This window comes from Moschus berezovskii, chromosome 7 (genome assembly GCF_049115385.1).
Source record: "Moschus berezovskii isolate FMDL1 chromosome 7, NW_MosBer_1.0, whole genome shotgun sequence".
NCBI classification, from domain to species: domain Eukaryota; kingdom Metazoa; phylum Chordata; class Mammalia; order Artiodactyla; family Moschidae; genus Moschus; species Moschus berezovskii.
In genome coordinates this window covers 91,958,790-92,201,398 of record NC_142466.1, presented here as the reverse complement: position 1 = coordinate 92,201,398, position 242,609 = coordinate 91,958,790, and the positions used below count along the sequence as shown (strand labels likewise).

Below are 242,609 nucleotides of genomic sequence, written 5' to 3'. Positions count from 1 at the left end.
CCAAAACTGAATCATAAAGCAGTAGAAAACCTCAATAAATCCATATCAAGTAAGGCAATTAACTCAGTAATCAAAAACTTCCCAACGGAGAAAGTCCAGTACCAGATGGTCTCAATGTAAGTTCAACCCAACCTTTCAAGGAGAATTTAATTCCAATCTTTCTTAAAGCCTTCAAAAAAAATTGAAAAGAATGAAACACTTTGAAACACATTCTAAGAGGCCAGAATTACCCTGATACCAAAATCAGATAAAGTGAATACAAGAAAACAGATCAATTTTCCTCATGAATATAAGTGAAAAAGTCCTTGATAAATTACTAGCAAGCTGAATTCAGCAGCATATTAAAAGGATTATGCATCATAACCAGATGGGATTTATTCCCAGGATAATCCAAGGGTGGTTCAACATAAAAAAAAAAAAAAATCAATGTAATACAGCATGTCGGGCTTCAAAGGTGGCACTAGTGGTAAAGAACCTGCCTGCCAATGCAGGAGACATAAGAGACCCAGGTTTGATCCCCTGGAGTGAGGCACAGCAATCCACTCCAGTATTCTTGCCTAGAAAATCCCATGTACAGAAGAGCCTGGCAGACTATAGTCCATAGGGTTACACAGATTTAGACATGATTGAAGCAACACAGGCATGCACACGTGGAATACACCATGTTAATTGAATTAATGGAAAAAATCCTTCATGATCATAGTAACTGATGCAGAAACATTAGAAAAATTTGACACACTTTCTTGATGAAAATACTCAATAAACTGAGACTTAAAAGGAACTTCCTAAACGTGATAAAGGCCAGATATGAAAAGCCCATAGGTAACATCATACTCCATGGTGACAGACTGAAAGCTTTTCCTCTAACAGAAGGAACAAAACAAAGGTGTCCACTTTCATCAGTTCTATTCAACATTGTGCTGAAAGTCTTAGCTGAAGCAAGCAAGAAAGAAAAAGAGATAAAATACATTCAAAGTGGAAAAGAAGTTAAATTCTCTACACAGATGACATGATATTATATGGAGAAAACCGAAAGTATTGTTGGAGCTGATAAATTAATTTGGTTAGGATGTGAGGATGTGAAATACAAAATCAATGTGCAAAAATCAGTTACATATCTATATACTTTCAATGAACAATCTGAGAAAAAAATTTTTAAAGTGCATTTACAATAGTATCAAAGAGAATAAAATACTTAGAAATAAATTTAACTTTGGAAGCAAAAGACTTCTACACAAATACTACAAAACACTGCTGAAAGAAACTTTAAAAACCTAAATGCATGGGAAGACATGGCATGCTCATGAATTGGAGGATATAGATTTAATATTATCAAGAAGACAACACTACCCAAATGGATCTACAGATTTAATGCAACCTGTATCAAAAATCCAATAATTTTTACATAAATGGAAAACCCATCCTAAAATTTAAATGTAATCTCAAGGAACACTGCTACTGCTGCTAAGTCACTTCAGTCGTATCTGACTCTGTGTGACCCCATAGACGGAAGCCCACCAGGCTCCCCCGTCCCTGGGATTCTCCAGGCAAGAACACTGGAGTGGGTTGCCATTTCCTTCTCCAATGTGTGAAAGTGAAAAGTGAAAGTGAAGTCGCTCAGTCGTGTCCGACTCTTAGCGACCCCACGGACTGCAGCCTCCCAGGCTCCTCCATCCATGGGATTTTCTAGGCAAGAGTACTGGAGTGGCTTGCCATTGCCTTCACCGCAAGGAACACTAAACAGGCATTATTTTTAAAGTTTATTTGTTTCATTTTTTTGGCCATGCTATGCAGCATGTGGTATCTTAGTTCCTTTACCAGGGATTGACCCCATGCCCCTGAGGTAGAAGTGTGGAGTCTTAACTATTGTACCACCAGGAAAGTCCCAAGACATCATTCTTGGGGAAAAAAGAAATAAAAAGTTGGAGGATTCAAATTTGTTAATTTCTCAACTTACTTAGTGCTACAGTAATCAAAACAGCCTGGTACCAACATTTTGTTGTTGTTGTTCAGCTGCCCAGTCGTGTCTGACTTTTTGCAACCCCATAGACTGCAGCATGCTAGGCTTCCCTGTCTTTCACCATCTCCCAGAGTTTGCTCTACCAACCCTGAATACTCATTAGAAGGACTGGTGATTCCAACATAAGCACAGACATATAGACCAAAAAGATATAAAACAGCGCCCAGAAATATAAACTCTCATAGACAATTGATTTTTTGTAAGGATGCCAAGACTATTCAAAGGGGAAAGGGAAGTCTTCTCAAATGGTGCTGGGAAAACTGAATGGCCAGATGGGGAAGAATTAAGTTGGACCATTACCTCATACCAGGGCTTCCCTGGTGGCCCAGTGGTAAAGAATCCTCCTGCCAATGCAGGATAACCCAGAGGATCTTCCCAGGTCAGGAAGATCCCCTGGAGAAGGAGACAGCAACCCGCTCCAGTATTCTTGCCTGGGAAATCCCATGGATAGAGGAGCCTGTTGGGCTACAGTCCATAGGGTCGCAAGAGTCGGACAAGACTTACCAACTAAACAACAACAGATTACCTCATACCATTTACAAAATTTAATTCAAAATTGATCAAAGACCTAAACTTAAGAAATAAAAATATAAATTCATAGACGAAAACTCTTAGAGCTAAAATTATAAACTATAAGTAAAAAAGAAATGCAAAAGGCAAAATGGTTGTCTGAGGAAGTCTTACAAATAGCTGGGAAAAGAAGAGAAGTGAAAGGCAAAGGAGAAAAGGAAAGATATACCCCTTTGAATGCAGAGTTCCAAAGAATAGCAAGGAGAGATAAGAAAGCCTTCCTCAGTGATCAGTGCAAAGAAATAGAGGAAAACAATAGGATGGGACAGACTAGAGATCTCTTCAAGAAAATTAGAGATACCAAGGGAACATTTCATGCAAAGATGGTCACAACAAAGGACAGAAATGGTATGGACCTAACAGAAGCAGAAGATACTAAGAAGAGGTGGTGACAATACACAGAACCTACCCAAAAAAGATCTTCATGACCCAGATAACCACGTTGGTATGATCACTCACCTAGAGCCAGACATCCTGGAATACAAAATCAAATGGGCCTTAGGAAGCATCACTATGAACAAAGCTAGTGGAGGTGATGGAATTCCAGTTGAGCTATTTCAAATCCTGACAGATGATGCTGTGAAAGTGCTGCACTCAATATGCCAGCAAATTTGGAAAACTCAGCAGTGGCCACAGGACTGGAAAAGTCAGTTTTCATTCCAATCCCAAAGAAAGGCAATGCCAAAGAATGGCCAAACTACCACACAATGGCACTCATCTCAAACACTAGCAAACTAATGCTCAAAATTCTCCAAGCCAGGTTTCAACAGTACATGAACCGTGAACTTCCAGATGTTCAAGCTGGATTTAGAAAAGGCAGAGGAACCAGAGATCAAATTGCCAACTTCTGTTGGATCATCAAAAAAGCACGAAAGTTCCAGAAAAATATCTACTTCTGCTTTGTTGACTACGCCAAGGCCTTTGACTGTGTGGATCACAACAAACTGTGGAAAATTCTGAAAGAGATGGGAAGACCAGACCATCTGACCTGCCTCCTGAGAAATCTGTATGTAGGTCAGGAAGCAACAGTTAGAACCGGACCTGGAACAACAGACTGGTTCCAAATTGGGAAAGGAGTAAGTACATCAAGGCTGTATATTGTCACCCTGCTTATTTAACTTATACACAGAGTACATCATGCAAAATGTCAGGCTGGATGAAGCACAAGCTGGAATCAAGATTGCCGGGAGAAATATCAATAACCTCAGATACGCAGATGACACTACCCTTATGGCAGAAAGTGAAGAGGAACTGAAGAGCCTCTTAATGAAAGTCAAAGAGGAGAGTGAAAAAGCTAGCTTAAAACTCAACATTCAAAGAACTAAGATCATGCCATCCGGTCCCATCACTTCATAGCAAATAGATGGGAAAACAATGGAAACAGTGAGAGACTTTATTTTCTTGGGCTCCAAAATCACTGCAGATGGTAACTGTAGCCACAAAATTAAAAGACACTTGTTCCTTGGATAAACAGCTATGAAAAAGCAGAGACATTACTTTGCCAACAAATGTCCATCTAGTCAAAGCTATGGTTTTTACCAGTAGTCATGTATGGATGTGAGAGTTGGACTATAAAGAAAGCTGAGCGCCAAAGAATTTATGCTTTTGAACTGTGGTGTTGGAGAAGAGTCTTGAGAGTCCCTTGGACTGTGAGGAGATCCAACCAGTCTGTCCTAAAGGGAACCAGTCCTGAATACTCATTGGAAGGACTGATACTGAAGGTGAAACTCCAATACTTTGGCCACCTGATGCAAAGAAATGACTCATTGGAAAAGACCCTGATGCTGGGGAAGATTGAAGGCAGGAGAAGGGGATGACAGAGGATGAGATGGTTGGATGGCATCACCAACTCAATGGACATGAGTTTGGATGAACTCAGGGAGTTGGTGATGGACAGGGAGTTGGTGATGGACAATTGGTTGATGCTGCAGTTCATGGGTTCGCAAAGAGTTGGACACAACTGAGCGACTGAACTGAACTGAAGCAAAAATCGATGACATTGGATTTAGCAATGATTTCTTAAGTATGACACCAAAACCACAGACAATAAAAGAAAAAATGGAAAATTGGACTTCATCAAAATTAAAAGTTTTGTATATCAAAGGTCAGTATCAAAGGAGTATATAGAAACCCAAGAAATTGGATAAAATATTTTCAAATCATATCTGATAAGGAGTTTAATTTTCAAAATATATGAAAAACTAGAATTCAGTAACCAAAAAAGAAACCACAATGATGTTTAGAATGGCTATAATTAAAAGTGCCTATTACTAAATGCTGATGAAGATGTACTAGATCTGGAACTCTCACATGGCAGATGGGAAAACAGTCTGGAACTTTCTTTAAAAGTTCAGTAATGGGGCCCCTGCAAGTCAGAGTGTGGCGGTACCCTGTTTTGTTTTTGTTTTTTTCCTAACATTTTACTCTTTCAAACTTGGATCTGAAGTTGACCCTACTCATGGAGAAGCACTGCAGAGGCCGAGGAGATAGCAGTCAACTTAGCCCTGAGAGAAAAACCTATCTTTCCAGCCATAGAAGCATGGAGAAGTGTCCCTTCTGAAGAACATGGAAGGAATCTGTGTTTCTATTTTTTCCCTCCATTTTTTTCCCCTCTCTTTTCCTGAGAGCAGTTCCTTTTGACAATATCATGGGGCACATTGACAGGTAACAGTCAGAGAGAAGCCCCATCTTTCCAGCCAAATCCCTGGGAAAGGGGGCCCATAATATCCAGAGAGCTTAGAGGGCATCTTGGAGACAAGACACCTGGAAAGGGGGCTCCCCAGTTCTGGGTATGAACAGACATATGTCTTGCTCAGTACAGAGCTACACAGCAGCACTTTGAAAATGAACTGACATTGGAACCACCACTAACAGAGGGCAAGACAAAATTTTTCAGTCAGGCTAAACTGGGTGATTGCCTACTAAAACAAACAAACAAAAAATCAACTTTCTCCAGAATTTTAGCACATTGGGCCTCCAAACATAAAACAGATAATTTTTGTTTTGCCCAACAGTATGGGACCATAAAAATTACTGTGCAAGCTGAAACTGTGCCATATGATTTTAATAATGAAAGGGAAAATTATGACTTTCCCTGACTTCTAGAAATTTTCATCAAAACATTAAAAACGCATACTACCATTTATAAATGTATAAGGAAATGAGCAAAGCAGTAAAATTAACCTTCGTTTTGTGTACTATAATTGAAAACATCAGCAATACTGAGAATTAAAGTGCTTTTAGTCTTTGTAAAAATGTATCCAGAGTCATTTGAACAGTTATATGTCTTCTTCATATAACTTATTTGACAACTTGTAATATTCCTTTCTAAGTTTGCCTTAGCTTCTAACATTTTCTCCTTTATTCTTTTAATGTCTCTAAGTTTCTTTAATGTGACTTTTTGCCAGTGTGCCTTCTTCTGGAACATCATCATTCCTTTCGTCACAAACATTTTCCTTATGAATTTGATAAATTTATCTTTACTATGTTCTCCTGGCTACACATCTGAGTGTCTGGAATGATAGCAGTACTGACATCCCCACAGTCAATTACTTCTTGAATGACGTATCTTATGTTGGATTTAAATGGATTTAAATTTCACTTTTAGTGTTTCCAGTTTTCATTTTTTCACTGTACTTTCATCATTGGATGATCCACTTTTGTAAACTATCATGTGAGTTTATCACTGAGAGACACGGAGGCAACACAACCACATGCTTTGCTGTCTGTGCATGAATTAACTCCTTAATTAGACTGTTTGTGATCAGTCATTGATAGACTCTGCAAGAAGTGACATCATTGGTCACTGAGCATGATATCTTGAATTAAAGTAATGACTGGTGGACTGTGGAGCTAGCAGTACAGTTTGTAGCAAGTTCATTCTTTAAGCATTTACTCACAGTTAATCTACTGTGGTAACTAAAATTTGAACCATGGTGTTGGGGTACTGGTGTCAACCAAACTGTGGTAACTGCAATTTCAGAATCATAAAACTTCAGAATTTTATTATGCTAATTCATTTCATTAGAAATTCCCCTCCTGATGAAGGTGAGCCAGAATTGGTAATTCATTTCAATTCTGGCTCACCTTCATCAGGAGGGGAATTAGGCTCCAACTTTTGAATGGAGGATAAGTATGGATTGTGGACATATTTTAGAACCACCACATTCCTGAAGAATATTTGCACTGAATATAGAATTTTGGGTTAATTGTCCTTTTCCGTCAATACTTTAAAGATGTTGTTTCATTGAATTATGGCCTACACAATTTTTTATTGGGTATTTGTGGTTATCTGCAATTCAAATTGTTGTTCTTTGTATTGAATGTGTTGTCTCTTATTGCTTTCAAGATTTTTAATCTTTGGTGTTCAGCAGTTTGATTATGATATACTGGGCATTTTGTTTAGGTTTTACTGAGTTTCTTGAACCTGTAAATTTATATTGTTCACCAAATTCAGAGTTTTCAGCAATGATTTTGTCAAAATATTTTTCTTATGAATAATTTTTTCTCCTCTTTATAAGACGCCAATGGCAAAAACATTAGGCCTTCTGATATTGTCTCACAGATTCCTGAAACTGTTCATTTTCTTTTATCCTTTTCTTTGGTGTTCCTAATATTGGTTAATTACTACTGTTCTGTCTTCAATTTATTGATTCTTTGTTCTGTTATTTCCATTCTGCTATTCCATCCATTACTTTTTTAATTTTAGAAATTGTACTTTTTCAGTTATAAAATTCCCATTTGGAATTTTGATTGCTTCTATGTCCCTTGGACTGCAAGGAGATCCAACCAGTCCATTCTAAAGGAGATCAGTCCTGGGTGTTCATTGGAAGGACTGATGCTGAAGCTGAAACTTCAATACTTTGGCCACTTCATGCGAAGAGTTGACTCACTGGAAAAGACTCTGATTCTGGGAGGGATTGGGGGAAGGAGGAGAAGGGGACAACAGAGAATGCGATGGCTGGATGGCATCACTGACTCGATGGACATGAGTTTGAGTATACTCCGGGAATTGGTAATGGACAGGGAGGCCTGGTGTGCTGTGATTCATGGGGTCGCAAAGAGTCGGACATGACTGAGCGACTGAACTGAACTGAACTGATGTCTCTGTCCAAAATTTCTGTTTTTATATGTCTTAAGAGTAGGGTTATAATAGCTGATTTCAAGTTTTTGTTTGATGAGCCAACATCTGGGTCATTTTTGTCTGAACATGTTTTGATTGTCTTTTCCCTTGTGAGGACATCATATGTCCCTGCTTCCTTGTGTGCCAAGTAATCTTGTATTGGATATTTTGATTATTTGTGAGATTTTGCAACCTATTAAAGTCCTTCAGAGAAATCTTATTTTAAGCAGGCAATCACCCCAGTTAAGTTCAGGCTGCAAATTTTGTCTGTCCTTCTATAGGTGGTGCTTCCAATGGCAGTTCAGGTTTCAGATACTTTATTTACTTCTTTGAGTCTATCCATGAATGTGTACCTTCAACCTGAGGCCAGGGTTTGTGCCAGTTTATATGCAGAGTCAGGGGTTCCACTTCCCTAGGATTTCCCAAGAACCTGTTTGGCTCACAGGAAATTTTTGGAGTTTTTGTTGCCCATGCTGCCTTTTTTTATAGTACCAGGAATGGAGTCTTCTTCAATCAGAACTGAAAAAGAAAAAAAAGGAAGATATAACTGTGGAGAGACAGCAAATCAGCCAAGATGGCATGTTGAGGCTCTCTCGCCCCACATTCTGTAAATAATGGCTGTGACTGAGATCATTTATAGCATTGTGCATGCGCATCTCGAGGCGCTCGCTTGGTCACGGGCTGCTTTGTGAGGTACGCCTGTGCCATTGTCCGCGGTACGGCTGTGTCGGTTGGGCCAGCCATGCAAGGAGAGAATAACTATGTCTGCAGTTCCTACAGCTCCTCGAATCGTCTTCCAGCCTCTTAGCTTGAGCCTTGCCTATCCTGGGTTCAGCGAACAGTGCAAACAGTGTGAACAGCAAGACAACTGGTGTCTTGAACAGGATGAGCGATACATATAAACATATCTATATCTGAATCTATGTCTATATCATCTATATCTATCAAGAGTCAGTGCAATGGAACACAGGGATTTCCCCCTGCAATCTTTCTGCCTCACTGACCTCTTTCCTGTTCTCTAGCCAGAAAGGGCTTGTCTTGGACGTTTTGTTGTGTGTGCCAACTGGGGAGTTCTCTAACTGGGGCCTCTTTCATGTCAAAGCTGAAAGTGTTAACGGAATGAAAAACTAGGAAACTTACTCCTATACATGTTTCTTTTACAGATTTTGACCCCATACCCCACAAAGTGCCTGTCATTATTTACTTTACAAAATTTACAGGTGGGTGTTATATAATTTTGTCCAGAAAGTTTAGTTATAATGAAGTGGGAAAGATAGGCTGTAGTGTGCCTACTCTATCTTCATTAGCATAAGAAGTCCAAAACTTTGAAATCTTATAAAATTTTAGCTTGAATTTATTTATTTTAGATAAATGTTTGTCTCCAAGAGGTATTTAACATTCTTCTTCTTCTCTTTTTTTGTCTCCTTCCCTGGCAACAGAGACTCTTAGAACAGTTTATTTGGCAGGTGGAGAATCCGACATGTTATGATCGTTTACGGCTAAATGAGAAACTACCAAATTGTACCTTCTCTACACTTGTTCCCTGGTTCTATAGACCTTAACTTTAAAATTTCTTAAATATTTTTTTTAAAGTTTTTATTTCTCAGAGTACAAGTGCTGCACTTATTGGCTTGAGTGCACTTATTGAATCCCAAATTGGCTTCTGCTATATATTTTAATTATATGAAGATTAATTTTTCACTACTCTATTCAAAACACTATTTATATGAAGCACATTTCAGTAAGAAAAGGTATTTTAAAGAAGTTTATGATCAGCTTAAAATAATGTCTGTTTCTAAAAAAAAAAAATAATGTCTGTTTCTTTGGTTTAAATATAGGGGGGAAACATTTAGCTTATTTCAATTGAAAGGAATCTTTTTAAGTAAAAGATTGTTTTAAAATCAAGTAAAAAATAGTAGGCAGATTTTAATTAGAAATGCTTGATTTTAAAACACTGTTAATAATTTTGTTGCAGTTTAAATACAGACAAAATTATAGACTCCATCAGTAATACAACCTAAGAAACTGTATCTGTAGTCATTTGATGAGTAAGAGTGTGTGGAGGTTTTGATCAACTCTTTTGCAGTATGCCATAGAAAGAAAGAGTTAGTTAACCTGTTGCTAAGCAACAATGCTTCATAGATCAGAACTTCTGAAAACCAAATAGAGGGTAGGGGTTTGAATTGTCCAAATTTACAAAGAGAAAGAGACTGTGCAGAGTACAAATGAATAGAGATCCGGGAAACTACCTTTTGAAAGCTAAGCAAAGGCAATTCAAGTGAGTATTTGAGAAATAAACCAAAGGCCCAGTTCTCAAGTTATTCCATGAACATAACACGCTCTGAACTCTAAGGAGTTTTGCATGTGTAACAGCCAAAAGATTAACCCCCAAATAGCTCAATGAAATAAAAAATTTTAAAAATAATAAAGTGAATTTTTATTAACACATACAATGCATTTTGCTAAAACTGCAACATTTTGTAGGTAGCAAAAATTTTTTTTACTGAGATTGTTGAATTTCAAATTTGAAGCACAAAGAATTTAGTAAAACCAAATAAAACGGTTAGGATTATTACACATTTGAGAACTGAATTTTCCCTTAAGTTGCTAATGCTACAGAGAGAAAATGTTTCAATAAAAATAAGAACATTTCTCTTTTAACCATGTATACAAGACAGCAAAAGAGACAGAGATGTATAGAACAGTCTTTGGGACTCTGTGGGAGAGGGTGAGGGTGGGATGATTTGGGAGAATGGCATTGAAACATGTATGTTGTCATATGTGAAACGAATCACCAGTTCAGGGTTGATGCATGTTACAGGATGCTCGGGGCTGGTGTGCAGGGATGACCCAGAGGGAGGATAAAGGGAGGAGGGAGGGGGGAGGGGAGAGGGGGGTTCAGGAGGGGGAACTCATGTATACCCTGAGCGGATTCATGTCAATGTATGGCAAAACCAACCAATATAATATTGTAAAATAATTCAGTTCAGTCGCTCAGTTGTGTCCGACTCTCCGCGACCCCGTGAATCACAGCATGCCAGGCCTCCCTGTCCATCACCAACTCCCGGAGTTCACTCAAACTCATGTCCACAGAGTCAGTGATGCCATCCAGCCATCTCATTCTCTGTCGTCCCCTTCTCCTCCCGCCCCCAACCTTTCCCAGCATCAGAGTCTTTTCCAGTGAGTCAATTCGTCGCATGAGGTGGCCAAAGTATTATAGTTTCAGCTTCAGCATCAGTCCTTCCAATGAACACCCAGGATTGATCTCCTTTAGAATGGACTGGTTGGATCTCCTTGCAGTATAAGGGACTCTCAAGAGTCTTCTCCAACATCACAGTTCAAAAGCATCGATTCTTTGGCGCTCAGCTTTCTTCACAGTCCAACTCTCACATCCATACATGACCACGGGAAAAACCATAGCCTTGACTAGACGGACCTTGGTTGGCAAAGTAATGATTAGCCTCCAATAAAAAAAAGTTAAAAATAAATAAAAATAAAAAATAAAAGACTGAAGGTTTGGAAAAAAGAAAAATAAGAACATTTCTCTTTTAACACTGTGAAGATATGAAAATTTCAATCTATCTTTAGAAGATCTTAAATATGAAGCTAAAGAGTTTTATCAAGCAAAACCAACTAGGCCTGGAACCATTGCCTTTCTAAATCTAGGGAAAATATTAAACTGAAAGTATAGAGAGTTGTTGAAATGTGAGATAACGTTATCCCAAGTGCTATGGTTACCCTATTTTCTTTTTTTTTATGATTTTATTAAATTTTTCCAGCTTTTTTGAGGTAAGATTGACTAATAAAATTATAATATATTTAAAGTATACAATGTGATGAGTTTATATATATAAATATATATATTTACACATTATAAAAGTATTCCCATAATCACATTCATAACATCACATAGTTACTTTTTCTTTTTTGGTTAGAATGCTTAAGATCTATCTTCAGTTCAGGTCAGTCGCTCAGTCGTGTCCGACTCTCCACGACCCCATGAATCACAGCACGCCAGGCCTCCCTGTCCATCACCAACTCCCGGAGTTCACTCAAACTCATGTCCACAGAGTCGGTGATGCCATCCAGCCATCTCATTCTCCGTCGTCCCCTTCTCCTCCCGCCCCCAACCTTTCCCGGCATCAGAGTCTTTTCCAGTGAGTCAACTCGTCGCATGAGGTGGCCAAAGTATTGCAGTTTCAGCTTTAGTATCAGTCCTTCCAATGAACACCCAGGATTGATCTCCTTTAGAATGGACTGGTTGGATCTCCTTGCAGTCCAAGGGACTCTCAAGAGTCTTCTCCAACACCACAGTTCAAAAGCATCAATTCTTCGGCGATCAGCTTTCTTCACAGTCCAACTCTCACATCCACACATGACCACGGGAAAAACCATAGCCTTGACTAGACGGACCTTTGTTGGCAAAGTGATGTCTCTGCTTTTTAATATACTATCAAGGTTGGTCATAACTTTCCTTCCAAGGAGTAAGCGTCTTTTAATTTCATGGCTGCAATCAGCATCCACAGTGATTTTGGAGCCCAAAAAAATAAAGTCTGACACTGTTTCCACTGTTTTTCCATCTATTTCCCATGAAGTGATGGGACCAGATGCCATGATCTTTTTTTCCTGAATGTTGAGCTTTAAGCCAACCTTTCCACTCTCCTCTTTCACTTTCATCAAGAGGCTTTTGAGTTCCTTTTCACTTTCTGCCATAAGGGTGGTGTCATCTGCATATCTGAGGTTATTGATATTTCTCCCAGCAGTCTTGATTCTAGCTTGTGCTTCTTCCAGCCCAGTGTTCCTCATGATGTACTCTGCATATAAGTTAAATAAGCAAGGTGACAATATACAGCCTTGACGTACTCCTTTTCCTATTTGGAACCAGTCTGTTGTTCCATGTCCAGTTCTAACTGTTGCTTCCTGACCTGCATACAGGTTTCTCAAGAGGCAGGTCAAGTGGTCTGGTATTCCCATCTCTTTCAGAATGTTCCACAGTTTATTGTGATCCACACAGTCAGAGGCTTTGGCATAGTCAATGAAGCAGAAATAGATGGTTTTTCTGGAACTCTCTTGCTTTCTCCATGATCCAGCGGATGTTGGCAATTTGAGCTCTGGTGCCTCTGCCTTTTCTAAATCCAGCTTGAACATCTGGAAGTTCACGGTTCACATATTGCTGAAGCCTGGCTTGGAGAATTTTGAGCATGACTTGACTACCATGTGAGATGAGTGCAATTGTGCGGTAGTTTGAGCATTCTTTGGCATTGCCTTTCTTTGGGATTGGAATGAAGACTGACCTCTTCCAGTCCTGTGGCCACTGCTGAGTTTTCCAAATCTGCTGGCATATTGAGTGCAGCACTTTCACAGCATCATCTTTCAGGATTTGAAATAGCTCAACTGGAATTCCATCACCTCCACTAGCTTTGTTCGTAGTGCTGCTTTCTAAGGCCCACTTGACTTCACATTCCAAGATGTCTGGCTCTAGGTCAGTGATCACGTTATCGTGACTATCTTGGTCGTGAAGATCTTTTTTGTACAGTTCTTCTGTGTATTCTTGCCACCTCTTCTTAATATCTTCTGCTTCTGTTAGGTCCATACCATTTCTGTCCTTTATCGAGCCCATCTTTGCATGAAATGTTCCCTTGGAATCTCTAATTTTCTTGAAGAGATCTCTTGTCTTTCCCATTCTGTTGTTTCCTCTATTTCTTTGCATTGATCACTGAGGAAGGCTTTCTTATCTCTCCTTGCTATTCTTTAGAACTCTGCATTCAGATGCTTATATCTTTCCTTTTCTCCTTTGCTTTTCACTTCTCTTCTTTTCACAGCTATTTGGAAGGCCTCCTGAGACAGCCATTTTGCTTTTTTCATTTCTTTTCCATGGGGATGGTCTTGGTCCCTGTCTCCTGTACAATGTCACAAACCTCTGTCCAGAGTTCATCAGGCACTCTATCTATCAGATCTAGTCCCTTAAATCTATTTCTCACTTCCACTGTATAATCATAAGGGATTTGATTGAGGTCATATCTGAATGGTCTAGTGGTTTTCCCTACTTTCTTCAATTTCAGTCTGAATTTGGCAATAAGGAGTTCATGATCTGAGCCACAGTCAGCTCCTGGTCTTGCTTCTCCATCTTTGGCTGCAAAGAATATAATCAATCTAAGATCTATCTTAGTAAGTTTCAATTGTACAATACTGCATTATTAACTATAGTCACAATGCTTTTTAAAATTTAATTTTAATTGGGGTATAATTGCTTTACAATGTTGTGTTAATTTCTGCTGTACAACAACATGAATCAGCCATATGATACATGTATTCCCTTTCTCTTGAGCCTCCTTCTCACCCTTCCCACCACCTAATGCTTTACATTAGGTCCTCAGAACTTATTTTTCTTATAACTGAAAGTTTGTACCCTTTTCCCAAAGTTTCTAATTTCCTCCACTTCTCACCCTCTGGCAACCACCATTCTATTTTCTAAGTGTTCAATATTTTTTTTCTTTTTTAAAATTCCACATATAAGTGATACCATGTAGGACTTCCCTAGTGGTCCAGTGGTTAATAATCCACCTGCCAATGCAAGGAACATGGATTCAATCCCTGGTCTGTAAAGTTTCTACATGGCATGGAGCAACTAAGTCTGTGCGCCACAGCTAACTGAGCCTGCATGCTGCAACTACTGAAGTCTGCATGCCTAGAGCCCATGCTCCACAGCAAGAGAAGTCACTGCAATGAGAAGACCATGAACCACAGCAAAGAGTAGCCCCCGCTTGCCACAACTAGAGAAAGCTCACATGCAGTAATGAAGACCCAAAGCAGCCCAAAGACAAAAAAAAAAAAAAAGTGATACCATGCTGCCTTTGTCTTTCTCTGTCTGGCTTATTCCATTTAGTATAATGCCCTCCAGTTTCACCCATGTTGTTGCAAATAGCAGGAGTTTCTTGCTTTATAAGGCTGAATAATATTCCATTGTTTTACATAGCTCAGTCAGTAAATCATCTGCCTTCTACGAGACCCGGGTTCGATACCTGGGTCAGGAAGATCCCTTGGAGAAGGAAATGGCAACCCACTCCAGTATTCTTGCCTGGAGAATGTCATGGACAGAGGAGCCTGGAGGGCTACAGTCCATGGGGTCGCAAGAGTCAGACATGACTTAGCAACTAAGCCACCACATTTTTTTTGGTTCGTTCATCTGTCGATGGACTTTTTTTCCCACACCTTGATTATTGTGAATAATACTATAGTAAACATGGGAGTATTAAAAAGACTCTAGGTAGCACAGTGGTAAAGAATCTACCTGCCAATGCAGGAGACACAGAGATATGGGTTCAATCCCTGGGTCAGGAAGATTTCCTGTAGTAGGAAATGGCAACCTGCTTCAGTATTCTTGCCTGAAAAATTCCAATGGACAGAGGAGCCTGGCAGTCTGCAGTCCATTGGGTCACAAAGAGTCAGGCATGACTGAGCAAACAGCACAGCAGCAAACATGGAAGAACTGATATATTTTCAAGGTAGTGCTTTTATTTCCTTTACATATGTATCTAGAAGTGAGATTGCTGGAAAATACGGTAGTTCTATTTTTATTTTCTTGAGGAAACTATACTGTTTTCCACAGTGACTAAGCCAGTTTACACCCCCACCAAGAGTGTACAAGTGTTCCCCGCTTCTGGCATCTCACCAGAATTTCTCTCCTGTCTTTTTAATAATGTTAGATGTCCTAACAGTTGTGAGATGATAACTCATTGTGGTTTTGATTTGCATTTCCCGGATGATTAGTGATAGCAACTTTTCATGTACCTATTGTTTTTGGAAAAATGTCTGTCTGGTCCTTTGCACATTTAAAAATCTGGTTATTTATGTTTATTGAATTGAACGAGTTTCTTATATACTTTGGACATTAACCTTTTATTGGATATGTGGTTTGCAAGTATTATCTCTCATTACATAGGTTGCCTTTAATTTTGTTGATGGTTTCATTTGCTGTACAGAAGCTTTTTCACTGGATGTATCCCACTTGCTTATTTTTGACTTCATTGCCTGTGACCTTTTTTTTTTCCTTTTGGTGTCAAATCCAAAAACTCATTGCCAAGACCAATGTCAAGGAGTTTATCCCCTATAAGCAAAGAGTGTCATGGTTTCAGGTCTTAAATTCTAGTTTTTAATCCATTTGAGTTAATTTTTGTGTATGGTATAAGATAGGAGTCCAGTTTCATTCATTTGCATATAGGTATACAGTGATTCACGGGGTTGCAAGGAGTCAGACACGACTGAGAGACTGAACTGAACTGATACAGTTTTCTCAGCACTATTTGTTAAAGAGGCTATTCTTTGTCCATATATATTCTTGGTAATTGTTACATTCTCTTGATGAATCAACCTCTTTATCATCATATAGTGACCATTTTGTCTCATTACAGTTTTTGACTTCAAGTTTATTTTGTCTGATATAAATATAGCTACACTCATTCTCTTTTGATTTCTATTTACATCAAATATCTTTTTTTATATTCCTTGGCTGTCAGTTTATGTGTGTCCTTAAAGCTAAAGTGAATCCCTTTAAGCAATATATAGCTGGTTACCATGAAATTTACATTAAAAATCTTATAGTCTAATTTGTTAATAACTCTGCTTTGAATGTATATGCACACAAAAACTCTACATGTTTATCTTCCCCTTGTTTCATGTTTTTGGTTGTGTTTAATACTTTTTTGTCTTTTAACTTTTATACTAGAGTTATAAATGATTTACATATCACCACTGTAATATTAGAGTTATGAATTTAACTCTATATTTACCTTTACCAATGAGTTTTACAATTTCATATGTTGTCATGTTACTAATTAGTATTCTTTCATTTCAACTTGAAGAACTCCCTTTAACATTTTTTGTAAGGCATTTCTAGTGTTGATGAACTCTTTCAGCTTCTGTTTGTCTGGGGAACTTTTATATCTTTTGTCTTTTTATTTTTTTCTTTCAGCACTCTGAGTATATTAGCTCACTCCCTCTGGCCTGCAAGATTTTGGCTGAAAAATCCACTGATAGTTTTATGGTGGGTTGCTTGCATGTAACAATTTGCTTTCCTCTGCTACTTTTAAGATAGACAACTTAATTGTAATGTATCTTGATGTGGGCCTCTTTGGATTCTTCTTTTTTGGTAGTTTTTTGGGCTTCCTGGGTCTGGATGTCTGTTTCTTTTTCCTGGCTTGGAAAGGTTTCAGCCTTTATTTCTTTAAATAAGCTTCCTGTCTCTTTAGTTTTCCCTTTCTCCTTCTAGGACACCTCTAACACATGTATTGGTCCATTTGATGGTATTCTCTAACTCCCTTATGTTATCTTCTCTGGTTTTCATTCCTTTTTCTTTTTGCTCCTCTGATAGATGATTCCCATCGATTTCTCTTTAAGTTCATTGATCCTTTCAGGTTCATCTAGTCTGGTGTTGAACCCTCTATTGAAATTTTCAACTTATTTATTGTTGGTCAGTTCTATGATTTCTGTTTGTATTTTTTTAAGTATTTTCTATGTGTTGAAATTCTCATTTTGTCTATGCATTGCTCTCCCTACCTTGGTGAGTATCTTTATGACGACTATTTTAAACTCTCTTTCAGGTAAGTAGCTAATCTTAATTTCATTAAGCTTGGTTTTTAAAGATTTTTCTTGTTCTTTTGTTTGTAACATTTCCTCTGTTTTCATTTTTCTTAGCTTTCTATATTGATTTCTTTACATTAAATAAAACAACCACTTATCCCAGTCTTGAAAAATTGACTTTGTGTAGGAGATGAACCTTGTCAGTACACATTGCCTGGGTTCCTGGTTGCCTCTCAAATGTTTGTGATTGTCCAAACCGACTTCCAATAGATTAGAATGGGCCAAGACTCATCAGTGTCTCAAAGGTATTGGAAATGCCCATATTCTTGTTCAGGCTCCTGGAGGACTAATAATTGCCTGCCCCATTCAGCTCCTGGATATAGGTTTAATAGAAGTCCAATATTCAGGCAGAAGTTGGGAAAATTGGGACATTAATAAAGTAGTAAGGAACCAGAAACTGAGGTTTTTGCTTATTCACTCTCTGTTGAGTCAGAGGAAATAGTCACTGGAGTGCTAGCGTGCCCACATAGAAACATTTCTTTGGTTTTCTGTGGCCCTCTGGGACTCACGAATGCTGAGCCCTGTTAGCTCACAGAGATCAGTGATTTGGGAGCCAGTCCCTCAGGTGGCAGTCATAATACTTGGGGTGCTAGATGCATGGAAAAGCTTTTTTCAGTCATAAGAGACTTGGTATTACTGTTGGAATGAGTCAGGGATGGATGAGGATAGCTGTGCCATCAGTTCTTTCAGTCTCCTGAGAGTATCCCAGTCAGTCACATGCAGGCAGATTAGAAGCAAAACCCTTAGGCAGCAACTGGAAACATGTGCTGTCAATTCCCTTCCAATGAGAAACTGGGAGATAGGTATTTTTGTCTGCTAACTCTGATGAGCTTGAGGCTGTAAGTGCAAAGGAATGCTCACTCACTCATTTAAAAATTGCTTCCTTAAACCTGAAAGGAATATAATGTTATATGTCAATTACACATCAATTACAAATGCTTCTTTGGTTTTCATGGTTCTGTGGGACTTATGATTGCAAACCCTGTTGATTCTCAGAGCTAGGTGATTTGAGGGCTTATCACTCAGGTGGTAAACTTAAAAACTGAGGTGTTACATGTGTGGTCCAAATGCTTTACTCCTCTGGCATCCCTTCTGATTGTAAGGCACTGTGCCATGGGTGGAGTTTATGGTGAGAGTGTATCTCACCATAATGAGTCAATGGGCGAAGGTAAGAAAGGAAGAGGAGAGAAATGTCAAAGTATTTCTCAGAGTATTTCAACACACACGCCTCCCCTTCCTCCTGTCAGAGATTGAATTTCACTAAAATAATAGACCCTTCCCATAGCTCCAGTAACCCAGTTTGATCCCTTTGTTGGGAAGATCCCCTGGAGAAGGGAATGGCTACCCACTCCAGTATTCTTGCCTGGAGAATCCCATGGAATGAGGAACCTGGTGGGCTATAGTCCATCGGGTCGCATAGTCAGACACAAGTGAGAAATTTTCACTCTCAGGTAGACTTAGCTTTAGAAAGGAATGCTACAGTTATTATTACTCAACCAAACTTGGATCTCCTCATCCATATGCATTAAAAATAATCTACAGACAGCATTTTTTGCAAGGTACCATTGTGTGGCAAGCAAGAACAGGCAGATCAGCTCAAAAGACCTGAGCTCCCTAATGGCTTTCTGGGAAGAATTTTAACTACATTGTGAGGGATAGAGTCCCAGGATGTGTGATCAGCTTGTGCTCAATTCTCTGACTGATCAGTGATGTTTCTGGAGTCAACATCATTAACCTTCTGGTTTGAACTGTCCTGGGTCTACTTAGCGGTGGTAAGCACTTAACTTCTTCCACCAGGTGGGGGTTTTAGAACCTGCAAAACAACTCAAGGATGTGGCTCAGGATATTATTTATAATCCTTGAGGAGAAACTTAATATCCTTGACTTTGTTTTATGACTAAACAATTCTTATTTTGTCTTGCTTAACTCTTTCCCTTTGTTTCTGCATCTTCTCACTTCTCTGATTAAATTTGCTCTTTGCACCTTGAGGAAGGCCTAGGATGCTAAAGATTTTTTATAAACAAGAGATAGGTAGGGGACATGTTGGGGGGAATGTCCCTGGAAAGGCCCCAAAGGGTTCTGCTTAGTAACATTATTACTTTTTTCTAACCCAAATTCAAAAGCAGGTTATATACAAAGCCTATGATGGAGTGCTTTCAATTTCAGATGATAGAATAACAATCTACTTCACCTCACCTCCTGAGACCTCACTAAGACTAGACAAACAATAAAACAATAAAAATATATTAAATCTACAACTGTAAAGAAAACAGGAAATGAAACATCAACAGTAAGAGTTATTTTTGGAGAAAGAGAGCATGCAGCAGAGGCAACTGGAATAGCAAAGTAGTAGCTAAATCCTCGGAGAAGGCAATGGCAACCCACTCCAGTACTCTTGCTTGGAATATCCCATGGGTGGAGGAGCCTGGTAGGCTGCAGTCCACGGGGTCGCTAAGAGTCGGACACGACTGAGCAACTTCACTTTCACTTTTCACTTTCATGCATTGAAGAAGGAAATGGCAACCCACTCCAGTGTTCTTGCCTGGAGAATCCCAGGGACGGGGTAGCCTGGTGGGCTGCCATCTATGGGGTCGCACAGAGTCAGACACGACTGAAGCAACTTCGCAGCAGCAGCAGCAGCTAAATCCTAAAGAGCTTGCAACAGAATACACTGGCAGTTCTAACACTACATACAAAAATAAAATCAAAATGGATTAAAGACCTAAATGTAAGACTGGAAACCATAAAACTGTTAGAAGAAAACATAGGCAGAACACTCAGTGACACAAATTATACCAATAATTTTTGGATCTGTCACCTAAAGCAAGGGAAATAAAAACAAAAATAAACAAATGGGACCTAATTAAACTTAAAAGGATTTATACAACAAAGGAAACCATTGACAAAACGGTGAGACTAACAAGAGGTTAATTTCCAAAATATATAGCTTATACAACTCAACATCAGAAGAAAACACCTTGATTTAAAAATGAGCAGAAGACCTAAACAGACATTTTTCCAAAGAAGAAATGCAGATGGTTAACAGGAACATGAAAAGATTCAACATAGTTAATCATCAGAGAAATGAAAATCAAACCCACAATGAGATATCACCTCACACTTGTCAGAATGGATAACATAAAAAAAAAAAATAACAAATGTTAGTGAGAATGTGGAGAAAAGGGAATCCTTGTACACTGTTGGTAGCAATGTAAATTGGTGTAGCCACTGTGGAAAACTGTATGGAGGTTTCTCAAAAAACTAAAAATAGAATTACAATATGACACAGCAGCTCCACTCCTGGGTAAATATATGAAAAAAATGAAAATATTAATTTTAAAAAAAGCAAGTATCCCAATTATCATAGCAGAATTAGTTAAAATTGCCAAGATAGGGGAACAACGAAAGTGTCCATCTCAACAGATGAATGGATAAAGAAGATATGATCTGACCTTAAATGACACATTATAGCAAATGGACTTAATTAATACTTATAGAACATTCCATCAGAAAGCAGAAGAACACAGTTTTTTCAAGTGCACATGGAATTTTCTCCAGGATAGATCATATTCTAGGCCACAGAAGAAGCCTCAGGAAATTTTTAAAAATTAAAATCATATCAAGCATCTTTTCCAACCACACTATGAGATTAGATATCAGCTACAAGGAAAAAATTGCAAATAACACAAACACATGGAGGCTAAACAAAATGCTACTATACAACCAGTGGATCACTGAAGAAATCAAGCAGGAAATTTTTAAAAATACCTAGAGATAAATAAAAAAAACCTCAACAATCCAAAACCTATGACATGCAGCTAAAGCAGTTCTAAGAGGGAAGTTAATAGTGATACAACCTTATCTCAGGAAACAAGGAAAATCTCAAATAAACAACCTAACCTTACACCTAAAAGAACTAGAGAAAGAAGAACAAACAAAATTTAAAGTTAGTAGAAGGAAAGAAATATACAGGTCTTGTTTTTGTATCCATTCATCCATTCTGTGTCTTTTGTTTGGAGCATTTAGTCCATTTATATTTAAGGCAATTATTGATATGTATGAGTCTATTATCATTTATTGTTTTGAGTTTGTTTTTGTAGGCCTCTTCTTTCTCTTGTGTTTCCTATCTAGAGAAGTTCCTTTAGCATTTGCTGTAAAGCTGGTTTGGTGGTACTGAATTCTCTCAACTTTTGCTTGTCTATAAAGTTTCTGATTTCTCCTTTGAATCTGAATAAGATCTTTGCTGAATAGAGTAATCTTGTTTGTAGATTTTTTTCCTTCTATCACTCTAAGTACATTCTTCTGCCACTCACTTCTGGCATGCAGAGTCCTTGCTGAAAAATCAGCTGTTAGCATTATGGGGATTATTTTGTACATTATTTTTTGTTTTTCCCTTGCTGCCTGTAATATATATTCTTTGTGTTTCATTTTAGTTAGTTTGATTAATATATGTCTTGGTGAATTTCTCTTTGTGTTTATCCAGTATGGGACTCTCTGGGCTTCCTTACAGTTACAGTTCAGTCACTCAGTCATGTCCGACTCTTTGTGACCCTATGGACAGCAGCACACCAGGCCTCCCTGTCCATCACCAACTCCCAGAGTTTACTCAAACTCAGGTCTAATGAGTAGGTGATGCCATCCAGCCATCTCATCCTCTGTCGTCCCCTTCTCCTCTAGCCTTCAATCTTTCCCAGCAACAGGGTCTTTTCAAATGAGTCAGTCCTTCGCATCAGGTGGCCAAAGTATTGGAGTTTCAGCTTCAACATCAGTCCTTCCAATGGACATCTTCTTTAGGATGGACTGGTTGGATCTCCTTGCAGTCCAAGGGACTCTCAAGAGTCTTCTCCAAAAACAGTTTAAAAGCATCAATTCTTCAGCGTTCAACTTTCTTCATAGGACAGCTCTCACATCCATACATGACTACTAGAAAAATCACATCTTTGACTAGATGGAACTGTGTTAGCAAAATAATGTCTCTGCTTTTTAATATGCTGTATAGGTTGGTCATAACTTTTCTTCCAAGGAGTAAGCGTCTTTTAATTTCATGGCTGCAGTCACCATCTGCAGTGATTTTGGAACCCCCCAAAATAAATTCTGCCACTGCTTCCCCATCTATTTGCCATGAAGTGATGGGACTGGATGCCATGATCTTCATTTTTCTGAATGTTGAGCTTTAAACCAACTTTTGCACTCTCCTCTTTCACTTTCATCAAGAGGCTCCTTAGTTCTTCTTCGCTTTCTGCCATAAGGATGGTGTCATCTGCATATCTGAGGTCATTGATATTTCTCCCAGAAATCTTGATTCCAGCTTCTGCTTCATCCAGTCCAGCGTTTCTCATGATGTACTCTGTATATAAGTTTAATAGGCAGGGTGACAATATACAGCCTTGACGTACTGCTTTTCCTATTTGGAACTAGTCTGTTGGTCCATGTCCAGTTCTAACTGTTGCTTCCTGACCTGCATACAGATTTCTCAGGAGGCAGGTCAGGTGGTCTGGTCTTCCCATCTCTTTCAGAATTTTCCACAGTTTGTTGTGATCCACACAGTCAAAGGCTTTGGCATAGTCAATAAAGCAGAAATAGAAGTTTTCCTGGAACTCTCTTGCTTTTTCAGTGATCCAAAGGATGCTGGCAATTTGTTCTCTGGTTCCTCTGCCTTTTCTAAATCCAGCTTGAACATCTGGAAGTTCATGGTTCACATACTGTTGAAGCCTGGCTTGGAGAATTTTGAACATTACTTTCCTTGCATGTGAGATGAGTGCAATTGTGCGGTAGTTTGAGCATTCTTTGGCATTGCCTTTCTTAGGGATTGGAATGAAAACTGACCTTTTCCAGTCCTGTGGCCACTGCTGAGTTTCCCAAATTTGCTGGCATATTGAGTGCAGCACTTTCACAGCATCACCTTTTAGGATTTGAAACAGCTCAACTGGAATTCCATCACCTCCACTAGCTTTGTTCATAGTGATGCTTCACTTGACTTCATACTCCAGGATGTCTGGCTCTAGATGAGTGATCACACCGTTGTGATTATCTGGGTCGCGAAGATCTTTTTTGTACAGTTCTTCTGTGTATTCTTGCCACCTCTTCTTAATCTCTTCTGCTTCTGTTAGGTCCATTCCATTTCTGTCCTTTACTGAGCCCATCTTTTCATGAAATATTTCCTTGATGTCTCTAATTTTCTTGAAGAGATCACTACTCTGTCCCATCCTATTGTTTTCCTCTATTTCTTTGCACTGATCACTGAGGAAGGCTTTCTTATCTCTCCTTGCTATTCTTTGGAACTCTGCATTCAAATGGGTATATCTTTCCTTTTCTCCTTTGCCTTTAACTTCTCTTTTTTCCCAGCTATGTGTAAGGCCTCCTCAGACAGCCATTTTACCGTTTGCATTTCTTTTTCTTGGGGATGTTCTTGATCCCTGCCTTGTGAATGATTTCACAAACCTTCATCCATAGTTCTTCAGGCACTCTGTCTGTCAGAGCTAACCCCTTGAATCTATTTGTCACTTCCACTATATAGTTGGGATTTCTGTTCTGTTCTGTTCAGTCGCTCAGTCGTGTCCAACTCTTTGCGACCCCGTGGACTGTAGCCTACGGGCTTCTCCGTCCATGGGATTCTCCAGGCAAGAATACTGGAGTGGGTTACCATTTCCTTCTCCAGGGGATCTTCCCGAGTTGGGATTTGATTTAGGTCAAACCTGAATGGTCTAGTGGTTTTCTCTACTTTCTTTAAGTCTGAATTTGGCAATAAGAAGTTCATGATCTGAGCTACAGTCAGCTCCTGGTCTTACTTTTGCTGACTGTATAGAGCTTCTCCATCTTTGGCTGCAAAGAATATAATCAATCTGATTTCAGTCTTGACCTCTGGTGATATCCCTGTTTAGAGTCATGTCTTGTGTTGTTGGAAGAGGATGTTTGCTATGAGCAGTGCGTTCTCTTGGCAGAACTCTGTTAGCCTTTGCCCTGCTTCATTCTGTACTCCAAGGCCACATTTGCCTGTTACTCCAGGTGTTTCTTGACTTCCTACTTTTGCATTCCAGTCCCCTATAATGAAAAGGACTTCTTTTTAAGGTGTTAGTTCTAGAAGGTCTTATTGGTCTTCATAGAACTGTTCAGCTTCTTCACCATTATCGGTCAGGGCATAGACTTGGATTACTGTGATATTGGATGGTTTGCCTTGGAAACGAACAGAGATCTTCCTGCTGTTTTTGAGACCGCATCTAAGTACTGCATTTCGGACTCTTTTGTTGACTATGATGGCTACTCCATTTCTTCGATGGGATTCTTGCCCACAGTAGTAGATATAATGGTCATCTGAGTTAAATTCACCCATTTCAGTCCATTTTATTTCGCTGATTCCTAAAAGGTCGATGTTCACTCTTGCCATCTCCTGTTTGAGTATTTCCAATTTGCCTTCCTTTTTCATGTGTTAGGAAATTTTTTGACTATAATCTCCTCAAGTATTTTATCATGCTTTTTCTTTTTGTCTTCCTCTTTGGAGACCCATATAAATCAAATTTTGATGCATTTAATATTGTCCCAGAAATCTGAGACTGTCCTCAATTCTTTTTATTCTTTTTTCTCTATTCTGATCCTCAGCAGTTATTTCTGTCATTCTTCTTCCAGCTCATTTATCCATTCTTCTGCCTCAGTTATTCTGCTATTGATTCCTTCTAGAGTATTCGGAGAAGGCAATGGCAAGCCACTCCAGTACTCTTGCCTAGAAAATCCCATGGATGGAGGAGCCTGGTAGGCTGCAGTCCGTGGGGTCGCTAAGGGTCGGGGACACGACTGAGCGACTTCACTTTCACTTTTCACTTTCCACTTTCACACATTGGAGAAGGAAATGGCAACCCACTCCAGTGTTCTTGCCTGGAGAATCCCAGGGAAGGGGGAGCCTGGTGGGCTTCCGTCTATGGGGTCACACAGAGTCGGACAAGACTGAAGTGACTTAGCAGTAGCAGTAGCAGAGTATTTTTAATTTCAGTAACTGTTTTTTTTTTATCACTTTTTGCTTATTCTTTATTTCTTCCAGATCTTTGTTAAATACGTTAAATGTTTCTTGCATTTTCTCCATTCTTTTGTTGATATTATGAATCTTCTTTACTGTCATTGTTCTAAATTCTTTTTCACATAGGTTGCCTATTTCCTCTTCATTTATTTGGTCTTATAGCTTTTTACCTTGCTCCTTCATCCTTAACATATTTTTTTGTTGTTGTTTGTTTCTTTTTTGATGTGTGGTACTGTATTCTTGTCTCACTAGTTGTTTGGCCTGAGGTTTCCAGCAGTCGCGTTTGCAGGCAGTTGGGTAGAGCCAAGTCTTGGTGTTGAGATGCAGACCTCTGGGATACATCACTCTAATTAATATTCCTTGTGGCTTGACATTCTCTGTTACTCCAGAAGTTCAAACTCAGTGCTCTTGCCACAGGGGCTCAGGCCTTATCTTGAGCTCATGAAAGGGTAACCCACAAGCAGTGAAGTGCGGGGGAAAAAAAGAAAGAAAAGAAAAAGAAAGGAAAGAGGGAGAGAAAAGCAGAACGGTGGGCTGCCGTCTATGGGGTCGCACAGAGTCGGACACGACTGAAGTGACTTAGCAGCAGCAGCAGCAGCAGCAGATAAATTTAGAATAGTAACAGATACATTAGAAAAAGTAAGAGTATATTTTAAGTGACCCCAGAAGGTAAAACTGGACTCCAATAACATATATATATAATATATATTTAATATAAATATAAGTAATATTATATAATATATATTAAATATATATTATAAACACATAGATTATAAATATATATTACTAAATACATATTATAAATATATATAAAATATATTTATATTAAATAAATATATATGTTATTGGAATATTATATATTATAATATATTAAATATATATTATAATATATAATATTACTTATATTTATATTAAATATATATTATATATATATGTTATTGGAGTCCAGTTTTACCCTCCGGGGTCACTTAAAATATACTCTTACTTTTTCTAATGTATCTGTTACTATTCTAAATTTATCTATTTTTCTTTATTCTTTGTTACTGTTCTGCTTTTCTCTCCCTCTTTCCTTTCTTTTTCTTTTCTTTCTCCCCACCCACATGAAGACAAAAGGGAACATAATAGTAACAGAGTAAAAAAAACAAGATAAATTTAGAAAACTAATAGAAATAGTAGATAAAATAAGAATATGTAAAATATGTATCAAACAACCACTGGAGGGTAAAACTGAACTCCACTGGCAAAGAGTAGAAAAACAAACCAAAACTGCCCCAAACCAACAACAACAACAAAGGCAGCAACATACCATGCCGGTGAAGGGCAGAGTCTTGGTGGGGAAGGGCTTTGGCAGTGCCAATGTTTAGGTAGGGGTGAGATTTAGACAGGGGTGGGGATGTAGAGTCCTGATTCTGGACCCATGCCTTAGAAGGCCCTAGGTGGGCATGGGGGGTGGCCTGGTTGCACCCAGTCAAGGAGGCCTCTTCAGTGCCTCCAGCTTCAAGCTGCAGAGGAACAGGCCAGGGCTCCAGGAGGCTCCCCAGGGCCAAGTGGGAAGGGAAACACTGGATAGGTTCTCCACAGCGGCACGGACCCTCCCCCAGCCATCCCTGCTCTGTCTCCCCGCTCTCTTGTACTCACAGGACCCACATGGGCAGAGATGCCCTCAGAGGGGACACTGAAAGACAAAGGGACTCTAGAGGGTGGAGGTGGGTTCCCAGAAGATGGATGTGCCCTGGAGGATGGAGGGAGCCCCTAAAGGAGGAGGGTATGGAAGGATAGAGGGGGGGCCCCAAAAGGTGGGGGCCTTGGAAGGAGAAGGAAAGTGGAAAGCAGAGGGGGACCCTAGAAGGTGGAGGGGGCCCTTGGGTGGTGGAAATCTCAGCCTGGAGGGCAGAGGGGATCCCTGGAGGGTAGAGGTCCTGGTCCAGAGTGTGGATGGGGGTCCACAGAGGGATGAGAGGGACTCCAGAGGATGGAGCCCTGCGGGGAGGAGGAGGCTGGAGGGCAGAGGGTGGCCCTGGAGAGTGGAGGGCATCCCAGAGAGCAGAGGTGGGGCCCAAAGGTGGAGGGCTAGGCCTGGGGCCTCAGGAGACTCCCCAGGGCCAAGTGAACATGGAAGCACCAGGAAGTTCCCTGCTCTGCAGCCCTGCAGAGCATCCCCCAGGATCACCCCTCCTCCGTGTCCACAGGACCCACCCTGGCAGAGTGTGCCCCAAGGACAAGAAGGCCCCAGAGGACCGAGGGGGCCCAGAATGCAGAGGGCTCAGCCAGGGGCCTCAGGGGATCCCTGGGATGGGGTTGCTGAATGAGTGGTGGAACACCAGGCAGTTCGTACCCCTCAAACCCCAGAAGGAGCCTCTCTTGTTGGCTTGGCTCCCCGCCCCATGCCCATAGGACCCACCCCCCAGGCAGAGGGATCCATGAAGAGCAGAGGATGCCCTGGAGGGCAGGGGTCTCAGCTGGGAGGGTAGAGAGGGCCCCAGAGAGCAGGGGGGTCCCCAGAGGGTGAAGGCCCCACCGCAGGGCCCCAGTAGGCTCCCTGGAGTCAAGTGTAAGGGGAACCTCAGGGGCTTCCCCTAATGGATCCTATGATCCCCTAGTATCCCTCCCTCTCCCCATCAAGCAGGCACGCCACTCTCTAGCACCCAAACCACTCCCCCTCCCCCAGCAGCTCCTCAGTTGCACTGGTCCCCTGACTTCCACCTTCCCCTACTTCCCCCCTACTCAGCAGCTGGTAACCCCCAGGGCTCCTCCTGTCAGTCTGTCTGCTGGAGTACCCCACCAGCATCTGGTGAGTATCCCAGGTGTGGGGAGGCACTGGGCTTTCTGTCGCCATCTTGGTTCTGTCCTCCAGAACTTTTTCTTAAATGTAGAGACTTCTTTATTTTTCAATAGATCAGTGTTTTCCTTTATTGTTTCTTCTTTGCTTTTATGCCTAAAAAGTATATTCCATGCTTTTTCCAAAACCGGTCCTTTTCTACACCGGTCATGAGATCAAATCTTAACTATATTTTCCTTTGTTGCTTCCTCAGTTTCATTTATATTTAATTCTTTAATAACTTTGGAATTTGCCATGGTGTCTGATGTGAAGTATGATTTCATAAATTTCCCAGCTGGTTAATCAATATACTAATCCCCTTTACTTATTTATTTTAATGTTTAAATTAATTTTTATTGGAGTAAAATTGATTTACAATGTTGTGTTAGTTTCTGCTGTACAGCAAAGTGAATCAGTTATGTATATATTGTTATACATACAAGAGAAGACTCTACACATGGACCTCACCAGATGGTCAATACCAAAATCAGATTGATTATATTCTTTACAGCCAAAGATGGACAAGCTCTATACAGTCAGCAAAAACAAGACCAGGAGCTGACTGTGGCTCAGATCATGAGCTCCTTATTGTCAAATTTAGACTTGAAGAAAGTAAGGAAAACCACTAGACCATTCGGGTATGACCTAAATCAAATCCCTAACGGTTATACAGAGGAAGTGAGAAATAGATTTAAGGGACTAGATCTGATAAACAGAGTGCCTGATGAACTGTGGATGGAGGTTCGTGATATTGTACAGGAGACAGGGATCAAGACCATCCCCACGAAAAAGAAATGCAAAAGGGCTGTCTGAGGAGGCCTTACAAATAGCTGTGAAAAGAAGGGAAGCGAAAAGCAAAGGAGAAAAGGAAAGATATACTCATTTGAATGCAGAATTCCAAATAGAAAGGAGAGATAAGAAAACCTTCCTCAGTGATCAGTGCAAAGAAATAGAGGAAAACAATAAAATGGGAAAGACTAGAGATCTCTTCAGGAAAATTAGAGATACCAAGGAGCATTTCACGCAAAGATGGGCTCAATAAAGGACAAAAATAGTGTGGACCTAACAGAAGCAGAAGAGATTAAGAAGAGGTGGCAAGAACACACAGAAGAACAGTACAAAAAAGATCTTCACGACCCAGATAATCACAATGGTGTGATCACTCATCTAGAGCCAGACATCTTGGAATGTGACGTCAAGTGGGCCTTAGAAAACATCACTATGAATAAAGCTAGTAGAGGTGATAGAATTCCAGTTGAACTATTTCAAATCCTAAAAGGTGATGCTGTGAAAGTGCTGCACTCAATATGCCAGCAAATTTGGGAAACTCAGCAGTGGCCACAGGACTGGAAAAGGTCAGTTTTCATTCCAATCCCTAAGAAAGGCAATGCCAAAGAATGCTCAAACTACCGCACAATTGCACTCATCTCACATGCAAGGAAAGTAATGTTCAAAATTCTCCAAGCCAGGCTTCAACAGTATGTGAACCGTGAACTTTCAGATGTTCAAGCTGGATTTAGAAAAGGCAGAGGAACCAGAGAACAAATTGCCAACATCCTTTGGATCATTGAAAAACCAAAAGAGTTCCAGGAAAACTTCTATATCTGCTTTATTGACTATGCCAAAGCCTTTGACTGTGTGGATCACAACAAACTGTGGAAAATTCTGAAAGAGATGGGAATACCAGACCATCTGACCTGCCTCCTGAGAAATCTGTATGCAAGTCAGGAAGCAACAGTTAGAACTGGACATGGAACTGATTCAAATGTATTCTTTTTAATTGCTGAGTAATACTCTGTTGTGTATATGTACCACAGCTTTCTTATCCATTTGTCTACAGATGGACATCTAGGTTGCTTCCATGTCCTGGCTATTATAAACAGTGCTATGATGAACATTGGAGTATGTGTGTCACTTCTGGTTTCCTCGGTGTGTGTGCCCAGGAGTGGGATTGCGGGGTTGTATGGCAGTTCTATTTCCAGTTTTGAATCAGTTCTAATAAGGTGGGTGAAACTTGAGCCTGTTATACAAAGTGAAGTAAGCCAGAAAGAAAAATACCAATACAGTATACTAACGCATATATATGGAATTTAGAAAGATGGTAATGATAACCCTGTATACAAGACAGCAAAAGAGACACAGATGTATAGAGCAGTCTCTTGGACTCTGAGGGAGAGGGTGAGGGTGGGATGATTTGGGAGAATGGCATTGAAATGTGTATATCATCATATGTGAAACGAATCACCAGTCCAGGTTTGATGTATGATACAGGATGCTTGGGGCTAGTGCACTGGGATGACCCAGAGGGATGATATGGGGAGGGAGGTGGGAGGGGGGTTCAGGATGGGGAACACATGTACACCCGGGGAGGATTCATGTCAATGTATGGCAAAACCAATACAATATTGTAAAGTAGCCTCCAACTAAAATAAATAAATTTTTTTAAAAGGTAAATAACAACAACAACAAAAAACCACAATAGACTGGTTCCAAATAGGAAAAGGAGTACATCAAGGCTGTGTATTGTCACCCTGCTTATTAAACTTATATGCAGAGTACATAATGAGGAACACTGGGCTGAAAGAAGCACAAGCTGGAATCAAGATTGCCGGGAGAAATATCAATAACCTCAGATACGCAGATGACACCACCCTTATGGCAGAAAGTGAAGAAGAATTAAAGAGTGTCTTGATGAAAGTGAAAGAAGAGAGTGAAAACGTTGGCTTAAAACTCAACATTCAGAAAATGAAGATCATTGCATCTGGTCCCATCACTTCATGGCAATTCATGGCAGAATTTATTTTAGGGGGCTCCAAAATCACTGCAGATGGTGACTGCAGCCATGAAATTAAAAGACACTTACTCCATGGAAGGAAAGTTATGACCAACCTAGACAGCATATTAAAAAGCAGAGACATTACTTTGCCAGCAAAGGTCCATCTAGTCAAGGTTATGGTTTTTCCAGTGGTCATGTATGGATGTGAGAGTTGGCCTATGAAGAAAGCTGAGCACTGAAGAACTGTGGCATTGGAGAAGACTCTTGAGAGTCCCTTGGACTGCAAGGAGGTCCAACCAGTCCATCCTAAAGGAAATCAGTCCTGAATATTCATTGGAAGGACTGATGTTGAAGCTGAAACTCCAATACTTTGGCCACCTGATGCAAAGAACTGACTCATTTGAAAAGACCCTGTTGCTGGGAAAGATTGAAGGCTGGAGGAGAAGGGGACGACAGAGGATGAGATGGTTGGATGGCATCACTGACTCAATGGACATGAGTTTGAGTAAACATCGGGTGTTGGTGATGGACATGGAGGCCTGCGTGCTGTAGTCCGTGGGGTCGCAAAGAGTGGGACACAACTGAGGGAACTCAACTGAACTGAACTGATACATTTATGACTCTTCTTTATATTCTTTTCCCATAGACGTCATTACAAACTACTGAGTAGAGTTCCCTTTGCTATACTAAGTAGGTTCTTATTATTTATCTTTTATATATAGTATTGTGCATGTTGTTTTTGTTGTCCAGTCACTAAATCATGTCTGACTCTTTGCCACCCCATGGACTGCATCATGCCAGGCTTCCCTGTCTCCCAATTTCTCTCTCCTTCCCCTTTTCCCTTTGGTAACCATATGTTTGGTTTCTACATCTGTGACTCTATTTCTGTTTTGTAAATAAGTACATTTGTACCATTTTTTGAAGTGAAGTGAAAGTTTTTCGGTCATGTCCAGCTCTTCATGACCCCATGGACTGTCGCCCACAAGGCTCCTCTGTCCATGGAATTTTCCAGGCAAGATTACTGGAGTGGACTGCCATTCCTCTCCAGGGGATCTTCCTAACCCAGGGATAGAGACTGGATCTCCTACAAGGCAGGCAAATTCTTTACCATCTGAGCCACTAGGGAAGCCCATTTTCTCAGATCCCACATAGAAGCGATACCATACGATAACCGTTTTTCTCTGTCTGACTTACCGTACTCAGTATGACAATCTTTAGATCCATCCATGTTGCTGCAAGTGGCATTATTTTGTACTTTTTAATAACTAATATTCCATTATAAATACATACCATATCTTCTTTATCCATTCCTCTGTTGATGAACATTTATGTTGCTTACATGTACTGGCTTTTGTAAATAGTGCTGCACTGAATGTTGTAGTGAGTGTGTCTTTTCAAATTATGGTTTTCACTGGATCATATGGTAGCTATATTTTTAGTTTGCTTCAAGGAAACTTCATATTGTTCTCCATAGTGGCTATAATTTACATTCCCACCAACAGTATAGGAGGATTCCCTTTTTCTCTGCACCCTCTCCACCATCTGTTGTTTGTGGATTTTTTGATTATGGCCATTCTGACTGGTGTGAGGTGATACCTCATTGTAGTTTTAATTTGCATTTCTCTAATAATTACTGATGTTGACCATCTTTTCAAGTGCTTTTTAGCCATCTGTATGTCTTCTTTGGAAAAATGTCTATTTATACCTGCCCATTTTTTGATTGGGATGTTTGTTTGATATTGAGCTGCATGAACTGTTATATATATATGAGATTAATCCCTTCTCAGTCTCTTCATTTGCAAATATTTTCTCTCATTCTGAGGGTTTTTTCATTTTGTTTATGGTTTCCTTTCCAATGTGAAAGCTTTTAATCTCCCATTAGTTAGTTTTTTTTAATAACTCTAAGAGATGGATCCAAAAAGAACTTGCTGCAATTTATGTCAAAGAGTGTTCTGCCTATATTTTCCTGTACGAGTTTCACAGTATCTGGCTTTACACTCGGGTATTTAATACATTTTGAGTTTATTTTTCTGTATGGCATTAGGGAATGTTCAAATGTTATTCATTTACATGGAGGTGTCTAGTTTTCCCAGCACCACTTATTAAATAGACTGACTGTTCTGTATGCACTTGCATAGAAAGTGTATTCTGCTATTTTTGGATGGTATGTCCTATAAGTATCTATTAAGTCTCTCTGGTATATGTTATTTAAGGCCTGTGTTTCCTTATTAATTTTCTGTCTGGATGATCTGTCCATTGGTTTAAGTGGAGTGTTAACGTCACCCACTATTATTGTGTTACTGTTGATTACCCGTTATGGCTGTTAGTATATGCCTTGTATACTGAGGTGCTCCCATGTTAGGTGCATATTTATTTATAATTGTTATATCTTCTTGGATTGATCTTTTGATCATTGTGCAGTGTCCTTTCTTGTCTCTTGTAACAGTCTTTATTTCAAAGTTTATTTTGTCTGATAAGTATATTGTTACTCCAGCATTCTTTTGATTCTATTTGCATGGAATATATTTTTCCATCCCCTCATTTTCAGTCTGTATGTGTCCCTGGTCTGAAGCGGGTCTCTTGTACACAGCATATATATAGATCTCCCTTTTTTATCCTTTAAGTCAGTCTATCTCTTTTAGTTGAATCATTTAATCTATTTACATTTAAGGTAATTATCAATATGTATGCCCTTATTGCCATTTTCTTAATTGTTTTGGATTTGGTTTTTTTGGTTTTCCTTCTCCTTTTCTTCTGTTCTCTTATGATTTGATGACTATCTTTAGTGGTGTATTTGGGTTGCTTTTACTTGTGTGTTTCTACTGTAGTTTTTTGGTTTGTACTTCCCATGAGATTTTGGTATAGTAGTCTATATAGGTGCAAGCTTGGTTTTTCCAGTAGTCATGGATGGATATGAGAGTTGGACCATAAAGAAGGCTGAGTGCCAAAGAACTGATACTTTCTAACTGTGGTGTTGGAGAAGATTCTTGAGAGTCCCTTGGACCACAAGATCAAACCAGTCAATCCTAAAGGAAATCAACCCAAAGTTAATAGAAGGAAAGTGTTGGTTTCTGCTATACATCAGCATGAATTAGCCACAGGTATACATATGTCCCCTCTCTCTTGGACCTCCCTCCCGCCTTCCAGAGCCCAGGTTTGAGTTTCCTGAGTCATACAGCAAATCTTCTTTTTATTCCCTAACTGATGTTACATAGTTTGTATTGAAGTTTGTTATAGCATTGTAATTATAAGACAGTATTTTTAAAATTTTGTATTATTTTTAATTGGAGGACAATTACTCTACAATACTTTGGCCACCTGACGAAAAGAGCCAATTCATTGGAAAAGACCCTGTTGCTGGGAAAGACTGAAGGCAGGAGGAGTAGGGGATGACAGAGAAAGAGATGGTTAGATTTCATCACTGGCCCAGTGGACATGAATTTGAGCAACCTCTGCAAGATAGTGAAAGACAGGGAAGCTTGGTGTGCTACAGTCCACGGAGCACAAAGAGTCGGACACGGCTGAGTGACTGAACAACAACAATATTATTCTGAAAGGTGAAAAACGGAAGCATTTCCGCTAAGATCAAAAAGAATAAATGATGGTAAATGGGATTGTTTCCTTGATTTCTTTCTCTGCTCTTTCATTGTTAGTGTATAGGAATCCAAGAGAGTTCTGTGTATATATTTTGTATCCTGCAACTTTGCCAAATTCATTGAAGAGCTGTAGTCAGTTTCTGGTAGCATCTTTAGGATTTTTCTATGTATAGTATACCATTTGCAAAGAGTTAGTTTTACTTGAAGCTGGCTTAAAACTCAACATTCAAATACTGAGATCATGGCATCTGGTCCCATCACTTCATGGTAAATAGATGGGGATACAATGGAAACAGTGACAGTGTATTTTCTTGGGCTTAAAAATCACTGTAGACGGTGACTGCAGCCATGAAATTAAAAGACACTTGCTCCTTGGAAGAAAAGCTATAACAAACCTAGACAGCGTACTAAAAAGCAGACATTACTTTGCCAACAAACGTCCACTCTTGCCACTATTATTCAGCAGTGTATTGGAAGTCCCAGCCACAGCAACTAGAAAACAAAAAGAAATAAAAGGAGTCCAAATTGGAAAAGAATAAGCAAAATTGTTTACAAAGCACAAATCAAGCCTCACTAATTTTAAGAAAACTGAAATCATATCAAGCATCTTTTCTGACCACAATACTATGAGATTAGAAGTCAATTACAGCAAAAAAAAACTGAAAAAGCACAAACACCTGGAGATTAAATAATATGGCATTAAATAACCAATGAATCACTGAAGAAATCAAAGAGGATGGTAACAGACATACTGAGAGACAAATGACAGTGAAATCACCATGATCCAGAACCTATGGGAAGCAGCAAAAGCCCTTCTGAGAGGGAAGTTTATAGCAATACAGTCTTACCTCAAGAAACAAGAAAGATCACAAATAAGCAACCTAACCCTACACCTAATGCAGTGTGGCTTACTCTACAGGTGGGTCAAAGAGGATCTTGCTGTGACGCATGTCATAGTGCTCTGCGTATATTTTACTCTAAGAGTTTTATAGTTTCTGGCCTTACATTTAAATCTTTAATCCATTTTGAGTTTATGTTTGTGTATGGTATTCAGATCAGATCAGATCAGTCACTCAGTTGTGTCCGACTCTCCGCGACCCCATGAATCACAGCACGCCAGGCCTCCCTGTCCATCACCAACTCCTGGAGTTCACTCAAACTCATGTCCACAGAGTCGGTGATGCCATCCAGCCATCTCATTCTGTGTCGTCCCCTTCTCCTCCCGCCCCCAACCTTTCCCAGCATCAGAGTCTTTTCCAGTGAGTCAACTCGTCGCATGAGGTGGCCAAAGTATTGCAGTTTCAGCTTTAGCATCAGTCCTTCCAATGAACACCCAGGATCGATCTCCTTTAGAATGGACTGGTTGGATTTCCTTGCAGTACAAGGGACTCTCAAGAGTCTTCTCCAACACCACAGTTCAAAAGCATCAATTCTTCGGCGATCAGCCTTCTTCACAGTCCAACTCTCACATCCATACATGACCACGGAAAAAACCATAGCCTTGACTAGACGGACCTTTGTTGGCAAAGTAATGTCTCTGCTTTTTAATAGACTATCAAGGTTGGTCATAACTTTTCTTCCAAGGAGCAAGCGTCTTTTAATTTCCTGGCTGCAATCAGCATCTGCAGTGATTTTGGAGCCCAAAAAAATAAAGTCTGACACTGTTTCCACTGTTTTTCCATCTATTTCCCATGAAGTGATGGGACCAGATGCCATGATCTTTGTTTTCTGAATGTTGAGCTTCAAGCCAACCTTTTCACTCTCCTCTTTCACTTTCATCAAGAGGCTTTTGAGTTCCTCTTCACTTTCTGCCATAAGGGTAGTGTCATCTGCATATCTGAGGTTATTGATATTTCTCCCAGCAATCTTATTCCAGCTTGTGCTTCTTCCAGCCCAGCATTCCTGATGATGTCCTCTGCATATAAGTTAAATAAGCAAGGAGACAATATACAACCTTGATGTACACCTTTTCCTATTTGGAACCAGTCTGTTGTTTCATGTCCAGTTCTAACTGTTGCTTCCTGACCTGCATACAGATTTCTCAAGTGTATGGTATTACAGTGTTCTAATTTCATCCTTTTAAGTATAGCTGTCCAGTTTTCCCAGCACCACTTACTGAAGATGCTGTCTTTTCTCTGTTGTATATTCTGGCCTCATTTGTCAAAAATAAGGTGCCTATAGGTGTGTGGGTTTATCTCTGGGTTTTTTATCTTATTCCATTGGTCGGTTTTTCTCTTTTTGTGCCAATACCATACTGTACAAGTTTGCACACCCACCAACAGTGTAAGAGAGTCCCTTTTTCTCCATACCCTTTCCAGCATTTATTGTTTGTAGACTTTTTGATGATGGCCATTCTGTATGAGGTGATAACCTCATTGCAGTTTTGATTTATATTTCTCTAATCATGAGCGACGTTAAGTATCTTTTCTGTTTGTGGCTGTTTGCTTTTGTTGTTTAGTTGCTCAGTCGTGTCTGACTTCTGCAACCCCATGGACTGTAGCTGGCCAGGCTCCTCTGTCCATGGGATTTCCCAGGGAAGAATATTGGAGTGTGTTGCCATTTGCTACTCAGGGTATCTCTCAACACAGGGATCAAACCTATATCTCCTGCATTGGCAGGCAGATTCTTTACCACTGAACCACCAAAGAAACTCTATGTTCGTTTGCCATCTGTATGTCTTCTTTGGAGAAATGTCTGTATAGATCTTCCACTATTTTTGGATTGGGTTGTTTTTTATATTGAGCTGCTGAAGCTGTATATTTTGAAAATCAATCCCTTGTCAGTTACTTTGTGTTCAAATATTTTCTCTGATTCTGTGGGTTTCTCTGATTCTTTTTGTTTATGGTTTCCTTTCCTGTGCAAAAGCATTTAATTAGGTCCAATTTGTTTGCTTTTATTTCCATTAATCTAAGAGGTGGATCCAAAAATAGTGCTCCAATTTATGTCAGAGTGTTCTCCCTATGTTTTCCTCTGTAAGTTTTACAGTGTCCAGCTTTCATGTCAGTCTTTAACCTATTCTGAGTTTATTTCTGTGTATGGTGTTGTGTTCTAATTTCATCCATTTACAGGTAGCTGTCTAGTTTTTCCAGCACCACTTCTTGAAGAGACTGTCTTTTCTCCATTGTATATTCTTGCCTCCTTTGTCATAGATCAGGTGACCATAGGTGTGTGGGTTTGTCTCTGGGCTTTCTATCTGGTTCCACTGATCTATATTTCTGGTTTTGTGCCAGTAGCTTTGTAGTACAGTCTGAAGGCAGGGACCCTGATTTCTCTAGCTCTGTTTTTCTTTCTCAGGATTACTTTAGGTATTTGAGGTCTTTCATGTTTCCATACAAATTGTTAAAAAAATTTTTTTCCTTATTCTGTGGAAAATGGCATTGGTAATTTGACAGGGATTGCACTGAACCTACAGATTACTTTGGGTGCACGTGTGCATGCTTATTTGCTCAGTCATGTCCACTTCTTTGCAATCCCATGGACTGTAGCCCACCTGGCTCCTCTGTCCATAGGATTCTCCAGGCAAGAATACTGGAGTGGGTAGCCATTCACTTCTCCAGGAGATCTTCCTGACCCAGGGTTTTAATCTGGGTTCCTGCATTGTAAGCAGATTTTTTTTTTTACCATCTGAGCCACCAGGGAAGCCCAAGTCATTTTCACAATGTTGATTTTTTCAATCCAAGAACATAGTACATCTCTCCATCTGTTGGTGTGATCTCATTTTTTTCATCACTATCTTGTAGGTTTCTGAGAACAGGTCTTTTGCCTCCTTAGGTAGGTTGATTCCTAGATATTTTATTCTTTTTGAGGCAATGGTGAATGAGATTGTGACTCATCTATCTGATCTTTTGTTGGTGGTGTATAGGAATGCAAGAAACTTTTGCATAGATTTTTCAGTTTTATTGAGTTTCTCATATATTATCTTTCGGTTACATTGATATTCTCTATTGTTCTTCCTGTTTTCTATTTTACTAATTATTATTCCACTTCTTATGTTTACTTTGGACTTAATTTGTTCCTCTGCTAATTTCTTAAGGTAGAAGATGAAGTCATTAATTTGATCTTCTCTTCTAATATAGGCTTAGTGATATCAATTTCCTAAGTATTGTTTTAGCAATATACCATCAATTTTGATGTTTTTGTTTTTATTGTTTGTTTTCTAACTTCTCATTTGATCTCCTTTTAATCCATAGGTCATTTAGAGGTATGTTACCTCATTTCCAAATATCTCTGGATGTTTTCCAGAGCTCTGTTCCTAATTTCTAATTTAATTCCATTGTGGTCAGAGAATGTCATTTATATGACTTGAATCCTTTAGAATTGTCACTTATTTTTATGACCCTGAATCTGGCTTATCTTGGTGTACAGACCACATACACATAAAAAGAATGTGTGTTCTGTGGCAGGTGGAGTTTTAGAAATGTTAATCAAGACAGCTGGTTGAGAGCATTGTTCAAGTTTTATATGTTCTCAGTGATTGCTGTGGTCACTTCACAGAAACAGGAGGGACCTCCAGCCAAATTTTGGTTTTGATATTGAGACACACATGCATACACATGTGCACAAACACACACACACATCGATAGATGATAAACAGGCTTGTTACTCACATTATGAGGTGCTAAGATCCAAAACAGATTGAGTGAGCAGGCAAAGAAGACTGGCAGGGAAGGGAGACTGGCTTAGGGTTTTTACGGTTATTAGGGAGTAGAATCAGGATGAGGCTTCCACTTATAGCGTGGCATCCCATGATGCCAAGGGATGGGGCACTAGGGTTTAGCTTATCAGCATACCCAGATATGGAGCAGAGAAGGGAGGTGATGCTTAAAAGCTGTTAGCACTCAGACCTCAAAAATGGAGTCACCTCTATTACAATGGCTTTCTGTCTACTTGATGAGTCATTTATTGAAATAGCTGACTGTGGCTGTGAGTTTGTCTATTGCCCTCTTTGCAGTTTTATCTGTTTTCCAGGGTTTTATCTGGGACTGGGGTTTTCCTGGAGGCTCCGGAGAGCCACTGAGCACTTCTAAGCAGTGGATGAAGCTGTGCGTGCAGATCCCCAGGACAGCAATATGCAGGATCCGCCTCCTGGGATAGTGGCTTGACCATCAACATCACCTGCCTGTCCCTCTGCCTGTGCTGATGAATACAGCAATTGAGCTGCTTCCAGAGGGCCATCCCCATTTTCAGGGAAGACCTTGCTGCTCCTGCAGTCAGGGTGAGGTTGACTCTGCTACATGGGAGTTCTAGGAGTTAAGGTAGCCACTGGCTTCTGCTCCCAAGATACGCTGTGGGAAGTGCTCAATGATGCTGTAGTGTGAACAGGTATTCAGTCTGTCCCAATCCAGCCTCTCCCCTTTGCCCAACGAGAAACACACCCCCTAATAAAGGAATCTGACAGCTGCCTACTCAAATCCTGAAGGAAGCTTGGGCTCTCATAGGTGTTCACATCCAAGGGCTATTGGGTGTGAACCTGTGAGCCCATGCTGGGTTTCCACACTTCAGCCATCTGCCCTTGCCATTTTTACCATCCGCTCATGTGCTACTTTTACCTTTGATTACTATTATCTCACGACCAGTTTTTACCATTAGCTCATACTTGCTTAAAAGGAAAGATTTAAGTAAATTTGTTCTCTGAAAAAGTAAACTGTATTATTGCCATCGATAGAAAACCTAAGTAACAAAAGCCACAAATGGACAGTGACAAAATGAACACAATGAAAAGACACAATGTTGTTACACGTGGTAAAACATTTGCCTACTCTGCTTCATCACAGAGAGCACACACTGGCACGTGTCCACTTGGCCTGGGCAGCAACACCAACAGCTGACAAGTGATGAAGTGGGAAGCCCCTATGTATGTCCCAAAACTTCACCTGCACACCCTCTGGGAAGCTGTGGGGAGGCAGGAAGCCTGTGCTGCTCTGCTTTTGTCAGCCAGTTGGACAGGCATTGAGTCTAAGGGGCTGGCAATTTGTGTGACAACCAGACATGACACTTGGGGACACCCTGACAACTACAATGTTATACAAAACGTCTGTGGTCCCAGTGTGATTCCCATTCCAGCTGGCCAGGCTGCAACTTTATTACTGCACGCTACTCTGTGAAGCCCCTAGCTGGTTTCCTGGCTTTCACACTGTGCTTCGGACACCCTACCATGGTGGTGGTACAGCCCTACAAGGGCCACTGGGCCGATCCTACCACCTACTGAAGTCAGGGGTTTCAGACCTGGGCCTGGCCCCTCCCAGTGGTGCATGTGAAATCTGAAGGAAGGGTCATTTCAAGCCACTGTGGATGCCTGTCCTGTGCCTAGGGGATGTATGATCATGAGTCTTCAAGTGACAGAGTAAGGAAGCCTGAGGGGCAGCATAATCAATGGAACTGTGTGCACAAAGGCCCAAGCCTGGATGGGCCAAGGAGCCATCAACAGAGATGGGCACCACTGTTCAGCCTCCAGGGCTCTGCGTAGAATGGGGTTGTCCTGGGTGTGAAAGAGGAGACTGCCTGAAAATTGGGGCCAGGATGCCTGCGACCCACAACCTCAACTGCTTCTCTGAGAGGTGGGTCTTTATCACACGTCTGACCCATCTTAGCTGCTGTCTGGACACAGGACCTTGAGCTACCCTGGGCACTATTAAGAACCATAGAAAGTGTCCATCCATATATTCAAGAATCCCTTAGCTAAAGGTACTTACCCCCAGACCCGTCCAGCTGTGCGATCCCAGTAGTTTCTCCAACACCCTCATTCACTTACCACCATCGCTGGTTACCTGCCTGTCTGGGGACCACCAGAAAGGAGAGTTTGAAAAACCAAAGTCCTGTTTCCCCCAAAATATTTTTTTATTCTTGCTTACATTTGTGTTTCCAATTGTGAATAAAAAATGCTTAGAAAGTGATTACAAAACATCGTGAACCGGACACGAGGCGTGGGCTCGCCTTCTCTGCGTGAGACGACACAGGGCCTGGCGTCTGGGTCTGGGTCGGCCTGCCTGGGCTCAGTCGGGCTTCTCACTTTCAGAATCTAGAAAACAAAACCGCCACAGCTCATTATAGGCCTGCCGTGACCACGTGAGGCCCTGGAAGTTGGAATGGTGACACCAGAGCGGTCACACTCCTTGGAGGGCCGGGCCGCCTGACCACGACCCAGGCACTATACAGATAAGACTCCTGGCTGCCTCTGCCATCTGGCCATCTTTCACACTGAGCAACTGCCCAAACCAGGCAGGGCCTCCCAGGGTCCACACAACTGTTGCTCTGGAGAGTAAGGGACCTCTGGCTCCTTGGGCACAGCAAGCAGAGCAGCATCCCAAGTCGCCCCTGCCTCTGCTCAGAGCCAGTGCTGAGGTGGAGCACTGTGGGTGGCCGGAGTACAATGCCTGACTGCACCTTGGTGGAAACACAGGACATCAGAACAGGGCAGTGACCCCAGCTGGGTGGAGTGGGAGGAACCACAACCCCCAGCTTGAGTGCATGCAGCAGGCATGCAGGGGCACCGCCAGCTGAGCATAAGGCCATTAGGGCCGGTGAGCTAGGAAACGTGCTGAGACCTGCAGGGGGCCTCCCCCAACTTGAACCTGATGGACAGCAGAGTGCCTCAGGTGACCGGAGGACAAGTGGCCCAGCCCCCCACCCAGCTCTGTCCAGAGTGAGTCACACAAGCCTGGCTTTCTGTTAGACAACATGCACAGGGGTCAGAGACACCTTTCAGGTGGCCATAAGGCTCATACCCTCCATAGGCAGAGGCTACTGTACATCCAAATGCAGTTCAGATTCAGAGTCTGAAAGCCGAGTGAACAGGCCAGCCTAGGCCCGGAGCCATAGAGCTGGCCTACGAGCCCTGCCCAGCACCCCACTCTCATCCTCCGAGTCAGGTCGGCTCGGCGTCAGTCACACCAGATCCTGCCAGGAAGACAGCACCTGCCACTCAGCCCCCTGGCCCCTCCTGGCCGCCCCAGCCTCCTGGGCGAGGTGTTGACAGAAGGCGTGTTGCTGAGAGTAAAGCTGTGCCAGGACAGAGCAGTGCTGCCTGCCAGGGCTGCCCACCCAACGCTCCCTATGAGACTGGCTGGTTCAGCTCCTATGTGGCCAGAAGTTAAGAAAAAGATGTGGCTCCACACTGTTTTCAAGCAAAAATGTTTATTTTTCTCCTTCAAATATACAATCTCTTGGAGAGTCTGTGCCACTGACCATTCCTGTTGCAGGCCAGGACTCCAAACCGCATGTCTGGTACAGCAGGGGGAGCGGGAAGAGGGCAGTTTCCACCACCCTCAGGAACCAGGAGCACATGAATCTCAACCCAAGGACCCAGGGGCACATTACAGAGAACAGAAATCTCTTACTATAGCTTCATGCCCTGGCAGAAGATTCTGCATAATCACCTAGAAAATTCAATTCTAACTGAATTGATGGAATAATACATTTAAACCAAAAGAATTCAGCCAGTCCTAGTGAAGTCCCAAAGTACAGCAGAACTATACAGTTCACAACTGGGCAGCCCAACCAGCTGCCTCCCAGTGGGAAATGGGAAACATCTTGACCAGTGGGGAGTGGGGCCTTCAGCTCCCACCCTGGGCTGTTTGGTGCCTATCTGAGATGAGTATCACTGAAATTTCCAGGAGAGGAACACTCCTACCCCCCAGCACGATGGCCTGGTGCCTGGAGAACAGTCTGGAGGCCAGAGGTGGGCGGAGTAGCCTGTGAACACATGGGAAAGCTAGACCCAGGTGGCCACAGGCCTCTGTGCAAACAACAGAAAAGGAAGGTAGGCTGGGAGGGGAGGTTGGTGGGCCCCCTGAGCAGAAGGGGCAACACTCTCTCTGCAGAGCAGGTGGCCTGCCTGTGCTTCTGCACCTCCAGACACACACCTTTACCTCCCCCACATTCATAGCAGCCCTGCAGGCTTTGGGTCATGTCTGCTTACCCAGCACTTGACAGCAGGCTCCACGCAGCCAAACACAGATGCTAACTTCCTGACTAACAGATCAACTACCATTAGCAATGCACTGCCCCAATCACCATGCACCCCTGGGCAGTCTGCTGGCAGTGCCCATGGCACTGCAGTTGAGGGAATTTGTCCATCTGTTTGCTATCTGTGACCATACAGCTGGAGAGATCTCATTTTATGAGTACAAAGCAGAGTTACTCTAGCATTTCCAACTCTTCAATATTCAAGGTCACTAGTTCAATTTTTTTTTAAAGCATGTACAACAGAAAAGATCAGACTTTAGCTTCAGATTTGTAAACCATTCATATCTCTGCAACTTAAAATGGGAAATAGAGATATCAATGCACAAACCAACTATAAATGAAATACACCTTTTCTGATACACATTTTTTTAAAACACCTCTTTCCATCAAGGAATGGAAAACCTGGAATTCAAGGCACTGTACTTCTGCAGGGTTATTACAACGTTCTAACCATCGATTCAAGTACAGAAGTGAGTGCAAAGACAGCAAGTGTTGACCACAGGAACCTAAGAGGAAATAAGGTCTGCAGCAATAAAGGAAGCAAGGATTGCTGCCCATGTGCCAGCTCCCTGGCTGGGCACCCATGAGCAGGCAGGGCAGGACTCGGAGGCCACACCACAACCCGACTCCTCCAGGCTGTTCAGTGTCTTCCACTGGCAAGTAGTGAGACAGAGAGTTACATGATCTGCAGCCTGGGGCCGGGCATGCTGACCACAGTTGGCCGGAAGAACACAGGGAGGGCTGGCGCATCTGCTGCACCCAGGCTTGGCCCCCCGTTGAGGCTCCGGCTGCCTGCCTGGGTTGCCCAGGGACCCCAGGACACTGGAGCGGGGATCAGGCTTCCATACTGGCCCAAAGGTGGGGCTGGGAGGCAGGAGAGGGCAGTACCTGGCATGGGCACAGGAAGGGCTGAGGCAGCTCCAGGAATGACCACGGTGGGTACAGGGCTGGGTACCGGGGCCAGACATGGCATCCCCATTGCTGTTCGAGATGTGTTCATCTACAAGACAAGAAACATGGTTTCAATCAGCTAGCATCACTCAGTGGCCTTGGGGGTCCCTGCAGTTTCTCCATCCTCAGGAGAGGGTGGTCTCAGGACCTGCCCTGGGGTACCTTCTAATGGCTGACATCAGAGTGAAAGTGTGGGGCAAGAAGGCAACCACATGCCGTGCATGTCCACAGGCCAGAGTGGGCTTCAAAGCAGACCCAGCAGGACCTAAACCCTGAGTAACAGTGAGGGAACCACACACCCCCACCCAAAGGCCTCCTGCCTTGACTAGTCAGTGCCATTATGGGAGGTCCAGAACAGCTGGGAGCTCTGCAGGGTCGTGTGCCCAGAGATCTGGAGTCGGGGGCAGGGCAGCTCCTCTGCTCCCTGCACCTCAGGTACAGCCCCGGAAGAGAAGCAGCACAAGAACAGGGAAATGAGCTGTGATGGTTAGTGAGACCAACGTGGCCATGATGCAGAAACCTGACGAAGCTACTGATAACGGACCAACAGCCTTCAAACTCTCTAGACAAAATGTTGGCAGATAAAACCAAGCAACTATAAAAAAAAAGATAAAACATCAGCGCCAAGTGAGGTTTTGCCCCACGAATGCAACAATGTTGTCCCAGCAAAATTCACTGCATCTCACCACAGTTACATACCAAAGGAGAATTCTAGGTGATGCTCCCCACAGATGCACGGGGAGTATCTGAGAAGTTCCACACTCCTTCACAGAAAGCACAGGGGCTGAAGCTGGAGGGTCCCTCCTCCATCTGGAAGGGCCTCTGTAGAACCCACAGCCAACCCTGTGCCAATGGTGAAATGCCAAATGTATTTCCCCTTGCCCCTTGCCCCTAGCCAACACTGTATGGGAGAGTTCCAGCCAATGAAAGAAAAGGGATAAGGAACACAGACTGAAAAGAAAAATGAAAATCATCCTTATCTGCAGACGACAAGACCGTGTATGGAGAAAACCAAAAAGAGCAGATAAACCAATTTCTAGAACTAAGAAGTAAATTTAGCAAGATTGCAGGATACAAGGTACAAAAAATAACCATATTTCTATATACTACGAACATAATCTGTAAAAGGATATTTTAAAGCAATAAAATTTATAATCACATTCCAAAATATCAACTATCTCAGGTTAAATTTAATGAAAGACGTATAATACCTTTACACTGAAAACTACAAAACTTCACTAAGAGAAAATTAGACATAAACAAAGAAATGTCATGTTTATAATAGACTCACCACTGTTAACGTGTCAAATCTTACTCAGATGATCAACAGACTTAATACAATCAGAATAAAAATCTAATAAGGCTATTTTGTAGATATATAAAGGCTGTTTCTAAAATGCAGATGGAACTATTATTATCTAGAAAAATCAAGAAATTCTTGGAGGACAAATAAGAAGTATTAACAGATAAAAACTATACATAAAAAGATAAACATCAAGAATTTACTGTGTAACACAGACTTATACCTGATATCTTGAAATAATGTATAATGGAATACAATTTGAAAAAAAAAAATGACCACTAGCTAAGCCTTCAGCAAACAAAACCAGCAAATGCTGGTTCGTGTCCGACTCTTCACGACCCCATGGACTGCAGCCTACCAGGCTCCTCTGTTCATGGGATTTTCCTAGAGGAGCTCAAAAGCAGATCTGAGCAGGCAGAAAAAGAAGTAGCAAATTTGAGACCATATAATTGGAATAGTCAATTCTAAGAAACAGAAACAAAAAAAAAGAAGAAGATAAGAGTACAGAGTCTATCAAGAAGAGAAAACTAAAGACAGAAGTACATTTACAGAAGTAAATGTACTTCTTTCTTCAAGTACAGAAAGAAAAGATTGTCAACCAAGATTCTACACTGAGCAGGTTGAAGGAGAAATTAAGACTTCTAGATAAACAGAAACAAAGGCAGGTTGTTACTAAAAGATTTGCCTCACAAGAAATGCTAAATGAAAAATTTTCATTTCAGATTGAAATGAAAGGATAATAGACAGTAACTGAAAAGTCATGAGAAGAAATAAAAGAAGCAACAACATAGCTAAATATGTAAGCCGATACTATTGTAATTTTGGTTTTAATTCCTTTTCCCTTATATGACTTAAAAGGCAAATGCATTATATAACAATGATAAATCCATGTGAATGGGCACACAATGTATAAAGATGCAATCTGTGTAAAAACACAAAGGAGAAGGGATGGAGACATACAGAAGTAAAGTGTTCTCGCACTATTGAAACAAGGTGGTATCATTCAAATAAAGCTGTTACAAGGCTAAGATTTTGATTGTAAACCCTAAGTTAATCAATAAGAAAATAAAAATATATACAGAAAAGTTAAAAAGGGGAGGAATCAAAACAACACACTACCAAAAAAAAAAACCTAAAAAAAGTTAAAAGGCAATAATAAAGTAACTGAGGAATAAAAAACTGTAAGACATACAGAAAAAAAAAAACAGTAGAAATCCTTTATTATCCACAATTACTTTTAATGTAAATGGATTGAAATCTCCAAATAAAAGATAGGCAGACTAGATAAAAAAGCACAAGTGATCTATATGCTGTCTACAAAATACTCACTTTAGACACAAAAACACAAAGACGTTGAAAGTAAAAGGATGGAGAAGAGGAGATCAAGATGGCAGAGTAGGAAGATGATGCCAACCTCACCTTCCCCCATGAACGCATCAAAAATACATCTAATATGTGAAACAACTCTCTCTGAAAATAAACTGGAAATGGAAAGAAAAATTCTTCTAAAACAAAAGCTGTAAAAGAAAGAGCCATATGAGTCATGTAAGAAGGCAAAAGAGCTATGAGGCTGGGATCTGGGCCCACAGACGAGAAGGGTGATATGTGGTGGTCACTAGGAGATCTCTCCTGGTGGTGACTTGACCTACATATTTGGTACTTCACCCCTGGGGTCCAACATGCTGACATTTACAATATAAATGTAAATGAGTTCCAGAAGGATATAAATCTTCTTCAGTAGTCTGAAAATCAATTGGACTTCGAGGAGGGTGAGAAAGCTAGAAACCTAGACCCAAGCTTGCTTACTCCCAGGAATGAAGTGTAGGATGGCGGTCTGGAGAGTTTCATGAAACTGCCTAGCATGTGCCCAGCTGCTCTACCATTGGAGACTTCCCATCAGGTTGAAAGCTACCATTACTAAGGAGAGTGTGTAGCTGGGGGTGGAGCTGGCTCAAACCTAACCCTGCATATAAATGGGGCAAGTACAGCCACTGCTGGTACTCAGAGGCAGCAGATCAGGAACTGATTGCAGTGGATTAGCCTGCTGGGACTGTCCCAGTGTACACCCTGCCCCACAGCTGGTGCCCACTGCAGCCCTTTCTGCTCTGGCACTGTGCCTCCTGGGGCAAAAGTACCATTTCTAGGAGAGGGTAGAGTGTACACTTAGAGGGAAAGCAACCAGCTCGGGTACCACCCCTGCTTCAGCACCTGGGGATCCCTGACAGGTAGTGATGACCACTCAACATAGAAGAAGCTTCAGCTCACACTTGGCTATGGCTCTAGTCCCTCCATCTCCAGCCCCATCACCCACCAGGTGATACCAGACAGCACACCCTGGGAGGAGACATGAGCCATGTTCACATCAGATCCACCTCTCACATCAAAACTACTGAGCACAGGCAGACTGCATAGAGGTCTTCCACATAAGTACAACACATCAAGACCAGGACAGGTAACAGTTTCACCTAATTTCATAGCAAGAGAAAATGTTAAGCAAAGTGAGAAAACAAAGGAATGTCTTTCAAATGAAAAAACAATGAAAAAACCACCAATGAGAACAGAATTTACCAGATAATGAGTTCAAAGCATTGGTAATAAGAATGGTAAACAAACTAGGGAAAAGAACAGATGAACACAGAAAGAATTTTAACAAGGAACCAGAATGTACAAAAACCAGTCAGAATTTAAGAATGAAATAACTAAAGTGAAAAACATACTAGAAAGAATTAACAGAAGACTAAGTAAAAGAGAAGAATGCGTAAGTGATCTGGAAAACAGAATAATGGAAATCACCCAACCAGAATGGTAAAAAGATAAACAAATTTTTAAAATATGAGAACAGTTTAAGGAACCTCTGAGACAACAACAAATATGCTAACATTCACATTATAGAGGTTCCAGAAAGAAGAGAGAGAGTGAAGAGGGTTGAAAATGTATTTAATGAAATTATGGCTGAAAATTTCCTGAACCTGAAGAAGGAAACAGATATCCAGGAATTCAGAATATTCCAAACAAGATGAACTGAGAGATATAGACCAAAATGTATCATATCTAAAATGGGAAAAGTTAAAGAGAAAAATTAAAGGTAGCTAGAGGAAAAGTCGGAGAAGGCAATGGCACCCCACTCCAGCACTCTTGCCTGGAAAATCCCATGGATGGAGGAGCCTGGAAGGCTGCAGTCCATGGGGTCGCTGAGGGTCGGACAAGACTGAGCGACTTCACTTTAACTTTTCACTTTCATGCATTGGAGAAGGAAATGGCAACCCACTCCACTATTCTTGCCTGGAGAATTCCAGGGATGGAGGAGCCTGGTGGGCTGCCGTCTATGGGGTCACACAGAGTCGGATACGACAGAAGTGACTTAGCAGCAGCAGCAGCAGAGGAAAAGTCACATAAAGTCACATACAAAGGAACACCCATAAGTCTCCCAGCTGATTTTCCTGCAGAAACTTTGCAGGCCAAAAGGGAAAGGCATGACATACTCAGAGTGGTAAAAGGGAAAAGCCTACAACTAGGATTATTTCCAGCAAGACTATCATTCAGAATTGAAAGGGAAATAAAGAATTTCTCAAGTAAGGAAAAACTAAAGGAGTTTATCAATACTAAACCAATCCTGAAAGTAATCTTAAATTGTTTTCCCCACGTGGAAAAGAAAGAGGTACAACAAGATGTAAGAATTTATCAATTCAGTTTGGTTTGATCACTCAGTCTTGACTGATGTCTGACTCTTTGAGACTCCATGGAATGCAGCATGCCAGGCTTCCCTGTCTATCACCAACTCCTGGTGTTTGCTCAAACTCATATCCATGAGTGGGTGATGCCAGTAAGAATTTATAGGAAAGGAAAAACCCCACAAGCAAATACAAATATGTAGTAAAGGCTGTGGGTCAATCACTCAACATAACCTAGTACAAAGATTACAAGACAAAAGTTAGAAAATCCACTATAACTACAATAAGCAGTTAATGTATATACATGAAGATGTAAAATATGACATCAAAAACACAAAACATAGGGGAGGGTAGTAAAGTGTCCTTTAGAATGTATTTGAACTTAAATGGCTACCAGTTTAAAAAAGCAAATATATAGGTCAACATATATGAACCTCATGGTAACCACAAATCAAAATGCTACAATGGATACACAAAAAATAGAGAGAAAGTAACACAAGCATATCACTAAAGAAAATCATCAAATCAAAGGGAAGAAACTAAAGGAAGAAGAAAAGAATATAGAATGACAAAAACAACCAGAAAAACTTCAAGTAACAAAATAGCAGTTAAATACACACCTGTATATAATCACTTTAAATGTTTCAATCAAAAGAGCAGATAACTGGACCTATTTGTGTGCAAGAGACTCTCTTTAAAGACACACAGACTAGGATTTCCCTGGTAGTCTAGTTAAGAATCCAGCTGTCAGTGCAGGGGTCATGGGTTTAATCCCTGGTCCAGGAAGATTCTACATGCTGTGGGGCTACTAAGCCCATGTGCCACAACTATTGAGCCCACGTGCTGCAAATACTGAGCCAAAATGCCTACAACTATTGAAGACTAAGTCTAGAGATTGAGCAAGGCAATGAAAGAAGTCACTGCAACGAAAAGCCTGTGCACGGCAACTAGAGAGCAGACCCTGCTCACCACAACTAGAGAAAGCCTGCACAGAGCAATGAAGACACAGCATAGGCAAAAAATAAATTAAAATAAATAAATTTTTCAAAAGACATGCAGACTGTTTTTCATGCAAATGAAAATGACAAGAAAGCTGGTATCAATACTTATATCTTACAAATAAGACTTTAAAAGAAAGTCCATAAAAAAGAAAATGAAGGGCACTATATAATGATATAGTGATCAATTAAAAAAAGAATATAACATTCATTAATACATTTGCATCCCATATCAGTTCAGTTCAGTTCAGTTCAGTCGCTCAGTCGTGTCCGACTCTCCGCGACCCCATGAATCACAGCACGCCAGGCCTCCCTGTCCATCACCAACTCCCGGAGTACACTCAAACTCATGTCCACAGAGTCAGTGATGCCATCCAGCCATCTCATTCTCCGTCGTCCCCTTCTCCTCCCGCCCCCAACCTTTCCCAGCATCAGAGTCTTTTCCAGTGAGTCAACTCGTCTCATGAGGTGGCCAAAGTATTGGAGTTTCAGCTTTAGCATCAGGTGCAACTAAATTCATGGAAAACAAATATTAACAGACATAAAAACAAGAAACTGACAATAACAGAAAAATAGTAGGAGAGTTTAACACTCCACTTACATCAAGGGACAGATTCATACAGATGGAAAATCAATAAGGAAACAGTGGTCTTAAATGACATACTAGACCAGATGGGCATAATAGATATATTTATAGGACATTCCATCTCAAAACAGCAGAATGCACATTCTTTTCAAGTTCACATGGAAATGTGCTCCAGGACAGATCACAGACTAGGCCACAAAACAAGTCTCAATAAATATAAGAACACTGAAATTACATCATGCTTTTTTTTCCCCAACCACAACAGTGTGAAACTAGAAACCAATTACTGGAAGAAAAAACACAAACACGTGGAGCCTAAATAACATGTCTTTAAAAGAAACATGGGTCAGTGAAGAAATCAAAGAGGAAATCAGAAAAAAAAGAGAGAAATAAAAACAAAAACACACTTTTGTACCACTGATGCAACAAAAGTAGATATTTAATAGGGGAGATTATAATGATACATACATATCTGAGCAAAGAAAAATCAAGCTATCTTCCACCTAAATGAATTAGAAAAAAACAAGTAAAGAAATAATTAAGGCATTATTTTAAAATAATATTTTTCTTGAAAAATAATAAAGATCAGAGAGGAAATGAATAAAATAGAGACAAAAAAATAGAAAAGATCAATGGAAGCAAGAGCTGACTTTTTAAAAAGATAAACAAAATTGATAAGCTTTTAGCTAGGCTCATTAAGAAAAAAAGAGAATTCAAATAAGCAAAGTAAGACCTGACCTGCCTCTTGAGAAACCTGTATGCAGGTCAGGAAGCAACAGTTAGAACTGGACATGGAACAACAGACTGGTTCCAAATAGGAAAAGGAGTACATCAAGGTTGTATATTGTCACCCTGCTTATTTAACTTCTATGCAGAGTACATGATGAGGAATGCTGGGCTGGAAGAAGCTCAAGCTGGAATCAAGACTGCTGGGAGAAATATCAACAACCTCAGATATGCAGATGACACCACCCTTATGACAGAAGTGAAGAGGAACTAAAAAGCTTCTTGTTGAAAGTGAAAGAGGAGAGTGAAAAAGTTGGCTTGAAGCTTAACATTCAGAAAACAAAGATCATGGCATCTGGTCCCATCACTTCATGGGAAATACATGGGGAAACAGTGGAAACCGTGACAGACTTTATTTTTTTGGGCTCCAAAATCACTGCCGATGCTGATGGCAGCCATGAAATTAAAAGACACTTACTCCTTGGAAGGAAAGTTATGACCAACCTTGATAGTATATTAAAAAGCAGAGACATTACTTTGCCAACCAAGGTCCGTCTAGTCAAGGCTATGGTTTTTCCCGTGGTCATGTATGGATGTGAGAGTTGGACTGTGAAGAAAGCTGAGCACCGAAGAATTGATGCTTTTGAACTGTGGTGTTGGGGAAGACTCTTGAGAGTCCCTTGGACTGCAAGGAGATCCAATCAGTCCATCCTAAAGGAGATGACTCACTGGAAAAAGGGTCTGATGCTAGGAAGGATTGGGGGTGGGAGGAGACGGGGATGACAGAGAATGAGATGGCTGGATGGTATCACCGACTCGATGGACATGAGTTTGAGTGAACTCCGGGAGTTGGTGATGGACAGGGAGGCCTGGTGTGCTGTGATTCATGGGGTTGCAAAGAGTCGGACACGACTGAGTAACTGAACTGAACAGAACTGAACTGAAAGGAGATGAGTCCTGGGTGTTCACTGGAAGGACTGATGCTAAACCTGAAACTCCAACTTTGGCCACCTCATGCGAAGAGTTGACTCACTGGAAAAGACTCTGATGCTGGAAGGGATTGGGGGCAGGAGGAGAAGGGGACAACAGAGAAGGAGATGGCTGGATGGCATCACCGAGTTGATGGACATGAGTCTGAGTGAACTCCGGGAGTTGGTGATGGACAGGGAGGCCTGGCGTGCTGTGATTCATGGGGTCACAAAGAGTCAGACACGACTGAGCGACTGAACTGAACTGAAGATAGGAAAGAGAAGATTACATCGGTGAAACACAATATTGCCAGAGAATATTATAGACAGTTATATGCCAACAAACTGAACAATCTAGAAGGAATGGATAAAAATCTGAGAAACACAAAGTATTCAAAGACTGAATCAGAAAGAAAGAAATAAACTGAACAGATCAATAAGAAATTGAATTAGTGTTCAAAATAAAACTCCCAGCAAACAAAAGTCCAGAAACAGATGGGTTCCCAGTGAAATTCTACCAAATACAATAATAAGAGCTAATACCTAGCATCACAAACAATTCCAACAAATGAGGAGGAGGGAACACTCCCAAATTCATTCTATGAGGCTATTATTACCCTGATAAAATTTAGAAAGAGACATTATCCAAAAAATAAAATTACTTCAGTATCTCTGATGAATATAGATACAAAAATCCTCAAAAATATTAGCAAACCAAATTCAACAATATGTAAAAAGGATCATATACCATAATCAAGTGTGATTTGTTCCACAAATGCAAAGATAGTTCAAAATCCATAAGTCAATCAGTGTGATACACCACATTAACAAAAGGAAGGATAAAAATCACAAGATCATTTCAATAGACACAGGAAAAACATTTGACAAAATTCAACTTCCATTCATGATAAGGACTCACATCTAAGTTGGTACAGAAAAAAACATATTTCAACCTAATAAAAGCCATTTATGACACACTGACAGCTAACATGCTCAGCTTTTTCCTCTAAAATCAGGAACAAGATAAAGATGCCCACTTTTGCCACTTCCAACATAGTATTGGCAGTCCTAGCCACAGCAATCAGATAAGAAAAAGAAAAAAAAGATATCCAAATTGGAAAAGAAAAAGTAAAAATGTCACTATGACATATTATATATAGAAAATTCTAAAGTCCTAACAAAAAACTAAGAACTAATAAATGAATCCAATAAAGTTGTAGGATATAAGACTGACAAACAGAAACGATTGCTTTTCTAAACACTAATAATCAACTATCAGAAACAGAAAGCAATAAAATAATCCCATTTAAAATTACATCAAAGAGAATAAAATATCTAGGAATAAAGTTAACCAAGGAGGCAAAAGGTCTATAATCTAAAGACTACAAAACTAAGGCAAAGGAAACAAAAATAAAAATAAACAAGTGGGAATTAATTAAACTTAAAAGTTTTTGTACAGGTAAAGAAACCTTTGACCAAAAGAAAAGACAACCTATTGAAAGTGAGAAAATATTTGCAAATTATATGACTGATAAGGGGTTAATATCCAAAATAAATAAACAGCTCATAATACTCAATATAAACAAAACACCTTATTTTAAAAAAATAGAGGACTTGAATAAATATTTTTCAAAGAAAACATACAGATGACCAAAGGCACATGAAAAGATTTTCAACACTGGTAATCAGAGAAATGTAAGTCAACAACACAGTGAGGTATCACCTTATACCTACAGAATAGCTATAATCAAGAAGATCACCAATAACAAACGTTGGCCAGGATATTGATAAAAGGGTACCCTAGTACACTGTTGATGGGAATGCAAATTGGTGGAGCCACTACGGAAAACATTAGAGGTTCTTCAAAAAACTGAAACTAGAAACATTATGTGTGTGTGTGTCAGTTGCTTAGTCGTGTCTGACTCTTTGCAACCTCATAGACTGCAGCCCTCCAGGCCCCTCTGTCCATGGGATTCTCCAGGCAAGAACACTGGAGTGGGTTGCCATTTCCTACTCCAAAAAGAAAGAAAGTGAATTCGCTCAGACGTTTCGGACTTTTTTTGACCCCATGGACTGCAGCCTACCAGGCTTCTCCATCCATGGGATTTTCCAGGCAAGAGTACTAGAGTGGGTTGCCATATGATCCAGCAATTCCATTCTTAGGTATGAATCAACAGAAAATGAAAACACTAACTTAAAAAGATACATGTACCTCAATGCATGTTCACAACAGCATTATGAACAACAGCCAAAATATGGAAACAACCTAAGAAACAGATGAATGGATAAAGATATGTGGTTTACATATATAATGAAATATTACTCAGCCATAAGAATGAAATTTTGCCATTCGCATGAATATCGATGAAGCTGGAGAGTACTGTGCTTAGTGAAATAAGTCAGAGAGAGACAAATACTGTATTTGATCAGATATACGTGGAATCTAAAAAAAATGAACATAACAAAACAGATACAGATTCACAGATGTGCAGAAAATAAATTAGTGGCTACCAGCGGGAAGCTGGAGGGAGAGAGGGCAAAGACAGTGGTCAGAGATTAAGAGGTATAAACCAATATGTATAAAATAAATAAGCTACAAAGATATATTGTACAACACAAGGAATATAGCCAACATTTTATAATAATTTTAATGATATACATCTATAAAAATATTGAATCACTATGCTATACATTTGAAACTAACAAAAATAGTTTAAATCAACTATACTTAAATTTTATAAATTTTTAAAAAATAAAGTAAAATGATGTGAAATAAAACTCCTAAGAGCTCATACAAGATGGTTCAGCAGGAAGAGCTTCTGCTCACCCCCTCTCAGGAGCACACATACACAAAAAACCACTGAGAAGCCATCAATAAGAAAGACTGAAAGTGGCCAAAAAAGATATTCTACATCCAAGGATATAAAGAATAAACAAACACAAGATGGTAGGAAGAGTATACTTGCAATATAATCAAATCCCATACACATTAGGTGGACTATCCACAAACTGGAGATTAATCACATCGCAGAAGTTCTCCCACATGAGTTAGAGCTCTGAGCCCCAAGTCAGGTTCCTCAGCCTGAGGCTCTGATATCAGAGGGAGGAGCCCCCAAAGCACCTGGCTTTGAAGGCCAGCAGGGCTTGACTGCAAGAGCTCCACAGGAGCAACTGAACTGAACTAGGCCACAAAACAGTGCAGAAAGATATAAATCATAAGTATACTTTCTAACACAATGGAAGAAATTTAAAAATTAGACAACTGGTACACACACACACACACACACACACACAAAGTAAATGACAAACTCAAACAACCACACACACACACACACACATACATACATACATAGAAAGTAAATGACAAACTCAAACAACCAAATGGTTAGGGACATTATCACAAGGAAAACCAGAAAGCACCTTCAGTTCAGCCACTCAATTGGGTCTGACTCTTTGCAACCTCATGGACTGCAGCACACCAGGCCTCCCTGTCCATCACCAACTCCCACAGTGTGCTCAAACTCATGTCCATTAAGTCAGTGATGCCATCCAACCATCTCATCCTCTGTTGTCCCCTTCTCCTCCTGCCTTCAATCTCTCCCAGCATCAGGGTCTTTTCAAATGAGTCAGTTCTTCGCATCAGATGACGAAAGTATTGGAGTTTCAGCTTCAGCACTTCCAATAAATATTCAGGACTGATTTCCTTTAGAATGGACTGGTTTGATCTCCTTGCAGTCCAAGGGACTCTCAAGAGTCTTCTCCAACACCACAGTTCAAAAGTATCAATTCTTTGGCACTCAGTCTTCGTTATGGTCCAACTCTCACATCCATAACATTGACTACTGGAAAAACCAAGGCTTTGAATATAAGGACCTTTGTCAGCAAAGTAATGTCTCTGCTTTTTAATATGCTATCTAGGTTTATCATAGTTTTTCTTCCAAAGAGCAAGTGTCTTTTAATTTCACGGCTGCAGTCATCATCTGAAGTGATTTTGAAGCCCAGGAAAATAAAGTCTGTCACTGTTTCCATTATTTCACCATCTATTTGCCATGACATGATGGGACTGGTTGCCATCATCTCAGTTTTTTGAATGCTGAGTTTTAAACCAGCTTTTTCACTCTCCTCTTTCACTTTCATCAAGAGGCTCTTTTGTTCCTCTTCACTTTCTGTCATAAGGCTGGTGTCATCTGTGTATCTGTATACTGGTTTCCAGCTTGTGCTTCATCCAGTCCAGCATTTTGCATGATGTACTCTGCACACAGGTTAAACAAGCAGGGTGACAATATACAGCCTTGACGTACTCCTTTTACTATTTGGAACCAGTCCATTGTTCTAATTCCGTTCTAACTGTCGCTTCTTGACCTGCATACAGGTTTCTCAAGAGGCAGGTCAGGTGGTCTGGTATCCAGACAATGGACTATTACTGAGTGTTAAAAAATTCTCACTTATGCTACAACATGGATTAAACTTGAAGACATTATGCTAAGTAAAATAAATCAGTTTACAAAAAGACAAATACTACATGATTCTACTTATATTAGGTACCTAAAGAAGTCAAATTCATAGACAGAATGATAGTTGAAAAGGGCTCGGGGAAAGGGGGCATATAGGCCATTATTTTTCATTGAGTGTAAAGTTTCATTTCTACAAAATGAAAAAATTTTGTAGACAGATGGTGGTGATGGTTGGACAATGTAAATATAATTAATACGACTGAACTATATATATTTTTTAAAGGTTAAGATGTTAAATTTTATGTTATGCGTATTTGACCACAATTTTTTAAAAAACTGAACCTGGAAAGCATTATACTAAGTGAAATAGGTTAGTGACAAAAGGGCAAATACTGTATGATTCCTCTTACATGAGGTATGAAGAGAAATCAAATTCACAGAGACTGAAAGTAGAATAGCGGTTACCAGTGGCTGGATAACCAGAGTTACCAGAAAGAGGGACTGGATAGTTGTTTCTTACTGAGTAGTTTCTGTCTGGGATAACAAAAAAGTTCTAGAAATGGATAGTCATGAATAGTTAAGAAAAAAAACAAAACCTTACTAAGAATCGCAGGTGGGCCGGGGGCAGGCAAAGGTGGCCAGGGATGGGTACCCTCACTCATCCGCGCTCCTCGCAGGCATCGGTCGCAGCATCGTCAAGGGCCGACCTGGACAGCCTGGTCCACAAGTGCCCCGGGGTAGAGGCCATGTGCGTGGACCTAGCTGCCTGGGAGGCCACGGAGCAGGCGCTGGGAGGTGTTGGCCCTGTGGACATGCTGGTGAACAATGCAGCTGTGGCGTTTCTACAGCCCTTCTTGGAGTTCACCAAGGAGGCATATGACATGTCTTTCAATGTGAACCTTCGGGCGGTCATCCAGGTGTCCCAGACTGTGACCTGAGGCCTGATAGCTCGGGGAACCCCAGGGGTCATCGTGAATGTTTCTAGCCAGGCCTCCCAACGGGGACAGACTAACCACAGTGTCTACTGCTCCACCAAGGGTGCCTTGGATATACTGACCAAAGTGATGGCTGTGGAGCTCAGGCCACACAAGATCCATGTGAATGCAGTCAACCCCACGGTGGTGATGACCACCCATGGGCCAGGCCGCCTGGAGTGACCCTCAGAAGGCCAAGGCCATGCTAGACCACATCCCCCTTGGCAGGTTTGCCGAGGTGGAGAACGTGGTGGACACCACCCTCTTCCTGCTCAGTGACCACAGCAGCATGACCACACGCTCCACTGTGCCGGTGGATGGGGGCTTCCTGGCTACCTAAGCCCCCCTCCATCCCCACACACCCCTGTTCCATGCTGAACCCACCTTTACCCCCATCCCCTTCCCCATCTCTTCAGTAAACATGATTCTTCTGTCCAGCCTGCACACTCATACCTAGGCTGCAGTCGTGTGGCCGGAAGATGCAAAGCTCAGAGCTGGGCATGGGGATGAGTCCCAGGTAGAGACACTCTTTCAGCTCTCTTGTCAGGCCTGGCTAAGTCCCTGGCAGACATGTAGGAACTTCCAGAAGGCCAGCTTCTAAGGAGGGTAGTGAATTTGACCAAGGATGGCCTTTGGCCCTGTCCAGAGGCCTCTAGGGTGAAAGCGGTGGTGTTTTAACATGAATGTTCATTGGTATTCCTTAAGTCAGCGCGGAAGACAAAAGTGAACTGAGCAGGCTGTGCTGGAACTTCACTACTTTGTTCATGATTGAATGACTTCTTTGCCGAATCAGGTGATGGTTTTCAATTACTGAGAATATTCCCTCAGCGTTGTGAGTCCTTCACCATGTACCAGGCACAGTCCAGCACAAGATCCAGCTGTAAAATTTGCCAACTTCCATGGTGACAGATATCGATAAAGGACAGAAATGGTATGGACCTAACAGAAGCAGAAGATATTAAAAAGAGGTGGCAAGAATACACAGAAGAACTGTACAAAAAAGATCTTCACGACGAAGATAATCACGATGGCGTGATCACTCAGCTGGAGCCAGACGTCTTGGAATGTGAAGTCAAGTGGGCCTTAGCAAGCATCACTATGAACAAATCTAGTGGAGGTGATGGAATTCCAACTGAGCTATTTCAAATCCTGAAAGATGATGCTGTGAAAGTGCTGCACTTAATATGCCAGCAAATTTGGAAAACTCAGTAGTGGCCACAGGACTGGAAAAGGTCAGTCTTCATTCCAATCCCAAAGAAAGGCAATGCCAAAGAATGCTCAAACTACCGCACAATTGCACTCATCTCACACGCTAGTAAAGTCATGCTCAAAATTCTTCAAGCCAGGCTTCAGCAATATGTGAACCGTGAACTTCCAGATGTTCAAGCAGGTTTTAGAAAAGGCAGAGGAACCAGAGATCAAATAGCCAACATCCGCTGGATCATGGAGAAAGCAAGAGAGTTCCAGAAAAACATCTATTTCTGCTTCATTGACTATGCCAAAGCCTTTGACTGTGTGGAGCACAATAAACTGTGGAACATTCTGAAAGACATGGGAATACCAGACCACCTGACCTGCCTCTTGAGAAACCTGTATGCAGGTCAGGAAGCAACAGTTAGAACTGGACATGGAACAACAGACTGGTTCCAAATAGGAAAAGGAGTACGTCAAGGCTGTATATTGTCACCCTGCTTATTTAACTTATATGCAGAGTACATCATGAGGAACGCTGGTCTGGAAGAAGCACCAGCTGGAATCAAGATTGCTGGGAGAAATATCAATAACCTCAGATATGCAGATGACACCACCCTTATGGCAGAAAGTGAAGAGGAACTCAAAAGCCTCTTGATGAAAGTGAAAGAGGAGAGTGAAAAGTTTGGCTTGAAGATCAACATTCAGAAAACGAAGATCATGGCATCTGGTCCCATCACTTCATGGGAAATAGATGGGGAAACAGTGGAAACAGTGTCAGACTTTATACTTTGGGCTCCAAAATCACTGCAGATGCTGACTGCAGCCAGGAAATTAAAAGACGCTTACTCCTTGGAAGGAAAGTTATGACCAACCTTGATAGCATATTAAAAAGCAGAGACATTACTTTGCCAACCAAGGTCCATCTAGTCAAGGCTATGGTTTTTCCCGTGGTCATGTATGGATGTGAGAGTTGGACTGTGAAGAAAGCTGACTGCCGAAGAATTGATGCTTTTGAACTGTGATGTTGGAGAAGACTCTTGAGAGTCCCTTGGACTGCAAGGCGATCCAACCAGTCCATTCTAGAGGAGATCAATCCTGGGTGTTCATTGGAAGGACTGATGCTAAAGCTGAAACTGAAATACTTTGGCCACCTCATGCAACGAGTTGACTCACTGGAAAAGAGTCTGATGCTAGGAGGGATTGGGGGTGGGAGGAGATGGGGACGACAGAGAATGAGATGGCTGGATGGCATCACTGACTCGAGGGACATGAGTTTGAATGAACTCCGGGAGTTGGTGATGGACAGGGAGGCCTGGCGTGCTGTGATTCATGGGGTTGTAAAGAGTCGGACACGACTGAGCGACTGAACTGAACTGAATGGTGACAGATTCCCTCCTGTTCAATGTCCTTGATGTGGAGCTGGCACAGAGATGTCTGTCCTCAACTTTTCCATGCTGTCCTCACCACACACACACAAAAGGCTTACATCCCAAAGCACAGATAATAGTACATGTACAAAAATATTTAGGAAGTGATGGGTTTTGAGTATTTGTTAATTTCATTTTTAAATACAACTGATTTCAACTTTAAAAAAAAAAAAGAATCACAGGTATCTGAAATCAGCAGAGCTGACCAACAGGACCTGGCCCAGCACAGATAGAGAGCTGATGTGGTGGAGTCTGAACGGAAAAGTAGAGACTAGCCTGCCCGAGGACTGGGTGTAGACCCTGCACCCAGGTTATGACCTTGGGGCCAGGTTATGAGCTCTCAATTCTGTCCCAGAAAAATGGAGCATAGATATGAGGAGTTTAATGGCGGTGCAGTGTCAGGAGGGTGCTACAGAGGGGGAACAGAGGAAGTTCAGACGGGGAGTGTGGACATGAGAGGGAACCAAAGCGGAGGACCGCAAGCACCTGTGGAGCAGTGACTGAGACTGACAACTTGGGTCAGAAACCAGCCCCAGCAAGTTTTAAAGAACTGAAAACACACAAAATTTGTTCTATCACAGTGCATTTAGGCTAAAAAAAAAAAAAAACCACTAACAAAAAGATTAATGAATATATTGCTCAGTTGTATCCAGCTCTTTGCAATCCCATGGACTGTAGCATGCCAGGCTCCTCTGTCCATGGGATTTCCCAGGCAAGAATACTGGAGTGGGTTGCCATTCCTTTCTCCAGGGGATCTTCCCGACCCAGGGATTGAACCTGAGTCTCCTTCTTGGCAGGCGGATTCTTTACCACCTGAGAAGACCCTAATAACTATATTACCTCAAATCACCATGGAAACTATAAAATATTTGAACAGAAGGCTAAAGAAAATGCTATATATAGAAATCTTTGGAATGCAGCTAATACCAGTAGAAGGAATTTTATAGCCTGAATGCCTATATTAAAAAAGAAGAAAGGCTCAAAATCAATGCACTACATATCTCAAGAAACTTTCTAGAAAAAAGTAACCCAAAGATAGAAGAAATAATAAAAGGAAGAAACTAATGAAACATACAATAAAGAATTATCATCAAAGTGACGTGTTCTTTGAAAAGGCTAATAAAATTTATAAACTCAGAGAAATCACCATTATCAGGAATGAAAAACAAGACATCACTGCAAATCCTGCAAACTGTGAAGAGAAGCTATTATAAACAACTTTAAGCCAATTAATTGAAAAACTTAAGATAAATTTAGAGATATACCAATTGTTAGAAAAGCAGAATTTAATAGAAAGAACAGAAAACCTAAATGGTACTAAAACTGTAAAGGAAATTAAATCCATAATGGAAACTTTACCCTCGAGGGATGGAGAGAAATGTGGCAAATACATACAAGCAAAATGTCAATCACACCTCACAGGTAGATGGTACCTGAGAGTTCACTGAAGAATTTTCAATCTTTTGTACATTTGAAACTTTTGAACCTTCCCACGCTCAAAAAAATAAAATAAAAGGCCATCATCAAAAAATCTACAAACAATAAATGCTGGGGAGAGTGTGAAGAGAATGTTGGTAGAAATGTAAATCGGTACAGTCACTGTGGGCTTCCATTGTGGCTCAGCTGGTAAAGAATCTGACTGCAATGCAGGAGACCTGGGTTTGATCCCTGGGTTGGGAAGATCCCCTGGAGAAGGAAAAGGCCACCCACTCCAGTATTCTCGCTATACAGTCCATGGGGTCACAAAGAGTCGGACATGACTGAACGACTTTCACTTCACTTCATAGCCACTGTCGAAAACAGTATGGAGGCTTCTCAAAAAACTAAAAATAGAGCTACCATATGATCCTGTAATCCCTCTCCTGGGCATGTATACGGACAAAAACATGGCCCCAAAGGATACATGCACCCCAATGTTCACTGTAGCACTGTTTACAATAGGCAAGACACGGAAGCAACCTACTTGCCCATGGAGAGATGAACAGATAAAGATGCGGTATACATATACAGGGGAACATTACTTAGCCATTAAAAAGAATGAAATAATGCCTTTTAGAGTAACACGGATGGTCTTAAAGACCATCATGCTGAATGAAGTCAGACCAAGTAAGACAAATATTGTAAAATATCACTACTTTATGTAAAATCCTTAAAAAAATGATATAGGTGAACTTATTTACAAAACAGAAACAGACTCACAGACTTGAACGAACTTATAGTTACTGTGGGGAAGGATGGGAGAAGGAACAGTTAGGGAGTTTGGGACTGATATGTACATACTGCTATATTTTAAATGGACAGGGACTTCCCTGGTGGTCCAGTGGTTAAGAATCCGCCTTCTAATACAGGGAATGCGAATTTCACCCCTGGCTGGGGAAGATCCCACATGCTGCAGGGCCACTAAGTCTGTACATTGCAACTACTGAGCTCACACACTCTAGAGCCTGCATGCACCAGCTCGGGAGCCTGTGCGCCAAACAGAAACCCACACACTACAACTAGAGAGAAGCCCCCATGCACAACCAGAGAAAGCCGGTGTGCAACAAAGAGCCCACGAGCCCCAAGGAAGTCTCAGTGCAGCCCCCTCCCCCACCAAAAAATGGATAACCAAGAAGGACCTACTGTATAGCATAGGGAACTTTGGTCAGTATTATGAAAGAACCTAAATGGGAAAAAAATTCGAAAAAAGAACAGATACATGTATGTATAACTGAAACACTTTGCTGTACCCTTCAAACTGAGACCACATTATTAATCAACCACATTCCAATATAAAATAAAAAGTTTAAAAAACAAAAAACAAAACAGAATAAAATAAAACCTCCTGGCCCAGATGGCTTCACCAGTAAACTTTGCTAAACATTTCAGGGAGAAATAATCTTGCACAAATTCCCCCAGGAGACTGAAAAAGAGGCAATACTCCTTCAAAGTAGGTTTTGAAGTCAGCAGTCCTGATCCAGGAACAAATCACACAACAGAACCAAAGACAGCAGCTCCTCACTTCTGTCCCACGTGTTCTGGGCACACCTGAGCTAAAAGGCAACAAGAGGTATCCCCTGGGTACGTCATGCAGACCATGCCCACTTTGCCAGCTTGGGTTCAGATGGAAGACAGTGACGGTGGGGCCAGCAGGACAAGGCCACACCTGCAAGCTGCTGGCCAGTCCCACCTAGACACTGCCCAGCACCAGCTCAGGGCCTACTGCTCTGCTGAGATCTGGAGTCGTGGCTTCACTCCCATTCTGTCCCCTCGACTCTGGGCAAATCCACCCCCCTTCCCCCCCCACGCCCCACTTACAGCCCGTGCCTCGCCAGAGGCCAGGGGCCAGCCTGCTGTGGCCTCCATGTCATGCAGTTTCTGTGTCTGCTTCAGCTGGTTGAGTGACGGCTTCAGTTGGGTGGCCCCGACCGTCTTGCTTGTCCACTCATCCACCAGCTTGTGCAAGTCGTCCGTGAAGGTGCCTTTCTTGTTGTTGCTGTTGTTCACCTGCGCCTGGATGTGCAGGGCAGGCTGGGGGCCCGGCTCAGGGCCCGGGACCAGGCTGCTGGTGGAGGACCCTGGGGAGCACACACAGGCCAGGGTTGCTGACACCGCCCGCCAGCACCACTGGCCGGCTGCAGTCATTTAAACAATGGTCTTGCTTAAGCCAGGCAACACCTTGCTTCAGGAGATGGTCCGCATTTGGGGGTCCATGCAGTTTTAGACACAGTGGAGTGATCTCAGGCTACAGGGCTTTGCCAGGCAGCCATCACGCACCTCAACAGTCAGGGGACAGGATCCCAGCTGCTGGAAGCTTTACGCAGTATCCATTCTGTGCCCACACTGCCCAGGACCACCTGACCTCCATGTGTGGGAGTTCAGAAAACTGCCAGTACAGCTGGACACAGACTAGGGGCAAAGTCCTCCGGCTTCTGCACTCTAAGTTCTAACATGAGTATTCAGAGGAGACTCAACAATACTTCAGGCAGAGTGCTTAGCAGCTGCCAATATCCTTCCAGCAAAGGGAAAACGCTAGCAAGAGGTTGGACTGCTATTTCCGTGAACGATAATGATTTGGTGATCTGGAATTTAAGACACAGAAACCGTGCCTCTCCTTACCAGAGCACATAATAATAATAAGGGGTACAAACATCCAGAGCCTTGGTGCCAACTAAGGGGCTGACGCCTGCAGAAGGAACTGTGAGGCCCAGATGCCCAAGGAAGGCCTGGGGCTGTGGCTTAGGTGAAGCTGGAAAAAGGAGAGCACACTTGGCCACTTTACTCAAAGATCTTTTTTAAGGACCAAAATAGGACTTTTAAACTTTTTAAAATTGTGTCCCTTTCCTCCTCTAGTACATAATTTCTGGTTGGCAATTTTGGATAATCCAATTTTTAAATTTTCTGCACTAAATAAATAACCTAATGACCATCTCTTCAAACAAGTCATTGCAAAACATAGTTTACTTTAGAGGCTAGCAATGAAAAAGCACAGACACAAACAGTTAAACATTAGTGATGAGATTTTTACACACGTTGCTATTTCTACATGAACATTTCAGCCCAAAAAGAAAAACAGAAAAATTTTTTAAATTAAAAAAAAAAAAAAAAAAAGAGGCATGAGATGAGAGCAGTGGGCGGCCCAGGTAAACTGATACCCATTTTGTCCCGGCATCTCTCCTCTGTGGGGGCACTCATCTTTAGCACTTGAAGGAAATACTCATTCCTACGGTTTTGGAAAAGGAGCCAATTAATGATTGGTAATACATGGACGTTTCGGAGAAGGAAAGCCAGTTAGATGTGAACCGGCAAGAATGCACAAACTCTAAGAGCCACAGAGGCTTGAAAGTGTGCCTGAGGGCAGCTATCTCGCCAGGTGGAGGCCCAGCAGCGCCCACGGAAGGTGGGCGCAGAGCGGGTCCACACCCGCCTACCCGCTGGGCCCTTGGCTCCCGGTCCAGCCGTGGAAACCCTGATGCGCACTAGCCACAATAAAGCCCATGCGATGGAAGCGGACAAGGGGTAAAAAACCCGATAATTACGACTGCTGTGCTCTTTGCCTAGACAGAGACGCTTCAAGGCAGACCCTGCAAGGGAAGAAGAAATGACACAAGACCACAGGGTTAGGCAGGACAGCACACACGGGGGACAAGCCACCACACTCTAAGCAAAAGTCATCAGTGTGCGAGGAGGAGCCAAGGCCAGCAGTTCAGAAAGAAGGGACCGGCCTCCTGGGCTAACTGGGAGGCCCCCAAGTCAGTGTGGAGGTTTACACGAGCTTCGCCGAGGGGCGGAGGTGCAGGGCCAAGCCCCAAGCTTCAGGTAGAAGTGTGTGTGTCTCTAGAAGCATATTCCAAAAAAAAACAAAAAAGAGAGAGAACGAGAGATAGAGAAAGAAAAAAAAAAAAAAACGATTAAAAAAAAAAGCAAAGCACACTGCTTGGCTTTCAAATGTAAGGTTTCTGGGAGTCCTGCTGGTTAAGGCAGGATGCCCACAAAAGTCAGCCAGGAGAGCTCTCGGGAGCACAGCCTGGCCCTGCCTGGCATAAGGCTCATGGGCAGTTTTACAAGTGCAAAAAGATACATTGTTTTGCAGATTTGAGGCCAGTCTCAGATCGTGGGCTGCCCTGAACAGGCCAGTGGTGAGTGTGGAGGGGGAAATATGAGGAGCCCTGTCTACAGAGGCGGGAGGGAAGCTGACCCTCATTCTCAGTAACACGGCTGCCTCATTGGGTATTCCCTGTCCATGGGGCAGGGTGAGAGCCCTCCTTACTGCACCATCGCTAAGAGCTCCCAGAGGCTGCCTGTGCTAAGACAGATGGGCAGTGACTTTAGTGTTTGGCACTGACAATTAGTGCCCACCTGGAGGGCAGATGAGCTGGCCGAAAGGGGCTGCCACACCCGGTTTACCCTGTGGCATTCCAGGCAGCTGAGCAGGCAAAGGTGGGATGGGCAAGGACAGCTCAGGTGCTCCCAAGGTCACTCAGCAAGGCCACGCTAGCATGGAGGGTCTGTTTGTGCTCCTGCCCATGGCCCCTCCCCTTGAGTACGATTCCCTACACACCCCCATTCTCCCAAGGGAGTGCCCACCACAGCACCATTCCCAGCCCCCTCACTACGGAAGGCAAGACACTGTGCTTCCTGTATTTGGGGACAGGGGCAAAGGCTTTTTGGGGAAAAGCTGTACTCATTGGCTCAGAAATCTAGCTCACACTGAGCTGCACTTATTTTGGTTCATCCTGTTGTGTTCGCTGAGGCTGACTTGGTAAAAAAGGGAGGTGATATTCATTTGGGGTCTGTAATGAGAATAATGGAGAAGGAAACGGTAACCCACTCCAGTATTCTTGCCTGGAGAATCCCATGGACGGAGAAGCCTGGTAGGCTACAGTCCACGGGGTCACATAGAGTCGGACACGACTGAGTGACAGAACGGAACAGAATGAGAATAAAGCGGAACTGGGCCAGGCAGGAGCAATCCAGACTGACCCTCAGTGGGAACTCTGAAAAGTTTTTGCTGATCTGTGTCCTGAGATGGACCACAGCGGGAAGCACAAAGCCCTTTAGGGGTTCCAAGGTACAAAGGGAGGAGGGTTCTGGGCTCTGTGACTGTGCATGTGATCACAGATTTCCTAGTCGAGATCCTGGGGTTGTACTGTCCTCTGGACCACAGCAATCCCCTACAGACGACCCTGGGACCTGGGACTAAGTACTCTGCCAGGTCCCTACAGTCTAACCATAACAGGTTCTTTCAAAAGGCTGCTCTGTGCCTGCCTGGCAGCTCCTAGTGTTGCTAGAGCTCTGCATTCAGAGCTGTCTCCTATCACCCTTATGGGAAAGAGAACACGCTAGCTAGCCACAGAAGCTGCCTGCTAGAGGGAGTCTGTGCCTGCGATCAGCCTGATATCAGGGCTCCAGACTGATCTTTCTGGTTACCCAGGTAGGGTCAAAGCCATCAGACACCAGGACATGGTGCTCAGAGCTAGAAAGTGATACCCCCACACCCCCACTGGACACAGCCTAAGGGATGGAGCATAGCTCCTGGCCGTCCATACCCTGGCTAAACATGGGCCCTGAGGTGACCAGAGCCTGGTCAGCTCCCAGCCCTTAAGGTGGATCTTTAACACAAACAAACCAGATTTGGATCCCTCCACACAGGGTCACACTGTCTGGCTCTATAAGACCACAGCTGAGCGGGCATCATGTGGCTAACCAGTCCACACTCACACCAGAGTCCTGTCCATCCTCAAGTGGCCCCTCGAATCTTGTCCGCTGTGTCTGCTCCCTGGCCTGAGTCCTGCTCTAAACACACACCATGCAGACAGTGTCTGATGAACAAGTCTCTACCCAGCCCTGCTGAACCCACCCTGTGCTAGTATACACATCGATTCCTGCCTACAGAGCAGGAAGGAACAAGGCAGCTACAAGGAACATCAAGCTAAAAGGAGCAATGCAAGGGCAGCAGGCCTGCACAGAACCCACAAAGGGCCCACATGGGACACACCAGGGGCCTACTTGCGGCCCACAGGATACCTACATGGGACCCACACAGGCCTACAGGAAGCCAACATCAGGCGCACATGGGGAATAATGGTTTTAACCAGCCCCATCCCCTGGTATCCCATGAAGAGAGAGTCCTCCCCATAGTTCCATCCTTAGCCAAGGCTCGGCAAAAGCCAGCTTAGCAACCCCAGAAATACTCTGAGAAGCTTCCACATGGGCAGATGCTAGGGATCTGGGGTTTGGCAGCCTCTCCTAACTACTGAGAAAACTGTTCTTCCCAGACTGCAAAGGAGCAACACACTGGATGACCTAACATCCTATCCTGGTGCAGCTCGTGTCTGCAGGACCCCCATAGCCAGGCCAGGAGTCTCAGGCATCACCCAGGCCTGCATGTAATGAGGTCCCCCACCCGACTTGCCCCTACATTCACTTTGGCATGGAAATAGAGGCGGCTCCTGGTATGTATGGCCAGCCCTGTCAGGTACCTTGGAGTGCCAGAAGGACACCTCAAATCCCAGGATACATGATGCAGGCAAACTGCTCAAGAGGTGGACCAGGGCAGCCACTATCACATCTGCCTGGGCCAGGCCCTGCAGCCACTATCACACCTGTGGTTTACCAAGGTTCAAATACTAACGAAGCTCACAAGGAACTGGGGACAACAGCCTTAGTGCAGACCAGCCAGGGGCTTCCCCACTTCCCCCCATAGCAAGAGGCGCAACTCCACCGGTCAGCCTTGCACCTCCCAGTGGCATCGGGTGCTCTCCTCTGGCACAGAAGACAAATGGGACATAGAGACAAAACATCAGCCTGGGTGTCTCTGGATCAAGCCACCTAGATCCGAGAACGGAGCTGAAACTTCTCTGGGAAGCGTAAGCAGGGAGGAAGGATGTGTCTCAGCTCTACCCGAGGGTGACTCCACCCTGAACTTCATTCCCCGAGTGGCACAGGGCCCGCCCTTAGGACAGCTCCTCCTGGGTGCTCGCAGTGCAGGCTGGGGCTTCGTGACAGGGAGGGATGAGAAGAGTCCCAGGCGAGGGAAGAAGCTGGGGGGCTGCACTGTGGCGCCAAGCGGTCCCAGACACAAACTTGCTACAGCATGGACGACACCCGGCCTGCTGCTGATGGACACGTGAGAAAAACACAGAGCAGACCTCACTGCTCCTTGTGCACAAAGAAAGGCTCGGCCCGCACCTGTCTCTGTTCCAATGAAGAGTGGAGGCAGGGTGGGGTGGGGTTCAGGGAGGATCAATGGGTCTGACCACAGCTTCTGACTAACAGGACACAACCACTTTCTGAACATGACCTCACAGCCCTGACTCCAAGCTTCCTTGAACCCTCCACTGGCTGCTAGGAGGGGTCTGTACCCAGAGCCTCACTCCCAAGTCTGCCCTTCCCTGAGTGCCAGCCCGCTTACTGCTCTGAGGGCTGGCTTGTTCTGGTCCCCACCCTACGGCAGCACCCAGGCTTCACCCTCCCCTGGCTCTCCATCTGGGGCATGGCTGCTTCGCCACCTCGAGTTACCTCCCCAACTCCCGAAGCTGCCTGCAGCTCCACCCCAGGTGCCCCCACCCATCTCCAACCCCTCTTATCTTCTCCAAGCTTCATGGAAGCTGGGACCTTCTTTGTGTACTTCATAGCTTAACACAGGTTTTATTTTCCTAGAGTCCTGTCCCCTGTACAAACTGAAAACCTTCTCTTGGCTTTACCTCCAGGTCTGGGCTGGACCAGTTTCCCCCACAACCCCAGAGCCACAGCTCTCAACACCCAAGCTCAAGCTCCCTCTGGCCTTGCAGCCAACCCGAAGTCACCCCGCCTGTCAGCCTTCAGGTAGGTCTCTCACTGAGGCACGTGCTCAGTCTCCTCTCAGAGCACAAAGCTCCGTGGTCACCCAGAAACCGGCAGTCTACAGGTCCAAGAGAACCCCCTGCAGGGTTCAGCAAATGCCAGCGCACTGGGACGGGATGGGGAGTCCTGGGTTATCTCACCCCGTTAGAGTGGCTTCTTCACATGGCTTCACATGGCTCAGCTGGAGGCTGCAGTGAGCGGGTCCAGGGCAGGAACCCACAGTACACCCTCCTGACCAGCAACCTCAGAGCATGTGGGGGCCACGTTGTGGCCCAAAGACTAGGAGCTCAGCCATGCTGCTGCTGCTGCTAAGCTGCTTCAGTCATGTCCAACTCTGTGCGACTCCATAGACAGCAGTCTACCAGGCTCCCCCGTCCCTGGGATTCTCCAGGCAAGAACACTGGAGTGGGTTCCCATTTCCTTCTCCAATGCATGAAAGTGAAGTCGCTCAGTCGTGTCTGACTCTTAGCGGCCCCATGGACTGCAGCCCACCAGGCTCCTCCGTCCATGGGATTTTCCAGGCAAGAATACTGGAGTGGGGTGCCATTGGCTTCTCCGAGCTTAGCCATGGTATGCCTAAAAGGGCCACTGTGTGAAAACAGGCAGCATTATTGGATTCATAGCATCGGAGGAAATAAAGCCTTACAGACCAGCATGTACCACCACCTAAAATCAATCTACACAGGCCAGCTCCCCGTTTGCTACCTAGCCGTGCCACACACATTTCTTTCTTCCTAGCCACACACACAAGCACAGAAGGAAAACATAAACCTTTGTCCCCACTGAGCCTCAAACAATTTTTTTATCTTGAAACAATAATTAATAATGATATAAATGAAAACCCTTAAAAAAAGAACCACCTGAGTAGAAAGGTAGCCTGGCAATGACCTCAGGGGCTACATGGTTCTCTTCACTCACACTTTTACCCCAAATGCCCTGCTCTAATCTGCTTCCCACGCCTGGCTGGCCACCCTCAAGCAGTGATACACACACTTGTCTGACTAGGGGATGCCTAGAGGTGCAAGTGCCCTCGCCACAGCTTCCCAGGAGAGAGCCAGGCACACACAGGCAGAAGAAAGAGGGATTAGTGGGTGATGTGCGAGGTGAGCAGGGAGCCAGGATGCATGCAGGCCTCCCAGCCCCCTACCCAACCTGGCAACGAACCTGCAGACCCAAGACACCTGAGCAGAAACAGGGGGGCGGCAGGGGGCGGGGGGGACTGTTAGCAGACAAGAAGCACTGGGCAGTTCCTGAGCATTTCTACACAGTCTTATGCCTCTGACCTGTCCCTCCCGGGGAGTGTGCCAAAGTCACTCTCATGGGGATGGACACTGAACTCTGATGGATGCCTGCCATGGATGTGGCCTCAGATCCCAACAAGCACAATGTATCTTTATTGTACCAGCAAAAGCCAGAGACCCTAAACCAGCATGTACAATCCAATGGGTAAAAAGCAGAACACTTCTGTTGAAAAACAAAAACCTGAAAACCTCACAGCTTCTGAATCATTGGCCAATTGGTCTGAGGGATGAAAACCATTTTGGACAGCCTGAGCAGATGTGCCGTTCCTGGACATGGAGTCCCTGGGTACTAGCAGTGTGTTCCAGGGAGGCAGATGATGACTGGGACTTGAGTTTTGATTTAGCAGAGCTTTGAGGAACTGAATAATTGACTTCATCTCTGAGGTCGGTGAGATGAGAGGGAAATACACCAAGTAAAGTGCTCCAGCTAGAGAGAAGACCAGGAGGGGCCGGGCCCACACAGAGAGGCACAGCAGGAGGCTTGGAATCACGTCTCTCAGGGTCAGAGATTCCAGACGTGACAAGAATGGAGAGGGGGGCCAGGGCATCCTAGCTGGAGCACGTTCTCTCAGCATTTCCACATGCAGGGAGTGGGGCAGTGGGTTAACAGTACTGGATGTCGAGATACGGCCCTTGTACAGAAGTTACACCCTCCAGTGACCTTCTAGAACTGTCTCGGCTCGCTACATGCATGTCTTCAGAGTCCAGACACGTGTGAAACACACCATGCGTCTAGAGAAGGCCGGGGTTGTCTTTTTGTTGTCGCTGGAACTGGGGACAGCAGACGTGTAAATCTGCCACGATTGCAACAGAAATAAAACTACGTCCAACATAAAAAAAGAAAAAAAAAACAAAACACTAAACAAACGAGTGACAAAAGAAATGCAGAGCACCTTGGGGCCTGGGGCAGAGCGCCAGAGGCTGGGAGTGGGCAAACCACTGCACATGCTTTTGGTGTCCAGGCATGAGCCAGCCAAGAGCATGCACTGGCGCTTTCTGGGGCTAGAAGGGTGGGCATGGACGGGGTTCCATTTTTTATATTAAGTACATGATTTCAATGGGGGTGGGGTAAGGTGTCCTACAAAATGTATGGAAGATAATGAAGACAGGGAGGGGCAGGGGAGAAACCAAGGGCCAGGAGGTGATAAAATACAAAAGAACAAATACAGACAGATGGACACAGACACGGGTCCACTGAGGAATCGAGCGCGAGGTTTGCTACTAGACTTATAGGTCACTCTCTCAGACGTTGGGTGGTAAACCGTCCAGCCTGCAAATGAATATAGAGGGAAGAAAACAAAGAGACAGGCATCAAGTACAGTCTCTGGGATTCCTCCTACACACCACCAGCCATATCAGCCTCTTCACTTAGCATCCACGGCTCCACCTAGCCCAGCCCAGAGGACCACAGCCACTGATCACATAATGGAAAGGAGGCAATGTTGGAGCGGAAGAGAAGCGGACCCCAGGAGAGCGTGCGGGGCAGGGTGGGGGGTGGGCACCGGCAGCGGTCACCACGACTTCTCTGGAGAGAGATGGTGGGGGTGGAGCATCTCATCGCGGAGCTGCTGCATCCACGGCAGCGGTGACGAGCATTTCCTCCTCAAGGCCAATCTCCCAGCTCAAGAGCTGTGCCCTCGTCCCCCCAACTGGCCCTCCTGACGGAAGGACCCATGTTTAGTGGGGAGTGGGGTAGGGTGGGGGTGGGCCAGGGCCTGGGAACCGGCGCAGAGCACACAGCAGATGCCACATCTGACCTCTCAGTGGTCCTGGCGCCTTCCCCAGGCCGGCTCTTGCAAAGCGCACCTCCCTCTGAGCCGCTTACAGCAAGACTTGATGATGGGCAGGCCATCCACTTTTCTCATTCAAAATCTACATCTAACGTTTTTTTTCCTTAAGAGGCTGTCGGCAGCCTTGGCCGCAGCTCATGTCCCCTCTACGCCACACGGGCCCTATGAGGCTAGCACATGCTCGGAGACGGGCGAGCTGGGAATCACCTGGGCCATGCGCTCCGCCTCCATCACTGGCCAAGCCGGAGCAGATGTCTGCAGACAGGGAGGCCCGCACGGAGCAAGGCTGCTGAGTCTGAACTGCCTTCCCACATGGGTCTGAAGCTGCTGTGGGCCCTGCCCCAGCTTGGGCAGGGTCCTTAGTAGGAGGGGCTCTGCTGCAGTCTGACAAGTGACCTGGGTTGGGGGGAGAAGGGGTGACAGGCACGATGAGGCACCACAGGACAGACCAGCCAGCTCAGGTCACGTCTATCCTCCCTGCTCTTTGCTGGGTGACCTTGGGGAAGCTGAGTCCCTACAGGCAATGGGTACATTGCTGGATCACCCATGTGCGGTTGTCAGGAAGATCAAAGAAAATGACCACTGTTTCCACTGGTGCTAACCTACGTTGTGCAAACGCTGTGAAAGGACCACAGCCCATCTGCAGATGTACATGTGGGCTCAAAGGGGACCTGTGGATTTCCTTACTCTCCGAAGTCTTGTGTTAGCTTTAGGAATTGATATGGAATTCAAGTAATTTTGGGTAATCCTAGGAATTCTTGAGTCTGTATCCTGCAGGTTACCTGCAACATGGAGAGGGAAGGCTTAAGGTCAGCTCACTGCTGGCTTCCCACCTGATGCATTTGAGGCTTTCAGCTCACTGGGTCCCCACCCCAGAGTGTGGGGGCTTGGGGTGTGTACTCTTAGTGCCTGGGCATTGTGGTTAAAGGCTGGGGGGTGGGAAGGGTCCTTATCATCCTTTCCCTCCCCCAAGGCAGCTGCTCAACCCCTACTGTCAGGGGCTGACATACATCTGAGAAATGGGATCAGAGGAAGCAGACCCCAGCCCGGGCAGCACTCTGCAGGGAGGAGCACATTGCAACCCACAGGCAGCTGGGACTCCGGTTCTTCCCTCCTGGCAGGAGGGGTGGAGGCCTTGGCTCTCTCAGGCCTGAAGACGCTTCCTTGCTCCAATGAAAGGAGATTCAAGAAGCGCTCTTCCAAGGCCTAGTGCCTGCCTTCCATCTGCCCAGCTCCCACGTCTGAGGGTGGCTAGGAGGGCCCTGGGCCAACCTGTGCTGGAGGCCACGACCTTGAGCTGCTGCACCAGGGGGCTCAGCAACTTCCCCGCCTTCAGCTTGCTCTTGCTGGTCTTTCTCCGGCGGCCAATGGGTGGGGCCGTGTGGAAGAGGCCTAAGTTGGGGGGTAGCGGCTTGCCTAGGCGGCGGTACAGGGCCTCGATCTCCTGTTTCTGCTGACTTTGTAGCTCTGAGATCTCCTTCAGATGCCTATAGGAGGGAAAGGAAGAGGGAAGCCAGGTGGGCATTCTGGTCATTTCCAACATGAGGGCCCCTCCAGGAGAGCCCAGGACTGGTAGGATGGGTGTGAGGAGTAGAGCCTGCAGGGTAGGCTGGGCAGACAGGCCATGCACAGGGGACATAAGGGCATTTAGATGTCACCTTCTGTTTACACCTAAGCCAAATGGGAGTATCACTGAGACCTCTGGCATCAACTCACCCAACAACAGAACTGCATGAAGACCAGCCTAAGACATTCAAGTTTTCCAATATATCCAGACTTGTAACATGGCTGTTTTTTTTTGGGAGGGGGGACGGGGGGAGGATATGAACAACTTCTCACATTTATGCTTACAATACAAACCCTACTCATAAAATTGGTGAAGAAACAAATATTCAGGGCTCAGAATTGGAAGGCTGCCTTAGCTTATCAGGCAAATAAGTGTTACTTCCTCCATGTGAGGGAACACAGCACAAGAGGCCTCTCAGAGGAGAGGAAGCCTGAACAAGCAAGTCTACAGAAAATATGTCATTAGCCTGGGGCTCCAGCTGTGCCCAGTAGAGCTTCCAGCTAAGGCTGAGCCCACAAGCAACACTATTCCTGAGAATAGAGCCGAGATGCCAGGTCACATGGGTGGGAAGTGGCTGTTAAGACTTGGGTGGAATGCTGGCTGTGGGCAAGGGCAGTTTCTAGAAAAGTCTAGAAAAGGGCTGGCAGGTCCCAGGTGGCCTTCCTCAGGGAGAATGCAGCCAAGGCTGGGGGCCCTCTCTGCAAAGCCAAGAGTAGGAGAGAGCACGGGCTTCTCCTGCCCACGTCTCCATTTCCGGGCCCACTCCAAGAGCTCATAGCCACTCCTTCCCGAGGATTCCAGCCTCTCCCGACCTTAGTAACTCAAGTGTGGGGCCCTCTTGTCCTGAAGGAGACTTCCTGGCTTAGCTGTATCTCAGTGACCCTGCCCACAGCAGGAGCAGGTAAACTTGCAGGGGGAGAGAGCAAGTGCGACCAAGGCCTATGTCTGAGACTGAAGGAGGAGGGGAGGTGTGGGCCCCAGAGACCAGGGACCAGATCTGACGGCAGGGACACTGTTTCTGCCCTGACACCCAGCCCAAGCAGCTCAAAATGCACAGGGCAGGACGTGGACTTCAGCTGCCGGACACTACCCCTGACACCATAGCCCAGACCTGACCTGATCCACAGGACCTACTTCTCTCGAAGACTCTGCAGCTCTTTCCTGATATCAGCATCCTCAATCTCTGAGTCGTTGTCACTGCTGATGTAGGATGACTGGGAGTGGAAGGAGGTCACGCTGATGGTGGGGACCTTCACGCCCATCCTGCTGGGTGTCTCCAGGCCTGGGGAGCCAGCCCGAGAGGACCTATGCAGGAAGGCAGCGGCCTTCTTCACAAAGTCACTGGCCACACCACCACTGCTGCTGGGCAGGGAGGCATGCTTCTGCACAGAAGGCCTCCTGTGAGGGGACTCCTCCCCAGAGTCACTGGACATGGGCTCTTCCATGCCGACCTCGATGGAGGAGGCTGTCTGTGCCCGCCGCACAGCCAGCTTCATGTCTGGGCTGCAGGGAGCCTCGTCCAGGTAAACGTCAGGTGGGGCCGAGTACCGCAGGCTATTGGGGGAGGCCAGAGTCCACTCATCCTGGGTGCTGACCACTGAGAACCGGCCCACGGTTTTGGCTGGAGAGCTGCCATCCTGCTGCCCTGGCCACTTCGGAGGGGATCCTGATACCAGAGTGCTGTGTGGCTGGGGTTGGCTGTCCTGGCCACCCTCAATCAACGTCCCCGGGCAGCTCTGCATGGACTCGGCCAAGGTTTCCCCAGGGACCCTGCTGGTCCGTTCTGTGGGCTCCAGATGGGCAGGGATGGCAGAAGCAGGGACATCCTTGGGAAACAGTGGAAAGGAAAAGATTCCACGCAAACACCATCAGAGAGCAAGCCCGCCAACCCACTGAGCATCTCACTGGAGAAAACTTCTTACCTGGGGGGCACTGGGTGCTGCGAGCGAATCTGAGGCCACCTGTCTTCCTTCATGGCCAAGCATGTGGCTCAGAGATGATTCAGCTGTAGGAACATTAAAACCATTACTCAGGTTGGTGCAGAGAACAAAGGCAGGAATGACCCAAAAGCAGCCAGCCAGAAGAGAAAGGGAGTGGCAGTGAGAAGTGGTATGTGCAGCTGGAAAACAAAAACTACTGACATCCTAACCCCATCACTTCACAGGAGATGCCCTGTGATCCAGAAAAGGGGGGAGACATCAGCCCAATACTACTCAGATCCCTGAAGACCCCTGCTCCAGACCCTCAGGCACAGCCAGGCCTTCCACATACCTGATGACTATCACCTGTCTCACTTGTCCTCTCTGTACCCCTGATGTGTCCTGTCTCACCTGACAGCATCACCTTCTCTCTCCCTGACATGTTTTGATGATAAAAGGGTCTTACGAGGTCCAGGAAGATCAGAACAATAAGGCTGACTCCTAATCCTGCTGCTCTAAAGTCTATGGAAGGTCCCTGTCATCTGAGACTGTCTCATTTCCCCATCTACAGATGATACATCTGACCAGCCTTCCCAGGTTGCTGTGAAGAGTAAACAACAGAAGCAGAAGGAGCTGATGTGTGGAAGCCTGGCCTGATTAAGACCTGCACAAAGCACAAGAAAACCAGAGCTGTGTGTTAGCCTGAGCTGAACTGACATGCTGCCATGGGCAGGGGATTGGGGGAGGCATGACAGGGGCTGAAAGAGCCTCCAGCCAGGCTGGGGGGCTGCCCCCGCACAGATTCCTGAGAAGACCCAGATTTATCTGTTATGCCACCCCAACTCTAGGCAATACAAAACACTCCTCCCTACGCGACTGTGGTGAAGATCATCCAATCTTGCTCTGCACACCTCTGGGGACAGGAGGCTCATTACCAACTGTACTCTGTTTCTGATCAACTCTGACTACCAGAAAAATTGACCTTTTCCAAACTAGAATCTATCTCTTGGAGTTTCCCTGTCAGTTCCACACTCTGGAAGGGTCCAGCACTTGAAGGCACTGATGATGCAGAAGGCGGCTGCCCATGGTACACAACTCACAGAAAGAAGGCAGAAGGAGATGGAGAGGGCACTCAGGTACAATCTCTCATCTTCTCCCTTGCCCAGCCCACGCCTGCTTCATCCCATGATCCTTATCTTCCCCAGGTAAACATCATATGTTACGGCTTCTGACCCCAATTCCAGAAGCCCCACCCCTCTAAAGTGTGGCATCTATAAGAATGCAGTGTCCTGGGGTCCAGCCACAGAATCCAACGGTCCACTCCCCTTGTTCAGTGATCTGGGAGGACTGTTCTTGCCACTGATACACACCCATGGTCCCATTACAAGGTCAGTTGGATCCTTATCTTGACCATCTCCCAAGAAATTCCAGGCCAAGAAGGAACCAACACCTTAGATCAGACCAACTCCCTTGTGCTAAAACATATGTGTTCAGGTAACGAAATGAGAACTACAGCAAGAATTCCTGCAGAGATGCACAATACTCAGGAACCACAGAAGAAATCCTGTTTCAGAACTTCACGGATGGCTCTAGCCTGGCAGCTTCCACAGACCTGTTGGAACTCCCCAGCCCCAGCCTTGCATTCTGTCCAATAACCAGTTACCTTATAACCTCCTATAGAAATAGGAACTAGGGGTATCCACCAGAATATACTGAGAGCACTGGGGAGCCAGACAGGCCCTGTCAAGATCCAATACCCAGTCAATAAGGCTTTCACCCACTTCCACAGAGGGCTTTCTCTTGGAGTGTGAACACATGGTTTGTGCTAGAACTGCTTCTGCCACATCTGGGTCCCACCCAAGATGCTGTGGGGATGAAGGGTAAAGAAGCAGAATGTTTCAAAGTAAGGAAGGCTGGTAACACCTACGGCTTGTTACCTGTCACTGACAAGGACACGGACTGCTCCAGTGTGACTTCTAATCCAGGGGCCATTTCTGACTTTTCCAACTGAAGAAAGAAACAGAAAGAAAGAGCTGTGAGCCTTACTTGCTAACATCTCTGTAGCAAAACTGCAAATCCTCTCCTCCAGTTCAAAGGATGGACCCCTGCTCCCTAGGCAACTCACACATGGGTGGGTCAGACATGAAATGCCTGGAGACAACGCCTCTGGCAGTACTCACCGCAGGCTGGGGCAGCAGGGCCAGACCGCCCCCAGAGGCCTCTGTATGGGGCTCATCCCCTCTTGGGGGTTCCAGGGTGAAGTCTCGGTCACCTGCCTCCACAGGGGTCCCGGCCGAGGCTGAGGAGGTGGGCACGTGCTCCTGGTAGAGCAGAGTCCTCAGCTTCTCGTCCAGGCTCTTGATGGTGCTGTCCACAAAGCCCACCCTTGGGGGCGGCCCTTCTCCATCTGACTCCAGGGCTGAAGGCGGCTGAGGCGGGGCGGTGGGTGCCAGCGGGGGACTAGGGAGCTGGGGAGTGGCCAGACTGATTGCTCCCACCACGGTGGGGAGTTGGGGAAGGGGCTGGCTCACAGTGGGCTGAGGGGCCCCGCCAGGGGCACCAGATGCGGGGGCCAAAGCCGATAGGGGCTCCCCCTTGATGATGGGCTCTCTGGCTAAGGCCAGATCCCCCAGACCCACGGGGTGAAGGGGGGCCTCCAAAGGTGGGGCACAAGGCCCTCGGCCCATGCCAGGGGACTGTGCAGCAAGCTGAGCATCAAGAGTCTCCATTAGTGGCCAGGGAGTCTTATGCTCACTGGCCGGCCCCTGAGGGGTTCCTGGTCCCCCTGCCTGCATGGCAGGCCCCGCTGCTGGCTCCAGCTTAGGACTGGCAGCTGGTGGGGCCCTGTCTTGGGACAGAGCAGTCACGGGAGGGGATGACGGCACCAAAGGGGCTGGTGCACCGCCAGGAAGGTCCCTGGGGCCTGCTTGGCTCAGAAGCTGCAGATCAGTTGAGAAGCTGGGTTTCTCCTTAGAGGACAGCTGGTCTTTAGAGGGTGCTGAATCTAGAAGAAATAGGAAAAATGCCTCTATACTAACCTGTTCTGGTCCATTCACCTGGTACTTTGCTAGCTAAAAAGATGCCTTCTTTGGGCTGGTAGTGCTCTATATACCAGTTCTCGTCTCCTTTTCTCCGACATACCAACTCCATGAATGTGCTAGCTCCAGCCTGAGACTCTTGAACACATCTTCCTGCGACCCTGCTTCCCACCTCAGGTTGTGCTCCAGAAGTCTCCCATTCAGCCGCTCTAGCACATCCCACCTTCCTTCTGATTTTTCTGTGGCACTTAGCCATCAGGCATAATCTGTCCCTGTCTGTCGACTGTCTTTCCATGCCCCCATGTGCCAGGCGAGCTCCATAAAAACAGCTCTTATGACCCTTGCACTGGCCTATTCCACAAAACTGTAAAATGAAATTATAAAGTCTTCAGTAGCAAGCAGTACACATTCTCCTGCCCTGGAGAGGACAGTAACTTCTGATGAGCCAGACACCACGCTTTGGTAAGATCAGAAGCTCGGACCAGAGAGAGGAGATCAATATGAAGGAGTAGAAGAACAACGTGTTCACACCCTCTGCGAACACATCAAAAATACATCACAGGTGGAACAATTCTCACTAAAATCAAACTGAAGACTGGCAGGAAGCCTTTTGTACAATCAAGGCTGTAAAGATCTACACTGAATCAGGTAGGAAGTGATCAGGTCAGAACTGATGCCCCTAGAAGGGGACACAGAGGTAAAGGGGGATTACATGGGCTTGGAGATCCTCCCTGAGGAGTGAGTGGTATGAACCACATGTTAGACATCCCATCCCTGGGGTCTGACACTGAGAAGATGAGTCCCCTTGGTTGATTTGAAAACCAATGGGACTAACAGGAGGGCTGTAAGAAACCTAGAATTCGCTCGTGAAGAGTATGAATACTCTTTGTTTACGCCTAGGAACAAAACAGAGGAAGAAGATTGAAAGTGCCTGGGTCTCTGGTCAGTTTCCTGCAGCTGATCCAAGGCATGCCCTAGACCATACTGAGCACCCACTCTGGCACCACGAGCTTCAGCATGGCTTCCCACTAGGTCAAAGGCTGCTATGGTGGAGGAAAATGTGCATCTGTGGGAGACAGAGCTGGCTCTGACCCAGCCCTGCATCTGGTTGGGGGTGGGGTGGGACAGCCATTACTGGTGTTCACAGAAGCGGCAGATCAGGACAGACTGGAACTCTGAATGGTGTGCAGGCACAGTACAAGCACACACACTGGCCTACACCAGGTACCACTCAGATCCTCTTGCTCTAGCACAGATCTCCACTGGAGCAAACATTTCATTGTCAGGAGAGAGGGGAGCACAAACTCAAAGGGAAAGGAGGCAGCTTGAACTCCACCCTCAGGGATTCTGCTCTAGACTTTGAGACCAGACCCCACCCTTGATAGGGCTGTGATGACCAATGAGCATACAAGAATCCCCAGATCATACCTGGCTCTGCCTCTGGATTCTCCATCTCCAATCCTACCTACCATCAAGGTGACACCAGCCCGCACACTCTGGGAAAAGATATGACCCTGCTTACTTCAGATCCAGCTCTCCCACCAAAGCCACTGGGCAAAGACAGTCTGAACAGAGATGCTCCCATACAAGCACAACTCTTTAAGACAAAGACAGGTAACTGTTTCACCTAATTTCATAGAGAAAACAGATGTTAAGCAAAATGAGAAGACAGAGAGATTTCTTTCATATGAAAAAGGAGAAAACCCCTGAAAAAATAAATAATAAACCAGAGATAAACAATTAATCAGAAAGAGTTCAAAGCATTAGTAAAAGAATGCTTAATGAACTAAGATAATAGATGAACACAGTGAAAATTTTAACGAATAAGTAGAAAATATAAAAAATAAAGTCATAAAATACAACAACTGAAATGAAAAAACACCAGAAAGATTTAACAGCAGACTAAGTGATACAGAAGAATGCCTAAGAGAACTGGAAGACAGAATAATGGAAACCAGCCAATCAGAACAGAAAAAGAATATTAAAAGATGAGAACAAGTTAAGGGACCTCTAGGACAATATCAAGCATACTAACATTTGCATTATTGAGGTTCCAAAGGAGAAAAGGGTAAAAAAATGTATTTGATGAAACTATGCCAGAAAACTCTCTGAACCTGAAGAAAAATAGATATCCATGTACGGTAAACATAGAGTGTCCCAAACTGAAAGAGACATATACACCAAGACCTACCATAATTAAAATGGTAAATGTTAAAGACAAAGAGAGAATCTGAAGGCAGCAAGAGAAAAACAAAGAATAACATATAAAGAAACACCTGTAAGCCCATCAGCTGATTTTTCTGCAGAAACTTTACAGTCACAAGGGAATAGCATGACATACCCATAGTGCTAAAAAGGGAAAATCTAAAACAGGATAACCTACCCAACAAGATTATCATTCAGAATTAAAAGACAGCTAAAGGGGACGACAGAGAATGAGATGGATGGATGGCATCACCGACTCGATGGACATGAGTTTGAGTAAACTCCAGTAGTTGGTGATGGACAGGGAGGCCTGGTGTGCTGTGATTCATGGGGTCACAAAGAATTGGACACAACTTAGCGACTGAACTGAACTGAACTGAAAGAACTTCTCAGATTAGGAAAAACTAAAAATTCACAATATTTAACCCAACTTTAAAGGAAGTCTTAGATAGTCTTCTCCAAGTGGAAAAAAAGGGGTACAACAAAATGAAAGAATTTACAGGAAGGAAAATCCCACTTGTAAAGGAAAATGCACAGTATATACAGCAAAGACTGTGGATCAAATGCTTATATAAGATTAAAAGACAAAAATTAGAAAGTCGACTATAACTAAAATAAACAGTTAAGGGATATACATGGAGATGTAAAATATGACATAAAAAAACACAAAGTGTGGAGACTCCACTGGTGGTCCAGTGGTTAAGATTTCATGCTTCCACTGCAGGAACCAGGTTCAATCCCTGGTTCAGGGAAATAATGGCACAGCCAAAACAAAACAAAACAACCACAAAATGTGGGGGAGAGGAGTAAAATAATGGAGATTTTTTAGAATGTGCTTGAACTTAAATGACTTAAATGACCAGATTAAAATAAATAGATATTTAGGTCAACAAATATGAACCCCATGGCAACCACAAATCAGAATCCTACAGTAGACACACAAAAATAGGGAGAAAGTAACACAAGCATACCACTAAACAAAATAATCAAACCACAAGGAAAGAAACTAAAAGAAGATGAAAAGAACACAGAATGAAAAGAATAACCCAGAAAACAAGTAACAGACGAGCAATATGTACATATCTATATACAATCACTTTAAATGTCAATGGACTAAATGTTCTGATCAAAAGACATAGAGGAGATGACTGGATGAAAAAACAAGACCCATCTATGTTCAAGAGCTCTCTTTAGAGTTAAAGATATACAGACTAAAAGTGAGGGGATGGAAGGAGATATTTCAGGAAATGAAAATGACAAGAAAGCTGGTAGCAATACTCATATCTTACAAAATAGACTTTACGAGAAAGTCTATAAAAAAAGACAAAGAAGGCTATTATATACTGATAAAGTGATCAATAGAAGAAGAGAATATAACATTCTTTAATATATATGCACCTAAGATGGTGATGGACAGGGAGGCCTGACGTGCTGTGATTCATGGGGTCGCGGAGAGTCGGACACGACTGAGCGACTGAACTGAACTGAACTGAACTGAATATTGACTACACTAAAGCCTTCGACTGTGTGGCTCACAACAAACTGTGGGAAATTCTTAAAGAGACAAGAATACCAGACCACCTTCTCAGTCTCCTGAGAAAACTGTATACAAGTCAAGAAGCAACAGTTAGAACTGAACATGGAACAACTGACTGGTTCAAAATTGGGAAAGGAGTATACTGTCACCCTGTTTATTTAACTTCTATGCAGAGTGCATCATGTGAAATGTCAGGCTGGATGAATTACAAAAACTGAATCAAGACTGATGGGAGGAATATCAACAACCTCAGATATGCAGATGATACCACTCTAATGGCAGAAAGTGAAGAGGAACTAAAGAGCCTCTTGATGAGGGTGAAAGAGGAGAGTGAAAAAGCTGGCTTAAAAGTCAACACTTAAAAAACTAAGATACCAGGTCCCATCTAGTCCCATCACTTCATGGCAAATAGAAGGCGAAAAATGGAAACGGTGGCAGATTTTATCTTCCTGGGCTCCAAAATCACCGTGGACAGTGACTACAAGCCATGAAATTAAAAGATGCTTACTCCTTGGAAGAAAAGTTACAACAAACCTAGACAGCATATTAAAAGCAGAGACATGACTTTGCCAACAAATGTCCGTACAGTCAAAGCTATGGTTTTCCCAGTAGTTAAGTAATGAAGTGACCATAAAAAAGGCTAAATGTGAAGAACTGAAGCTTTCAAACTGTGGTGCTGGAGAAGACTGCTGAGAGTCCCCTGGACTGCAGGGAGATCAAACTAGTCAATCCTAAAGGAAATCATCCCTGAATATTCATTGGAAGGACTGTTGCTGAAGCTCCAATACTTTGGCCACCTGATGCAAAGAGCTGACTCACTGGAAAACATCCTGATGCTGAAGACAAAAGAAGTGGGTGGCAGAGGAAAAGAATTGTTGGATAGCATCACCTACTCGATGGACATGAATTTGAACAAACTCTGGGAGATGGGGGAAGACAGAGGAGCCTACACTCCATGGGGTCACAAAGAGTCAGAGATGACTTAGCAACTGAACAAAAAGAAATGCAGGTGCATCTAAATATGGAAAGGAAATATTAATGGTCAGAAAAAGGAAAAATTGACAAAAGAATAAGAATAGATTATAACACTTCACTTATATCAAGGGAGAAATCATTCAGACAGAAAACCAATAAGGAAACAGTGGTCTTAACATTAGACCAGTTGGACTTATTATATACCTGTAAGACATTCCATCTAAAAACAGCAGAATATACATTCTTTTCAAGTGCATGTGGAACATTCTCCAAGACAGATCACATGCTAGGCCACAAAACAAGTCCCAGCAACTTTAGAGGACAGAAATTACATCAAGCATTTTTTCTGACAGTAACAGTATGAAACTTGGGCTTCCCGGTGGCTTAGAGAGTAAAGAATCTGCCTGCAAAGCAGGAGACCTGGGTTTGATCCCTGGGTTGGGAAAATCGCTTGGAGAGGGAATGGCTACCCACTCCAGTATTCTTGCCTGGAGAATTATATGGACAGAGGAGCCTGGCAGGCTATATTCCATCTGGTTGCAAAGAGTCGAACATGACTGAGCAACTAACACTTTCACTTTTTCACTTTCCACTTTTGGGATTTATTACAGGGAGAAAAATGGGGGAAAAAACAAAAACATGGAAACTAAATAGTATGATATAATAAAAACAATAGGTCATGAAGAAATCAAAGAGGTTATCAGAAAACATTTGGAGAAATGAAAATAAAAGCACAACTTTCCAAAATCTATGTGACACAGAAAAGGGAAGTTCTAAGAGGGAAGCAATAAAGGCCTACCTCAAAAAGGAAGAAAAATCTCAAATAAACAACGTCAGTTACTGTCTAAAGGAATCAAATAGCAAACCCCAAAGTCAGCAGAAGAAAAGAAATAATAAAGATCAGAGAAGAATAAAATAGAGGACCCCCCCCAAAAAAAACCACCTCAACAACAGAATAATCAATGAAAACAAGACCCAGTGTTTTTTTCTTTTTTTCTTTTTTAGGATAAAATTGATGTCTTTATCCAGGCTCATTAAGAAAAAAAGAGAGGACTCAAAATAAGAAATTAAAGAAGAAATAATAAAATCAATATCAAAGAGATACAAAAAAATCATACAGCAACAAATTGGATAGCCTATTTCTGCTTCATTGACTATGCCAAAGCCTTTGACTGTGTCGATCACAATAAACTGTGGAACATTCTGAAAGAGATGGGAATCCCAGACCACCTGACCTGCCTCTTGAGAAACCTGTATGCAAGTCAGGAAGCAACAGTCAGAACTGTACATGGAACAACAGACTGGTTCCAAATAGGAAAAGGTGTACGTCAAGGTTGTATATTGTCACCTTGCTTATTTAACTTATATGCAGAGTATATCATGAGGAACGCTGGGCTGGAAGAAGCACAAGCTGGAATCAAGATTGCCGGGAGAAATATCAATAACCTCAGATATGCAGATGACACCACCCTTATGGCAGAAAGTGAAGAGGAACTCAAAAAAGCCTCTTGATGAAAGTGAAAGAGGAGAGTGAAAAGGTTGGTTTGAAGCTCAACATTCAGAAAACAAAGATCATGGCATCTGGTCCCATCACTTCATGGGAAATAGATGGAAAAGCAGTGGAAACAGTGTCAGACTTTGTTTTTTTGGGCTCCAAAATCACTGCAGATGCTGATTGCAGCCATGAAATTAAAAGACGCTTGCTCCTTGGAAGGAAAGTTATGACCAACCTGGATAGTATATTAAGAAGCAGACATTACTTTGCCGGCCAAGGTCCATCTAGTCAAGGCAATGGTTTTTCCCGTGGTCGTGTATGGATGTGAGAGTTGGACTGTGAAGAGGGCTGATCGCCGAAGAATCGATGCTTTTGAACTGTGGTGTTGGAGAAGACTCTTGAGAGTCCCTTATACTGCAAGGAGATCCAACCAGTCCATCCTAAAGGAGATCGATCCTGGATGTTCATTGGAGGGACTGATGCTAAAGCTGAAACTGCAATACTTTGGCCACCTCATGCGACGAGTTGACTCACTGGAAAAGACTCTGATGCTGGGAAAGGTTGGGGGCGGGAGGAGAAGGGGACGACGGAGAATGAGATGGCTGGATGGCATCACCGACTCTGTGGACATGAGTTTGAGTGTACTCCAGGGGTTGGTGATGGACAGGGAGGCCTGGCGTGCTGTGATTCATGGGGTCGCGGAGAGTCGGACACGACTGAGCGACTGAACTGAACTGAGAATAAATAGATAAAAACCCTAGAAACACACAATCTTCTAAGACTGAATCAGAAAGAAATAGACAATTGGAATAGACAGGTCAGTAGTAGTGAAACTGAATTTGCCATCAAAAAACTCCCAAAAAACAAAAGTCCAGAACCAGACAGATGACCTGACAGACAAAATTCTACCATATAAAGAAGAGCTAATACCTAGCCTTCCCAAACTATCCCCAAAACTGAAGAGGAGGGAGCATTGCCAAATTCTTTCTAAGAGGCCACCATTACCCTGATACTCAGAAAAATACATTTACAAAAGAAAAAAATTATAGGCCAACAACAGTCATATAAAAAGATGGTCAACATCACTAATTATTAGAGAAATGGAAATCAAAACTATAATGAGGTACCACCTCATACCAGTCAGAAAAGCCATCCTTGAAAAGTCTACAAAAACTGGAGAGGACATAAAGAAAAGAACCCTCCTACACTGTTGGTGAGAATGCAAGTTGGTGTAGCCACTATGGAAAACATGTATGGAGGTTCCTCAAAAAGCTAAAAATAGAGTTTTCATATGATACAGCATGTATCTGGAAAAAAACCATAATTCAAAAAGATACATGTACCCAGATGCTCATAGCAGCACTATTCATAATCACTGATACATGGAAACAACTTAGATGTCCTTCAACAGATGAATGGATAAAGAAGATGTGATATATATACACACACACAAATTCTACTTAGCCATAAAAAGAACAAAGTAATGCCATTTGCAGCAACACGGATAGAACTAGAGATTATCATACTAAGTGAAGTTTAAGTTAGAAACAGAAAGACAAATACCATATAATATCACTTATATGTAGTATCTAAAATATAACACAGGGGTTTCCCTGTTGGTCTAGTGGTTGAGAATCCACCTGCCAAAGCAGGGGACACAGGTTCGATCCCTGGTCTGGGAAGATCCTACATGCCCCCATACTCTAGAGCCCACGTGCCACAACTGGTGAAGCCCACACACCTACATCAAAGACTACCCCCTGCTCTCTGCAACTAAAGCTCATGCTCAGCAATAAAGACCCAGAACAGCCAAAAATAAATAAATAACTTAAAAAATAAAACATAACACAAATGCATTTATCGACAAAACAGAAATAAACTCACAGACATAGATAATAGACTTCTGGTTGCCAAAGAGTAAGGGAACTGAAGGAGGGTGGATTGAGAGTTTGAGATAAGCAGATGCAAACTATTATATATAGAATGGATAAGCAACAAGGTCCCACTATATAGTACAGGGAACTATATTCAATTTCCCATGATAAACTATCACAGAAACCAATACCAGACAATCCTCTGTGGTTGGGTAGACCAACTGAAATTGATAACAATCAAATTGAGACATTAACTGAGAACAATCAATGTTATACCACATGGGAGATAGCCAACGCACTCAAACTATCCAAATCAAGCAATGAAAATCATTGCACCAGCTTGGTTATGTTAATAGCTTTGATATTTGGGTTCCACATAAGTTAAGCCAAAAAAAAACCCTCTTGACCATAAGTCTACAAGTGATCCTCTATTGAAATGCAAGACAAACATTCCATTTTAAAAAAGAATTGTGGAGGGTGATGAAAAGTGGATTCTGTAAAACAATATAGAATGGGAGAGATCGTGGGGCAAGTGAAATGAACCAACACCACCAACCACACCAAAGGCCAGTCTTCATCCAAAGAAGATGATGTTGTGTCTACAGTAGGACTGGAAGGGAGTCCTTTATTTATGAGCTCCTTCAGGAAAACCAAACAATTAGTTCCAACAAGTACTGCTCCCAATTAGACCAACTGAAAGCAGCACGTGATGAAAAGCATCCAACATTAGTCAACAGAAAATGCATCATCTTCCATTAGTATGACACAAGACTGAATGCTTCTTTGATGATCAGGCAAAAACTGTTACAGTTTAGCTGGGAAGTTCTGATTCATCTGCTGTATTGACCAGACATTGCACCGGATTTTTGTTTATTTCAGTTTTACAAATTCTCTTAATGGAAAAATCCCAACTCCCTGGAAGACTGTAAAAGATACCTAAAAGAATTCTTACTCAAAAAGATAAGAAGTTTGGGAACACGGAACTATGAATTTGCCTGAAAAAAGGCAGACATTATTTTTGCCATAGGCCTGGGAAAACAGTGATTATGTGTCTTTAAAAGAAGCTGAATAAATGATCCCTGATTTCACTTCTGAAAAAAAAAAAAGGAAGCCTACTTTTAGCCAGTACTAACTCAAACAACATTCAGAAAACAAAGATCATGGCATCTGGTCCCATCACTTCATGGGAAATAGATGGGGAAACAGTGGAAACAGTGGCTGACTTTATTTTTGGGGGCTCCAAAATCACTGCAGATGCTGATTGCAGCCATGAAATTAAAAGACGCTTACTCCTTGGAAGGAAAGTTATGACCAACCTAGATAGTATATTAAAAAGCAGAGACATTACTTTGCCAACAAAGGTCCATCTAGTCAAGACTATGGTTTTTTCAGTGGTCATGTATGGATGTGAGAGTTGGACTGTGAAGAAAGCTGATTGCCAAAGAATTGATGCTTTGGAACTGTGGTTTTGGAGAAGACTCTTGAGAGTCCCTTGGACTGCAAGGAGATCCAACCAGTCCATTCTAAAGGCAATCAATCCTGGGTGTTCATTGGAAGGACTGATGTTAAAGCTGAAACTGCAATACTTTGGCCACCTCATGCAAAGAGTTGACTCACCGGAAAAGACTCTGATGCTGGGAGGGATTGGGGGCAGCAGGAGAAGGGGACGACAGAGAATGAGATGGCTGGATGGCATCACCGACTCGATGGATGTGAGTTTGAGTGAACTCCGGGAGTTGGTGATGGACAGCGAGGCCTGGCGTGCTGTGATTCATGAGGTCGCAAAGAGTCGGACACGACTGAGCGACTGAACTGAACTCAAACAAGCAAAAATTTGCTTCAGAAAATCTTGTTTTGAGATAAATGTATTTACTTAAAATGAAAAATTAAGCTATTGTGCCAGCACTATGACACTTCTTTAAATATTTACAAAAACTGGAGAGGGCATGGCTCTTAAAGATGAGTGCAGATTGGAATCACCTGGAAGGTACAAAAGACAGTGATGCTGGGTCTCATGTGTAAAAATGCAGATTTCACCGTGTAAAGCAGGGCCTGGGCTTCTTAAGTATTATTGCTTTTCTTCCTCTCTTTTATTCTTTCCCACTTTTTTCTCTTCCCCTTTCTCTCTGTTTTCTCTCACCCTCCTTTCCTGCTTCATGTCTGCAATATTTGTGATTTATAGGAAAAATGTACTTGGTGTTCATCCATACCTCCTGGCTCACAGATTCCCAAAATCCTTGAACTCTCCTGAGCATTAAGAGCATTAATTATACATTACAAGTATAGTATTTGGCTTCTTGCCCTCAGTTCCTGAAAATGCTTCAGGGAATATGACTTTTGGGTCCCACCCAAGGGTGGGGACTGGGCACCAAGAGAACCAACCATGTGATCAGAGGGTTAGAACTTTCAGTCCCAGCCCGTGATCAAGAGGGAAGAGAGGCTGGAGGTTGAATTAATCACCAGTGGCCAATGATTTAGTCAATTGTGCCTATGTAATGAAGCCTCACCCTGCTTATTTAACTTATGTGCAGAGTACCTCATAAGAAATTCTGGACTGGATGAAGCACAAGCTGGAATCAAGATTGCCAGGAGAAAATATCAATAACCTCAGATATGCAGATGACACCACCCTTATGGCAGAAAGCGAAGAACTAAACAGCCTCTTGATGAAAGAGGAGAGTGAAAAAGTTGACTTAAAACTCAACATTCAGAAAACTAAGATCATGGCATGTGGTTCCATCATTTCATAGCAAACAGAGGGGGAAACAATGACAGACTTTATTTTTTTGGCTCCAAAATCACTCAGATGGTGATTGCAGCCATGAAATTAAAAGACACTTGTTCCTTGGAAGGAAAGTTAAGACCAACCTAGACAGCATGTTGAAAAGCACAGACATTACTTTGCCAACAAAGGTCTGTCTAGTCAAAGCTACGGTTTTTCCAATAGTCATGTATGGATGTGAGAATTGGACTATAAAGAAAGCTGAGCTCCAAAGAATAGATGCTTTTGAACTGTGGTATTGAAGAAGACTCTTGAGAGTCCCTTGGACTGCAAGGAGATCCAACCAGTCCATCCTAAAATAAATCAGTCCTGAATATTCACTGGAAGGACTGATGCTGAAGCTGAAACTCCAATACTCTGGCCACCCGATGCAAAGAACTGACTCATTGGAAAACACCCTGATCCTGGGAAAAATTGAGGCAGGAGGAAAAGGGGATGACAGAGGATGAGATGGTTGGATGGCATCACTGACTCGATGGACATGAGTTTGAGTAAACTCTGGGAGCTGGTGATGGACAGGGAGGCTTGACATGCTGCAGTCCATGGGGTTGCAAAGAGTAGGACATGACTGAGCGACTGAACTGAACTGAATGAAGTCTCCATAAAATCTCTATAGGACAAGGTTCAGAGACATTCCAGGTTGAACACATGGAGACTGGAGAGAGAGGTGAGCCTGGAAAAGGCACAGAAGCTCCCCACCCTTTCCCAATGCCTTGCCTTATATATCACTTCGTCTGGCTGCTGATTCTTATACTTTAACATCCTTTTATAATAAATTGGTGATCCAGTAAAATACATGTTTCTCTGAGTTCTGTGAGCAATTCAAGCAAATTAAGGGGTCATGGGAAACCCTGATTTATAGCCAGTCAGTCAGAAGTACAATAAACAACCTTAACTTGCAATTGACATCCTAAGTAAGAGGATGTCTGTTGGAAACTCCAGTTTGTAGCAAGTTGGTTAGATGCACAGATAACAACCTGGGCTTGTGACTGGCATCTAGTATGGAGGGTTGTCCAGTGGAACTGAACCCTTTAACTCTGGAATCTGATTCCATCTCCAGGTAGAAAGTGTCAGAATTGAGTTGAATTCTCAGAAACATTGCTGGCATCTGAGAATTGCTCACTGGTGTGGGGAAGCCTCCGCACACATACAAAGTTGGAATTGGGTCTGGGGGAACCCATTTACAATGTCCTACTCTACATTGGGCTACTGAGGACCTCCAGTAGGATACTGAAAATAAATAGTGATAATGAGTATCTTTATATTGCTCTCCATCTCAAAAAACAAAAAACAAAGCAGCATATCACCATTAGGAATATTTGCTGTTGTTTTTAAAATAGATATCCTTTGTCAGATTAAACAAAGTCACTTTTATGTTTATATTCCTATTATTTAAAGTCATTAATAGATGTTGACTTTTATCAAATGTTTTCCTCCATCTATTTAGATGATCATATGCTTCTTTAATCTGTGCCTCTGGCAAACCACCATTCCACTCATTGGTTTTATGAGCTCAACTTTTTCCCCCCCAAATTGCACATACAACTGAAATCAAGGAGTATTTGTCTTTATCTGCTTGGCTTATTTTACTTAGCATAATGACTGTGATTTAATCCATGTTGTCACAAATGGCAGGATTTCCTTCTTTTTATGGCTGAATATGCCATGTTTTCATTATCCATTCAACTAGTGACACTTAAGATTGTTTCCATATCTTGGCTACTATGAATAATGCTGCATGAACATGGAGATGCAGATATCTCCTGGAGACAGTGATTTCAGTTCCTTTGGATAAATACCCAGAAGTGGGACTGCTGGAACATATGGCAGTTCTATTTTTAAAGTTTCAGGCCTTAAGTTTCAGTCTTTAATCTATTTTAAGTTGATTTTTGTGGGCGGTGTGACACATGTCCAATTTCATTTTTCTCCATTTGGACATCCAGTTTTCTCAGAACCATTTATTGGAGAAACTAACCTGTCCCCGAACTGTGTACATGTGGTGCCCTTGTCACAGATTAGTTGACCATATATGCTTGAGTATATTCTGGGCTCTCTGTTCTGCTGGTCCGTGTCTATTTTTATGTTAATACGCTATGCTGTTTTGATTACCATAGCTTTACATTATAGTTTGAAATTATGAAATGATACACTTTGTTCTTTCTCAAAACTGCTTCGGCTATTTGGCTTTTTTTGTGATTCCAAATGATAGAATTTTTCTATTTCTGTGAAAAATGACACTGGAATTTTGATGGGGATTGCACTGAATTTGTAGATAAGTTTAGGTAGTATAGACATTTAATTCTTCAAGCAAAGAACATAAGATATGGTTCCATTTATTTCAATCTCTTTCAACAATGTCGCATAGTTTTCAGCACACATGGCTTTCATCTCCTGGTAAAATTTATTCCTGAGTATGATGCTACTGTAATTGGGATTGCTTTCTTAGTTTATTTTTCAGATTGGTTTATAGAAATAAAATTGATTTCTGCATGTTGATTTTGTATTCTGCAACTTCACTGGGTTTATTAATTCTAACAGTTTTTTGATGAAGTCTAAGGTTTTCTATATATTAGATTATGTCATCTGCAAACAGACCCAATTTTACTTCTTCATTTCTGATTTGGATGCCCTCTATTTCTTCTTCTAAAGAAATCTAGTTAGTTAGTTAGTTGGAAGTAATGAGAGTATGAATCCTGTCTTGTTTTTAAATTAAGAGGAAAAGCTTTAGCTTTTCATGATTAAGTATGTTAGCTGTGGGCTGATTATATACAGCTTTCATTATGTTGAAGTACATTCCTTTTACACTTTATCTGTAGAGTTTTTTATCATTTAAATTTTTTCAAATGCCTTTTTTCTTCATCTATTGCCATTATCATAAGATTTTCTACTTCATTCTGTTAATGTGTTATTGATTTACTTACGTTGAGCCATCCTTGCACCTCAGGAATAAATCCCACATGACTGTAGTGTATGATTCTTTTAATGTGATCTTGACTCAGTTTGTTAGTATTTTGTTGAGAGTTTTTGTATATAAATGTCATACAGATCCATCAAGGATACTGGGCTATAACTCTGTTTTCTTATAGTATCCTTGTCTAGCTTTGGTATCAGGGTAAAGCTGGCCTAGCAAAATGATTAAGAAGTGTTACCTCCTTTTCAGTTTTTTTTTTGGAAGAGTTTAAGAAAGACTGGTGCTAATTCTTCTTTAAATGTTTAATAGAATTCACCAGTGAAGTTTTCCAGTCCTGCAGGAGAATTTTGATTACGGATTTAGTTTATTCATTAGTTACAGTTCCATTCAGATTTTCTATTTCTTAATGATTCAGTCTTGATAGTCTGTTTGTTTCTAGGAATTTATCCATTTTTCCAGGTTATTCAATATTTCGGTATGTACTTATTCATGGTATTCTCTCATGATTCTTTTCATTTCTGTATTATTAGATGTAACATCTCCCCTTTCAATTCAGATTTCATTTTCTTAGCCTAGCTAAAGGTTTGCTGACTTTAACTTTTCAAAGAACTAGCTCTTAGTTTTGTTGATCTTTTCTATCATTTTTTTTTCGAGTCTCTATTTCTACTCTGAATTTTGTTGTTTCCTTCTTTCTGCTAACTTTGGGCTAAGTTCATCCTTTCACTAGTTCCTTGAGGTGTGAAGTTAAAGAGTTTGAGATCTTTCTTGTCTCTCAATGTAAGTTTTTGTAACTATAAATTTCCTCTTAAAATTGCTCTTGCTGAACTATGTAAGTGTTGGCACGTTGTGTTTCCATTTTCATTTATATCAAGATATTTTTATCTCCTTTTTAATTTTCTCTCTGACCCATCTGTTATTCAGAAATGCGTTGTTTAATTTCCAAGTATTTTTATATTTTCCAGCTTTCCTCCTGTTGATTTCTAGTTTCATGACATTGTGGTTGGAAAAATAACCTGATGTGATTTCAGTCTTCTTAAATTTGTTAAGACTTGTTTTGTAATCTAACAAATGATCTATCTTGGAGAATGTTTCATGTGCACTTGAGAAGAATGTGTACTCTGCTGTTGTTGAGTAGAATGTTCTGCTTATGCCTGTTAAGGTCCATTTGTTCTATGGTCCGTTTGTTCTATATTTTCTCATGGATTTTCCGTCTGGAAGGTCTATCCATTATTAAAAGCGAAGTAGTTTAAGTCCCCCACTATTAATGCATAGACATCTATTTCTGCCTGCAAATCTGTTAATATTTGCTCCATATATGTAGGTGCTCACATCTTGAGTACACACATTATTACAACTGCTATATCCTTTTGATAAACTGATTCCTTTATCATTATAGAATGACTTTCATTGTCTCTTGTTACAGATTTTGACTCACAGCCATTTTGTCTGATATAAATATAACTGCCCCTGCTCTCTTTTGGTTTCCATTTGCCTGTAATACAAGTTTCCATCCTTCACTTTCAGAATATATATGCCACTAATTCAACCAGTCCATTCTAAAGGAGATCAATCCTGGGTGTTCATTGGAAGGACTGATGCTAAAGTTGAAACTGCAATACTTTGGCCACCTCATGCAACGAGCTGACTCACTGGAAAAGAGTCTGATGCTGGGAAGGATTGGGGGCAGCAGGAGAAGGGGACGACAGAGAATGAGATGGCTGGATGGCATCACCGACTTGATGGACATGAGTTTGAGTGAACTCCGGGATGTGGTGATGGACAGACAGGGAGGCCTGGCGTGCTGTGATTCATGGGGTCACAGAGTCGGACACGACTGAGCAACTGAACTGAACCGAACTGAAAGTTGAAGTGAATCTCCTGCAGACAACATATAGTTTTGTCTTGTTTTTTAATTCACTCAGCTACTCTGTACTTTGGCCACCTGATGCAAAGAGCCAATTCATTGGAAAAGATCTTGATGCTGGGAAGGATTGAGGGCAGGAGAAGTGGGAAACACAGGATGAGATGGTTGGTGGCATTGCCAATTAAATGGACATGAGTTTGAGTAAACTCTGGGAGATACTGAAGGACAGGGAAGCCTAGCATGCTGCACTCCATAGGGTCCCAAAGAGTAGGACATGATTTAGCAATTGAACAACAACTCTATATTTTGATTAGAGACATTAATTCATTTTCATTTAAAACAATTATTGATAAATATGGACTTACTAATTGCCATCTTCTTGCTTTCTGTTTCTCAGTTCCTTTCTTCCTTTGTGATCTGATGATTTTCTATAGTGGTATGCTTTATTTCCTTTATCTTTTATTTATGTATAGGTATTTACTTTGTGACTACCATGAGGCTTAAAATAAAAATATAGTTATAACAGCCTATATACTTTTACCACTGAATTTTATACTTCCATATGTTTTCATGAGGCAGGTACAGTGGTGATGAACTCCCTCAACTTTTGTTTGTTTGGGTAAAGTCTTTATTTCTCCTTCACTTCTGAATGACAGCTTTGCCAGTTAAAGTAGTGTTCTCACTCATCAGCTTTTTTCTTTCAGAATTTCCTGCCTTACAAGGTTTCTTCTGAGAGATCTGCTGAGAGTTTTTTTCATATAAAACAAGGTTTTTTCTCCCAATTGCTGCTTTCAAAATTCTTTGTCTTTGATTTTTGATAGCTTTATTATAATGTATCTTGGGAAAATCTTCTTTGGGTTAAATCTATATAGGGACTTAAAGAGATTCATGGACACAGATGTTCATGATCTTGTCCTAGATTTGAGAATTTTTCTTTTTTATTTTTAATTGAAGGATAATTGCTTTACAATATTGTGTTGGTCTCTGCCATACATCAACATGATCCAGCCAGAGGTATACATATGTCCCCTCTCCCTTGAACCTCCCTCCTGGAAATTTCTTAAAATAATTTTCCTGCCCTTTCTCTCTCTCTTCTCTGGGGATGTCCACAATGAAAATATTAGTTACTGGATGGAGTCCCATAATTCACATAGGCTTTCTTCACTTTTTTTTCATTCCATTTTCCTCTATGACTTAATAATTTCAAATGACTGACTCATCTTCAAGTTCACAGATTCTGTCTTCAGCTTGATCAAGTCTGTATTGCAGATTTGATCTCTATTGCATTTTTTTAAACCTCATTCACTATATTTCTTCAGCTCCAAAATTTGTGTTTGGTTCTTCTTACCATTTCTATTTCTCTGTTAAACTTCTCATTTTTGTTTGTGTATTCTTTTCATGATTTTGTCGTCTACATGTATTCTCTTATAGCTCACCAAGTTTTTTTAAAACAATTAAGTTTTAATTCCATGGCAATTCATAGATCTCCAATTCTTTGTGGCCTGTTACTGGAAAATTATTCTGCTCCTTTTGGTGGTGTAATGTTCCCTTGCTTTTTTCCACGTTTATTGTAACTTTGTGTTGATACCTGTGTATTTCATGGATCACTCATCTCTTCTAGACCTTACAAACTGATTTTGGTGGAGAAGACCTTACCTGCCAATGGGTACAGGAAAGCTGGTTGGAGGGGGTATGTTGATTGCAGTTAGAGGGCAGGCCCAGCACTGTCTCTTTGCAGCTCAGCAGCTGAGGTCAGTATTGGCAAGGATGGCATGAGTCCTCAACTGCAGGGAGCTACAGAGGCTGTGGGACTGTTGGGGTCTATGATGGTGACAGTGTGTGGGCACCTTCTGATCCTTTTTTTTCCCATGGGGATTTTATTGCTGATGGGCTACCTCTTAGCACTGGATCCAGCCTGTGCACACTCTCCTGGCAGTGGTAGCACAGAAGTCTGATGTATAGGTGCCGATGGCACAAATCACAGCAGAGTCTGGAGTGCAGGCACTCACAGAGGGATGATGGCTCCAGCTTCTGGTGTGCTGACTAGATCATAGTGGTGGTGGCTCCAGAACCTCCGGTGCATGAGTGTGCAGCTACCATGGAGCTGGAATCTGAAGCATGGGTGCCACCACAACAGCCAGGGTTCTGGGGTCTGGGCTATGCACAGGGTTGACGGAGGCAGCTGGCAGTCCTGGCAGACCAGCAGCTTCTTCTGGGGAGGGAAGAATAAGGTGCAGCAGCACCTCTCTCCCTAGGGTGTCTTGTGGTGGTGATGGCTGCTGGTTAAGCACCCAGCGTCCTCTGTGGAGTAGGCAACTGGGGCCCATGCCCGCTATCACTACAAGTTCCTCTGCTGTGAAAGCTGTGGGGAAGTTGCAGCTGCCATGGGGGCTGCAGAGGTCCTTAGCAGCAAAGGCTAATGGAGTCCTTCACAGAGCTGGCCACTGGGGACCATGATGGCACAAGCTGTGGCTGATATAGATACCTCGATCTTCTTTGTTCCTCACCATCTCATCTAAGCTGATTCCCCCTAATCCTTTCTGTTCATTAATTCTTCATTTCTGCTCCACTGTGTTAAACACAGGTTCTTAACTGTATTTCTGAGCCATCCCATGGCTACTTCCGTTTATGTATCAATGTCCAACTGTTGTTTTTATGTGAGGACAAATGCTGATATCTCCTGCTCCGCAATCTTGCTGACTTCACTCCACCCCCATTATCCTCTGAGGGTCTATTTCAATCTGATTTTTTAATCTGGGCAGAGTTTCCCACACCTCACATGAACCTTTTGTCCTTTTCCTTTCTTCTCAACAATTATTACCTCTTTTCCAACATTTGAGTGAGTCCACCATTCTCCCTATCATATAGCATTCATCCCTTCCCTCATGCAGCAGCACTCTTAAATTTCCTCCAGGGAACAGCTTTCCTTACTTTCAAGTCCAGGGATGTGCATATAACTTGGGAACAGGTCGGTCTGTGCATTCCAGCCACCTGGTCACATGACTGCTTTAGTTCTGCATAGTGGAGTTAGGCTCAGAACTTCTGAATCCTTCTGAAAAGTGATAACTCTCCTGTCTATACTTGAATTTGGAAGACTATACACTGGAGCTGTTCTAGCAATCTTCTGATCACAAAATATAAATATGAGGCTTTTAATTATTCAACTTTTCAACATTTACGGCACTTTCCAGATAGAAATGTGGTAAGTTGTATTTCTCCAGGACATAAGTTTGCCGGATTGTAGCAATGTCCCTTTTTCATCCCTGATATTAACTGTGCCTTCTCTCTTTCCCAGAGTCAGTCTCACCAGCGGCTCACCAGTTTTATTTGCCAAATCAAAGAAACAACTTAAAGCTTTGTTGATACTCTATATATGAACAAAGCTAGTGGAGGTGATGGAATCCCAGATAGCTATTTTAAATCCTGAAAGATGATGCTGTGAAAGTGCTGCACTCAATATGCCAGCAAATTTGGAAAACTCAGCAGTGGCCACAGGACTGGAAAAGGTCAGTTTTTATTCCAATCCCAAAGAAAGGCAATGCCAAAGAATGCTCAAATTACCGCACAATTGCACTCATTTCACACGCTGGTAAAGTGATGCTCAAAATTCTCCAAGTCAGGCTTCAACAATACATGAACTATGAACTTCCAGATGTTCAACCTGGTTTTAGAAAAGGCAAAGGAACCAGAGATCAAATTGCCAACATCCGCTGGATCATTGAAAAAGCAAGACAGTTCCTGAAAAACATCTATTTCTGCTTTATTGACTATGCCAGAGCCTTTGACTGTGTGGATCACAAGAAACTGTGGATAATACTGAAAGAGATGGGAATACCAGACCACCTGACCTGCCTCCTGAGAAATCTGTATGCAGGTCAGGAAGCAACAGTTAGAACTGGACATGGAACAACAGACTGGTTCCAAATAGGAAAAGGAATATGTCAAGGTTGTATATTGTCACCCTGCTTATTTAACTTATATGCAGAATACATTATGAGAAACGCTGGGCTGGAAGAAGCACAAGCTGGAATCAAGATTACCGGGAGAAATATCAATAACCTCAGATATGCAGATGACACCACCCTTATGGCAGAAAACGAAGAAGAACTAAAGAGCCTCTTGATGAAAGTGAAAGAGGAGAATGAAAAAGCCGGCTTAAAGCTCAACATTCAGAAAACTAAGATCATGGAATCCAGTCCCATCACTTCATGGCAAATAAATGGGGAAACAGTGGAAACAGGGGCTGACTTTATGTTTCTGGGCTCCCAAATCACTGCAGATGGTGATTGCAGGCATGAAATTAAAAGATGCTTACTTCTTAGAAGGAAAGTTATGACCAACCTAGACAGCATATTAAAAAGAGGAGACATTACTTTGACAACAAAGGTCCGTCTAGTCAAGGCAATGGTTTTTCTAGTGGTCATGTATGGATGTGAGATTTGGACTACCAAGAAAGCTGAAAAATTGATGCTTTTGAACTGTGGTGTTGGAAAAGACTCTTGGGAGTCCCTTGGACTGTAAGGAGATCCAACCAGTCCATCCTAAAGGAGATCAGTCCTGGGTATTCATTGGAAGGACTGATGTTGAAGCTGAAACTCCAATACTTTGGCCACCTGATACGAAGAGTTGACTCATTGGAAAAGACCCTGATGGTGGGAAAGATTGAGGGCAGGAGGAAAAGGATGAGAAGATGAGAAGTAGGAGAAAATGAGGTGGTTGGATGGCATCACCGACTCAATGGACATGGGTTTGGGTGGACTCTGGGAGTTGGTGATGGACAGGGAGGCCTGGAGTGCTGCAGTTCATGCGGTCTCAAAGAGTCGGACACGACTGAGCGACTGAACTGAACTGATACTCTATTGTATATTTATCTTGTATTTCATTAATTCATGTTTTTGTTTTATTTCTTCCATTTAACTGCATTCTTTTCTGCATAATTTTCTCTTCTCTAACTTTTATCAGTGGATATATTTTGGTTGTTCCTAATCTTTTCTCCTTTCTAAAATATGCATTTAGACTGCAAAATTTCCTCAAAATATAGATTTAGCTGCATCCCACACATTTTGATAATTAATGTTTCATTTGCATGATTTTCTTATCATTATTATTCAGAATATTTTCACAACTTACATTGTAATTTTTTTGCTGCTTCATGAGATAAATGAATTTCCAAACTGTCAAACTGTGGAGACTTTAGGTATCTTCTTGTTTTCAAATTCTAGCTTACTCCCAATTGAAGTTAAAAAACATGCACTGAATGATTTTAATCCTTTTAAATTTGAAATTAGCTTTGTGTCCTGTATATGGCTAATTTTAAAATATTCTTTGTGTACTTGAAAAAACTGGCATTCTTCAGCTATTGGGTATCTGACATATAAAACACAACTGCTAATTCTACTGTTGAAATCCTTTATATTCTGAATTGATTTTTGTCTTCCCATTTGAAAAGTTAAAACTCTTATGATGATTTTTTTTCATTTATTTCTATTAATTTTTGCTTTATATATTCTGAGGCTGTGTTATTGAAGACATGCAAATATAGTTATTTGATCTTCCAGGAGAACTGAATCTTTCATCATTACTTTTTTGTCTATTTGTCTGATATAAACGATCTACTCTATGGGACTTCCCTGGCAGTCCAGTGATTAAGACTCTGCACTTCCACTGCAAGGGGAACAGGTTTGATCCTTGGTCAGCGAACTAAGGGGCTTCCCTGGTGGCTCAGGGGTAAAGAATCTGCCTGCAGTTCAGGAGCTGCAGGAGACAATGGCTTCAATCCCTGGGTTGGGACGATCCCCTGGAGTAGGGCATGGCAACCCACTCCAGTATTCTTGCCTGGAGAATCCCCATGGACAGAGGAGTCTGGTAGGCTATAGCCCACAGGATCACAGAGAGTCGGACATGAGTAAAACAACTTAGCATGCAAGCACATAGGGAAGTAAGATCCTATATGCCCCATGGCTCTGCCCACTCCACAAAAGAAAAAACAAAACAATCTACTCTAGCCTTCTTTAGGTACTAGCATGCTTTTTTTTTCATTTCTTTATTCATCACCATTTGTAGTCTTATGTCTTAGTTTGTTCTCTTTTTTTTCACATTTGACGATGTTTGATATTTATTTCATTTACACTTAATTACTCATCTATTAGGGTTAAGACTACCATCTTACAAATGATTTCCTATATTTTCATCATGTTCAATGTTGCTTTTTCTCTCCTTCCTTGCCTTTTGTTTTTAAAAAATTCTTCCCTACTCTATCTCTCTCCCATGAGTGTGAAAGTTATCTACTACTTTACGATTCTCAAAAGAGTATTCTATAGACTACAATATACATTCTTGATTTTGGCTCTCTTCTCTAACAATGCAAGAATGCAGGAGCTCTTTGAGTATAATTCCCTTCCTCTGATAAATATGCCCTTACTTTCACATATTTTAGCACAACAAATATATTTCAAATCTCAGAAGACTTTATGGTTTTAAACAGTTAACATTCCTTTTGACTTGTCCATGCTTTATAATTCCATTACTTTTACACCTTCCTGTATTTCTGACCTTCCATCTGGCATCACTATGGTATAGCCTAAAAATATCCCCTCTTATATTGCAATATGCAGGTATTAAATCCTTTTCATTTTTATCTCATCTTAATTTATGTTGCATGCTAACCACCAGGCAGAGATTCAAGGTTTATGTTTATTTTCCTTAGCACTTTGAGGATACCAGTATTTCCTAATCCAAAGTCACACAAACGTTCTCTGGTGTTTCCCACCATAAGTTTCACAGTTTTCAGTTTTACATTTGGGGTTACATTCCATTTTGAGTTGGGTTTTGTATATGGTGGGTTTTTTTTTTAATTTTTATTTAATAAATGGTACAAAGCACAATGCCAAAAACATTAACAGTTAAAATTTCACCAAATGAAATTTGGTGTGTATGGTGTTAAGTATGCATTAATACTCATTTCCACATATGAATGATCAATTATTCCAAGACTGGAAAAACCTGTTCTCTCTTCATTGAATGTCCTTTATATGTTTATAAAAAATTAAGTGTCCCTCTGTGCTTGTGTATATTTCTGAATTCTCTTTATTCTGTTTACCTGTAATTACTCCAATACCACCCCTTCATGGATTGCAGTCTTGTCATGCAGAAGGGGCTTGAGTGACTCAATGAAGCTATGAGCCATGCTGTACAGGGCCATCCAAGATGGGTGGGTCATAGTGAAGACTTCTGGAAAAAATGCAGTCCACTGGAAAAGGAAATGGCAACCCACTTCAGTATTCGGGGTGGTTTCTTGCATGGAGAACCCCACGGACAGTGTGAAAAGGCAAAAAGATATGACACCAGAAGATGAGCAACCCCCAGGTTGGAAGGTGTCCAATATGCTACTGGGGAAGAGTGAAGGGCAATTATTAATAGCTCCAGAAAGAATGAAGTGGCTGCGCCAAAGCAGAAACGATGCCCAGTTGTGGATGCATCTGGTAGTGAAAGCAGTCTGATGCTGCAGAGAACAATACTGCAAAGGAACCTGGAATGTTGGGTCCATGAATTACAGTAAACTGGATGTGGTCAAGCAGGATATGGCAACAGTGAACACTGACATCTTAGGAACCAGTGAACTAAAATGGATGAGAATAGGCAAATTTAATTCAGATGACCATTATATCTACTACTGTGAGAAAGAATCCCTTAGAAGAAACGGAGTAGTCCTCATAGCCAACAGAAGAGTCCAAACTGCAGTACTTGGGTGCAACCTCAAAAATGACAGAAAGATCTCAGTTCGTTTCCAAGGCAAACCATTCAACACCAGGGTAATCAAAGTCTATGTCCTAACCACTAATGCTGAAGAAGCTGAAGTCAAAAAGTTCTATGAAGACCCACAAGACCTCTTAGAGCTAACACCAAAAAAAAAAAAAGATGTCCTTTTCATCATGAAGGACTGGAATGCAAAAGTAGGAAGTCAAGAGATACCTAGAGTAACAGGCAAGTTTGGTGGTGGAGTACAAAATAAAGCACGGCAAAGGTTAACAGAGTTTTGCCAAGAGAATGCACTGGTCACAGCAAACACCCTCTTCCAACAACACAAGACTCTTTACATGGACATCACCAGATGGTCAATACTGAAATCAGGCTGATTATATTCTTTGTAGTCAAAGATGGAGAAGCTCTACACAGTCAGCTAAAATAAGACTTGGAGCTGACTATGGTTCGGATCATCAGCTCCTTATTGCAAAATTCAGGCTTAAATTGAAGAAAGTAGGGAAAACCATTTAGGCCATTCAGGTATGACCTAAATCAAATCCCTTATGATTATACTATGGAGGTGATGAGTAGATTCAAGGGATTAGATCTGGTAGACAGAGTGCCTGAATAACTATGGATGGAAGTTAGTAACACTGTAAATGAGGCAGTGACCCAAACCATCCCAAAGAATAAGAAGATTAAGTGGTTGTCTACAGAGGTTTACAAATAGCTGAAGAAAGAAGAGAAGCAAAAGGCAAAGGAGAAAGGGAAAGATATACCCAACTGAATGCAGAGCTTCAGAGAATAACAGGAGATATAAGAACTCTCCTGTTCATAAATGAACAATGCAAAGAAATAGAGGAAAACAATAGAATGGGAAAGACCAGAGATCTCTTCAAGAAAACTGGAGATATCAAGAGAATATTTCATGTAAGGATGGGCACAATAAAGGACAGAAAAGTTAAGGACCTAACAGAAGCACAAGAGATTAAGAAGAGGTGGCAAGAATACACAGAAGAACTATACGAAAAGCTCTTAAAGAACCAGATAACCACAATGATGTGGTCACTCACCTAGAGCTGACATTCTGGAGTGTGAAGTCAAGTGGGCCTTAGGAAGCATTACTACAAACAAAGCTGGTGGAGATATTTAAAATCTTAAAAGATGATGCAGTTAAAGCGCTGCACTCAGTATGTCAGCAAATTTGGAAAACTCAGCAGTGACCACAGGACTGGAAAAGGTCAGTTTCATCTCAATCCCTAAGAAGGGCAATGCCAAAGAATGCTCAAACTGCTGTACAATTGCACTCATTTCACATGATAGCAAGGTTATGCTCAAAATCCTTCAAGCTAGGCTTTAGCAGTATGTAAACTGAGAACTTCCAGATGTACAAGCTGGGTTTCAAAAAGGCAGAGGAACCAGAGATCAAATTGCCAACATTTGTTGGATCATAGAGAAAGCAAGGGAGTTCCAGAAAAATAACATCTATTTCTGCTTCACTAACTACATTAAAGCCTCTGACTGTGTGGACTGGAACAAACTATGGCAAATTCTTAAAGAAATGGGAAGACCAGATCACCTAACCTGTCTCCTGAGAAACCTGTATTCAGGTCAAGAAGCAACAGTTAGAACTGAACATAGAACTAACATGACTGGTTCAAAATTAGGGAAGGAGTACCAGGCTGCATATTGTCACCCTGCTTATTTAACTTATATGCAGAGTACATCATGCACATGTACATCATTTCACCTGTACATCATGCAAAATGCCTGGCTGGATGAATCACAAGCTGGAATCAACACTGCCAGGAGAAATACCAACAATCTCAGATAAGCAGATGATACCACTCTAATGCAAGAAGGCAAAGAGGAACTAAAGAGCCTCTTGATGAGGGTGAAAGAGGAGAGCAAAAAAGTTGGTTTGAACTTAACATTCAAAAAACTAAGATCATGGCATCTGGTCCCATCACTTCATGGCAAATTTATTTTCTTGGGGTCCAAAATCACTGCCAACAGTGACTGCAGCCATGAAATTAAAAGATGCTTTCTCCTTGGAAGGAAAGCTATGAAAACCTAGACAGCATATTAAAAAGTAGAGATATCATTTTGCTGACAAAGGTCCGTGTAAGTTCAAGCTATGGTTTTTTTCTAGTAGTCATATACGGATGTGAGAGTTGGACCATAAAGAAGACTGAGCACCGAAGAACGGATGATTTTGAACTGTGGTGCTGGAGAAGACTCTTGAAAATCCCTTGGACAGCAAGGAGATCAAACCAGTCAATCCTAAAGGAAATCAACCTGAATATTCATTGGAAGGACTATGCTGAAGCTCCAATACTTTGGCCACCTGATGCAGAGGGTTTACTCAATAGAAAAGACCCTGATGATGGGAAAGATTTAAGGAAAAAGGAGAAGCGGGTGGGAGAAGATAAGATGGTGAAACCGTCTCGATGGAAATGAATTTGAGCAAACTCTGAGAGACAGTGGAGGGCAGAGAAGCCTGACGTGCTACAGTTCATGTGGTTGCAAAGAACTGGACATGACTCAAGTGACCAAATAACACTACCACCAACACCACACTGTCTTGATCACTATGATTTTATAATAATTCTTGAAATCAGCTGGTGTTAGCACTGCAATCTATTTCTCTTACTTCCAAATTCCAAAGGCTTTTACATTTTCACAGCTTTTCAACTGCTAGAAAAAAATGTCTGGGATTCTGGTGGCAGCTGCATAAAATCTGTTGATCAAGTGAGACAGAATTAAAACTATAATAACATTGTGTCTTCTGACCTGAGAATAGGGTACTTCTTTAGGTCTTTAGCTTCCATCCACATTGTTTTGTAGTTCTTACTGAACAGTCTTACAGATATCTTATCAGATTTAACTCTATATTGTTCATGGAGAGTCTGCAGAGGATACTTGTAGTTGTTGAATTTTGTGAAATTCATTTTCTGCATTTATTTAGATAATCTTATGGACTGTTTCTTTACTACTTTATCAATATGATAAATCTCTTTCCTATAGTTTTTTGGACATATGGAATACAGCTGTAATTAACTGTATTAATGTGACTGTCTGCTAATTCTAACAGCTTTGTCAGCTACGGGTTCATTAGAATGAGGAATTTTTCTCATATTGTCCTGCTTGACAATTTCAGTTGGATATAAGACAATGTAAAACTTGCCTTCTTGGGTGCTGTATGAGTTTGTATTCCTAATAACATTCTTTACTATGGGATGCAGTTAAGCTACTCTGGCTTGATCTTTTGATATCTTGCTCTTAAGATTTGTTCAGCAGGATAAGAACAAATTTTAATTTAGTGCTAATTATTCTCCATGACAGAGGCAAGGCCCTTGTCAGTCCTCTACCCAATGGCCCTTGAATCATAAGTCCTTCCAGCTAACCGGTAAGAACAGACACTCCCATACTATGAGTTATAGTAGCATTCCCTCTAATCCTTTGGAGTGGTTCATTTCCTGGCATTAGCTAGTTTCCTCACACACAGTACTCTGCAAAATAATCAAAGGGAATCCTCTGTCAATCCAGAGCCTTTTCTCTTTGTGCTCTCTCCTCTCCAAAACTCTACCCACAAACTCTTGCCCCTGGGCTTCCCAAGACTCTCAGGTCAGTCTCCTCGTTATGGGAAATCTGTTGAGTTCTACCTGGGTCCCTCCCTCCCTGCTCTGGGATTGTGAAAACTTTCTCAGTCAGCTGAAATGATCATCGAGTTTTTTCAGTCTTGCAGAGATCAATGTCATTCACTCCTTTATGTTCAAAGTCTTTAAAAGACATAGTTTCATATACTTTGCGTGCTTTTTCAGTTGTTTTAAGGGAAAATAAATCCCGTTCCTATTATCCATCATGACCTAAATTAAAAGTCTGAGGATCTCTTTTATTGTCTGTTCTTGTTGCTGCTTTTCTTTCATGCTATCTTGCCTCATTATCTGCCAGGTTACATACTTTCTTTCAACATATGTAAATTATTTTTTCATTTTTTAAATTATCATACAGTAAAATGGACTTCTTTAGCTGCAGAATTATGAGAACTTTAGCATACATATATTCATATAATTACTACCACAATGCATAGCAATTCAATCACCCCTAAAAAACTTCCTTGTGTTATTATCCCTTTATACTCATATTCTCCCCCTATCTCTAACTCCTCAGAAACACTGATCTGGTATCTACAGTTTTTTTGAGAATGTCATTAAAAATAGGATTATCCAGTATGCAGCTTTTTGAGACAGATTTCCTTCACTCAGTATGCCTTTAGGGTTCACTCATGCTATTGCATGTGTCAATTGTTCGTTTCTTTCTCAAAGCACCAAAGTCTGTTTTTCCAATCACCCACTGCAGGGTATTTGGGTTGTTTCCAGTTTGGGCAATTATGCAAATGAACTGCTATACCCATTTACATACAAGTGTTTAGTAAACATGAGTTTTTATTTCTCCTTGGTAAAGACTGAGTAGTGAAATTGTTGTGTCATACACAGTATACCTTTGATTTTTAAAATATCCAACTAAATATTTTCCAGAATAGCTGTACCATTTTGCATTCCCACTAACATGAGAGATCCAGTTGCTCCATATCCACACAAAACTCAGTATTGTTAGCTTAGCCATTCTCACAAGTGTATGATGATCCTTCACTATGGCTTTTATTTGCATTTCCCTGGTAGTCAATGACATTAATTGTTTAAAATGTGCTTAACTGCTATCCTTATATTCTCTTTAGGAAATGTCTGTTCCAGACCATTGTCCATTTTTCAGTTGAGCTGTTTTCTAGGAGTTTTGAGAGTACTTTATATATTTTGGGAACAAATATTAAGCTGAATATGTAACTTGCAATTATTTTCTCCCAGTCTGTAGATCGTCTTTTCACTCTCTTAACAGCGGTTTTAACAGCACAAAAGAATTTACTTTGATAATGTCTGATTTATCCATTCTTCTTTTATGCGTTATGCTTTTGGTGTTAGATCTAAAGACTCCCTTGGCACAGGTCACAAAAGTTCTTCTCAAAAAATTACAATACAGTTTTATATTTTATGTTTGGATATACAATGAATTTTGAGTTAATTTTTGTATAAAGATGTCAGGCATAGGTCAAAGTTCAATTATTGCATGTGGATGAGCAACAACACCACTACAGTTCAACACCATTTGTTGAAAAGACTGTCCTTTCTACACAGAATTGCTTTTGCATCCTTGTCAAAAAATCAAATGGATATATTTCTACGGATATATTTCTGGGCTTTATATTCTTTTTCACTGATCTATGCGTCAATTCTTTTGTTGATGCTATACTTTCTAGGTTACTATAACATTATAATGTCTTAATATTGAGTAGTATGATGCTTCCAACTTCATCTGCCTTTTTCAAAACTGCTTTAGCTATACCTTTGTACTTCCATATAAATTTTAGAGTCAGCCTGTCTGTATCTGAAAAAATTACCATTTGAATTTTTATTGGCATTCATGGAGAAAGCAAGAGAGTTCCAGAAAACCATCTATTTCTGCTTTACTGACTATGCCAAAGCCTTTGACTGTGTGGATCACAATAAACTGTGGAAAATACTGAAAGAGACGGGAATACCAGACCACCTGACCTGCCTCTTGAGAAACCTGTATGCAGGTCAGGAAGCAACAGTCAGAACTGTACATGGAACAACAGACTGGTTCCAAATAGGAAAAGGAGTACGTCAAGGCTGTATATTGTCACCTTGCTTATTTAACTTATATGCAGAGTACATCATGAGGAACGCTGGGCTGGAAGAAGCACAAGCTGGAAGCAAGATTGCTGGGAGAAATATCAATAACCTCAGATATGCAGATGACACCACCCTTATGGCAGAAAGTGAAGAGGAACTCAAAAACCTCTTGATGAAAGTGAAAGAGGAGAGTGAAAAGGTTGGCTTGAAGCTCAACATTCAGAAAACAAAGATCATGGCATCTGGTCCCATCACTTCATGGGAAATAGATGGAAAAACAGTGAAAACAGTGTCAGACTTTATTTTTTTGGGTTCCAAAATCACTGTGGATGCTGATTGCAGCCATGAAATTAAAAGACGCTTACTCCTTGGAAGGAAAGCTATGACCAACCTAGATAGTATATTAAAAAGCAGAGACATTACTTGGCCAACAAAGGTCCATCTAGTCAAGGCTATGGTTCTTCCCGTGGTCATGTATGGATGTGAGAGTTGGATTGTGAAGAAAGCTGATCGCTGAAGAATTGATGCTTTTGAACTGTGGTGTTGGAGAAGACTCTTGAGAGTCCCTTGGACTGCAAGGAGATCCAACCAGTCCACTCCAAAGGAGATCGATCCTGGGTGTTCATTGGAAGGACTGATGCTAAAGCTGAAACTACAATATTTTGGCCACCTCATGCGACGAGTTGACTCACTGGAAAAGACTCTGATGCTGGGAAAGGTTGGGGGCGGGAGGAGAAGGGGACGACAGAGAATGCGATGGCTGGATGGCATCACCGAGTTGATGGACATGAGTTTGAGTGAACTCCGGGAGTTGGTGATGGACAGGGAGACCTGGCGTGCTGTGATTCATGGGGTTGCAGAGAGTCGGACACGACTGAGCGACTGAACTGATTAGATCTATATAACACTTTAGGAAGAACAGCTGAATTCTTTAAAAATCAACATTTTTACTGCTGAATCTTCTAATTCATAAACACAGTATGCTTCTCCATTTATTTAGATCATCTCTAATCCATTTCATCATTATAGTTTTCACTATACAGATTTTTGATATATTTTGTTAAATTTAGAGCTATATCTTTTTTTTAGCTACTGTAAATAGTATTCTTTCAAAATATTATTTTTAATTGTTCACTGTCAACATATAGAAACAGTTATTTTTGTTGTTGACTACATATCCTATGATCTTGCTAAACTCTCATTGGTTCTGAGTTGTTTCTGTTTAGAATGCTTGTGATTTTTTTCCACATAAAATCATACTACCTGCAGACACAGTTTTATTTCTTTTCACTCCACATGACTTAAGAAAAAAAATTTGGCTATGCCAGCACAGTCAGATTTATTGCTGCACACAGGTGGCACGAGTGGAGGCTACTCTGTAGTTGCAGGGCGTGGGCTTCTCTCTGCCGTGGCTTCTCTTGCTGCAGAGCACAGGCTCCAGGCCACCTGGGTTTCAGCAGTTGTGGCGCATGGGCCCAGTAGCCTAGTGGCATGTGGAATCTTCCCAGAACAGGGATTGAACCCGTGTCCCCTGCACTGGCATGTGGATTTCCACCACTGGACTACCAGTGAAGTCCTCAATCCACATGCCTTTTATTTCTGTTTCTTATTCATCTGGAATCTAATATTTCTAGTGTGACGTTGAATAGAGAGATTAAACATCTATGCCTTGATCCCCATCTTAGGGAAAACACATTTTGCTTTTCATCACTAAACATGATGTTATCTATCAGTTTCCTGTAGATGCCCTTTATCAAGTTAAGGATTTTCCCTTTATCCCTAACTTGGTGAGCATTTTTATCATAAAAGGATGTTGCATTTTGTCAAATACTTTTTCTGTATCAACTGATGTAAACGTGTAGCTTTCCCTTTGTAAGGAAATAAGATTCCCTTTGACATTAATATGGTGAATTAGTTGATTCTTGAATATTGCCTTCCTAGGATATATTCTCAGAGAAGGCAACGGCAACCCAATCCAGTACTCTTGCCTGGAAAATCCCATGGACAGAGGAGCCTGGTGGGCTGTAGTCCATGGGGTCGCTAAGAGTTGGACACGACTGGGCAACTTCATTTTCACTTTTCACTTTCATGCACTGGAGAAGGAAATGGCAACCCACTCCAATGTTCTTGCCTGGAGAATCCCAGGGACGGGGGAGCCTGGTGGCCTGCCATCTATGGGGTCGCACAGAGCTGGACACGACTGAAGCAACTTAGCAGCAGCAGCAGCATATTATACTCTGCTTTGTTATGGCATATTCTTTTTATATTGCTAGATTTTACTTTTAACATTTTACTAAGTTTTTTTTTCCCTTCTATATCCTTGAAAGATTAGGATATCAGATAAAATAAATAAAAGTGTCTGTCACTCTTTTTTTTTTTTGTGGTAGTGCCTTTATATAGTTTTGATATAAGGGCGATGTTGGCTTCATAAAATGATTTGAAAAGTGTTCCTTTCTCTTCAATTTTCTGGACGAGTAGGTAGAATTGGTGTTATTTCCTTTTTAAAATGTTTCATAGAATTCAACAGTGAAACTATCTGAAACTATCTGGGAGATATTTTTGATGCTAATTCAATCTTGTTAATAGGTATAGGAGTATTCAGGTTATCTATTCCATCTTGGATGAGTTTTAGTAGTTTGTGGCTTTTATAGAGTTAGTTTGTTTCAACTAAGTTGTCAAATAAATGTATGTAGGTTTGTGCAAAATAGTCCATGACTATGATTCCACGATCAGCATCTCTTTATGCAGGGTCTATAGTGATGTCTCCCTTTTTTCCTGATAGTGATATTTTGTGTCTTTTTCTTTGTCAGCCTTATAAGAGACCAAACATTTTTATTTTTTTCAAAGAATTCGTTTTCGGTTTCATTGTTTTTTCTATTGTCTCAAATGTCATTGATTTCTGCTCTTACCTTTATTTCTTTCCTTCTGTTTGCTTTGGATTTTCTAGTTTTTCCTAACTTCTCAAGGTGAAAACCCGGGTTATTGATTTGAGACCTCTTTCTTCCTCTAAACATTTACTGCAATAAATTCCCCTTTAATTACTGTTTCAGCTGCATCTCACACATGTTAATATGTTATATTTTCATTCTTGTTCATATCAAAATGTTTTCTGATTTTCCTTGAGAATTTTTCCTGCAAAAACACTGGTAGGAAAGGGCAAGGGCAGAGACGTTTTAGCATATACCTATGCAACCCATGTGCCTCAACTCCACTGTGAAGGGAACTGACAGGCCCAAGCCTAAGTGCCACCTTGACTTCACTTATTTGGTGGACAACTGGGACAGGGATACAGACAAGGACACAGCCCCATAGACTGCTCTGGGCTTTGGGGTAACAGTGCAGGGTGGGGCTTTTGCACTTTGTTTGGCACACAGCACATGCTGGCAAAACATGAGCACAATAAAGTCAGGCTGAGTACCATGAGATGATGCGCAACAATACACAGGAGACGGAATCATCAAGTAGGAAGGGTTGGGAGTTCTGGCTGCTCGTACCTTGGCTGGTGTCTGGCTGCAGGGAGCTCAGAGGAAGTGGGGGTGAAGATTCGGGGGCCTCTACTGCTGGGTGCTCGGCCACTGGACAGATGATAAACCACCTCTTCCCAGTGTGCAGGACTGAGAGGCAGGAGAGAAACAGCTGGTGAGAGTGAGTAGGTGACCCCTCCCTGCCAGTCAGACCTGTCAAATGGGGATTTGAGGAATTCATCTCACACCAGTGGGGAGGATGTGCAGCCCGCTCAGGGGGCTCCTCACTGGCATTGGAGGCTCTCATAACTTCCCCCAGCATGGGCTTATTTCCAAGGTTACCTGAAGTACATCAGTGAAGTGGTAATGCTGGCTGGGGGACCAGCAGGACAGTGAGTCCACACCATGCTCAGTCCCCACCCAGACCAGACATGGCTCTTCAGACAGGGCTGCTGTCCCCAGATGGAGACATGCTCACCATACACTCCAGCAACCCGCCAGTGTGATGGCCAAAACCCCTTAAAATATGCTCAGTGGGGGGCCCTTATCAAATGCCTACTGGAAGCAGAGGAAGGACAATGGCAGAATGCCTCCAAATGCATGTCTGATTGGCAGGGACAGCCATGAAGGGAGACATACCATTTTGCTGGTACACTGGGGCGTTTGCTTGGGATTGGCGATTCTCCTGAAAGAAGTAAAGGATCAGAACTCAGCTGAATGCATGGAACAAGAACTTCCTTCAGAGCACACTACTATCTCAAATCATCTGAGAGGCCTCAAGAGCTCGGACATTTCTAAATGGACAGAAGTCGCCTACCCTCCAGGCCACCTCACCTGGCACTACATGGCATCCAGGTTCCACTAGAAGGCCACATCACAGTGCTGTACTCGCAGAGCCTGGAGCTGGGGAATAAGCAGGCCCAGACCCTCCTAGGACCTCATAACGGGGACTTACCTCCCCAGCACCCAGGCCACAGGTGCTGAGGTGTGGCGGGCTCACCCCAGGGTCAGAGGCACGGTCTACATCCGTGTCCTCACTGAGCATGTCCTCTGCCTTGTCCATGACATCCTTCATCTGCTCAATGAATGTCTCCCGCTCGGCCTGCAGGATGAAGTCGTGCTCTACCTGCAACAACACATCAGCCCTGCTGGTGGGGCTATGCCTCAGGCCCACTGGCCGCACAGCATCTTCACTGATGGATTTATTTGGTTTCTACTCTGGACTAAGCCAAGAAGGGAGACACGGCCACTGAGCTCAGTTACCAACATCAGGGCTACACAGTTCAGCAAGAAGCCACAGCAGGCCTCCAGGTGATGGGCCAGTGCTATCTCCAAGAGGCAGCCACTGGCAGAGGTGAAAGGACAAGCAAGGCTGGCAACCAGTACTCCCCTCATTGGGGCTGGCATGCACGTGCCCAATGACACAAGGAGACAGCCTCACAGTCCCAGGGGAAGGGCTGTGGGCTCATCTGACCAGGCGCGACACCCAGCCTCACCATGTACGTAGCAATCTCGTCAGGTGCATCCCCGTCCAGGTCGAACTTGAACGTGACCATCTTGTGGTTGTGCGTCTCCAGCTGGCATTCCACCATCTTGTCACCTGTGTTGCACACCTAAAGGACACTCAGGCAGTGAGACCAGGGAGGACGCCATGCCCAGCCTGCCCTGTCTTGCCAGCCTGTTCTGCCTGGCTACTCACATTCAGGATGGTCAGTCGGGGCCGACTGGCCCGCTCCTGGCGGGAGCGCACACGCGTGGACCGGCGGTGATGTTTCCGGGCGGCCTTGCCTTCCAGCTTTCCCCCACCAAATGCACCTTCGCAGCTGTCACTCATCTCTCTTCCAGAAGGGATGTCAGAGCCTCCATAGCTACATGAACACCAAGACTGTTACAGCACCCAGGGGAACCCAGCCTGCCTCACGTGGGAAACTTGGCTTCCCAGAGAACAAACAGAAGCTTTACTGTCTGGGTGTGCTTGGAGGAAAACCCAGAGGGTCTAAAGCTGGCCATGCACAACAGAGGGACCCTAAGCCCGCTGTCCCTCCTCACCCTGTAATATCTGTCCTGGACAGTGCTGGGGTCATACACAGCATATGACCTTTCTGACCCAGGACCTAAGTCTTCTCAGCTCCTGACCTGTGAATCACACTTAATCGGCTCACAGTATATGTCAGGATTAAGACACAACCCACCCCCATGCCTTGGTTCCCCCATCTGTTGAGCAGCAAGGGGCACAGATCAACAAGGTAGAGCTACTGTGGCATTTGAGGAGAGTTTGGAGAGCACTGAGCTTGATGCTGGCATTACCAGGAGGGTGGGACACAAGATCACTTCCTGTAACCTGCTCCCTCCCTAAGAGCAACACTGTCCATGCCTGAGGTGCTGGGAGACCTGGGATGTGGGCTGGACTCTGCCCTGCTCTCCTAGCCTTCCACAGTCCCCGGACCCGGTGACTCTCCATCCACAGCCTCTCCCTGCCCTCAGCACTGCAAACCAGAACCAGGACCCAGAATACAACTGAGAGTATCTGACTACCAAATTCAAGCACTGACAAAGCCCCCAGAGGTGCCCCTTGAGGCTCCCCCAGGTCAGACTTGGAAATGAGCGACACTGTTAGAAGCTCTGACATACGAGGGCCAAGTGCGCCATTACCTCTCACAGCTCTGAGGGAGGCTGGGCTGCTTGTCCTGTGAGGCCTGCTCCTGAAATAAAACCACGGAAAGGAGGCCAGGTCACATTCATCCCCCTGCGACACAGCCGCATGCAGTCTGCCATCTCCCCACCATCACCGCCCAGCCCACTACCTACTTCCTTCTGACTGCTGGGAGCAAATCACGTGCAGGCTGGCAGGAGTGAGGGATCTTATGTTTAACACTTAGAGCCAAGCAGATTCCTAAAAGCTGGAGCCACCTCCTTTCCAAACATACTAACCCACTTTGATCATCCCTACAAGGGAGCACATGGCCCAGGAAGAATTATCACGGGTTCTTCCCATTGCCTCCAAGAAAAGCACTCTGAATCCATGTGTAAAAATCAGGGTCTCCAGCTGGATGTGTGATTAAGGAAAATCCATCCAGGGACAGCAGAGGGAGAAGAACAGCACCCGTGGCTGTCCCTGGACAGCACACTTCCTCCTTCCTGAGGGTATTCCTCACTTCTGGAGCTGAGCCGCAAGGTCACAGCACAGGAGGGCTGCAGTGATGCTGGGGTCAGGAATCAGGGTAAAAGACTCGGGGCTGAGCCTCTAGGGGAGGGCCACACACCTCGGGGGCTGGCTCCACCGTCAGCTGAACGGGCGGGCAGGGACCAGGGATCCCAGGCCCACTGGGCAGCGGCAGGTTAACAGGTGGCAGGAGTGCAGTGGTCTGGACAGGCACGCTCTGAGGAGCCGCCATCACTGTGGGGGCCAGAGAGCCGGGGAGCTGAGGCAGGAGCTCGGGGGCAGAAGGCAGCAGCACTTCCGGCAGAGGTGGGGAGAGAATGGCGGCAGGCGCGGGTACTGTGGCGACCTGGGTGGTGACATCCACAGCGTATGTAGGCGGGTGACCAAGCAGGATCTGAGAACACAGGGGACAGGGATGCGATTGGGGTGTGGGCCATCACCTCCCCTGAGGGTCCTGGACCAAAGCAGGCGCTTTCATCACCCAAGGGGGTGAGCAGGTGATGAGGACAAACCTCCCCACCAACCCACACCCCACAGACAAGTCACAGCACACATGTACGCAGATTTAGCAAAACCAAGGACAAGACACTCTCAGGTCGCCATGTGTATAAAATCAAACCTAAAACCGCACTTCATCCATGAACCTCCAGCTGTCGTCAGGATGAGAAGCTGGAAGTACGGCACACACTGAGCACCTCTCTGGGCTCCCTGCCACCACCCTGCAGTGCCAGATCACCATGCTACTCCACCCCAGCCTCCTGTCAGGTCAAAGCCTGTGCTCCAATCCCAGCTGTGAGCAAGAGGGCTGAGGACCTCAGCCTTCCATGGGGTGACTTAGAAACTGGGCCAGATTCCCTCCTGTTCCCTCTTTAAAGGCTCTCGGGGGAAAGGCAAAGACAGGTTGAAGGAGAGCCACGGCCTGAAAGGGCCCCGGTTTGGGGTTGAGGTTGGGAATGGGAATGACCCGCCACCGGGCCTACAAGTATGAGACTGATCAGACATGTGGTATGTGGGGTGAGATGTGAAAGCCACAGCCTAGCCATGGAACTTTCTCTCCTGGACAGATGCCCCAGCCTCCAGGGGAATCTCTTCCCTTGGCACAGGGAAGCCTCTGGGCAGCCAGCCTAGCTCATCAGTAAACTCCAGACCCACTGTTGGCAAGACCACAGGGAGGCCACCAGACCTGGGCAGTGACCTCTAAGCACCCACACCTTCTCCAGCCGCTAGCTAAGTGTGCCAGGCCAGCACAGGGCGCAAGACACAGGCCCAGCAATGATACCACACACCCCCTAGGCCTCCACTCAGCCCTTGGCTTTCCCCAAATGACCCTGAGCCCTGAGTCAGTGTTATTCCAAGTAACAGATCAGGGAGGTGGTCACTCAGTCAGGGCACTGGACTGACGATGGGCCTCCTCACGCTGGTTCTGAAACAAGTACCAGCCTATTGAAAATCACCCTTTCTTTCTCTGAGTACAAACCCGTTCTCGAAATCAGGGACAAACATCCAGGAGAATCCATGCATACTTAAGACAGTGCCTCTAGAATGGATTCAGTGCAAAATGAGTTAGGGGGACACCTGGCCCCGTAGCACACTTCCAGTATGAATCTTCACAACAAAATCAAAACGGCAGGAGCCTGAGCTTAAAAGGCAAAGGACATGCCCACTGCCACATGGCCATTGAGGCTTATAGCCAAGGTGGGGCCAAGTGGGAGGATCCCTAGCTAAGAGGATCCCTAGCTAAGAGGATGCCCAGGTGAGAGCCCTGCCCCTAAGGTGAGAGCCCTAGGCCAGCTCCTCTCCTCACAGGAGGCTGGGTAACAGGCTTAGAGTTACAAAACGCGCATGGGCTGTGCAGGTATGTGGAGCCACAGGGAGGTCCTCCCAGGCAGCAAGGGGCGTGTCCCTTCACTGGCAGCCCAACAAGCTGCTCATGGCCCTCACCTGACTCTGAGACGTCATCCTTGTCTGCCATGACTACCTTAGAACCAGGGGCCCCTGTACACCCAACACTGCCCAGGTCATCACCAACAGACCCCATCAGAACCCCATTTTCCTCATTTGCTGACTGCAGAGATGGGGGCTGGCCACCTACTTTCCTTTGGCAGGTAGCAAGACAGGCAGTGTGAGCCTCTCCAACACCCATGGAGGGGCTGAAATGGCTGTACCAAGACTGCCAACTCTATCCACGTGAGGGCAGATGCCACAATGCCCAGCATGGCCAGGGTCCCTCCACCCCCACAGACAGCTCCTCCAACACCTGGGAAGGAACCAACAGCGAAGCTTTTAGTCACCCCAGTCCCCAAGGCTCCTAACACATTCTGGGAAGTGAGAGGAAACATTAAACATTCCCCATACTGGGTGAGACGCTGCGGTCATGGGACAGCACTGCCTGCTTGTCCATTCCCACTCTGCTACCCGGGTGAGGTCCTGAGAAGGAGCAGAGATCTGTGAGCCCCTTATCTGCTAAGGGGTCTCCCAGCGCCGGAAGGGTGGGCCCTGGCTAGCAGGTGGGTTACCTGGCTTCCAGCACTGGCGGCCGGAGCAACCTGCTCCGGGAGGCGGGCAACACTTGGCTGGTGGGGCTGTGGCAGTACAGGGGGTGTCGGCTGGGGAGCGGCAGCCTGCACAGTCTGCGCTGTGTGGAGGGGAGAAGGTGGGACGTCGCTGGGCACCATCTGTGGAAAGGCTGCTGGGTACACGGGCTGTGCCGGGAGTTGGGCCACAGTGGGGTGAATGGACAGGGCGGCCACGCCCTGTGGGGCCACAGCCAGCAGAGGGATGGCGGTAGCAGTGGCCGCCACATTTGGCACGATGGTCCGGCACGGCACGGCCAGCGGTGCCCCAGCAGGGTGAGGCAGCTTGACTGTCTGCAGAGGCAGAGCCGGTGACGCAGGCAGGGGAGCGGTGGTGGCACTGAGTGGGAGGCTTGGCAAGATGACAGCTGGAGAGAAATACTGAGAGGGGGGAGGCACGGTGGGACCACTGGTGGCTGGCAGGTCAGGAAGGGCTGTGGGGAGGCTGTCAACTGTGGCCAGTGGAGCGACGGGGGGGACAACAGGAAGTGGAGGCATCTGAAAGAAAACAAGCACATCAGGACTGGGCCCTGACGGCAGCGCACGGCGCGGGGGTGAGAGGGTCCACGTCACCCCGGCTTCTGCCCCCAAGACACTTTTCGTGCAGCTGCTGTGGAAGGGAACCAAAACATAAACCCAGTTTAAACAAAACCAAGTATATACGACACTCAAACAGAAGGAAAGGCAGGAGGCCTTAGGAGGGTGTGGGATATAGACACGACCTTCACGATAGCCCCCATTGAGCACCACCTCAGAGAGTCTCAGGCTGAACCACTCTCCTTGGTTACTGCAAAGACACTGGGGGTCATATTAGTGACCATCAGATACCCAGCTCCGGTATGCTCTCATTCACAAGCACCAGGACTGTCCCAGTTACCAGACTGGCTCCAAATATCTGAAATTACTTTGGCTGATTCCCTCCAATCTGTGTAAATTCACAATGAGACCAAATTCTTCGACAAGTTATCTCAAAAAAAGCAAATCTTCCAGCCTCTCCTTGCTGGCTGAATGCCCCTGTGCCATGCGGCTTGGGAGAGAGCGGCATGTCCCAAGAGCAGAGCTCCAGAACCTACCATGTCTGGTCTGCTATCCTGGAGACATCTCGTGGATTTAGCACTTGGAACATTTCAGCAGATTCTCTGACAGTTCTAAACTAAAGCCTTGTGGTTATAGACACATGAGCATCACACAACATGTACCTTTGTGCAATAAGACAGAAAATATGCAAATTGACCTCTGTGTATTTGCTGCTGCTGCTGCTGCTAAGTCACTTCAGTCGTGTCCAACTCTGTGTGACCCCATAGACGGAAGCCCACCAGGCTCCCCCGTCCCTGGGATTCTCCAGGCAAGAACACCGGAGTGGGTTGCCATTTCCTTCTCCAACGTGTGAAAGTGAAAAGTGAAAGTGAAGTCACTCAGTCGTGTCCGACCCTTAGCGACCCCACGGACTGCAGCCTACCAGGCTCCTCCATCCATGGGATTTTCTAGGCAAGAGTACTGGAGTGGCTTGCCATTGCCTTCCACGACCAATGGGAGCAAGGTGTTGGATTAACTAGATGCTAAAAGTGACTCCAGTGTAGGAGTGAGGAGGAAAAGGCAGGTGACAGGCATCAGTTGACATGAAAGAACCTTCTGAGGGGTGCCTGTAAACCGTAGGAACACTCACATCCTCCCTACAAAGAAGCACTTCCTATCCTACCAACACACAACAACGGGACCCATGAAATGAAACCATCCTGTGGTCAAGATTCACTAGAAACATGCATGGCCACCAGAAGCATTAGCCTGAGCAAGAGCACCCAAGTATCAACCATGTGCTGTCACATGATACTGGTCACATGATGCTCCCCCAAAGACAGTCCAATCTCTGCAGCTGCCAAGCTGCTCAGTTATCTACTGGACCCCCAAGAATCCACGGTCCTCACAGCCTCGGGGAGCTCCAGGGAGAACAGTGACCAAAGCTCTGTGCTCACAGCTCCATCCTGGCTCTGCTGGCCTAACTCTGGACTTTCCCAATCTTGGATGCATCTGGGGCGGAAGTTAAAGGCAGAACACACCAGCCCAGCCGTCGTGTCACCAGGGAGTGTTTCTCTCTTGAGGCACCCAAGTGCCCTGAGGATAAGGACTGGCCAACCAGGCTGGGGGAGCAGGCCAGGCTGGAGAGCAGGGGACAGAGAGGTACCTGTGGGGGGATTGGAGCGAGTGGCTGCAGGGGGGCCGCAGGCATCTGGAGGGGCTTCAGCTGAGCAGGGGCCACCACCTGGGAGGTTGGAGCCAGGTATGGAGGCAGGTGGGAGGGCGCTGGCTGCAGAGGGCCCACGGGTTGTGGGGCCAGGACCTGCGGCAAGGGTACCGGCTGGGCCAGGAGAGAAGACTAGAAACAGAGAGGGGCTCCTCTTAGATCAATGTCCTCCTGAGATATAAACTTAGACACAACACGCATGCACACATACCCACAGTGACACACATTCAAACATCCAGCCTGGAGCCCAGGACACACAGATCTGAGAGGACCACTCTGTGCAATGGGTGCCTTCCAAATGCTGTGTAACCCTGAACTCCACAGACACAAGAGACCCATCCCCACTTCCGTCTACACCCCAGGCCCTGGGGAACTGCAGAGAAGGAGCACAGGGGGCCTGAACCTGCCAGGAGGTTCACAGGCCCTGGGCTCAGGCCAGCCAAGATGGACAGGCAGGGCCTGGGGAGACCAAGACACCCACGGCAGCCATAAGGAGGGCAGCCAGCACTCACCTGGTGGGCGGGGGCTGTGGGCTGGACTGGGCCTGTCGGCACAGGGGCACTGGGCGGTGGCAGTACAGGGGCGAAGCTCATGGCTGCCTCTGGGAAAGGCTGCTGTGGGAGCGGAGGGCGGGCGGGAGGTGGGACAGAGCCCACCGACAGGCCAGGCTGCAGAGAGCACACAGAGCCACACTCAGCAGCTGCCGTAAGGACCACCACCAAGCACCCACTCACCATCTTCAAGACCCACCTCTCATTCCCTATGTCTGCCATCCTGCCAGGGACACTTTCCTAGGAACAGGATTCAGCAGAAGCAAGAGGTGATGGCCCCGAAACGTCCCAACCAGGGAATGTGCTAGAATTTCAATTCCACAGAGTATCATGCAACCAAGAGATTTGTGGAACCTTGGAAAATGCTTGTGATGGCATTAGTTGAGGGAAAGATAAAAATGCACACATCTCTCATTTATAGAGCTGAATAAAAGGTGTACATGCAGATATATTCACAAACAGAACATGGTGGGAATAAAAAGCGGGACAGAGCCAGAGAGAAGGGTGCTCTGCAGAGCTGCGGGTCTCCCATGACTCGCCATCAGGAGAGAAACGAGGCCTGCAGCACCGGGCAAAGCACAGACATGGAATGGGAAAGAGTCAGAAATATGAGCACTGGATGCCTGATGCTGCTAACTTGCTCCTTTTTAGGTACAATAATGGTACTGGGTTTTGTTTTCAGAGTCTTGATCCTGCAGAGATATAGACGGAACTATCTTGGGGGCAAAACATCTTTCTGTCTAGGATTTACTTCAAAATACTGGGGGTGCGAGACGGTGAGAGCTATGGAAAAAAACAGAGATGACTTCTGAAGCTGAGAACACACTGACCTCAGAAGCTTCTCTCACTTGAGGTTTTCTAGATGAAACAGGTGACCATCATTTCCAAAACCATTATCACTCACTTCATCTTTCACAGTAAATGCTGTATGAAAATCAGCGTGGGGTAGGATGGAATCTCTCCTTTACATTTACTTGAAGCCACAGGGCAGAATGAGTCACCTGCGCACATGTTCCCAGAGCCGCAGTCCCTGGCCCAGTGGGAGTCAGGCACTCAGGCAGCCCAGAAGCCTCAGAGGAGGAGCAGCTTGTATTCCTGACTCCACCGGCTGTGCCCTTCCTTCCCTGGGTCCTAGGGGCACATTACCACGGCAACACTCCCCAGGAACCCTCAGTGCACCCTGGGGACCCCTTCTGTCCGAAGTGTTTCTGCATAAATTGGCAAGAGATGGGAGAGGGCGCCCCAGCCAATGTCAGGTGCTTCCTGGGCTGGCCCCCAGCTTCGCTGTGCTCGGGCTTCCTGGCCTGTGAGCCAGATCTAGGAAACGCGCAGCACTGCAGAGAGCCGGGTAGAGAACACACTGTGTGACCTGCCCTAGAGGGGTGAGGGCCTGTGGACGGGTCTGGCTCAGCCCGGCATGGGCGACCTAAAGCCAAGAACCACTGCTCTCAGCAGCGAACTCCTCCTGCTGTAAAACCGTATTTCACTTAATTTTGTGAAATGAGTCAAACTGCAAAATGCAAATTGCAAATGAATCCTGGGCTCCAGTTAGCAGAAGCAAACGCTTCAGCTGTTTTTCCAAGGGGACTTTTCTGAGCCCGAGCAGGCAGGAGGGGAGGGAAGAGACACAGAGGTGGCTGGAGAGGCTGGCACCTGGCACTCAGGGAGCCCCAAAAGGCAGCCACAGTGTGAGAGCACATGATCGAAAGGACACGCGAAAGCGAGGAAGTGAGAGCACGTCTGGGCACCGCGGTAACCAAGGACCAGGCAGGAGAGGCTCCTCGGGCAGAGGCGCCAGCCTTGACCACTCCTGGGCCTGCTGCTGCTGCTGCTAAGTCGCTTCAGTCGTGTCCGACTCTGTGCGACCCCACAGACGGAAGCCCACCAGGCTCCCCGTCCCTGGGATTCTCCAGGCAAGAACAGTGGAGTGAGGAGCATCTAAATCTCCCTATGGACCCCTCTCTGCAGACCGGCTCAAGGGCAACTTCTCTGGGACTGACTGACTGGGGACTGGGAGATAAGCAATTGTTCTTTCTTTGGCATTAGAAAAAAACTCAAAATAAAACAATAAATGAAATGTGACTCCCTCATCTAGCAATTTCCATCTCATCTAACAGCCTTAGGTTTTCCATATCTTACAATTTTTCCAGAGGCATAAGCATGAGGCCCTTTCAATCCCATTTCTGAAACATCACTAAAAACACTTCCTATGATTTGGTTGTTTCCATACCTCTAACTTTTAACAGCTGTATAATAAGCAGAGGAGAAATGCAGGGAGATACTTAACACTCTCTCAGTGAAGCTGGACAATGAGACAAAATCAAAGATTTCAGTGCTATAAATGATGCTTTTCCATCGCCTTAGCAACAGTCAGAAGTTACTTTTCAGGCCCAATATATAGGGCAGGACCTCACCAGCTTTATCACAGCTTTATCACAGCTTTGTATGTACGGGTGTCACTGGGCTCTGTTTTCAGGATTTTCTCATCTAGCAGGTCTTTGAGGGTACATCACAGGCTGCTCCAGCCTGCAGCCCTGCAGTTACCAGCAAGGATGGACCTCCTGCGGGCCCACTTTTGCATGGTTCCGAACTGACAACAGGCCAGCACAGACTGAATGAACCGTCACAGACTCTAGGCCGTGTGGACAGGAACATTGGCCAGAAGGATTGGGCTGACTCACCGTGGCAGGCTGCTGGTAGGCCCCCAGGGAGGGCAGGCTATGTGGCAGGACTGGCCCATCACTCACGCTCACAGGGGGGCTGCACACACACTGGGAGGGGGGTGGCGCTCCATCTGCCAGCGACCCCAGCACAACACTCTGCTGGCTACTCTGCGAGTCTGAATACACCGTGGAGCCCTGGCCACTGTCGAACGTGCTGTCCGCTGGGGAGGGAGGAAAAAAGCATGGCTCAAAGCAGGCACCTCCAAACATCACCCCCATAGCATGTTGCACAAGTCCCAGGGAATCCAAACGTAGGACAGCTTGTCCATGTGTTTTCTTCTGTAAAAGAAGACTTGATTGCATTTCCAGATCACAATCATAAAAAATGTGCATCATTTTAAACAATCACCTATCAAGCTGCAATGGGGAAGGGGGACAAGGGTCACTCTATGGGGTGGGGGTGGAAACTATATCAGCCCAAGGATATAATTAGGACTTCTTTATTAAGTATTTGGTCCTAAATATATCCCACAAAGGGACATAACTAGAGATAAAGTTTTATGTTTAGAAGGTAAAAAAAATAAATAAATAAATAAACAATCACCTATACAGAGGCTATAACTGCACCACCCGGAAATGGCCCTGGGAGCCCGTACCCACACTGCCTGACACCTGTTGGTGCTCACCATGGACTACCATGGATCCCAGGTGGGCAACTCACACCATCCTCTGTAGGCAGGATGGCCACCTCCACCAGCTTACAGATAGGGACCTCACCTGGCACCTGCCCTGGCCCTGAAAGTGGGCGCTTTTGGCTCTTCAAAGGTAGAAGATCGAATGTCCAAGTTAGGAAAAGCTGCAGTCTTGTGGAGGAAATAATTACCAGCTGTGTTTTATAGCGGGAGAGGGCTCTGACCACCTCCATTCATCCCAGCAAAGAGCCTGAATTAGGAAGACTTAGGTCCAAATCTAACCCCTCACTTCACAAGCTCAGGTCTAAAGTGGCTGGAAAATGGGGCTGACAAGGCCTCTGCCCCACAGGGAGGCCATGAGAGGAGGACCCAAAGGCTCTGCAGCCTCAAGACAGCCTCCCAAAAGGCCAGCCTCACCCAAGGTAAGCCTAGACTGGCCTATCAAACCCAGCCTGGATGGAAGGAGCTGCCTGTACAAGGTGGCACAGACAGGACCACCATGGCCCACAGGCTGGTCTCACCAAGACACACCTGGGAGGACAGGGCACCTGTATGGTTGTGCCAGGCAAGAATGAAGAGCAAAAACCTGTTTGAAGGGGTGTTTTCGTTTTACTGCCTCCAGATTCCAAAAAAATACATAAACATTAGGATTTGCCATCCATGAACACCAAGCTAATTCTACAGGACACCTTTCCGTGTGGATTTAAACTTTCAATTTTCACTCTAAACAAATAAAGTACAAGACAAAATAATTTTTCCCGAGAGCTGAGCAGAACTTATTTTGACCCAGGAAGACTTACGAACAGTGAGGTTTGATTGTGAAAAACCAATTAAACACGTGGCTCTGATTTCCGATGAGGGGGCCAGTAGTCATCGTTACTTAGAGAGAGAGAGAAACAGGGACCAGGTATGGTCACGTGAGAAATGGAGAGTGTGGCTCATGAAAGAAGAGAAAGAGTAACCGCACGAGGGTGAGCGAGACCAATTTCCAGGAGAGTGATTTTAACCATCTAAGTGACACTTGACATTTTTAAGTAAATGTGTTTATTTGTATGATAAAAATTACTTTAAAAAATCATTTTGAAGCTATTGAAAATGTGTGTCCTCACAGTCACTGATGCTGGCTCGAGCTTGATCTGGACTGTGGTGGGGAGCTTACAGGACGCATAGTGGGAAGTTATCTGATACTCGCTGCACCTTCTGATATATGAACGTCTATGTGGACCATCTTGTTGCCTAAGACCAGGTACTCTACAGTGATGTGTGTGCTGCTTGGTGTCCCCACTAGTTCATCTTTATGAAGCCAGCGTGGTCCAGCCGGCTACAGGCACTGCAGCCAGAGGGACGGCTGAGCACAGGCTTTCTGCTCTGACCTGCAGCAAGGTGCAGAAGAGCATGCGCGGGACGCTGGACTATGGATTACAGGGAGACACGGCGCCTGTGGGCACTGTACACGTGCCGGTGTCCAGATGATGTCTGGAAGTTGTAATCTCTGGAAGTGAAAGTTAAGACATTTAACATCAGCGACCTCCAGGGAAGAAAATTAACTGGCTTTTGCTCTATATCCTCTTGGATTTTCTAAATTTTATACAATGTGACTATATTATCTACTTTAAAGAAATTATTGGGTTGGCCATAAACTTCATTTGGGCTTTTCTGTACAATGTCCTGGAAAAATCCAAGCAAACCTTTAGGCCAACCCAATACAGTAAATGGGTAAAAATGTTTTTGAGAACTATGGCCATGACATGAAGCACACTCCTCATTCCTAGTCAGTCAGGAAGCGGAACCATGTGCAGACACAACGTCCACTCTAAATTCATCTGTCGATTTACGTCTATGCAGCAGGCCAAGCCTGTATCATGACATCTTAGCACAGCACAGCCTATTCTAGGTCCCAGACTGTGTCTTTCCAAAGTTCAACAAAAGGAGATTTCTTAATTCCTGTCCTAAAAATTGTTCAACCAAAAATTATGTTCTCAAAGTATGTAGTGGTATGCCAGGTGCGGAAAGCTTCTTCCTACAAAAAGTTTATATTTGTGAATTAATTTTTTGGTTTATCAGAAAATGTAGTAATGATGTAACAATTCTATTCTCCAAAGCAAACTTGAGCAGGTAGGAGAGAAGTAAACAGTTGGCAACTTGTCTTAAAGTGATGGCCAGCTGCTGGTTTGAATTTAAACAGCCTACTTTGAAGAACGTTTAGCTATTCTACTGATAAAGAAAGGATGTCACTATTAAATAAACAGACTATTTTGGTCTTTCCACACAAAAAATACCTAAAATAGCGGCCTGGGCAGGCAGCTCAGCTCTCCATGCTTATTCACAGAATAGATAGAAAAGGCTACATCCTCCATCCGTGGTTCACAGCTGAATTTTTAAGATACTGAGGGTAAAGGCAGAATTTCTACTCAGACTTAAAGAAGACACTGGATTCTCCCTTCCAGTGGTATGAGATGAACCCAGATACAAAGTAATTCTCACCAATCGAATCGGTGACATTCCCTGGGAAACATATTAAAGGTCACAAGTACAGTACCAGAAGGGAGGTAACCTTGGGGATGGATAATCCAGGCAGTAAAACTGAAAACCAAGACCACAGCAAGACTGGAGGTTGCAGCCACTGGCAGCCTCAGAACCACAGCGTGCAGCTCAGATGCCTCCACCGGTCAGTGAATTCAGGGCAGAGGTACAGCCCTCAGGTGCCCTGTGAGGCTGGGCTGAGAGCCTCCAGAGGGGATAAATAGCTGAACTGAGTCAGCTCCAGCCCCGCTGGCTCAGTTGAGTCTGCCCTAGGAAGCCAAACTTCAGGGAGCCTCTGGTCACAGATCTCTTTGCCACATGGGGATGCCTCCCAGGGGAATCCCTCCCTGGAGAAATGCTTGCCCACACCAATCATTCATACCCACAGGTGGGTTAGAGGGAGGGGTGGTGCAGGGGGAGGGGGCACCTGGAGAGGAAGCACTCACAGGCCAGGGAGGTGGCGCTGGCCGGCAGCGCAGGGGTGAGGAGGTGCTGGTCGGCCTCGGGCTCCTCAGACTCTGGCAGCCCGGCCTGCGAGTGGTAGGTCACCTGGACCTGCAGGGGCGTGGGTGGGCCCCTGGCCTTGTCAGGGCTGCCGAGCTCCCGCTGCTCCTGGGGCTGCAGCGCTGGCCAGATCCTCTTTCGCCGCCACTGGATCAATGCCACACGGTCGCGGATGGACTTGGCCACAATCTTCACGTCACTCTCATGGAAAAATCCTGACTCAATCTGCAAAAGAAATTGCCATGTCATTACTAGGATCAGCTCCAGCTGCACACCCCACTTCCAGGGGACCCTGCCATCTGCACTGCCACCTCCTGCCTGAGGAGTCTCTGCCCTAAGTCCCCTCCTAGGGTCCCTCACCCCCATAACCAAGTTTACCAAGCTCATCCCTGTCATGGACACTCTCATCATCCTGGAAATAAACATCCTCCCACCACTGATTGTAAATCCACGAGGAGACTGACCATCTAAACCTACAATAATCCAGCTCCTGGGTCTGTGGCAACATAGCAGATGCTCGTAACCATAGGCCAGGTGTGTGAGGGGAAGGGAGATCCCAATCTGCCTTTGGCAGGGCCAGAACACCTGGCAGATTCCCACTGGCTGGTCCCCAGGGCTTTCCCGGAGCCCCTCCCTCAGGCTGGCCAAGGGTAGGAAGGAGGTCCTGGCTGCATCTGTGTGCTCAGGGACAGGTACAAGGAGCCTCAGCTGACAGTGTCCTCAGTGTCATCCTGCGTACTCTCTGAGAAACCACAGAGGCTGGAGAAAAGAGGTACATTTAGTAACAAGAGACCAAGAAGGTGTGTACCCATGCCTAGCCAAACTCTGAACCCAATTCACCCAATAGAGCATTTGAGAGCATCTGTAAAGGAGTCAACAATCTCTAGGAAACATCATGGTGCCCTCTGAGAATACCTGTGGCAAAACCATGAAACAGCGGAAGCCAGGCTCCTCACCATCACTGTGGGATTTCCCACGTGAAAAGAGAGAAAACAAAGGAACACACCTTGTGGGACTGGATGGGAATGGTGTGAATTCACAGTTTTCAAAGTACAGCAGACATAAATACACCAGATGTAGACCTGAGCACACAGTGTAGTGCGTGCTTCTGAACCACCCGCTGGGTGGGCCTGGGGCAGTGACCGCCAGCAACTGGAGCCTGGCCGACGTGACAGTGCAGGACTCCCCATGAGATGGCAGGCTCAGGCTTGCAGGGAAAGGGCAGGGGGGAGTCGGACGTCTCACTGTGCCTGAAATCGAGGCCATGCTGGGAAGATGACAGACAGCAGGACAACACGGAAGCCAGCATCCAAGGCCTCCTACTGGCTGAATCTGGGGCACTTGGAGAACTAAAATGAAGTGATACCATGATGGTTTGAAGGACATGTCCACAAACGCACACAGGAGAAACAGAACTGAGCTGTGGTGGCAGACGTGCTCGGTGTGCTGCCAATATGGGGTTACACAAAGGACTGCCACATCCACGCAGCCTGTCTCTCCGCCTCTCTCCGTGTCTCTGTCTTTCCCTTCTCCATCTGTCCCTCTGCCTCTCTATCTCTCAGCCTGCCGCTCTGTTTCTCCCTTTCTTTCTTTCCCTCCTGTGGATCACTTTCTCCCATGAAGCCACTCTTGCCACGAAGGCATCACTGGACAGCTCCAGACCCTTGGTGGGGCAGGGCTGCTCTCGGGATCCTGACAGCTGAGGCAGCTGTGAGGAAAGTCCCCATCTGTGGGAAACAGACACGGATACATTCAGGGTCCAAAGTCATCTTGAACGGACCTGTCCTGCATTTGCAACTTTCCTCTAAGTTTGTGATTACTTCAAAAGACTCCTGTCAGAAAACAACTCCACTGGACAGAATGAACGGTGCAGACGTCCACCCTGAGGCTTCCACCAGGCTCAGCCCAGGACGGCGGAGGTGCAAGCAGGGCTGTGCCCACGGCCGGGACTCGCTGAAGAGGCAGAGCAGGTTCAGCACCCACCCTCAGGGCTACCCACGTGGCCAACCTGACCAGAGGCCGCTGAAAAGAAGGCATCCCACAGACGCGCCTGCCTGCCATTTCTATTTTCTGCCCATGACCCATTTCTCCTTACATCTCCATTTTCACAGTCACCACCCAGTGATCCTCTCCAAAGTGTTCCTTCTATTTTTTCCCAATCAGGAGAGAATTTGGCCACACTGGGGCATCCTGTTATCTGGAGGCTGTGAAGGTGGAAGGGCTGGTACCACTGACACAAGAATCCTGGGCTAGGCTCCAAGCCCTCTCCCCTCCCACCCTTGGGGGTCTACACCAGGGGTCACTTCCAGATCAAAGCCAGCCCAGCTCCCTAAAGAACTCACCCTTCTTTTGGCCATGGGGGAATCTATGCTCTGATCCACATCCACAAGGGCCACCTCACTGCATCCTCTACATACCCAAAGCACCCCCCACATCCCCTGCTCCCCACAGGACCTGCTGGAAGTTGATGGTAGAGGGAGAAGAGAAAGCTATCCCATCGGCCTCCTCCCATCCCCAGCAGCCTCAGGAAGGCAGCCTCATCATCTTCAAAACTTAACACTCACTAATCTCAGGCGTTAACAACAGGGCAGCCCAGAATGGGGACCAGGTCCTAAAATTGTGTTGGGTTAAAGCTATCAGCAAGTGACCACCCAGCAGAGCTGCTAGGAGGCTGTGAGCTCTGGAAGTCTCCCCAGCTCAGGCTGTCTCCAGGGACAGCCCAGGAAAGGCTCAGACAGCTACCATCAGGACCCCAGGGAGGAGAGCCTCAGACCCCAGTTTTGGGTCTGGTGTTTACAGATGTGTGGGGAGGGGAGGGGAGGGAAAGGGAAGGAAGGGGAGTTAGACCCTCACCAAGGGCTGCAGCGCCAGCACTGACCTACAAGGCCCAGCCAGGAGACAGGAGTAGCAACGAGTAACAACCAGGGCATTCACACAGGAGAAAGACCCCACTGTGCAAATGTGGCCACGATCAGCTCATCACAGGCACCCAGGGCTCTGGGTTCATTCTGTTTCTTAACAGAGTGCTGGGTATGTGTTAGCTTTTATTATTCCTTAACTGAACACAGTGATGTGCCACCCTCTGCATGGATGCCATACAGCATGGAGGGTGTGCCCATGAAAAAGTGTTTTTAAAGGAAACACAGGAAAGGGGGAGAAGCCAGGCCCAAGGTCCGCGCTGTGAACTCTCAGAGACACCTTCTGCGCAAGAGTCCAGTCAGGTGCTAGAGACTTGGTGAAGACAGGGCCGGGGCTAGAGGCACAGGCGTGTACCCAAGGGCCTGGGGGCCATGGACATTCTCTATGTTGAGCCATAGCAGGGATAAGTCCTCTCAGGAAGGTAGGCAGGTCCTGGGAAGGGGTCCAGGCCACCTTTGGGCACCACGGTCCTATAATTAAAGAGTTTCTGGAACAAACCAAGAATGGAGCCAGAGCTGCAGGATGTACCTGGCATAGCTGAGACACAGACGGCTCCAGCTGTCTGGGTCCCAGGTGCCTCCAGGACATGCCACCACGTGAATCTGTGTCCCCTGGCATTCTCACACCACTGCCATGCAGTGTTCACAGGGGAATGAGAACACTGTTCATCACCTGTGCTTTCTGAGGTGCCTGCACATTGACAGACACAAGCCCTCAAGGCCGTCCAAGGACCTACCTCATCTCCAAGCAGGGCTGTCCCAGCCCTCAGCCTGCCTCCTCTCCTCTTAACACCGGGACAGCTAGAGCTGCAGGCCAGGTACTCCCAACTCCACGGTCCCTCCAGGATGCTCGCTAAATGCAACTCACCCTCACAAATCTCAGCTCACAGGATACCAGTCTACAAACGACCTTGATTGCTACTTACGTTTATGCTTTAAACTTCAGCAGAAAACATGGAGGGACCAATGTCACAGTATGGAAAAAGAAAGGTCCTGAATTCACAGGACTGATGGACTGGTAATTTTTTTTTAACTTTTTTTAATGTGGAATCTAAAAAATAATGAATCTACTGATATATACAAAACAGAATAGACTCACAGACATGAAAAACAAACTATGGTTACCAAAGGAGAAAGGGAGGGGGAGGGGGAAATTAGGTCTAGGGATTAACAGATACAAACCACTATACTAAAATAGATAAGCTGGTAATTAACTTCATGCAACTCTCAGCAAATATGCAGCAATTCAACAGCACTACGCAAGGTCATAGAAAGATACTCCAGGAAGCCACAGAGCTAAACAATTCTATTAAATCCGATTATAGCAGAGGTGTTTGTTTCTAAGTCCAGGAATCTGACCGGCAGCTGGGAAGGAGTCCTGACATGGGCTCCATGCCATCAGCAGGACGTCATACCCTCCACACATGCCAGCAGAGGCACAGGCTGCTGTCAAGTGCTGGGCAGGGTCCTGGGTGGCCATGCACCTCCCACTCCTGTCATGCACCAACCTGCTGCAACCACCTAAATCAAGCTCCATGGACCCCTCACCTGACATGTGCCTAGTCCCCCGAGGTCCCCTTGGCAACACCTTACATGGCATGGCCAGCCTCAGCTTCCTCATCTGACCAGAGTTCCATGGTACAGTGGTCAGCACAGGCTGGTCCCAAAGATATGCTGCCCACAAGAGCCTGTGCAGGCAGTCTCCCCTCCACCTCTTGTAGCCCACCTTCCGGGGTCATACCAAGGTCCTTCCCTACCAAATTACCAGTGGCCTTATTAACAGAACTAGAACAAAATAATTTTACAATTTGTATGGAACCACAAAAGACCCCAAATAGCCAAAATAATCTTGAGAAAGAAGAACAGAGTTAGAGGAATTATGTGCCCTGATTTGTGACTATACTACAAAGCTACAATTATCAAAACAATATGGTACTGGCATGAAAACAGAAATATAGACCAATGGAATAGTACAGAAAGCCCCCAAATAAACCCATACACTTATGGTCAATTAATCTACCCCCCAAAGAGGCAGGCATATACATTGGAGAAAAAACAATATGTGGTACTGGGAAAACTGGACAGCTACATGTAAAAGAATGAAATTAGAACATCCTCTAACATCACATACAAAAATAAACTCAAAATGGATTGAAGACCTCAGTGTAAGACTCAGTTCAGTTCAGTTCAGTCGCTCAGTCGTGTCCGACTCTCCGCGACCCCATGAATCACAGCACGCCAGAGGAAAATACAGGCAGAACACTCTTTGACAAAAATTGTAGTAATATTTTTTTGGATCTGTTTTCTAGAGTAATTAAAATAAAGGCAAAAATAAACAGGACCTCTTTAAGTTTAAAAGTCTTTGCACAGCAAAGGAAACTATAAACAAAACAAAACAAAAAAAAACAACCTACAGAATGAAGTAAAACATTTACAAATGATGCAACTGAAAATGGATTAATTTCCACAATATGCAAACAGTTTCTATAGCTTTCTTTCTCTGTATATATATATATGTGTGTGTGTGTACATATATATGCATATATGTACACACACACACATATATATATGAAGCCAAATAGTCACTGGAAGGAGTGATGCTAAAGCTGAAACTTCAATATTTTTGGCCACCTGATGTGAAGAACTGACTCACTGGAAAAGACCCTGATGCTGGGAAAGATTGAAGGAGGAAGAGAAGGGGACGACAGAGGATGAGATGGTTGGATGGCATCACTGACTCAATGGATGTGAGTTTGAGTAAGCTCTGGGAGTTGGTGATGCACAGGGAAGCCTGGCATGCTGCAGTCCATGGAGTTGCAAAGAGTTGGACACGACTGAGTGACTGAACTGAACTGATATATATATATATATAAAGCCCAATCAAAAAAATGGGCAGAAGATCTAACTAGACACCTGTCTAAAGAAGACATACAGATGGCCAACAGGTACAGGAAAAGATGCTCAACATTGCTAATTATTCAAGAAGGGCAAATCAAAACTACAATGAGGTATCCCCTCACACTTGTCAGAATGATCATCTTCAAAAGTTTACAAATAAAAAATGTTGGCAAGGATGTGGAGAAAAGGGAACCCTCCTACACTGTTGGGGGTAATGTAAATTGATGCAGCCAGTTCAGAGAACAGTATGGAGGTTGCTTAAGAAATAGAGTTATAATACGATTCAGCAATCCCACTCCTGGGAATATAACTGGAAAAGACAAAAACTCTATTTTGAAAAAACTACATGCACCTCAGTGTTCACAGCATACTATTTACAATAGCCAAGACATGGAAACAACCTAAGTGTCCATGGACAGACAAACGAACAAAGAAGATGTGATACCGTATATATAAAGAAACATTACTTAAATAAAAGGAATATTGAAAGTGAAAGTCACTCAGTCGTGGCCAACTCTTTGTGACCCCATGGACTATAGAGTCAATGGAATTCTCCAGGCCAGAATACTGGAGTGGGTAGCCTTTCCCTTTTCCAGTGGATCATCCCAACCCAGGAATCAAACCGGGGTCTCCTGCACTACAGGCGGATTCTTGACCAACTGAGCTACCAGGGAATATTACTCCGTCAAAAAAAAGAATGAAAAGACGTCAACTGCAACAACACGGATGGACCGAGAGATTATCATACCAAGTGAAGACAGATATAAATATCATATAATATCACTAATACGTGGGCTCTTAAAAAATGATACAAATGAACTTATTCACAAACAGAAATAGAGTCACAGACACAGAAAACAAATTTACAGTCACCAAAGAGTAATGGAGGAAAAGGATAAATTAGGAGCTTGGGATCAACAGACACACACTACTACATACAAAACAGGAAAACAAGAGGACCTACTATGTAGCACAGAAAAGTGTATTCAATATGCTGCAAAAACCTATATTAAAAAAGAATATATATACACATATACATAAAAATACATAAACATATATAATTGAATCACTTCGCTGTACACTTGAACATTGTAAATCAACTATACTTCAATTTTTAAAAATACATTTTACTGATTAAAAAAAAAAAACTACTGGGGTTCAAGGAATCCACTTGTAAAGAAAACATCAACCATACCTTTGTGACTTCCTGCGTTTCTGAAAGATGTGCTATTTTCAATGACACATTATTTATTTAAAAAGAGAAAAAAAAAGGACATGCACTTCTATCATGACAGGCGCAGCCAAGTACTCACTCTACCGCAATAAGCATGTAGATTTTTACTTTTGCTCAGATTTTCCAGTAAAAATTAGTGTCTAATTTATTTCTCACATACACGTCTTTCCCCTGTGATATGAAGTATCTCTATACTCCTACTCTCGCCAGGCTCTTCAGACCACAATGCCCCTCAGAAACGAAGTGAAATAAAGATCAAAACTCAAAGCTATACATCTGCACAAAGTTAGCAAGAATCTGGTCAAAACAGGGCTCTTCCTAATATGTGGAAGTCCCCAGGGACATCTCTGCACTGGTCCACAGTATCCTTCCACTGCCCCATTTCCAAGGCGATATCCTACTGTGCAGCACTGTGATTCTGACCTGTGTTGTCCTAAACAAATGGGGATCCTTGTTCCCAAAACTGCACACCCACTGAGGGACCATGCTCCTTTTCTGACTTCATTCTAATGTTTGGAAACCACACACATGCAAGGCACGCACCCAGATTTGCCAAGGAACAAGCACACATTACCATTTCCTGTGCCACGTCATCTGGTGTCTCCCTCTCCAGGTCGAAGGTGAACTCTATGGCCCCGTTGTCCTTGGGCTTGCCCTTCAGTTTCTTAGGGTCCTCAACCCAGAGCCGCAGGGCAATGGTGGACTTCCTGCCATGGTCCTCCTCGGCCAGCTCCACCCTCACACCTGTGTCCTCCGCGAAGAAGGCGTGGCTGAGCAGGTCCTTGATCTCATACCTGGGAAGGAGGCAGCTGTCAGGCAGGGCACGGGCACACTAGCTGAGAGGGTCCTGTACCTGCCCAGCTCCCCCTGGAAAGTCCTCTGACCCTAACACTCACTGGGCATTTCTGCCCCCGAGGGCAGCACAAAACAGTACATCTGCATTCCCTAACTCTCAGGGGAAGAGGAAAAATCTGCTACTTGAACACATCTAATTACACACTATGTAAGACCTTTTATTTTCTCTCATTATAAAAAGAAATCTCCATTATTAAGAGATGTGGGTAACTCAGAAAAGAATTTGTAAATCAGGCTCTGCACTGTCCAGACAAAGCCTGCTGAGATGCTGGGGAGCTCTCAGCTGTCATAGGATACCATGGATCCAGGTAAAACTGAACTGGACCTGGATGAGGCAAGCCCCAACTTCCCCAGCTCACCACCTGAGGGACCCTGGCCTCCAAGAAGCAGGGAAAATTTTGGAGGTTCCCAAGGATGTGAATGGGGCAGGGGGGTGGGGTGGTGTGTTGCCCTGCTAACCACTCTGCAGCCCAAATCCACATCCCTAAATGCTTGCCTAATTTCTGATCTCTGGCACAAACAGATCCCAGTGCTGTCCAGGGCCTGGCTTCCTCCCAGTTTCCTGTCTGTGGTCACCATGGGCTCTGAGTTCCAGTGGCCCATCACCGATTCTACTGAGGGCAACACATCCCACAGGCGGTGGAACCATGCCACCTGGATAGCCACCATGAATGAAAAGGGGAGAGTAGGGTAAGCAACCCTCACACAGGCTGACAAATGCCTGTGGGGACCCTGGGGAAGCCCAGAAGTTAGGGCCCCTGGGGGCGCAGAGGTCACAGCCCCTTGGGGCTCTGTACACACTATGGGAGGTGGTTTCTGTACTTTTCTGATGTGAGCTATAGTTCACAGTTTTTTAGTATTTTCTCTTTAAGAAACAAAACATGATAACGTGCAGGGGGCAAAAGAGAAGACTCAGGAGATAAGGACAGGCCTGAGAGATCAGGACAGGCCCCTACATGAAAGATGACAGAAAGGACAGTGGTCAATGTTGGGCACAGTAACGTGGGGGAAGAGGCACGAGCTGGCTGTGCAAGGGCAGAGAGAGAATATGAGGGGGTGCTACTGCTGCTGCTAAGTCGCTTCAGTCGTGTCCGCTTCTGTGCGATCCCATAGACGGCAGCCCACCAGGCTCCTCTGTCCCTGGGATTCTCCAGGCAAGAATACTGGAGTGCGTTGCCATTTCCTTCTCCAATGCATGCATACATGCTAAGTTGCTTCAGTCGTGTCCGACTCTGTGCGACCCTATGGACAGCAGCCCTCCAGGCTCCTCTGTCCACAGGATTCTCCAGGCAAGAATACTGGAGTGGGTTGCCATGAGGAAGAGGTATTAAGGGGAGACACGGAGGAATGGGGAAGGTGGGGAACGGGCAGGATAACGGGGCAGGGGAGGAGGAAGCAGGGGGAGGGAGACAGGAGGAAGGAGGAAGGAGGCATAGAGGGTTGACGGGAGGGAAGGAAGGAAGGTAAGGAGTAGGGAAGAGAGAGGGAGGGAGGGGAGAAAGGAGAGACAGAGGGAGAAAGGAGCAGCGGGGAGGGCAAGGGAGGGGAAGACGGAAGAAAGGAGGAAGGCTCAGAACACACACCCAGCTTCCTGGCTGACCCGCGGAGGAAGGAAGGGCCTTGATCGGAGGAGGGAGCTGGTCTGGGGGCATCTGGAGGGCTCTGACTTGAATGTGGGAATTTGAAATGGGTCAGACAACAGGTGCATGAAAGACGCAGCCTGGAGTTGAGAAAGCGGGGCAGGAAGAGGCTCGATGGGAACCCTGGCACGGGGGTGTCCTCCAGACTGGGGGGATCGATAGGCTTTCCAGGGACAACACAGAAAAAAAGCACCAAGGGCAGAATGAGGCCCCAGTAGCCCCCACACTCCAGGCTGGGTGGGTGAGAAGCAGTCAGTAAAGGGGATGGGGGACTCTAAGACAGTGCCCAAAGCCAGGGAGCGTGTTCCAGGCAGCAGAGGTCAGGCAGGGGCTGCCCTCCAACTGCCCAGTGGGCTTGTTGGGACCCAGCAAGTCTGTGGCCTGAAGTGGCCTGTCTCCTAACTCTCGCCTTCTCTTGGGATGTGATTTCAGGCAGAGCAACAGCCCAGATCCAGCGCTGCCCGGGAACTCACCTTTCTTCCTTGTTTTTGCAGATACACTCCCCAATGATCTCCTTGATTTCAGGATCGTGCACTTTCTCAAAGCTGGCTGGCTTGATGCCCTGAAGATGACATGAGCAGAGTCACCTGACATCGAATTGGGGTCTGTTTCTTTCTCACCTTACACTCACCCCAGTAGAAGTGAAAATGGGAAGTGCAAGAGGCTTGTTTGGGGTTGGAGGGCAGGGGCATCGTTTCATTCGAAGGCCTCACTGAAGGGTTATTGGGAGTAGTGAGGTCTGAGGGCGAGAAAGACTCAGGGGAGACTTGGAGCAGGCATGAAGGATGCTCGCTCTGCCCAGTCCAGCTCTGCACAAGGGAGCATTTGCACTCTTACTGCACAGAGGAGCGGGGTGTGCGGGAAGGCACACCTACCCAAGGCCACACAACAGCCAGGCAGGACCTCCCACGCCAGCTGCCCAGAGGGTCTCAGAGGCCGGACAAGGAACCCTAGAGAGCTGGCCTTTCTTGCCATACCTCCCCGGAGGATGCAGAAGTCACTGTGTGGTCTCTGTTGCTGGCCATGGGCCACCAGAGACTCTGGCCACACTGTGGTCACAGGCGGGGCTGACTTCCAAGGCCTAGTGGCTGGAGGGGGTTGCAAACAAGCATCTGCACCATGAAGGTCCACAGCCGGTGGCCAGATCAGATGACTTTCAGGCAGCAGGAGCAGGAGGTGGCCGAGTACTAAAGCGGACCAGAAAGCCAGCGGGTACCAGGGGTGTGCAGCCAGAGGCACGGGGGGAGCAGGGTTCCGATCCCACAAGCAGATGGGATTCCAAGAGAAGCAGGGGCTGGATGGCAGGGCTTATTTGCAATCTGCCCAGGGAGGGGTTTGGGTGGAGGGGATCCTGGCTTTTGAAGATTTGGAACACAGTGAGGGCTCAACCATCATGTTCTTCCTCCTTCAAAAAGACTGTCTTCAAAGGTCTCATCCTGGCTTTTTTTTTCGTTTTTTTTTTAAGCATACATTTTCCCACAGAGAGGGATGGGGGAGAGGGGAGGTGCACCCTGGGAGTGCAGGTGAGGCCCCAAAGTGCCAGGCAAACTCCTGCCTAGGACATCTGACCATAACCAATGGGTCATGCTGTGTCTGACATGCAGGTGAGTTTGTGCAGTAACAGGCATAGCCCTTGGCTTTAAAAGTGGGCGAGGGGTCCTCCTTGAACATGAGACCCCTGTGTTACTCCACTGAAGCCAACACAAAAAGAAATATAATTATGCCAGAAAGAAAGGCCACAGTCCTAACAGGGGTGGGAACCAGTGGTCTGAGAAACTATAAATACAGATAAGGGCGCACATATACCATCATTTAAATCTCTGGAAGGTTATGGCAGAACGTGCCAGAACAAGGTGTTGTTTTGCTCAGAAGCACAAAGTTGGGGCAGCTGAGAACAAAAGGAACCAAGACCCTCCAAGGACTGGAGCAGATGCTGGAGGCTGGACCAGTGCGAGGGGGTGGCGTGAGGGCCCAGAGGACCCAGAACACGAAGGTGTCACGGCAAACAGAGGAAACACCAAGGATCAGGGAATGCACCTTTCATCAGATTTCCTCAAGGAGGCAGGGGAAGTAGGGCCTTACTTTACTCAAACCAACATGGGTCCACGTAGGAGCCTTGGGACCCTGAAAAGTGTCCTGTTTCCCAGGGCCTACATGGGGGGCAGGTGCTGCTGAAAGAACCCAGGTGACTAAGGAGTATGTGCCCAGGAGACTCAGTCCCTGTCTCCCCAAGCCCAGCAGAGGGACCACCACCCCATCCACACACGCAACCAGGACCAAGGACAGCAGCAGCTCCACCTGCACACTGGGCCCCAGCGCTCCTCCAAGGCCTGGCAATGAAGCCCTAACCTCCCTTGAGTCCCTCCCTGTCCCCCCAGAGGACCTGCCGATGGCTGATGGGTCACCTCTCTGGTCAGCACCTCTGGGGAGCTGCACACCTCTGCCGGCATCTGACCCACACCCAACAGCGCCACTAACCAAGGATTCTCCCTTCATACCTTGCACCCTCAGAAGCACACAGTAGGTGCTCAGAGTGAAAAAAATGACTGACAGATAACTGAAAATGAAGACTCAAAGGACAGAAACAAGCTGTGACCTGCAGGGAGGGCTCAAAGTAGAGGGCAGGATAAGGCAGGTGCTCTGGGGTTCCAAGAGCCATGGTGCCTCACGCTTCTGCAGAAGTGAAGAGGCTGCAGGGAGGTGGGGGTTGGGGTTGGGGAGAGGCAGCCAGCACTTGGGTGGTGGGGCCTGGTGCCTGCAGGTACAGATGGACAGTGAGGCATCAGGGCCCAGAAAGGGCACAGCCCCAGCTGCCCTGGGCTGGATGCTCCTGCTGTATTCCCCACCCAGCAGGACGGCCCCAGGGGAGGACAGGATGCTGTTTTCAGAGCTGAAACCATCTGATCAAAGTCTAGGGACACGCCAGAAGACGGGAAAGCCAGCAGCCTCCAGGTGGCACAGAGAAGGGTCTCTATGGACAGGTGGCCTGGGCCTCCTGGAGAGGTCCCTTTGGTGCTCCAGCCCCGCAGCGCTGCCTGAGGCCCCAGTGAAGGCTCCAGGGTCCACCCACAGCCCACGTTATAACTGTTGCTACTCCATGGAAGCTAGGAGACCCCCTACTAGTCTTCTAGTTCTCCATCTGTAAAATGGTTTCCTTCCCTTCCTCACATGGCTCCTGTGAGGATTTTACAAAGCACACAGAGCTCAACGTGGGACACACAACCAGCCCATCACATGGCCGGTGGACTCACACAGGTGACCTTCCTGTAGATCTGGGCGGCATTCTGGCACTCTGAGTAGGGGTACTCTGAGGTGGCCATCTCCAACATGCACATCCCGAAGGCGTATACATCCACGGACTCATCGTAGTGCTCCTCGTACATCTCTGGTGCCATGAACTCGGGGGTACCTGCACCCAGGAGCAGAAGACGCAGGGTCAGTGGTCACTGGGCCCCAGAGCCCCCTGGGCCTCTCATCAGAGTCCCATACCTCCTCCCCCATCCACAAGCCAGGATGGGCCCTGCCCCTATGCTCCTCGCCATTGGTTCTAGAATCCAGGATTCAAACAGGATTCTGCTTTACTGATAGAAGTTCCCCCAAATCCGCCCCCCTCCTCATACCCTCCCAATTCTAGGGTGGATCAGTTTATAGCACCATCCCCTGATCACAGAGCTGGGAGACCATTACTTCCCAGGAGATAGGGTCTGTGCCAGAAATGATGTTTTGTGGAGGCAGAAGTCTGAGCATATCCCTCCTGGCTACAGGCCTAGATAACCCATAGCAGACAAAAACTTGGGGTCACCACAGAGCTATGTAAATTGTAAAAGCCCAGAAAGGCCCCCATGTCCCTAGACAGGCAGAGCATCAGTCAGCATAGTGATCTTTTTCACTAAAGATGGCTGCCTGGGGACAGCTGGGCAGGCGCCAATCATCTGGCAGGTATCACCAGCAACGTGTTATAGTGAGAACTGCCCATCCATTCTAAGCACAAGAGATTTTAAAACAAAGTTTACTCCGAATTTTTAAGGACATGATAGACTCACATATGCTGAGTAAAATAAGCAAAATATATGATTGTACATGCATGCTGACTATCCCATATAAAACAATAAGCACAGACAAAAATGACTCATCTAGAAGGTGGGGTTATGGCTTTTTCATTTAGTCTGGTGTTTTTAATTTCTCTGTAACAAACATTTGCTTTAAAAATCACTAACTCTTAAAAAAAAAAAAAAGGTCCAACTGAGCATCTGTCAAGCTGAATGCAAAGAAACGGGGCCATCAATTTCAATAAGACTGCTTTTAATTTCAACTTCTCCATCTTTGTTGACCTTGGAAGATTCTCAAAATGTTCCAGTTTTTTTTTACAAGCAGATGTAAAACTGTACAAACTAGTGTGTTAAAAAGCATGAGGTCTGGGGGTATCTGGCATGCAGGTAGATTAAGGGTGATATTAATTTTTTCTCCTTTACCCATAATTTCAACTTAAGATGTATTATATATTTACAAAAAAAAAAGTTCACAGTTTGGGTAAAAAATGGAAAACACAAGAACCTATGTTAAGTTGAGTTACACACATGCATAAAGAATTCTGGAAGATTCCATCAGAAATAATGATGAATAGAGAAAGAACTGGAGTTCAAGGGACCTTGCACTGGCAATTTTTCATCCTTTTGGGTTTTTGAACCATATGATAATACTGAAAATTTTGGCATTTGGCCATGTCCATCTACAAGGATAAGAGAGAAGAGCCTCAGGGTTCCTGACAAGCAGCTGGGAGCAAAGCCGGCTCAGAGAGGACACGACTTACCTGTTCAGGACTCCTGACCACTCAGCTCAGTCTCTTCTGAGACCCTTGGGAACCAGAAATGCTGCTTTGCAAGAAATACCCCAAGGACCCAAGATGTTCTGACTTGTGGGAGTAGAGTGGACAGGGGGTGTGTGTGGGGCCCAGCTCCAAGGTGGGATGGTGGGTGATGCCAATTTTGCACTTGTACTAGGGCCACGGACACCGAACTTTTTTCTCTTTCCTTACAACACAGTTGTTTAAGTCTAAATGTTAAGAAGAATGCGTGTATGCTGGCACCCATACACATGTGTCCAGGGACCTCTGGGCGCACCTCCTAAGCCCCACAGCTCTGCATCCCCCAAGTCCCAGCCTCCATGGCTGTGAACACCTGCAGGAAGGACTCCACCGACTTCACCTCCACCCACTCAGGGCCTGGCCAGCACAAACGCAGTGAGAGCACACCATGATGGTGTCAGATCCAAGTGGCCCTCAGGGATAAACCCCACAAGGGTCACGGGGAGCCTCTGAGGGGCTGCCACCGCCAGATATCTCAAACCACGTCTTGTCTCCACTCTCTGACGGCTACACCTAGAATGGGTCCACAACATCAAATGCCCCGCTAGGTACCCTGGACACAGCGTGGAGGGAAGAGCCTCATCCACAGGCCTAGGGGATCCTTCACCTGACCACAGACCCCCACTCAGCTGAGGCCCCTTGCTGGGGACGGAGCCCTGCTGCCCACCTGTTTAGATGTGCTGACCAGCCTCCATTTACAATGAGCATGGAGCTTCGAGGGCTCCAGCTGAGCAAAAGCTGGGGTGATCAGGGAGCCCTGTGGGGCCAGACACTGTGTGGAGCTCACTGTGCCTCCAGAAACACGCAGGCTTCATCTCACCCCACCATGTCACTCAGCAACCGGAAAGTCCATTTCCAAGAGGAAAAAGAGCTGTCAAAGAAGCCCTGACTTCCAAGGCCAAAACTGCAAAGCCTGCCTGGACACCTCTAGTAGCTCAGAGGCTTGGTGGTGTATCCCCCAAACCCCTGGGTCCCACAGCCAGGCCCTCACCTGCTCCACCCATTTCACAGATAGGGAACTGAGGCCTGAATCAACCCTTGCATCACCACTCTGCTCCCCTATTCAGCTAGAGGCCTCACATCCACAGGACACCTGGTGGCTACCTTGTCCCAGATGTTGTCACATTCCAAAACCACTAGCCTGCCAGAGAAGTTTCCAGATTCCCAGCAGTTCCATTTTCCACAAACAGGTCAAGTTCTGTCTCCAGCCATACAACAAAACCATGAACTTGCCAAACCCTAATCACCCTCTCATCTTGCTTATGTGGGAAGAAGCCGTCACATCATGGCATGGAGAGCTTCTCCCAATCTTACCTGATCCAAACTTCCAGAGCCATACCCTACAGCCACCTGACCCTGCAGCTCACTGGTACTTTCCAGACATCCTGAACCCTATAAATGGCTGTCCCACAGCCCCTTGAAGCACATTCTTTGCAAACCCAGGAAGGGCTCCCCCCAGCTCTGGTGGACACACAGTGCCTGCTGTGTGCAGGACCAAAGCACGACCCCACATGGGGCTGGCGTGAACTGCAGACCATGTCTTCAAGACAGCCACAGCCACAGAGGGGCTTCTCTGAGGAGGATAAGAAATGCAAAGGCAGTAATAGCCAGCAAACTGCCTTCCACATGAAATTCCTCAGCCCCCACACCCCTCATGCTCACTCCATACCCCAAAGGTTCCCTCTGTGGGTCTTGGGCACCCTCCCCACCCTCAGTCCACTGAAGGCAGCTCCAGCCTCACTGACCACAAAGTCCCCACATTCTTCTGTCCTCCAGATCTCTTTCCCGCACCCAAGTACCCTTAGGGTCCACAGGCCCTTGGGTGCCAGTCAGACTCAGCACCCAAGGGACACAGCTAAGGGACTCACACACAGGGCATCCAAGTCTGCAGCCAGGCACAGGGGGCACAGGCAGCAGAGCCAGCACTTGCAGGATGGTGATCCTGGGGGGGGGTGGTGCGGAGGTGCCCTGAAGCACAGGGGCGTGAAGAGACAAGATAGGCTCACCTATCACACTTTTAGCAAAGGATGCTCTCTTGAGGGTGGCCAGGCCCAAGTCGCCGATCTTCACAGACCCTGTGGGCCCAGTGATAAAGATGTTGTCACACTTGAGGTCCCGGTGGATGATGGGGGGCGTCCTGGTGTGCAGGAACAGCAGGCCCTTCAGGATCTGCCGGCACCAGCTACGTAGAACCTTGGGCTTCATCACCTTGAACCGCTTCAGATACCTGCAGGCAGGGGTGTGGCTCACCCACAGCTCATGTGGGGAAGGGGCCCCCAGTTGCTGAGGGCTGTGTATTTATTCCCCAAACAGGGGCACTTCTGAGAAAGGGCTACTGGCCACACCAGCCAGGACCACCCCAAGCAAACGCAGGCCCAGGGCCTCAGCCATTGCAACTCTTGAGCCCCAGGCCAAGCCCACCCCAAGGCCCCAAATGGCTGGGTGGGTAGCATGCTCACGTCTTCAGTGTCCCCGAGGTCATCAGTTCGGTCACCAGCACAATGCACCGCTTCCCCCTGGCACTGGACTCCCAGAAGTCATAGAAGCGCACAATGTTGGGGTGCTGCAGGCCCTTCAGCATCTCAGCCTCCTCCTTGAACCGCTGCCGCTCCAGTTTGGTGAGCTTCCGGTCCTAGAGAGAAACACACACGGACTGAGAGGGAAACTTGGCACAGCCTCAGGCAGAGGCCTTCCAGGGAGCCGGGGCCTTCCAGGGAGCCGGGGCCAGGACTCTGCCAGGCCGCTCTCTCAGCTCTTAACACACAGCACAGCAGGAGGAAAAGACTAGACATCTGGGATTGAGGGGAATCTGACCCAGCTCCAAGTCCTTCCCCTCATTACCCACAGAGAGCAGGACAGGCCTCTGATTCATAGAGTCAGCACAACTGTTCACAGTTCTCCAACATCTGGAACATCAGACCCTGATATCTCATCGATTTCAAATTAGCTTCTCCCTGCTTAAGAAGCTCAGCGAAAAGGTCTCTGGGAATCAGAGACACCTCCAAACCCCACACTGCAATACTCACGTTTTTTCCCTAAAAACACCTCTGAGGAGCAGCATCATGATGGAGGAGTAGGAAGACGCAGAGTTTGCATCTGCTCACAGCTAGGGTGCTGACGGGGCCCTGGTGCAGGACCCTGGACACCAAATGGGTGGGAGGACTCCCTGAGCAGTCAGGTAGGACATGGGAGGGAGGGAGAGAAGAAGAGTGGCGGGGGGACCAGACAGGCACCACTGAGGGTGTCTGGAGGAGAGGGAAGGTTTCCACACTCAGAGGAGCCCACTCACCACCAAGGGATCACGAGGACAGGGAGGGACCTTTGGGAGGTTGGGAATCAGAGAGGAACAAAGCCAGCATCTCCTCCGCCCACTCAGCCCCGGTGAGTCTGTGGGGCTCCTGGTCCTGAAAGCCCCACCACCCACTGGGGCTCCCTCCAGCTGCACAGATCTCAGGCCTAAGACCACCCGGTCCCCGTACCACCCCAGGCCTCTTCCAGATGCCTGCATCTTGGGCCTGAGTCCAGTCCCCACGCCTCTTCCAGCTGTGTGGATCCCAGTCCTGAGCCCTCATACCCACGAAGGCTTCTTCCAGCCACACAGTGCTGGCAGCCCAAGTCCCGCCCCTGACAGGACTTCCTCTGGCCATGCAGGTACAGGCAAGCCGGACGCCACCCACCTCCAAGGCCTCTTCCCTGGCTGCGCCAGCCCCTATGGGCACACCAGTGGAGGCCTATGCCCCAGCTGGCCTACATGGCACATGTGCTCGGGGCCAGTTTCAGGAACAGATGCTAGTGAGCAGAACACATGCAGACATGAGGCTGACAAAGCAGGTCCAGAGACCTATCTGGAGAGCTTGGAGGGTCTAATGGGGAGGCAGGGGTAGGCTGCAGCTTACAGAAAAAGGAAGAATACTGGAAGAGGAGGCATGGAGAATATTTTATTTATTTATTCTCAATAATTGCTTATTTTTATTTATTTATTTGGCCGTGCTGGGTCTTAGCTGTGTCATGCGAGAGCGAGATCTTTCACCTTCCTTGCAGCAAGTGGAATTTTTAGTTGTGACACGTGGGATCTAGTTCCCCAAACAGGGATGGAACTCAGGTTCCCTGCAATGGGGGCATAGAGTCTTAGCCACTGGACCACCAGGGAAGTCCTAATTTTATGTCTTTATCTTTTATTTTTATTCTTTTTCTAATTAATTTTTAAATTGCTTTATTTTCTTTCTTTTGTGTTTTTTTGGGGGGAGGGCTATTATCATTCTGTTTTATTTTGTCTTCTTGTTTAATTTTTAGAGTTATTTCCCTAAATATAATTTTTACTTTCCTAATTTTATCTTACTTTATTGTTTGGTATTGTTCTGTTCTTTTCTGCTTGTTGCTTGCTTTTTTTTTTTCTTTTTGCTGCACTTTAAGGCTTACTGGGCCTTAGTTCCCAGGCCAGGGGTTGGGCCTGAGCTCCTGTGGTGGTAGTGCCAAGTCCAAACTGCTGAATTAACAGAGAACTGCAGGTCACAGGGAAATTTTTAGTCAGTGTGAGGTCTCCCAGAGGTCCTCATTTCAGCACCAACACATGGCTCCACTCAACTGTCTGCAAACTCCAGTGTTGAACTAATCAGGGCAAACAACCAGCAAGACAGGAACACAGCCTGCCCATCAAAAACAATGGGATGACCAAAAAAAAATATGTTACAGATGAAGGAGCAAGGTAAAAACCTTACCAAATGAATGAAGAGGAAACAGGTAACCAACCTGAAAAAGAATTCAGAGGAATGGTAATAAAGATGATCCAAAATCTTGGAAACAGAATGGAGGCATGGATCAAGAAAATACAAGAGATGTTTAACAAGGACCCAGAAGAACTAAAGGATACACAGTGATGAGCAACACAACAACTGAAATGAAAAACACACTGGAAGGAATCAATGCAAACTAACTGAGACAGAAGAATGAGTAAGTAAGCTGGAAGATCAAATGCTGGAAATAATTAACTGAGGAGCAGAATAAAGAAAAAAGAATGAGGGTAAATGAGGACAGCCTCACAGACCACTGGGACAGCGCTGAACACACAACATGTGAATTACAGAGGTCTCAGAAGAAGAAAAGAGAAAGCGTCTGAGGAAATATTTGAAGAGATTGGTCTAAAACTTCCTCAACATGAGAAAGGAAATAGCCACCCAAGTCCAGGAAGCACAGAGACTTCCCTACTCAAGGAGACAAACCCAATGAGAATCACACTGAGAAACACATTAATCAAACTAACAAAAATTGAATTCAAAGAAACTATTAAAAGCAGCAAGGGAACAGCAAAAAATACTACACAAGGGAATCCCCAAAAGGTTATCAGCTGATTTTGCAGCAGAAACTCTGTAGGCCAGAAGGGAGTGGCAAAATACATTTAAAATGATGAAAGGGAAAAACCTACAAATAAGATTATTCTAAGCAAGGATCTGGTTCAGATTTGATGGAAAAATCTAAAACATTACAGACAAGCAAAAGCCAAGAGAATTTAGCACTTCCAAACCAGCTTTACAACAAATGCTAAAGGAATTTCTCTAGGAAACACAAGGGAAGAAAAAGACCTATAAAAACAAACCCCAAACAATTAGAAAATGGCAATAGGAATATATATATCAATAATTGTCTTAAATATAAATGGATTAAATGCTCCAACCACAAGACTGACTAAATGAATACAAAAACAAGACCTGTATACATGCTGTCTACAAGTGACCCACTTCAGACCTAGAGACACATAGGTATTCTATACACATGGGTATCAAAAGAAAGCTGGAGTAGCAATTAGATAAACTAGACTTTAAAATAAAATAAACACTATTACAAGAGACAAGGAAAAACACTACATAATGATCAAGGGATCAATCCAAGAAGATCTAACAACTGTAAATACTTATGCACCCAACAAAGGGGCACCTCAAAACATATGGCAAATGTTAACAGAAATAAAGGGAGAAATCAACAGGATTACAATTATAGTGGGGGGATTTAACACCCCACTTATACCAAGGGGCAGATCACCTAGAGAGAAAATAAATTAGGAAACACAAACTTTAAATGACACAACAGACCAGATACACTTAATTAATACTTAGAGGATACTCCATCCAAAAGCAACAGAATACACATTCTTCTCAAACACACACAGAAAATTCTTCAGGATAAATCAATCTTAGGTTATAAATCAAGTCTCAGTAAATTTAAGAACATTAAAATCATATTAAGCACCTTTTCCAACTACAATGCTATGAGATTAGAAATCAATTACAGGAAAAAAACTGTAAAAAGCACAAATACATGGAGGCTAAATAATATGCTACTAAGTAACTAAAACATCACTGAAGAAATCAAAGAGAAAAGTGTAGAAATAAATGACAACAAAAACATGACAACCCAAAATCTATGAGATGCAGCAAAAGCAGTTTTAAGAGGAAAGTTTATAGTAATTCAATCTTATCTCAAGAAACAAGAAAAATATCAAATAAACAACCTTATATCTAAATCAACTAGAGAAAAAAGAACAAAACAAAACCCAAAGTTAGTAGAAGGAAAGAAATCATAAAAATCAAAGAGAAATAAACGAAATAGGAATGAAATAATAGCAAAAATAAATGACACTAAAAGCTGATTCTTTGAAAAGAAACAAAATGGATAAATTGTTAGCCAGATTCATCAAGGAAAAAAAGGGAGAGGATTCAAGTCAATAAAATTAGAAATGAAAAAGGAGAAATTACAATTAATACCACAGAAATACAAAGGATCGTAAGAGACTATGGTGGTGGTTTAGTCGCTAGGTCGTATCCAACTCTTGTGACCCTATGGACTGTAGCCTGCCAGGCTCCTCTGTCCGTGGGATTCTCCAGGCAAGAATACTGGAGTGGACTGCCATTTCCTTCTCTGCTGCTGCTGCTAAGTCACTTCAGTCATGTCCGACTCTGCGCGACCCCACAGACGGTAGCTCCCCCGTCCCTGGGATTCTCCAGGCAAGAACACTGGAGTGGGTTGCCATTTCCTTCTCCAATGCATGAAAGTGAAAAGTGAAAGTGAAGTCGCTCAGTCGTGTCTGACTCTTCGCAACCCCATGGACTGCAGCCCACCAGGCTCCTCTGTCCATGGGATTTTCCAGGCAAGAGTACTGGAGTGGGGTGCCATCGTCTTCTCTGGTTTCCTTCTCTTGTAAGAGACTATACAAGCAACTATAGGCCAATAAAACAGACAACCTGGAAGAAATGGGCAGACTCTTAAAAAAGTACAATTTCCCAAGACTGAATCAAGAAGAAATAGAAAATTGTTTTAAACAGATCAATTACAAGTAATGAAATTGAAACTCCAATTAAAAATCTTCTGACAAACAAAATCCAGGACCAGATGGCTTCACAAGCAAATTCTATCAAACATTTAAAGATCTAACACCCACCCTTCTCAAACTCTTTCAAAAAATGCACAGGAAGGAACACTCCCAAGCTCATCCTACAAGGCCATCATCATCCTGATACCAAAACCAGATTTAAAAAAGCACAAAATAAGAAAATTACAGACAAATATCACTAATGAACATAAAGGCAAAAATTTTCAACAAAATACTAGCAAACAGTATCTAAGAACACACAAAAAGGATCATACACTATGATCAAGTGGAATTTATCCCAGGGTTATTCAATACACATAAACCAATCAGCACAATAACCCATATCAAAAAATTAAAGAATAAAAACCATATGATCATTTCAGACAGAAAAAGCTTTAAACAAAATTCAATATCCATTTATGATAAAATCTCTCCAGAAAATGGGCACAGCAGGAACCTACCTCAACATAATAGAGGCCGTATATGACAAACCAATGGCAAATATTCTCAGTGGTGAAAAACTGAAAGCATTTCCTCTAACATCAGAAACACACTGAATAAGAGTGTCCACTCTCACCGCTATTATTCAACATAGTTTTGGAAGTCCTAGCTATGAAGAAAAAGAAATAAAAGGAATTCAAACTGGAAGAGAAGACGTAAAACTGATACTGTAAGTAAATGTCGCGATACTATACATAGAAAATACTAAAGATGTCAGTAGAAAACTGCTTTAGCTAATCAATGCATTCGGTAAAGTTGCAGGATACAAAATTAATGAACAGAAACCTCTTGCATTACTATACTCTGACAACAAAAGTTGAGAAAGAAATATCAAGGAAACTCCCATTTACCATTGCAACGAAAAGAATAAAATATCTAAGAATAAACCTACCTAAGGAGGTAAAAGACCTGTACTTAGAAATCTATACGACACTGATGAAAGAAATCAAAGATGACACAAACAAATGGAGAGAGATACCACACTCGTGGATTAGAAGAATCAACATTGTGAAAATGACCATACCACCCAAAGCAATCTATAGATTCAATGCAATCCCTATCAAATTACCAATGGCATTTTCCACAGAATTAGAACAAAAAATTTTACAACTTATATGGAAATACAAAAGACCCCAAAGAGCCGAAGCAATCTTAAGAGAAACAGAGCTGAAGAAATCAGGCTCCGTGACTTCAAACCATACGACATAGCTCCAGTCATCAAGACAGTATGGTACTGACACAAAAAGAGAAATGTAGATCAATGTAACAGGACAGAAAGATAAACCCACACACCCATGGTCACCTAATCTATGACAGAAGAGGCAAGAATCTACAATGGAGTAAAGACAGTCTCTTCAATAAGTGGTGCTGGGAAAACTGGACAGCTATGTGTAAATGGATGAAATTTGAACACTCCCTAACACCACACACAAAAATAAACTCAACATAGATTAAAGACCTAAACTTAAGGATGGATACTATAAAACTCTTAGAGGAAAACACAGGAAGAACACTCTTTGACATAAATCACAGCAACACCCTTTTTGAGTCACTTCCTTTACTGATGAAAATAAAAACAAAAATAGACAAATAGGACCTAATTAAACTTAAAAGCTTTTGCAAGGGGAACTAAAATCCCACACTCCCCATGGTGTGGCCAAGAAAAAGAGAGAAGACGATGTGGTACATATATACAATGGAATACTACTCAGCCATAAAAAGGAACAAAACTGGGTCATTTGTAGAGATGTGGATGGGCCCAGAATCTGTCATACAGAGTGATGTACGTCAGAAAGAAAGAAACAAATACTGTATATTAACACATATATGTGAAATCTAGCAAAACAGGACAGATGAACCTATCTGCAGGGCAGGAATAGAGATAATGTAGAGAATCTTTGCAGATATGGGGGGTGGAGGGGAAGCGGGAGTGGGTTGACCTGGGAGATTGAGATTGACATACATATTGCTAGAGGGAACCTACTGTATAGTGCAGAGAGCTCTGTCCTGTGTTCTGTGGTGACCCAGATGGGTGGGATGGGTGGGGGAGGGCCAAGACAGAGGGAATATATGTATACATGTAGTCAGTTCACCTCATCGTGCAGCAGAAACTAACACAACATTTTAAGCAACTATATCGAAATTAAAAAAAGAAAAAAATCTCTGAAACCTTGCTCCCTCCACACCCAGTTACTATTATTAAAAGAAAGAAGTATCTGTTTACTTCTAATTTACACATAACTTTGAGGACATGTCCACAACTACAGCAGATGACAACCAGAAAACAAGGGAACAATGGCATGAGAGGCAGAGAAGAACAGCAGAGTCCCAGTCACATCTGCATCAATGCTGGAGGATATGGAAGACACACTCCCTGGGGCCTGGAAACACCTGCACCTTAAGCACGGAGCTGGGACCTCAAGGTTAAGCAGGGAACTATAACCCCACCATCACAGTACGGGGAGGCGCCTCTGGGGTGTCACCCCTAAGTAAGCCCAGCCACATCTTGGGAGGAAGACATGGACTCCCTCAGCACTTTCCCACACACCAAGCACCTTCCTTGCCCTTGATCCATCTGCTCCAGCATTACCCAGATCCCAATCCACCACCAACCCGGTCACCTGTCTTCATCCCTCCTCTGCAGCCTAGATCCTGGCCCTTCCCTTCTTAAATTCCTCCAATGGATTCCCACCAGAGAGCACTCAGAACAACCCCAAGAGTTCTGTTGTTTTCAACTTCACCTCATGGGTGAATCTTACCCCTAGAGGCCCCAGCAAAGCCTCCTCCCCAAGCCTGAATATGTGCCCCCAGTGTCACCTTCATCACAGCCCAATCAGCCCACAAAGCCCACCCTTCACCTTCCCACCAGGAGAACTCTCAGAAGGAAACATAAATACAAATGAACACAAACATCAAGTTTTTGAGGAGTTCTAGGAAGACAGATTCGGAGAAGGCAATGGCAAGCCACTCCAGTACTCTTGCCTAGAAAATCCCATGGATGGAGGAGCCTGGTAGGCTGCAGTCCGTGGGGTCTCTAAGGGTCGGATACGACTGAGCAACTTCACTTTCACACATTGGAGAAGGAAATGGCAACCCACTCCAGTGTTCTTGCCTGGAGAATCCCAGGGACGGGGGAGCCTGGTGGGCTGCCGTCTATGGGGTCGCACAGAGTCGGACACGACTGAAGTGACTTAGCAGCAGCAGCAGCAACAGGAAGACAGAAATGGATACATTTCAATGAAGAAATCAGAGCTGAAAAAAACACAGCCCAAGACCTCTCAGGTCCTTTGAAAGACCCCAGAGGACATTAAGCCAGACTCCAACCAATCCAAAAGAAGAGAAGGGCCCTGGGGTCATGATAAGATTAGCTGGTTAAGGAATTCTATCCCAAGTAGCACTGTACCCATTAGGTATTCTCCCACCCACCAGGCCCACCTCAACAAACCATCATCAGACACTCCAGGTCCAAGTGGGACTGCGCAGAATAATCACCCACAAAGCAGAGAAAAACCAAGACTGATTCCAGGAAAGCAAGCAGTTCAGGCACAAAAGCAACTTCCCCAAAAATCTAGTTCATGTCCTCATAAAAATCCAAGAGCTTGACACAAATAAATAAGAGCAGCTTCCATTTAAATAGGAACAATCAAGGAAGAGCTTTTGCAAATTAAAGTTCTGCATTTTAAGAATAAGATATTCTGTAACCCAATGAAACAGTAAATACAAAAAATTACCATTTCACCAGGACAATAACATGGAAACATGTTCTGCTCATCAAAAGCGATATTTTGTTTTAGAAAGTAAGTTACCAACATATTCTCAATAGGTGCATTTGGCATGGAGTTACATCCAGAATATAGATAGAACTCCCATACCTCAACAGTAAAGACATGAACAGAAAAGTCACAAAAGAAGATGCAGAAAAGGCCAATAAGTACATGAAAATGTGTAAAGCACCATGAGTCACCAGAAAAATGTCAATTAAAAGCACAAGATACCACTTCACACCCACCAGAAGGGCTAAAATAAAAAGATGGATCATGCCAACCACTGGGCATCTGAGAGCAGCTGAGCCCTCTGGGCACACAGCTGTTGGAAATAGAAGCTGGCACAAGCCTCAGAGAGCCCTTGGCAGGTTCACAACTGCTCTAGGTCCAGCCACACCCCTTCAACTTTGTTGTTGTTCAGTTGCTAAGTCGTGTCCGACTCTGCAACCCTATGAACTACAGCCCATCAGGCTCCTCTGTCCATGAGATTTTCCCCACAAGAATACTGGAATGGGTTGCATTTCCTTCTCCAGGGATCTTCTCAGACCTGTGTCTCCTGCACTGGCAAGCAGATTCTTTACCACTGGGCCCTCAGGGAAGCCCAGCTCCACTCCTCATATCTCCTGAACTCCAGAGAAGGCAAATCTCACACATGGGGTTGAAACCAGAACAAGGGCTTGCCTCTTGGGTGAGGGGAAATACAGGAGCTGAGAACCTGGCGGGGGTGGGGGAGGTGAGAAGGATTGAGGGTAGTGGCGGGGGGTGGGGGTGAGGGCGTGACAGAAACATCCCACATTGTAACTGAAGACAAAGGTTACACCTTCCCACGCATATGTCAAAGCTCATCACTATACACTTGAGATCTGTGTTTCATTATATGTAAGTTATACCTCAATTTTTCAAACGTAAAAAGTAAAATGAAAGCATCACAAAGCCAAATAGATAAAGAGAAGAAACACATGGAAAGACACGAAAGAACCAGCTGGAAGTCCTAACAACACGGAACCGGAGTTCCAGGAGGAGAGAACAGGTATCAGGAAAGAAGACGATAGCAGAAGAGCATTTCCCCGAGCTAAAAGGAGAACTATTTAGAATAGAAGCACACGCCACTGCCGAATCAATGAAAAACGACCCACCTCCAGTCCCATTCCAGAAACAATCCGATTCCCAAGGACTGAGAGTAAGTCCTACCTCCCAAGGAACACCCAGACAGGCACCCAGTGTCACTGGTAATACTGGCGCATCCTCAAAATGCCGACTCACACCTGGAATTCTATCATCCGCCAAAGGGACATCAAACCAGGAGGCCCAAACACTCATTCTCAGACACTTGAGAACCCAAGGCTTACTTCACAGCACCCCAGGTGAAACAGCTACTGGGAGTGTTTCTGCACAACACAGAACACAAAAGCAAACTTGGTGAAGCCCTACTGGCCCACAGTGGGTGATTGAACTTGGCTGCACCATGTGACAGAAGCCAGAAGGGACAAGGGGTGCGCCATTCCCAGACCCAGCAGCCATTTGGGCAACGACATTTCAGTTACATTTCAGTTACTAGACCGTCTAAGGGTCTAGTCACTTATTCTAGAGCAAACTCACAGGATTACTTATAATAAATCGTTTTTGCCAGTATTTCAGCATCAACCAACAGTAAAGCAAAAGATTTCATTTTAGTGCAGAGCAAAAGGTTCATGTTATAAATACCCTAACTAACAACACTGAGAAGGAGAGGAAAGTGCCCTGCATATGCTACAGTTTTGATTTTCAGATGCCAGCCAAACATGGTAAAGCCAAGACTCAAGTAAAACACAAAAGTCAGATCTTTAACAACAGCGCCACTTGGAGCTGGACTGGGTGTGGAAGTGGGAGGGAGCCGACCTTATTTTATGTTCTTAGCCACTGGGCTATTTTTAACTAGGTGACACACTGCTCGATAATTTAAAAGGTCAGCTGGCATGTCCTCAGAGCACTGTCCAGAGCTGCCTGCAGTATGCTGACCAGCGTCCCTTCTCTCAGAACTGACTGGGGTCCTTTCCGGTTTGTTGATTGCTGGCTGGCCCCATCAGCTCAGTGACTCCATGAAGGCAGGACCACCACAGTAACTGATGCATTATCTCTGTGGAGTGATTTCATTCATTGATGTGCTGGGGGCTCGAGTCATAAATCAGGGTGGGAAGCACATAATCCCTTTGAGACCCCCAAATCCTGCCAGAATCAGGTTGTTCTGGAGGTCTGATGTTGAGGAGGTGGGCTCTGGCTGGTCACAGAGTATCCCTACGGGACAGTTCACCCCCACCACACAAGAAGGTGAGGTCTCTTAGACCAGCCTCTCTCCCACCAGATCCCTGGTGGTGGGTAAATTATTGGTAAATAATTTATTGGGTAGTCAAGGCTATGGTTTTTCCAGTGGTCATGTATGGATGTGAGAGTTGGACTGTGAAGAAAGCTGAGCGCCGAAGAATTGATGCTTTTGAACTGTGGTGTTGGAGAAGACTCTTGAGAGTCCCTTGGACTGCAAGGAGATCCAACCAGTCCATCCTAAAGGAGATCAGTCCTGGATGTTCATTGGAAGGACTGAAGCTAAAGCTGAAACTCCAATACTTTGGCCACCTCATGCGAAGAGTTGACTCACTGGAAAAGACTCTGATGCTGGGAGGGATTGGGGGCAGGAGGAGAAGGGGATGACAGAGAATGAGATGGCTGGATGGCATCACCAACTCAATGGACATAAGTTTGAGTGAACTCCAGGAGTTGGTGATGAACAGGGAGGCCTGGCGTGCTGTGTTTCATGGGGTCACAAAGAGTTGGACACGACTGAGCGACTGAACTGAACCGAACTGAACTGAAGAATGGAGAAAGTCAACCAGCTGATAAAGGATAAATGCATTCTGGGACAATGCCAGCCCTTTTCTCCTACAGGAAAAAGGTCCAGCCAGTCACGGATGGCACCCTCTGAATAGGGGCAGGGAGAAGAGATGGCCAAGGTGGTCAGAGGAAGAAACCCCTGGACCTAATAGGCCCTCCCAGCCACCGAGGGGTCATCAGCTCTGCCCAACATCACACAAGTGAGGGCTGAAATATCAGACCCAGAGGGCCACCCTGGCTGTTCTCAGGGGATTCTGCAACCATCTCCTTTCTCCATGCAAAGCCAACCAACCCCATGAGGAGCAGAGCTGCCTGGGCAACCCTGAGTCCAGACAGGGAAAGGAAGGATACACACACACAATACAGAGAGGGGACATGAGCAGCTGGGAGAGTGTCAAGAACAGCCAGAGTCCTAGGGTTGACAATCTGGACCTCTCTTCAACCCCATTTGGTCATAAAACAAAGTCTCAAGGGTCTTTGTTGAGAACAGTCCCACGTACAGGGAGTCACCTGAGGACAGGGGCTCCAGGAACAGAGTGGGCCCAAGGGCGGGGGTCACTGGCCCTGCACAGTGTCTCTGCACACTCTAGGCCCCAGATACCACTGTTGGGAAGTCATCTCAAGTCTAGAGGATCTGACCCAGGCTCAACCTGCTGCGGAGCTGGCCCACTCCTCGCCACTCTCTCACCATAAAACAGAGAGAAGGCACAGGGTCTCGGGTCCAGGGAGTCGTGGGTACACAGGCAGTGGAGATGTCAGCGGAGAAGAGGACACCACTCTGTCCCCGACTCCTACTTCAGGCGAGGGTCCCTGCACCTCGCTCAGTCAGCCAATGGTCACTGAGGCTCTGGGCATGCATGAAAAGCCGTGGACAACCTCAGGTGCAGCAGGGACGGCAGGCAACAGAAAAACACGCCATTACACTGCACCAAAAATCAGAGCAAAGGGATAGGTGCGTGTGCCAGCTGGAGGCACCGTGAGCCAGAGAACACCCCCAATGGCCTGGGGAGAAGGCCGCCCCCACCTACCCAGGGCACTGGCAAGGCAGGGATTCCAGGAGGAAGCATCCTATATGAGGGTGTGAGGTCCCAGAAGAGTGGGCTGATTGTGGTTTACAACCCACCACAGGGGCTGGTGGCTGCAGGGACAGCAGCCAGGTGCTGGCTCTGCCCCAAGGCAGGTGGCTCAGTGGGGCTGTCCTGACCTCTCTCAAGAGCTATGCTCCACCTGGGCAGCAAAAGACAGCCCTGGACAGACGGCAGTATCACACACATTGGGCTGTGACCTGTTCCCTCTAATATTTACTGTATTTACTTCTTATAAACTCAAGTGCTCTCTTCAGCTTCATCTAAGCAATAAAATACACAAGCTCACAGAAAAGGGAGGTATGTTTTTTTCTAAATCATTTCCAAACAAAGGCATCAAAGAGTGTGTACTCTAGAGCATGAGCTCGCACCTTTCCACTCTTTGATCAAAGAATACAGTTTTCCTTTGCTTCTGAAAAAATACAAGATAAACTAAACTGAACTAAAATAAAGGCACCATTACTGAACTGAAAAGTCCTTCCACTGCTACCATCAGATGGGATCCCGCCTCTCAGGAAGTACAGACCCAATGTAAAGGGTCCATGGAGTCTCAGAAAAAGAAAGATCCCACTGGGCACAGGCTGAGAGTTAAATCTCAGTGGACAGACAGGCCAGGGAGGGCTGGACACTCCAACACTCACACCTTCTTTGTCACGGGTGCCAGCGAGCCTGTAACTGCTGAGAAGGAAATGTGAACATCACCATCCAGCCTCTCACTGCTTTTGTAAACAATACTATCTTCTTTGGGGTGGAGGGAGGTTTAGGTACACAAATGACTCAAAATTAGAGTCTCTAAGGGCCTTTGCTCTTTGAAGGCCACCCAGGCCACTGCGCTTCCCACAAAAGGCAGAGCCACCAGTGGCCAGCCTCACCAGGCCCCGTTCCTTCCGCCACCTACAGAAGGACTATGTAAAACTAGGTGCCCTCACCACACACGAGCTGGGATACAACTATGTCACAAGTTTAACGAGCTGTAAAGGACGTCATCCGCAGCATACTGGAAATAGTGTCATTATTTTAATGCTCTATGAAATGCTTCCCACGGAACTTCATAGTCTCCCAGCTGTATTATAAAAATACACAAGTAAAAGCATCTCTCATACAGTCCAGATTCTTATTTTCACTCTGTTCCGTTCCGTCGCTCAGTCGTGTCCGACTCTTTGCGACCCCATGGACTGTAGCCTACCAGGCTTCCCCGTCCATGGGATTCTCCAGGTAAGAATACCGGAGTGGGTTACCCTTTCCTTCTCCAGGGGATCATCCCGACCCAGGGATCGAAGCCGGGTCTCCCGCATTGGAGGCAGACGCTTTAACCTCTGAGCCATCACTCCACAGACCTAATATAATACAGGTTTTTCCTAAAAGCCTTTATTGATCACCTGACCATACTTTTCTGTCACAAAATGATGCATATTGGAATTTAGGGTTTTTATTCCCTATGGTCACATAACTTTGAGGTCCAAACATTTTTCTTATGCAGTGAGTTACTATTATGAAACAGTAGCGCACAGTTGATGAAACAGATAACAAATGTGACAGAACATGCATTTTTTACTGAGCCGGGTGGAGCCATTTTCCCTATCATTTCACACATTCTCCATGGGTGAATCTTAATTATCACTTGATTGAGGCTGAACCAGAATCAGTTCTTTCACCTCTGGTTCTAATCAGCCAGCAGATGGGGTGAGGGAGCAGTTACGGGCCCAGCACAGACTAGTTCTTCAGGACCAGCTGGCAGCCCCATCAGGCCCGCCTCCATTTCTGTGAATATAGCAAAGTGTGTCAACCTCATCCTCAGACCCTCACTGGGGTCTACTGTCAGTTTTTACTCTGGGCAAGGCTAGAGGTGAGGTCTGGCAGTAGGGGCAGTGGGGGAAGGCGGTACAGGAGATGACCCCTTCCTACCCTTTCCGTTCCGTTCCGTCGCTCAGTCGTGTCAGACTCTTTGCGACCCCGTAGACTATCAGGCCTATCAGGCTTCTCCATCCATGGGATTCTCCAAGCAAGAATACTGGAGTGGGTTACCGTTTCCTTCTCCTACCCTTTAGAAAGCCCTTATTCCAGGCATGAACACAGTGGGTCAGTTTTGAGACAGCCCTTTATACTGGGCACTCCTGCGGGGGAGGCCTCCGCCCCATGCCCCACCCCAGGCTCAGGGTCATGGGCAGGCTACACCCCACCCCAGGCCTGCTCATCCTCCTCATCACAGGACAGGCAGGGCCACAGCGAAACTGGCAGGAGCTGTCACTACTTGGTAAGGACAGGTGGAGAAAAGGAGCCAAACAGGGGAAGAGGACCAGACAGGGGGTTGGGGAACATCTCAGAGAGCAGATAGGCTGCGGGGTGGAGGGAGGGGGGTTGAGGATAGCACCTGATCAGAGACAGAGCCCACTGGCATCTTCAAGGGCAGGAGCTCTCTGGGCAGGTCCTGGCCCCTTTGCAGTATCCAACCCCAAGCCCTCCAGTCCATAAAACCTTTCATGGGACCTCAGGCCTCACACAGGCCACAGACAGACCTGAACCAGTCCTGCAGATAGTCCCAGATAATGACAGATGGTCATGGCCAAGACACACTTCCTCCTATCACAGCTGCCTTGAGCAGGTCTCCCTGGCAAGTACTGGGGAGTCATCCCTCCAGTCTAGCTCGCCCCTCCTGGCCTAGCCATGGAGTCTTAACTATACCGTTGTGGTCTCGCCACACCTCATTCCTCTCCATACAGAAGGAAAGGATGGAGGTCTTATGGAGGTGGTACCACAAACCCAGGTCTGTTCTCTCCTGGAAGCAGGCAGACAAGAGAGAACAGAGCAATGGAGTAACCCTGGTACCCTGGGCCAGAGCAGTGGGTCGTCCATTGTGGTGTGAAATGCAAATAGGAGGTTAGTGAGCATGGGAGCTAGCACCTGACCCAGGCCAATCCCACTGGCCATTCCCTGCTTCTGCCCTGGCTCCTCCTCTACCCTTCAAGCAGAAGTCATCTGAGGTGGCTCCAAGGCCCAGCAGGCAGAAGCTTGGGAGCAGTCACCCCCTGTACCTGACCACACCACGTGTCTGGTTTCTAGGAAGGGCCAGCTCTAGCCCAGGCCATGTCCCCACAGAGACACCTAAAGATAGATGTGGACGCACCATGGACAAAGGTCAGTTGAGGTGAGTACCTCACCAAGGACAGTGCCTGTGCAAGAAGTGGGACAGGATAGCAAACACTGCCCAACGCGAGGGCCAAGCTGCTGACAGTTCACTCCCCTGGGGCCTCCTCATTGGCCCCATTTCCTATTAAGGATCTTCCTGTGGCTGGGGCACCCTACTGTAACAGTAGGGTCCATGGTCCTGTATCAATCTGCTGAATGCTATGGACACTCCCCCAGAAAACAGACCCTCCCCCACATACCTCCAAGCCCAAGAACACCTACACCTGCAGCTCTGACTGCTCACAGAAGCAGAAAGGAGGGAGAACCCAATGCTTCGTACTACGGAAGGTCCCATCCAGCCAAGTCCTCTAAGCCCCACCCCACAAAAAAGGTGGCCCAGACTCACTCCACTGCTGTCCAGAGGCCCTGGACAGTCCAAGCAATCTAACCAACAGAGGTAAGATGATCGCACGGGCCAGGAGGCAGACTGATGGCCTCAGGTTAGTATCTGCTGAGTGAACATACTCCCAGGCCTGAACATCCATGATGTCCCTCTGGGCCAGGCACTCTGCACCAGGGTACAGGGCGTTGGGGGGAAGTGGGGTGGGAGGAGAGGTGGTGTCCCCTCTGGTCCAGATGCTGTACCAGGATACCAAGATGCAGGTCAGGAAGCTGGGGATGTCCCTCTGGGTCAGGTGATGCACCAGAATGCAAGGTGGAGGGAGGCACTGACAGATGGACAATGCATGTGATCATGAAAACAGAGGACCACAGACAGAGGGTCAGGGCTCTCTGGGGTGAAAGAAAGGCTAGTGGCTCCCATCTGTCCCAGTCCTGTGAACCAACTCCTTGGTTCCTCCTCAAGATGGTACCAAGAGCCCTGGGGCCTCAATGAAAACAACACAGCACGCACAAAGGGCACATGCGTGTGAAACGAGCAATAAGCTCCGGGTCTGACTCCTCTGAAGGGAAGGGAACCCCACATTCAGCCACGTTCTCCTCTAGAGCTGTGTGGCCTAAGACAACAACTATGAGTCACATGTGGTTATGAATACTTGACATGCGGCTAGTACAAACTGAGATGCAATCTAAATGTAAGATACATGCTAGATTTCTAAGACATAGCATTTTTTAGTTATTTTTCAGTCTCGTTAATAATCTTGTTTTAATTACAGCTGACCCTTGAACAATATGGGGGTTATGGTCGATGATCCTCTACACAGCTGAAAATCCATATTCAGATTTACAGCGGGCCCTCCATATTCATGGTTCTGCATCTACAGATTGAACCAACCATGGATCATATAATACTGTCACGTGTATTTATTGGGAAAAAAAATCCACATAGTAAGTGGGCCGATGCAGTTCAAACCCACACTGTTCTAAGGTCAACTATACATGTTAAAAAGATACTTTTGATATATTAAGTTAAGGAAAATATATTATTAAAGTTAATTCTACTTGCTCTTTTTATACTTTAAAAGTGGCTTTTAAACTATGTATTATATATATGGTTCACAATAAATTTCCACAGGACCAGTGCTGCTCTCGGAGAAGGCAATGGCACCCCACTCCAGTACCCTGGCCTGGAAAATCCCATGGACAGAGGAGCTTGGTGGGCTGCAATCTATGGGGTCATGAAGAGTCGGACACGACTGAGCGACTTCACTTTCACTTTTCACTTTCATGCACTGGAGAAGGAAATGGCAACCCACTCCACTGTTCCTGCCTGGAGAATCCCACGGTCGGGGGAGCCTGGTGGGCTGCCGTCTCTGGGGTCACACAGAGTCGGATATGACTGAAGTTACAGCAGCAGCAGCAGCGCTGCTCTTCCTTAGAGCATCAGCGCTACTACCGCAGACTAGACACTGAAGGGCCGGGCAGAGCCTCAGCAGTATGACAGGGTCTGCTGAGGGACAGAGGCCTCAGGGAGCACCCAGGCTTCAGTCTAGTCCCCCCAGAAGTGCTAAGTGCTGGGAAAATGGATAAAAGGGAGCAGAGCAGCCCTCACAAAGGTTGAAGCTCGACTTCGAATCAGCTTAATTCCAGACTCGATTAATATGATCTCCTCTTATTCTAACTACCTCTGGGAACAAAAGTAAATCTTCTCTAGAGAAAGACAAAATCACCCACAGCCTCCCTCAAATATCTCCATAAGTTTTAAACCCATCCATCAGAAATGGCCAGGCTGACTAGGAGACAAGGCCAAATGACAGGAAATCGAGAGGAAAAAAAATGACAACAGCCAAAAAAAGACAGTGACGATGAGCTCCAGGAGGACTCAAATATTAAAGTTATTAGACACAGACATTAAAATCCTGATTAGTGTGGTCAAGAAAATAGATTAGTGAGACTGATAATTTCACCAGAACCAAAATCTATGGAATAGAAATCAAATGGAATCTAAAACTAAGAAATGAAAATGGTAACTCAATACACATGTTTAACAGCAGATTCAGTTCAGTTCAGTTCAGTCGCTCAGTCATGTCCAACTCTTTGTGACCCCATGAATCACAGCACGCCAGGCCTCGCTGTCCATCACCAACTCCCAGAGTTCACTCAAACTCATGTCCATCGAGTCAGTGATGCCATCCAGCCATCTCATTCTGTCGTCCCCTTCTCTTCTTGCCCTCAATCCCTCCCAGCATCAGAGTCTTTTCTAGTGAGTCAACTCTTCGCATGAGGTGGCCAAAGTATTGCAGTTTCAGCTTTAGCATCAGTCCTTCCAATGAACACCCAGGACTGATCTCCTTTAGAATGGACTGGTTGGATCTCCTTGCAGTCCAAGGGACTCTCAAGAGTCTTCTCCAACACCACAGTTCAAAAGCATCAATTCTTCGGCGCTCAGCTTTCTTCACAGTCCAACTCTCACATCCATACATGACCACGGGAAAAACCATAGCCTTGACTAGACGGACCTTGGTTGGCAAAGTAATGTCTCTGCTTTTTAATATGCTGTCTAGGTTGGTCATAACTTTCCTTCCAAGGAGTAAGCCTCTTTTAATTTCATGGCTGCAATCAGCATCGGCAGTGATTTTGGAGCCCAAAAAAAAATAGTCTGACACTGTTTCCACTGTTTCCCCATCTATTTCCCATGAAGTGATGGGACCAGATGCCATGATCTTAGTTTTCTGAATGTTGAGCTTCAAGCCAACCTTTTCACTCTCCTCTTTCACTTTCATCAAGAGGTTTTTGAGTTCCTCTTCACTTTCTGCCATAAGGGTGGTGTCATCTGCATATCTGAGGTTATTGATATTTCTCCCGGCAATCTTGATTCCAGCTTGAGCTTCTTCCAGCCCAGCATTCCTCATGATGTACTCTGCATACAAGTTAAATAAGCAGAGTGACAATATACAGCCTTGACGTATTCCTTTTCCTATTTGGAACCAGTCTGTCATTCCATGTGCAGTTCTAACTGTTGCTTCCTGACCTGCATACAGGTTTCTCAAGAGGCAGGTCAGGTGGTCTGGTATTTCCATCTCTTTCAGAATTTTCCACAGTTTATTGTGATCCACACAGTCAAAGGCTTTGGCATATTAGACACAGCTAAAGACTGGATCAAAAACTAGAAGATGAAAACATGGAGACAAATGGATAGACAATACAGGAAAAAGGATTTGTAAAAACTCATAAAACACAGTGAAAAGGTTCAGCCTTTTCATAAAAGGGATCCTGAGACAAGAGGGCATGAAGAATGGAACAAAAAAGATGTGTCTAAAATAACAGCCCAAAGTTTTCTAAAACTGAAACAAGACATCCAGAGATAGATTCAGTAAGTACTATAAACCTTAATCAGGCTAAATATAAGGAAAAACACACAAGGGCACACTGCAGCCAAATAAAACACCTACAAAACAAACACACAGGAAAATTTTAGACACAATATCACAAAAGACAGGCAGGGGTGGGTAGATACAGTGCAATATTCTAAGACCCCTGCTTTCCTTGCCTAGGATGCGGTCGAAGTTCTAGTTCATTGTTGCTGGTCAGTCTCTAAGTCATGTTCAATTCTTTGTGACCCTATGGACTGCAGCACACCAGGCCTCCCTGTCCATCACCAACTCCCAGAGTTTACTCAAACTCATATCCGCTGAGTCAGTGATGCCACCCAACCATCTCATCCTCTGTCATTCTGTTCTCCTCCTGCTCTCAATATTTCCCAGCATCAAGGTCTTTTCTAATGAGTCGGCTCTTCACATCAGGTGGCCAAACTATTGGAGCTTCACCTTCAGCAACATTTCTTCCAATGAATATTCAGAGTTGATTTCTTTTAGGGTTGACTGGTTTGATCTTGCTGTTCAAGGGACTCTCGAGAGTCTTCTCCAGCACCACAGTTCAAAAGCATCAATCTTTTGGTGTTCAACCTTGATAGTCCAACTCTCATATCTGTACATGACTACTGGAAAAACCATAGCTTTGACTATACTAACTTTTGTCAGCAAAGTGATGTCTGTTTTTTAATGCTGTCTAGGTTTGCATAGCTTTTCTTCCAAGAAGTAAACATCTTTTAATTTCATGGCTGTAGTCACCGTTCACAATGATTTTGGCGCCCAAGAAAATAAAGTCTGTCATTGTTTCTATTTTTTTCCCATCTACTTATTTGCCTTGAAGTGATGGGACTGGATGCCATGATCTTAGTTTTTTGAATGCTGAGTTTTAAGTCAGCTTTCCCACTCTCCTCTTTCACCTTCATCAAGAGGCTCTTTAGTTCCTCTTCACTTTCTGCCATAAGGGTGGTGTCATCTGCATATCTGAGGTTGTTGATATTCCTCCTGACAATCTTGATTCCAGGATGTGATTCATCCACCAGGCATTTTGCATGATGTACTCTGCATATAAGTTAAATAAGCAGGGTGACAATGTACAGCCTTGACGTACTCCTTTTCCTATTTGGAACCAGTCTGTTGTTCCATGTCCAGTTCTAACTGCTGCTTCCTGACCTGCATACAGGTTTCTCAGGAGACAGGTAAGGTGGTCTGGTATTCCCATCTCTTTAAGACTTTACCATAGTTTGTTGTGATCCATAGTCAAAGGTTTTTAGCATAGACAATGAAGCAGAAGATGTTCTTCTGGAATTCCCTTGCTTTCTCTATGATCCGACGGATGTTGGCAATTTGATCTCTGCTTCCTCTGCCTTTCCTAAATCCAGATTGTACACCTGGAAGTTCTTCGTTCACATACTGTTGAAGCCTAGTTTGAAGGATTTTGAGCATTACCTTTCCAGCATATGAAATAAGCACACTATGCAGTAGTTTGAACATTCTTTGGCATTGCCCTTCTTTGAGATTGGAATGAAAACTGAGTTTTCCCAGTCCCGCAGCCACTGCTGAGTTTTCCAAATTTGCTGACATATTGAGTGCACCACTTTATAGCATCATCCTTTAGGATTTTAAAAAGCTCAGCTGCAATTCTATAACCTCCACTAGCTTTGTTCATAGTAATGCTTCCTAAGGCCCACTTGACTTCACACTCAAGTATCTCTGGCTCTAGGTGAGTAACCACACCATTGTGGTTATCCAGGTCATTAAGAGCATTTTGTGTATTCTTGATGCTTCTTCTTAATCTCTTCCGATTCTGCTAGGTTCTTACTGTTCCTGTTCTTTATGGAAAAACCATAGATTTCATTATATAGACCTTTGTTGGAAAAGTGATGTCTCTACTTTTCAATACACTGTCTAGGTTTGTTGTAACTTTCCTTACAAGGAGCAAGTATCTTTTAATTTCATGGTTGCAGTCACAATTATTTTGAAGCCCAAGAAAATAAAGTCTGTCAGTGTTTCCACTTTTTCCCCTTTTATTTGCCATAAAGCGATGGGACTGGATGTCATGATCTTAGTTCTTTTAATGTTGAGTTTTGAGCCAGCTTTTTTACTCTCCTCTTTCACTTTCATCAACAGGCTCTTTAGTTCCTCTTCACTTTCAGCCATTAAGGTGGTATCATCTGCATATCTGAGGCTGTTGATATTTTCTCCTGACAATCTTGATTCCTCCTGTGTTTTCATCCAGACCCAGCATTTCACATGATATATTATGCACAGATGTTAAATAAGCAGGGTGACAACATACAGCCTTGCTGTACTCCTTTCCCAATTTGAAATCAGTCAGTTACTCCATGTATGGTTCTAACTGTTGCTTTTTGACCATATATAGGTTTCTCAGGAGACAGGTAAGGTGCTTTAATAATCAAGGATACATTGTTTTAATCGCCAGTTGGACTACTAAAAAACTTAGGAAAGAATGCATGAGAAACTTTCTAAGTACAAACTCTAAACTGCTCAAAGCCTAGAGAGCTAAGATTGATTCATCCAGTTACAAGGCAGACACACCTGAAACCACACCTCAGTGGTTAAAACTCCCAATATGTGGAGATACAAGTATGTAATGAAATAATTACCAAAAATTGCAAATACACAGCAAAATGAAGTAAAATGAAACGACAAGCGAAATAAGCACACCACCCCAATTACCCTGCTCTTTGTCACCCTCCATCCTGCCCTCTTCAGTTATGCAGCCCTACAGCCCAGGTCTCCCCAGGACACGCCGACAAAGGACAGCCATCTTTGTGACATGGGATGATGGCACGATCTTCCCAAGATAGAAGAGAATCCCAAATCCAACGCAGAGCTAGTATTCAGTGGGGCTCCCTTCTGCAGGAGGGTGTGCTCCCGGGGAGATGGTAAAGCCACCTCCCCATTGCACAATTGAGACCTACAGATGCCAGGCCTGGCACCTCACAGGGGCTGCTCTGCCTCCATCTGTTACATCTCACCTCGGATAGTTAGGAATGACTCCTGAGGCCAGGAGCAAGCTCTGAGGTCTGATACCCTGAGAACTCAGGGTCAGGAGAACCAGTGTCAGGGAGTCTCTCTCCTGTCACTAACACACTGATGGGTGAAGAAATACCTCCCCCTCCTCCATACCTCTCTCCCTCAAGCAAACACTTACCAACAGCTGTGCCCTGCTGGACAGCCACACACTGAGCTCATTAAGGTGACCCTAAGACAAGACCTCTGCCTTTGCTGTTCAGCCCTATAAGCCATGCAAGTCAGTGCTGCCCCATTTTACAGAAGAGGAAGCTGAGGCTCAGAGAAGCTCAACACCTCTGCAAGCAGCAGGTCAGAACATGATGCTCAGCCACCCTGGCTCCCACTCCCTCCAGGTGTGTGCAGGCTCCTGGGAACATGGTTGAACACGGGTGAAGCATGGCTGCAGAAGACAGGCAGATCTCAGAGTGGGGTGAACACATCGCTCCAGATGAGGAAACTTGAAAGAACCCAGGACCCAGGCACATGCAAAGAGCAGGGTGAGTTCCTGAAGCCCACCCTTCAGCTCCCCCTCCCCCGGGCCTCTCTGCAGATAACCAGGTCCCTCTCATACCCTTTGCCAGACAGCCTGCCCCAGTCAGCACCCACACTGTGGCAGGGACCACAGCCATCAGCACAGGCCCCAGGACAATGTGGCACCTGGCCCCACACACACACCCATCCCGGCTACACTCACTCCAGAGTCTTCCAACCCTGGCCCTGTGAACATAAACAGCTCCACCTCGCCCACACCCCCAGTTGTCCTCAAATCCACAGGCAGGGGCATCACAAAGTAGAGAGATGGCCAGGAGAGGTTGGAATGCCTCTCTCCAAAAGGGACGGTGCCTGGAGCAATCAGCACGTCAGCCACCTGGCCATGGGGCCTGCCCACCCTGCGACATGGTCAGAGCCCTGACTCTACCCAACTCCACCATTCACACAACGCAACCCCCCTTCCCACCAGAGACCAGGGCATTGACAAGGTGACCTTCAGCGCACCACTCCTCAGGCCAATGTGGGCTCCTCCCTGGCTGTGCTCAAGGTACCCACGACTCCCTAGGACAGGGCCAGGGCTCAGGCACTGTGTGACCCACACGAACCAGCCCCATCAGCTTCCCAGCTACTGACACGGGGTATCTCCTTGTGTGGTCTGGCTGCACAGGAAATGCCTAAGACAGGTGTAGGTACTCGGCCAATGTAAACCACAGGACACAGTCAACTCACTCGCTCGCAGCCTCCTCTGCCAGGGTCACCGTCATCTCGTAACTCTTTGCAGCCATCCCCCTTCCAACCCTTGACCCAGGAGGAAGCCAGGGGCGGTTGGAGGGGAGTGTGCACTGTGCAAGGCCACTGGGCAGTGGTGACTCCCAGGGCTCACAGCACCCTCACTGACAGCCAGAGGCCACACGGACAGACATCCAGCTCCCAGCAACGCAGCATCTGTTCCCTCTGCCAGGCACAGCTGTCTCCTCTGAGCTGTTCCTCCTCAGCAACACCCCCCAACCCGCCGTCTGAGCAGCCGGGGAAGTGCTGAGCACGGCCCGACTGCACGTGTGTGAACACACACACACACAGAAGGACACAGGCAGGGGCACGTTCCTACCCTCGGCAGACAGGAGTCAGGTGTCTCTTCCCTACAAAAAGCTACTTCCTCTACTGTATTTACAATATTTCTCAGAGAATACAGCATAAGAGGGTGGCAGACAATGTTAACACCAAAACTTCATTTGCAGTTGCTCACACTGTCCAGCAGGCACCGCAACCCCGAAGTGCACCCACAGCCTGTGAGTCCTGCAGAACCCACCTGGGACTCAGCCTTGTGCTCCTCACAGGGAAAACATCCAAAACCACAATGCCTCTGTGTGTGTGTGTGTGTGTGTGTCTGGAATTCTTCACTGGATGGTTATTTATAATTTTGAGAAATAACCGGACATCCCAGGACAGGCCTGGCGGCAGTGACTCAGATCATGTGGTCTACGGGGCAGTTATAATCCCCAACTACCAAGGAAAGTGTTGAGACAGCCAAGGGTGAAAAGCACCATGCGGGGACTTAATAAAACTACATGGTGAGAACAAAGTGACCAGTGAGAATGGGTGGCTGAGGAGGGCACAGGGACTTTTCTCTTCCTTCCTTCTGTTTCCCCCATTCTCTGCAATCTGCTAAACTTCATGAAACTAAACACAAAAAGCACTCGCCAGCTACATCCCCGGATCATGTTCTGGGCAGCAGCAATGCTTACTGCAAGGCTATTTTCCTCCCCAGGGTGAGGTTACCATGGCGTTTATTTCAAGTGCTCCCTTTGGCATCTGTTCTATAAACGGCTTTGGGTTTGCACCAAACACACTCATTGGAGACAGAATCCCTGATTCTGTAAAACCCACAAACCCTGAATGCTTCTTCCTGTTGAGCTCCGTCTCCTCTGGGGGACAAAGAAGATGGACCAGTCCAATCCGCCCAAGTGTGCACTGAGCATTTACTGTGTATTGATTAATGGGAAATGCAACCCTCTGCAGGGGTTAGCGGGGAACTGGCAGGTATTGCCTGTCAGTGATGGTAACTAAGGTCCCTCCAGAGATCTGGGCAGGTCTAACCCCTAAGGTCTGTACTTGGGAGCTTATCCAAAACTGAGAGATTGAGAAGATAAAGTACAGGAACCTCCTGAAAATAATTTGGGGTGGGATGAGGTTTATTAGTCTACTTTCTGACGTATATGGAATTTCCATGATAATAAATCAGAAATAACAACTGGGTTGTCTGGCCCTCAGTCAGCACCAGTGCTCTTGACTCTGTTTTGGATGCCCTGTCATGACCCTGGCAGGAAACCTGGCCAGGCATGGGCATCGTGAGCAATGCCACGGCCCCCTGCAAGCTGCCTTCACACCCACATGGAGAATCAGGGAGCAGCTCTTAGTCACCCTGGGGTGCAGCACACCCAGCCACTTCCTCAACAAGGAAACCCATGAGAGGGGGTTGGACTCCCTCCCCAAGGGGCCACAGCTCCCCACCAACAGCAGCAGATGCATTGTGACCACCCTCACTGACAGTCCCTCAAGGACAAAGCCAGCGCACATCAACCCCAGCACTGGCTCATGGAAAGACCTGTCCACTCCATCATCCATCTGGCCGCCAGCCCCCCTGATGTCTCAGTAAAGGACACTGGAAACCCACGGCCCCCAGCCACATGCCAGGGTGTGCCTGGGCCAGACGGGGCAGATCCCATGCCCCTGGGGTCTCCAGGGCATCCCAGTGGCACTCCCAGTAAGGAGCAAAGCTGTGTTGGGGCAGGTGCCATATGTGGGGGTCACCTCTACTCGCAGTGGCCAAGACTAGAGCAAAAGAAGGGTACAGTCCCAACCCCCAAAGAAATAAGGGGGGCCCCACACACTAGGGGAGGGCTTCCCTGACAGCTCAGTTGGTAAAGAATCTGCCTGCAGTGCGGGAGACCTGGGTTCGATTCCTGTGTTGGGAAGGTTCCCTGGAGAAGGGAACGGCTGCTGCTGCTGCTAAGTCACTTCGGTCGTGTCCGACTCTGTGTGACCCCATAGACAGCAGCCCACCAGGCTCCCCTGTCCCTGGGATTCTCCAGGCAAGAACACTGGAGTGGGTTGCCATTTCCTTCTCCAATGTGTGAAAGTGAAAAGTGAAAGTGAAGTCGCTCAGTCATGTCTGACTCGTAGCGACCCCAAGGACTGCAGCCTACCAGGCTCCTCTGTCCATGGGATTTTCTAGGCAAGAGTACTGGAGTGGCTTGCCATTGCCTTCTCCGAGGAACGGCTGCTGCTGCTGCTAAGTCACCTCAGTCGTGTCCGACTCTGTATGACCCCATAGACGTAAGCCCACCAGGCTCTCCCGTCCCTGGGATTCTCCAGGCAAGAACACTGGAGTGGGTTGCCATTTCCTTCTCCAATGTGTGAAAGTGAAACTGAAGTCGCTCAGTCATGTCCGACCCTTAGCGACCCCATGGACTACAGCCTACCAGGCTCCTCCATCCATGGGATTTTCTAGGCAATAGTACTGGAGTGGCTTGCCATTGCCTTCTCCGCCGAGGAACGGCTACCCACTCCAATATTCTGGCCTGGAGAATTCCACGGACTATATAGTCTATGGCGTCACAAAGAGTTGGACACAACTGAGCGACTTTCACTTTCACACACTAGGGGAAGAAGCTGAGCCCAGATATTCTGCCCTCCGTGGGCTTTGGGGGGACAGGAAGATGTCTAAGAAGGACATGTCTAGCCAAGGTGCTCAAGACTACCCTGGTGGCATCAGTATCCCCAGCCTGTAAAATGGAGCCCCGACAGCATCACAGGAACTTACGGCGTTAGGCTCCAGGGCCAGCGCTAGGTTGGCTGGTGCCCAAAAGGCCAATGTCCTGCATGCTCCCAGTGAGCTATTACTGTGACTACCAGCTCCGACCCAAGGCCTCGGGGCTTCAGTCAGACCACTCCTCAAGTCCAGGCTTACCCTGCTGGTTTCTCCTGCTGTCCAGAGTCACTGCCCCAAACCTCTAGTACAATCTGTGACCCCGTGATCTACGTCCCAGAGGCTGCTCAAAGGAGCCATCATCTCTGACAGGGTCTACAGGATCCCCTGGGGAAGGGCCCACGTCTACACAAGGCGGCTCTTGAGCCTGGAGCCCCTCCCAGTGCCAAGGCCTCCTTGAACACTGCCCCCAGCTCTGTCTGTGTAGTGCTCACTCAAAGAGGAAAAGTCAAGCCAAAAATAAAATAAATATCTCTCGGCAGTGCCAAAAATACCTCCCCATGGGATGAGGAGGCAGGCAGTGGCTTCCACAGCAGCAACTGTTGCTATGGATACAGAGCTCCTGTTAAGCAGGGGGTGGGGACAGAGAGGGGGGAGGGGGGCTTCTGGGGGAGGGGAGTACAGAGATGAGATTGCAGAGATGGTGGGGTACAGAGAGTGCCAGCAGGGGGCAGGAAAGAAGGGCTGGTCAGCTGGAAGGAGGCACCTGGCCAACCCCGGCCCTCAGGCCTCCCATCGGTGGTAAAGCTGATCTGCAAATACTGACTTTGGGGAGGGAGGTCACTAAACAGTAATATTTGTACCAGAATGGAGGGAGAAAACAGGATCTCCCACAAATGCAAACACTTTTTTGATTTGAGCACAAGTCCAACATATTTCCCCAGAGAGCCTTGACTCCTACTATTCACTGGCTCCTTTACCTCCGACCGGCTGAATTTACTCTTGGCCAGTAGGAAGCAACAGGACAGCCTTCCCAGGGAATGGCCACAGGACGGCTGGCCATGTCCTCTCCTGCACTCCCTCTCCCTCCCATGGAGACCCCAGCCCTGGGAGGTCCCATCTGGCAGGTAAGGTCCACTCGACTCTCTGGCCACAGGACATATGCAGCTCTGTGACAGGTAGAGGGGGTACATGTGCCATCAGCCCAGAGCCATGCCACAGGCAGGAGCTTTTAGGATAGACCCCTCAGAGCCCATGGGCTGGCTGCACATGCCTCCCCAGAGAGCGAAGCCACCCCTTCCTGGGGCCACAGGCAGTTCACCACATGCCACAGGTGGGGCCGTCATTTTTTCTGCCACCCCCAACAGTGGTGTGAGTCAGCAGGCTGCCTGAATGGACAGATCTGCAGGCGGCCACAGCCACCCAGTGCCTCTCCTGCTCCCACCATCTCACGTGCAACTGTCAAGCCCTTGTCCCTGAACCCTGTTTTCATATCACCCCTGCAAGAGCCTACAACAGCCCCTCCTGCCCACTGACCAGGTTAAGACGGCCAGTGTGTTTCCTTGACCGGAGCCCCTTGTCTACAGCACTCACGCCAGACACATCTCTCCCCAAGGCAGCCATCACCCAGTCTCACAACTGACACTCAGGGGGTAATGCCATCTTTTTAATTCATCTTTTCCCTCTCTAGATGAAGAAGGAAGCCCCAGGTAGGACCTCTTTCATCTACATCCCATCTATCACTGCCCACATGGGGCCATCAGTCCACGCTGCCAAGACCTGCACCTGTCCTGGCCTCCACACCTTCCTCCAGCCACACCCAGCCCATCAGGCCTGGGGGCCCTCACTCCAGCTTTACGTCACAAACCAGGTTCAGCAAAGCATGCTCAAAGCTCCCAACAGTGCCCTGCACCCCTGCTTGGATCAGACTGGCTGGCCCCCTTCCCACAGCCCCCAGGAATGGCCCCTCCAGGTCCGGACAGCAGGGGCTCCAGCCTCGCCCCCACAGCAGGACTGAGAGTACTCTGAGTGGCCAACAGGAATCCCAGGCAAAGGCAGCCTAGGGCAGTGGAGGACAGCTCCAGCAAGCACAGCCTTCCTGGGCCTCAGAGGATATACCAGCCTCCCAGGGCAGCAGAGAGAAACAAAAGCACACACGTTAACACAGGTCCTCGGTGAGCTTTCAGGAAATTGCCATAGCTCTTATCATGACCATTAATAATTATACTCAGAGACAAGGTCCTTTGAAACCCTTGTTAATTCAACCTCTACCAAACTATACCTACCCCCACCCTGCCCATAATATCTTCCTTCCTCCAAAGAGAAAACACAGCAGAAACCCTTCGTTGAAAGGCCATCAGCCATAAACACCCACCTGGAACACCCGCCCCCACCCTCAGGAGCACAGAGGCCCACTAGCAGTTCCTGCCCCACCCAAAGAGAGGGCCTTCACTGTCTGGTAGGTCTGTGGCCCTGACTCCAGAACCCTGGAGGCCTGCTCCCCCTCAGCAAGGCTGCCTCAAAGGGTTTGTCATTCCCACGGAAGCGCCCACGGGGCAGGGAGGCCTCTACTCTGGCACACAGACCCAAGACGACAGATCTAAGTGCACACAGCGGCCAGCACGGCCTGACGGGGCATCTTCACCACACTCACAGCCTGCACAAGCAACAGACAGTGGTGGGGAAGCCAGAGTCAGGCGCCACTGCTGCCATATCCAGGTCACGAGAGAAGGACTGTGGGAGCAGAACCACAGGGGCAGAGCCATGGGGACAGGGCCACTGGCGCAGGACCACTGGGGCAGGCATGTGATATACCTGTGACACTCCAGGTAAGCCCACCAGGGCCCAACTGTACTGGTCAGCCACTAACCTCTCCACTATAAGGTCCAGTGCCTATGCCAAACCCTAGTGCCCTGGCTTCTCTGAGGACCTGTGGCCAGGGGTTTGTCCCAGGTCACATTTGAAGGGCAAGATCCCACTGTGAGCCCAGGCCTGGCCAGCAGCACTCACAGAGGCCCAGATAGGCTCCAGGTGGAAAGTTGGCTACACTGCCTCCGCTCTGCCTTGCCAGACTGAGGACACAAAGGCCTGCCTCAAAAAATGCATCTATAAACCTCTCCAGGAAGCCGTCAGCAGGGCCGGAACGTTCCAGAGTCACCATCTTGCTCCCCTCCAGGAACAGAGCAGGGCTTTGTTTTTTATCATCGCCGTCATCAAATATTTACAGAGGCTGACGGACATCTCAGGCAGGCCAGCCGTGAGCCAAACACCACGCTTCCCAGGACACGGGGAGCTGCAGGTGAGAGGCGGGGTGGTGAGAGGGGTGGGGTTTCCTGCCAGGCAGCTGCTCTCTCCAACTGAAGCAAGCGTGCCCACCATGGGTCTGAGTCTTTGCTGTCGGGACACAGAGCCCAGGGCAGGCTTCCTCCACGCTGACCCTACTGCAAGAAGTACAGAAGGGCTCTCCATACTCAGGACTCCCAGGAAGTCAAGACCAAGGGCATGAGTGGGCATCTACCACAGCCCACGCAAGTAGGGGGCCTCATGCTGCTGAGGACAAGGAGAGAGCAGCCCCTGACCCCCACCTCCACCTCTGCGGCCTCCCTCCAATCCATCACAGTCCAGACTGGAAACCACCCAAGTCTGTCCACAGACCGATAGACTAAGGACAACCACACAGCAGAAAAGAGACCAACTGTGATTGGTGCAGCCAGGGCTGAGTCCCAAAGGCAGACTGACGTGCATGGGCAGCAGACAAAGGCTGAACATACACTGTGTGATACACACGCAGGAAATGTTAGGGCAGGCAGGCGATCCGTAAGACAGCAGCCGGGCAAGGGGCCCCGGGCCAGGGTTACGGGGAAACGTCTCTTCTGCCAGGTGGGGCTCACAACACACTGACTGCTATGTGGGCTCCAGCAGTTTGATTTCCACGATAATAAATGAATGCCCCGCCATCATTCAGCATTTTGTTTTCCTTTACTTTCAAAGAGTATCATGTATCCCTTTCTTTTTAGAAACTTTCACTGTTTATTTTCATCTGCTGTTACCTCGTTTTATTTCTAACTGATAGTTTTTTAACATGTTTTACCATTTTCCCTAAACTCACCCTGTCCTCTTCCTCTGAAGTATGCCTGCTGCTGCTGCTGCTGCTAAGTCACTTCAGTCGTGTCCGACTCTGTGTGACCCCATAGACGGAAGCCCACCAGGCTCCCCCGTCCCTGGGATTCTCCAGGCAAGAACACTGGAGTGGGTTGCCATTTCCTTCTCCAATGTGTGAAAGTGGAAAGTGAAAAGTGAAAGTTAAGTCGCTCAGTCGTGTGCGACCCTTAGCGACCCCACGGACTGCAGCCTACCAGGGTCCTCCATCCATGGGATTTTCTAGGCAATAGTACTGGAGTGGCTTGCCATTGCCTTCTCCGTGAAGTATGCCTAGCTGAGTTTATTCACTTCCCAGTTTCCCTTTTAACCTTCTTTTCACAAACAGCAAACGCAGTCACCTGTGCATACCTCCCCTCAGGAGGAGCTGGGCCTGCAGCCACAACAACAAGACCCCAACCAGGGTACACCACCCAAGGGCCCTAAAAACCCACATTAGTTCTGTAGGTACCCCAGGGGTACTGTCCAGGGGATGTTAGCCTCAAACTTGCAAAGGCAACTAAGGAAGATGGGCAGAGGCAAGGCAAGCCCCCCTGAGGCTGGGCCCCAAACCCCATGAGTCAGCATAGGTAGGGAAGGTGGGTCCACTGGCCAAGAATCCCACTCACAGTCAGGGTCCCCAGTGCCTTGGGGACACCCCTGCCTCACACTCTCTACCATCGCCTGGAACCAGCCCCCTCTGAGGGGCTCCAAATCACTCACAGCACCACACCTGTACTGACAGAGGAGTTTCAGTGCTCACCATCGCCCCACGGTAAAACTAGGACCCACCCGAGACATCAGGAACCTGCCACCCTCCCCACACAACACAGCTGCTGTCCCTCTCTGTGAAATGGAGATAACACCCCTGATAACCTTCCCCCCACATAGCAGCTCCAGGTTCCAGACCACTCAGCACCCACAAAAGGGCCACAGTTCAGGCCCCGTGTCCCCAACCCAGAATCCTCACCCAGAAACCTCAAAGGCAGAACCACTCCAACCGGATGCCCCTAAGAAGCTTGCCAAAAGACAGACAGCCACCACTGAGGGCAGCTTTTGTCCCCCTAGGAGCCCAATAGTCCAGGTGACCAAGTCAAGACTTACATTTTGCGGGGGGGTTGGGGGGGTGGAGGCGACACGACCAACCATCCCCCAGCAAACGTTAGAGCAGATCACTCTCATATGTCAGAGGTCCAGAGCACAGCCAGAGAGAGGTGGGGTGCTACCTGTGTCCCCAGGGCCCGAGACAGTACAGACATCTAGACCGTTCCACAGGGTCCCCTAGAACCAGCTCACTCTGCCTGTGGCTGTGGCCATCAAGACCTAGACCTTTGGGAATCTGCTTCCAACTGGAAACACAGGATGGTCCCAAAGACCTGAGAGTGGGGTGTGGGAGGCTTTCAACGGTGGCAGGGGACCCCTGCACCGCTGCTGACCAAACAACCCTGCAGTTCCCTTAAGTCAATTCTATTGCCACAAAGCACTTCAGGATGATAGAGTATTTCTAAAATGCAAGCACGCCTGGGCCCTCACCACACCCGGGAATACACCTGGTGACTACACCACTGCCCTGCCCCCGGTCCTTGCTCCTCCACCCTTCAGGCTTACAACGCTTCTTCCAAAAAAGCCGAATTTATTCTCCACTTGAAACTTTTAATTAAAGAGAAGAAATGCCTCAGAACCTGTCGGGGCAGGTGTCAGTGGATTGCTGCTGGCCAGAGCAGCAAAAGAACTTCTTGGCTTGAGACACAGCCCAACAGCCAGCTCCTTGTGGGGCACCCCAGAGACCACAGCAGCACCTGGGCAGAGACGCTGCATCCCCCACGGTGCAGGGGGAGGCACCCTGACAGGTCTGGCCCCAATCTGGAGACGAGAGGGGCATGTAAAACCCTGGGCCCAGCTGTGGGCAGGGCAGGGAGTGAGCCCACCCTGAACTTACCTCTGAGGGAAGAGGGAAGCTGGCAGACCCACTCATCCCCGTGGTGGGCTCTCACCAAAGCTTAAGGCAGTAGAAACTGCAGGCATGCGGTGATTCACCATCACCACACACATTAGCACAAATGCTACAATTATGACTTTGCAAAATACCCAAGAACATAAAAAAGAGACAAAAAGGGCACGTACCAAAGTGAAAACTGCTATGTCAGAGGAAAGACATTTGAGGCAGTTTTTCCTTTTTTAGGTTTCAGCACGGTCATGTCCATCACCCTCCTAGAAATTAGGTAGCTGGAAATGTTCCCCTGAAAGCTCACAGTGGCCTCCCCATCCACTGTCCACAAACCCCTCCATCTTTCCAACCCCGACACACTGGAGGGGCCCAGTGCCAGCACACTGTGGGGTAGGACCGTTCTAGATGAAAACTAACAGAACAACCAGATGCAGTGCATGACTCTTGACTGTATCCTGGATCCAAACAGGAAAACTATTAGGAAGGCACAGTCCACATCAGATGTGTGGCTGACAGCATCCGAGTTAGATCTGAGTGGGACCCTGAGCTGTGGTTTTGCAGGAAAATATCCTCACTCCTATAGGAGACATGTGCTGAAGTTTTCAGGGCAAGCTGTATATGGGTCAAAATAAAACACGTGCAGAGGTACAGAGAAAAAGCTAACATGCCAAAATGTTAACAACTGATAACTTCAACTCTTCTGTCCAAGTTTTTCAAAATAAAAAGTTTGTGGGGAAATGTAAAGCTCAGAGGAAAAGGAAAGAGGGCACGTAGAGAGCTCCCAGGTCACAGGATCCCCGCCACAGACTCTTGGAAGTGAGAGGGGGGAGGAGTATGGCATAGCAGCCCCTGCAGGCACCTAAAAGAGTGGGTTGTTCTGTCCACAAGATAGGCCGAGGTGGAGGAGGGCCTCATCAAACATGAGCACCCATCAGATCCTGGGAGGATAAGGTAACCAAGACAGACACAGGAAGGCACCCCTCTGCACTTGCCCACTGCCTGCCACACCTTTCTACCAACAAAACCCACTGTGCCCCATCCCAGGAAACAAATCACAACCCATCTACACCATCAAGCCTTTCCCCAATGCCCTTACAACTAAGGGAGACAACACTATCTCAGTGTAAACCAGAAAAAACCAAAGAAGCTTACTGGCAAATATTTCCCTTTATGGATTAAAATATGGACATCGTAGCTAACTGCCACCTAACCACCTACTTGCTTCCTGTCTTCAAATATGGTTGTGATACCTGGAACCATGGCAGCTTTTCTGCCACCATGAGACAATGAGACAGGGGACAAATTCAACAAGGCTGAGGAAAGTACCCCGCTGACACTGCTGAGTCTCTAAGGCCCTGGACTGGCCATCCCCAGATTTCAGATTCAGGGAATTATCAAAGGTCTGCCCTGCTTAGCCACACTTGGCTTATAGCTAAGACTTTTCCCAGTTTATCCACTTCTGAGAAAGCACAGAGAGAGTCAGGAAAGCAGGAGGCCTGGGAGTTGGGGGTGGACATCAGAAGGAGGACAGGTCCTTCCAGGGTAGCTTCTGGTCTGAGACAGGTAGAAACTCTCAAGGGCAAGGCCAGCTTTCCATGTTTAGATCCAAGTGCTGCCAACAGCACCACCAGTGAGTGAGATGGGAACTCCCATGGTGTTTGAAATGGAGCCAAGACATGCCACGGGAACATGCGGACCTCGACCAACAGTCAGCCAACAGGACGCTCCCCAGAGCCCGTCGTCGTCCCACGAGATGTTCAAAGAGCTAAAGAAAAGGTGGAAGGGGTGTGCAAGGCCTCCCATGCCCCACTGAGAGATTCACAACACAGTGAGTATTTTAAAGGCTCTGAGAAGTCCCACAACAGCAATTTATGCTTGACCCAGCATTCCCTGCGCCTATTTAGTAACACCTCCCTCTCCACAGCAACCCTCTGAACACACGTGCTGTGCTATGTTGAGCTGCTCAGTCGTGTCCAACTCTTTGCTACCCCATGGACTGTAACCTGCTAGACTCCTCTGTCCATGGAGATTCTCCAGACAAGAGTACTGGAGTGAGTTGCCACACCCTCCTCCAGGGGATCTTCCCAACTCAGGGATAGAACCCAGGTCTCCCGAATTGCAGGCGGATTCTTTATCATCTGAGCCACCAGGGAAGCCCAAGAACACTGAAGAGTGTAGCTATCCCTTCTCCAGAGGATTTTCCCAACCCAAGAATCGAACCAGGGTCTCCTGCATTGCAGGTGGATTCTTTACTAGCTGAGCTATCAGGGAAGCCCCCGAACACACATGGAAAATGACAATCCAGGGGAGAGGCCTGAAGTATGCCACCAACTGCTGTCCCTCGGTGTGAGCTTAGATGTGTGCCACCTCCCCTGAGTCTCCTTCTGATCTGTGAAAACAGAGTCCCAAGACCTCTCAAAGTGGTTCCGAGGACCTAATAAACTCACATACGGGTCTACACATCCATTGCAAGTCCTCTCCATACCACAGCTTCCTCCCTGCCCTTGTGTCCACATCCTGCTCATGGCCAGCTGATAGTCAGGCCTGAACCTCACTGCCAAGGAGCCCCACCACCACCCATCAAAGCCAAGTAAGGACAGCTCTGTGCAAACCACCAGAATTCGGGGGCACCAGGCTTCGTCCGGCACCCCTCTTTCCTCCTCTGCCCATGTGCCTGGGCAGGGTTCATGCCATGCCATCTTTAATTCCTGAAGCCACTAAAGAGACACAACACTCCTGAGCACCTGGGGAATACCCCAGCTCAGGAGCTGGCCATCCTTGGTCCCCAGGGAGGTGGGGCATGAGGGGGTCCACTGTCTAGATCCTCCTGATTTGTGCACAAGGCAGAAAGACCACTCCAGGAGCACAGAAGCGCCTGGAAGCAGATGCTTAGGGAGCCCACAATCCAAGACCACCTTGCCATGGTCAGGCTGCAGCCTGCTCCCCACCTTCAGAGCACAGCTGAGCAGGGCTTTCTGGAAAACCCCTCCAAGAGGACCAGAACAGGAAGCACAAAGACAGGAATGGACCCTAAACCACAGACTCCCCTTGCAAACCAATACACAGGATTAAGAAACACTCTAGAAACATAAACTTTAAGAGCAATGACACCTAGCGACTATAACGGTATTTATAAAAGTCATATATGGGGAAACAAGTGAAGGTAAAATGCAAAAATAATAAGTAATTATAATCACTTAATTATCAGTTTTTTCATTTCTGCAAACTTCTTTAATGTAGCGGTTACACTGCTTTATTTTGTTTTTTAATAAATAAACTATTTTTTTAAAGACATTCTCAGCTTTTAGAAAGACTGAGCAGAAAACAGGGTTCCCCTGTACTCCCTCACACCTGCACAGCATTGTCTATTACTAACACCTTGCTTTGGCGTGGCACTTTGTTATAAGTGATGTGTCAATACTGATAAATTGTTATTAACTAAAGTCCACATTTTATATTTCAGTTCTCTCTTGGTGTTGCACGTTCTGTGGGTCTGGACAAATTTATGACACGTATCCATCATTATGAGCTTCCCTGATGGCTCAGGCGGTAAAGACTCTGCCTGCAATGCCGGACACTCGCATAAAGCTTTGCCTTATCTAAAAGGCCATGTAATTGGAATTATATAGTATGCAGTCTTTTCAAATTGACATCTTTCACTTGCTAATATGCACTTAAGATTCCTCCATATCGATTTGAGAGAATAGCATTGAAACATGTATGTTACCATATGTGAAACAGGTGACCAGTCCAAGTCTGATGCATGAAACGAGGCACTCAAAGCCAGTGCACTGGGACAACCCTGAGGGATGGATGGGGAGGGAGGTGGGAGGGGGTTCAGGATGGGGCCACATGTACACCGGTGGCTGATTCATGTCAATGCATGGCAAAAACCACCACAATATTGTAAAGTAATTAGCCTCCAATTAAAATAAATAAGTTAAAAAAAAACATTCTCCGTATCTTTACATTGTTTGATAGTTTCTTTCTTTTTAGCACTGAATAATATTCCATTATCTGGATGTACTATAATTTATCTGTTCAACAACTGAAAGCTATCCCGGTTGCTTCCAAGTTTTGGCAATTATGAACAAAAATGCCATTAACATCTGCATGCTGGTTTTTATGCAGACATAAATTTTCAACTTATTTGGGTAAATACGAAGGAGCATGGTTGCTGAATCGTATGGTAAGAGTGTGTGGCAGTACTATTTTGCATTCCCACCAGCAATGAATGAGTGTTCCGCCTGCTCCACATCCTTGTTAGCATTTGGTGATGCCGTGCATGCATGTGCTAAGACACTTGAGTCTACGGACTGTAGCCCACCAGGCTCCTCTGTCCATGGGATTCTCCAGGCAAGAACACTGGAGTGGGTTGCCATGACCTCCTCCAGGCAATCTCCTCAACCCAGGGATCGAACCCATGTCTCTTACGTCTCCTGCATTGGCAGGCAGGTTCTTTACCACTAGTGCCACCAGTGATGCCAGTGTTCTGTATTTTGGCCATTCTAATAGTTGTTTAGTGGTATCTCATTGTTTTAATTTGCATTTCCCACAATGAAATACGATGAATCTGTTCATATGGTTATTCGCCATCAGAACACCTCCTTAGATGAGATGTTTGTTAAGGTCTTTATCCTATTTTTCCCTCCAGGAAATTTCCCCTGTTCTAGAAGCCAAGGTCAGAAACAAGGAGAAGACTGTGGGTCTGTGTTCACCTTCCCTGACTCACAAAAAAAGATAGTTGGCCCATTTTTTAATCTGGTTGTCTGATTTCTTATTGTTAAGTCTTAAGAGTTAAAAGCCCCAGTATTCTGGGGCTTCCCTGGTGGCTGAGATGGTAAAGAATCTGCCTGCAATGCAAGACTCCCTGGTTCCGGGTAACAGCCCTTTATCAGATATGCACTTGGCAAAGATTTCCTCCTAGTCTGCATTTTGTTTTTTCATTCACTTATAGGCCTCTGCAGAGCAGAAGTTTTTCATTTTAATGAAGTTGAACTTAAAAAGTTTTTCCTTCTCAGATCATACCTTTGGTGTTGTATCTTAAAAGTAATTGCCAAACTCAGTGTCACCAACGTTTTCTTCTATGTGATCTTCCAGAAGATTTATAGTTCTGTGTTTTATATTTAAGTCTATGAGCCATTATGAGTTAACTTTTTTGAAATGTGTAGAATCGGAGTACAGATTCCTTTTTTTGCATGTCCATGTCCAGTTGTTCCAGTACTGTGTGTTGAGGTGACCATTTTTCTCCATTGTGTTGCCTTTGCTCCTTTGTCAAAGGTCAGGTCATATATTTATTTGCATTTGTTTCTGGGCTCTCTATTCTGTTTCATTGATCTATTTCTCTATACCACACTGCCTCTTTTATTCAATTCTTTTTTACAAACTTTAACATTTACTTAGAGAATGCTGACATAAATTGAAGGCAATGATCAAGTATTCCAGAAAATCTTAGAATTTAAGTCTCTCAGGAGCAGATCTGGATTTGAAAACTATTTGAAGGAGTAAAACCCACAGCTGACTCAGGCTGCCAACCTCAGACAGACGGGGCTTCGGCATCCTCACCAAGGGAGCCTCTCCACCCAAAACACAGCTCCTGGATTGTCTGTGCCCAGAAGCAGATCCTAATCTGCTTCTGGGAGACTGCAGCTGCTTCGTTCACACCCTTTCCTTATCTGCAGCTCAGATGATAAGGCGGCAGCAGCCAGGTGTTCAGGCAGAGGCACAGGCCCTCCAGCCTCAGGCAGGCCTCCCTGCTCCTCCAGATATAGCCTGCTCTCCACCTCAAGCTCAGCTTCTTAAAACTGTTTAGACCAACATGTGTGGGTCCAAAAGTAGCTCAGACGGTAAAGCATCTGCCTACAATGAGGGAGACCTGGGTTCGATCCCTGGGTTGGGAAGATCCCCTGGAGAAGGAAATGGCAACCCACTCCAGTATGCTTGCCTGGAAAATCCCATGGACCGAGAAGCCTGGTAGGCTACAGTCCATGGGGTTGCAAAGAGTCAGACATGACTGAGGGACTGGACTTCACATGGGGTGAGAAGAGTGCTTGCTCTATGTTCAGTGCTGAATGTACTTTTCCACACTCCCCATAACCCTGTGAGGGTTGGCTAGCACTATCTTCATTGCACAAGGAGGCAAACCAAGGTTCACAAAGGCAGGTGCCCTCTCTATGGCCTCCCCGCTGGGAAGCTGTGGGGCTGGGACCCCAATGCAGCAGGACACCTTGCTCCCAGAGTGGGTTCACACACCGCACAGTGTGCCCTGCCTTCCTACCACCTCGGGCAGATGCCAGCACCTCTCTCACCAGTCAGCCAAGGCAGACCACAAAGGAGATCAAAGCCCATGGCCCAAACCCCTGCAGGACTGGGTCAAGTTCTCCTGCTTCAAAGTGGTGACCTGGAGGAGCTCTGTGGTGTCACCTCTGGCATCATCCAGCTCCAGCTCAAGCCACTGGCCCCGAGAGATGCCTACAGCCAGGCAGAGGGCTACTAGAGTCAGCCATTCTGAAAGGTGCGTGGCAGGCACCCAACAAGGCCAGCCAGCCCAGGGCCGCAGGACAGTCTCTCCACAGACTCACCCTCTTGCCTCCTGCATGCTTCTCGCAAACACCCCCTCCTCTGAGAGAACTTGGCTCTCCCATCAAGATGCTCCTGTTCACTGTAGTATCCCAGGGCTGGAACCAGTTCACGTGCTCAAAAAATGCCAGCTGAACCAATAAACCACACCACCCTGCACTGCTGAGCCCAGACACAAGACCCAGCATTGGGAACCCTCTTGAACTCTCTACCCTCCTCCCAGCAATTCTTTCTCTTGCCACCATCCTGCTCCAGCTAACATAACAGTCCACCAGCAAAGCCTCACCCACCTCAGACTTACACCCCAGCTACCACCTGAAATGGCACAAGGGGTGGAGAAATGCCCACCACCCCTCCACTCAGGTTAGACAGTCTGAGGATCCTCCCTCTGGGCTCCAAGTCACTGGGCAATTCAGGCTTGAAACACTCAGCCTGGCACATGCCAGAGCCCTGAGAACACCTTGGGACACACATACTTGGCCAGAGAAGCACCTTCTTCCAACAGGGAATGAGCCACAATGCCCAATGCGCCCACAGCGGTGACCCACAGTTCAGGCTGCTGGTCCATTACTGCTGACCACACTCTGACCACACCCCCAACAAAGCCTGGGGACAGGGGAGGCCCCTCTGGGTTCTGGATGTGGACATTTCAGCACTGGTGGGCCCCTCCCCAGCGCATTCCACAGGCTTCTCAGGCAACTGGCACCCACCTTTCTCACCAACCAGACCAGAACTGTGGTCAAGGTGGCACATGGAACGTCATTTGAGAAAGCAAATTCAGTGCCGACACCCAACTGCTTTCAAATTACACCTCTCGCAACAAAATTAAGCTCTTAAAAGATTTCTTTTTTAATAAAAATAAAAAAGCACAGTGACCGCCAATCAAATTGAGCTGAGTCCTTTCTAAGCATCCCTGGTGGCTCAGACAGTAAAGAATCCGCCTGTAATGAGGGAGACCTGGGTTCAGTCCCTGGGCTGGGAAGATCACCTGGAGAAGGGCATGGCTTCCCAGTATTTTTGCCTGGAGAACCCCCATGGACAGAGGAGCCTTACATGGGGCCACAAGGTGTCAGACACAACTGAGGGATTAAGCACAGCACACAAGCATCCTACTACAGCAAGCAAGCGCCATATCTGCACATCCCCTTGACTCCCCATGGCAGCCGGAGCTGGCTGCTTGTGGCTCCTCTGAAAGCAGATGAGGCAGCACCTGAGTCTGCTCTGGAGGCTACGGGGACACCTCTCAATCCCAGGCCTGAGGTTGCCCAGCACGGCAGGGCACGTGCCTGGTCTGTCCATGAAAGATGACGGTACACTTGTATGATCAGTGTGTGAGTTCAGCACCCAGTACAGCCATGGGAGAGGTTCCAGGCCACACCAATGGCAGGAAGACCTGGTCGCCCTTTGAGGACAGTAAGGGGACCAGCATGCTCAAATGGCTGCACCCGACAGACCCCTAGAGGCATTATCCACATCCAGGGCGCAGGGAGGTGAATGGGACAGAGGTCTGGCTGGAGTGGGTGGGATGGGAACACATGAGTCCTCCAAGGCCACAGGAAGGAGATGTCAGTAGGTACTATGGTCCTCACGACTCCCGGGCCTGGAGTCCAGGCCATCACCACCCCATGGGAGTGCAGTCACCTCTGGGTAGTACCAACCAGCAGGAGAGCTTCATGATGACACCTGAGGGACCCAGGCACCCGTCCCTGGCTGGTGGGGACTCAGGGCCCATGGTATCCCTTTAGGACTCTCATAGTCCTCAAAGCCCCTTCAAGTACTCCAGAAAGGTCAAGAGCTGACACCTCCATGAAGCAAAATGTCTCCCGCACTGGACACAGGCCAGGACACAGCGCAGGAAACATGAGCTCCAGGTGGAATCCCCCGGAGGCAGTGCCCAACCCTGTAACAGCAGCTTTCTGTGGGGAGAAGGAAGCATACAGCACCTGAGACCTGTTTCCCTTGGATGCAGGGGCCTGCTGATGGGAGGGGGCAGTACTGACCAAGGGGGCTGAAAACCAAGGTTCCTTCCAAGTTCTCGAGGAAGATGCTTAAGCAAGTGGTACAAGAAAGGCCAACAGGCCATCTCCCACGAGGCTTCTGGACACTGGCCGGGATCTGGAGTGGCTGCATTTTCTCTCCTCCAAGGCCCCGCCCATGGCTCGGAGACATCAGCAGGTAAAAGAGGGTGCCTGGGTCCCCTGGGACCATGTCAGTGACCCACACCTATCCTTCCATGGCAACCCAGAGATAACCAGAAGCCCCAGCTATCCCATGCACTGTCTGACAGGATGGGGTCTGGGAGGGGCCAGAGCTGGCCACACAGGCGTGGGAAACGTGAGTTAAAGTCAGTGGTTCTAGGTCCCTGTTGCTACTGTAACATGTCCTGGTGAAAGAAATACACATTCATTCAAAATAAAAAACAGAACGGGAGGTAATACTTTAAAATGGCTTCCCCCCCAAAATGAGAATCAGCTCTGAACGTCTGGAGAATTCAGGAGGTAAAAACACATCGCTGCCCTTCACTGTGACATGAACACTTATTGTTCTTTCCGCAAAGCTCTTTCAAAACTAAATTCTAGAAGGAAACTGGAAGTCATGGGGATCTTATATCCTCCAAGCCAGACTTATTAGGTCCAAAAATGCAGCCTTTCCTTCCCTTGGCAGGGAACCCTGGAAAAAGCGAACGGGTGACACTGTCTCAGTTCTGGGGGAGGCAGGCAGGTGCTAATATCTCCCACGACCCCAAGGTTGAGAGGAAGAAACAGACCTTTGAGGGTTGATTTCCAGGGCATTCCAAAGCTGCCTGCTGAGGAGCCTATGGGGACTGGGGAAGGGAGGGTTGGAGAGCAGGAGGAATCCTGCAAAGCTCCCCACACTGAAGGCAATGCTCCTGGCAACCCACCCTCCACTGGGAGCCCTGATGCTGGGGAATTCTGGGTGCTGGGTGGGAGATAAACGTCTCCACCCTGTGCACTCGGAACCCCCTTCCCCACACACAAAGCCAGCAGGCCACCTGTCACCCTCCCCGGTGCTTGGTGATCCAAGAGGACTGACTCGGCACCCTGCCCTTCACCCTTCTCTCCTCTCCTAAGGATGGCTGGGGGCCTCTTCCCATGACGTTGCCATTCCTTCTGTCATCTGGATCCTCACAGGTGACCTTGGTGGGCGCTCAACAACCAAATCGGGGAGACAGCAGCCTCCTGTTTAGTAAAGAGGAGAGTGCACACAGCAGACACCTGGCTGCTGCCCTAAGCTAGGTTCCAACCCCATTTGGTGTAAAACCCTCTCAGACCCGCCCAGCAGAAGGCAGCTGAACCCAAATGCTGCACCATCAGCCCTCTTGTTAGGGGAGATACAGCAACAGTTTTCTGGCTGGCATGGGGCCCCCAGTAATTTACTGTAGAAGAAGCAAAACCAGACAGAGTAGAAGCCAAATCTCCCACCTTCCCACTCCCACCAGGAGAACAGGAGGAAAGGCCCCCTGGATAGCTACACGCTGGTGCTGCTCTGCTCAGGGACCCAGAAGCAGAACAGTTTGCCTTGCCTTAAAGGGAATGGGAATTAACAACCTCCTCCAAGGGTCACATGAGCCTGCAGCGCCTCAACCAGATCAGCTGGGCTTTGCTGCCGAGGTCTAACTCAGCTCCTGCCTGCTGCAGCACCCCCACTCCTGTCCTCTACCCTGCAGAGGCATTCCGTGGCAGAGCACCACACCAGGCCACTTGGCAAGAGTAAGAAGGGAGGGAGGGAAGGCACATGACCACACTCTAGAACCAGGAATCCTTTTTCCTCTCCCATCTTCCCTTTCCAGGTCCTCTCTCTCGTGTGTTCACACACAGCAGTGATACCCAGCTCATGACTGTGCCATCCCAGCACACCATCCTGAGGGCCCCAGACCACAGACCACTGAGGCCAGCCCTCAGCAGGGCCCAGAATCTGCAGCCACGAGAGAGAGGAGCTCTCAGTCCCTCCTGAGGGTCTCAATAGAACACCACTGGCTTCACCATGAAAAATCTGTATTTCCACAGAAGAACCAAGGAGCTGTGGGGAAGGGTAGGCTCCAGAGCTCTCTGTGTCAGCAGAAAGGCTGAGGACAGGTGGACACTGGACACATTAGCGAGATCCACATACACACACACACAGGCCACCCTGCAGGGGCCCAGAGGACAAAGCAACCAAATCCCATTTCTGAGCCAAAAAGGAAAGCTGCCTGCAGTGTGGCAGGCAGCCTGCATCAGGACTGGCAGGCCCAGCTATTATAACTTTACAGGGTGCTGAGGTAGGCTTACACCCGCACGGCCAGCTCTTGCATAGGCCAGCCCAGTGCCTGACAGCTGTTCCCCAAACAAGGGAGGGCCCATAAACACCCACTGTGACAGGCGCTGCCCCAGCTTCCAGGACTGGCCCAGGGCAGCTTGAGTTACCATTTATATAATCTTCTAGGGCTGGGGCTGACACAGCCAACGGGAGGGCAAGGTTATGAAAAATGCATGTCCAGAGCCTTTATATCCACAAAAACAAAAAGCAAACCCAACCAAACCAAACCCCACCTGCATTCTGCATGACTTGACTTTAGGACTTCTCACACATCCATGTCATGAACTAACTAGTGACAACACCTCCAGGTTTTGTCCCCCAGGCCTCACTGTAAACAGATCCCAGGTCAAAGGAGGCCCCTCAGATATCCCCAACTAGGGCATCTACACTCTGCAAGATACAGGAAGGTGTTCATTTAAGAGCAGCTGAGAGTCCCCCAAACGACCCTGTGACCACCTGGACACAGGGCTCTGAAGCCCCCACACCAAGTTAGCAAAGCCACTGCCTGTGTCAATATAGCCCAGAAGGGCAGCCCTAACACACCCTAGAAGACACGCCCTCCAAGTGCCCACTCTTCATCATGGGCTCACATCGAGCCACAGTCACACACCACACGCTGGGAGGTCCGACCTCCGTCACCCAAACCTTCATCACAGGGACCGCCAGCACAACCAACCACCCACACAGAAGGTGACAGACAGACGGCCGCCGCCAGGGTTGGCTTAAGCCAGGCATGGCGCCATGCCGGAACTGCACTCACCCACCACCCACCTGCGGCCAGTGCATCCCTCACCTGCAGCTCACACCAGGCTACCTCCACCCAGGTCTCCGTATCCAGCCCCTTATAGACCGTCTTAAAAGAGCCGCGGCCAAGCTCGATGTCAAACTTGAGGAACCGGCCATCCAGGGAGGTGGCCACAGCCTTCAGGTCGTCCTCGTCGTCTTCCTCCTCCTCGGGCTCCTCCCGGCGTGCGCGCCCGAGCTCCGGCCTGGCCTCGGGGGCCCCCGCGTCTTCCTTCCTCGTGGCCGCTATCTCCTCACGGGGACCGCCGTCGGGGGCGGGCACGGGAGCGGGCGCGGGGTCCGGGCCGGGTTCCTGCGCTCCCGCCGGCTCCAGGCCGGGGTCGGCAAGGTTGCTCGGCGGCGCAGCCGGCGCGGCAGGCGCTGGGGCGGCCGGGCGACCTCGGGCGCGCTCGGCGATGAGGCGGCGCGTCTTGCATAGCAGCAGCACCCTGCGCTGCAGCGGCTGCGGGGGCTGCGCGCCCGGCGCCTCGGCAGCCTCCAGGCCCGGCGGCTCCTCCTGATCAGACTCCACCACGCTGCGCCGCAGGAAGCGCTGGGGCCCTGGCCGCGCCGCCCGCACCCGCGGCGCCGCCGCGGGCTCCGCCATGCCCGCGGGCCCCGCACCGCGCCCAGCCTCCATCAGTGCGCCCGGGGCGTTTCGGCGGCCGCCATCGTCGTCCATCTCTGCGGGCAAGGACACACAGGGCCGTGTGAGTGCTGGCCTCCCCGCACCTGCCCGGGCCGCGGGATGAAACAGCACCGCCCCGGAGTCAGCACCCTGCCCTCCCTGGCCGCGGAGGGACCTGCCGAGCTGTCCGTGGGGAGTGGCTGCAGACCCGACCCGGAGGCCGGGTTGGGTGGGAGGGGGCCGTGCCCTGCTCAGGCCTGGGCCGCGGAGGAGCCCTGCAGGGCTGTCTCACGGGGAACCGGGGGAGGCTGCAGAGGGGACCCGGAGGCCGAGGAGAGCACACCTGTGCCCTGCCCAACCGCAGGGAAAGAGGCCTATTGGGATGTCCCTGGGAGGTGGAGATGGTGAAGACGGGACCGGGAGGCCGGGGCTGGGGGAGTGGGGGCGCCGTGCCCTGCTCAACCGTGGGCCGGGGAGGGGTGAAAGAGATTGGGGAAGAAGGAGGTACTGGCCAGGCGGCGGCTCCACAAAGGACGCGGCCCGGGGCGCAGGAGGGGCGCGCGGGGAGGGGGCTGCGGCGACGCGGCGCGCACACAAAGGCAGCGGGCGGGGGGCTCTGCACTCACAGGGCGAACGGGCGCCGTCCATGCCCGCGGCCCGGCAGCAGGGGCGGGCGAGGCCGCTCTTAGGGCCGGGATCCGCGCTCCGTCTGGGTAGCTCTCAGGGCCCGCGTCCGCGCTTCAGGCCCGGGTCACCCTCGGCACCAAGTCGCGACGCTACTCCCTCTGGCCGGCCGGCGGCGGGGCCGCGCTCCCGCGTGCTGCTCCGGCTCCGCGCGGCTGCGCTCCGGCACGGGATCCGACCCGGCGCGCGAGGAGGGCGGGACATTCGGCTGCCCGCCCCCGGCCGGCGCGGCGGGGCGGGGCCTGGCACGCCCACCTGTCCTCGGGCGCGCGCGGCCACCTGCAGGCCAGCCCCCGGGGCCGCGCAGGCCCGCTACGGCCCTCTTGTTCTCCCTCCAGGGGGCACTGCTGGCCTCTGTGGATCTTTGGAGTGCCCGACCGGACTGCTGGCCGCGAATGGTCTGTTATACCCCCTGCAGAAATGGCTTGACCATCCTTGTTTGTCCGCCTTTTGGAAAGGCTGCCGACTTCATCAAGATTCAATCAGTCCAGGAAGACATCCTGAATTACAAGCCTATCCCTTTCAAGCCTGTCCATGACAGACGAGCCTAGGCCTATCAAGGGATGAAGCTAAGCATGTTCCAGACAGACACATGCAAGCCAGTCTGGCTTCCTCTGTGCTCCCGAGGACATGCTGGTGGCATTTGGGCATCATGCCTGCCGAGTGATGGAGGAGATGACAGGCAATTCATGTCATCGCTGGCAGACCGCTGCCCACCCACACCTGGCAGATGTACATAATATGACAGCAAGTATCCCCACATATCGAAGGGGCAACCTAAATGCTGGGGGATCGAAGAGAACCTGTCCCTGACCGAGTGCTCTGTGCTTGCTTTCTGAGCCCTTAGGGGTAGTTTTGGGCAGCCCTGCTTGCCTGACTCTCGTGACAGGGAGCTCACTCTCTCTGCTGACCCATGATCCATGAGTACACAGCTAAGCAGCTAGTGGATGGTGGCAGTTTGCTCATCCATGAGATGAACATAATAGTTAGGGAACAACTGTTGTTCAACAAATGCTTATAGAAGCAGGGAGGGACGGAGATAAGGCCTACCCTCTGCCTCTGCTCCAACCAGTTCCCAGCACAGCCCACTGACAGGAAGGTCAGGGTCTGGCCTTGCCCCCAGGGAGCCCAGTCAAGAGGTACTTTTGAGGGTGGGCCTGCCTTTAAGTGGGCTCAGCCAGCCTGGGGTCAGTCCCGTGGTCAGGCCCAGTGCAGCCAGGCCACTTCCCTGAGTGTCCCCCACAGGCTACGGCATGGAGAAGTGGTCCCTCACTTGATGACTATGTGGGGTCCACCCCAGGCACAGGTGGAATAGTGGAGAGCCAGGTCCCATAAGGGCATGGGGCAAATGGGGGGACTGTGTCAGGAGAGCAGAGTTGGGGTAATGGGGCCAGGGCGGACTTTTTAGGGACTGAAGAAAGTATGCTGGGACAGGGAGATGGAGACAGGGCATATGGGACTCCCAAGCTTGATCTCCGAGGCCCTGGAGCCCCCTGCAACTGAGGGAAAATGATGGGGCACCTGGGGCTCTGGCTTCTTGAGGACGTCTCCCCATCCAGTGGGGGCTGAGTAGTTTTATAATGCATTGTTTTCTTCTTTTATAATAAGATAATATAACATTTCTTTTACTCCCAAATTTGAAAATATGTGTTAATTTTTTAAAATAACAACTTTATTGGGATATAATTTAGTTACCATGAAATTCGCTCTTTTAGAGTGTACAAGTCAGTGATTTTTACTATATTCACAGAGTTGTGTAACCATCACCACTGTCTAATTACAGAACATTTTTATCACCTCCAAAAGAAACCCATGCCCATTAGCAGTCACTCCACATTACCCCTATCTCAGTCCCAGGCCAGCAGTGATCTACTTTCTATCTCTATAGATTTGCTAATTCATAACATCACATATGAGCTTTCCTAGTGGCTCATTGGTTAAGAATCTGCCTGCCAATGCCAGAGATGCAAGTTCTGTCCCTGGATCAGGAAGATCCCTTGGAGGCAGAAATGGCAACCCACTGCAGTATTCTTGCCTGGAAGATCCCATGAACAGAGGAGCCTGATGGGCTACAGTCCATGGGGCCGCAAAGAAGTCAGACATGACTTAGCAACTAAATTACAGCACCATCACGTAGAAATGGAACCATAAGACAGTACTTTATGACTGGCTTCTTCCATTCAGCATGTGCAGATGCAGATGGCATCACTGACTCAACGGACATGAATCTGAGCAAACTCAGGGAGATAGTGAAGGACAGGGAAGCCTCAGTTCAGTTCAGTTCAGTCGCTCAGTCATGTCCGACTCTTTGCAACCCATGGACTGCAGCCCGCCAGGCTTCCCTGTCCATCACCAACTCCCGGAAAGGAAGGGAAGCCTGGTGTACTACAGTTCATGGGGTCACAGAGAGTCGGACACAACTTGGCAACTGAACAACAACAAGTATGACTTCCACTGCACCACCCATAGCAGGCACGTCTTTCCATATGCAGCTGTCCACTCAGGCGATGCTCATCAGCCTTGCATCAAATAACTGAATAACGATTCAAACCTTTTTCCCCTTTGCCGTGAGTTACTTAAATTTATTTAACTTTACTCAGCTTGGCTCATACCAGATGCTACATTATATATCCTCATTGGTTCAGTCCAGAGAACACGGCTTTAGCCCTCAGATATCCTGAATGTGCAAGTGTTTGAAATCCTCTCCCTATGACCCTGCTGTGAAGTGAGCCTGCCTCCAGGTGTGACAGATGCTGTCAGCCCTCAGTCTCCCATCGGGGACCACTTCCAAACCGCACAGCTCAGTTCCTGACCCCAGGCTTTTTTTTTTTTTCTTTTAATGGATTCAACTTTTAGAAACAGTTTATTTCCATTTTCTGATGAAGAGTCTGAAGAAGAACAGCTAAGACCGTTCAGTGATCATTCCTACCCATTCAGGGGCCTGAGCTGTGGGAGTGCAGATCAGTCTCAGTGGGAACTGCTAGGTGGGCACAGAGAGCACCTGCACACCTTCAGACCAGCCTTCAACCTCGGCAGGAGTTGTGGTAAATTCTGGAGCTGAAGCGGTGCATTCACCCTAACCATCATCCTTGGTCACAGCCCGCCCTTCATTCTCAGTCTCTGGTGGAAGTAGATGGAGTGTGGCACAACTCCTGGTTGCACAAAAGAGACGGTGCTTGTGTCCACCACCTGAGACCCACTGAACGAGCCCTCTTTTAGTGTCTCAGAGCAGGATTGACTTTGGTTTGTAGAGAGAGGGTCCGCGTGGCTCTAGAGACCTGCATGGATCATGAAATAGGGAAATGGGCAGAAAAAAAACACAGGTTATTTTCCATGTTTTCATCTCTCCTAAAGCCCCAGGAATTTGAACCAGGGGTCTTGAGTAACATTGTTGTTGTTCAGTTGCTAAGTCATGCTCGACTTTTTGCAACCCCATGAACTGCAGTATGCCAGGCTTCCCTGTCCTTTGCTATCTCCCTGAGTTTGCTCAAACTCATGTCCATTGAGTCGGTGATGCCATCCAACCATCTCATCCCCTGCTGCCCTCTTCTCCTTTTGCCTTCAATCTTTCCCAGCTTCAGGGTCTTTTCTAATGAGTCAGTTCTTTGCATCAGGTGGCCAAAGTATTAGTGCTTCAGCTTCAGTCCTTCCATGAATACTCAGGGTTGATTTCCTTTAGGATTGACTGGTTTGATCTCTTTGCAGTCCAAGGGGCTCTCAAGAGTTTCTTCTCTAGCACTACAGTTTGAAAGCATCACTTCCTCCATGCTCAGTCTTCTTTATGGTCCAACTCTCACATCTGTACTTGACTACTGGAAAAACCATAGCTTTGACTATATGGACCTTTGTTGGCAAAATGATGTCTTTGCTTTTTAATACATTCCCTAGGTTTATCATAGCTTTCCTTCCAAGAAGCAAGCATCTTCTAATCTCATGGCTTCAGTCACTATCCACAGTGATTTTGGAGCCCAAGAAAATAAAGTCTGTCACTGTTTCCATTTTTCCCCATCTGTTTGCCATGAAGTGATGGGACCAGATGCCATGATCTTAGTTTTTTGAATGTTGAGTTTTAAGCCAGCTTTTTCACTCTTCTTTTTCACTCTCATCAAGAGGCTCTTTAGTTCCTCTTCACTTTCTGCCATAGCATGAGTACCTGATAGCCATCAAAAATAGGGGTGAGTCACTGAGCCCAGTGGGTGGTGTGGCCTAAAGTAAGTCATGCTGCTGAAATAATGATAATGATGATGATTCCCAGTGCTGAGCTAAGTTTGCAAGAATTCTCTTGTCTTGCCCCCACATTGTCCCAGGGGGCCCTGTTATCAGATGGGAAGCACTAGAGAGGCAGAGTCTTGCCTTAGTTTGTCGATTGCAGGCAGTGGACCTGGAGGTGAACCAGCTCATACCTCTCTGTGAGCAGCCTCTCAGCCTGAAACTGCTGCCTTCTAGCCTTTTCAGAACTTTGTGGCGAGTCCCTGCCCATTGACTTTTTGGTAGTTCGAGGGGCTGGTTTTCAGCAAGCTGGTACATGCCTCATCACGCCAGCTCTCTTGCATCTTCTCTTAACACCTCTGTCCATGTGGCCCCTGGAGCTCTAACTCTGCTGGCTTTTATGTCATATGCCCACGACCCATCCTACCTCCAGCTGCACCCCATACAGCACTAGGGCTGGGAATCTGTGCTCCATCTCTCCCAGCCTCCAGTGGCTTCAGAAAGGCATTGTCAGAGGAACTGCTGGCAGCAGCAGATTGAAAGGAGCTCCTGTCCCCATCGACTGAACAGCGGGTATACAGTACTCTCCATCAGACTTCTTTTGGTCCCCAGAGCCAGTCACATGGCTCCACTCCTCTCCTAGGGAGCAGCCAGAGCACAGCAGAGCCTCCTTCCACACTCCCAATCCCCGAGGCTGAGCATCCCCTGAGGTGGCCACCCGTCCAAGCTCCACAGCTTCCTTCTGTCCATACTCAGAATATGCACTGCTGTCTGGGTTTCAGTGGGAGCAGAGTCCCCAGTGTGCTCAATCAGCCTGCCAACACCTGGTATCTAAGCCCTAGGATTGAATGGATGCTCCGTCCAGTCTCAACCTCAGCTCTCCTCAACTCTCAACTCTTGAGGGATCTGTCTTAATTGGCAGGCTGAGGAGCAAGAGGTAGTGGTTTAGTCCCTATGTCATGTCCAACACTTGCAACCACATGGACTGTAGCCTGACAGGCTCCACTATCCCTGGGATTTTCCAGGCAAAAATATTGGGATGGATTACCATTTCCTTCTCAGGGGATCTTCCTGACCCAGGGATCAAATTCTGGTCTCCTGCATTGCAGTCAGATTCTTTACCGCCTGAGCTGCTGCTGCTAAGTCACTTCAGTCGTGTCCAACTCTGTGCGACCCCATAGACGGCAGCCCACTAGGCTCCTCCGTCCCTGGGATTCTCCAGGCAAGAACACTGGAGTGGGTTGCCATTTCCTTCTCCAATGTGTGAAAGTGAAAAGTGAAAGGGAAGTCGCTCAGTCGTGTCCGACTAGTAGCGACCCCATGGACTGCAGCCCACCAGGCTTCTCTGTCCATGGGATTTTCTAGGCAAGAGTACTGGAGTGGCTTGCCTTTGCCTTCTCCAACACTCCCTCAATTCTAGCTTGACCCCAACCACATCTATCTACTGCCCTCTAGAGATGCCAAATCCCAGTTAAGACTCCAAATTCTGGGCTGTGTTCTATTAGTCCTGATGGCTCATGCCAGCCCTTGCTTACCATGGCCCCACTGCCTCTCTTATCCTGTTGCCCAAATGGATCCACTGAGCAGGCTAGCACAAGCTTCCTGGAAAGCAATTCATAGTTGGAGCAAGAATGTAAAAAAAAGTTTATTCCCTTTAAGTCAGTAATTCCCTTTTGGGGAATTTATACAAATGAAGTGACCAGCTATGCAGATAGTGGCGCATAAAGATGTTCACTGAAGGGTTGTTTATAATAAGCATTAGGAATAATGTAAATTTTCAGCAATTGGAAAATGGCTCAGTAAACTGTGTTATTCCGACATAATCAAATATGACGAAGCCACTTAAATGCTCTTGGAGTTTTATAATGAGGCAGGAAGTGATTAGAGATAATTTGAAGTGACAATGTACTGGAGAAAAACCAGAAGAGAACACACCAAAATGTCAGCAGTAGATGGTTTTGCTTTTGTGTGTTTTTCTACACTCTGGACAAGAGGAAGCTTCACTTAATGTGTGGCCCGTGTCTTTGGAAAAGGGGATGTGCTGATTCAGCAAGGGTCTGGAAGCCTGGATCTGATTCAAATCCTGGCACCATCTGTTGGCCATGAACTTCAATTCATTAATTAATGTCTCTGAACTCCAGTTTCCTGATTAGTCACAGGGTGGTAGCAGCACCCAGTTCCTAGGGTTGCGACAGAATCACTAAATGAATCCCCAGGGGTTCTAGCAGGCCAGTAGGACTGAAACACGGTAGCCATCCTGGACTCTGACCACCTCCTACCTTGCCACCTGTCTCCTTGCTGGTGGGACCTGAAAGAGAGAGAAAAAAGGCCCCTGATTCAAGACAGCCATTGAATCCCCACTTCCCCAGGGGGACGTGGAGGTTTGATGTCTTAGCAGTTTGCTTAGGACCACAGAGCTAGCGAGAAGGGAGGGCAGACATGTAGGCTTGTTTGGACAGAGCAGAGAGAAGGAGCATGGAGAGCCAGGTGCCACAAGGCTTTGGCTGGAGTCCTCAGACCAGAGCCAGGTCACCATCTAGGAGAGGTTCTGACATGTGGCCGAGGTGGGCTATGCCACCATGTTTCACAGGGTTCTCACTCACCCAGAGTTTCCCCTTTGCATTCAGTGGACCCCATCAGCCCCTGTGAGCTCTCAGGGGAGACACAGAATTCTCCATGTGATGCAGAAGAGGCTCTTTCCACTGGCTGGAAACTTGGCCTATTTGACTTGGGGTTTTCCAGCAGACCCAGTTCAAATCGCAATACCTGCCCCTGGGAATGCCTGTTCATTCAGAATGAAAAGGTGTCCAGGCCATATAATATATCATCACCAAACACCTCTTGAGCCCTCTAGCGAAGTCTCATCCCAGTGAGGCCCCAAATTCTGGCCTTTCTCCTATTAGTCCTGTTGGCTCATGCCAGCCCTTGCTTACTGTGGATCTACTGCCTCTATTTCATCCTGCTGCCCAAACAGATTCACTGGTGGCCAGGCCTAGTGCACACTTTGGGAAATGACCACATCGTAAGAAGAGGTACTGCCTGGCTTTCAGCTATGCTTCTTTCTCTGTTGGCTTTATGTACAGTCTGACTCTTCCTGGAGGAAGCACCCATGCCCACCAGTAGTTCCGCGCTGACATTCCCAGTGTTTCCCTCCACAGCTCTAGGAAAAGCCTTGGAGATGGATGTCTTTAGCTAAGAGGTCACGTGTTCATCCCTGAACCACCCCTGGGGATGAGGCTGGGATGTTCTGATGTGCCAGACTGGGCACATGTCCCCCATGGGTCCAAAGACTGGATGTGGGAAGAGGGCTTGTTCCAAAATAAGGAGGAAGCTTCCCACTTACACCCTGACCTTGACCTTGGGGAAGGAGGCATGGCTCCTCTTTGAATGTCTGCACCAACCCCCAGGGAGCCCCATGCGTTCTTCTTCTACTTGTGGCTTCAATGTGCTCATCTGCTGAATGGCCTACCTCATCAGACCATGCAAGGGAGAATGGGAGGGTCCAAAACAACCTGGCACACAGTAGGTGCTCATTAAACATTAATGCCACCCTCCTAGGCTCAACACTCTGCACACACCTGCCAAGGGAATGGGTCACAACCTCTGAGGCCATTGAGCTGCAACATGTTTTTCTATAAGGTTTCACGTGAACTACACATCCAGGAATGAAGCCACTGATCAATAAACCACAGCAGTGACTCCAATACTTATTGGTCTTAGAGACAGAATTGCCATTTTACAAGGTAACTGGGCAGGCACCAACAACCAGAATCATACTCTACTTTGAATAGAGACCTGAACTATAACTGGCATTAGTAGGATACTGTAGGCAGCCTCAGGCCCTGGGGTGATTTCTACATCAGCATCACAGGGGCAGACAGGCAGGAGCTGAGCCCTCTATGCCATTGGGTAAGGATGTGGGGTGTCTTGTGCTACATGGGGCTTGACGTGGTTCTGGTTTGTCTGTGAGGATGTGAGTGGTGGGAGGGCTAGGCGGCAGGGTGCTTTGGTTCTGAAGCTGAGGGGCAGAGGCCAACACAGACACCCGCAAGAGCGAAGTAGGGCTTTTAACAGGAGGAGACACCAAGGCTCGAAGAGGAAAAGGAAGCTGCCCAAGAGCACGCGGTGATCAGGCTATAGAACCAGGCCTCCAGGGTCAAAAGAGGCCCTGTCTCTTGTTGGAGGGAGCTTGACGTGATCATTCATTAGATATGTATGTTTGTGTGTGTGTATCGGTTGTGGGGGGCGCCTTCCAGACACAAAAGCAAAAGGGGGCAGGGCAGGGAAGAGAGATCAGAGATTTAACAAAGAAAGATAAGATTGACCAAATTTTTAAATATTAAGAAACAAGATCTAAAGGCAGCCATTCCCTTGAGGAAAAAGATTCACAGCAGATATAAAGGGCAAGGAGAGTTATCATTAATATACAGACATTCACATGAGTCAATACGGGTTCAGTATTAGCGGAAAAAAGCCAAATTGCTCAAAGAAAAGAGGATGAAAGTCATGCCAATAAGCACAGAAAGTCTCAGAATGTATAGAACCACAGTTTTTTCTCACCAGGAACTGTCAGAAGGCAAGTAAAACAAACTGGCATCTTCATGTGGAGATTAGCAGTCCGGGTTTAATAGTTAAGGCCCAGTGCTGGCAGAGGGGAGCAGACAGGCAAGCTGTGAGCAAGTAGTCAGTCCCAGCCTTTCAGGAAAGCAGCTTGGAAAAGCCTCACACTTATTTCTTACTCTGATTCACTTTTGGCATCTACTCTGAGGAAAGCAAAGATTTAGACCTAGAGTAGTTCATCTCAGAGTTACTATACATACCAAAAGATTGGAAATGACAAGGTTCCAAGGGGAGGCCTGGGTAACCCTTCGTTATCCTAAATCAAGGAGTTTGTGATAATTTGTTACTGCAGCAATGTGGACTGATACACTCCACACTGGATTCCCAGCACAAGAAAGCTTGATGTATTCTGGAAGCTCAAAGAACAATTGTTAAAACAGTCAATAAAGGAATAATCTCAAAGAAAATACACCAGATATCAGCAGTGGTTGTTTCTATCTGGGCTTACCTGGTGACTCACCTGGTAAAGAATCCGCCTGCAATGTGGGAGACCTGGGTTTGATCCCCAGGTTGGAAAGGTCCCCTGGAGAAGGGAACAGCTACCCAATCCAGTATTCTGGCCTGGAGAATTCCTTGGACTCTATAGTCCATGGGGTCACAAAGAGTCAGACACAGCTGAGCGACCTTCACTTTTACTTTTATTTCTATCTGAGTGAATTCCATTTTTTGTTTTTATGCTTTTCTAGTGTTTTCAAATGGCAGTCATGGCTGTCCCACAGCTTGTCCCATGCACTCACCTGCTTGGCCAACCCTGAACCAGCTGCTCGGTCAGAAGTTCATGCATTCATAATTGTGACAGATTTTGGCAAACTTCTCAGGAGAGGTTGTGCCAATTTACACTCCCACCAGTGTTGTAGGCTTGCCCACAGAGCACATTAATTGACTTTTGCATTAGGAGAAAAGCTGTATCTCCCCAAGGATTTAATTTCCATGTCTCCCGTCACATGTGAGCTCAGCCTCTGCCCATGGGTTCAAACCAGCTTTCTTTCCTTCAAATTGTCCTCATAGGGGCTGACGTCTCCCTGCCCTGCTGACCCCCAGACCACCTTCGCTCAGCTTCTGAGTGACTAGTTCCATCTCTTCTGTCATCCCTAGGCTCAGAAGTCACCTCTGCAGAGGGGTGAGGTCCCTGAGGGGCCCACAGCCCTGCCTGATATGGGGCCACCATCGGAGCATCTGCTTCTCTGCAACAGGCACTCAGGTCACAGCCCAGAGCCCCTGCTCCTCTGGTTCTGCCAGCCCCTTGCCCCAGCAGGGCCTGAGCCAGTTGGTCTGTGCTAACCGACCCATCTCACTCCTCTGGGCTCCCCATGGAGCAAGGCCTTTAGCCTCAAGATGAAGGCCTGTATGGTGGCCATCAGGACTTGGACTCAATTCCAGCCCCTTGGCCACCCTAGGCCACACCAGCCTGAGGGATAGATGCCTAGGCTGGTGGGGGTGGGGGGGGCTGCAGTAAGCTTGTCCACTGGGCCTTAGTTTCCTATCTGCCAACCGGCAAGGTCACTGTTAGGGTGACAGAACAGACATCTGCAGTGCTTCCAGTGGGCAGCCTAGGCCCGGGCACAGGAGGAGTGGTCACTGCAGCTCTAGGCAGCTGAAGGCACGTGCCCTGAGTGCTCCATCCTTCTCCAGATAATGCTGGGCTGGATCAGCATCTCCGCTCCCAGGGCCTACTTTGGCTGTGCCACGGTTGGGGTGGAGGCTGTCAGACTGATCGATTAGTGCGTGCCTGGTCCCTGCCAGCCAGACCCCTGACCCTGGGGTCCCCACGCCTGCCTGCAGCCTGTGCCTGATTCTGGTGGTAGAGGCCAGTGCCTCCCATACCACGTGGACCAAGGGCGGTGGGCAGTGCTAACTGGAGTCCAGGGTGTTCTCAGAGTGGCACCTGAGGAAGGGCCAGCATGACCCAGGGCTTCACAGGTGCCTCTGTCCACAAAGCACCAGCCTTCATTCACGAGGCCCCGAGGACAGGGTCAGTAGTTTCCCTGGGAGGACCAAGCCTGCAGCCTCACACACTCATCTTCTTCCACAAGAACTTAACACAAACAGTGTGAGGCCCTGCAGACACAGGTGGAGGCAGCCAGGAGGCTCAGTGGCCTTAAGCAGGTGGTGGTACTACTCTCCAGCCTTGGTTTCCCCACTTGCAAGGAGAGGAGGACAGCCAGATAAGTGAATGAACATGGTAGTCTCTGCTCAAAGGATGGAAATAAGGGAAGGAGGGAAGAAGGTAGGGATACAGAGAAGGAGGGAAGGGAGAAGGTGGAAGATAGGAGGGAGGGAAGGGAGGAAAAATGAATAGGCAAAAAGTCATGATCACAATCTGCTAAGGATAAACAAGAAAGTTGCCCCCACATGGTCAGCTGGGAAACCCTGGACAGATTTGCTGAACTCTCTGAGCTCTCCTTTGTTGACCTGCAGGATGGAAACCATAATAATAGAAGGGAAGATAGCTCGTCCTGCATCCCCAACACCTGGAGCTCCCATACCCTATACTGTTCTGGTACTTTTCTTGGCTCTGCACTTTTAGAAGCACACCATGATGTTCAGCACATGCTCACGGGCAGCTCATGATGAACACTCTGCTGCACTGGGTTTCTCAGGGTGGGGAGGTGTTGCCTCTGTCTGATTCACCCTAACCTCACTGCAGGTGCCTGAGGTAAGATGTCATTACAGGCAACTAGGCAAAATTCTGAAGCCATGACAAGGATGTGCCTTTCACCGGTTCCTTCGCAGCTGATAGTAGCTGAAAGTGAAAAGTCGCTCAGTCATGTCTGACTCTCTGTGACCCCATGGACTGTAGCCCACAGGCTCCTCTGTCCATTGGATTTCCCAGGCAAGAATACTGGAGTGGTTGTCATCCTCTTCTCCAGGGGATCTTCCCAACCCAGGGATTGAACCCGGGTCTCCTGCACAGGAGGCAGATTCTTTACCATCTGAGCAAATAGGGAAGCCAACTGTAAAACAGTGTTTATTTGTTCAGTTCAGTTCAGTTGAGTTCAGTCGCTCAGTCGTGTCCGACTCTCCGCGACCCCATGAATCACAGCACGCCAGGCCTCCCTATCCATCACCAACTCCCAGAGTTCACTCAAACTCATGTACACAGAGTCGGTGATGCCATCCTGCCATCTCATTCTCAGTCATCCCCTTCTCCTCCCGCCCTTAACCCTTCCCAGCATCAGAGTCTTTTCCAGTGAGTCAACTCTTCGCATGAGGTGGCCAAAGTATTGCAGTTTCAGCTTTAGCATCAGTCTTTCCAATGAACACCCAGGATCGATCTCCCTTAGAATGGACTGGTTGGATCTCCTTGCAGTCCAAGGGACTCTCAAGAGTCTTCTCCAACACCACAGTTCAAAAGCATCAATTCTTCGGCCATCAGCTTTCTTCACAGTCCAACTCTCACATCCATACATGACCACGGGAAAAACCATTGCCTTGATTAGACGGACCTTGGTTGGCAAAGTAATGTCTCTGCTTTTTAATATACTATCAAGGTTGGTCATAACTTTCCTTCCAAGGAGTAAGCGTCTTTTAATTTCATGGCTGCAATCAGCATCTGCAGTGATTTTGGAGCCCAAAAAAATAAAGTCTGACACTGTTTCCACTGTTTTTCCATCTATTTCCCATGAAGTGATGGAACCAGATGCCATGATCTTTGTTTTCTGAATGTTGAGCTTCAAGCCAACCTTTTCACTCTCCTCTTTCACTTTCATCAAGAGGATTTTGAGTTCTTCTTCACTTTCTGCCATAAGGGTAGTGTCATCTGCATATCTGAGATTATTGATATTTCTCCCAGCAATCTTGATTCCAGCTTGTGCTTCTTCCAGCCCAGCGTTCCTCATGATGTACTCTGCATAGAAGTTAAATAAGCAATTAGTCTACTCTGAGGTACTGTTTGTAACTCTGGAGCTCTTTTTTAAATGCATGCATGTTGTGAATAACACAGAAAATCAACATCTTCTGGTCCAGCCCCCAACTGGTACACAAGTCTCTCCCCAGGACCTGAGGGGTGTCAGCCAGCTCTGCTGGCATCTCTCCAGGATGGGAGCACATGGCCTTCAAGATGCCCAGAAGGATCACAGATATGAAGCTCCTGTGCTGTAACTGCCCTGGGACAGCCAAGCAGGGTCCCAGGGACGGTGAATACCCCTACCCCACCCGTACAACCTGGCCCCCAGCTGTGCTTCTGTCTGCCACACTGCAGTTTTCCATCACATCTCCCGACTGTGCCCTGGAGAAAGAAGCACAGAATCACAGTGTGAAATGAATGAGGATATGAATTTGACAGAAAGCTGAAATTGTCTGGAAAATGCCCCCCTCCCCCCAGGTTGCCTGCCTCCCCCTCCCCCAGGGGGCAGGATGGGAGGAGGTCAGAGTTGCAAGGACATGACCAATACTCAGTCACTACATTTCACTCTGACCAATAAAACCTTTTTTAAAAAAACTGAGACATAATTTGCATGCCATAAAAAATCCCCCTTTTAAAGTGTACAATTCAGGGGTTGTTAGCACATTCACGGACTTAGGCAATCATCATCACTAAATCCAGAACGTTCTTATCATCACAAAAGAAGACCTGGCCTTCCCAGCTGAAGCAGGAAGCATGATGGCCTTTCTCTGCCACAACCTACCTCTTCAACAGAACAATAAAACAAAATATAGAAACTTGATTTTTGCCTTGAAGACCAGAAAATCAGACACTGTAAGACTGAAGACAGAGGTAATCCATGACAGTGACCAACCCAAGTTCTTTGAAAAGTATCTCAGAGATGTTCACTGTTCTTTCAAGATTCTAGATGGACAAGAAATAATTGACTGGATTCTTGGTTTAGCTGTTAGACTTGGATATGGAGATGATGCTGAAAAATACAATTACTTGGAAACTGATAATGCAAAAAATGCTGACAGCACAACTAAAAATGCAGAGCCCATGATCAATTTGGACATAAATAATCCTAATTTTAGGGCTGGTGTCCTGGCCCAGGCTACCTTTCAGAGTCAACCCATGTTGATTACCTGGCAGTGCTTCAAGCAATTAACATTTTGGTCCAGGAACCCTGACATGGCATGCAGTTGCTAACACAAACCCAACAGAAGAGGGCTTGCCTGCTGCTTAAGACAAGCGTATTCTTGGTTTTAACCCAGGAGTTGAGGTTCTTAATGAAGCTGCTCAAATTCTGCACTTGGTGCATATGGAAGAGCTCAGAGGGCTGCAGACAAAAATTAATGCAGCCGTAGTGACTGTTCAGATGATTACTGCTGATCCAAAGACAGACCACAGACTGGGTGGAGGATGAATATTAGAAAGTTCACCTAAAATTAGAATTTTAGCATCGCCCCTACCTACTACACACTGGCACGTATATGGAAGCAAATGCTACATTTTCAATGGAAAACTCCCAGAAATTTGACTATGTTCTACAAAGCAACCACCATTGCTTTTTCTTTAATAAAATTTGGGAAAGAAGAAAACAAAAAATAGACCCATGAATCTGACTCTGAAGCTGCCTAATCAGGACATTTCATATGAATAGAATCGTAACATATGTGACCTTTTGTGCCTGGCTTCCTACACTCAGCATGTTTTCTAGGTTCATTCACACTGTAGCATGCACCACCACTTCACCCTTCTATAGCTGATTAATATTCCATTGTTTGAATACACCACATTTTGTTTCATCCATCATCCAATCGTGTACACTTGGGTTGTTTCTGTTTTTTGACCGCTATGAATAATCACATACACGTTTTTGTATATACCTAAGTGGCCTTGCTGGATCATAAGGTAATTCTTTGTTCACTGTTGGAGGAACCACCAAACTGTTCTCCACAGTGGCTATATCATTTTACTTTTCCACTAGCAGTGTATGAGAGATCCAATTTCTCCATATCCTCACCAACACTTAATTTCCGTGTTTTTCTATTCTATCCATCCCAATGGGTTTGAGGGGGTACCTCATTATGGTTTTGATTAACAGTTGTGATGTTGAGCATCTTTTCACGTGTTTATTGGCCATTTATATATCTTCCTGGGAAAAATGTCTTTTCAAGACCTTTGCCAGTTCTTGAATTGTGTTGTATTTTTGTGGTTGACTTTTATGACATCTCTACATATTCTGGATACTGGATCCTTGTGAGAACTGTGATTTGCCAGTATTTTCTCCCATTCTCTGGATGGTCTTTTCACTACTTCGATAGTGTCCTTTCATTCCAAAAGTGTTTAATTTTGATGAAGTTGCTCTATTTTTCCCTTAATGTGTCTGTGCCCAACACAATCTTTGACTAAACTCCCCACACTCCTCAGACCAAGGCCCGTGCCCTCTCCCTGCTCAGTCTCCTGGACAGCAGGTCCTTAGACTCTGGTGTGCTGCGCCCCCTGGTGGCGCTTGACCATTCAGGATGGGTGCGCAAATCAGGCAGGGCAGGGGCATCGATGTTAGATTTGACAAAGCACCTCCTTTCTCTGGGAAGAAAGAAAGACGAAAACATTTCTGCTTTCCAATCCCAGACACACCGACCACTGGCCGTCTCTCTTTGTACTCCGCCTACTACACTGTGAGGTGAGGATTCCAGTTCCCTTTCTAATAGGGGAGGAAGCTGAGGTTTGGGTAAGTGCAGTAAGTGTCCAAGGTCCAGAGTTACTGATGGAGATGCTGCAAGCTAAGTTGCTTCATTCATGTTCAACTCTTTGAGATGGACTGTAGCCCGCCAGGCTCCTCTGTCCATGGGATTCGCCAGGCAAGAATTCTGGAGTGAATTGCCATGGCCTCCTCCAGGGGACCTTCCTAGTGCAGGGATCAAACTCGCATCTCTTGTGTCCTCTGCATCTGCAAGTGTGTTCTTTACCACCAGCGCCACCCGGGAGATGGAGCTGCAGGGATGAGCTGACCCTTCAATTACTCACTCAACAAACATTTGTGAGTCAACAAACACAGACACTAGTTGAACACTGGCCAACTCAGCGAGGACAGACTAAACAGCCTTAATGCCATAGGAAAGTACAGTCCAGGCCCCCAGGCTCCCCTGATTGCTGACTGAAGAAACCCTGGGAGGGAGATGTCAGAGACCTCACTGGTCTCCTGTGAGTGGAACCCATTGCCCATGGAGCATTCGAGTCCCCCGAGAGCTGGCCAGGAGGCCCCATCACCTGATAGAAAAGTAAAGGAACAGTGCAGGAGCAAGAGGCGGGCAGGAGCGAGAGGAAGCGTTTTCAACAGACACTTTTGAATTTCATACTGTGTGATCAGCCTGCTTAACAAAAATGTAGATATAAATAAGATTTAAACTTAAACAATGATTAGAACTTATCAGAATTAGATGTGTGTAACAGAGATAGCTAAGTGCTCTCCACCATCCATTCTCTTTCTCTATCACAGAAACCCTGAACTTTCAGTGAGGAACATGGATGCCTGGAATGTAAAGTACATCTCCCTTCTTCCCTTCCATCTAGGTATAGCCACGTGGCTAAGTTCTAACCAAAGATGTGAGTGGAACTGTGCAGAAACTTCTAAGAAGTGTCTTAGAGAGTTCCCTGGTGGTCCAGAGATTAGGACTCAGTGCTCTCATTGCCATGGTCCCAGGTTCAATTCCTGGTCAGGGAACTTAGATCCTGCAAGTTGCACAATGTGGCCAAAAAAAAAGTCTTACAATGTAGGATGCATATTTCTCTCTTCCTCTTTCCTGCTAGCTGAGATACAAGCAGGATGGCTGGAATTTAAGCAGCCATCTTGGGCCACAAGGTGGAGACTACGTATTAAAAACAGCAGGATAGGAAATTAGGAGAAGCCTGGGTTTCTGACAGCGTGGAACTGCCACACCAGCCCCATCCTGCTTGCCTTAGGATGTCTTCTGGGTAATAAGAAAGAATATCTTTCTTGCTAAAGTAACTGATATTTTGGGGTTTGTGTCATCACAGTTGCACTTGCCCTCAGTGGCACATCATATAAAGCTCCCGATAAGCATCTGGCCAATTATAGGTATCCCAGCTGAGGATCCAACCCAGTCACACATGTATGACGGGGGTGGAGTAGAAATGCAACTAGGCCTGTGACCCTGGAAGGGAAGCTGACACAGAGAAAACCACAAGATTCCACTGCCCTATCCCAGCCCTGGCCCAGCTGTTGGTCATGAGTCCTTAGTCTCTGAAAGCCAACACCTCCTAACAAGATGACATGTGTTAAGCCACATGCTTTTCTGACTCTATGTTTTGCCAATTGAATTAGATTTTCCTCTGGTTGATATTGGAGTGAGCCTTCATTTCCTGACCATCTGCTGTTTGGGTGGCAGGAAAGTCCTCTGAGTGCCAGAGGAGAAGCAGCCCAGATTGAACGTGCTCCAGGAACACCCCAGGAGCAGAGGGACTGATGGCGGGCTCCCAGGGAGGCCCCCATAGCCACACCGCACTTAGGGACAGGCAGCTCTGAATCTGAGCCTGGGTCCAGAATCCTTCCTGCTCCGGACACTGGTAATATAATTCAGTTTAAAAAGGAAGGAAATTTTGACACGTGACACATAGTTGAAACTTGAGGACATTGTGCTAACTGAAATAAACTGATCATAAAAGGACAGATACTGTACGATTCCATGTGTATAAAGCACCTCCAGTTATCAAATTATAAAAACATAAAGTAGGATTGGGGGGGGTGCCAGGGCCTAGGGGAAAGAGAACAGAGAATTAGTGTTTAACAGGGACGGTTTCTGTTTGGAATGATGAAAAAGTTCTAGATCTTTTGTACAAGGTGAAATCATTTAACACTGCTGAACTTCAAACTTAAAAATGATTAAGTGGTTAAAAAACAATTACCTGTATCTATATTGATGGATCTCGTGTCTCATTGATCACAGACCTTGGACAGTATCTCTGTGACTGTATTAATCTGTGTCCAATCAGATGGTAGGGACCACACGGTGACCTGAACAGGATGTCTAATAGGCCCAATTAGTAAGCACTGATGAGACCTAAAAAAGCCCTAGGCAACCCCAGGGCTGAGGGAGGGCACTTGAGGAGGTCAGCTTGGAGGGAGCTGGGCCTCAATGGAGAAGGCATGCCTGAACCCACTAGTTGGCAGGGAAATCTGCTGGTCTGTGTGGGCCAGGCTGGTCTGCAACCACCACAGCGCAGGCGCTGTGCCTAGTGGCCTGGGTGCGTAGCAAACTCGGGGCATCAGGAAGGAGCGGGAGGCCGAGAGTGGGGAATCTGAATCTAGAGGCCTTGGGAAGGTAACCACCAGGGCAGGGCTGCAAGGTCACAGGAATGTCATTTGGGGTGCATGGGCACCAAGTATCCTGAATCCGCACTTCAGACCCCCAGGTATCAGAGCTCCATCCTCTTTCCACCCGTCCAGTTCTCTGAACTGGGGGAGCCTGACATTTTGCTCACCAGGAAGGAGAAATGTCCAAGGGTATTCGGAGTTCAGAGGCAATGAACTGGTATGCTGACCTTGGGGGTAAAAGGGCTTCCAGGACAGGATGCTAAAAAAAATACCTAATCAAAAAATATGAAATTGTTTTATCTGAATTTACCTGAATAAAATCTGGTAGATTGGACTTCATAAAATTGAAAACTTCTGCTTATCAAGTGACACGACTAAGAAAATAATAGACAAGACACAGATTTGGAAAAAATACCTGTATTTGAAAAAAATACATGTGGCCATCGTGTGTAAAGAACTCCCTTAAAAATTAAGGCTAAAAAGGTGAATAACCTGAAATTTTAAATGTGCCGAAGACTTTAACAGACACTTCACAAAAGATGATATACGAATGGCGGCCCCTGAAAGTGTGCTAAATGCCATCAATGAAGTACCTCCACCCATCATTTTAACATCCAAAAATTTAAAAGGTAGAAAATAACCAGTGTTAGGGAGGCAGGGAGCAACTGGGACTCATGTTTTGCTGGTAAGAAATAGTACAGTTTGAAAATGGTCTGGTGGTTTCTTATAAATATACACAAGAGATTCCTCTCTGTTTAGCCAGGAGAAGTGAAAACATGCTTACACAAGTCCTTACACACTGCACTAAGAGTAGTTTCATTCATAACAGCCATCAAGGGCCACCTTGATGACTGTCTGCAGGTGAATGTGAAAACATGCTGGGTGCCCCCGCATTGGGATGGGCTCAAGAGGGAAGAGGGATGGGCTGCTGATACATGAACAGCCCTGATGAATCTCAGAAATATTTTGTGAGTGAAAGAAGCCAGACACGTAATAAATTAACCCGTTTATTTGTTGATACAGAGCAGGCAAAGCGGATGAGAACAGGGGTAGCCACTGTAGTGGGGAGAGTGGGCTTGACTGCACAAGGGCCTGAGGAAGCTTCCTCGGGGATAGCAGTGTTCTAGACTTGATATTCATGATGGTCAGTCTGTACAGCTCTCAAACACATCAGTCTGGACCTCAAGATGGGTGCTTTCTTGGTGTATGTGAGTAATAAAGTGAAAATTTAGTTGCTCAGTCGTGTCCGACTCTTTGCGACCCCATGGACTATAGCCCACCAGGCTCCTCCATTCATGGGATTTTCCAGGCAAGACTACTGGAGTGGGTTGCCATTGCCTTCTCCAATGTGAGAAATAATCCATTGCTAAAATCCAAAACATGTCTCACCCTGTCTAGCCCTGTCCATCCCACAGGATGCCATATCCCAGTGAGCCCCTTCTTAGAGGGAGACTCAACCACGCAGAAGAGAAAGGCTGAAGATGGTGAGAAGTTTCTGTCTGAAGAGGAGACGCAGCTCCATGTGATGAATCAGCCAAGGATCAAGCCATGAAATGATATTTCACTCCACTGAGCAAACACCAGGGCAATGGACTTACTGCACTGACACTTCCCAAACAGCCACGGTTCCCTTCTTTCTTGTGAACGAAACTCCAGTGAGTTGAGATGATGGTTTGGAACTCAGTCGCATCTGGCTGTCAAGAAGACAGGAAGAGGTGGTATCTATTTGGGGAAAATCCGGTTAAAATTTGGAGGTTCAGTACTAAAAATCAAGAGGGAAAGAATGAATGCTGGGTGGCAATCTCTGCCCCAGGGACAGCATCTTCAGCTCAGGTGACAGGTAACTGGGCCAGTTCTGTTCCATATTTTCGGGCCTCCCTTGCAGTGAGGGGTGGCCCTAAGATTTAAAGGACAGCCTGCTGGAGAAAGGCAGAACTTCTGCTCATGAAGGGGACAGATGTGGCTGTTGGTCTTCTCCCTGTTTCTCCCTGGTCTGCACACAGACGTGATACCTGAAGCTGTGGGAGTTAAGTTATGACCATGAGGGAACAACTCCAAGGAGAAGGCCAAGGTCATCACAGAGTTACTGTCCAGACAACATCAAGCTTCTGGGCAGGGCCGTAGCTGTTTGGGTCTGATCTAGTGATGAGGGGGTAAAACTATGTCTATTACTGATACCCCATAAATTCCTAATGGATAGACAAAACTTAGCTTATAAGCCAGCTGTGACAACTGCTCTCAGGGATGAGTTCTGAGGATGTGGTGAGTGCTAAGAGTTCTCTGGCTGCTATCACCCAAGTCAGACTGCAGACCAGAAGAGAGGACACATATTTAGTGGCGCAATTTGCGATGCTGCCTAAAAACTAACTCACATGGCCTTAATCGTTTCTCCTGATGCCCCAGTTTCGAGGTGAAGAGTGAGCATCTCACCCCCTTTGATGTTTCCATGACCACAGTCCTGTGTGGTTCCTGGAACCCACCTCCAGTCAGTCTGCTGCCTCTTTCCATCCCTGGCAGTGCTGTCAGGAGCCCAGTGTGGAGGGGAGGAAACACTTACCTGAATCCACTCTAATCAGCGTGTGTTTTAAAAGCAATTTCTGGGCAACATAAGAAAAAAAGGCAGAAAAATAAATGCTGTCATTTGCCATTATGGCTGATGCTTTTAAACAGGAAAAGAGCTTCTGAAATTCTCAGTCCAATTGTCTTTTAGATACACAGGGCCAAGGGTGGACACCACAGGTAGACTAGTGGCAGTAATTGCTTCCTGCCCCTCGCCACAGCTCAGGGCTTAGCAGCCAGCTGAACCAGAGCTCAAGGGAGGGAGGGCAGCTGTTAGGACCGACTACTGACTGCTGTGAAGTTGGGCCTCATGCCAGAGGCATACCCATCTCAGGGGATGACCCAGGGTGACACCACCATTGCTGGCCTTAGTGATGGTATGTGCTGTATTGAAGGAGGAACTGCCACCCCAGTGGGGAGCTGGGCACCAGGATCCAAGGGCACAGGGGCGAGAGCAGACCCCAGACCAGGGAATGTCACAGGCCCCCCCGCAAGAGTCACTCAGGCCCCAACTGCATTACGTGCCCCTTCCCAGTCAGTCACAAAGCGACTGGCTCCCTCTCTGGAGATCAGAGCCACCTCGCACCTGAGCAAAGTCAGAGGGAGGTGGGCAGTGACTTCAAGGGACAACCAAACCAAGCACAGGAGCCGGTGGGGGCAAGAGGCAGACTCACCCTCCCCCGCTCCCTGCCTCCCCCTTCTCCCTTCCTTCCTCTCGGGTTCTTTCTCTTCCTACTCCCATCCCTCTCTCACTTTCTCACTGCTCCTTCTTGCTTCTGTCCATCTCTGCACTTTCAAATCTCCATTTTCTCAGCATCCTTGACGATAAATGCAGGCAGTGAGGTGAGGCAGTGACTGTGTGCCCTCCCTTCACATTGATGGATTGAGAGCTGAGTTCCCATTAGAAAGGTCTCCCATCCTCCCGCTGTACCAGCTGCGTGACCTTAAGTCAAGCATCCCCTCTGCCTCAGGCCCTGCCTGTGAGACAGAACTAAACGGACAATCACATGCGGAACCTTGCAAAGTGCCCACAGGTCTGGGCTTTTCTCTGCTGCTGATAATCACATCACAGCCTTGGACTCATGTCCTCCCTGGCACTTCTAATCCTCCAGCTGCGTGGATTTGCCTTGTTCTCACGCAGGCCCTGAGCCAAGGCCAAGAGCCTCAAGGGATTTTGGGCACACCACAACCTGGCCATCTACTGCCTCTCCTCCCTTTCAGCTTTCTGGCATCTCCCTAGGAGGCAGCCCCTGGGCCTGACACAGCAACTCTCTGCAGCCTGAGTTTTGGTAATGGCCCCTTTTGTGACTGAGTCCTGAACCTGTGACCCATCCTGTGTCCCTGTCCACTTGAACCTGGCCTGCACCAGGGTGGAGCTGCCCCCACACAGCAATCATGTGAGAGAGCTCTGGCCGGACCTCTAGGCTTTCAAGTCCTCTCCTCCACCCATAGCTCTGCCATCCTCTGGGCCTCAGTTTCCTCATCTATAAAATGGGATAATAGTATCCACAGTTTGACTTATGAGCGATGTGTGCAAGCCAGTCCCCCTGCCTCCAGGACACCATTCACCAGGATCAAAGGTTGATATTTCTCAGCATGCAGGCCTGGGGAGGCAGCTCTAGCACAGTTCAGAGAAGTAAGACCAAAGCCTGAGGCCAGCCTTGAGATGAGCGGGTCCCTTGGGTTCCCTCTGCCCTCCCCAGCCCAAACCCTGGTGACTAACTTCTCTTCGTCCACCCAGCCCACACAGGGCCTGCCCTGAGGGGTCTGTGAAGGACAGTGTACTCAGCAGGTGGTGGGCTGGGAGCAGAGGCCACCTTTGAGGGGGATTCCTTGATATCACTGGGGGGTCTATGGGCCTCATAGGGCCTTGGATATCATGAAGGTCATGAACATCACAGGGGCCATGAGCATCACTGGGGCATTGTACATCACAGGGGGTCATGGACATCATGGGAGCCATGGATATCATGGAGCTATAGACACCATAGATACCATGGGAGCTATAGGCAGCAAGGGGGCCAGGGGCATCATGGGCATCATGGATGTAATGGGAGGACATGGACCTCCTGGGGGGATATCAGCATCACGGAGGCCACCAACTTCTGGAGCCAGTGAAGTGGGAGATGTCTCCAGCCTTAGGTTGGGCTCTCACTTCAGCCTAAGAGGGTGGTGCCCGGGTGGTTTATCCCAGCCCCATCCCTGGGGATGCAGGACCAGCACTCTGATATGCTCTGAAGCGTCCCTGCTCCTACCTGGCCTGCACCCTCTCCCGCATCCACTCCTGGGGAAGCTTAGCGAAGCTGTCACCTGAAGGGGACAGTGAAGCCAACAGATGTGCCTTTGACTAGGGATCAGAAAGACCAGCAACGCTTTTTAAATAGCTTCTTTCAACATTTTTCTGGTTATAAAATAAGGTAGGTTATAAATAATGCAGTGTTTTCTCTCTAACTGTGTTTGTATCATTGAAATAATTTAATTTTGCGACCTCTCCCCATAACAGTATAGTGTCAGCTATGACAAGTTGCACAGCAAGCATCTCTTGTAATGGTTATGTAATATTCTATCATGGAGGGGGTGACAAATTATCCTTTCCCTGGCATACATTTCAGTTGCCTACAATTTTTCATTACTTCTTATAATGTTATGGTGAATTATTCATAATGATTTTATCATATTAAAGAACATCTTTTTAGAATAGGGTTCCAGCAGCAAAATTACTTGGGTCAGTGTGAAAGTGAAAGTCGTTCAGTCATGTTCAACTCTTTATGAGCCCATGGACTATACAGTCCGTGAAATTCTTCAGCCCAGAATACTGGAGTGGGTAGCCATTCCTTTCTCTAGGGGATCTTTCCAACCCAGGAATCGAACTGGGGTCTCCTATATTGCAGGCAGATTCTTTACCAGCTGAGTTACCAGGGAAGCCCCTATTTGGGTCAGAGGATATGAATATTCTAAAGGTCCTTGGTGCAGATTGTCAAATTGTCATATGGAAGTCACTGTGTTTGTACATTTTTGTCATGTAGCAACTGTGGAAATTTCAGCACTTTCAGGATTTGTTATTCACTGTGAATCATGATTTCAATATATAGATCTTTAATTCTGAGTCTACCTTTTAAAAATACATAGTAACCATTTATAGTTTCTTTTGATTCATTGGCAGAGATAATGCTCAGTTCAGTTCAGTTCAGTCGCTCAGCTCAGTCGTGTCCGACTCTTTGCAACCCCATGAACCACAGCACGCCAGGCTTCCCTGTCCATCACCAACTCCCAGAGTTCACCCAAATTCATGTCCACTGAGTTCATGATGTCATCCAACCATCTCATCCTCTGTTGTCCCCTTCTCCTCCTGCCCTCAATCTGTCCCAGAATCAGGGTCTTTTCCAATGAGTCAGCTCTTCGCATCAGGTGGCCAAAGTATTGGAGTTTCAGCTTCAACATCAAGAGTTGGTCAAATTATTTTCTTGGTCCCATACATCTGGCTGTGATCACCAAACTAATTCTCACCACCTGGATGTGAGAGGCAGTAATCTGCTACTAGACTGAAATATGCTGGGTCCCTGGGCACCACTTGCTTGAAAAGCAGGGGAGCCCCCTTACCCGCATTAGGTGTGTGCGAGTGAGAAATAAACCATACTCTGTTAGCCACCAAGATGCTGGGGTTTATCTGATAACAAAGCGGAACTGGGCCTCTCAATCAAAATACTCACACTATTACGTATCTATCACTTTAAAACAAATAAGTGGCTTTAAAAAATAATCAGTTAATGTCTCCAGTAGTTTCTGTTGATCAAGAATTCAAGAGTGACTCTGCAGAATGGCTCTGAGCCAGGAGAGAAAGGCAGAAGCCACAGTGCCCTCTATGACTCAGCCACAGAAGTCACACACCATCACCTCTGCTGTAATTTATTGGCCATATAGTCTGGCCTTGATTTACTGTAAGAAGAGATTATAGAAGGATGTTAATAAGAAAGCAAAGAATAGTGCGGCCATCTTGAGGTCAACTATCTCTCTCCCTAAATCTACTTTAGACATTTATTCTTTAAAAATGTCATAGATAGTGCTTCCCTGGTGGCTCAGTGGTAAAGAACCTGCCTGTCAGTGCAGAAGACACGGATTCGATCCCTGATCCAGGAAGACGTCACATCCCTCAGAACATGCCCTTGCGCCACAGCTGTTGAGCCTGTGCTCTAGAGCCCGGGAGCCATGACAACTGAGCCCACATGCCACAGCAACTGAAGCCCCTGCACCCTAGAGCCCAGGCTTCATGACAGGAGAAGCCACTGCAATGCTCATACACCACACTAGAGAGTAGCCCCTGCTCCCACAACTAGAGAAAAGCCCACGCAGCCACAAAGACCTAGCATAGCCAAAAACATAAATTTTAAAAATAAATTTTTTAAAATCATGGATATACACAAAGACTTAGGTACCAGGAGAGAATAGTCACTGGAGTATCGCTTTTAGAAGCAGAAAAAAAAGGGAGGGGACATAATGTCCATTAAGTTGAATAAGGCATAATGTGACATTAAAATAGAATTGCATGCAGTCATATGTTGCAGAATGATTTTATGACAAAGAAAGATGTACTTATAATTAAGTGACAAAACATAGGTAGAATGATTCTGCTGTGTAAAGAACGTGTCTTTTATTATTTATTGCACTGGGTTTTCATTGCTACATGTGGGCTTTCTCCACTTGTGGCAAGGAGAGGTTCCTCTTTCTTGCAGTGCACAGGCTTCTGATTGCAGTGGCTTCTCTTGTTGCAGGACACAGGCTCAATAGTTGTGGCACACAGGCCTAGCTGCTACGCGACACACGGAATCTTCCTGGACCAGGGATCAAACCTGTGTTCCCTGCACTGGCAGGCAGATTCCCATTCACTGTACCACCAGGGAAGTCTTAAAGTACATGCGTGCTAAGTCGTTTCAGTTGTGTCCAATTCTTTGTGATCCTATTGACAGCCTATGAATCAGACTCCTCTGTCCACTGGATTCTCCAGGCAAGAATACTGGAGTAGGTTGTCATAACCCTCTCCAGGGAATCTTCCCAACCCAGGGGTAGAACCCTCATCTTTTATGTTCCCTACATTGGCCAGTAGGTTCTTTTACCATTAGTGCCACCTGGGAAGCCCCCTAAAGAACATGTCTTTATATAAAGCATAGAAAATGTAGGAAAGGCTACCCATCTGGGTAATTTGGGATTATAGATGGGCATGTATCCACACACCTCGCTTTCGATTGTAAGCAGAGGACACTTTCCCATCATGTTGATCTTGGGCTTGGCCAAATGGCTTCTTCTGGCAGCAGTATCAGTAGCCATTCCAATTCCAAACCTTCAGAGGACTTGCATGCTCTCCTTGCCAATCTGGGAATTCCAGACTCTCAACAGGAGAGGAGAATCCGAGTAGCAGGCAGTCCCAGGAGAATGGGAGACGTGTGGAGCAGACCTGGACCAAACTGGAAGCTGAAGCCGAGCCCTAGCCAAGTCACAGGTACAAGAGCAAGACCTACACCCTTCCCCTCCACCACCTCCTAGTGTTCACAATGGCTGTGACTGATTACACAACATCAAAATAGGAAAAACTGTTATTCCTGCATAACAGAATCAATTTCTTTTTTTCCCTTACATTCATTTTCTAAATTTTCTGATATGAACATAATATTATATTAATCTAAGTATATATTTTACCCAATATATATTTATTATTTATGTATTATATTTTATTAAGCATAACATTTTACTATTTATATACACTTTTATTGTTTATATGTGTTATTATTTAAGTTTTTTATATAAATGTGTATGTGCATATGTATAAAACAAGCTTTTGGGATGTTTAGAAAGAAAACCTTTCCTTAAGACCACTCCGTGTTTCTGTTCCCAGCCTTCTGCAGATACACTGTAACTAGTAATAACTGCAATGCACATTTTGATATCCTGACTTTTCTCTGAAGTTACATTGTAAAAATTCTTTTGTTACTATATGTCCTTCATGAGTAACATTTATGGTGACCAAATATCCCACCAAGTGAATATAACATAGCATGATCATGTGTTTTCCCTGCTGGAAATTTAAGTTACTGTCATAACTTCTATTGTGCTTTGCTTTATTGCGCTTTGTAGATACTGCATTTTTCACAAATTGAAGGTTTGTGGCAACCCTGCATCAGATGATAATTAGCATTTTTTAGCAATAAAGTAGCAGCTGAGCTACTTCTTAACCTCTCCAAAACATTACTAGCATAGGCTTTAGCACACTGAATTTTAAAAAAATTATGTATAGGTGTCAAATAAGACTTTTAACTGCTGCTTAATTGGGCATTTTTGGAGGCACATCATAGGCAGAAGGAGGAGCACAAGCAAAGCTATCATGGAAATGATAGCCATTTTCAGAAACACCAGAGTCACTTTCTGGAGCATGACACCATCCAATCTCATCTTACTGAGAGGGTGTCAGGTAAGACATTAATGCATGTCACTCCCATCATGGAGAGCCACTGAGACCCAGAATCTCAACAGAAACTCAACCTGTGTTTTCATGTTTCCAGTCTCTCTCTCCCCCCTCACTCTCTCTCTCTAACAGTTTTAGCAAGACAGGGATCAGCGAGTCCTCTGTCCAGGGCAGGGTGAGTAACTCACATGAAAAAGGGACAAGTTGCATAGCTTGGAGAAAGAGCTGGAAAACTGACACCCTCAGAGTAGGACAGCCCAGCCCTCCTGGCACTCTGTGAAAGGCTATTTCTGTCCTCCCTGCATTCAGCTGGAGACATACCATCCAGTCCAGTAAATGCTCCTTTGTGCTAGATGGGTTTCCATCAACTTACGAGATGTCTTTAGTGAGAGCTGGTTGCACCCTGCCCTGGCTTCTGCCCAGCAAAAGTCCTGCCAGCTGGGACACCAGAAGAGCCAGCAACAGGAGAAGGGCATTTGGGGGAGACACTCTGGAAATTTCAACCTCTGCACAGTGCAGGCAACATCCATGGGCTAGATGGACAGCTAGCCCCACAAAGAAGCTAGTGACCACAAAGAGTCCGTACAGGGTCTGGCTCTTGTACACGCCTTGAACATGGAGCTGGAGGCCTCGATGATTTGGTGGTTTGGACTCTCAAGAAGTGGTAACCCCAGAACCAGCCCCTGGGTTTACCCAACCCCCATCCCACTCCATGTTGGACCAGGAGGATACAACTGCCTCCAACCTACTCCTGAAGGGACAAGGGTCTTTTCCTGGGCAGGCCAATTCATCCCCCAAACCTTCATACCCTCTCCCTTACATGGGACGTAGCAGCTGTGGAACTGAATGGAATAGCTCAACTTCCAAGTTCTTCCAATTAGCCTAGGCTGGAAGCAAGGAAAGAACCAGAGGCTAGCCAAGCAAATGGAATTCACGAGCAGCTTGAAAGAACAGGCTATGGAGACCAATACTGTCAGACTGAGAAGCACAACCCAGGGGTTACAGCAGGCAGGCAGCAGCCAGAGGGCAAAGGGCAAGTTAAAGTGAAACCATCTTGCTGCCTCACCTGGCTGCCCCGCAGTTATTCTTAGCAAACAAAGTCCTCCGAAACCCTTGCTTTTTGACGGCATAGGCTTTACCGAGATGAAGGCAACCTTGCCATCTGTTGGACCGAATTTGCTCATCAACTGTGAGAAATGACCAATGACAGACATCAAGAACCCAGCCAACATGAAGACTGTGCCAGCTGACCCTGAAATCTGAACAGGATCCCTCCTTAGGACTCTTTCCTTCATGGATTTATGCAAGTGAAATAAAAGGGTGCCTTTGCAGTACAGGCATTTCTAACATGTTACCCTGAGGAGTCTTAGCTTTTCCACAGCAGGAGACACGTGCCCTGTGCTGAGGGGTGATTGATGACAGCATCTGCGCAAAGGCACCAGGGCCAAGGCTGGTGCTCAGCAGTGGGGTCTCCTCCCCTCCGCACCCCTCAGTCAAATCCACTTGACTCAAATTCCCACCCTGGGGCTCAGAGTGGGGTCCCCAGAGCAGCCACACCAGCTTCCCCAGGACCTGGGTAGAAAAGCAGGGATGCTGATGCTGGCCCAACCAGGGTCAGAACAAGGTCACCCATGTGGATGGCACCGCATGATGTCCACAGACACAGGGGCCACTGTCCCCTCCCCACCTCAGAGCAGGAGGCTCAAATTCCCTACCCTGCTGTGGCTCCTATGGTATTTTCAGGGGTCTCCCTAAGGAAAGTGAAGCCATGGGTCAGTCCAGAATCTGAGCTGGGCCTCGCTTCCCCAGGGAAGAGAGGAAAGGGCCTGGGGCAGCTGAGTGCTCCTGTGAGACTCACCTCTGTTTCGTGGCAGCTCCCAGTCCCCATCTGGGGCAGGTGGAGTGGGCTCAGGAGACCTGGGTTCAAACCTCAGCACTGGGAGCCTTAGTTTCCAAGCAAGCTGAATGGCGCAGAGTGAGACAGCTCACACCACAGCCCCTGGCCAGCCTCCCTCAGCAAGGCTTGCTAGTTCTATCGTTGACCTCATGATGGCGGTATCTTCAGTTTCTTCAACCTGTGGGAAGCTGTGGGTGCTGAAGGAGACAGCCCCCAGCCTGAGCCTTGAGACCCTCAATATGAGTAGGAGTCTTGGAAGGCGGTGGGAGAGGCCTGAGGGTGTGAAAGCATGCCCTCAGGGGCATCTTGGGGTTTCCCAGAGGAGGCAGCCCCCAGGCCCGGATAAAGAGGACACTGGCCGCAGCAGGGGAAGGCAGGAAGTGGCAGGGTGGTCTTCAGGCTGGATGTGCACAGGCCCCACCAGGCCCTCAGCAACTTTTCTCTCAGCACCTGTTGTGCAGCTTTGAGATCCAGTTTACTATGGAGGAGCCATCATCAGTCCATAGGACCTCGTCATAGCCTGGGTTTGGGCTTTCTGCCTAGCTGGTTCCCTGGACAGGGCAAAGCTAGCAATCAACCTTCCGAACAGGAAGTGGGGTACCTAGATTAGACTTGACCTGTTCCCAGAGGACACCTCTTTGCCAAACCACAAGCCACCTATCCCACCAGCGCTCCAGACGCCTGTCCTCACTCCCACACTCACCTGTGGCCCAGCAGCTTCATGGTTTGAGTCAGTGGTCACTGTCAGAGCCAAGAATATGGAGCCCCTTCATTAGTGGTTTGCAAAGCACGGGCTGAGCTGAGCTGGCTAGGCTGAGGGACTCCCGAAGCCTGGACAAAGTAGGCATGGCCAGGGCATGCCCGGGGCAGCCACTAGGCGTGGGCTGAGGGTCAGCAGTACCTGGGGCTTTCTCTGGTTGGGGGAGGAGGCAGTTAACACACAAACAACAAGCATGGGGTTTTCAGGGGTGATCCAGGGCACAAGCTGAGGGAGGCCAAGGGCTACTGCAGACAGATGGTAAACAAACAGATGGGGTACAATCAGATGGCATGAAGAAGCTGGGCACGTGGAGACCTGGGAACAGGATCTTCAGGTGGGGAATATGGGGAATGCAAAGTCCTGACACAGCGATGAGTCCAAGGAACAAACAGAGGGGCAATGAAGAGGGTGAGGAGAGGGGAGGATGCAGGGGTGTCAGATACATAGGTCCCAGGAGTGAGGATTTTCATAAGAATTCAGAGGGACTTAATCTGGTCAGGGATATAACCTGACTTACTTTTTCAAAATAGGACTGTGGGGAGGGGTGAGTGTTTTAATCTGTTTTATGTCCTGTGTTTAAAGGGGGAAAAAAACCTATTTATCAATGAAAAATATAACACATATAAAAACTAGGATTAAGATCAGCTGTATCAGGAAAAAGCAAAACAAAACAAGATAGTTTTTTGTTTGTTTGTTTACACTTAAGAAGTATTGAGGTGGGCAGGCTAGGGAAGGCCTGGGCTCCAAGGGGAGATAGGCTCCTTCTATCTTTGGCTCTGCTGTGTGAGACTCCCATGCCCAGTCTCGTGGTCCAATATAGCTACCGGAGCTCCAGTCATTACATCCATATTTCAGCCAATAGGAAGGTAGAAGTAGTAAAAAAAAAAAAAAAAGAAGAAGAAGAAGAAGAAATGGTATTCCTCAGTCCCTTTCCTAATGTTGCACACCTCTTCCATTGCCAGAATGTAGTCACACAGCCACACTTCAATGCAGGAGAAGTTCAGAAGTGCAGGAAAGACCCCTATTCTGGGAAACCATTGGCTGAGCTAAAACTCAGGAGTCTGTGACTGAAGGAGAAGGGAAGAACCAATAGCAGGGATGGCCGTTATCCCTGCCCCTTTGACATGCTGTGGGAACAAGGACTTGGCTGGGCCCCATGGGGACTAGGGAGAGACCGATACACAGACGGCAGGACAAATGGGCAGATCAAGTCTCCATGGAGGAAGCTGCGTCTCACTGCTCTCTCTCCACAGTCCTGGGTGGGCGCCTCCAAGTCACCCAACCTGCCTCTCACACTCTGCTGATGGCTACAGAACATCCAGACACCGTCATGTTGGTGATATTCCAGAATACGACGAGCATAACTCAGCGACACCCTCGTGGGAGAAACCCACTTTGTTTGGAGGGTGAGGGCCTAACTGTGTGACCTCAGGCATGTCACATCTTGCTGGAGGACTGAGTGAGGTGGTGCATATGCCTACCTGGGTACCTATTTCATGCTACCTAGTCCATTACCATGCATGACCTTGGCCAGTGCCACCCCATCCTTAAAATGAGGGTGATAACACAGAACCTCCTCACATGCCTGGCCTCCCTCCTCTGTCCTTCTGGAAATGGGGTGGCAGCCCTGCCCTGCTGCCTGGCTCTGAGCACTGAACTGGTGGGAAGTGTACGGCCTGGAAGTGCTTGATAGGAATGCAGAATCCTAGGCCCACCCCACAGCCATGACAATGTTCCCCTCGAGTGGGTAGCAGGCAGTCAGGCTGCCAGCTCCCAGGGAGCACCAATTGCCCCAGGCTGACTGCCAGTTGGTCCCCCTCCTCCCACTCTCCCCGGTAGTGGGCATGTGTGGGCTGGCCTGGGCCCTGGCAGAGGCAGGAGCTTCAGTTGCAAAGTCAGCCTCCCAGAGCAGGATTGAGCACAGGCCTGCCTCACTGAGCCTGGGGCACCCCAATCATGCCACAGCATCTTTCCAAACTTGGTCTCCTCTCCCTCTCTGTCGGAAATGCCCTCCCTGTCTCCTTGCCTCTCAGAGATGGAAAAGGGCCAGGGATTCAGCCATTTGTGAAGGTTCCCATTCACGTGATCTATCTGAATGCACATCTTCCCAGATCCCAGCTGACACAGCCATGCTCTCTCCACAGTAATTCAGGGGCACAGGCAATATTCGTCCTCCTCCTGGTGCTGTGTTGGCTGGAGCAGGGCCCAGGCCCTTCTAGCCATGAGACCCTATCCCTCCTGATGAAGAGTGAAGCCACCCAGGCATCTGGTCTCTGTCTCACCCAGAGCGTGAAGGCACCGCCCTAAGAGCCACCTGACTCTGGGGCCTATTCTGGGTGATGTGGCTCTTGACTATCATTGGCCAGCAGGATTTTAGCACCTGCTCAAGGTGGCAGCAAGAGGAGGGGGGTGTGGTCAAGACTGTCATCATCCCCATTACTGGGAGCTGGTCGGGGTTTCACCTGGGCTGGGTCACTTCATCTTCAGAGCATCTCCATTTTACAGACAGGAAATGCACCTCCAGTGACACAGATCAGATCACGCGACATGTGTGTGTCTGAACGTGTGTACTGACTGCACATGAGGCCCTCTCTTGTGTGTCACTTTGCTGTAGAACAGCGACTGGCCCTGTCCCTCCCCAGCCCACCTTCTCTCCTGGGACATTCCTCAAGGGTCACTTCCCCATGGACCCAAGTCTCACAGTCAGAATCTGGGAACCGACCTCGGACACCCATGCTGATCTCTCCAGCAGGAGAATCTGAAACCAGGTAGATGTGAGGACATCCAAGTATGGACTGCTCCTTTCAGTCTGTCCTGGAAACAGTCTGGTAAAGAGACAGCACAGGCAAATGAGGATGACAAAGCAGACTGGGGGAAGTCCCTCCCTGAGGACAAGCACATCTGGAGGATGAGACCCTGCCAAGGACTGACCATGTCCCATCAGCTCTCCTCAAGGAAGGTGAAGTGCCTGCCTGGGTCCCTGCTGGTCAATACAGAGCATGGTTACAAACCCAAGTCTAAACGCCCAATTTTTTATTCAACCATGATCTCTCCTAGCTTCCTCCTTTTGGACAGAGGGAATAATGAACCTCAGCACAGAGCTGCCACGGCGCCCACATGAGAGACCCTGGTGACACCCACTGAAACTCTCTCATCCAATAAACAGGCAGGAACAGAGCCCTCTCAAGCACTCTCCTCCCACCTCCCCGCACCTGCCCCACCCCTGCACCTGGAGCCTCCCCTGCACCCTCAGGGCCCTCTCTCCTGGTTGCCCTCTCCCAAGCCTCTCCAGGAGCCAGGCTGCTGCTGCAGCAGAGATTTCCAGCTGCTTGTGTTTAGTTACATTCGGGTTATGTGAGAATAACAGTAATTGCTACTTGTAATGGTCACCATGCCTGGGTCTGACCAGACCCCCAGGCACTGCTGTGTCCCTGCTCATGTCGGCCTTGTCAACTAGGACTGAGGCAATAGCCATCTCTGTGAACCTCAGTTTTCTCAGCTATGAAGTAGTGGGACAACAGCAGTTCCTCCTTCACCAGTGGGCTGTGAGTGGGCAGAACTGAGGCCCGGTTAAGATGCACTGGGCCTGCCCACACCTGCACAAAATGGAGGCCTGTTGGTCTGAGCTGTGGCTGCAGGACTTTAGGGCTGTGGTCAGGACAAGTTCCCAGGCAGCCTAGCCCATACAGACCCTAGACCCCAGGGTCCCACCACGGCCAGAGCCCTGAGGAATCAAGCCCAAACAGCTCATTGAACAGAGGAGGAAATCATACAATCACATCATACAGTCAGTAAATACTCAGCTGGGTTTAGCCAGGGCTGTGGGAATCCCATGGCCCCCAGCCTGTTCATCACCACAAATGGTGCAGACGTGCCAGCACGTCAGGAGAAAGGCCTGAAGCAGGATTTAGAGGAAGTTTCCCTTTTCTGATAAATCTCCAAGGTGACTTGCATTTTCCATGCTTTCAGCTTCGCTTTCAAAACTCCCTCTAGGGATTCCCCTGGTGGCCCAGTGGTTGGAAGCCTGACTGCCAATGCAGGGGACAAGGATTCCATTGTCCCCTGGGAGGATTGCACATGCCATGGGGCAGCTAAGCCCACACACCACAACTAATGAGCTGTTGCAGGGAGAAGTCAATTCTGACTCCATGTTGAAACGGTTTCTTTGACTTGCTTTCCGTTGCTTTTATTATTATAATTACACGTAATGGCCTGCCCCAGAGAATCCTACCCCTCTGTGTGACTATTAAACTAAAGTGCCTTTGTTCAGAACCCTGTCCCTGTGTAGATGGCACGAAGGAAGAAATTAACACATAACTCTGCCTGAGTCTTGCTGTTCTAGGAGATACTTGCAAGATTAAGTGGTCTTTTTACTTTGTTTCCTCCCCTCCCCCCATCTCTGATTCATAAAAGATCCTGGCATCCAGACCCTAACAAGATGGTCGTTTTGAGGCGTTAGTCTGCCGGTTTTCTGAATAAGAATAAAGTCGTATTCCTTGCCTCAACAACACCTTATCTGTTGGATTCATTGGCCTAACATGCAGTGGGCAGAGAGAGCTTGGACTCAGTAACAAAGTTGTTGCAATGAGAAACCTGTGCACCACAACTAGAGTAGCCCTCACTCAGCACAACTAGAGAAACCCCGCATGAAACAACTAAGACCCAGCACAGTCAAACATAATTAAATCAGTCAATTTTTAAAAAGATAAGATTGTTTAAACAAAAAAAGCTACTTCTAGCAGTAAGGGTAAGGCATTAGGCAGGGGGAAACAAGGAGGTCTTGGTGTGGAGGGCAATCATAGGTGTGGCAGGCACGAGGTTACAGTGCTCGTGGATGCCCACCTGCTGGCTGGTGTTGACTGAAAAAATACTTACAGCCTAAAAGTTGAGAGTTATATTTATTCAGTGGAAATTTTTAGCACTTCTAGCCCAGGAGACAGCATCTCAAGTAACCCTGAAAGAACTAGTCCGAGGAGGCAAGGGGAGGAGCCAAGTTTTGCAACAAAGGGCAGGTAGTCTGATCATCAAAAGATTATTGTTATTTAAAGAAAATGAGACATCCCAAGTTAAGGAAATCAGCATTTTTCTATTTCTAGGAAGATACAAGAGTCTGCGCTCACTGAAATCATTCCTTTCACAGGAACCTCAGCTATCTGGGGCCAGTACCCTGTATTTTCATGTCTTGAACACCATAGGAACTCCATAGGAAATGGCTGTAGTCTGCTGGCTGCTAGATATCAGGTATTCTTTGCCTTCCTGAATTCCCTTAGGGTTCACTAGCTCACATTGGAGGGCTGCAATCACTGATGACTGTGGCATCCTTGTTTACTGACACAGCAGGAACTATTTCATTTCTCACCGGCTAGACCAGCCAAGAGAGCAACAAGTCCACTGCTTACAGATCCACGCAATCCCCCCAGTTCTGAGCATGGCCCTTCTAGGTCTCTTCCCAGCTATGCCTCAGTTTCCTCCCATGTCAAGTGAGAGGGTAACCCCTGCTTTGCAAGGCTATCCCATATCACCTCCCATCTGCCCCATAACCCTGTTCCAGGCCACAGCACCAGAACAGGGCCTAGCATAAAGCAGGCACTCTGGTTACAAGATGAATGAATGAGCTCTAGACCAATGTAACCATCTCCCAACCTGGGCACTGCTGCTTGCTCTCTCTGATCTCTGGTTTAACAGGAGGGGTGAGGTCACACCCATATGGCCTTGGTCAAATGCCTTGTGCTAACAGAATTTAGCAGACACTAGGAGAGAAGGGGAGAAGGAAATGGCAACCCACTCCGGTGTTCTTGCCTGGAGAATCCCAGGGATGGGGGAGCCTGGTGTGCTGCCGTCTATGGGGTCGCACAGAGTCGGACACGACTGAAGCGACTTACTAGCAGCAGCAGCAGCAGCAGGAGAGAAGGCAGAAATTGGGGCGGGAATAGGGGTGGAGGTGGTCAGCGCAACTGGGAGGAGTAAAAAGCTGTTGGTCCTGGGAGCCAGGTCAGGGTCAGGGAAGAACACAGAGACCCAGACCTTCGCCTACCAGGCCGGGGAGATAATGCTTGGCCTCTGTACCCGCCTGGCTTCTGGGAGAGGCCTGCGTCCCGGAAAACAAGGGCTGAAAGAGTCAAGGGCTGGAGGAACCAACATGCTTTTGCCACCCCTAGCGGCTGGCACCGGCACAGACAAGGTGCCACCCCAAACAAGGGGCCCTGCCTGAAGACACAGAGGCTGCTCCATGAAGGGCGGCAGGCACAAAGCGGGCCCAAGTTGCGGTGATCCGCTGTCTGCCCCCTCCTGAGTGGGTGGGAGGCCTTCACGTCCTCTTTTCCTAGAGAAGGCCAAAGTTCAGAGGCTGTGAGACCCAGGCGACTCGCAGGTTTCGTGTGCGGGGCGAGCGAGCGATGTGTCGGCGAGAGCTGCACCGGGGCCCCGGGGGTGAGCGTCATCCGGGAAAAAAAACCACACCCGCGGCAGCAGCCGCTAAGCTTTCATGGCGGTTAGCGAAGCGGCCAGGGAAACGCCGGTTCTTGCCCTCGTTTTATGGATTAAAAGTGTCCACGACAGGAACACAGAAGGCGACGTGCGTTACCACGAACACGAGAGGTCGGGGACCTAACAGAACCGAAATTCACCGCCGGTTGCCCCTGCCATAGCGGTCCACGCGGGGCGAGCCCCGGGTAGCCTAAGCCCCGCCCCCGGTAGCCTAAGCCCCGCCCCCGGCCTCCGCCAGGGTTTGGGGGCGGAGTCTGAGGGCGGCTGCGCGCGCCGCCCCGGAGGAAGGCGGGCCGTGGGCGGGCCCGCAGCGGGGTCTGTGTGCTCGGCTGGGGCGCGGGCCAAGCTGAGACCCGGAGCAAAGCTGACCCAGTGCCTCACCATGGACTCGCGCCCCGAAGAGTACGAGCTCAACGGCGACCTGCGCCCGAGCTCGCCCGTATCCCCAGACGCCTCGGTAAGCAACCCCCTCCATCCGTGCCGCTGTGCGACCTTGTCCGACGCCCGCCCTCTCTGAGCCCTGCGTCCACGGCTCCCAGGCACCTACGGGCGCCGACCGTAGTGAGGGTCGGGGTGGTCGCCGTGCCCCCTGCGTCCCGCCCCCTCGCCAGCGTGGTCGCGGGGAGCCCAGAGATGACCCGGGGCTCAAGCCACTCTGGAAGGTTGGGCTGGGGCGCGGGCGGTTGGCAGGCTGCCGTATGTGGCCCGGGGCAGGTAGCGCCCACACGGAGCTGCGCAGCCCTGGGGCCTGGGCGCCACCTTCACGCCGCTTTCCTCGGCCCCTGCCTTCTAGGCTCTCACACAGCGCTTCAGCTCTGCCTCTGCTCCGGTTCGCTGCGCGCCGGGACTAGGCGCGGAACGGATCCCGACCTAGGATCTGGGCTCCAGGCCAGCAGCGGGCAGACAGTTACGTCACTCACGGTGTCCACAGCGACCGCACAGTCTTGTGCATGCCCTGATGGGAAACTTAGGGCCGCTGTGGCCTCCTCCCTCTCTCAACCCGCGAGTTCTTGTGCCTCAGCCCGCCCTGCTGGCCTTGGAGCGCTGTGAGCATGGGGGCAGGCCCTGGCAGTGGTCCCATTTAGATCCAGTACCCTCCCACCCTGGGGTCCTGTCCCACTGTCGGAGCAGGGCCAGAGTAGCGGTTCGTAACCGGCCTTGCCCAGGACCAGCACTTGCCCAGGGCCTCTGTTTGTGGCGCAGTCCTGAGCACCACCCTTTGGTAACTTGTTGACATTGGACATTCTTTCAGTTTCTGACCCCCTGAGGATGGGGGCAGGGACAGTGGCCTCTCAGCCACGTACACCAGACTAAGGCCAAGACTGACCCTGCTCAGGTGTGGGTGACCTGTCCTAGGTGATGCGGTAGTAACAGGCCGTATTTAGCGGGGGGAGGGCAAACATTGGGGGCAAGCAAGGCCCTGGCCTGGGGAACAGTCCCTTAGCAGGCAGGGATCCCTGTACTCAGGGGTCACTGCCATTGGCTTTGGGACCAGTTGCGGGTGCTACAGCCCTGTTCCACTCAGTCTGAGGGCTGAGACCAGTCCTGACAGAGAAGCCATGGCCAGAGTGCTGAACACACAGGCGGGTGGGAAGACTTCCTGACCAGTGGGAACATTGGCACTGAGCCCTGGGCTATGAGTTTGTGTGGAAGGGCATCCCAGGCAGGAAGAACCAGGGGAGAAGGGCCCAGGGGCTGGATCACCAAGTACATCGGGGCTGGGTATAGGAGGTCAGATCTTGCCAGCTGCGGAGGCCATGGAGGCTCTGGACGTTCATGTGAGAGTGGACACATTCTTCCAGGGGGCTACTGTCACAGGCAAGGAGGCTCTGGGAGAGAAAGTCAGGACTGGCGGCTGCTCTGCTCATCCAGCCTGGGGTCCAGACCCACCCAACACTGCTCTCTCTCCAGCCTCTGCCTGCCGCTTTCCACCCTCAGGACCTGCCTCGCTGTGCTCTTAGGCACATCACTCTGTTTCTTATTTGTGAAAGGGGGTGAGAGCAGCACCTCCAACAGAGGGTTGTGAAAGAAAGTAAAAGTGTCAGTCACTCAGTCATGTCTGACTCTTTGCAGCCCCTTGGACTGTAGCCCGCCAGGCTCCTCTGTCCTTGGGATTCTCCAGGCAAGAATACTGGAGTGGGTGACCATTCCCTTCTCCAGGGGATCTTCCCGACCCAAGGACTGAACCCGCATCTCCTGCACTGCAGGCAGATCCTTTACTGTCTGAGCCATCAGGGAAGCCCTCAGAGGCTTGTGGTGAGGACTAAATGGGCTAATGTGTGTGAAGTGCTGGGGTAAACTGGACACATAGTATTAACATTCCTGCCTGCCAAACTAGATCCTCTTTCAAAGATGACATCCCTGCAGGGTTTAGGAAGGGCAACACCTTCTCCCAAGCACAATCCGCTCTCCCCCTACCCCACCATAGGCATGGCCCTCCCCCTGCACCTCACCTGGGTCTTCCACAGCCTTCCCTCCCAGTGGCTCCTGCCTGAATCTGAGTCCCAAGGTTCTGCTTGAGGAGGGGTAGAAAGGCTTGCTGGGAGGAGGGGAAAATCCCAGGATCTTCAGATATGTCCCCACTTGAGCAAGAGCCCCCAGACAGCAGGATGTGTGGGCTGAGTCACCACAATGTCCCTGGCTGCCGGAGGACTGACTGGGAGCCCAAGCCCAGAGCCCCCATCGGTCTCAAGATGCCCTGCTGCATGGCCTTGGGCAAGTACCGGCTCTCTCTGAACCTCAGTTTCCTTTTCTGTAGAGTGGGGAAGAATCACGCCCCAGATGTCCCCTCCACGTGCTGCCTACCCCTGTGGCCTCCATGCAAGGCCAGTATGCTCAGGGCCCCTGCTGGAGTGAGTTGGTGTCTTTAGTCAATTAACTCATTTTTGGATGGCAGCAGAAGAAATAAGAAGTATTCGTTATATTGTGAAAATAAATGTGGCCATGCCCAGGGTTTATCTGAGGGGGCAGCTGCCTTGGACACTGCAGCAGACTCTGGGGCTATAGCCAGCGGAGGACACAGCAGGGCGGTGGCAGGACAGGGCGCAGTGAGGCTCGTAGGGCAACATTTGGGCTTGGAAACCAAGTCCTGGGAAGGAGGGTTGCTTGCATAGCCTTAGCTGCTGGGAGAGGTTTGCTCTTTTTCTCTTAAACTCTTTTTTTGGCCTTGCTGAGCTGGCATGTAGAATTTTAGTTTCCCAGTCAGGGATTGAGCCTGTGCCCCCTGCCTTGGAATTCTGGAGTCTTAATCACGGGATCACCAGGGAAGTTCCAAGTTTGCTCTTTTTCTCCTTTCTGCTCTCCTGGCAGATCCCGAGGCTGGCGGGGTCTTGGCCACGTTCCAAAAGGCAACCCTGACGTGGCCGCACGGTCACTCCTGGTCAGTGGTGAGCCCACGGGAAGCAGGACTGCCCAATCCCGCTCAGCTGCTGCGAGGACCTCCCACCCCCACCCCGGGAAACTTCCTGCCAGGAACTCAGACATGGAGCAAGAGCCCTCCCGAGGCTGGCTGGGCACAGATGGTGTGGTGACAGTGCAGGAGTGAGCTGGTGTGACCTGGGGTGGGTGCCTTCACGCTGAGCCCAGGCAGTGGGCACAGTAGCGGCTTATGCCCCACACTGATGGATCAGACAGATCCTACTCAGCCCCAGCAGATCCTGCTTGGCCAGTTCTCTGGTCCCAGCCCAGAAATGAGGACTCCAGAGCCCCCACTTCCACTGTTGCCCACTGAGCCCAAGGGGAGGGGCCCTCTGCAGGAGTGGCTGCCATGGCCAGCATCTGGAGCTGGGCTTCACTCAGCTCATGCAGTTACTGGGGCTAGTCCTCTCTCTTCCTTGTTATGGACTTTCACAATAGATTTAATTACAAATTGTCACAGTTCATTTGGGAGGCAGCCTTTCAAAGCCGTGAGGCTGGGTGTAGAGGAAGAGGAACATCCAGCCCTGCCCTGCCCCAGCTGTGCTCTAACCAGCCACTAGGCTTCTGAGCGCTTCATTCACTCCCCGTTATATGCCTGCCTGCCCATTTTATAGCTGAGGAAACTGAGCACAGACCAGTCACTCTGCTGGTCTGTGGCAGGATGTGGAGATGATAAAGGGAAGGCCCACATCCACATCCCACCTCTTCCCAGAGCAGCTGGTGAGCCTCATAGATTTTGGGTCTATGAGGGCCTTGGTTTCTTATCCTTTAGAAGTGAAATTGGGCTCTGGGAAGAGGAGTGGAAATTCCCATGTAGGCATCTTGTTCCATGCTTGTACCTGGGATTTGGAGTCAGTGGCAGAATTGGGGGCAGGCAGGGTTAGAGGAAGTCCATAGCCCAAACCTTGAAGTCCTGCAGAGATTCAGCTGGCCATGGCCCTGGCCTGCCCTCATCTCCCAAGGAAGCAGAGGGTGTACTGGCAAGAGGCTGAGGATGGGCCAGACCCCGTGGGGCCAGCTGGAGGCCATGGGCAGCCTCTCCAAGCCCAGGGTGAACTGGAGGATGCGCTGTGTTGAAACTGGGTACTCTGAGTACCGCAGACCTGTTTTGAATCTTGCTTCCGTTCCAACTTGCCTCCCTGTCCAAGCTGAGGTTTTTCAGTGCAGTGTGACCCTGGGCCAGGTGGCCTGGGTCCCTGCGAGCTGCCTGTGTACAAATGACTGGGATGAGGCACTCTGTCCACAGAGAGTAGGCTCAAGGAGCCAGCCTTGTGGGCACCCCTGCCAAAACCAGCTCCTTCCCTGCAGGCTCCTTCCTGGCTTTTAGAAAAAAGAAAATAAAAAAGGCAGCCCTGAGGTCACTCAGCTTCTGAGATGCCACTGGGGTTTCAGCGAATTCCTTTTGGCCCCAGGGACACATTAAACTGGGCGTTTGCTCCCTGCACTGCCCAAGTCATGGGCAGAGGTCTCAGTAGGAGGGCCCCAAGCATGGCTCCTGGCAGCTGGGCAGGGAGGTGAAGCTCCACACCTGTGCACGATGGGCTCTGACTTCCCCCCAACTTGGGTGACCTCCTCAGGATAGCACCTTCCCTGGGATTCACCTTACAGTGGTCACCTCTCTGGCCCAGAGCTCTCCCCACAGCTCAGAGCCCCTCCCTAGAAGGCCTGGGGTACCAAGGTCAGGCATGAGGGAAATGAATCAACCCTGAAATCCACCGCCCACCCAAGGCCCTACCACATAAAGCTTCCTGGGCCCCCTCCCCATTGTGGGCATGAGGCTGTGCCATGTGCTGGGTGGCCCTTAGCTTAACGGTGGATGAGCTGGGTTCACGTTCTGATCTGCCTCTCCCTCACGGTGGCCCTGAGTAAGCCCCCTTGAGCTTTAGTCTTGCTCTCTGTAGAATGGGAGAACTGCTCTTTCTTTCTCACTGTTAGTGTACTTGGTGGGTGGTAGAACTCCCAGACTGTGGCCTGGGGTGCACAGATGGGAAAACTGAAGCCCAGTGAAGGGAACATGTTGTCGAGGCTACGCTGCAAGCCTGTAGTCAGCTAGGGCTTGACCAGAGCCCCCTCCCCACCAGCCGTCTGGCCTGCAGCCTCTGGCCAGTGCTCCTTATCACTGCATGGGTTGAATAGGAAGCAGATGGGCAGGAATGAGGGCAGGAAATGTCCTGGCCAGGCAGGATATATGGGCTGAGGCCCTTGCTTGCTACTAGGGGCCCTGAAACAGTGACCAGACTCCCCAGAACCTCCTGGCATGTTTGCTCCATGGCCCTGTTGCCCACCTAGGGCGCTCAACCACAGAGGGGGCTGGGGACTCCTGAGGATTCAGCCTCACAGGTGACCCTGACCCCAGCCCTGCTCTTCAGGACCAGAGGAGACCAGAAGGAGCTGTGGTATCAGCTCTCAGAGCTTCTGAGCCCTGGGACCTGGGTTCAAATCCCAGTGCAGCCTTCACTTCCTATTGACTTTGGACAAGTTTCCTCCCCATACGGCTTCAGTTTACCCGCAGTAAATGGTTGTGAAGACAGGGACTCCCTGGAGGAAGGCACCGAGCTGAAGGGTGAATAGGATGCGAGGCTGTGCCCTGGGCACCCAAGGTGGAGGACAGTGGAGCACAGGCTCCCTGTGCTGGGGGCACTGCTGCTGCTGATGGCATTGTGTATTTGAATGCATGCGTGGTTGCATAGGCGTGAAATATTTATACAGTTCAAGAGAGTTCAAAGTAAAAGAGGGATTCTCCCTCCTGCCCAGAAACCTCCACAGTTAGCCGTGTGTGTTTGTTAATGCATACATACATGTATATTGTGTGTATGTGTGTACATATATCTACACGTGTTTGTGCATGTGTACCATGTATACATGCTAGTGTGTACTTACACATGTATATGTATTGTGCTTCTGTGTATGTGTGTATAGATGCATGTGTATGGCATGTATATGTGTATATGCTCATGAATGTGTTTATTTGTGTATGTATAGCTCCCCTGCCCCCAGAAGGTGGAAGCTTCTTGGAAGACCCGCACCTGGCTTTTTCTCTGGGATTGGTGATTGGGATGAGTCCTGGGGTGGCCTCAAGGGAAGACGTTTTGGTGTTCCTGGTTTATGAAACTTCGGGGCACATGGACAGCAGGCCAGGGCCTGCAGGATGCCTGCACCCCGTGGAGCACATACATGATGGAGCATGGACAGCAGGACCACTCCGCAAGAGCAGAGCCAGGAGACAGCCTGGGTGCTTTTGAGGCAGGGCACAGACCCTGGGGAGGAGTAGTGTGCCCTGGGTATTCTTGGCCTTGGGGGGGTGGCCCACCCAGCTGTGAGTGCAGTTGTAGGCCTGGCATGGAGAGTCAAAGGAGAGATCCCACTTGAAGAAAGAAGGAGGCTGCACATGGAATTTCCCGGAAAGCAGGGCCGGGGCACTGGGTTGGACAGAGAAGGCTTTCCCAGCAAGCTCTTGGGTCTAGAATTTTAAACCAAGGGGATTTGCTGCTTAAGAACTGATACTGAGGGAACACAGGACACGGGAGTATCTGTTCCCATGCCCTCCCTCCTGGGCCTGTTATTCTAGATTAAATTTAAACTTTAAAAGATACAGTGTACTGATGACCTAGAGGGGTGGGTGGGGAGGTTGGGAGGAAGGTTCAAGAGGGAGGGGACGTATTGTAAAGCAGTTATACTCCAATTTAAAGAAGAAGATATAATGTAAAAGTAGTTTTACTTCTGTAAAACTTCTGTATTTCTGTAATTCTGTAATTTCCATGATATATATAGTTCTGTAATCTCCATGCTTTCTCCAGCTGCAGAAAGTAGAAGTTTGCCCTCCCCAGAACCCCACCTCCCATCCCTGCATCTTTCATGAGTCTAGAAATAAGATCTCCTGGATGGCCCCAGGAGGCCTAGGCTCAGGGAGGCCCGTGGACCAGCAGCCAGGGCTGAGGGGTGCAGGTTGGTTCTCGGAGGTTGGGGAGGGGCCTGGCCAGGGGCAGCTTGAAGAGGGCGGATGGGCTGGCTACCAGAGGCCAGGCGGCTTAGAGTTGCCTGCAAGTGAAACAGCCGCCCCGAGAGGCAAACTCCAGGCTCTCTCGGGAGGGGTCTTTGTGGCCTGGACTCCAGCTTCTGAGGGCAGCCTTCTTCTGCCTAACTCCCCTCCCTGCTCCTGCCCCTGGAGAGAACCTAGCCTGCAGAGAGTCGGCTCTGGGTGGGGCCTTGAGGCACTTGGGAGTGACAGGGGCCTGGCCTTGAGGACTGGGGATGTTCTCAGGCAGAAGTGAGGGAGGAGGTGTCCAAACTTGTGTTTGCATTTTATCAACACAAACATGAAAGCAGGATAAGCTCTAGAGCGCCACACGTCCTGACCAGTAGGGCACTCTAAGGGTGAGCTCGTGTTTCTTATCACAGATACTGGTCATAACGGGTCAGGAGGAGGCTCTGGAGGGGTACCTGTGCCGGCCTGGGTGCGGTGATGTGTCACGGTGCACTTTTAGCTCCAGACTCCTCAGGATATTCGTGTTTATTATGTGCAGCTTTTTGCGTGTCAGTCATGTCTCACTCAGTAAAGTGCTTTAAAATTGTTTTTAATAAAAAAGGAAGGAAGAAACTAAGTTTAGCTGTAGGTTAGAATACTGAGGCATCTCTTGAGCACCTGCTGTGTGCCCGCACAGCTGAGAGATGGCCTGGGTGGATCCGCCATCCTAGGAAGGCTTATTTCATATGTGGGCAAGTGTGTGGAAATCTGGGATCCAGCTGCTGTCACGTCACTTCCCTGGCACCAGTCACCTCCTGGAGGGAAGGGCGGGCAGGGGCACACAGGGAGGCTGCCAGACGGCCCCACCCATGGCAGGCAGATGGTTGGCAGCATTTTCCTGTCTAAAACCAGAGTGTGCGCTGAGGTTGTGTTTTGTTTCCTTTCTCTTCCAGGACTTGATTCCTAGGGTGGGTCTTTCAGGGCTGTACAGTCTCTTCTCTGGGCCTATTCTGTTAATCAGCACATCCCTTTTGAGCTTCATCTGCTGACCTGATCTACCCCCACCTTCTTGCCAGTACCTGAGAAGGAGACCAGGCTCAAAGTAGGGGACACCAGGGTGGGCCCGGGCCTACAGTCCCCTGCTGCAGAGCCTGGCCTGACCACCCCGCTCCCTGCAGCCTAGCCGCTGGGGCAGGAACCAGCCCATCAACATGAACCATTATGCCAACAAGAAGAGCGCAGCTGAGAGCATGCTGGACATCGCACTGCTGATGGCCAACGCCTCCCAGCTGAAGGCTGTCATTGACCAGGGCAGTGGCTTCGCCTTCTTCATCCCCCTGGTGGTCCTCATCTCCATCTCCCTCGTGCTGCAGATTGCTGTGGGCGTGCTGCTCATCTTCCTTGGTGCGTGCCTGGGCAGGGGGCTGCAGCAGTGGGAGGGCCCTGGGCTACCCCTGCCCTACAGTCAGCTGATTCTGCCTGCACACACTCTGGGATGGGTCATAACATTTTGCAGGCCCTCATGAGCCACACGGGAGCCCCAGCCTGCCTCACTAGGCCAGGTGGTCCAAAATGTATTAACAGCTCCCACTGTGGCCCCCAGAGGGCCCCTCATGTCTCTATCCTTCCACTCACCCAAGCTGAGGACACAGGAAAACATTATAACCATACGAAGAGTTGAGATGTATTGGGTGCCTACTATGTACACGCTAGTCCTTAGGTGGTCTATAGGGACCGGTGATGGTTCTGCCCCCCAGGTGAGGGTCAGGTGTAGAAGCAGCAAGAGTTTGGGCTCCCCTCCACCTCCGCCTGGCTGTGTGACCTCAGGCAGGTTACGTGACCTCTTGGGCCTCTGTTTCCTTGCCTAGAAAGTGGGCGCAAGGACAGTCTTGGGTATGTGTGGGAATGGCTTGATTATCACGTGCCAGTGCTCAGAATGGTGCTTGCTTATGTGTGTGCAGTACATAGTGCCTTAGAATGCAAGCCTGGGCCTCGGGCCTCCACGCCTTCCACTTCGTGACGAGGTGCCAGGCCCCTCTGAGTTTATTTTCACAGAGCAAGAAGGGCTGCACCAGTCAAGCCAGAGATAGCAGACTGCCTGGGCCAGGCCCCATTTTTGGCAGTGCGTTAAAGCAGGCATGTCTCTCTCTGGGGGGGGTGGGCAGAAGAGGGCCTCATGATATCTCACAGCCCTGGGCAGTGCCTGCTCCCTCTCACAGTTAGGTATGACCTCAACAACCCTGCCAAGCATGCCAAGCTGGACTTCCTCAACAACCTGGCCACTGGTCTGGTCTTCATCATCGTCGTGGTCAACATCTTCATCACTGCCTTTGGTGTCCAGAAGCCCACCATGGACACGGCACCCCGGCAGTAGGGGCTCAGGTAAGCTGGCAGGGCCATACCCAGCAGGGCTTATTCCGCCATGAACCCACCCACTTACCCCACTGGGCTGCTGACTCAGCATGGGAAACACAGGGTCTTTTGTGCAGACCTCCTGTGACTGCATCTGTCCTTGCCTGGGCCTTGCAGGGTGGGCGCCCCTGGGCATGTGCACCCCTACACCATACTCAGCCTACTGTCCTTGCTCAGAGAGATCCAGTGCCTGCCCAAGGTGACCCCAGTTGTGAGCAGAAGCCACAAGGAAGTCAAGTGAGCCTCGTAACACACTCAACAAGCCCCTCCTATAGGGAGGTTGTAGGGGCTCAGATGCAGGCAACCCGGATTGTCACGAGGACAGATACAGAAGGCTGGCAGGTCTGGCATGTGTCCTGGCCATGGTCACACAACACAGGTCCATAGGGCCCTGGACCCAGCAGTCCTCAGGCCTGCCACAGAGGCGAGGCAGGTGCCATAGACAAATGTTCATCTGCTACCACAGCAGAGTGGACAGGAGACTGTCTCTACACAGCATATACCTGTGTGTCAGGGACATAGGAGGAAACCTTCCAGATTGACCAAGTGGACAATGAAGCAAGATGCTGGGAGCAGGGCCTTTGTGTGGCCCCATTGTGAGTATCTGGCTTCCACTTGCCCCCGCCATCACTATTGGCCCCACCTGGCATTGATTCACTGCCCGGCTGCTGGCCCCAGGTTGTTGTTCAGTCTTTCCCCCTTGGAATCCTCTGGAAGCCAGCCTGCTCCCTCACTCATCGCATGACAACCGGGCCACTTATTAATCACCTGCTGTGTGCCCCAAACACAGTCTTGAGTCTCCCCAAGCATCAGCCTAGTGCGGAGACCTAGGCACATGACCCCACGGCACATGTCCATCTACCAGTCCCTGCTCTCGGAGGTGCCCTGTCAGAGCATGCGGGGCCAGGCTTTTAAACCCTGACAGTGTCCCACAGGGGGACCCTGTGGCTCTCCCAGGTCAGAATTGGGCAGACTCTGAAGTCAGAGTGGCCCCGACATTTATGGGCTGGTTAGCAGACACCACACTGAGGCAGGGTCATCGGAACAGAGCTGGAGGCTCCTCGGGCCTTGGTGACTCCATGCCTCTCCTCTCGCTTCTCTGCAGGTGCCCCTGGATCGTGCCTGCCACAGCCACCTAAATACAGGGGCGCCTCACCCCTGAGGCCCGTCCTCCTGCACATGGGATTCCCCTGAACCGCCGGAGCCCAGGCTGGCCCCGCTGGACTGCATCCAGATAAGCCACACGCGCTCAGGCCACTCTGGCCACACAGGGCCTGCCCCGTCCTCAGCTGCTCCTCCTCCTGGAGCATGGAGTAGCCAGGCCCAGAGGATGGAACTGGTGAGCCCTCAACAAGGGTCATCGCTGCCGTGGACATGCAGCAGGCCCAAGGCTGGTGTCAAGGGGCTGGCCCCATCACGGGACGTTTCCAGAAAGACGAGGCGATGCCTGCCCTCTGCCAGTGCAGCAGCATCCTGGCCTTGTGCGCTGCCCGCCCTGGATGACCTGTGACCTCTGCACTTCCTGACCCAGGACTATAGACCATCAGTGACCCTGTGGGCCCCCTACCATGGCCACTGATTCAGACCTCACACCTTCCACCAGCAGTAACTGGGCAGGGCTTTAGCCCCTCCTTGGGGATCTGAGCCCCAACTTTTCTATCTATAAGTAACCAATAAAGCTGATTCTTCTCCTCTTGTGGCTCCCAGCACCACCCTCCCTGCCACCCAGACCTGGGTGCTGCACCGTGCCCCTCAGAGCCCCCAGCCTATACAGCCCTCCTCTCTCCCTCCCTCCAAGCCTGAGGTCTATGGGAGGAGCAGCCTTTGTTGGCGTCTCCCGACATCACCCGCACATGCATGTCCTCAGGGCAGTCAGCTTGATGACCCCTGACCAGACCCTCGTGAAAAGTTCCAGGACCCCCACATTTCCTGCAGTTTACATGCCCAACTAGCTCCCTTCTATACCCACAGTACTGGATCAAGAAGAGTGGGGCTGATGCCAAGCCAGCCTTGACCCTGCAGAGACACCAGTGAGGGCCAGGTGCTGTCTCTGGGGGCTGACGGAGCCACCTCTCACCTGGCTGGGACCCCCAGCTCCCTCAGTCCACCCTGTGACCACTAGGGCCTGAGTTCTCACTCTCAGCCCCCTTGTCATCTCCTTTCTGACCTTTGATGTCCCCATTCCCTCATCTCAAGTCTGCAATGCCCTCGCCTGGGCCTCTCCAGGTGGGATACCTGAGAACTCCCTCCAAGCAACTGGAGCCCGGGGAGGGGATGCAGCCCCCAGGAACTTCCAAGGCCCCTCCCCCATCACTTCTTTTGCCCTCTCCACTCTGAGCCTTGGGCAGCTCCAACAGACATTCAGATGACCCTGCAGAGTCCTGTGGGGCTGAAAGATGAGCACAGAATGATTGATAAACGAGTGCTTATGGGTGAGATGATCTAATCTGAGCTTTGCTTTAAAATGAATAACTCAGGGAAAAGGTACAGGGAAATGGATGATGCAAGATTGGAAGTGCTGGGGACTGCAGAGCTGGGGCCCCAGAGCCAGCTCTCTGCTCTTCTGAGTGTCTGAATGTCCCATAAAGGCTACTAAAGGTGACTGACACGTGGGATGAGATCCCTAAAGAAGCAAGACCAGCAGGTGGGCAGTAGGTGGACACATGTTCCCAGAGGAGCCAATGAGCCTGGGGTCAACCTGGTCAGAGGAGGGCAGATGCACAGCTGTCAGGTGGCTGGGCCCTGGGAGCAAGCAGCAGAGGCCAACTTCTGTGGCTGGTCACCACGAGCACCTTGGCTGTCTCATGGCCAGGAAGCAGCAGAGGTCAGTCTCCTGGCTGTGAACCTGCTGCACTGCCTGGCCCTCGTGGTGGATCCAGGGTGGTATCTGGGCCCATGCCCCCAGGTCCAGCCCCACTCATGGCTCTGCACAACTGGAGGCTGCCCAGCACAATAGCCCTGGGGTAGCCTGAAGCTGTCTGTGGCCTATGGTGTGGGCTGCCTGACAGCCACACCAGGGAGATGCCAGCCTGTGTGGACCATGGAGGTGGCCAGCAGATGGCTGAGTTCCTCCTTTGGCCAGGACAGGAAGTTTGCCCAGACCTGACCAGAGAGGGTAAGCCCCAGATGACTGGATGGGTCCTAGGTCACCAAATCAGGCTGGCCTCTACAGGCACTAGGGACATTGGGAACAGGGCATGACAGAGGGTGGGTATGTGCTTTCAGCCCCTGACAGCCTCTGCCCCAGCTGCTCCCCGACAAGTACACCTGACAGCCCCTGATCTCCCCACCCACCAGCACCCAGGCTCATGTCAACAGACCCGGCCCCCTGACCCTCACCCTGGATGTCCTCCTGTCTCAGGGCCTTGGCTTGTGCTGCAGCTCTCTAGGGTCAGGGCTGTGCCCTGAGGTCTTCCCTGCTGGCCCTCCTGACCACTGCTTCTGGTCACTGTCACGGTCGGCCATTTGGGTTTGCTCTGCCTTTGCCGTCATTGGTCGCGTCACCGCCCACAGTGTCCCCGTGGGGCCCTTGTCTGAGCCCTGACTACTCCCATGTCATCTGGCCCCTGATCAGGGCTGTTGCCTGAGAAGAAGGGTCCTGCTCACCATCTCCCTGAAGGCTAAGGGAGCTCTGCCTGAGCTGGGGAAGGAGGTGGACCCTTAATCATATTTATACTTCTATTTGATCTGCCCTGGCCCTTCCACTTGATGCAACCACTCAAAGCTTGTGCTCAGCATTGTGTCCAGCATACACTAGGTACTTAGTAAATGTCTACAATAGATCCACTCCTCAAGTTCCAAGTTCTGCACACGTGTTACAGTGGCCAAGGGACAGACAAAAAAAGAAATAAACGGGGCCCAGAGAGTCAGTCAGGGCCAAGCCCTGCTGTGCAGCTGCCCCATCTGGGGACCCCGCTCTGCCATCCTCGGGGACGGCAGGGACCTGGAGAGTAAGCAAGGGGATCAAGGAGTAAGAAGCAAGGAAACGTATGTGCCGAGCTGGGAGACTCCACAGAGGGACACACACAGGGTAGTCAAGAGTGAGGGAGCTCTCAAGGCCGATGCTCCGGGACCCAGGACCAGGAGGGAGCCCTGTGGAAGGACAAGCCTGTGGTGCACGAGCCCCGAGCCCATGTGAGCTGGGGCTGGCCTTAAAGGAGTGTAGGATGGTCAGTGTGGGGGAGGGGGAAGTCATGAAGAGCTAGGAATTGGGACGACTGAGTGAGCTGGGAGGATTTTGTGCTTAACTTCCTTGCTGTACAATATAGAGATGATGATGGATGAATGACAAAAGATTATAGATTGATGGACAGACAGATGGAAGACAGACAGATGATAGATATTTAAATAGGTACAGATAGATGACAGATGGGGGTAGGGATAGATGAATCACCCCCAGGTCACCCTGGGGTTCTACTCCCCTGACTCTCCATCCCCACTGTCCACCCTTCAAGGCCCAGGCCCACTTGATCTGAGAGACGGAAGGACAGGGTGAGGCGGGGAGCTCTGAGAAAGGTAGGCCAGGATGGGATGGGATGGGATGGGGCCAGTGGAATGAGAAGGTGGACTTCTGCTGCAGGATTGAGTAGTTCCTTCCTCCCACACCTGCCACACCCACCCACCCACTTCCCTCTCTCTCAGGCACCTTTTCTCCCACCTGCCTTTAATGGAATTTAATTCCTCTTTTCTCACTGCTGCTGCTGCTGCTAAGTCACTTCAGTCATGTCCGATTCTGTGCGACCCCACAGACGGAAGCCCACCAGGCTCCCCTGTCCCTGGGATTCTCCAGGCAAGAACACTGGAGTGGGTTGCCATTTCCTTCTCCAATGCATGAAAGAGAAAAGTGAAAGTGAAGGTGCTCAGTCGTGTCTGACTCTTCGCGACCCCATGGACTGCAGCCCACCAGGCTCCTCCGTCCATGGGATTTTCCAGGCAAGAGTACTGGAGTGGGGTGCCATTACCTTCTCCGTCTTTTCTCACTACATTACTTTTAAGAATCCACAAGCAGAATGTTCTAACGTTTTTCTTCTCTCTCTTAAGTATTTATTTCAGGGGAAACTAAGCTAACTAAGCTGCTGGATCTGTGTGGCCCAGGGAAGAGGCCCCATGGCGGCGGTGCTGCCCAGACCCTGCCGAAGGCCTCAATGCCCTCTGAGGGGATATGGAGCGCCAGTCCTGCCTCCAGGTGGGATAAGAATTGAGGTGCCAGCTGCCACCTAGCCAGCGCTGAGGAAGGGCACCTGCTCCACGCTCCCAAACCCCAACACAGTCTACAAGACTGGGGCCCCAGGGCCCATCCAGCAAGGACCTGACCTGTAACTTGGTCAGGCCTGGGCTTTGTGCAGAGGTTTTGGTGCGTGGCATGGGCACTCTGAGATAGTCCTCAGAGCAGTGACCTGGCGGGTTGAAAATAACAACCCCAGATTCCAGCAGTGTCAGCACCCCCACCCAGATCTTGTGCCTTCTCCCAGAGGGGAACCCTGCCTTGTGCAAATTGCAGTTGCATTTCCGGCTCCACAAGCAGCAGCCTGTTACTTCACTGGGGCTGAAACCACATCCCTGAGAGCATCTCGGGCCCTAGCTGCCTCCATCACAGGACCTCTGCTCTTCACACACACACACCTCCTTCACAGGCACACTTCTGCTGAACGCCCCCATCACTCCCTCCCTCCCCCGCTCCTCACATCCCCCCTCACTCCCCTCCCAACACCTGGGAGCTCTTCCCCACCCAGGCAGACTGGAGACGGGACAGTCATCCCAGCACTGTGGTAGCTGAGGAACTTCTTACTAGAGTTTGCTGGGGGCTTCCCCAATTGAGGTGGCATTTTACCAAAGATCTGAAGGCTGAGTAGATGGGGGAAGTGGTCAGTAGTCTTCCAGCTGAGGGAATAGCGTGTGCAAAGGTGGGGGGTATGGATCATGAGGAGTTCCAGCTGTTGAGGTATGGAGGTAGGGACGGGGACAGAAGATAAGGGCCAGCAAGGCCAGCAAGTAAGACTGTGGCCCTTGGCCTCTTTCACACCTTGATGGACTTAATTCATTCCAGGCCATGGTTACTGGCTGAGCAGGTAGTTGGCAGGGGGCCCTCATGGGAGAGGTGCTGTGCCTAGACATGGATGCCCCATTGTTCGACCTCCCCCAGTCCCAGCCTAGGAGTGGGTTCATTGTATGGCTGCCACAAGCCAGGGGCAAGCAGATGGGAGAGAGGGCTGGCTGGGCTGTTGCCACAGACTTCAGTTGTGGGCACTGGGTCCAGGCACAATTGGAGAAGAGGCCATTAAGGTTGGGATCCATGGAGGGGGTCCAAGAACAGCCTGAACTCGGGGGCTGCTTTGGACCACCAGGGCAAGGCCTTGGGTGGGTCATTGCTGGAAGGAGAAAGTCAGCAGTGATAAGAAGTGGCCCAGTTTGAGCCAAGGGAATAGGTGCCCTGGACTACCACAGCTCACCAGCTCACCTGAGACCTGGGACCAGCACTGACTGCCCCTCACTCAGGGGATGGGACCCTGCCACAGGGCCTTGCGGGTAAGTACCAGCACCTTCCCTGCCACAGCCGGTTTCTGGGACGTCCCCTCAAAGGTACTTCTACTTAATAGCTCAGGACTGCTAACAGTAAAGGACTATATTGTGGGGGTATATAAGTAACATTTCTTTCAGGAGATTGGAAGACTGAGATCAGGCACTGACTCGTTTGGTGTCTGCTTTGCCTGCACCCTACGCACAGTGGCCTCATTTACTTTTACCCAGA

General features: G+C 47.1%; 2 protein-coding genes and 2 pseudogenes across 9 annotated transcripts; 3 read left to right on the top strand and 1 right to left on the bottom strand.

Moving 5' to 3' along the window:
* Nucleotides 1-38,391: 38,391 nt before the first annotated feature.
* WNK2 (WNK lysine deficient protein kinase 2) lies at nt 38,392-190,063 on the bottom strand. 6 transcript variants are annotated; one of them, XM_055427489.2, is made up of 30 exons: nt 189,817-190,063; nt 188,573-189,246; nt 144,048-144,220; nt 143,595-143,815; nt 139,976-140,133; nt 137,198-137,286; nt 134,804-135,023; nt 127,122-127,404; nt 123,479-123,681; nt 120,759-120,914; nt 120,187-120,378; nt 117,948-118,502; nt 115,532-115,825; nt 114,921-114,970; nt 113,968-114,136; nt 113,765-113,881; nt 113,224-113,394; nt 112,908-112,953; nt 112,299-112,418; nt 78,847-79,670; nt 78,604-78,673; nt 76,670-76,752; nt 75,882-76,573; nt 74,453-74,667; nt 73,388-73,576; nt 72,562-72,660; nt 65,784-65,828; nt 64,063-64,322; nt 44,402-44,513; nt 38,393-41,567 (listed from the first exon to the last, which is right to left on the bottom strand). In XM_055427489.2, the coding sequence occupies exons 2-30, from the start codon at nt 189,242-189,244 to the stop codon at nt 41,542-41,544; spliced, it is 6,504 nt and encodes a 2,167-aa protein (XP_055283464.2). In that variant the 5' UTR covers nt 189,245-189,246; nt 189,817-190,063; the 3' UTR covers nt 38,393-41,541. The 6 variants fall into 6 exon arrangements, with proteins under 6 accessions (XP_055283471.2, XP_055283464.2, XP_055283465.2 ...); XM_055427493.2 differs by lacking the exon at nt 38,393-41,567 and adding an exon at nt 63,388-63,427 and having other exon boundaries at nt 44,412-44,513; XM_055427490.2 differs by lacking the exon at nt 65,784-65,828.
* Nucleotides 57,815-58,533, top strand: LOC148777407 (L-xylulose reductase pseudogene; annotated as a pseudogene).
* A 13,240-nt stretch (nt 190,064-203,303) lies between the features above and the next one.
* On the top strand, nt 203,304-203,997 carry LOC148777406 (tRNA-splicing ligase complex subunit RTRAF pseudogene; annotated as a pseudogene).
* A 22,341-nt stretch (nt 203,998-226,338) lies between these two features.
* On the top strand, nt 226,339-237,560 carry NINJ1 (ninjurin 1). Of its 3 annotated transcripts, XM_055427488.2 has the most exons (5): nt 226,379-226,525; nt 226,862-227,114; nt 234,628-234,853; nt 235,673-235,831; nt 236,967-237,560. In XM_055427488.2, the coding sequence occupies exons 3-5, from the start codon at nt 234,661-234,663 to the stop codon at nt 237,053-237,055; spliced, it is 441 nt and encodes a 146-aa protein (XP_055283463.2). In that variant the 5' UTR covers nt 226,379-226,525; nt 226,862-227,114; nt 234,628-234,660; the 3' UTR covers nt 237,056-237,560. The 3 variants fall into 3 exon arrangements, with proteins under 3 accessions (XP_088694272.1, XP_055283461.1, XP_055283463.2); XM_088838146.1 differs by lacking the exon at nt 226,862-227,114 and having other exon boundaries at nt 226,339-226,525; XM_055427486.2 differs by lacking the exon at nt 226,862-227,114 and having other exon boundaries at nt 226,342-226,525; nt 235,669-235,831.
* The last annotated feature ends 5,049 nt before the right edge of the window (nt 237,561-242,609 follow it).

Coding starts and splice junctions, on each gene's coding strand:
- WNK2 (XM_055427489.2), bottom strand. CDS start 189,244: ATGGACGACGATGGCGGCCGCCGAAACGCCCCGGGCGCACTGATGGAG. Junction 112,954..113,223: donor GTGGCCTGGGTGCTGGGGAG/GTAAGTCCCCGT, acceptor TACTTCTTTCAG/GAGAATCGCCAATCCCAAGC. Junction 41,568..44,401: donor CCTTCCTGTGCCCATGCCAG/GTACTGCCCTCT, acceptor TTTGTTTTCTAG/ATTCTGAAAGTGAGAAGCCC.
- NINJ1 (XM_088838146.1), top strand. CDS start 226,451: ATGGACTCGCGCCCCGAAGAGTACGAGCTCAACGGCGACCTGCGCCCG. Junction 234,854..235,672: donor CGTGCTGCTCATCTTCCTTG/GTGCGTGCCTGG, acceptor TCTCACAGTTAG/GTATGACCTCAACAACCCTG. Junction 235,832..236,966: donor CCCCGGCAGTAGGGGCTCAG/GTAAGCTGGCAG, acceptor GCTTCTCTGCAG/GTGCCCCTGGATCGTGCCTG.